General features: G+C 42.7%; 2 protein-coding genes across 5 annotated transcripts; both read left to right on the top strand.

Moving 5' to 3' along the window:
* The first annotated feature begins 41,353 nt into the window (after positions 1 to 41,353).
* LOC125459413 (tryptophan 5-hydroxylase 1) lies at positions 41,354 to 70,174 on the top strand. Of its 2 annotated transcripts, XM_048545837.2 has the most exons (12): positions 41,354 to 41,731; positions 47,730 to 47,876; positions 53,120 to 53,303; positions 54,029 to 54,058; positions 58,416 to 58,516; positions 59,754 to 59,821; positions 62,016 to 62,212; positions 63,498 to 63,633; positions 64,704 to 64,830; positions 64,932 to 65,027; positions 66,296 to 66,429; positions 67,503 to 70,174. In XM_048545837.2, exons 1-12 carry the CDS (start codon positions 41,642 to 41,644, stop codon positions 67,675 to 67,677), a joined length of 1,485 nt encoding a protein of 494 aa, XP_048401794.1. In that variant the 5' UTR covers positions 41,354 to 41,641; the 3' UTR covers positions 67,678 to 70,174. The 2 variants fall into 2 exon arrangements, with proteins under 2 accessions (XP_048401794.1, XP_048401795.1); XM_048545838.2 differs by lacking the exon at positions 54,029 to 54,058.
* A 79,564-nt stretch (positions 70,175 to 149,738) lies between these two features.
* Positions 149,739 to 246,233, top strand: LOC125459316 (potassium voltage-gated channel subfamily C member 1-like). 3 transcript variants are annotated; one of them, XM_048545623.2, is made up of 4 exons: positions 149,739 to 150,459; positions 235,884 to 236,817; positions 241,496 to 241,693; positions 245,296 to 246,233. In XM_048545623.2, exons 1-4 carry the CDS (start codon positions 149,812 to 149,814, stop codon positions 245,358 to 245,360), a joined length of 1,845 nt encoding a protein of 614 aa, XP_048401580.1. In that variant the 5' UTR covers positions 149,739 to 149,811; the 3' UTR covers positions 245,361 to 246,233. The 3 variants fall into 3 exon arrangements, with proteins under 3 accessions (XP_048401580.1, XP_048401579.1, XP_048401581.1); XM_048545622.2 differs by having other exon boundaries at positions 244,513 to 246,233; XM_048545624.2 differs by lacking the exon at positions 241,496 to 241,693 and having other exon boundaries at positions 235,884 to 236,558; positions 244,513 to 246,233.
* The last annotated feature ends 42,125 nt before the right edge of the window (positions 246,234 to 288,358 follow it).

The following is a 288,358-nucleotide window of genomic DNA, read 5'->3' as shown; positions in this document are numbered from 1 at the left end:
CACCCAAATGAAACCTTTATTTTTCCTTTACCACCATTGGCACTGCCTTCACGTTTTGCTCTGGGTAGCTTTACCATTTATTTCACTTGCTCCTTTTCATCCCCTCTGTCTACAGCATAAAAACGTGTCAATATTCCAGCCTCATTCAGTTCTGAAGAAGAGCCAAATCAGACTTGAAATGTTTCTTTTTCACAAAGAGCTGTAAACCCTGGAGATCTGAGCTCAGTTCTGACAAAGAGTCACTGGTCCCAAGCCATTAACTTTGCTTTCTTCCCACAGATGCTGCCAGACCTGCTGAGCTTCTCTAGCAATTTCAATTTTTGTTTCTTTCTCTAAAGATGCTGCCAGCAACATTCGGTCTAAGCTGTGCAACCTCTCTGAGGGTTTGTTTATGCGCACATTGCTTTCATCATCAACTTCTGGCTTCAGAACTTGCTGCCATGCAAAGACCTCAGAGGTTGTACAGTAGGAAAAAAGAATAAGAGGAACCATAGTATGCTAAAATGACTGAGTTTCTGTAGAATTTTCTGTTTTTATTTTGGAGAACTTTGACCTGTCAAGTAGTTCCAGCATTATTTGATTTAATTTCAGATTTCTAACATCTGCAGCATTTTGCTTTTGCTCCCCTCGAGCAGAGCAGCCTGATTCTTGACAGCAATGAGGATATCCCTTCCTGTGCACTCCTGAGCCATGTAGTAATACCCCATCTCTGGAACTTGAGGAGATGGTGACTCTGGAGCTAGGTACCTCACACGTGAATGAGATGCTGTATGTGGTTATAAAAAGCACCACAGTCTCAAAGTCTCACACCCACTTTGCAAGAAAGGAGAACAAAAAAATGCGCGAATGGCATATCATTCTGCAGTGACAGTCGTGCAGGAGATACTTCTTTAAATTGCTAGGTTGGCCACTTGGCAGGACAGCAGCAAGAGTGAGATGGATAGGGACTGGGATGGAACCATTTCCATGCGACAGGGATGGAGCTTGAACGTTGTTTGTTTGCTCCAAGTGAAACTTACACAGTGATGGGTTACTGTAGCTCTGAGGAAGCAACAACTGATAATGGAGATCTTTCTGAACTGATGCTTAATGTCTCCCATGAACATCTCTGCTTTCAGCAGAAACTTCAAAGGATGAAAGTGCATCCGAGATAGCACAGTCTCAGCATTAAATACAATCCATTAACGCAGATACACTCACCTTAGTGGGGCATTATGTGAGTTTCATGGTCAGCACATCAGTAACGTGCGGAAGGTGACAGTGGCAGAGTTAGATGTGGTTGATCCTCTCAGAGGATAGACACAACTGCCGTCAGCTGGGCAGAGATGGAGAGCCTTGATGGGTTGCATACATGCCAGGTCTTTCTTGAACCACAATAGTACAGTGTGCCCAAATGTGAGAGTTCCCTGGTTCAGTTCAGAGCTTTGGACAGAGAATGAAGGAGTCAATTCATGAGATGTGCTCTGACAGATTATGGGTGATTCCAGTCCTCCCCTGAAGGAGCTGCCAACCTCATAGAGACTTGTACAGGCCATCACACTGTGTGGATGCAGGGACACCATGCTGATCCACACAGAATTCATACCACATTCTGTAGCATTGACCTGTGGATGTACAGATGGTGTGAAGGTGCATGGGCAGCCAGATATAACCTAGTATTGGTTCCCTCAGAAATGCTTGTGCACCATGAATTGGCAGAGGTAGTCAAGAATGTGGCGACTTGTAAACTTTTCACTGTATTCAGGTGAGTACATGTGATAATAAGGATAATTCCATTCAATGATGTCAAGAGTACCAGCCCTCATTGAATTGAATTATCAACCATCCCTTATCCCCTCTGATTAAGACACTGTCTATACAAGAAGCCCTGTAACTGAGGAGGTCTGTCCATCCCTGGAGGTATGATAGCTTTTTGGTGGCATTTGCACTGACACTGAGACATTGACGAGATAAAGCTGTATGTATAGAAAACCATGTACACACCTCCTTTTCTTATCCTCAAGCAGAGGAATGAGTGCCCTGGTGAAACAGCGACATGAGGAATGTGATGTTTCAATAATGTGAATTTGGGCCTCACTTTGGAATGAGATTTGTAATAGCTCTGTTCCCTGAGTAACCCTTGATGTACCTAATTGGTTCATCATAGCACCATGAATTGTGAGATTCCCCTTTTGGAGAGCATCAGAGAGCCAGCATCTTGAAGCTAATGTGCAACCACAAGGTGAGGTTGGAAGACATCAGGGATACTGGTAATCCAGGCATTATGGGGATAGTGAAGATGGCTGTACACAGCAGGTACTTTGTTTGTGGCTGTTCATTGTAGGAGCTGTGTGTTACTGAGCTGAATAACAGCCAGGCAGAGCCCCATTCATGTGAATCTGGAATGGGGTGGTCTGGGCACCCCTGCCATCCTGGTCAATGTTTTGACAGATCATGTGCGTATTCAGAAGGCCACGTAGAACAAGACTACAACATTCCATCGCATCTGATTGGGCACTCCTCCACATCTTCGTTCACAAAGTCAACAAATTTCTATGTTGTTGGACTTAGAAAATCAGTGTGCGAAATCCTTGAGAGATTGGACTGGTGAGCTCATCCTCACCTGTAAAGGCACTGAGTGCACATCTTCAGGAACCCCAAGACCTGCTCTTCAACAGTTCATGTGCTAAGATGGCAGCAATTATGGCAACTTTGGGTATGAGGTTTGGTTGGGGCAGCGATTGGGATTGGGGGAATGGGGTGGGAGTGGTGGGGGATGGTCTGGTGGAGGTTGTGAAAAGAAAGATTTGAGTGGTGATGGGGCCATTTTGAAGTTAGGATATCTGCAAGTATAGTTTCTGCAGGATGTCTTTGTAGGTTCCTCAAATGCAGCAAACTCCAACTGATAAGATATCTCCCTATCAGATGAGAAAGCATGCATCACAATGCCCCAGCAAAACTGTTTCGGAAGTGGGCAAGTCTAATTGTCTAGGGGATACGGGGATTATGGTCAGGGAGATTATTAAGGAAGAGAGGTAGAGGTTGTGGTTGTAGTGAGTAGGGCACTGGAGGGGTGATGATTATTGGGGAATTTAATCGGGGGCTGGAGGCCACAATGCTGGTTAGAGGGCTAATTGTTTGGGGGCCTTGTGTATGATTGTATTTGATGGTTACTTTCAGATTGTGTGGAGAAGTTTACTGGATAGTTTTGTTAGGTCTGGCAGAAACAACCTTGTTCCTCCTGGTCCACAAGCAGTGTTACAAAGAACTTATGAATTCAGTAGCAGTATAATTCATGCCCTTGTGACTGAAGTCTCTATCAACCAATTGGCCAAAAGGCAAGTTAAAAAAACTTCAATAGTATATTATTTTCTGCTCACTCGAAGGAATTTGAAAATATAACTAAAAGTAGTTAATTCTGAAATTACAAGTAAAGAATGTGATTCAATAACATTGAACAACTATTGCTTCATCTTTTGTTCAAAAACAATGCAGTAGTCCTTTTCATTGGAGATAATTAAAATGCTTTTGTTTCTCTCAATGTAGTTTTTCTCAAGCTGACAGGCACAAAGATGATATGATCTTTAAAAACAAGCCTCTGTCCAAAATTGAATTCACTGACTCCACTCCCCCAACCCCAAATCCAGATCTCAACTGTCATAGTCCAGAGTAAGAAAGGTGAAAAGCAGCTAGGGTTATATAGAACATAGAACATCGAACATTACAGCACAGTACAGGCCCTTCGGCCCTCGATGTTGTACCGACCTGTCATACCGATCTCAAGCCCACTTAACCTACACTATTCCATGTACGTCCATATGCTTATCCAATGACGACTTAAATATACCTAAAGTTGGCGAATCTACTACCGTTGCAGGCAAAGCGTTCCATTCCCTTACTACTCTCTGAGTAAAGAAACTACCTTTGACATCTGTCCTCTATCTTTCACCCCTCAATTTAAAGCTATGCCCCCTCGTGCTCGCCGTCACCATCCTAGGAAAACGGCTCTCCCTATCCACCCTATCTAACCCTCTGATTATTTTATATGTTTCAATTAAGTCACCTCTCAACCTTCTTCTCTCTAACGAAAACAGCCTCAAGTCCCTCAGCCTTTCCTCGTAAGACCTTCCCTCCATACCAGGCAACATCCCAGTAAATCTCCTCTGCACCCTTTCCAAAGCTTCCACATCCTTCTCATAATGCGGTGACTAGAACTGTACACAATACCCCAAGTGTGGCCGCGCCAGAGTTTTGTACAGCTTCACCATAACCTCTTGGTTCCGGAACTCGATCCCTCTATTAATTTCATGATTCCCCCTGCCTTTATGTGTAATGACTGAATGTATTTGAGGAGATTTTCGCTGTCTAGAATTTCACATAGCATTGTGGATTCAGCCTTATGAATTTACTTATGACACCAAACAATAGTTTGTAATGAGACAACTGATCAATATCCTGAACATTGTCTTTCGCATAATTATTTATCAGTCTACTCTGAATTTTCTTTTTGTGATGAATTGGCTGCCCATTCTTGTACTTGTCCTGTGACTTCACATATTCTTTAATCAGTGATGAATCAACGGAACTTATTTTTATTGTAGGCCTTTTTAAAATATATATGAGACATATTACTTCTGCTATATCATCCTTATCTATCCTTGTCCTACTTGCTAATGGCAGGAAAGTTTTCTATACTGACATCTAATGTAACATCTTCATGACGGTAAACTTGCTGAGTCTGCTTCCTCGAGGCTTACGTATGAAAAATGGTTGGATGGAACAAAGTATCTTGGTCATTAGATCTGAAGTCATAAATGATTCCATGGAATGAATCTGTGATAGCTTCCAGCCGGAGACTTTGGGAAAGGAGGAGGAAATATTGAAGATGGAGAACATTAATTAAAAATTACCAAGAGTAAGATGCTATAAGGTAAACAAGTGTGATTCCAGGAAAGCTTCCCAATCTTTAACTAGATCTTTATTCAGCCTCTGTTCACAGCAACTTTCCATGTAATTAAGTTTTCTAAATGTGTGGTTCATATTCCGCTTGTTCCTATTCAGAATTTCTTATCATTGTTAATTTCTAGTGGTGTGTCAGAACAAAGATTTTGTTGAGATAACTGTAGAGTGTATTCTTGTAGGGTAACTGTTTTGTAACTTTCAGAGAAAGGCAAAGGTATTTTTATTTAGAAAGTAGGTGGATGTAGAAGCAGCCTATCACGACAATTGTGGGCATGACACTGTAGTGCCTTAATATCAAAGAGATGGGTCCTGAATTGGTGTGTGAGGAGAAAATAGAGCCTTGTTTAGCTGGAATCATTTGAAGTGCTTTCAGCTGCACTCTGGAGAGGGTCGGGCTACGGATGACTCAGCGAAAGCTGTACTTACACATCTTATTAAAAGCACAAAGCCTGCATGGTTGTTCATTTGCACACTTTTCTGATGCAAAGTGCTGTTCAGCTTGCCTGCTGCTTTACTGATCAATATGACAAAGCCATTAGCAGGCATTTCTGTATTTATGCATGTTATTATCCACTGGAGATGAAGGAGCCAGTTTTTTTGTGTTTTACATTTATTTTCTGGGTCTAAGTCAAAGGAAAGCATCAGTCCCCACACCCTGGTGCTTTGAATTTACTTGGCAGTGGAGAAGGATATTTGGTATTCATCTATAACAGGCTGAAATATGCAAAGAGTATAGAAATTGGGCATGAGTTACACATCACATACCACTGTTTAGCATCTCCAACCATTGGAGGGTCAAATAAACTGCTTTAGGGTTCATGCCAATCTTCCTTGGAAAGGATGTGAGTGGGAGCCAGCTAAAGTTTTAGAGACAGCACAAAGCTTTATCCCACATACAGCCAGTATGATGAATATAAGAGCTAAAAGCCTTTTGGCTAGTATTTTTGTACGGCAAAAAGAGGGTGAAGTTGGAGGTCAGTAGTGCTTTTCCAAGGACACTGGTCTTTTGTAAGTTAAGACACTTAAGTTTTGACACAATATCTAAGTTTGATAAGTATCGCACATTATTATTCTAGTATTGTCACCATTGCAGGTACAAACACTGGTTCTGCAGGCACCTCAGTTCTGCAGGACTAAGTTTGATATTAGGTGTGGAGTGAATGCCATCTCAGCTCAGGATTGGGTCAGCATTTCTCACGTGATTACCTGGTTCTCAACTCATTACATATCATTTCACGAACAGCTTGGCAAATTTTATGACAAAATCAGATAGGGGATACTGGCACCCATCATCACCTTTTAGGATCAAAGATCTTGGCAGCACTTGTAAAGGGCACCCAGAGAACCATTCACTGACTGTAAGCCAGGAGAATTAGTTCAGTCTGTGATGCCGACCCTCCCCAACTCGGATGATGGCAGACTGGACAGAAAGTGACCTTGTAGTTCAATGTGCCCAGCTGCACCAAGGCCAGTGCAAGTACAATGTTAATTGATTCCAGTCTCATATATGCCTGATGGAGTGGCATGGTGGCTCAATGGTTAGCACTAGTGCCTCACTGCACCAGGGACCTGGGTTTGATTCTAAGTTAAATGAATAGCCATATTAAATTACCCATAGTGTTCAGGGATTTGTGGGCTAAGTATCTTAGCCATGGGAAATGCAGGGCCACAGGGATAGGGTAGAGTGTTGGGGATGGTTTTGGGCAGGCTGCGCTTCAGAGGGTCAGTGTGAACCTGTTGGGCCGAATGGCCTGTTTCCACACTGTAGGGATTCTATAGTTGATGAAAATAAATGGCAAGTATTAATTTTTTCAGCATTTTCTATGCAGTTTTCCCTCCGCCCCTGACTTGGGCAATATTAGATTTCCTTTCTCTCAGACTTAAATGTAGTTCCCAATATTTCTGGGATCTCGATGTCATGAAGCCCTTGAATTATGGAATGGACAAATTGCCATACAGACTCCAGGGACAGAAGAACAGAACACACCTGAGGACCATTCTCATGCAGTTGATTCATTATTACCTGGTTTGTTTTTAGTCAGCTCATGGAGCACAACAGAAACTCCATTTCATCTTCAATGACTATCCTCCTAACTCAACTGTCCACTGTTACTGAAGAACTACTTGTGGAGCTAAAGGAAGTAAAATAGTGTACATTAGAAGACATTCCATTGAGGTGACGCTTCACAGGCTTCCCACCCCGGTCAGTCTCGTTGCTTCATGCCCATTACACTCCAAGAGCTTTACCTTGGTCATTCTGGTGCCCTGTGCACCTTAGACCACTTCCACATGATCTCAAGCATTGAATAAGTGTGGACAAACCCTCCCCAAAGAGGACAAATCAGCAGCTACGCATTCCAAAGTCATGGAAGGGGCCCCTGCCGCATATCTCTGTTATGCAGTTGTGAATCAGAAGGCATGCATTTCTCATGTGCGCAGAACTTAAATGGGAAAGCAAATTTAGCTTGGTGAGTTGGCGTCTCATTGAGCCTGCATGAGATGCAGAAGCATGCAGTAGAGGTTCCTGACATTTATTGTCAAGAAGCTCAAATCACCTTTAAAGTTCTGAGAACTTAATTGCAAGGGATTCCGAATTTTGGCCTCTTGTGTGTTTACATTGCCCTGCCTTCTTTGCTTTCAGTCTTCATAGCAGTGCAAGATTCAACTACTTTCCCCCTATCAACATACCCCCACCATCACCAACAATAACTCTCAATAGACACACACAAACATGATTGGGATTAGAAATAAGAAGTAGGCTGTTGTGTGTACACATAGCATTGTGCTCAATAGGAAGACCTTTTGAAATGAAGCATAAAATGTCTGCCTACAATGTCCAAGCCTCTTGTTAGAGGTAAAAAACTATGGCGGACATGACAGACAGTTATACCATAAGACCTGAAGTATGCTTTTAGGCATTTGACAAGCCTCGTGGTAATCATTGAAGTCAACTGATCCCAGTTGTCAGAATAGCACTCTACTGTGACAAAATTATCAGCTTCTGCGAGTATGTTGAGATCTTCATCCATCATTTGTCTGGAATATAATGTGTCAGTAGTAGCTCTCTAGCTAGCTCAGACTGATACTTGTTACAAGTATTGCATTGCTGATGTGGTCAAAGATTTTATTGCTCCCATTTGGTCAAAAGAGCACATCTCTTGTCTTCCTCAGATTTGATTCAATTCCTTGGTAGCTTGTATGCATTGATTTTAATACCTCTTCTTTTAACTCCTTCAGTTGATTATTCATTTTCCTTAATACAAAATGCTATTTGGGCTGTCAATTCTTCTTTATATGCCCAATATGCTTTATAACAGCAAGCAATGTGATGCTCTCTGTCCACCTTCTTGCTAAAATTGAAGATTTGAATCATGTTGAATAGCTTGCTTGACTTGAGCAAGGTTCTTATCTGTTATATTCATTGTCTCTACTGGGTTGGTAGCTTCTAGAATATAACAAGCCACTGCTTCACAATGATTCTGGAAGATATCATACTCTGTGTAGCATCCTCCACTTTCTTCATTGAGCGTGCTTCTCACTATTGCATCCCTTTCTTATATGTCACATTGAGATGATATTATGAACTATGACATTATTGCAATTACAGAGGCTTGTCTAAAAGAGGGACAGAACTGGCAGCTGAATGTCCCAAGTTTTAGATACTTCAGGTGTGTAGAAAGGAAGGTAAAAGGGCTGGGGGAGTTACATTACTGGTAAAGGAGTATCTCGCAGCTCTACTGAGGGAGGAGACATCAGAGGCAATATGAGTAGAACTCAGGAATAGGAACATTGAAATCACATTACTGGGGGTATACTATAGGCCTTCCAACAGCCAGGGGGAGATTGGGGAGAGAATATGTGAACAGGTTTTGCAAAGATATAAAAGCAGCACGGTTGTTGTGATGAGTGATTTTAACTTCCCCTGTACTGACTGCGACTCACTACATGCCAAGGGCTTGGCTGGAGCCGAATTTGTAATTCAAGAGGGATTCTTGACTCAATATGTAAACAGTCCAACCAGGGAAGGGGTTATACTGGACCTGGGTTTGGAAAATGAGCCCAGCCAAGTGAGTGAAGTTTCAGTGGGGGTAGTGATCATAATATTATGAGTTTTAAGATGCTCCTTGGGTGGAGGTATTAAATTGGGGAAGGCAAACTACAGCACTGTTAGGCAGGAACTGGATACTGTTTATTGGGGGCAGCTGTTTGAAGGTAAATCCACATCAGACATGTGGGAGTATTTCAAACAGCAGTTGATAAGAGTTTTGGAGAGACACATTCCTGTGAGAATGAAGGATAGGTATGGCAAGTTATGTGAACCTTGGATGACCAGGGATGTTATGACCTTGGTCAAAAAGAAGAAGGAAGCACACGTAAGTTTTAGAACGAAGGGAACTGATGAAGCCCTTGAAGTATAGTAGGTAAGAGCTTAAACAAGGAATCAGGAGGGCTAAAAGGGGTCATGAAAAGTTGTCAGGAAACAGGATTAAGGAGAATCCCAAGGCTTTTTATACGTAAAAGCAAGATGGTAGCCAGGGAAAGGGTTGACCCATTCAGTGACAAAAGCGGGAATCTATATGTGGAGCCAGGAGCGGTAGGTGAGGTCCTAAACAAATACTTTGTGTCATGATTCACAAAAGGGAAGGAATTGTTGGAGGATAACCTCGGCAAAGGGAGCATCGTGTTTAAAGAAGAAGTTGCTAATAAAAAGGAAGAGGTGTTGTGCATCTTAAAAAGTATAAAGGTAGGCAAGTCGCCAGGATCCAGAACATTGAGGGAGGCAAGAAAACAAATTGCTGAAGCATTGACAAACATCTTTGTTGGCGAGTTTTGAGAAGATTTGTAGCTCAGGTTGAGGTTCTGGATGTGAGTTTGCTCGCTGAACTGGAAGGTTAGTTGTCAGACGTTTCGTCACCATTCTAGGTAACATCATCAGTGAGCCTCAGACGAAGCGCTGGTGTTATGTCCTGCTTTCTATTTATCTGTTTAGGCTACCTTGGGTTGGTGATGTCACTTCCTGCATTGGTGATGTCATTTCCTGTTCTTTTTCTCAGAGGATGGTAGATGGGCTCCAAATCAATGTGTTTGTTGATGGAGTTCCGGTTGGAATGCCATGCTTCTAGGAATTCTCGTGCGTGTCTCTGTTTGGCTTATCCTAGAATGGATGTGTTGTCCCAATCAGAGTGGTGTCCTTCCTCGCCTGTATGTAAGGATACTAGTGATAGTGGGTGATGATGTTTGTTTTATTTGTTGTCTGTATAGGGTCTTTTAAGTTCATTAGCTGCTGTTTTAGTGTGTTGGTGGGTTTGTGGGCTACCCTGATGCCAAGAGGTCCGAGTAGTCTGGCAGTCATTTCGGAAATGTCTTTGATGTAGGGGAGAGTGGTTATGGTTTCTGGGCCCGTTTTGGGTCCACCGATTTCTCAGCAACAAACCCAAACAAACAGACAAAACGGGCCCAGAAACCATAACCACTCTCCCCTACATCAAAGACATTTCCGAAATGACTGCCAGACTACTCGGACCTCTTGGCATCAGGGTAGCCCACAAACCCACCAACACACTAAAACAGCAGCTAATGAACTTAAAAGACCCTATACAGACAACAAGCAAAATGAACGCCATCTACAAAATACCTTGCAAGAACTGTGACAAATACTACATCGGACAAACAGGCAGAAAGCTAGCCACCAGGATACATGAACATCAACTAGCCACAAAACGACATGACCCACTATCACTAGTATCCTTACATACAGGCGAGGAAGGACACCACTCTGATTGGGACAACACATCCATTCTAGGATAAGCCAAACAGAGACACGCACGAGAATTCCTAGAAGCATGGCATTCCAACCGGAACTCCATCAACAAACACATTGATTTGGAGCCCATCTACCATCCTCTGAGAAAAAGAACAGGAAATGACATCACCAATGCAGGAAGTGACATCACCAACCCAAGGAAACCTAAACAGATAAATAGAAAGCGGGACATAACACCAGCGCTTTGTCGGAGGCTCACTGATGATGTTACCTAGAATGGTGACGAAACGTCTGAAAACTAACCTTCCAGCTCAGCGAGCAAACTCACATCCAAAACATCTTTGTATTCTCTTTGGCCACTGGTGAGGTCCCAGAGGACTGGAGAATAGCCAAAGTTGTCCCATTGTTTGAGAAGGGTTGCAGGGATAATCCTGGAAATTGCAGGCCTGTAAGCCTCCTTCTCTTAGGGAAATCATTGGAAAAGATTCTCAGGGACAAGATCTATACGCATTTAGAAGCAAATAGCCTTATTAGTGATAGGCAACATGGTTTTATGCAGGGCAGGTTATGCCTCACTAATTTGATCAAGTTTTTTTCAGGAAGCGATGAAGATGATTGATGAGGGAAAAGCAGATGATATTATCTACATGGATTGCAGTAAAGCCTTTGACAAGTTCTCTCATGGAAGATTGGTACAAAAGGTAGTCACAAGGTATCAGGGGTGAGCTGACAAGATGGATACAGAACTGACTTAGTCATAGGAGACAGAGGGTAGTTGGGAGAAGGATTCTTTTTAGAATGGAAGGCTGTGATGAGTGGTGTTCCACAGGAAGCAGGACTGGGACCTCTGCTGTTTGTGACTGACATAAATGATTTGGAGGAAAACGTAACTGGTCTAATTAGTAAGTTTGTAGTTGATACAAAGATTGGTAGAGTTGTGGATAGTGAAGACGATTGGCAGGGGATACAGCAGGATACAGATCAGTTGGAGGCATGGGCAGAAAAATGGTGGAGTTTAATCCGGACACAAGTACAGTGATGTATTTTAGAAGGTAAAGTACAGGTGAAAATTATACGGTGAATGGTGAACCCTTAGGACTATTGATATGCAGAGGGATCTGGGTATACAGGTTGACAGATCACTAAAGGCTGCAGCGCAGATAGATAAGGTGGGAGGGGATGTTGAAGTGGTTTGCGATTGGGAGGTGTTGTCGTTTGTCACGGACTGAGTATAGGTGTTCCACAAAGCAGTCTCCAAGCCTCCGCTTGGTTTCCCCAATGTAGAGGAGGGCACATCGGGAACAGTAGATACAATATGCCACATTAGTGGATGTGCAGGTGAACATCTATTTAATGTGGAAGGTTTTCTTGGGGCCTGGAATGGAGGTGCGGGGAAGGTGTTGAGGCAAGTGAAGCTTTTCCTCTGTTTGCAGGAAAAGGTGCTGGGAGTGGTGGGGCTAGTGGGGACAGTGGAGTGGATAAGGGAGTTGCAGAGAGAGCGGTCCCTCCGGAAGGCAGATAAGGGTGGGGAGGGAAATATGTACTTGGTATTGGGGTCAAATTGCAGGTGGCAGAAGTGGCGGAGAATGGTGGGTTGAGTCCGGAAGTCAGTGGGGTAAAGGGGAATTCTGTCTTTGTTTTTATTGCGGGGAGGGGGTGTGAGGGCTGATGTGTGGGAAATGCAAGAGATGCGGTCAAGAGCATTACACTGTTGGGGGGAAAATGCAGTCCTTGAAAAACAAGGGCATCTGGGATGTCTGGGAGTGGAACGCCTCATTTTGAGAGCAAATGTGGCGGAAGCGGAGGAATTGGGAATAGGGATGGCATTCTTGCAGGAGGGTGGGTGAGAGTAGGTGTAGTCTAAGTAGCTGTGGGAGTTGGTGGACTTGAAATAGATATCAGTTTCCGGTGGCGAGCAGAGATGGAGACAGAGGGGTCCAGGAAGGAGAGAGAGGTATCAGAGGCGGTCCAGGTGAAGGCTGGGTGGAAGCTGTTAATAAGGTGGATGAACTCTTTGAACTCCTCGTGGGAACACGAGGTGGTGCCGATACAGTCATCGATGTAATGGGGGAAGAGGTGGGTTTATGGCCAGTGCAGCTGCAGAACAGGGACTGTTCCACGTAGCCTACAAAGAGGCAGGCATAGATTGGGCCCATGCGGCCCCTTTGGGTTGTAGGAAGTGAGAGGAATTGAAGAAGTTGCTAAGGGTAAGGACAAATTTGGTTAGATGGATACGGGTGTCGCTGGAGGGGGTTTGGTTGGGCCTGCGGGAAAGGAAGAAGTGGAAGGCTTTTAGGCCATCTGCATGGGGAATGCAAGTGTACAGGGACTGGACGTCCTTTGTGGATAGTTTGGAGAAGATAGTAGCAGCTTGAAGAAAATGCTTTGAAGTGGCTTGAGGTCAGATACAACAGTCATTTGTTTCTATCAAGTGAGTATGATGAAATGCTTCACTATCACATCCATCATAATAGTTTATAATATTTTCCCAATGACACTTATTAAGCTGACTGGTTTATAGTTATTAGATAATAAAATGTGAGGCTGGATGAACACAGCAGGCCAAGCAGCATCTCAGGAGCACAAAAGCTGACGTTTCGGGCCTAGACCCTTCATCAGAGAGGGGGATGGGGAGAGGGAACTGGAATAAATAGGGAGAGAGGGGGAGGCGGACCAAAGATGGAGAGTAAAGAAGATAGGTGGAGAGAGTATAGGTGGGGAGGTAGGGAGGGGATAGGTCAGTCCAGGGAAGACGGACAGGTCAAGGAGGTGGGATGAGGTTAGTAGGTAGATGGGGGTGCGGCTTGGGGTGGGAGGAAGGGATGGGTGAGAGGAAGAACAGGTTAGGGAGGCAGAGACAGGTTGGACTGGTTTTGGGATGCAGTGGGTGGGGGGGAAGAGCTGGGCTGGTTGTGTGGTGCAGTGGGGGGAGGGGACGAACTGGGCTGGTTTAGGGATGCAGTAGGGGAAGGGGAGATTTTGAAGCTGGTGAAGTCCACATTGATGCCATTGGGCTGCAGGGTTCCCAGGCGGAATATGAGTTGCTGTTCCTGCAACCTTCGGGTGGCATCATTGTGGCACTGCAGGAGGCCCATGATGGACATGTCATCTAGAGAATGGGAGGGGGAGTGGAAATGGTTTGCGACTGGGAGGTGCAGTTGTTTGTTGCGAACTGAGCGGAGGTGTTCTGCAAAGCGGTCTCCAAGCCTCCGCTTGGTTTTCCCCAATGTAGAGGAAGCCGCACCGGGTACAGTGGATGCAGTATACCACATTGGCAGATGTGCAGGTGAACCTCTGCTTAATGTGGAATGTCATCTTGGGGCCTGGGATAGGGGTGAGGGAGGAGGTGTGGGGGCAAGTGTAGCATTTCCTGCGGTGGCAGGGGAAGGTGCCGGGTGTGGTGGGGTTGGAGGGCAGTGTGGAGTGAACAAGGGAGTCACGGAGCGAGTGGTCTCTCCGGAAAGCAGACAGGGGTGGGGATGGAGAAATGTCTTGGGTGGTGGGGTCGGATTGTAAATGGCGAAAGTGTCGGAGGATGATGCGTTGTATCCAGAGGTTGGTAGGGTGGTGTGTGAGAACGAAGGGGATCCTCTTAGGGCGGTTGTGGCGGGGGCGGGGTGTGAGGGATGTGTTGCGGGAAATACGGGAGACGCGGTCAAGGGCGTTCTCGATCACTGTGGGGGGAAAGTTGCGGTCCTTAAAGAACTTGGACATCTGGGATGTGCGGGAGTGGAATGTCTTATCGTGGGAGCAGATGCGGCGGAGGCGGAGGAATTGGGAATAGGGGATGGAATTTTTGCAGGAGGGTGGGTGTGAGGAGGCGTATTCTAGGTAGCTGTGGGAGTCGGTGGGCTTGAAATGGACATCAGTTACAAGCTGGTTGCCTGAGATGGAGACTGAGAGGTCCAGGAAGGTGAGGGATGTGCTGGAGATGGCCCAGGTGAACTGAAGGTTGGGGTGGAAGGTGTTGGTGAAGTGGATGAACTGTTCGAGCTCCTCTGGGGAGCAAGAGGCGGCGCCGATACAGTCATCAATGTACCGGAGGAAGAGGAGGGGTTTGGGGCCTGTGTAGGTGCGGAAGAGGGGCTGTTTTTCAAACCTCTGGAACATTTGCAAAAACTTGAAAGATTAAGCTCCTCTCTGTTGTGCTGCATCAAACATTTCCAGTACCAGGTTACATGCAGAATGTTTACTTGTACTTCAACTCAGCTTTTACTTTTTCCATTTCCCACACAATCTGTGGTCTTGCATCTGAGAGGAAGAGTACTGTTGTGAAGCCAGGTGAAGAACAGTTTTGTTCTGTAGTCTTATGAAACTAGTGTCAGCCCTGTCCAAACACATTTCGTTGACTTTTTAATTTATGACAGCAGTCACAATATCTAGTGTTTGTTTAAGCTTTAATGATTGAGATTCATCCTGGTACGGTGCAGAGGATGTTTATAACATTGATTGACCTGAATTGTGCACAAATGGATTAGTGTAATGAATACTGCACAGTAATAAAAAAAACAGAATCTGATTGGGGAACTGTGTTCAGGTTTAATACAATATGCTAGGATTTTTAATAATTATTAGAAGTAGTTTGAGATAATATTAAACATTTGAATTTTCAAAATGTAGCAAGATCTATTTGAATAAAATTGAATATAGTTTTTTGCTATGATCTGTTTCAAACAGGGAAATTTAGCTCGATTGGCAGTAATTTACAACAGTCTTGTTCACACTTCCTCTTCCCTCCGCAAATCCCCAGAATGTTTCTCAATCGGCATTAATTTACCTGAACTGCATAGTGTTGACTTTGCAATGGAACTGAGACATACAGGTGCCTATTAAAAGCTACAAAGAAATTGTTTATTGCCATCTAAATGTAAAAGATTACAACAGTAAACAGGAGTAAATGCATGAAAGGCAGATGTTGCTCAATGAATGTGACACAGCCAAATCAGTTACTGAAGGATATAAAGATTATTGACTGTGGGTAGCAAGCAAGCCAGTGTTGCAAAATAATGATCAGGGCGATGGGATAATGAAGTGTGGAGCTGGAGGATCACAACAGGCCAGGCAACAGGAAAGATGACATTTTGGGTCAGGACCCGTCTTCAGAAATGGGGAGAGGGAGGGGAGCATCACCATTCCACCTACTTTCCCCAGCTCTACCCCTCCATCTTCTATTTATTTCGGAGCTCCCCTCCCCCTCCCCATTTCTGAAGAAGGGTCACAACCCAAAACATCAACTTTCCTGCTCCTCTGATGCTGCCTGGCCTGCTGTGTTCCTCCAGCTCCACACTGTGTTATCTCTGACTCCAGCATCTGAGGTTCTTGTTATATCAGGGTGATGGGTGTAGCTCATTCACCAGCAATCTCCCCTTACTAGACTGCCCCTCAAACTGTGCAGAAGTACCTTTTTAAAATCCCAGTGACATTGGATATGGCTCAATCAAAAATATACAAACATTATGTACCAAAAAGCACTATAACCTGAGTTTATTCAAAAAGTAAAACGCCAATATAATGAGTCACCACTTACATTGAAAAGCCATGTATTGTGAGGTACCACATATTGTGAAACTATGTAAGCAATAACAACCACATATATAATGAAGCATGTTGTGCTGGAAGGTAACTATACGCTGTAAGGCATCATATACAACAAACCCCCACATCAAATAGAACTCAGAATGAGGATTTCTGTGGGATTGTCTTGCTAATTTATTACATTTATTTACGGGATCTCAGCATTGTTTGCAAGTCATAATTTGTTGACCATACCTACCGTCATTGAGAAGATGATAGTGTGTTGTCTTCTTGAACGATAGTAGTCCATGTGGTGTAGGCATTCCCACAGAGCAGTTAGGGAGACAGTTCCAGGATTTTGATCCAGTGACATTGAAAGAATAGTCATGGTGTTCCGAGTCAGGATGATTGGATGGGAATTTGTAGGTCGTTGTAATGATACCATCCATCTGCTACTCTTGTCCTTCTATGTAGTGAAGCCACGTTTTTGAACGGAGCCCTTGGAGGAGCAACGATGAATTACTGCAGTGCATCTAGTAGATGGTACACACTGCTGGTAGTGTGAATCAGTGGTGGAGGGGAGTGAACATTTGAGCAGAGAATGAATGCCACTCAAATGGGTTGCTTTGTTCTGGAGCTTCTTGAGTTTTGTTGGAGCTGCACCTATCAAGGTAAGTGGAGAGTTTTCCAACACACTCCTAACTTGTGCATTATAGTTAGCGAACATGTTTGGAGTTTCAGGAGGCACTTTGCTTGCTTCAGAATTCCTAGGCTCTGACTTGGGACCTTTGCAGCTAAAGTATTTACATATGTTGCAAAAGGTCACTGGTCTCAATATGTCAACTCTGTCTCTCTCTCCATAGATGCTGCCAGGCTTGCTGCATTTCTCCAACACTTCCTGTTTTTGTTTAGATTCTCCAGTATTTACAGTTACTAGATGGTCCAGTTCACCTTCTGGTCAATGGTCACCCATAGGATGTTGATAAGCGGGGAGTTTGGTGATGGTAATGCCATTGAATGTAAAGAGATAATGGTTAGATTCTCTCTTGTTGGAGATATTCATTGCTGGTATTTGTTTGTTAATGTCATTTGCCACTTGTCTGCCCATGTCTGGATGTTGTGCAGATATTGTTGCATTTGGACATGGACTGCTTCAGTATCTGAGAAGTTACAGACGACTCTGAACATTGTGCTGATGATTGCATAGTTTCTCACTTTTGACCTTATGATGATGGAAGGTCACTGATGGAGTAGCTGAAGATAGTTGAGCCTGGGACATTATCTTGAGGAAATCAGCAATGCCTTAGAACTGAGATGATTGAATTCCAATAGCCACAGACACATTTTCGTCTGCGCTATGCATTAATCCCACCAGTGCAGAGTTCGTCTCTGTTCTGATTTACTTCAAAATTGTCAGGACTCCTTGATGCCATAACTTAGCTCTTTTGTCTATGCTTTAACTGAGGCTCTAAGAGGTTAGGAGCTGAGTGGCCCTGATGAAACCCAATCTGAGCCTTAGTGAGCATATTTTAGCTGTGTAAGTGCTGTTTGATAGCTCTGTGGATGACAACTTTCATCACTTTACTGATAATCAAGAGAGGTTGATGAGGTAGTAACTAGCTGGAACAAAAACAAAATTACTGGAGAGGCTCAGCAGGTCTGGTTGCATCTGTGAAGGAGAAAACAGAGTTAACGTTTCAGGTCAGGTGACCCTTCCTCAGTTCTGTTTTTCCTTCACAGATGCTGCCAGACTTGCTGAGCTTTTCCAGCAATTTTGTTTATGTTCCTGATTTACAGCATCTGTAGTACTTTTGGTTTTTATTTAGTAACTAGCTGGATTCGATGTATCATGAATTCTGTGGGCCGGTCATTTCTGAGTAATTGTCTGCATTCACAGATAGATTTCAGGCTTATAACTGAACAGAAAGAGCTTGGCTTGGGGCATTACGTATTTGGTACTGGTCTATTGCCAGGGACCGTAGCCTTTACAGTATCCAGTTTCTTACAGGCATTTTTTCTCATCTTATGATACAAAACCAATTGGCTGGAGACTTGCTTCTGTGATGCCTGAGATTGCAGGAAAAGGTCAAAATGGATCATGTACTCATCATTTCAAGCTGAGAATGGTTGCAAATACTTTAGCCTGATCTTTTGCACAGATGTGCTAGGCTCCCCAATACTGAGGGTAGGGATATATGTGAAGCTTTCCCTTCATGCTTTTTGTTCAGTTATTCACTACCACTCACAACCAGATGACTGACAGGTCTACAGAGTGTAGATTTGCTTGGCACTGTCTAGCACATTATATTTTCCACTATTTAGCATGCAAGACTTCAATGTTGTAGCTTCATTAAGTTGATGTCTTATTTTTAAGTATGCTTGATGGTGCTCCTGTGATGCCTTCCTGGATTCATCATTGAACCAGGGTTGACTTGATGATAAAGTTAAAGCGGAGAGATGGTGGACCATGGAGTAACAGATTTTGCTTCAGGATTGCCCAGTTTTGTGCATTGAGATATGTTTGAATTCCGTCAAATTTAGCATTGTAGTACTGCGAAACATCAACAGGAGGGTATGCTTGCTAATTCGTCCCCCACATTGACCTCTGACTTTACGCCCTGGCCTCGAACTCTCTCCCTCCATCCCTAACACTCACCTCTGACTATTCTGCATTGGCCTCTGGCTTTCCTTACCACTCTTCCACTGAACTCTAGCTCTCCCAGGGGCCTTTCACTCTCCCTCACTATCTCCCACTGGCCACTGGCTCTCTGTCCCTCACTTTCTCCGACTAGCTCTCCCTTTTGTTTTAGAGTTATAAAATCCCCACAGTGTGGAAACTGGCTCTTCTGCCCAACAAGTCCACACCGACCCTTAGAGCATTTCACCGAGCCCCATCCCCCTATAACCCACATAATCTACACATCCCTGAACACTACGGGCAATTTCCCATGGCCATTCCACCCTAACCCGCACATCTTTGGACTCCCTCTCCCTCACGCTCCCCCACTGGCTTCTGATTATCACAGGGTCCCTCACTGGATCTCCCTTTCTCTCATTCTCTCCCCCGGCTCTCCATCTCCCCCATTTTCTTCCATTAGCCTCGTCCATAGAATTCCTGGTTGACCAAGTTGAGTGCTCCGATGGACTAGCCAATCAGAACACCGAAAGGTGAACCAATCTGCTCAGAACCAGTCCACTCTGGGGAATAAGATTGTTGGTGCTGCTTCTGAGTTTTCAGAGAGATGTAGGAGTGTCCTGACCCAGCCACCTCCAGGTCTCTGAGTGGGTGGTCGTCCACCCTGTAGGGTGCAGCCAGGAGGGGCTTGCTTTGGTTTATCGACAGTAAATGGAACATGAGAAAGAGGAAGAGAAGGAATGTTGATGCTGTGCAAGACTGCGAAGTACTGATGGAAATCTCTGATATGCCTCGTGTAGAGAGACAAAAGCTGTAAACTGGGACATTTGAGTTAATTTGAGTAAATTGCCAGGCCACTGGGAAGTTTGATGGCAAACTGAGTTGCCTGGCCACCATAATGGAAAAGTAGAGCAATATACTATCACACCATTACATAGAACTCTAACTTCAGCACTTTATGGTGACTTTGGAAACATAGTATAAAGAGGGTATCTCAGTTCTGTAACAAAATTTGAGATTTGACCTGGATTGGTTTGGCATTCTCAAGGTTGGTTTTTCTCTGAACAGATTAAACCTCTGGCACAAACTTACATCAGCAATCATTAGAGTGGGCAGGTTTGGAATTAGCTTTATTTAATCCTGCCTGTGAGAGGGTTTACCTTCTTATTGTTCTATAGCAATTTATTTAATGCATTACAGTAAAATGCTTGATGGCATGTGGTCTGGCTGCAGAGTTATTGTCAAACACCATCCAGCCTACTGATTAAGTTGTACTCTATTTATTTCTTTGTATTGTCTTACGTGTCATATATTTGTATGTCATTTAATGAAATCGTAGAAACAGACTCGGCAGGTGCCACCTCCATCTTTTCTCACCCTTCTGTCTCCTTGCTCCATCTCCTCTCCTATAGGAGGTGACTTATACTGGGCTACAATTCCAATTGCTGTCCCATGTTTCTGTCCAGTTGATCACCCTCCGTGTGGGAGCATCTGATAGTTGTCATTATTTTTACAAACACTAATCTGTGATTGAGTGCACAAAATTTGAGGGTGAAATTTAACACTAAAGTTTATTGCTGCCTAGAGACCATTAATGCTGAGGGCATGGAATGCACAGGATTGCTGATTGAAAGGAGTGACATGAGATAAGAAAGATTTAATCATCATGTTGCTTCTCAGTTGAGCCCAGTGTGGTACAACATGTTACACTTGCTGTGATAATGGGAACTGCAGATGCTGGAGAATCCAAAATAACAAAGTGTGGAGCTGGATGAACACAGCAGGCCAAGCAGCATCTCAGGAGCACAAAAGCTGACGTTTTAGGCCTAGACCCTTCATCATAGCTATCAGTATGGGAATGCACTTCCTTCACAGAAATAGAGAAATAACTACTCAGGAATGGTCCAGCCACATTGTAAAGGCTGACACAGCTGACAAGAAGACCTGATGCAGGAAACCGGCGACGGAACCCCGCCCACGGCCGATGCCGACGGAACCCAGCCCACGGCCGACGACCTCATCGCTCCGCCCACAACCTCCACAGCCAGCAACCCCAGAGAAGACAGCCATACTGAACCCTGCCGCATCTTCACCATCCCTCCAGGCCTCCCACTAACTGAGGACGAACGGTCAGTCCTTAGTAAGGGGCTCACCTTTGTCCCCCTACAACCACACATCAACGAATACCAGTCACGGTTGGACATAGAACAGTTTTTCCGCCGCCTTCGCCTCCACACCTACTTCTTCAACCGGGAGCCTAACCCTCCCTCCACTGACCCCTTCACCCACTTCCAACACAAGTCCTCCTCCTGGACACCACCCCCAGGCCTCCTACCTTCCCTTGACCTCTTCATCTCTAATTGCCATCAAGACATTAACCGCCTCAACCTCTCCACCCCTCTCACCCACTCCAACCTCTCCCCCGCAGAACAGGCAGCCTTCCGCTCCCTCTGCTCCAACCCCAACCTCACCATCAAACCCACAGACAAGGGTGGCGCAGTGGTAGCATGGCGCACTGACCTCTACATCGCCGAGGCCAGACGCCAACTCTCCGACACCACCTCCTACTGCCCCCTTGATCATGACCCCACAACCGAGCACCAAACCATCATCTCCAACACCATTCATGACCTCATCACCTCAGGGGACCTCCCACCCACAGCCTCCAACCTCATTGTTCCCCAACCCCGCACGGCCTGTTTCTATCTCCTTCCCAAAACCCACAAACCTGCCTGCCCTGGTCGACCCATCGTCTCAGCCTGCTCCTGCCCCACCGAACTCATCTCCACCTATCTGGACTCCATTTTCTCCCCTTTGGTCCAGGAACTCCCTACCTACCGTGACACCACCCACGCCCTCCACCTCCTCCAGGACTTCCAATTCCCTGGCCCCCAACACCTCATTTTCACCATGGACGTCCAGTCCCTATACACCTGTATTCCGCATGCAGATGGCCTCAAGGCCCTCCGCTTCTTCCTGTCCCGCAGGCCCGACCAGTACCCCTCCACCGACACCCTCATCCGCCTAGCCGAACTCGTCCTCATCCTCAACAACTTCTCTTTCGATTCCTCCCACTTCCTACAGACTAAGGGGGTGGCCATGGGCACCCGCATGGACCCCAGCTATGTCTGCCTCTTTGTAGGTTACGTCGAACAGTCCCTCCTCCGCACCTACACAGGCCCCAAACCCCACCTCTTCCTCCGTTACATTGATGACTGTATCGGCGCTGCCTCTTGCTCCCCAGAGGAGCTCGAACAGTTCATCCAATTCACCAACACCTTCTACCCCAACCTTCAGTTCACCTGCGCCATCTCCAGCACATCCCTCACCTTCCTGGACCTCTCAGTCTCCATCTCAGGCAACCAGCTTGTAACTGATGTCCATTTCAAGCCCACCGACTCCCACAGCTACCTAGAATACACCTCCTCCCACCCACCCTCCTGCAAAAATTCCATCCCCTATTCCCAATTCCTCCACCACCACTGCATCTGGTCCCACAATGAGGCATTCCACTCCCGCACATCCCAGATGTCCAAGTTCTTTAAGGACCGCAAGTTTCCCCCCACAGTGGTCGAGAACGCCCTTGACTGCATCTCCCGCATTTCCCGCAACACATCCCTCACACCCCGCCCCCGCCACAACCGCCCCAAGAGGATCCCCCTCGTTCTCACACACCACCCTACCAACCTCCGGATACAACGCATTATCCTCCGACACTTCCGCCATCTATAATCCGACCCCACCACCCAAGACATTTTTTCATCTCCACCCCTGTCTGCTTTCCGGAGAGACCACTCTCTCCGTGACACCCTTGTTCGCTCCACACTGCCCTCCAACCCCACCACACCCGGCACCTTCCCCTGCAACCGCAGGAAATGCTACACTTGCCCCCACACCTCCTCCCTCACCCCCATCCCAGGCCCCAAGATGACTTTCCACATTAAGCAGAGGTTCACCTGCACATCTGCCAATGTGGTATACTGCATCCACTGTACATGGTGTGGCTTCCTCTACATTGGGGAAACCAAGCGGAGGCTTGGGGACCGCTTTGCAGAACACCTCCGCTCGATTCACAATAAACAACTGCACCTCCCAGTCGCAAACCATTTCCACTCCCCCTCCCATTCTCTAGATGACATGTCCATCATGGGCCTCCTGCACTGCCACAATGATGCCACCCGAAGGTTGCAGGAACAGCAACTCATATTCCGCCTGGGAACCCTGCAGCCATATGGTATCAATGTGGACTTCACCAGTTTCAAAATCTCCCCTTCCCCCACTGCATCCCTCAACCAGCCCAGTTCATCCCCTCCCCCCACTGCACCACACAACCAGCCCAGCTCTTCCCCCCCACCCACTGCATCCCAAAACCAGTCCAACCTGTCTCTGCCTCCCTAACCGGTTCTTCCTCTCACCCATCCCTTCCTCCCACCCCAAGCCGCACCCCCAGCTACCTACTAACCTCATCCCACCTCCTTGACCTGTCCGTCTTCCCTGGACTGACCTATCCCCTCCCTACCTCCCCACCTACACCCTCTCCACCTATCTTCTTTACTCTCCATCTTCGGTCCGCCTCCCCCTCTCTCCCTATTTATTCCAGTTCCCTCCCCCCATCCCCCTCTCTGATGAAGGGTCTAGGCCCGAAACGTCAGCTTTTGTGCTCCTGAGATGCTGCTTGGCCTGCTGTGTTCATCCAGCCTCACATTTTATTATCTTCTAATTGTATGCTGTTCTAATAAATACAAATCTCACTTCCATTAATAGAAAATAATTTACCAATCAAAATTACAGCCAGGCTATGTGTCTTCTGGAAAGCTTAGTGCCTTCTCCTTTGATTATTGTGTCAGAAATATTCACTAGTTGTTATTTAGATGGTACTTTCTCTAAGAGATAGAGGAGGCTGTGAGAGCCAGCAATTCTCTCTTGACAGCCGAGGAATATTAACACTGGTGGATGACAGTTAGTCCTCTTGGGTTTTTCGGACTGTCCTAGTATTTTATACCCTTAATAATATATCAATGTTTCATATAATAGGATTGGTCCTAGGTTGTCAAAATCATCAGATTTAAATTTAATTGGCTTTTGGTATCTAAGTGCCTGGTTCAAATTGATTTGCTAAATTCAAAACTTGTTGGCTTGGTAAAAACTGCAGCTTGGTCATCTAACTGTACGGCCTTTTGATACAAATGTTTCAATTTAGGGGCTCTCTATATATTTGCAAACTTTTAAACTGTTGCTCACAGACATCCATTTAAATCTCTAAGCATAGAAAATACACATAATCTTTTAAAGGGGCCATGTAATACTTTCGCCCCTAGCATTTTATAAACTCCAAATCCTCACTTCCTTCCCTCGAATCCACAAGTACTGAACCCAACTTTGTAACATCATGGCTGAACTTATCCCAGTCTCAAATCCACTTTCCTGCCTGCTCCTCATAGCCCTTTATTCCACTTTTTAATCAGAAACAGATCTATTTCTTTTTTAATCTGTTGATTGATTCTGCCTCCACTGCACTCAGGGGCAGTGAGTTCCACAAGATTTCCAATCCTCTGAGAGAAGTAGTTTCTCCTCATCTCAGTTTTGAACCTACCTCCTCTTACTCTAGATCTATGACCTCTTTTACAAGTCTGTCCCACAGGCGGAAACAAGTATTCAACATCCACCTTATCAACCCCCTTTTACGTACTTTGTGCATTTTATGTACTTCAATCAGATCTCTCCCCTCATGTTTCTGAACTCCAGCGAGGATAAGCCTAAGCTATTCAACTGCTTATTATACAACAGCTCTTTCATCCCAGGAATGAACCTGGTGAACCTCCTCTGAACTGCCTCTGGTGCCATCACATCATTCCTCATGTAAGAAGAACAAAAGGGGATACAATAGTCCAGGGCTGGTCTCACCAGTGCTTTCTTTAATTGTATCAACACTTCTTTACGTTTATACTCCCATCCTTCTACAATCAATGCCAGGATTCCATTTGCTTTTCCTATTAATATGCTGCACCTGCATACCCACTTTCTGTGATTCATGCACAATGACGTTTGCTTGACAAATCTCCAACTGCATTTTAGAATACAATAGTTAATTAATGAGAGATTCAGAAAACTAAGTATATCTACGATTTAGCAAATCCTTTGACATTGAAATAGAAATATATGGAAAAGGAGGGAAGATTTTGAGATGGATATCTAAGCAGCTGACCTAGCATAAACAAATCCTATTTGTTTATGAAGCAGCATTCAAATATAGAGAGCAAAACGCAGTCATAGAGCTGTACAACATGGAAACAGACCCTTTGGTCCAACTCGTCCATGCTGACCAGATATTTTATATAAATCTAATCCCATTTGCCAGCATTTGGCCCATTTCCCTCCAAACCCTTCCTATTCACATACCTATGATAATGGGAACTACAGATGCTGGAGAATCCAAGATAACAAAGTGTGGAGCTGGATGAACACAGCAGGCCAAGCAGCATCTCAGGAGCACAAAAGCTGACGTTTCGGGCCTAGACCCTTCATCATCCCTCTCTGATGAAGGGTCTAGGCCCAAAACGTCAGCTTTTGTGCTCCTGAGATGCTGCTTGGCCTGTTGTGTTCATCCAGCTCCACACTTTGTTATCTTATTCACATACCTGTCCAGATGATTTTTAAATGTTGCAATCATACCAGCCTCGATCACTTTCCCTAGCAGCTCATTTCCATAAGCGCACCACCCTCCACATGAAAAATTTTCCCCATAGGCCCCTTTTAAATCGTTCCCCATCACCTTGCACCTATGACCTCTAGTTTAGGACTGCCACACCCTGGGGAAAAAACCTTGAGTATTTACCCTATCCAAGCCCATCATGATTTTATGAACCTCCATAAGTTCAGCCCTCAGTCTCCGATGCTCTAGGGAAAATAGCCCCAGTCTATTCAGCCTCTCCCTATGGCACAAACCCTCTAAACCTGGCAACAACTTCGTAAATCTTTCTTGAACCCTTTCAAGTTTCACAAAATTCTCCTTCTTATAGGAGAGAGACCAGAATTGCATGCAGTACTCCAAAAGTGGCCCAATCAATGTCTTGTACGACCGCAATATGACCTTCCAACTCTGGTACTCAATGCACTGGAAATAAAGGCAAGCATACCAGATGCCTTTCACTATCCTATCTACTTTTGACTCCATTTTCAAGGGAATACGTTCAGCAACTTTTCACAGGACCTTAAAGTTTAGTATATAAGTCTTGCCCTGATTTACCTTTCCAAAATGCAGCACCTCTCATTTATCTAAATTAAATTCCATCTGCAAGTTCTCAGCCCAATGGCCCATCTGATCAAACTCCCATTGTACTCTGAGATAACCTTTTTTGCTGTCTTCCAATTGTGGTGTCATCTGCAAATTTGTTAATCACACCTCCTATGTTCATATCCAAATAATTTATATAAATGACAAAAAGCAGTGGGCCCAGCACCGATCCTTGTGGCACACCACTAGTCACAGGCCTCCAGTCTGAAAAGGAGCCTTCCCCCACCACCCTCTGTCTTCCACCTTCAAGCCAGTTATGTATCCAAATGGCTAGTTCTCCCTGTATTCTGTGTGATCTGACCTTGCTAACCAGTCTATCATGAGAAACCTTGTTGAATGCCTTAATTAAGTCAATATAATTCACATCCACCGCTCTACCTTCATCAATCCTCTTCATTACTTCTTCAAGAAACTCAATCAAGCTAGTGATTTCCCACACACAAAGCCATGTTGACTATCCCTAATCAGTCCTTGCCTTTCTGAATACATGTAAATCCTGTCCCCCAGGATTCCCTCCAACAACGTGCCCATCACCGATGTCAGGCTCACCGGTCTGTAGTCCCTGGTTTCTCCTTACCAACTTCCTTAAATAGTGGCACCATGATAGCCAACCTCCACCTGTGGCTATTGATGACACAAATATCTCAGCAAGGGGCCCAGCAATCACTTCCCTGGCTTCCCATACAGTTTAAGTGACATGTGATCAGGTTGCAGGAATTTATCCACCTTTATGCATTTTAAGACATCCAGCACCTCCTCCTCTATAATATGGATATTTTTCAAGGTGTCTCTGTTTATTTCCCCACATTCTATATCTTCGATATCCTTCTCCAAAGTAACCACCGATGCAAAATACTTACTTAGTATCTCATCCATCTCCTGTGGTTCCATACATACGTAGCCTTGCTGATCTTTAAGCGGCACTCTTCTCTCCCTTGTTACCATTTGTCCTTAATGTATTTGTGGAAACCCTTTCGATTCTCCTGAACCCTATTTGTCAAAGATATATCATGCCTGCTTTTTGCCCTCCTGATTTCCTTTCTAGTATATTCATACTGCCTTTATACTCTTCTAGGGAATCGCGCAATCCTTGTTGTCTATACTTGACATAAGCTTCACTCTTATTCTTGGCCAAAACCTCAACTTCTCGAGTCATCCAGCAATCCCTAATCCTACTTGCCCTTCAGCTAACAGAAACATACTACCTCTGGGTGCTCAATATCTCAATTCTGAAGGCTTCCCATTTTCCAGCCTTTACCTGCAAACATCCGCTCCCAATCAACATTTGAAAGTTCTTGCCTAATACTGCCTAAATTGGCTTTCTCCAATTTAGAACTTTTAACTTTTAGATCCGGCCTTTCTTCTCATCACTATTTTAAAACTCAAGAATTATGGTCGCTGGCCCCAAAGTGCTGCCCCATAGACATCTCAGTTACCTGTCCTGCCTTATTTCCTAAGACTAGGTCAGGTTTTACACCTTCTCTGGTTGGTACATTCATGTACTGAATCAGAAAATTTTCTTGTACAGACTTAACAAATTCCTCTCCATCCAAACCCTTAACACTATGGAAGTTTGGAAAGTTAAAATCTCCTACTCATACTCACAGATATCTGAGATCTCCTTACAAATTTGTTTCTCAAATTTCCACTGCTTATTGTGGGGTCTATAGTACAATCCCAATAAGGCAATCATCTCTTTCTTATTTCTCAGTTCCACCCAAATAATTTCTGTGGACGTATTCCCAGGAATATCCTCACTAAGGACAGCAGTAATGTTATCCTTAATCATAAACACCACTCCCCATCCTTTCTCGCTCGTCTTTCGATCTTTCCTATACCATCAATATCCCAGAACATTAAGCTGCCAGTCCTGTCCATTCCTGTGCCACATCTCTGTAATTACTATGATATCCCCGTCCCACATTCCCAAACATGCCCTCAGTTCATCTGCCTTACCTGAAGGCCACTTGCATTGAAATAAATGCAGTTTAATTTATCAGCCCTACCTCATTCTCTGCTTTGTTCCTGCCAGCCCCGATTCTTTGACTTGCTTCTTTTCCTAACTGTGCCAGTCTCAGACTGATCTCTTTCCTCACTGTCTCCCTAGGTCCCACCAGACCACCACCCCTTCCCTCCTTACTAGTTTAAGTCCTCCCAAGCAGCTCTAATCTCCCTGCCAGTATACTAGTCCCCTTCCAATTTAGGTACAATCTGTCCATCTTGTAAAAGTCATTTCTATCCCAGAAAAGGTTCCAATGATCCAAAAATGTGAATCCTTCTCCCCTGCACCAGCTCCTCAGCCGCACGTTCATCTGCTCTATCCTTCTATTCCTACCCTCACTTGCTTGTGGCAGCAGGAATAATTCAAATATTACTCCCCTGGGGACCTCCTTTTTAAATTCCTGTCTGACTTCCTATATTCTCTCCTCAGAATATCATCCTTATCTCTTCCTATGTCATTAGTTCCAATGTGTACAACAATCTCCTGTTCGCCCCTTGTGCCTTTGAGAATATTCTGCACAGTCTCCAAAATATCCTTAATCCTGGCACCCTGAAGACAACACCCCGTTCTGATGTCTCGCTGTCAGCCGCAGAAATGTCTGTGCCTCTGACTAGAGAGTCCCCTACACAATCAATCACTTGGAACTGGGCAGATCCCTTGTTACATTCGAACCAGTCTCTGTACCAGAAACCTGGCTGTCAGTGCTATATTCCACTGAGGGTCCATCACCCCCCACATATTCTAAAACAGCATTCTTGTTTGAGATGGGGATAGCCACAGCAGACTCCTGCACTACCTGCCTCCCTTTCCTGGTGGTAACCCATCTACCTGACTATATCTTCGGTTTATCTCCTCTCCTGCAACTACCATCCATCACACTCCCTAGGCCCTGTAAATTTCTTAATGTCTCTAACTGCTGCTTCAACGGATCCATGCGATCCAGTAGGATTCACAACCAAACACCCTTCCTGGAGACATAATTATCAGTAAGATGGAAACTCTCCCTAATCTCCCACATCCAACAGGAAGAACACATCACTCTACTAAAGGCCATTGATGGACTTTAACAATCTACAGACCCAGAAAATAGCAGACTTACTGCTCTAAAAACACTGTTCCAGGCTAACTTAGTACCTACATTTTATGTTTTCAAAGTTTAATCAAGAGGCAGATCTCAATAAAAACATATATTCAAAAAGAACCCACTCTACTCACTATAGTAGATTTACTAAAAAAAAACTAGCCACTTAGCTGCTCCCCTACTGTGATCTCCCTACAGGGTCCAAGGTCAGTTGTGAATTTTACTGTTTGTTTATTTTTCTTAGACTAATTCCAATGTCCAGAGATACTTGAAGTCAAACAGCAGAGGCAGTAGCTGTGCAGGTTCATTGCTGTGTCAGACAGCAGTGTAGGTTTTTTCCTCTGTTGATTCACTACCCACTGTGTGGTCACTGCCTTTGTTTCACTTCGTCCTTTTTTAAAGTGCTGTTGCTTTAATCATTTTTTCTCAAAGTTCCAAAACAATGCAGCAAATTATAATGCAGAAATTACTGCTCCTGGAATTTGAGGAAATCAGCTCCAACGCTGAAAATACCTCAAAAATGGAGCGACTCTTACAGCCACAACTTTTTCCCATCCTCCGTCTTGGATTACCCAGAATCCTTTCCTTTGTTCCACAGGATTGGACCCTGAAGCCAATTATTTTTGAAGTGGATAAATAAATAACAACAAAGGTCTCAAATTGTTTAATAATCCCAATTTTGAGGGAATTGTTAACTACATGGAATAAATGAACCCACTGTAAAGACATTTGGATCAGTGACAATCATGGTCTCAAATTAATATAGAAACTTAAAGTCATGTTTGTGGAGAAACAAACAGTAAAACTACAATATATAAGCAATTGATCAAAATGACTCAAGCAAAGCATATAGCTTTCTACAGATTTATTTTTAATACAAAGCTCTAGGTGCAATGACAAAGGAATGAACGTACAAATTCATAGTTGAGGCGATCAAGGCCAAATGGCAGGTAGAGATGATTAATTTGTACCAGGAATGGTTTGCCCATCTTCAAAATTGGTGCTATGTCATTGGAGTAGGCAAGTTGAGCAGTTGGGAGTGGTCACATCTGGCCTTGAAACTTTCATAAAGTGGTTAGGTTGACAAGATTCCTGAGCTAATATGGTTCAAATTGAAGTTTTAAGATACATAAGATCTGAAAAGATATGGATAAACTGGAGCACTAGAGCAGAGACTTCATTATCTATAGATGTGGAAGGGTCAGAAAGCGTCAATGCTTATTTGAGTACAACAAGCACTGTGATGGTGTCATTATAGACTTGGTAATACTGTTATGTAGGATTTCAAGGAAGATGGATCTAAGCCAAGGTCCTCCCAAAAAATCTTTGTAGTAATGTAGAACCTTCTTAAAATGTGTAAATTGTTGCAAAGATTCAATAACAAACATCTGTTGACACTACAAGACTTCTCATTAGACCGGAAGATGGCTACCCTCACACAAACCAGACTATGTAAGCCCCTAAAGAACGCACACATTTCAAAGTTACAGAGGCAGCATACACAACAAACTCAATCAGAAATGAGAAAATGTAATTTCTTAACACAATAATGGAGATATGTTAGCCAGGGGACAGTAGAATGGTATGAACTTCAAGAAGAGGGTGGATATTGAACAATGTGAAAGGTGGACAGAGCTTGTGATTGCGACTCTGGCGGTCTGTTTAGAAATTGTGTTTTCTACTTCTGTTCTGCCCTATTCTAAGAATGCCCTAATGTTGGCGGTGGGGAATGGGGGATGTAGTGGGAGGGGGCCTGTGGATTAATTGTAGTTAGTTGCATCCAGTGATTCATCCCGGATAACTGAAATCTTCTGGAGCACTCTGAATTGGTTGGGTGGGATTTCCCAAAGTAGTTTTTCCTCATTGCTAATCCCCAAGAATTGACAAAATTCTAACAATTTCAGCAGATGGCACATCAACAATATAAAAATAATCCCAGGCCACATTAAATTAAATTTTATGAAACACAAGGGAGCAGGGGTTCAGAAGGTAAAATTGAGAAAAGTTACAGTTCCTTCAAAATGTGATCAACATCCAGAATCCTGGAACATAGAACATAGAACAGTGCAGCACAGTACAGACCCTTCGGCCCATGATGTTGTGCCAAACTTTTACCCTAATCCTAAGGTCTATCTAACCTCTAACCCTACCTTATACTATCATCTATATGCCTATCTAATAGCCACTTAAATGCCCCTAATGAGGACGACTCCACTACTCGCTCTGGCAATGCATTCTATGCCCCAACCACACTGAGTAAAGAACCTTCCTTTGATGCCTCCCTTATATCTACATCCACTCACTTTAAAACTATGTCCCCTCGTAACAGTTACCTCCATCCCAGGAAACAGTCTCTGGCTGTCCAGTCTATTTATACCTCTGACCATTTTGTACATCTCTATCAAGTCACCTCTCATCTTTTGTCATTCTAAACAGAAAAAGCCCTAGATCTCTCAACCTTCCCTTGTAAGACTTTTCCTCCATTTCAGGCAACGTCCTGGTAAATCTCCTCTGCACTTTTTCCAACACTTCCACATCTTTCCTGTAATGAGGTGACCAGAACTGGACCAAATTCTCCAGATGTGGCTCAACCAGGCTTTTGTATAGCTGGAGCATAACTTCACAGCTCTTGAACTCAATCCCTCTATTCATGAAAGATAACAAACCATACGCCTTCTTATCAACTCTGTCCACCTGGGTGGCAGCTTTCAGGGAACTGTGAACATGAACCCCAAGATCCCTCTGCTCCTCCACACTGCCAAGAATCTTTCCGTTAACCTTGTATTCTGCTTTCAAGTCTGTCCTTCCAAAATGGATCACCTCACACTTTTCAGGGTTAAACTCCATCAGCTCTGCATTCTATCAATGTCCCTTTGTAACTTAGAACAGCCCTCTGCACTGTTCACAACGCGACCCACTTTTGTATCATCCGCGAGCTTACTAACCTACCCTTCCACTCCTTCATCCAAATCACATACAAAAATCACAAATAGAAGAGGACCCAGAGCAGACTCTTGTGGTACATCACTCGTACCTGAGCATCATGTTGAATATTTTCCGTCCACTACCACCCTTCGTCTTCTAAGGGTCAGCCAATTCTGAATCCAATCTGCCACATTTCCCCCATCCCATGCCTCCTTACCTTCTGCTTGAACCTACCATGGGGAACCTTATCAAACACCTTAATTAAATCCACGTATACCACATCCACTGTTCTAACTTCATCCACATGTTTGGTCACCTCTTCAAAAAGGTTTGTGAGGCATGATCGACCCCTCACAAATCCATGTTGACTATCACAAATCAAACTGTGCCTTTCCAAGTGATCATAAATCCTATCTCTCAGAGCCCTTTCCAATAATTTGCCTACCAGTGATGTAAGACTAACTGGTCTGTAATTTCCGGGGTTATCCTTATTCCCTTTTTTGAACAAGGAAATGATGTTTGCCTCTCTCCAATCTTCTGGCACTATACCTGTGGATAGTGAGGACAAAAAGATCATCGCCAAAGGCCTTGCAATTTCTTCCCTTGCTTCCCATAGAATCCTTGGATAAATCCCATTAGGCCTGGGGGACTTATTTATTTTCAACTTCCTCAGAATTCCTAGCACATCTTCTTTACTAACATCAACCTCCTCTAGCCTACCTGCCTGTTTCACAATGTTGTCCTCTACAACTAGGTCCCTCACGATTGTGAATACCGAAGAAAAGTATTCATTAAGGACCTCTCCTATCTCTTTAGGCTCCCTGCAAAAATTCCCTTTACAATCCTTGAGTGGCCCTACCCTATCTCCGGTCATTCTCTTATTCTTCACGTACGTGTAAAAAGCCCGGGAGTTTTCCTTGATCCTAGCTGCCAAGGTTTTCTCATGCCCCCTTATAGCTCTCCCTAAGCCCTTTCTTCAGCTCCTTCCAGGATAACTTGTATCCCTCTGGAGCCTTTTCTGTTGCTTGTTTCCTGGACCTTACATAAGCCTCCTTCTCCCTCTTAACAGTCGTTTGACCTCTCTTGAGAACCATGGCTCCCTCACTCGACTGCCTACTGGGAAAAATATATTGAGCATACGCATTATGCATTCCTTAAACAATCTCCACATTTCAATAGTGCTCTTCCCTGACAGCATCTGTTCCCATTTTATGTTACCCAGTTCTTGCCTAACAGAATTGTAATTATCCTTCCCCCAATTATAAACCTTAACCTGCAGTATGTACCTATCTTTTTCCATGACTATTGTAAAAGTAGCAAAGTTATGATCGCTACTGCCAAAATGCTCTCCTACCAACAGGTCTAACACTTGGCCAATTCATTGCCAAGCACCAAATCCAAATTGACCTCTCCTCGTGTTGGCCTATCTACATACTGTGTCAGGAATCTTGCCTGAACGCACTGGGCAAAATCTGCTCCACCTAAACTATTACAACTAAAATGTTTCCAATCAATATTTGGAAAGTTGAAGTCACCCATAACTACACCCCTGTGACTTCTGCACCTTTCCAGTATCGCCCTCCCAACCTGCTCCTCCACTTCTCTGCAATTATTAGGTGGTCTGCAAAAAAAACCCCAACAAAGTGGCTGTTCCTTTCTTGTTTCTTAGCCATATCATTCTCAAACTGCCTTTCAGCAGCTGCTATACTAGCCCTGACTAGCTATGACACTCGTCAACCACTTTTTCCACCTTCTATTTCTTTTAAAGCATCTAAATCCTGGAACTTCCAACAACCATTCCTGTCCCTGAGTTACCCAAGCTTCTGCATTGGCCACAACAGCATTGTTCCAAGTAATGACCCATGCTCTAATTTCATCCACCTTATTTCTGATACTTCGAGCTTTGAAGTATACACACCTCAAACCATGTCTGTGTCCACAATTACGCTCCAACAACCGCATTTCTTTATTAACAACCTCACTCCCTGTTGTGTCTGTTGAAAGGCTGAATACCTCATCCTCTGAATTGCAAATCCGGTTCCCCACCCCCTGCCAATCCAGCTTAAACCATCCTGTACAGCTCTAGCAAACCTCCCTCCCAGGTTATTGTGCCCTTCTGGTTCAGGTGCAACCCATTCTTATTGCACAGGTCTCACCTTCCTCAGAATATCCTCCAATTATCCACATAATAGAAGATCTCCCTCCTACATCAACCCTGTAGCCACGTGTTTAGCTGCACTCTCTCCCTATTTCTTACCTCGTTATCACATGGCACTGGTAGTAATCCAGAGATAACTACCCTGTTTGTTCTGGACTTCAGCTTCCAACCTAACTCCCTGTACTCATTTTTCACATTCTCTGCCCTTTTTCTCGCCATTTTGTTGGTACCGATGTGTACCATGACTGCTGATTGCACACCCTCCCCCGAAGGATCTCGAAGACACGATCCGAGGCATCACGGACCGTGGTACCCAGGAGGCAACATACCATCCATTCGTCCCGCTCGTGTCCACAGAATTGCTTGTCTGTGCCTCTTACTATTGAATCCCCTAATACAATTACTGTCCTACTCTTCCCCCTTCCCTTCTGTGCCACAGGGCCAGGCTCAGTGCCAGAGACCTGTCTGCTATGGCCTTCCCCTGGTAGGTTGTCCCCCTCAACAGTATCCAAAACGGTATACTTATTATTGAGGGGAACGGCCACAGGGGGTCCCTGCACTGTCTGCCTATTCCCTTTCCCCTTCCTGACAGCCACCCAGCTACCTATTTCCTGTACCTTGGATGTTACCACCTCCTTATAACTCCTCTCTATCACCCCCTCAGCCTCCCGAATGATCCAGAGTTCATCCAGCTCCAGCTCCAGTTCCCTAGTGCGGTTTGTGAGGAGCTGGAGTTGGGTGCACTTCTCACAGGTGAAGTCAGAGGGGACACCAACAGTGACCGTTACATCCCATATCCTGCAAGAGGAGCATGCAACTACCCTCACTTCCATTCCCTCTCCTCTAGATTTCCAGAAGAACAAAAAAAATCCTTACCTTTCTGACCCTCCACACTGTCTTTTTTTTGATTAGGGACGGAGATGGGTGGGAGACGCTACACATGTAGTGTTTCGGGTTTGGCCAATGCCTGAATGTATCAGTTCCTTCCTGGCTCGCATTGTCTCCACACACCTGTCACTGAAAACAGGAAGGCCGCTTCTGCATGAGGTAAGTTTTTATACGGGGTTAAAAAACAACCTTTCCCGTCGGCACTCTGGCTCATGTTGCTGCTGCTGAAAACAAGAAGGTCTGCTGCACGAGGTAATCCTGAAATGCTGGAATGGAGTTCCCAATAGTGACCGTCAAACCCCTGAGATCAGAATTGCATGTGTTTAGGATGTTATAGGGCCAGTTATAGGATCCTAACACAGATATAGTTGGGAAATTACCTTCTAATATTTATTAGCTCATCACTGGAAACACGATGCCCTTGCTGTAAATGATCAATTCTATAATTATGTTATTAAACTGTTGGGAAACAGCTTAACGTAAATTGACCTTACAGTGACACTGTTGATTATTATCATAGGTTCTACAAAATCACCTTTAGGCCTTCCTTCAAGGTATTGTTTTACATCTCAGTTCTTTGAATCTAGCAGCCAGCCTTTTGGTTTCTCTGTTTACTGAAGTGCAAGTTTGAAAGTCTGCCTTGTATATCTCAGCTGTTAACATGGTACTTGAATTGGAAAGATAAAGCTCCTTAACGGATAGTAACATTTACAACTCAGTTATGTGGTGTTTTGCTAGCATTCAGATTTTGGGGAGGCGATACTGTCGTGATATTGTCACTTGATCAATAATTCAAAGGTTCACATTAATGCTCTGGGGGAATGAGTTTTATTCCAGCATTGCAGCTAGTGGACTTTCAATTCATAAAGCCAAGAATTGCAAGCTAGTCTTGAGAATAGTGACCATCAAGCTATCATGGATGTAATAAAAACCATTCTGGTTCTCTAAGGTCATTTAGGAAAGGAAAGGAAATATGCTGACTTTTCCAGTCTGGCTTATATGTGGTATGTGGTTGCCTTTGCAATGGCCCTGGCAAGCTATTCAGTTCAAAGTGTTATTAGGAACAGGCAGCAAATGCTGGCCTTGCCAGTGATGCCCACATGTCATGAAGAAGTAAGGAAAAGAAATACAGAATGCATTGTTGTCCCTTCATGGATTTGATCGATCATGGGTTTCCTTGCACATTTGGTGTCTATATAGCAATCTTCAGACTGCAATATCTGGCTAGACTGCTACTACAAGTCCTATAAACTCTTTGCTTCTTTGTTAATACACATGATGCTAAATAGAGCTCTTGATCTGAGTCTCAGTCACATGTCTCTCTGATTTCAACGGCATCATAATTGACATTGTCGTCATTGCCATATTTATTTTCCATTATACTACAGTATCTTACAATAATCTACTTTAAGTTAACTGCATATGTCTGACATTAAGGATAGAGATGTATATTAGTTTGTGGCACAGATTTATTTATAGCATCATACCATCAGCAGGCCCTTGTGAAATTTCTGCCCTTCTAGTTTCACTAAAATTTTTGAGTCTTTGTTTTTCTGCTTAATGATTTCTGATTAGAGCTACTTGGGGGAAAGCTTCTGCTGGAGGGGAGTTTCTCTGAAAGGATGGCATTTGGTGTTGCAAGATGATGTTTGTGGCATTGGTGCTTGAATGAATAGAAACTATTGTCATTTTTAACAAAAACCTGTATATTTCAGAATCTTTTTATGGAGGTTAGATGTGTATTAACGGTATATAACTGTAAACTTCTACAAATCTGAGTAAATATCCAATGCGGTCTGCATTGCCAAAGACTGATAATTACCCACTTCAAAGCGATTTATTAATTTACTAACCATAATTTGTTCACAGGGTGTCATAACATATTAATATCTAGGATGCTATTACTCATCTGTCCAGCAACATCCTTCAAATATATATTCAGCAGATATGTATGTCCTATAAAGACAGGTAGTGGTTTAAAAAAGTGACAAAAGACTATTATTATTGGTAAACATTCATTTCATTTGTAACTCTGTTGATCTTTCTGATGTTTATATTTGATTGACTGCTCTATTTGAGTTTGAGAATTATAGATTCAAATATTCTTCCAATATATCTTCGAGGAATGTGGAGTTTTGTCAGTGGGCAATTTGAATGAAATTTGAAGCTGGTAGGAGTATTTAAATGGTAGATATTGCGGGATCAGGTCATTTGTACAATGTTCTCAGTGGCTTTACCATGTCTTTGACCCTTCACATTCTCTTCATTTCATTTTTGCTGATATTTTGGTGGGTGAAAACGACAGAATCTGAAGCACAGTACTGTTTTGGATGAACAGCAATTTTCTTTCCGTACAGATAGGGGACATATGAGCCAGCTATAAGAAAAGTAACAGTTTTGTGGGGCAAAGAGAAAGCCTCCATGAAAAACCATCTCCTGCTGCGTTTACTGTGCATTATTATGTATTGGCCCTGGAAGTAAATGAGCAAATAATTCTTGTGACTGAGGAAGGGTAGGGATGCAGGGACAAGTAATAATGGGATTCATTATTGATAGCTTTACTTTGAAAGCACCAAGCATTTGGTTCACAGGTTACTTCACATCTGCAAACACAGCTTTTAAACCAATGGCCCAACTTCTCAATTCTTTAACTTCCTAAATACTTGAAGTTGCATTTTCACTTGGGTGGCACCCAAGGTGAAAGGCTTCCATTCATTCACATAGCTCTGGCATATGTGATCACCATCTCACCACAGGACCTGTGGAGCAGCTTGTAAACTCTCATTCATACTGAGGACAACTTATTGGAGCTCATCTTCTGTTAGCTTGTGGTATTCAAAGGGGCTTCAAGATAAATTGTGGCTCTGTGCCAGCCAAAGAAGGTGAGGATTTGCTTCAGCTTTGTCTTTGATGCTGACATTTGACATTTAAACAAATGTCCTGCCTCTCTGCTGTTTTTGTAGCCTTGAAACTGTGTGCCCATGACTGTTTATGAGCAACATTCTGGTGAACTTCAGAGCATGGAAGGTGAGGATCACAGTGATCTTGATCTCCAGGAACCAACTTTGTAAAAAAGCATGCTACAAGAACAAAATAATTTGTTGGTGGCTGCCATAAGTTTGAGTTTTAAAACAGAATAGTTTATCCAATACATAATGAATGGCCATTTCTGTCAGTGGCCTTCATGCTTCTCTTATCTTCAATGTATCTCAACTTTCCCAGGGATCAGTTAGTCCAGACAGACTCGACATTGACTACTTCACATGCTCCAATATGATTCTCCTTCAAACTGAACTGCATTTATGTTTCAGCCAGATCAAAATACAGGCTCTGCAATTACTCAGGGTTACATTTACATAGATAGAGATAATCATAGAATGTTTACGATGTAGAAGAGTTATGTTTAAATATTTTTCCAATCATCCTGTTTAGAGATGTTATTTCACACCTCTCAAAAAGATGGAACTTGAACCTGGGTCCCTGGTTCAGAGGTAGCAATATTACCACTACACCATTACAGCCCTCAAGTTGTTTCAGTGCTGTCTCTCTGAAAGGTAACTTAGCTAGTCCCACTACCCTCTCCTTTCCCAGTGTCCTTACACTTTAAAACTGTATCTAAGTCAAGGTAGAGTCATGGAGAGGGACCTGTGACATGTGAGCGGTTCTGCCCACTGACAAACTTATGTGACCCAGTTGTCACAGGGACACAGGGCCCAAGGCTTGTCAACAGTGCTATCAAGTGGCACTTTCAGGAGAATGGCCATCAGTTTTATTCTATTAGGGCCACTTTGCTCCTGACCTAATTGCTTCCTTGATGCAAACGGGCAAAAGTGCTGAACCCAGAGGTTTGAGGTGAGGTGAGAGGCCTCAAGACAGTATGTGACCAAAGGATAGTACCAATGAGCCCCGGGAAAACTGGAGTCAGTGGGAATCAGGAGGAAAATTCTCTACTGGCTCCAGTCTTAGTTGGGGGTGTGTGAGTTAAGTATGGTGTCAGTTGAATGGTCTAAGCTTTTCCGAGTATTTGACTTCATTTTATCAGAACGGACACTCCCAAATTCTTCGATTTACACGGTGACTTTCAGAGGGCTGCAGGCTTTGCGGAATTGCTCAGCGGAAAATGCAATTCCTCCCCCTGCTCCCCCAGCATTTCCCTCAGAGCCTTGTTCGCATGGGTCTCCTGGAGGGTCCTATCTACGCTGGAGGAAAAACAGCGAACAATTCTGTACTGAGCGGGGTGTAACATAAACGCGGGAAATGTTTTCCGTTATGGTGGAAGTCAATATTAAAGGAGAAAGGAGAAAGAGAACACCAGCAAAACGAAAAGAAACAGAGGAAGAGAGTTGGAGTTAAATAGATGATTGTAGAAGGCAAAGCAGAAATAAGCGAATTGTGTGGAGACAGGCAAAGATAGAAACACAGACATTAGGAGGCATTGATAAACCGTCTACCGCAGACAGGCAACGACAGATATCAATACAAAAACAATGGGAACAGACACAGATAAACACGAGAAGGTAGAACCATAAATCGGTGACAGGGACAGAAAGAAATGTTCAGAGAAATAAGGAAGGGAGGATGGAAACAACAGAAGCAATAGACAGAGATATGGACACTTGCAGATAGGGCGAGTGAGAGAAACTCAGACAAGGGGTAAGCCCGCAGGGAGAGACCTGGTGAGCAAGTCGTAACCAGGATAAGACAGCACAACGGTTCCAAAAAACGAATGGTAAACGAGACAATTGAAATGAAAGAAGTAAACAAGTATATCTGGATGGGGAAGATAGAAAAGACAGAAATAGGAGGGAAACAGAAAAAGATGTAAACAGGAGAATTAGAAGGTAAAGCAGCAGTAAAGAAATATGAAAGGAGAGAGAGTGAAGGATTGAATAATGAAGATAAAACCAGCGAAACAAGACTGAAGACAGGAGAGGTGGTCACTCAGATGCTGTCCACAGGCGAGAAACGGCAAACTACCGATTGAGTGGAGAAAGCGATGTTTTCGTTCCGCAGGGATAAATGTGATCTGTTCGTATTGAACTGACTTTGCCAGGTTTGAACGAAAGCTGCCCCCGTGCCTGAGAACTGGCATTAGCAACATGCCATTAAATTCCAAGAACGAGTTGTTAATCGGGAAATCTGTTGAAAGCACAGCTATCACTTCATGGAGCCCTTGGTGAGCAACTTTGTGTTTGACTGGGGGCACTTCGCGAATTCTACAATTTGTGTACTTTGGAACTTCTAACCACTCGAGCTGCTTATTTCCTTTTCATTGCTTCAACTTGTTTGCTTTCCGGTTTTTTCTTTCCCCTTTGAGCTCCCACGTCACTTTAGTAAAAAATAGTTTGTTATTTATTTCCTGGGGGTGTGTAGTCAATGGGAAAATATGAGATACTGACGCCGCTTGTTGCGCATTTACCTGCGTTCCTGCCCCTCCACACTGTCCCCTGCCTTTCCACACTGCCCCCGACCCCACACACAGCTCACTGCCCCCTTACCCCACTCAGATCCTTCCCCCACATGTAGGCCCCTGCACCCACTCACAGCCCCCTGACCCCAACACACAACCCCCGCCCCATGCCCTGCCCCCAAATAGTCCCCTGCCCCCGCTCACAACCTCCTGCCCCCAAACACAGCCCTCTGCCCCCACACACGGCACGGTGCCCCCACTCAGAGCCCCCTGTCCCCAACACGCAACTCCTCGCCCCTGCCCTGCTCCCACATACAGCCCCCGCCCCCTGCCCATGCCCCTCCACACTGCCTCCTGGCCCCACTCTCAGCCCCCTGCCTCCACACACAGCCCCCTGCCCTTCCACACTGCCTCCTTCCTGCCGTTGCACACAGCCTCCAGCCTCCCCCCTCACACAGCCCCCTGCCCCTCCGCACTGCCTCCTGCTCCTGCACACAGCCCGTTGTCCCCCACACACAACTCTCTCCAGACAGCCCCCGACCCCTGCCCCTGGAGACAGCCTCCTGCTGTCTGAGCAGGAACTCAGGATGTTGACCAGGATGACGTGACTGTATTTGTTTCCATGTTTGCTGTTGAGTAACTTTCCGGGGGTGTCGGGGGGTGGAGGGAGGGTAGAGGGATTAAGAGGCGTTTGGGAGGAGGGACAGTCCCAAACCGGGTATAAATAGTTGAGCGCAGCAGCCGAGACGAGAGCAGAAGGCGCCAGACTCCAACGAGATACCCGGGCAGAGCAGGTACAACAGCTGAGAGGAACAGCGCAGGGCACGATACCAGGCAGGACAGGGTAACATACCAGGCAGGACAGGACAGTAGCGCAGGGCGGGAGACCAGGCAGGACAGGGTAATAATACCAAGCAGGGAAGGGCAGTAACTGAGGGCAGCAGAGTGGGTAAAGCGGTGGGACAGGGCGCAGGAGGCGGGCAGTGGCACAGCGTGGCACGGACGGAGAGTAGCAGGGAGCTCGGCGGCATGTACTCCAACAGGTTCGAGGGACCCAGGAGAGGGCGATCCTTCGAGTCTGTGAATTCCGGAATGGACGAGAAGCACCTGAATAATGAGGTTAGTCAAGTTGCTGCGACTGTTTTCGGGGTTTGTTTCTTGTGACCAAATGCTTTGGAAGCTATGGGCCCACTTTGTGGGATCGGGGGCAAAGAGGGCAGGTGATGAACCCCTTCCCCACTAAAAGTACACCACGACTGGCTGATATCCTGGAGCTCCAGCTGGTCAAACTGGTCTTGGAGATCATCGCTATGAGACACTGAAGAAATGCGAGACTTTAGATTGGAGGCTTGGTGTTGTACAGTTTAGTTGCAGGATCTGTCGTGAACCCTCTCTGGGGCATAGTCGGCACAGAAACACTCCCCAACATCCTTCTGCACAACTCGAAGTTTCCTAACAGAAACACGAATTGTATAATTTCTCTGATTACATTAGTATTGTTGCCGAGCTAAAATTGGTCAGAAAGACCTTCCAAATCTGCACCAGTTTGAGATGCTGTGCTCCTGACCCAGTGCTTAGCGGCTCTGCGGGATTTAATGTGTGAAGGATCTGGGTGCAACAGAGATTTGTGTCAATCATTCCCAGGCTCGGACTGCCCGCTTCCTTCGAAGGTCACAGGACACTCCGACACAGCTCAGTTGCTTCATTCAGACGTTGTTGTTTTCTGCTGGCCCCTGCAATAGTTAGCAGTGGTTAGGATAATTTATTATAGAGAGCTGGGAACGGGCAGATGGTGAGCCCGAGGCATTGATGCATTTGTGATGTTTACCAATACTTTGCTCATCCCAAACTCACTCTTAGTTTCTCATCTCCCTGCCCCTAGAGCCGCTCGGAGGTAGGATATTTAATCCAGCATTTACAGCCTTGTTTATTGCGCATTAAGTAAAGCCAGCTATACATAGCTGACCCGTGATCAACCCTTGTCAAATTAAGTAGGATTGTAAGTCAAACCTGTTTGAAAATTTGGAGACTGGTTGTCCTTCAAAGCAACACCGTCCCCACTCCCCCGCACAGGTAAGTGCAGTGTGGAAGAACTGTCTGATCGAGGTGAAAATAGGGCGGAAATAGTCCTGGCCACAGTAAATACAGTTGCGTAAAAATACTGATCCCATTTTGGCTGCGCCATAACCAAGATCATAATGGCATCCACCGTTATTTATGAGCAGGTGTTACAGCAGCTTCAATGTTGCCACAAAAAATTCAGCCGTTTACTGTCGCAGATGCTGTTCCACCTTTCTGCCCAGACGGCATCTTTTTGCCCCAACATTTGGAAATCCATTGAATTCTGTGTATTAGTTTGGCAAATTGGAACTAAACTTCCCAGAGAGAGAAGTCCTGTCTGTTTCAACCTAAGTATTCACAGCCACTCGATGATTATTAACCTCTTGATTCTGAACAGCATAGTCATTTACAAATGCGTAGAGTCATGGAAGTTACAAGTATTGGAGATTTAAAAATGTATTTTTCACAAGCATATTTTTCCTCTGTCCTCTCCCCTACGACCTCCAATCTGTATCTTTGTTGCTGCCTTTTACCTGTCTGGCCCTGACTTGACATTGAATTGGTCCACTCACTTCCTTCTCAATCCTTACACTGTTAATTCTACAATCCTTCAAGCTGGTAATGCAGCCTCTTGGATCTTCAGTTTCCCTGTGATCAAATTGCGCTTTCACAACTTGTGGCTGAAATGAATAAAAATAGGTCCATAATACCATATATAATGACTAATTAACAGATAGCAACTAATTGGCACAAGTGGTTCCCACTTTTGTGCTCCCTCATCCAGAATTTACAGATTATTCACTTACCTATTAATAAACAGATAACTGAAGGCTATCCAGCACTGAAATAGGACAAATCAGATCCAGAGGCATGGATCAATAACTTGACTTGTGAACACACATATTAGGAAATGTGATCTTTCCCCCAATGATTTTACTTTCAACTGAGTTCATATTTCACCATGGCATTTGATTGATTTTGAAGTTAATAGAAAATCTGGAATTAAAAGTCGTAACAATGACGATTATTGACTGTTACAAAAACCCATCAGATTCACTAATAATCTTTAGGGAAGGAAACTGTTGTCCCTACCTCGTCTGACCTACCAGAGATTCTTTAGTGAGGCGCAGCCTTGCAAGTCCTCAACACTGACCCCACACCCCATGAAGTCTCATAGCATCAGGTCAAACAAAAGTGGGCAAGATATCTCCTGCTGATAACTGTGCACCACTTTGTCCTCAGCTGGTGAATCAATACTCTTCAACATTGAACAGCCCTTGGAAGAAACACTGAGCATGATAAGGGTGCAGAATGTGCTCTGGGTGGGAAATGTCACCAAAAATGACTCAACAGTAGGACTACTGGATGTTGCTGCTAGACTGGGTCTGTAGCAAGTGGTGAGAGAATGAACAAGAGGGAAAAACATACTTTACCTCATCCTTACCTATGCTGCAGATGCGTCTGCCCATACAGCAACAGTGAGAGTGATGACCAGACAGTCCCTTGTGGAAACAAAGCCCGGTCCTCACAATGAGAATACTCTCCATCATATTGTGTGGCACTATCATTGTGCTAAATGGGATAGACGACTTAAAACTGGGCATCCATAAGGTGTTGTGGGCCATCAGCAGCAGCAGAATTGTACTCCAACACAATCTGTAAACTCATGGCATGGCATATCCCCCACTTAACCATTATTATCAAGCCAGTGGATCAACCCTTATTCAATGAAGAATGCAGGAAGGCATGCCAGGAGGAGTACCAGTCATATCTAAAAATGAGGTATCAACCGGTGAAGGTACAAATTAGGACAATTTAGGTGTCAAACAGCATAATCAGCAAGTGACAGACAGAGCTAAGAGATCCTAGACCAATAGATCAGGTCTAAGCTCTGCAGTCCTGCCAAATCAAGTCACGAACTTTGAAGTGACAATTAATGCACTGGAGGAGGAGGATCCACAAATATTCCCGTCTGGAATGATGGGAAAGTCCAGCACTTCAGTGTAAAAGATAAGGTGAAAGAATTCATGACAGTTGTCAGCCTGAAGTGCCAAGCGGATGATTCATCTCAGCCTTTCCGAGAGGTTCTGTTCATCACAGTTGCCAGTCTTCAGCCAATCCAATTCATTCTACATGATGAAGAAATGTCAGGAGGCATTGGATACCATGAAGGCTATGGATGCTGACAACATTCCAGCAATAGTACTGATGACATGTGCTCCTGAGCTTTCCACTCCCCTAGCCATGCTGTTCCAGTACAGTTACAACACTGACATTTACCTGACAATGTAGAAGATTTCCCAGGTATGTCATGCCTTTCATGGCATCCACAACTTTGGCCCCTCTACACTTTCTCTCTTGTTGAAGTGCATTAAATCTCCACTTGAAACATCTATTTCTTAAAAATCATCCATTGTTCCCTTACAGTTTTCACATCACTCTTAGGTTGTATTTTACCCTGGCTACATTTTCTCTTGCCATTGAAGTTAGCTGTCGTCCAATTCAGATGTTCTGCTTTAATTTGTTCCTTGCTTTTTTCAATCTCTAACCTAAACTTTAATGTGATGTCCCCTCCCCACTGCCTCAGACCTTTGTTGTGGGAACTTCTTAGGTCCTGAATGATGTTGGCATTGGTGACAATACTGGCAGAATCATTTGAGATTGACAATCAGGAACTATCTGATGACAGTTGTAAAACATGTTATTGTTGAATGGTGAAATAAGATTTTCACTAGTGAGTGGCGAGAATCTCACCACATTGATGAACAGTTTCCCATTCTTCCACTCACAAGGTAGAAACTTGATGATTACAATTCCTGACATGAAGGTCAGTACTAAGTTGGTGACTCCAGCTCAACGCTTGCTCCACTTGTCCTCCGTCAGCCTCCTGTATCTCAAGGTATGTTCCACAGTCAGTGACTGCTATGCTTCTTGTCCACCAGGACCTCCAAATGCCTGTTGGCAAAGTGGGGTGCCAATATCCCGGTGTCAATATCCCTTTGCCTAACATATCTGGGGCAATTGACAGGAATCCTACTGTGGCTCTAAGTGCAGTGGTTAGTACTGAGTGATTAGCACCAGGGATTTGAGTTCAATTACAGCCTTCTGTAACTGTATGTCCGAAGTTTGCATGTTCTCCCTTTATCGACATGGATTTCCTCTGGATGCTCTAGTTTCCTCCCACAGTCCAAAGATGTGCAGATTTGGTAGATTAGCTGTGCTTAAAATTGCCATGTTGTGTCCAAGGATGTGCAAGTTAAGTGGATTAGCCATGTTAAAGGTGTTATGGTGGACAGGGTCTGTGTAGGTCTTCAGAGATATGGTGTAGACTGAATGGGCTGAATAGCCTCTTTCTGTACTATAGGGAATCTATGATCTGCAGAGCACCTGACTGGGTGCGTAGCTGAAATTAAAATGTGCTGTTATTAAATGTTCCAACAATGGTCAGTATTTCAGCTTGTGGCAATTGGAAGAATACAATGAGCAGGGTGGCACTGGGACATGGTGCATCATTAAGGAGGTAAGTTTGGGAAGATAGCATGAGAAATCTTCCCAGAGGCCATGCAGTCAAGCCCTCCCTGAAATGCATAAGAAATGACACTGACAAATATCTAGGAAAATACAGCCCCTAGTCCACTTTGGTCGACTCATTTCCTAGCCTTAGATCCAACAATGTCTTCTTTGCAGCTGGACCAAAAAAAGTACTGGTCAAGGAAGTTCTCCTGAACAATTTCAGAAATTCTACCCCCCACACCCCCACCACCTTTCACTTTATTCTGATGTCAGTATTTCTTTTTTATAATTTGTTCAGAGAATTTGGGCATTACTAGCTAGGTCAGCCTCACATCCCATGAATACATCTTTTAAACAAATTACCCAAAATATTGAATTTCCACATTATCACCATTCTCATATTCTTGCTCAATATTGTGATTGATTTCCATTTTTGTCACAATGTCATAGTTCCATATGTTATTTGTACCTCTAGTTTATCAATCTTACTCACTGCAATTTGTGCATTTACATTCTAAGCTAGTTTTCTACTCTATGTAGTCCTTTGTAATATTATCCTTCCTGTTATAATATTATTTCCATCTCTATCACTATCCAACACTCTCAGTCCTCCACGCACTTTATTCCTCTTTCTATTTTTACACACTGGTGTCTACCACCAGGAAAATTTTGTTTAAACCCTATCTAACCACAATAATGAGCTTCCCTGTGAGGATATTGGACCTGGCACTGTTGATATGCACTCAACCTTGTTAAATAGATACCTCTGACCCCAAGAATCCAATGTCTCCCTTTTGCACTATGGCTTTGAGTAATCCAGAAATTATTACTTTTATGGTCCTTTTCAACTTCCCCCCTAAGATGTTGTCCTTCCTGTCAACAGTCTCCAATGTTGAGTGCTTGTTTGAGAGTGGCACATACCCTGAAGCCATCTGTACTTCCTGAGTTATCTTACCCTTCTGGCTGGCCACTCAGCTTCTATTCTGCATTCTGTCTGTTCGCCCCTCCCACCGTCTCTGTCTTTTCACCCCCCCATCTCCCGCCCTCCCTCCCTGCCTGTGGAGTGGTTACCTGCTGGAAAGAACAGTCCAGCCTCTCTCACACTCTGCACTGACTCCAGTTGTTCTTCAAGCTTGAAAACTCTGGGCTTGAACTTGTGCAGTTGGAGGTACTTTCTTCACACCTGTTCCCCAGGATGCATGAAGTGGCCTTAAGAGTTCATATGGCACAGGAAGTGTAAGCAATATATCTCAGCTCCCCATATATAAGCTAAAAAAACTCTGCTTCCACTTTTAGAATGCTGTTAATACCTTGTTTAAACTATTAATTCTAACTGTTCTTCTCGACCTTACCTGTGCTAATAGTCTCATTATTAATTATTCTATGCTTAGCTACAGCAATATAGGCCACGTGAGCTACCTCGAACATGGAATCCCAGTCTTTTCCTATAGCCTGCAATCTCCTGAGTGATACAGCCCCCAACACAATCCAATCCTTGCTGCTGTTATTCTCTCATCTTTATTGTTGTCCTTTTATATGACAGATCAACAAGTCGAATTTCAGCAAAATTGAAGAGAATAAGGAGAATAAAGAGAATTGCAATGTGTCTCTCGAACGGGGACGAGTTGCTGTGGTCTTCTCACTCAAAAATGAAGTTGGAGGGCTTGCGAAAGCACTGAAACTCTTCCAGGTAACACAATGTCACACATTTGGTGCAAACTCAAAGAAAAAGTGTCTCTCTCTCTCTCTCTCTCTCTCTCTCTCTCTCTGTGCCCCCTCTCTGTCACTATCACTCATTCATGTTCACACTAAACAAACATACCCTACAAACATTTCCAAGACTTTAATCCCTGTAAATATCTGATTTGTGTCACTGTAACTCCCACTTTCTGGTCTTGAATAGATTCCAAGTCCATATTATCATACAATCTTCAGTCTGGGGATCTAGCATCCAGGAGCAACTCATATACTCAAAAGGAGACACATTCCTTAGCTGTCTATGGATTGTTATTAATACCAAACAGCATCCCGATGTCTCATGTTTGTCTTCTTCATTTTCTACAATTCTGAATTTTGAAGGAGTATATTTTCCTTGTTTTAGGATTAGAGATTATAGCACTTTGCATGATAGAGTCTTTTGGAGGTTTGAGCGATGTGGACTATTATGTGATGATTGAAAACATTAGATGAGAAGTCTGAGACCCATTATATGGCCAATATTGTCTTGCTTCTTTAAGCCTGCCTTCAAAGTTTGGATTACTCTTTCCATCCGACCATTGGACAATGGATGGCCTGGAGCTATCTTTACATGCTGAATGCCTATTCACCTTTAGGAAATACTCAAATTCGCTGCTGGTAAATGATGGCCAGTTGCCTGTGAGCAACACTTCTGACAGTCTGTATATTGTAAAAGATGCTTGCAGTTTTTCTATTTTTGTCCCGTGTTTGATGAATGAGCTCTATGCACATCCAACCACTTTGAGTGGGTGTCCGTAATGAATAAGAACATTGAACACAGGAAAGGGCTGGCATAGTCAACATCGAACTGAGTTCAGGGTTTACCTGGCCATTCCCATAAGTTTGGGGGAGCTGCTGCTAATAATTTTTGTTGGCATTCTGGGCACTGCCCCACCAACATAGCTATATTTGTATGCAATCCAGGCTGGTCAGACATAATTTATGTGGCAGCGACCTTTGCTCAGGCCAATCAGTCTTGCTTCCCATAATAAAATACTGTCCTCTGCTGTGATCTGATTTCAGTGGGTCCAGAAAAGTTTCAATTCTAGTTGTGATGGTCCTTTTGGTTCCCCCATGAATATCAACTTTTTTAGTTTTGGCAGGACCAGATTGTTTGCATCCACAATCTGATGCCAGCAGTGATTGGAAGGGTGTCCAGTAAGGTTAAAACCATTACAGACTCTTTCAGTGGCAGCACCACCAGTGATATATCTGCCAGTGTGAGGCAGGTCGATGCATCGACATTTGCTACTTGGTCTCCCAGACAGTGTTCCAACTTGTAATTGTACACACTTAGAATGAGAGTCCACTGCTGGATTTGACCTGAAGCAATGGGTACATAGCCTTGTCCTCTTTGAGTAGCTCTAGCATGGGTGTGTGGTCTGATACTGTTACAAATTTATGTACAAAAAGGTATTGGTGGAATGTTCTCACACCAAAGATGACCACCACTATCTGGACGTATTTGCACTCTGCATCAGCCAAAGTCTGGGAAGTATAGTCTATTGGGCGTTCCTCTCCACAAGCCTTTAGACAATGATATCTGCTTCTTCACTTCCCTAAAGGCTATGTCTTGGCTATAAGACTATTTCCAAGGCTGACCCTTTTTCCATGGCAGGGGTAAGGGGACTAGGATGGAGGTCAGGTTACGTACGAATTTTCCGTAATAATCCATCATTCCAAGGAAAGACCTAAACCCTGGTGCAGATGTGGGAGCCAGGGAACTGGTAATCACCCTCACTTTATCTTCCAATGGGTGTAGCCCAGTCTTGTCAACTCTGTAGTCCAAGTAGGTCATTTGGAGTGCCTGGAACACATGTTCTTCCCTTCTAAATCATACGCCCAGCTTAGGGAAATGTCTAAGGACTATGTCCAAGTTCTCTAAGGGCTCTTTGTTGGTCTTCCCTGTTATTGGCATGTCATCCAGATAAATGATGATCCGGGTTAGACCTTGTAAAATGTTCTCCATCTTCTGCTGAAAAACGGCACAGGCTGATGATACCCCAATTTCTTAGATTGGTACAATAATTAATACCTTGATGAGTAGTAATTGTTGCATACTTCTGGGATTCCTTATCAAACTGCAATTGCAGGTATGCATGGTTCATGTCCAGCTCCATGAAGGACAGCCATCCCTACCAGCTTTGCATATAAATCCTCAATGCGAGGGATTGGGTACGTATTCAGCTGCAAAAAGTGGTTTACCATTTGCTTAAAAACCCCACAAAGGCAAACTGACCAATCGGCATGACTGGTGCTGCTCATTTCCACAAACTGTACAGGTTTGATGATTCCTTTACTTTCCAGCCTCCTGATTTCTGCCTCAACTTTTGCCAGTAGGGCAAATGGTACTGTCCGGGCCTTGCAGAATCATGGAATTGCTTCCTGGTCAACATGCGAGGTGGCCTTTTCTCCTTTGATAGTCCCTAGATGTTCCTGAAAGATGTTTGGACATTTAATTAGAACTTCACTTTGGGCAGCCATTTTCTAAATTGAAAATTATTGAACTAATCAAGGTGGATCATTCTCAACCAATTTCAACCCCATCAAGCTTGGGCCAGAGGCTATTATTAAAATCAATGGTAACTGAGCTAGTTGCTTCTTGTATGAGGCCGGAACCAAAGTTGTACCTTTAATCTGTTGGGGTTCCCCGTTATAGCCAAGGTCTTACACAAACTTAAGGGTTGGACTCCAGAGCAAATTTTAGTAAAGACTGGTTCTTCAATCACTGATGCAGCTGTGGCAGTATTAACCTCCATTAGAACTGAGTGACAGTTTAACCAGGCATTTATTTTGATTGGTTCCAATTTGGATGTAGCTAAGCAATTTAACTGTTCCAAACCAGATGCAGGTATTCTTTCCAGGTTGTGCACTCTCCTGGATACCTCAGTCAGCCTGGTGAGGGTGTTCACTTCTATTGGAATACCCTATAACTCATATGCCCCACTTGCAGCATTTTTCTAATGAAAAACCAATTGCAATGTCTGCTTGAAGTCTAGCTGGCCTTCAGCAATTGGTGCTTTTTCATAGTTACATCATTAATCGCACATCGGAAATGGTCTCTCAGCATCTCTTGAAGGGTTAAACCAAAGTCACATGCCTCTGCTAGTCATCTTAACCTCCTCAAAAATCCCAACACAGATTTCCCCTGGTTCTAGAATTGCCAGGTAAAACCAATAGCATCTCAGAATTAGAGGAGGCTTGGGGTTATAATATTCCTTAAGTAAATCCATCAACTCTTAAAAGCTTTTTGTATCTGGTGCTCTGGAAATGTCAAAATGGTAATAACCGAAAAAGCTGCAGGTCCACAAGCTGCCAGGAGAATTACTCATTGCTTTTCGTCTGCCCCATGTCGTTTGCTACCACAAATAATACATTCTGTCCTCATACTGGGCCCAGTATTCGCCAGCAGGATCGAAAGAGTCACGTTACTCAAATAATGGCATGATGCCAGAAATGCTAACCCCCAACTCAAAGATGACTGCTGCAAGTGGGTTTCTTCAGGAGCATTCTTTTTTCTCCCTTTGCCACTGAAATAACTCCACAGAGACTAGTATCCGGTCACCAAGTCACCCTTTATTCTCATGTGCTCCCAGCTCTGAGTGAACAGAAACTCCTGTTCTTATCTATCAGCAAGGGCTCACTGGTTAGGGGTGTTAATCTGGTCCAATCAGGGAATTCATATTTTATGAGGTCCACTAACTGAACTCGTTATAATTTTTTTTAAACAACGGAATTAATTGAGTAAATTACACACTAAGTAACCTAAGTTATTGATTTGTCACCTGTAAAGTCTGGATGAGTCATGAAAGGACTGTCTGTTTAAACCAGATTAATTAGTAGATGTGTGAAATCTCCAGCACTCTTGCTAAATCTCCTCTGTATTAGTCATTTACCTAATCTTCCTACTTAATTCTCCCTGAACAAAATTGCATGGGTTTATCTTGATTGCTCTTTAGATTGATTTGAGAGTGCTTAGTGAACAATTAACAAATAGCACAAACAATGTACTAATGAAATTGAGAATATAAATTATTGGAGCCATGCAGCAGGTCAGGCAGCATCTCTGGAGAAAGCAATCCAGTTCTGATGAAGGACTATCAATCTGAAATGTAAAATGAGTTTATCTCCATTGCCCAAACCTGCTGAGTATTTACAGTTTTGAAAAGCTTTCGATTAAGAAATAGTGCTTTTGCTGCTAAGTATACAAAAGTTATTTAAGAACAGGGCAAGATTTTGCAAAACTGAAGTAGAAAAATCTCACCCTGGTTTAGTTCGGTCAATGTAGTCATTTAGGGCTTGCAACCCAGTGCAGTTTCAATATCAGATCTTTGAATGGATTTAATCTCAGTAGTTACCTGCAACACTGACTGAACTCTATTTCTGCTGAACTGCTCTGTATGTATCTTGTCTGCTCGGGACAGTCTTTGGTCAGTTGTCCCAGTTTGAGAGCCATATTTGTGACCCAGATAGATCCCATCCCCAAACCAAACCTTTGCAGTGGGGTGTGTTAGGCAAGCACCATATTTGTGTTTGCTTGTAATCACAAGTGTTTTCTTTAATTGAACTTTAGCAGCCTCGAAATTGTTTCATGAAGTATTTCACAGTTAATGTTAACAAAGCACATTATATTTGCAGGTACATTGTAGGACAGAGAAAGGGGAGAAATGTTGTTGAAGCTTTTAGTCTCACACTGAACAGAAATAATGATGCTCAATTTCCAATGATCCAAATAGTTTTTACTACAGGCAAAAGGTTTTCAAGTCAACTCTGGCTGAGGCATTACTTTGTAGAAAGTAATGGACAACACTAGGCTCCCAGCTCCGGGATGATTGAAGAAGATGTGAGGCTTGAACATCCTACTTTTGTTTTCAGAGGCTGGTCCCTGCATTATCAAAGTACATCACTTCTCGCAATTGTAAATGAGCAACGTTACTAGCTCATTATGATCACAAATTGGTTGTTAGTAAAACACACTCTGGATTGTTCATCGCGTGTTGCCTAATCACAGAATTGCATCTAACAGTTGTTTGGTTTTAGATTTTGCATGTTGAGGCTAGTTGAGTATAGTATCTACTTTTGCTCATGTTTGAGATAAAAAGAAAGCATTCTAAACAATTAAAGTTACATTGCATATTTTCAGTAATCTGCATTGGAACCTCATAACTTTATGTATTGTCTGTATTCACTCTCCAGGAAAAACACGTGAACCTAGTTCACATTGAGTCTCGAAAGTCTAAACGAAGGAGTTCTGAGTTTGAGATTTTCTTGGACTGTGACAGTAACAGAGAACAACTCAATGAAATCATCCAAATTTTGAAAAGTCATGTAAATGTGGTAACCCTGAACCCACCTGACAACTCCTATGCACAAAGTGGTGGTAAGAAACATGTCAATGCATCACTGTCAGAGTGTGATGCTGAAATAGTGTCTGCTTTGCAATGGGCCTGTTATACTAAGATGCATCATTGGTAATGAGTATAGCTGCATGTATGTCATTGCACTGATGGTATGTCAGTGCATGATAGCTTGAGTGTTAGTATGTTATTTGTTGCTGCAGCTGTATAACTGTTGTTATGTCAATGGGTGTGCCAATTTGTGATAATGCATCTAGTGCATTTGTTTTGTTGTCTAATTATTACTAAACATGTTGGTTGAACTGTTTATGCAATGAAGTAGATTAGATGATTAGATTTCCTACAGTGTGTGAACAGGCCATTCAGCCCAACAAGTCCACACTGCCCCTTGGAGCATCCCACCATAACCCACACACCCACTATGGGCAATTTAGCATGGCCAATCCACTGGCCTGTGGGAGGAAACCGGAGCACCCAGAGGAAGCCCATGCAGTCATGGGGAGAATGTGCAAACTCCACACAGACAGTTGCCCAAGGCTGGAATCGAACCCGGGTCCCTGGCACTGTGAGGCTGCAGTGCTAACCACTGAGCTACTGTGCCGCCCTGAGTATTTCAGTAATTAATCCAGTCATAAACTCTGAATAAATTAATCCCACATCCTAGATAGAAATCCATGAATAAAACTTTGTAGTTTGAGAATATTAATACATTAAAATAGTTGAAATCATTATTTTGTTTATCACACAGATGTACAAATTTATTCCCTTAATGTTGATGGTACGTACAATCAGGCAATCCATTTTTATTCTGAAATATTATCTGTTTGTCAAAATAAATGCCACAAAGTTTATTGGAAAAATTAATGAGTACAGGAAGTGATCATACAAGGCATTCTGGAGCCTAAAATATATTATCAGAAATCATGAAATAATATAAACTAAGAAATAGTTGCATGTAGTCAATTTTATAATAGGTACAACAATAGGGAAACCATATTAAAAAGCACAATGATTGTTGGTGTACCTCAGTCTTCTCATTTTATGAATTTAATTCACGATTTGTTTTTGTAATTATAACTTGTAAAATGTCTGAATAGAAATTATAAATTGAATAATGTCACATACGAATAGAAATTGTAAACAGAATAGACATTTTCTAATGTAGCTGTATGTATAAAAATAAGTGATGCATATCCTGAGACACATGCAGACAAAAATTGTAAGTCTTGTAGGGAAATAGATGAGGATAATATAGGCTTCGCATACAAAATATATTTAAAAGGACACAAGTAAATGTTTAAATAAGCATTATAAATATGATGAGGAAATCTATGAATAGAGAGTATAATTGTTACAAAGTAAATGTACCAATAGAATTGATAACCAATAGGGGAATTATAAACAAAGTGGCTAACTATTGCAGGAAGATAAGAGATTCAATTACATTAAGGAGGAAAGTGTGAATAAGAATGACAAATAATGTTGGTAATTTTGTAGATAAAAATAATAAAAAGCACATTACAAGAATCTGCATTCAAAAAATTACTATTCATGATTATATGATTGACTCAATAATTGAACATGTAAGTAAAATATTAAAGAGGAATGTGTAAATCAATATGATAAATAATGAATCATATATAAATAGAATTATAAATAGTCCAGAAACAATGAGGGTTGTAAATATATTAAATGTATGAATCATTACGTAGCTACATAAAATAATTACATATATTAATTAACATTTTAAATTAAAAAACAAATAGGTATTGAAATTATTAACAACATAACATTTCGATATTATTGCATTAATATAAATTGAAACTACAATAAATAAATAATTTGAAATTCTAAGTACAGGAAATCATACAAATAAAATCGATTTATATCTTGCAGGAGATTTCTGAGTTATGAACATTGCAGCACAACTGGGTGTAGTTTTATTTCACACACTGTGGAACTGTGAAAGACAGATATATGTAGGTAGACAGAAAGAAACATCCATTTCCTTAAAGTCTTATGATTGCAGAATACCCCAGGGCTCTTCACGACTAGTGAATTACTTTGAATTGTAAATGGCATAATATATGGAAACTTCACAGGCAGCTTCCACTGTGACGGGTCTAACAAAATGACCCAATACATTTAAATCCGGTAAACATGGAAACAAAACCCAATCATACTTGAAAATATTACAAGTCACAGTATTATAAGATGTATAATAGAGGAAAATATTAACATTTTTGATATTGCAGGATAATGTATTCATTTATGTAATTTTCACATGGTAATATACAAATAGAAATGACTCACTTGATGGATAAGTATACTTACGTAATCATAAATATTTCGGGACTATAGTATAGATAATTAATCTTGGTGTATACATGGAAAATATATAATGTAATATGTTGAAATATTAAAAAGAAATAGTACATGGCAATTTTTTGGATATAGACTGGAAATATTAGGAGATATAGCAATCTATATTTTGTTGAAAGCTGTGTATAAGATAAATATTACAGTAAAATAGCCAAATAAAATGATATATCTCTAGTAAACATATCAATAGCAAACAGACTCATACAGTCACATAGCACAGAAACAGACCTTTCAGTCCAAGATAATGAAATGTGAGGCTGGATGAAACAGCAGGCCCAGCAGCATCTCGGTCCAACTCATCCATGCCGACCAAGATGGCTCATGCGTTTGCCTTATATCCCTCTAAATCTTTCCTGTTCCTTTATCTATGCAAATGTATTTTAAATGTTGTAACTGTACCTGTATGTACCACTTCTTCTGGTAGTGCATTGCACATACAAACCACCCTCTGAGTGAAAACGTTGCCCCTCAGGTCCATAAAAATTCTAAATGTTGCAGGAAATTTGAATGAAAGATCAATCTACATCAGCGAGAAAGCTTGGTAATTTTAGATCATGGTTTTAATAGGAATTATGAATATTGCATTTTAAAACATAAATATCATTCAATACAATACAACTAGAAATTAAATGTTTCAATTCTGAGTATTAACATTAGCAGGTGGAAAAATAATAATAATGACAATAATAACAGAAAATAGTTTAAAGAACCTGCAGTTCTACAAAACATTTTGGTATCTTAAAATATTCAAAAGTGCATTGACCTTCAACATCAGTGCTAAACAATAGAGTCAAGAGTCAAAGACAAAAGCCAATGAGGCTTTTGGTTGTGGGATGGGGTATACTGAAGTGGGAGAGTTTACAAAGATAATTCTGATATACTGGGTGAGATAGTTCAATGCTGCTTCACCGAGACTATGGAGGAGTAAACAAGATGGTTAGGAGAGTTGGAAGCAAACTTAGATGTATAGCTAGTGGAGTCTGCAGAGATTGGCGCTCTGAGATTGTGAAGGATTTAAAAGTGAAGAAATGCTTCCTAAGTCAAGGCACTGGGCATGGCAACTGGTACATGGATAAAGGTTATACCTAAATTGGCAATGTGCTGATATATTTCCTGAAAAATTATAACTGATAGTATCTAAATATGGGAATAGGTCTGAATAAGCCATAATCTTTAGCTTTAGCCATAGCTTTAATCAGGTGCCTATCTCTATGTAAATATGGAATGCGAACCATCAATGCCTGTCTTTTATACAAGAATGGAATATCACACTGCTGCCTACACTTGTCTCTGTTCAAATATAAATATTGTTTGTTTTAATCTTTGTGTCTGTCTATATGAATATCGAATATTACCCCTCAGTAATATCTGTGCCAATTGCAATATCTCATTAGATTATTCAATATCTTTCTATTTATTGATGTGTAATACTACCCTCTAATAATACCCCTTTTTCATACCCTTTCTAATTTAGTTATGAAATACTACTTACTTGTAATCTCAGTGCTCGTCTTTATATAAATATGGTGTGTTAAGTGTATATGGACTTGTGTCTTTTAATATGGACTATTATTTATCTGTAATACATTCCTTTCATTTTCATGTAGAATATTACTGAAATATAATATGTGCCTTCCTTTTTATGCATATATTACTAATTTATATCTGCGCCTTCCTCTTTATGCATGTGGATATTACCCCTTTATAACTTGTGCCTTACCCTTTTTATACATGTAAATGTCACTCACTTATAACCTGTGCATTTCTCTTTATATGCTTGGCATTTTACTCAGGTTTAATAAGTGTCCTTCTCTTTAAAGATATGCATTATCTTTGCATTATCAAGTTTTTAACTCTACTGCAATAGTATATTCTTATCCATTTTATCTGTGTTTAGAATAATTATGGAATATTATCTATGACAATATATGTCTCTCTCTCTCTCTCTCTCTCTCTCTCTCTCTCTCTCTCTCTCACAATAGGTATTGACTGTTACCCCTCTAATGATATGCTTGCTTCGCCTTATAAAAATGGAATATTATCTGCCTGTGATCTATCTTTCTGTCATAAATATTGAATACTATTCCATTGTAAAAACTGTGCCGTCTTCTATGGGAGTGTAGAATATTTCTATTATAAATCACTGTTCCTATATAAATATAGAATATTGCCTCTTGATAGTAACTTTGTTTTTCAACATAAGAATGGAATATAACCTGTATGTAATCTCAGTATTTCTGTCTGGATATAATTACGTATATAATTTCTGAACATATTTGTGCTTCAATACAGATGTGTGATATTAGTTGTAAACTTGTTTGTCTCAACATGGGATACATGGAAAATGATATTTAAATTTGTGGTAGACTTTAGATGTATGTGGAATATTATTGGGCTTGAGCTGGATCTCAGTCACAATTGTCGACATTGTTCACATTTAAATCTTTGCATTTGTACATTTAAGTGGAAGCCTGCTTTCAACTGATATTCTCAATGCAAAGCATTCAATTTATCTGTCTTTCTGTGATGGAATAAGATTCTCTGTAACCTTTTCTCCATTTTTCATGAGTATGCCCTGAAGAAGTTCTTAAGTTCTCATCTGCTTTCGAAACCTTTTGTTTCTAGGTGCAAATTTAGCTCCTCTTGGAGAAATGTGCAAATGATGGGAGGGTGCTGTTTGCCTTCCTTATTGTTTGTCCTTGGTGAAATGGAGTGTGGTTCTTTGTGTAAGTTGGTTATTTGTCTCTTTACAGACATGGAAGCTGTACCTTGGTTTCCAAAGAAAATTTCGGATCTGGACAAGTGTGCGAACCGGGTGCTGATGTATGGCTCAGACCTGGATGCAGATCATCCGGTATGAAATCTTTTGGTACACCTGGTCACATTTCCTTATCCTAGTTATTTCTGTCAGCCTTGTTTGTAGATTTATCTTAAAATATCATCTTGATGATGTTTATGTCAACCATGAGAACCATGCTTTCTTATGAGAACCATGTCTATGAGTTAATACTTATCTCTTCTGTACCTATGGAAACACTACTGACCTTCAGGAAAAACTTTAATGGCATACTGTGGGCATAATCCCACCTTTCCCTTTTCTGCTATACTGCAATCTAAAGCTACTTCCAAATCACTTTGAGACTTAGCGTGAATACCTGTGGTCAGTAGTGTCAATGCTAGTAATGGAATGCTGTATTTTGGACAGTGTCGGAAGCTGGCACCTTAAAACCAAAAAATAATAACCAAAGAATAAGATTCTCACCACTGCATCTGATAACGTGTTTCTGTCCAAACCTCAGAAACAAAAACACAAAATTGGCATTGTTTTGAAACATATTATAGTGAATTGGGAACATTTCACCCACAGATTTTCCCTCACACTTGTAGAATAGCCCCTAATCTCTCCTCAGTGATATTATCCTTGTATTTATGACCACTTGCATTTATGCTTCAAGCGTTAGGAGCTGCTCATGCCTCAATATTTTGAAGCACAATTTAGACAATGTGCCTCTATCTGAACTGAAAGTTGCTTTTTCTTTTCCTATGTCTTTGATTCTTTTTGCTCTTGTTTTCTCTCCTGGCCGGGATGTGACTGTTCCTGGGCAGATCTCCTACAACCTGCTCTTTATGAGATTCTAACTCATTCAAAACCTATCCACTTACACAGAATTAAAATTGTCCCCTGCACACTTGAGCTGTATCAGTGTTGGCCTGTGGATTATGTGAACTAATTCCTCTTGACCTTTCCACTTGAGATAGGCTGAATGGTTGTGGGTGCTGCTGTTAGATGGAGACTGAGATTGGGCTGGGGTTTTGGAATTAATACTTAGTTACCCTGATGCCTGGAACAACACTGGCTAATTCAAGACAGGCCAGCAACTGAACGTGGGACATTCTGAGTCTGAACGGCTCAGTTCAATGCCTGATATTTTCGTCATCTCTTAGGCTTTGGGAGGTGCATTTTGGTACACCCCAAATTTTACTGTATAATATACTGTACTATCTTTTCACAATTACTGTCTTAACGATGTTTTGTAAAGACTTTGAGAATGGCTGTCTGCTTTCTTACCTGTTTGCTTTGATTTTGACAGGGATTCAAAGACAATGTCTATCGCAAAAGGAGAAAATATTTTGCAGATCTGGCTATGGAGTACAAACAGTAAGTGTGTTAACTGCAGTCTTGAAATTTATGTAATCTCTTTCTTTCATCCATTCATAGTGAAATGATTTTATTTTACTGTATTAAAATACTTACTTATAGTTTAATGTCTGGCAATGTTATATATTACACTGTTACGCTGTCATCTGCAGAAGCTCCTGTGGGTCAAGTTGGGGCAAATTGAGGGAACTGTCGCAGTTGGTAGAGATGGGGATTTTTTTATTCCCTAATGGGATGTGTTCATCACTGGGTTGGGCCAGCATTCACCGTACATCCAAATTGACACCGAGAAGGTGGTATTGAGCTACCTTTTTGAACCACTGCAGTCCATTTCATGCAAGTTCACCCACAATACCATTAAGGAGGGAGATCCAGAATTTTGAATCAGGATAATAGACAACTGATGGAGTCTTTGCACTGGGTCTTAGACAACTCGCGTTGTGCGACAGACTCCAGCAGAAACTATTTTTAATGTTTTTTTCTCATCTTGAATTTTGTAGATATCAATATGAGGGATGTTGAGGCTAGGGATTGGATCATTTACCGTTTCATGGATCTTGTATCAGTATCAAGCAGTTCCATATCCCATATATCACCAAGTAAAAGTGTAAAACCCCTTTGCACTGTCCCATCATGTTAGGAATGATGTATTTTTTAGACAGAGTAAAATCCCTTGTTAAAGTCTCAAAACAACAATATGACAGATTTCCATTTTACATATTGGCCATCCTGAGGCTTCTTGATTGAAACAAAATATTTAGTGCCTAATCTAATTCTGGCTTGTATCCATTTATGAATTGGATTGAGACAAAATAGATTAATTTATATAGATACCTGACAGATAACAGGGGAAGGGGGCTTTCATCTAATCTGTCTGTGTTGCATTTAAACCAACGCAGTAGAGATTGAAGGCCAATGCATGTAGCCCCATCTGTGTATTGGAATTTACGTGTGGACGTTGGCTGGGATTACATCACGTGTGTAAGACTGAACAAAAGTGGGAGGTGTGGATGCAAATTTGACACTGGTTGTTTTGGAAGTGTAACAGCATATTGGGGGGACAAAGGATAACTTTTAGGTTGAGCTGGCTACAAGTTGATTTTTAAATATAAGGCGTTCAAGTGATGTTGCAGTGATTGTAACGAGGTCAGCAAGGTATGCCTTGTCGAGTCTGAGTTCCCTGATTGGGGCTGTTAATCTGGTCCAATTAGGGAGTCCTGGCTGACAGATCAGAACAGGTTCACTTTGAGAGCTGGCTCTGAGGGAGCTGGATCAGTGTCGAGGACTCTCCGTGTGTAGATAAAGGGTGACTTGATGATGTGATTTGTGCCTCTGGAGTTAGTTCAGATGTGAATATAAAGCTTAGGTAAGGGTTTATTTTCTACCTCTAACTTTACTTGAGAAGATGATTGTGAGGTGCTGCCTTGAACTGCAGCAGTTCACATCGTGAAGCTACACTTAGAATGCTATTTGAGGATTTTGATTGAGTGATGGTGAAGCGATAGCAGAAACTACAAGCATTTTTCTTCTTCCACTCATGGGACATGGTCATTGATGGCTGGCTGAATTTATTGCTCATCTATAGTTGTCCTTGAAAAAGTAGTGGTGAGCTGCCTTCTTGAACCATTACAGTCCATTTGCTGTAGGTAGACCTATAATGCCCTAAGGGAAAGAATTCCAGGATTTTGACCCAGCTCACTATGTAGTTCCAAATTAAATGGTACGGATGGACATGCTGATTGATGGGTGCCAGAATCAAATTGATGCTTTGTGATAGACTTAACTGTTCTAATAATTTAACAATCTGCTTTTAATTATTGACTAGAAATGAGTTGGGAAAAATAGGAATCAAATTCAAACTATTCCTAATTTTTCATTAGTTGGTATTAATTTGACCCATCATTGCAGAGGTCATAGATTCTGCATTTAAAGTTAAGAAAAGACCCAAAAATGCTTTAGCAATGTGATACCTGATCTGGGAAACATTTTAAACTGACATTACAAGCAGAAATTGCAAAACATTTCCATTCCCCAGGGCTAAATATCTGTCAATTGGAGTTCAACCATTTCTACCACATATTAATGAAATGATTGCAGTCAGAAACTAGATGTTGAGATGGATTCATATGGTATGGTGATTGCTGACCACCAAGGTGCTAGACTATCCTTGATTGACCATGACTTGTCTCTGCAGCGGTGACCCTATTCCACGAGTAGAATTCACAGAGGAAGAAGTGAAAACATGGGGCACAGTTTTCCGAGAACTGACCAAGCTATACCCAACCCATGCCTGCAGAGAATATTTGAAGAATTTGCCTCTGCTGACAAAGTATTGTGGCTATAGGGAAGATAACATTCCTCAGTTGGAGGATGTTTCCAGATTCCTAAAGGGTAAGTCACAGAAGCCATGGGAAAATTATTTGTCCCAATCTACTTTTTGATAAGAAAATTGTAGAGCCATTGTATAATTTGTAATAGCAGTGTATTCTAGTCCTAAGAGGACATGATATTACACTCTGAACTCTGTATTTTATATTTTCTACTGTTGTGTGCTATCAATCACATTCTTAGTGGTTTGGTAACTCATACCACACCATCTAAGATTTGGCTACTGTGACGCTTACCACCTAAGTATATGTGCTCACCACAAACACTTGCCAAGCCAAGATCCTCCACACCACCCCCAACTCCCCCACCCAAAGTGCACCTCAGACCCAGAATGCCAAATCATGCTCTTACACTCACTCCTAACAACCTTCATTCCAAAGCATTCCATCGCACCCATCCCCAATGGCCTGTTACGCAGTCCATGCTAATATATGGCGTTTTCATGCTGATTCACCTGTGTAGAACCAATGAATCCGATTGTAACAATTGTATGCCTTGAACATCTTGAAAATGACAGTCATTCATAACTCTCTACTTCCTTGAAAAAGAACTTACTTTTGTACTGCTGTATTAACATATCTGTCATCTAGGCCACTAATGTTGCAATAGCAGAAACTACAAGCATTTTTCTTTGTTCACTCATGGGAAGTGGGCATTGCTGGCTGGCCAACATTTATTTCCTGTTCCTAGCTGCCCTTGAGAAAGTGGTGAAATGCTGTCTTCTTGAACTGCAGCAGTCCATGTGCTGTAGATAGACCAGCAATGCCCTTAGGGAAGGGATTCCAGCATTTTGACCAGCAAAGTGAAGGAACAGCAATACATTTCCATGTCAGGGATGGTGAGTGGCTTGGAGGGGAGCTTGTAGGTGGTAGTGTATCTGCTGCCCCTGTCCTCTTAGATGGTAGTGGTATTGGGTTTGGAAAGTGCTAAAGATCTTTGCGAATCTCTGTAGTGCATCTTGACAGTAAACAATACCGCTCCTGAGTGTTACTGGTGAAGGGAGTGGATTTTGTTTATCTTGTGTAAATAAAAGTTGCACAATAAACACAAGATTACAGGGAAAGAGCTGTAATCAAACAATCTCTGTCCCTTAGTTGCAGCTAGATTACGAGATACCCAAGTTCTTTGTCAAGAATACGTAATGAGGTTTTATTTTCTTTATTATCAAATAATCTATCAATATGGAATAAAACTATGATCTTTTCTATTCATGTAATTTATTTAATTGTTCAAGTTATGGATTTTATTATTGCTATTACCACGATAACACCGATCTCTTATCTTTCAGAAAGGACTGGGTTCACTATACGACCAGTAGCTGGTTATCTGTCTCCCCGAGATTTCCTGGCTGGTCTGGCATTTCGGGTGTTCCATTGTACTCAATATGTGAGACACAGCTCGGATCCACTCTACACCCCTGAACCGTGAGTCTTTTATTGGCTGGGGCTGGGTGTGACACTGAGTAGTCAGGAAGACAAGGTACAACATCATGACAAAGAACACACAATATGACTTAAAAGAATTATATTTCAACTTAATTGAAGTCAGAGTGATTACAGCTACATCAAGTACACTTGAAATGCTTGAACTGCTGAAAGTAAATAGAATGTTAGTATCTCTAATAAAATTTCTGAATGAATCCTTATACTCTGATGCTTCCCTGATGAAGTTCTCGGAGCAACAACTGTCCCAGCAGATGGTGTATAAAATTGATCTGAATCTTCTATTCCAAAAGATAGTTCATGAAGGATTGAGCTGGAGCAAATTGATTTTGTTCCATTTTATTTTAAGTGATATGTGTTTGTCTATAAGTCCTGAATCTAGAATGAGGGGACTGAGTCTCATCCTAAGAGACTTCTATCTAGCTTTAAGATGGGGAGAAATTTCTTCATACAATTGCTTGTGAATCATTGAAATTCTGCATTCTGAAACATAGTGGATGCTTAGCTGTTGAGTTTTTTCAAACTGAAATGGGTTGGCTTTAGTTGTTAAGGAAGTACAGACCCGACAGTTAATTAGAATCCCTACAGTGTGGAAACAGGCCCTTCAGTCCAACAAGTCCATGCTGAACCTCAGAGCATCCTGCCCAGACCCATCCCCCTATAACCCACACCTCCCTGAACACTGCAGGAAATTTAGCATGGCCAATCCACCCGAACCTGCACATCTTTGGACTGTGGGAAGAAACCTGAGCACCCGGAGGAAACCCACGCAAGACACGGGGAGAATGTGCGAACTCCACACAGACAGTCACCTGAGGCTGGAATTGAACCTGGGTCCCTGGCACAGTGAGGCAGCAGTGCTAATCACTGTGCCACCATGCCACCCAAATGTTAAATAATAGATCAGATATTATCATATTAAATTGCAACTGCATCATCAAATTTCTGAATGGTCTCCTGTTGCTTTTATTTCTTCTGGTCTTATGCTTGTGAAATGCCAAATAGAATATCACAATTTATGGCAATTTCTTTCTTTTGCACTTGTTTTTCAGTGACACATGCCATGAGCTGATGGGACACGTTCCTCTTTTGGCTGAACCAAGTTTTGCTCAGTTTTCTCAGGAAATTGGCTTGGCTTCTCTGGGAGCTTCTGATGAAGCAGTTCAGAAACTAGCCACCGTAAGCTATGTTAAATTATGATTCAGTCAGAACCTACAACTATAATATATATGCTGTTGATTGTGCTTTTTTATGATGTTCAGTGTTGATTAATTTTACAGTGCTACTTTTTTACTGTGGAATTTGGTCTATGTAAGCAAGATGGCCAACTCAGAGTCTATGGAGCTGGTCTGTTGTCTTCTGTCAGTGAACTGAAGGTTAGTATCACTCTGAGTCATCAGGGATCTGACAATTCAGTTGGTCCAGATGATTAACATTTCATTAAGGATGGGGTGAACATTACAAAGAGGTGTATTTATCAGTTTCTCCAGTCAAAAGGCTGGTCGATACCTTGCCAACTTGAAATTTGGCATCCCCACAGTGAAAATACACTGGGGACAGCCTTAATAACTTAATTAAAGTCCCATTCTGAAGCAGATCAGGCATTCTGAATGGTGCAGTATCCCAGTCATCCCAGCAGTACCGGCCATTGCTGGATCTACAAGGAGTGCTGAGAAGAATGGCTGTGACCCCTGGACCCAATATAAGTCCAGGTATTTCGATTGGGCAGAGATTGAGATCCCTTTAAGGTGGGGTAGGGTGTTAATAGTATGGAGGGTTTTGGAGGTCAGGGATTGAGGTACAATTGTGAGGGTGTGCTTACAGTTCTAGGCATGGGCACCTCCAATATGTACAGAGCACCCCCACTAAAGAAATATCAATATTTTGCCCATCATTTGTCCAAGCAATGAAGTCTGCTGGACTGATCACCTCCCTTCTGCCTTCGCCAGAAACCTGTGTGGTAGCAGCGGAGGAGGAATGAAGTCCTTAATTGGCCACCTAAGGTGCTTCGATAGGCTTAAGCATGCATGGGATTTCTGCCTCTCCTGTTATATGGGGAACTGGTGATTGGTGGCAGGAAGTTCGTGCTTCATTACACACATCGCTGCCTCCAAATATCCTGTAAAATTTGCTTAAATGATTAATCAATCAATTGTCACTGCTTTCTTTTCTGCAGTGCTATATTTGAAATTATTCAAAGCTTGAAGAAACTGAATCATCGTAACTTTCTCCGCATCTCTAACCTCCCTTTCACCATTGCAACCTGACCATGTCTTTTTCTATTTTATCTCAGCACCGGTGGGCATTGTTCTTCTCTTGTTCCTTCTAGCCTCCAAATTTAACACCTCCCAGGTTCTTCCTTCCTTTTCACTGAATTTCCATTGGTACTTGTTGCATCATATTCTACCACAAAGTATTCATTCCCAGGTCTGCAAACTCTGAAACTCTGTATCTCTTTCCATTTCTCCTTTCTTAACATCCACAGACAACAAGTTATTGATCTAGATTTAACTCAGAATCGGTCTTATTCCTTGCAGCTTTGGTCACGTTGGTTCTTTGCATTTGTGTTTCAACTAAATGGACTGACTGTAACTGCGCATCTTAGTTTTGAGGAATATTAATCTGCTGTTCCTGAATTTTGTAGTACTCGCTCTCAGGAAATTCCAAGGTGAAGCCTTTTGACCCAAAAGTCACTTGCAAACAGGAGTGTCTCATCACCACATTCCAAGATGTCTATTTTGTTTCAGAAAGTTTTGAAGATGCCAAAGAGAAGATGAGGTAAGCGGAAGGACTGGTAGAATGGGCAAGATAGTGAACTAAACACTGAACTTTCAATACTGTGGTCCAAACTTAAATCCACTTTTAAGTTATTGTGGTAAAAATGTTAGCTGTGAAATGAATTGCGGCAGTTGTCAAGCTGGCTCCTATTGACAGTCCTCTGATTCAACATTAAGTAGCATCTTAATTAGAAAGTTGAATGCTTCTGCAAAATGGACCACAAAAAATGTCAAGTCTAGTAAAAGGAACTTTAATTTCCATCGTATGTTGGCAATAGATGCCCTCAATGCGAAATTCTCTCTTCTCCAACACTCACATACCTTATCTTGGCAAAAAATTACGCAAAAGGCAGATAATCAACTCTATTTATGTCAGGAAAACATTTAATCATCTCGTTAGCTCTTGTTGAATTAGACTGTCTGTATAAGGGCGACAAATCTTGTATAGGTTATTTGAAAAATAGTGAGACTATCGTCAAGTGAAGAGCTCCATTGAAGAGACAGCCCAGCTGCTTAATCTTTGATTTAACTGATCTCAGCCTGGGGCTGAGAAAGCCTTTATAATTTCAAACTTTTCTCAAATGATGGAAGGAAAAATCAGCCATGGTTCCTGCTCCTGATCACAATTCAGTTACTTGTCCTGGAAAATATGCATGGATACAAGTTACAGGCCAAGAGTATGCTTCTCTTTTCTATCCAATTTTCCAGAAGACAATGACTTTTATAAGCCCTCTGGTACCTCACTCAAGTGGTCACCCATCATCTTTCAGCCTTTTCAGTCAATGTCCACAGACTCCTCACAATGCACCACAACGTGAATATTTGATATAGCTCATTTGGTACACTTAAGAGAGCAATTTAATGGAGAGTAACAAGGAATGGCAGCCCAGGCTGCTCTTTTTTTTCATCCAATGTCATTGAAGCTAAATTGCTCCCCTAGCTGAGACCAGCTGGCTTAACACAGACCAGGCTTCGAACCTAACATCTTCCGATCAGTTTAGCTTAAGAAACTCTCTTTTGGTATGTTGATACAGAAAATTTTCAACCCCAATTTTATGAATTCTGTTTTTGAAGGGAATTTGCAAAGACCATCAAGAGCCCATTCAGTGTGAGATACAATCCGTACACACAGACTGTGGAAGTTCTGAAGGACACCAAGAGCATCACAAATATTGTAAAGGAACTTCGACAGGAGCTTGATATTGTTTCAGATGCCCTCAGCAGGATCAACAAGCAATATGGCATCTAACCCTAACCTGTTGCTGCTCTATCCCTCACCCCTGTTGCAAGTTCGTACCTGGTTGCTATTCTTAAGGTGTGATTAGATAATATCCTGAACAATTAACCTGCAAAAGTACAATCGGTGACAGCATATATAAAAAAACAGACTGGTTCAAAACTAGGTCATGCTGACATAGTCTGCATTTGGAAAACTAGCATCCTGTACATGCAGACACTGATCCTTGTTCAAGCTGCTATCTTTTAAGAATGCTGAATCAGGTATCCAGGCTGCAGACATTGTAGCCAGGTCTGTCAGGCTCTGACAGAAGGCCACAGTTCTGAAACATTAGCTATGTTTCTCCCTGCACAGATACTGCCAGAGTGGCTGAACATTCTTAACCTTTTCCATTGTTTATTTCAGGTTTCCAGCATTGTATTTCTGGGTTCTGTCAGACAATTCTCCATTCCCTAGCAAGGCTCAGAGTAGGCAATCTCAATTCTCAAATACTTGTTTGACAATTTCCATTATTCTCATTGTTTGACCAGCAGGAGCATTGTAGACAGCCATTTACAAAATAATAACCCCACATTCTTCACTTATTCATTGACTGTAATTACAAGAATGTAGATAAATGGTCTCCTTTGTGAACATGACAGAATTCCTATGGAACATTGCTCATTTGAAAGTCCCATGAACAGAAAAAAGCAGACTAAATGGATGTCCATTACCTATCAGAAGAAAAATCCTCATTCCTGCAGTTCCAAGAAAGTGAATTTGAAATTAAAATCTGTCAAGAATTAGCCTAATATTTGGGTCTGCTGCACTGACAAGTAATCTTCATTGAAATAAATTAACTATTAAGGAGTTTGAATCATTTAGATCCTGACTTTTCTGTAAAATAAGGCAGACTAGTTTTGCCAGAGAGCAGAAAACTAAAGTCATGAAGAAGATCCAGAAGAAACTCCTCTGTGAAAACTTTTATTTGTGATAATGAATCAGAAGAGAGAGAAATTTAGATTTTCCGCTTTTGCTGAATCAGAAATGTCAATGACCCCCCCACAAGTTTCTGCCAGGATATTTTTGGGGTTAATTCAGCTTCTAGACCTTTGCTGGTCTGTTTACCTGATGTAATGATCCATCCTGATGGAATGCAAAGGGGTTCCATTCCTTTTATTTCTTAACCCTTGGTACCTACCCACATGAATACTGGATTCCAGGAATAAGCAGGTATTGCTGCCTTCAGCTGCTGCTAAGAGCAAATGAAGAAAATACCATATGACAAGTTCCTGTAATTTGTTTGCAGTTATGGGGAAGGTATAACTTATGACCAGTTACATTGCTGGTAGTGGTCAAATGGGGAATCAATGGAGTAGAATATCTAGGTTAGAATCTACATGATGTCACATGAAAATACAGTGGGCATATGCTGGGCTGTGAAACTTAGAATATTGGAGCATTGGTGGTAGGCCTACTATATATTCTGGAGAATAGTCTTGCAATACTTTACAATTGGAGAATTATCTGATGTTAGTTGAAGGTGCAGAACATAATCCAGCAGTTGGCTTCAGGTATAATGATCATGTCATGAAGAGGCTGCATGACTGTTGACCCTCTGGTACAATGATATACCCTATCCATGCTTACAGAGTTTTGCAGGTTAATGTTGACCGTTGCTGACTAGTGTAGAATGTTTGCTGAAATCCCACTGTCTGCAATAGTTGTCACCCTGAAGATTTTGAAGCTGCTGTGTGAATGGCTTTCATATTCCCTGCTGTCCGTAGTATTTGCGTACTGATTGTGTTTCTACATGCATTCGCCATCACCAGTAATGCTTTTGCTCAGAAAATCACTGTTTTAAAGTAACCAAAACTTTCAGTTCCTGCGTTGAAGGGTGGCACTTTGGAGAAACGACATTGGAGTATGTCTTCAGTTCTAAGAGAGTCCATTTATTAGCTGGATGAAAGCTGAGATAATTGTAATTGAATAGTTTTTAAAAAAGAATATAGTGTTGAATCTGAATTTGGTTAACATTCACAAAGGGAAAGTACTTTTGAATTAAGACCCAGATGGAAGGGAAAGGGGTTGCTAATGAGTACTGCTGTTTTAATCTAGCACTATGCATAGAATTTGGGACTAAATGAAACTGGGATTATGCAGGAAGAGACCATACCTTTAGTTTATGTGTAATGGATATTAATAGCCTAACAAGGACAATTTATATTTCATCCCATGTAGGCACAGTTTTCAACTTTACAACTCTTGCTAGATTCTGATTTTAATTTCTAATTTTAGATTTTAAATGAGCTTGTCCTTGTGCCAAATTATTTGCCCAATACGCTTATGTTTCACTAATAAGGATCAGATTTACCTTATGTGCAATGGCTGAGCCTAACTCTCAATGGCAATGTAATGTAGTCTTGTTCCCACTTTTTGGGAGTGGTCATGTGTACATGATGCAACAAAAATTCTGTTCAATAAATGCATCTTAATTTTATTGAGTAATTATGGCTGAATGTCTTCTGAATACCTTAATGTCTTCTGTGCTTTTTGATGCATTTTAAGGACAGTATTTCTGTACACATTTGCCAAAATCATCTACAAATTCAATAAGTCTGCCTTCTGTGGGAGTTGGTTAGACCAGTTAGCTGGATGGCCAGAGTGATGCCAACAGTGTGGTTCAATTCCCGTGCCTACTGACATTATCATGAAGGACTCACCTTCTCAACCATTCCCTGACCCGAGGCACGGTAACTCTCACATTAGACCACCACCAGTCATCTGTCTAATGAGGGAGGTGCCTTATGGTCTGGTAAGACGATGGCATATTTACCTTCATGGCAGATTAGTTAGGGGGTGCTGTTGGTTTAGCTCAGTTGACTAGATGGCTGGTTTTTAACAGACAGTGATGCCAGCACTGTGGGTTCAATTCTCACTGGCTGAGGTTGCCGTGAAGGATTCTTCAACCCAATCTCCCCAATCACATGATGTATAGTGATACTCAGTTTAAACCACCACCACCTTTCCACTCACTCTCTGAGGAAAGAGCCTATGGCCTTGCAAGACTATGGCAATTTTTACCTTTTAGTCAAACATATAAATATAATAAACAAGAGGGTGCAAAGCTCTGAGACCTGGGCCTCATTGACAAGAATAGCTCCTTCTAAAATAAACACTCTGTGCTTATTGTTCTTTAGGTAGTTTGCAATCAGTCTAACTATATTTACCCATAACATCATGGAACTTACTTTTAGGACAGAATTCCTCAACTGGAACTTTATCAAGCATTTGTTGTAATTACAAAACTAGGTGACCTCTAACTGAACCTCCCTCATTTACCAATCCAGTGATTTCAACATCTAAATCAGATACTGCTTTCTATTGATTTTAATACACTAGATTTATAGTTTTTCAACTAAGTTAATCACTTGTTAGTTTGGCATTCATTGTACAATAGCTGGATGGCTGGACCAAATACACACGAGAGTTCATTTACCTTCATAAGCAAGAGTTGCTGATGGAAGCTGAGGTGCTTGGGGGGCAAGTTTTCAGGAGGGACCTTGAATTTCTATGTATTGTTTCTTGCAGTCTTGGTCCTTTCTCATCAATTAATAATGGTAGCCGACTATCTCCTCTGGCCTTGAATGGAGCTCTCATATCACCTGTATTGTTAACATTCCACAAACACACTTTGTTTCTTTGGGAGCAAACACTTCTCATCTTATCGGTGTCTCACTGACTGCTTATGAAGCACACGTTTGATTTGACTTGAATACTGCTCCTTTCCCTGGAAAGGATCAATTAGCCTTTGCCTCACACTGCTCAATGAGACGCAAAAAAAATCCTTTGCCCATATTACCGTATAGTTCTCATTCTTGCTGTTTTTCACTTTTTACTGCCAATCTCTCTGTTATTAGTACAAGCATATCCGTTATTTCCCTGATCTCTTGATCCTCCTAATACCTGGAAAAGTCCATTCTTTATATTTCTTCCTTTCTCACCCTCTCTTGTAACCAAGACTTATTACAATTTATCCATGCAAACTCACTCTCAGCAACTCAAGCATGGAACCCCACAATTCTTTCAGTATCCCTTGCCTCCTGTTTAATTTACATTTAGATCCTTAACTAAGTACAACATCTTGAATTATTTTGCTTCCTCTTTAGTGCTGGCTGTGTTCTGATTGTGCAGTTGGGTGGCCAATAATTAAGTAATCCATGCAATAAATTACTACTCTCATTAAGTAAGTACAGATTAAAATAAACTTTTTTAGTGCCTGAAATTTTGCCAAGAGTCTGCTTCGGGCCCATCTTGTTGTTGCAGCTGCCACCAATGCTGCTGTGTCTCATACTGGGCCCAAACATGTCTCCACCACTGCCTGTGTGAACTTGTGTTGGACAAGATACCGCAGGGAACCCAAACTCACCTCTGCTGCAGCAGTTACTAGAAGCTGCAAAGAACCCAGACCTGCCTCTGACACCACTGCCATGAGGCTGCACTGGGCCCACTCGAGTTCGCAACGGACCCACTCGAGTCCTGTTGGGCCCACTCAATCCTGTGCTGGGCCCACTCGAGTCCATGCTGGGCTCACCTGTGTCTGTGCTGGGACCCACTTGAGTCCCGCTGGGCCTACACGAGTCCACACTGTGTCCACTGGAGTCCACCTTGGACCCACTCAAGTCCTGCTGGGCCCACCTCAGTCCACACTGGGCCCACTCGAGTCTGCGCAGGGCCCAATAGTGTCTGCGCCGGGCCCACTCAAGACCACACGGGGCCCAGTTGAGCCCACGCTGGGCCCACTCAAGTCCATTCTGGACCCACACGAGTCCACGCTGGGCCCACTCGAGCCCACGCTGGGCCCACTCGTGTCCATGCTTGGCCTGCTCAAGTCCGTGCTGGACCCACTTGAGTCCTGCTGGGCCCACGAGTCTACACTGGGCCCACTTGAGTCCGTGCTGGGCCCACTCGAGTTCACACAGCGCCTACTCGAGTTCACACTGGGTCCACTCGAGTTCTAACTGGGCCCATTCGAATACGTGCTGGGCCCACTCAAGTCTGTGCTGGGCCCACTCGAGTTCACACTGGGCCCACTTGAGTTCACACTGGGTCCACTCGAGTTCACACTAGGCTCATTCAAGCCTATGCTGGGCCCACTCGAGTCTGTTCTGGATCCACTCGAGTCCGTGCTGGGCCCACTTGAGTCTGTTCTGGACCCACTTGTGTCTGTGCTGGGACCCACTTGAGTCCCGCTGGGCCTACACGAGTCCACATTGTGTCCACTGGAGTCCACGCTGGACCCACTCAAGTACGCGCTGTGCCCACTCAAGTCCTGCTGGGCCCACTCGAGTTCACACTGGGTCCACTCGAGTTCACACTAGGCTCATTCAAGCCTGTGCTGGGCCCACTCGAGTCTGTTCTGGATCCACTCGAGTCCGTGCTGGGCCCACTTGAGTCCGTTCTGGACCCACTTGAGTCCGTGATGGGCCCTCTCGAGTCCATGCTGGGCCCACACGAGTCCATAGTGGGCCCACTCGAGACAATGCTGGGCCCACTCGAGTCCACACGGGGTCCACTCGAGGCTGTGCTGGGTCCACTCGAGTTCACACTGGGCCCATTCGAGTCGGCGCTGCTCCCACTCGTGTCCATGCTGGGCCTTGTGTGTGCTGGGACCCACTTGAGTCCCGCTGGGCCCACACGAGTCCACACCAGGTTCACTGGAGTCCACACTGGACCCACTCGAGTCTGCGCAGGCCCCAATCAAGTCTGTGTTGGGTCCACTCCAGCCCGTGCACTCGAGTCCACACTGGGTTAACTCACTGCCATTGAAGCCATTGCCATGACCAACAAGAGACAAGTACAATGACAAAGAAAAAAAATCAAGAAAAGAGAGAGGGGGAAAAGAAATAAATGAAAAGAAAAGCAGACAAAGTGGACGAACCCTCCACTGCTATCAATATAAGATGCCACTTTTTCAACGCAAATGCAGATATTGTCCAGGTTGTTGTATTTGGACATGGCTTGCTTCAGTATCTGAAGATTTAGGAATGGTGCTGACCATTGAGCAATTATCATTGAACAACCTACTTCTGACGGATGGCAAGTCATTAATAATGTAGCTGAAGATGGTCATGTCTAAGGACACTACTCTAAGGAACCCCTGCAGCGATGTCCTAGAACTGAGATGACTGACCTCCAACAATCACAACCATTTTCCTATGTGCCAGGTATGGCTCCAACCACCAGAGAAATTCCCTTCGATTCCCATTGACTCCAGTTTTACCAAAGCTCATACTTTGTTAAATGTGGCCTTGATGTCACGAGCAGTCACTCTCACCTCACTTCAGGAATTCAGCCATCATGAGGCCTTGAGCTGAGTTAGATTAGATTAGATTCCCTGCAGTGTGGAAACAAGCCCTTCGGCCCAACAGGTCCACACCGCCCCTTGGAGCATCCCACCCAGACCCATCCCCCTATAACCCACACACCCCTGAACACTACAGGCAATTTTTAGCATTCCCAATCCACCTCGCCTGCACATCTTTGGACTGTGGGAGGTAACCGGAGCACCCGGAGGAAACCCACACCCTAAACACGGGGAGAATGTGCAAACTCCGCACAGACAGTTACCCTGAGGCTGGAATCAGACCCGGTCCCCTGGTGCTGTGAGGCTGCAGTGCTAACCACTGAGCCACCGTGCCGCCACCAGCAGAGCCAGAAATGAGCAGGTGCTGTCTGAAAGTGCTGTTGGTGACACCTTCCATCACTTTACTGATGATCAAGTGTAGACTGATGGGGCGGTTATTGGCTGGGTTAGATTTGTCCTGCCTTTTGTGTACATTGTTTCTATGTTGTTGGATACATGCCAGTGTTGTAACTATACTGAACAGCTTGGCAATAAGTAAAGCAAGTTCTGGAGTACAAGTTTTCAGAACTATTGCTGGAATGATGAGAAGGCTCATAGCCTTTGCGGTATCCAATGCTTCCAACTGTTTCTTGATATCATGTGGAGTGAATCAAATTAGTGAAAGACCCTATGAGGCTGGGGACTTCAGGATAAGGCCAAGATGCATAATCCAATCAGCACTTCTGGCTGAAGATTGTTGCATTTTTCACCAGGTGCAAAGATCCCCCTTCATTGAAGATGGGGATGTTTGTGGAGCCTTTTCTGCTGGTGAGGAGCTCCTGCAGAGCTCAGATCTGGTCAGTTGGTTGTGGGGTTGCTTAACTCTGTCTACCACTTGCTGCTTATGCTATTTGGTACAGAAGTAGTCCTGTTTGTCACTTCACCAGGTTGATTCTCATATTTAAGAATGCCTGGTGCTCCTGACATGCCTTCCTGCACTCTTTGTTGAACCAGGGTTGACCCTCTGGTTTGATGGCACAGCTAGAGTGGGGAAATGCCAGGCCATGAGGATGTTGATTGTGTTGGGAGTACATTACTGCTTCTGCCGATGAGCCCAGAGTGCGTCAAAGATGCCCAGTTTTGAGTTGTTAAATCTGTTCAGAGGCTGTTCCATTTAGCACACTGATAGTGCCACAGACCTCAGTGAAGGATATTCTCAATGTGACGATAAGGCTTTTTCTCTACAAGGACTGAGTGGAGTACCAGTACTGTGATGAGCAGATGCATAGTAGCAAATTCTCAGAGGTTACAAAGTGGAAGAGTACTGATTCATCAGCTGAGGAGGAGGCAGTATGTGGCAAATGGCAGGAGGTTTCCTTGCCCAAGTTTGACCTGAAACTTCATGGTGTCTGGAGCCAATGTTGAGGGCTGAGGCCAACTCAATCCTGACTATATACCTGTGTGTCACTGGGTCTGTCCTGCCATTGAGTGCAGTTATGTCAAGCCACTGCTTGTGGGGCAGCTCTGCCACTTTTGCACTAATCTCTGGTCATTAGTAAGAAAGACCTTTGAAGGTTGATAGGGCTGTTTCTTTCCATTGTCTACTTTAGTGCCTTGGTCAATTATATGTGGTCCATCTGATTTAGTTATTTTTTTGAGACCTTTAAGCAGTTGATCCAACTGAATGGCTTGCTTGGCCATTTTAGTTCACATTGCTGAATTCCACCATCTGGTGTGGTGAGGTTTGAACCTGGTTCTCCAAAATGTTGCCTGGGTCTCTGGATTATTAACCCAGTGACACATACCACTTCACTATTGCCTCCTTCCTTAAGGTCCTCCCAGCTGACACCCAGGATTTGCTGAAGGATAGAGGTGAGAAGTGAATGATGGCAGGAAGGGTTTGCAGGATGGTAGACATGCATAAGGGGGATCGACAGCAGGGCTGGGGGCCTGGCTTTCAGCTGGTTCCCCCTCAATGTTGCCAGGCTGTTCAATCGGGTACAGAGTACCTTTGAATAAGAGACACCCAGAAAGCTGCAAACAACTTCTCCAACCTCCGTTACAGCACACCCTAGGTATTGCACTGGATTTACACAGCTTCCACGCACATCTTCCAATGCTAAGTATGTGAGGCACAGTGTATAGTACAGTCAGCAGCTGGATCTGTCGACAAGGAACTAATCTCCCCATCTCCCTTCAGGCACCATTGGAATATCAGTTTGTTTATGGAGCTTTTTTAATAGTGAATTACCTGTCTATGTCCACATGATTGTGTACATCTCAGCTCAGGCATGGACCTCACTGCATTGAGGCTCAATGAATCCAGTGAAGAAGGAATTGGAGGGTTACTGAGAACCCTCTGTTTCAGGTTGACAGCTCCAGACCAATCCTCCCTGCTTGTCTCAAAGTTTCTCCCAAGCTGGCTATTTCTATAAGAACATCACTGAGATAGACACAAAAAGAAAAGAAAAAGCTTGTACAATCTATTCCAATTACAATATGGCACATCTAGAATGCTATAAGTAAGGATTTCAGCAAATTAACTTTAGCTCCAAAGCATTGCTTTGATTTTCTAATTCTAACTCCTTTTAAGTAAACATAGATCACCTTGGAATTGTAATGATCTAAGAGATGTTTAGCAATTTCTAGGATCTAGATCGACCCATTTGGCTTGTATTTACAAATACAATCCCCCAAACTAAAAGCTACATTTCTAAAATGTATGAATCATAAAATGACATATTCATAACAGTGGGGTGCTTGATTAAAAGCATCATGTTGGCAGATTCCAGCCACACAACTTGCAGTAGGTTCTGATCTGATTGAGGTATGACCTGAGAGATAAAAGCCGACTTCACCCACTTTGCTGAGATCTTTACTACACTTCAAAAAGGAGAGTAGCACTCATTGCCATTGCTTCAGCACCTGCCCTCTCAGAGTATATAATGCCATCTAAGCAGGCCACATTTACTGACTGTATACAGCCCATCTCTCCTCTGCATTTTTCAAAGAGGATAGGCAGGTGCAAATCTCTGACACCGACTACTTCTTTTGTTCCTTTCTGCCCTCCAGGTCATCTTCATGCTCTAGTGCTTCCATTGTCCTTTAAAGCAGCAATGGGTCTCCAGTTTTCATCCAGTTTATCTTCTGCTCTCTTCTGCCAAGTTATGAAATCTAGGCCCTGAATACTTGACACTTTCTTTTCTTCCCAGCAACCTCCAGTGCAGCATATCCAAGGTATTGCAGCTAGATTGGATCCACACAGTATCTAGTGCTAATTACGTGAGGTACAGTTTACAGTGCAGTCAGCAGTTGGTTCTGTTTGCAAACAGCTGATCTGCCCATCTCACTCCAGATACCACTGGAATGTCAATCCCCCAGTTCTTATGAGATAAATAATTCATATTACAACAGGTATCAGCATAAGTGCAAGCATTACTACTGATCAGATTAAAAGGGTTAGTTCATGGGTGATTGAATCCAATAAATAATAAAATCTAAAACAAAACTTCAGACTCTGACTCAATCATTTGGGAAAACAACTACTGCCCTTCCCCAAATAAGGAGATCTCTGTGACCTCCATCTTGTTAAAATTAAAGGATTTTTTTTCTCATACTATGTGATGATTACCTGGATATATGGCACAAAATAGGCCCTTCATCCCATCCAGTCAATGCTCAGTTAGACACTTAATAACACATTTGTTGTCAATCCTTGCAATCCTGGCTTGGTCTTATAATGTAGCTCAGAGTATTGTGTTTTTGAATATCTTTTAGTGATGAGGGATCTAATATGATCCATCAAAAGCATTAGCCAGGAAAGTTGTATGATGTGAAATACAGTAGTTAGCCAATAATTTGAAACTGAAGCTTCAGGTTATGGTGATTGACAGTGCCATGGAGTATTGGTTTAGTTAGAGCCTGTGTTTGTTCTCCTCAAGCTGTTGATTGCCAGTCTTCACCATGCCTGTGGCCTACTTTGATGCTTAATGGTTATGTGTTTACAGATGGTTTAAATGGGAACATGACCCAAGTACAAGGTCATTAAGAACAAATGAAAAGGATATTGCTCCATTGAAGTTCAATCACCCAATACCCCAATGTCCCAGACTGCAATGTGACTGCATCATAATGGCCACAATGTACCTTTGTGTATCTCACAGACAACCAATGCTAAAATAGGGAGCTTTGCATCTTATTTAATTCCATTCTGAAATAGTCAAAATGGAGCTTGTTTTCCTTATCAAATGCAAAATAAAAGCTGGACCAGCACAAGTTATACAGTAATAACGACAGAACAACTTTGTAATAGGTGCTAATTAATGCAACTAGTACATTTAAAACCAGATACACATCAAAAACCTAGCTGTGAGCACTTGTTCGAAGACATATTGATGGATTAATTTGCACCTATCATTATCTTTAATCATGACTAACTGACAGTCTGATTTAAAAGATCTTTGAACCAACTAAATATTGGAGATTTGTCTACTGGCTTTATTTGGAAGGCATCGTTAATACTTTCCCAAAGGACCATTATCTGTAAGTGAGTAAGACGTGGACTGTGTCCTCAGGTAGTTGAAAAAGGCTGGGCATCACATGTGAAATGTTCCTGGTATGGTTTGACCTGCAGATGGGTAACATTGAACTAGGGCTAATGAATTTGGGCGGCACAATGACTCAGTGGTTAGCACTGCAGCCTCACAGCGCCAGGGACCCGGGTTCGATTCCAGCCTCGGGTAACTGTCTGTGTGGAGTTTGCACATTCTCCCCGTGTCAGCGTGGGTTTCCTCCGGGTGCTCCGGTTTCCTCCCACAGTCCAAAGATGTGCAGGCTAGGTGGATTGGCCATGGGAAATTGCCCGTAGTGTTCAGGGTGTGTGGGTTATAGGGGGATGGGTCTGGGTGGGATGCTCCAAGGGGCGGTGTGGACTTGTTGGGCTGAAGGGCCTGTTTCCACACTGTAGGGAATCTAATCTAATCTAATAGTGAGCAGAAGCAGCAATGCTCAGCGACTATGACAATCCCTCATCCAGGACTGCTGCAGTCAGCCAGCTCAGGACACATCCCAATCTCCTTGGTCTTTTTAACAGAGATTCAAATGCAGTGGATTAACCAGGAGAAACTCCATCTGTGTCTGTAAAAATTTGAAGAATTCCACAAGTTTCTGCTGAAATAAGCTCCATCCTTTTAAACAACTTGAATGTATGAGGGGACTAACAGAAGCATGGGGGACCCAGTCTATGTGTGATCCCTTGCACCAACTGAATGTTCTTGAAATTCAAGGTAGATCATATTAAATAATAATACATAAATAATAAATAATACAGAATAATACATAATCAGTCAAAAGTGGGGCACATGATGCAAAAGTGGGATTTAATCAGTGAAATAAATGTGGGGTTTATGATGCCATTTGCACATCAGCAGCTGAGGTGAGTCTGTAATTCAGACTATGGCATCCTCACTGCTGTGGCGTTTGAGCTGGGGAGGGGAGAGACAAGTTGTTTTGTAAGTATGTTGCCTGCATTTTGGTGTATTATTTTGATCCATCATTTAAAAACTGATCAAATGCTTTATTAATGAATCTGAGCTGTGTTGACTTTGAATGCTGCCCTTTCACTTCAGGAACATGAGTTTAAATCCAGCAAAGGTAGAATGAAGGTCACCTCTCTCCGCTGAGGATATGAAATGCATTTGGATGGTCTTGACCAGTTCCTGCTTTACACAGACCGACAGAAGAAAATGGCACCAGAACTAGAGCTCTTCCTCAATAAAGGCACAGGATGGAAGGATATCACAGTTGTGTAGGAGGTTGTGCTTGGCTGATGTTGAAATTGAAGTATATTTATTTTAGCGTTTGAACAGCAGTCACAATTTTAAGTTACACAGCACATTAAACATTCCAAGGTGCACCACAGGTGCATGAGGTATAGAGCCGAGAGCAGATCACGTAGCCTCTCAGGGATGCTCCATCTTTAAACACAACCTGGCTGATCTCGGGCGTTAACTGCACTTTCTGCCCACTACCCATATTGCCTAATTCACTGAGAGACTAAATATCTGTCTGTATCAGCCTAAAATAGAACCAGTGGCTGAACATTCTCAAGTGACTGGGGTGGAAAATGCTAAAGATTCACAAGCGTTGGAATGCAACAGTGCCCCTATGCTTTAGATTCGCCAGACAGGGAAACAACATCATAGTGTTTACTAAGTCAGTCCCAGAGGGAATTGAAATAGGGAAATACTATGACAGTAACCTAATGCCTGTTCAAAGCTAGAGATTTTAAGAGGTATCTTTAAAAAGGAGCGAGATACAGTGAAATGGTTTAGATAGGAAATTCCAGGGCCTAGGGTCTAGGTAACTGAAGTCATGGCTACCAGTGGTCGAGCTATGAAAATGAAGTTATTAAGCTTATTCCGTCATTGACCTGTAATTCCAAATGAGGCAGTGCCAATTGAACACTTTAGAGGTTTTTGCCCATGTGTAGAAAACAGTCTCTCCCTCTATTCGCGCTGTTCTTTTCTGCTTCCTTACTACGCCTGTCTTTAGGCCCCTCTGCTCCTCCAGTTCAAGCTTTCATGATAAAACTGCAGAGACACTTTGATAATATGCCACTGCATGCAAGCTAGCACTTACTGCCCCCCAGTGTAAATATTGGGACCTATTGTTTGCTGTTTTACTCAGTAAGTCATTACTTTAAATGATACTGATCAAATCCTGCTGATTCCCCTTATGAACGTATTGCCATTTTACACGAGAGCTGCAGCCTGAACCTCCAGAATGTATGTTAAGGGTGGACAAAATATTTTTATACCATACAGAATATTGAGCATTACACCACGATATGTTGGTCAGTTATAGAAGAGTATTTTTCAGTGTTAGAGTAAGTGGACATGTACTTTTTAAAATATTACAGCATAACTCAGCCTGGGACGATTGTAAATTTGATCTGTCTCCCGAATTGATTGGACTTTGTTAGATCAACAGTAGATGGAGCTGTCAGCCTGTAGAATTGAATAAATTATTTTCAGTTTGCCAATTTTGCAGTCTATTAATGGATGATCAGAGAGAATGTTACAGACAGCAAGGCTATTTTAACAGAATTACAATAGCCCATTTTTCACTATTGTTTACCACAATAAGTACTCATCAATAATCAATTTTAAATACCAAATACTTTTTAATTAACTTATTCAGAGATGTTATTAAACATATCTGGAGTAGGTTCCACCTGAACCTGCTTGAGCATAAGGGACACTACAACTGTGCCCTCTCAAAATACAAAACAGGCCAATTACCAAGGGACTGTAATCATGGAGAGTCAGCTCCTGGTTCATAGTCAGTGAATTTGTCCCTAAGAATCCTTTCCAATAATTTCCCTACCACTGATGCAAGGCTTACCTGCCCGTAATTTCCAGGATTATCCCTGTTACCCTTCTAAAACAAGGTAACAACATTGGCTATTCTCCAGTTCCCTGGGATCTCCCCTGTGGCTAAACAGAATATGGCAAGATCAGTTCAGTTTCTGGTTAATGGTTGTTAATAGTGGGGGTTTCAGTGGCAGGAATATCATTGAATGTCAGGGGAAATGGTTAGATTCTCACTTTATCAGCGCAAACCTGTAGTGTCTAGATCTAGCTGCATTTGGATATAGACTTCTTCAGTATCTGAGGAATTGCAAAACGTGTTGAACATTGTGCAATCATCAGCAAACGTCCCCACTTCTGAACTTCAGATGGAGGGAAGACCCAGATCCATGATGAAACAGTTGAAGATGCTTGGGCCTAGGGCATGACCCTAAGGAACTCCTGCGGAGATGTCTTGAAACTGAGGTGACTGATTTCCAACAACCACAACTAGCCTTCTTTCTGCCAGGTATTATTACAACCTGTGGAAAGTTTTCCCCAAACTGCCATTGACTGTGGTTTTGCTGGGGCTCCATGATGCTACACTCTGTTGAATACATCCTTGATGTCAAGGTTTGTTACTCTCAACTGACGTCTGGAATTCAGCTGCCTAGACCATGTTCGAACCAAGGCTGTAATGAGGTCAGGACCTGAGTGGCCCTGGCAGAACCCAAACTGGGCGTCACTGAGCAGGTTATTGCTGAGCAGATGCTGTTTGATGTTACTGTTGATGATACCTTCCATCATTTTACTGATGATCGAGAGGAAACTGATGGGGTGGTAATTGACTGTGTTGGTGCTGTCCTGCTTTTTGTGTAGAGGAGATACCTGGGCAATTTTGTCAGGTAGATATCAGGCTTGTAACTACTAAAACATCTGAGCTAGAGTACAGCAAGATCTGGAGCACAGTACTATTGCTGGAATGTAAGGGCCCATAGCCTCTGCAGTATCAAGTATTTTCAGCTGTTTCTTGACATCACATAGAGTGAATCAAATTGTTTCAAGACTGGCATCACTGTCTTAAATGGGTGACACTTATGTTTAAACAGTGAACCCTTGGTTCTAGTCTCTCCCACAAGAGGAAATACTATTTCCACATTCACCCTTTCAAGATCCATCCATGCTTCAATGAAGCCACCTCTTACACTTCTAAACTCCCATGGATACCAACCTAAGTTGTGCAAGCTTTCCTCTTAATAAAACCCACAAGGTATAAGTATACAAAACCCTGTCTGAACTGCCTCTAACATATTTATTCCCCTCCTTAACAAGGTGACCAATACTGTATATAATACTCCAGATGTGGTCTCACTAATGAACTACATAACTGAAACATAACCATTCTTGTTTTCTGTTCAATTATCGTCATAATGAATTATAAAATATTTGTCACTTTCTTAACAATTTGCTGTAACTGAAAATTTACCTTTTGCTATTTATGTACTAAAACACTCAATTCCCTTTGCCTCTGTGAGCTCAGCAATCTCTTACCATTCAGTTCATATGTTTCTATTGTATTTCTCAACTGAAAACTCCTTCTCCGAAATGTTCCATTTTGCAGATTTTGCCCAATAGCTTATCTTTTTGTAGTCTCCTTACATCCTTTTTACAGCTTACTAACTATCTTTATGTAACAGTAAAGATAGCAACTGTATCTTCTGTCCCTTCATCCACGTCATTTATAGAAATGAAAAAAAATTCCTAGCATTACAGCCTGCATTCATGCTGTTCTCTGTTTCTTGTTTGCCAGACAACTTTCTGTCCACACTAATATGTTGCTGCTTACACCATGAGTATTTATTTGCCACAATAATTTTGATATGGCACCTTATCACATGCTTGCTGACTATCTAAGCATCCACTGGTTTCCTTTTATCCACATCGTGTGTTACTTCCTCAAAGAACTGCAACAAATTGACTAAACACAATTTTCCTTTCACAAAATCATTGACTAGACATAATTTTCCTTTCTCAAAATCATGTTGACTCTGCCCAATTGCTTTGAATTTTTCTAATTGCCCTGCTATAACATCTTTAATAATAGCATCAATCATATTCCCTTTGACTGATTTTAAAACTAATTAGCCTGGTGTTTCCTGCTTTCTGTCTCTCCGTTTGTGAACAAAGGAGTTTTGTTTGCTATTTTCCAATCTAATGGAATATTCCCCAATTCCAGGGAATTTTGAAAAATTCAATCCAATGGAATAATCATCTCATGAAGCACTTCTAATCGGACCATTGCATGAAGTTTATCAGGACCCAAAGGCTTTCAGCCACAGCTCCAAAGATTCTGGTGATTACAGTTTTCTTGAGTTTTCTGTCCCCTGATTTATATCCATTTCTGGGATGTTACTTGTATTCTTCACATTGAAGACTGATGCAATTTACCTGTTAAATTCATCTCTAATATACCATTATTGATTCCTGAGACTCAATTTTAATAGGATCAGTGTTCACTTTGTTAACTCTTTTCATTTTAAAATATCGACAGAAACTATTAGTATCTGCTTTTATACTATGTGTAACTTTCTCTTGCACTCTAATTTTTGTTTGCTCATTAATCCTTTGGATATTTTTGCCGTTTTCATATTCGGTCTAATCTTTGAACTTGCCACCCATCTTTGTGCAGTTATATGATTTTTCTTACAGTTTGATACTAAATTCAACATTTTAAATTAACCACAGAAAGTAGGTCCTCCCCTTTTATTTTTCTCTCTTGTTGGAATGTGTCCATTCCATATATTATGTAATGTTTCCTGAAATGTCTGCCACTGTATCTCAAATAACCTATCCCAAAGCTAACTTAGCTTATGTGCTCTTATTGTTCCGCTTATTAAAGACTAAAGGACTAGTCTGGGACCCAATCTTCTCTCCCTCAAACTCAGTGTATAATTTATTGATATTATGATAGCTGCTGCTGCTGCTATGATCCCAGCTGACGTTATTACCGGACAAGTCAGTTTCTAGACAGGAATCTGGCCTGATAGATCATATTTTTATTTGTTTTGGTTTTTACAAAATGGTCTCTCATTGAAATGTAAGTGTGCAATGCAGCATATTTTGCTTTAACTATTAAAAGGAAGTTTATTATGAAAGAAATGAAGGTTAATAGAATAATAGAATAATATATTATTGGAAAAACCCATCTGAGTTACCAATATCCTTTAGGGAGGGAAGCTGCCATTCTTGCTTGGTCTGGACTACATGTGACTTCAGACCCACAGCAATGTGGTTGACTCTTAACTGCCCTCTAGGATGTGCAATAAATGCTGCCTAGCCAATGATGCCTCATTCCTTGAATGAATAAACAAAAAGCTTTTGTATATTACCCAAAACATATCACTGCGACAGTTCCCATATTATTATTTGTATTGTACATCAGGTCCTCTGTATCTCATATATCAACAGGTTCAATACATTGTGGCTCCAACATTTAGACTGGAGCCGTGACAGTTTCTTCCTGGAGCTCCCATGCACCTGAGCTTCATCATGGTCAGCTTCAAATAAACCTCTTCACGGTTTTTATCTCAACATGTCGATCTTTGACTTGCATTAACTCTTCACTCAAAGATATTCTAATTCATTGTATCTAACCATCCCTTTGCAGGAGCATATGTCCAACAGTCATAATATTCCAAGGACTTCAGTGGACTTCCCCACTCAAAATCAAAAACGAAACTAAGGCATTTTCCTTAAATTAAAAAAAAATCATAGTTTCACAGTGAGAACAAACTTTTGAGGCCCCACCATTTACTATGTTGAGTCACAAATAATCTAAAATAAACCACAATCTGTTTACTGTACCTGGAACCCACTTCAAAACCTGATTGAAAGAAATGCCATAGTTACAGAAATACTTACAAGGGTAATTATTCACTTGAGGCATTAACTTCAGAAAAGAACACCAATTACTAATGCTAAAACCAGAAACCCAAGCACACCAAATAATAATCAGAAAAAGTACACACAAATCATACAATTTATATCACAGCTGGGTAGGGGCATCCTACTATCAGGCTGTTTTTAATCTTATCTCATAGCACAATACCAGCTCTGCTGTAGCCTGCTCTCTGACTGGCAATGGAATGGACTGTTTAAAATAAAATCCTGAAAACATTCTACAAATTCCTCAATTAGACTTCCTTTTCCCAACTAATCTTTTTAGTCCATATATAATTTGAAATTCCCCATGATTAGCACTGTAACGTTATGACAAACTCCCATTTTTTTTCCTTTAATCACCATTCTATTGTTTGGATATTGTTGGGAGGCCTTACACCATTTCCATAAGCCACTTGTTGGCTTTATTATTTCACATCTTTACCCAAACTGTTTCTACATCTTGACTTCTTGAACTTAAGTCATCTCTCTCCATTGAGTTAATAATATAAATAATTAACAGAACCACCCCACCACCCTCTCCAATCTTCTTGTCCTTCCTAAATGTTATGTATTCATCATTATCATAATTACTTATTTAAAATTATACCATCTATTTTGTTTTGAATGCTATGTGTGCTCAGATAATAGAGCCTTTTGTTTTGTTCTTTTATTATTTTAGTAACCTCTAGCCTAAACTGTGGATTTACTCTATTATTTACTGTTATTGTCTGTCTGTCACTTCTGATATTAGTCCCTTTCTGTGTTGACTTGTCTCTACAATTTGAATTACCACATCTGCCCAAATTTGATTCTTTGCCTCTTTGCCTTTAGTTTAATGCCTCTCTTACTTCCTTAGTTATTATGCTTACTAGAACACTGGTCCCAGTATGGTTCAGGTGTACACCATCTGATGGTACAGCCCCTTTTTCTAAAATATTGTGCCAATCCCCTTGAATCTGAATCCACTTCTTATTGCACCAATCTTTGTGCCACTCATTCATTTCTCCAACCTCCTAACCTGCTCATGCCTCAGACAATAAACCAGAAATTGTTCTGCTGTAGGTTCCTCTCCAGTCCTGAGCAGATGTCCCTAACCCCGGCACTGGGCAAGCAACATAGCCTTCTGGACATTCACTCTTTCTTGCAGAGGACATTGTCAAAACCTCCCACAATGCTTTACCCTACCACTATTATACTCCTTCCTATTTTCCCCACTTGAATGGCTTCCCGTAATAGGATAGCACAGTCAGGTAGCTCATCAATCCTGCAAACCCCACCCCTTCATTATCGTTCAAGCAACCTGAAAGAACTTGAAAATAATATAGAAACTGAGGCGCTTGCACCCCAGTCCTCTGGGTGCACTTACCTGCCTTAGCTGCAGCCACCCTTCCCTGTCTCTAATCACCAATCAGATCCTATTCTGAGGATCACATCTTGGTATAAGATGTATGAATACCTTTCCTCTTCACTGACATACAGCATTATAGCCGTACCTTCAGCTCAATGACTCTAAGCCAAAGCCCCTCAAAACAAAAACACTTATCGTAGACATGTAGCTCCCATCTGCTGTAATGATGATACACCACTTGTCTTGCTATGCTTAATGCATTTTAATTCTTAACTTAATTACTTTATCCAATTATTTATTTTCCTTAAAAATATATTTTGTTAACCTTACTACCAGTTCCTACATTATTTTAAACCTCAGGAGTAGAATAGGTCATAACCACTTACCTAACACTGACAAAACAGCCAGCTCCATCCCCTGCAGTAGAATGAAAAAAAATTCCTAACGGGTGAAAAGTTAGAAAAATCAAATGAGCACTTCATTTCCCTCTTCACTTTACTCCCTTACTTACCAAGTCCCAACTCTGTTCAAAGTCACACAGTGCTAATTTGCATTGAAATGTCTATATTTATATGCCTGAGTTAGCACAGCTCCATGTACAGAAAAACAATTTGTATTAGTTTCCTCAATTAACTAAATTCAGCTCCTGGCCAGTGGGAAGCTTGTTTATCCCCCTGCTTAAGCCTGGATGAAATTTAGACTTTAAACAGTACTTTTCAATTATATGTTAAATGTGAAATACATACAAAATTAGATTTTAAAAAGAAATTAAGCTATCCCTTACTCATTCAACTGTAGCTTTTAGTTTAATGAGATGTTCATAATTGAGCATATTAATGAATTCTTCTAATTCTGCTTCTGCATAAGTCCAAATATCCCATGTGTTAGATACATATCTCGAATAAAGCATTATTATGTTGTGTGTGAACCATTTTACGAATGATTTGGTGAGAATGAAAAATAATCCTTGAAAAGCAAGTGTAAGTTCTCTGGACAACCTCAAGACCCTTCAAACAAAATTGTTTATGCCCCTAGCCATGGAATGATCAAGTTGTGTGTAATTCTCTCAACAGGATTGTGGTTATGAAGTATATCATACTGAAACCTATGCTTTACAGTATTTATAAAGAGAGGCATGGATTACAAAAGTGAACACATTGGGGTGAACCTGTGTAAAACAGTTCAACATAACTTTTACTATGGTTTTCAATTCTGAGCACCAGAATGATGTGAAGTCCTTGCAATAGGTTCAGAGGAGATTTATGAGAACACTTCAGAGCTGAAGGGCCACAGAGAAGTTGGGTTGCTGTTCTTAGAATGAAGGAGCCTGGGGGAATTTAATTCCGATATATAAAATTAGGAAGGTATACAGCTTGATTAGGAAATTTCTAGACTATCTAGAATAAGCAGAAAGGTGTGTGCTGTGGTAGTATACACACCTCTGGGCCAGGAGTCCTAAATTCAGGCCCCATCTGCTCCGGAGGTATGCAATATCATCTCTGAACACATTGTTTAGGAAGTATATATAGAATAATAATATAAAAGGACTCCTGAGGTACTGTGGTAGTGTACTTACCTCTGGGCCAGGAGGCCTACGTTCAAGTCTCTTCTGCTTCAGAGGTGAATCACAACATTATTGGACAAGTTGAATGAAAATATGTAAAATAAATAGATATCATTTCCAATGATTGAAGGAGTAATAATGAGATGACCCAGGTTTAAGTTTCTTGGCAAAAGAACTAAAGGATAAAAATAATACAAGGAAAAGCATTTGCAACAAAAAGCTAGGATTTGCAATCCATTCCCTTCCTGATATTGTGCTGCACACAGATTCAAATTAGAGTTCAAAAGAAAATTGGATAAACACTTGAAGAAAATAAAATGGGGAAAGAGTGATTTGGGGATACGGTGGTAGAGGTGACTGGATTTCTCTATGAAGGAACTGGCATAAATTCTGTGGGTGAATGGCATCCTTCTGTGCTTCACAGTTCTATTCGATAGGAGCCAAAGTGCATTGCAAAGGTGCATGGCAAAAGCAGTTGAGTGTAAGGGATATGGAGCCTGGACACACAGGAAGTACTGGAGATCATGATTTCTTGCTGCTCCTGGTTCCTGACTGGTCGCCATGGCTCAGTGATATATTATTGATAACAGCAAATTGGTGTCACTGGCGAGTGGGGCCTGCCAGACCTCTGTTATGTATGGCTGTTTATTGATGAATGACCTTAGGCCAGCTGTTGATGAGGAATCAATATACTCTTTAAATAATTTTGACTGAAGCAAGAATGTGAGCTGTGTATTAACACAGGGTCCTTCATTTGCATGAACTGTGAGCTGTATACACATTTCATTTCTAAAATTAATCAGGGAGTCAATGCAGGCAACCATATTACAGAGAAATGCTGACCATATGCAGATGGCAAATTCTTTAATTGCTCTCCTATCCCGAAGCTGGTGTCTCAACGCTTCCATGGGTACAGGCAGCTTTCTTGTATTTCATCCAAGTGTTGATTTTTCTTGTGCGTGACCAGTGAGTGCCAGCAGAACGTGGAAGATTAACCTAATCACAGCAAAAAATGTTTTCACTGAACATCCACTTTTTTCAGTACAGGATGCCAGTCAGTCAGGTGAAGTTCCTCTTTATGATACTTGGGATAATTACTTGAGGTGAAACAAAAGCAGGAAATGCTGGAAATACTCCGATGGTCTGGCAACATCTGTGGTGATAGAAAAATGGAGGTAATATTTCAAAACAATGATCTCTCATCAGCACTGAAAATTGGTGAATGTGTTCAGTGAAATTCCTGCCTGTTAACTGTTAATTTTAAATGCATTAATTACTATTGTCTTAAAAGAGGATTTTAATCCAAACACATCTACCTGACTTGAAAATATATTTCTGCTTCCCAAAGCCCAGGATTTTACAGCCTAGTAGCAGCAATCCATCTGCTGTGCTGAAATCAATTCAAGCAGCAAAGGAGGGGTAATCAAACTGAGACCTGGGGGTTAACAAAGTGTGGAGCTAGATGAACACAGCAGGCCAAGCAGCATCTTAGGAGCACAAAAGCTGATGTTTTGGGCCTAGATGAAGTTTTTTAGGCTCGAAACATCAGCTTTTGTGCTCCTAAGATGCTGCTTGGCCATGCTGTGTTCATCCAGCTCCACACTTTGTTATCTCAGATTCTCCAGCATTGGCAGTTCCCATTATCTCTGAGGCCTGGGGGTTGCTGAGTTGCAGAGGAATACTTAGAAAACACCGTCTGACACAATCTATACCAAAGTCAACAAATTGGGACGTGAGATACAGCTCAGAGGCATTCCTGACCTGCAATGAATTGGCAATTCTTCAGACTAACAAGTACAGTGACACCCATTCGTTCCTCCTATGTACAAGTTTGACGTCTTTAGAATTTTGAGTGCTGCATGTTAGTCAAACATACTATCTATCAGAGTGAGAAATTAGACAGTCAGCAATTGACCTCTTAGAGGACAACAGAGAGTTCTATAGAACAGATGTACCATGATATTCCTTTCTTATATTAAATTATTTCTGTATCGTCTAATGATTGTAAAACCTACGAACTTGCACATGCTTTTATCACACCTCTCATGTCACATTTCTTGTGTCACCCCTTCTTTGTCACACCACAGTGTTAGATTTTGGTATCACACTTAGCTGTCATACCTCAGCTTCACACTTCTTAAATGCAAATTTACAAATTTCCTGCAGCCTTTGCTGTGGAATACTAGTATGACACTTGTGATGCTCACTATTAATTTATCTCAAATCTGTGTAAATTCCTGATTGGTTAATATGAACATGAATTTGCAGTGATTGAAATTCAGAGCCATTTAATCAAGTGAAAACGTCTATAAAAGGAGCTAATGAACAAAGCAAACTAATTAAATTATTGAAATGATTTTTTGCACTTCTTTGCATCCTTTCTTTCCCTCTGGGAATTAATTATTGGTGAAAAATAAGACTTGTGATATCAGTAAATACATAATGAAAACAAATCTTACACTCAGAAACACAGGAAGTTATAGTGGGGTTTAAGATATGGCAGATTAATTAAACACATACTTTGATTCTGTCTTCATGAAGGAAGAGACAAAAAATGTCCCAAAAATGTTGGGGAACATGAGGTCTCGTAAGACAGATGAAGTGAAGGGAATCAGTATTAGTAGGGAAATTAATGGGATTAAAGGCTGATAAGTTCCCAGGGCCTGATAAACAATATCCCAGAGTGCTTAAGGAAGTAGCTGTAGGAATAGTAGATGTACTGGAGTTCATATTTAATGACGCTATAGGCTCTGGAACTGTTCCTGTGGATTGGAGGGTAGCTATTGTAATGTCACCATTTAAAAAATGAGGCAGAGAGTAAACAAATAATAATAGGCCTTTAGCCTGGTATTGTTAGTGGGGATAATACTAAAGTCCATTATAAAAGAGTTAATAGCAGAGCATTTAGAAAACAGTGACAGGATCGGAGAGAGTCAGCATGAGATTTATGAAACGAAAAATTATGCTTGACAAATTTATTGGAATTTTTTTGAGCAAGTAACCAGTAGAGTTGATAAGAGGGAGCCAGTAGATATGGTTTATGTGGGCTTTCAGAAGGCGTTTGATCAGGTCACAAATAAAAGATTAGCATGTAATATGAAAACACATAGGATTGAGTGTGGTGTACTGAATTGTATAGAGAACTAGATGGCAGACAGGAAACAAAGAGTAAGAATAAATGTTATTTTTCCTGAATGGCAGGCAATGACTCGTGGTGTGCTACAGGGATCGGTGCTTGTATCCCAGTTATTCATAATATATATTAATTAATTAAAAGAGGGAACTAAATGTAATATCTCCAAGTTTTCAGATGACACAAAGCTGGGTGGGAAGGTTAGTTGTGAGGAGAATGCAGCAATGCTTCTGTGTGAATTGGACAAGCTGAGTCAGTAGGCAAATACATGTTAGATGAAGAATGTTGTGGATAAATGTAAGATTATCCAAATTGGTAGCAAAAGCAGGAAGGCAGATTATTATCTGAATGATGATAGTTCAAGTGAGAAGGAGGTGCAATGAGACCTGGGTGTACTTGTATACCAGTCACTGAAAGTAAGCATGCAGGTTCTAGAAGTGATGTAGAAGGCAAATGATATGCTGGCCTTCATAGTGAGAGATTTGAGTACAAGAGCAGGGATGTCTTACAGCAATTATACAGGGCCTTTGTGAATCCAAATCTGGAGTATTATGTGCAGTTTTGGTCCCTTTATCTGAGGAAGAATGTTCTGGCTATGGAGGAAGAGCAACAAAGGTTTTCCAGACAGATTCCTGTGATGACAGGACTGATGTTTGAAGGAAGTCTAGATCGTTGATGAACACCACACAATTGGGTAATCCCAAAATGACTTTATTGGTTAATCTTTGAAATGTGGCTGGTGCATTCTTCATACCAAATGGCACGACTCTAAACTGATAAGAGTTCATTCAGTGTCACAAAGGCAAAATTTCCTTTGCTCCTTCGGATAAAGGTATCTGCCAGTATCCTCTGAGCGAGTCCAACTTTGAAATGTAAATCACTTGTCCAACTTCCATAAGCAATTCAGTTAAAAGGGGAAGCAGCAGTTAAACTGTAAGCAGCGTGTACAATTTCCCACTATTCATGGATAAGTGTTGTTAGTCCAAGAAGAGTATTTTCTATCAGCATCAATATTATATTTAATCACATTTCCAAATTAATTGATGAGAAACTAGAGGGAAAAGCCTTGAAAGCCTTATCCAGGTACAGTTAATAGTGAATTTGTGAGACAGGGAATACAAGCAGGCAAAAAGATTTCAAATGTATTTGAATATTTATTGCTTTAGTCTACATTTGAACTTCAAAATAACTTACAATTGCATCCATTTATTTGCAACTGATATAATTGTAATTCTAGTTTTAACACAATACTGAACAAGCTGTCAATCTAGATTCTGCGCTCAAGTCTCTCAAGTGGTACTTGAACCTTCTGACTCAAAGGTGAGAGTGCTACCACTGAGTCACAGCTGACATCTAATAATAAACAGCATTTCCTGTGATAACCTCTGAATGTATTTATGATTGAGAACCAGACTGGGTATTCATGTATTCATTGAGCGCACTGTTTGCAAGTCCTACTCTACCCACTTTCTCACAGAATTACCTCATTTGAAAGTAAAAATAAACATTAAAGCAGCCATATGTTTGTTTACTGTTCCTGAGTGGCAGGACAGAAATTTCAGAATACTATGCAATAGAAATAGAATTGCATTTATTTAGTCACTATAAGTCAATGAACCTGATAAACACAATGAACTACAAGGCATAAAGTGGCTATTGTTGTCTTTTGACTCACAGTGAGCAACGCTGAAGCGCATTGGCCAGTAAAATTAGAAGGATTGTACATTTGATGTGCATGATTTTGTAAACACATTTTTGGGACACACATACTTGAAACACCTTGACTCCACACTTCTTAGGTGCAAATTCCTCATATTAAAATTATGCAAATTTTTGCATTGTAAATCAGCTGAGATTCAATTTTTCTGGTTAATATATTCAGTCCAATGCAAATTTGTCCATCTGACTGACTGATATGCAAATTTGTCAATTAGAATTTTACTTTATTAACTATATTTCAGACATGCATACTTTTTATTAGTGAGTGAGGTGAAGAAACCCATCCAAATATTTCTTCTTTTCTTTTCAGTCTATTTTTCACTTAAATTCAGCATGTGCTAAAGTAAGGATTTGAAAATTAAGTGCACAGAATCTACCATTGAACAATGTGGCACACCAGGCAGAAAGGTTGTGGAATAGCATTGAAATGTCTAAGGTCAGGTAGAGATCATATCATTGTATACATGCCAATGTTTGCCTGTGCCATGCTGGTACCCATCAAATAAAATGAAGAGAGCTGGGTAAAATGTCATATGCCAGCTGCTCAGTGAGAGACGGTCCCCATCGTAGAAAGTTTTTCTGTTTCAGTATAATCAACCTTCTCTGTAGAGTTTTATATCAGGAATAAATGATTCTTTTTATTTTTGGGAATACTGCCAAGAGATGAAACATGGGATGGTATAAGTGTCATTAGATTAGAACATTAAATGAAGGTTAACGAGTGTGCTATAGAAAGCAAATGTTTTCTATTCATTTGCCAGTAAGTTCCAGTACTGGGGAGCTATGGAAAATTCTGTTGAGATGAACTTCAAATAAATCTGCCTAGGACAAGTTCCTCAATAACTAGGGCTTTAAACATAGAACATAGAACATAGAACAGTACAGCACAGAACAGGCCCTTCAGCCCACAATGTTGTGCCGACCATTGATCCTCATGTATGCACCCTCAAATTTCTGTGACCATATACATGTCCAGCAGTCTCTTAAATGACCCCAATGACCTTGCTTCCACAACTGTTGCTGGCAACGCATTCCATGCTCTCACAACTCTCTGCGTAAAGAACCTGCCTCTGACATCCCCTCGATACTTTCCACCAACCAGCTTAAAACTATGACCCCTCGTGTTAGCCATTTCTGCCCTGGGAAATAGTCTCTGGCTATCAACTCTATCTATGCCTCTCATTATCTTGTATACCTCAATTAGGACCCCTCTCCTCCTCCTTTTCTCCAATGAAAAGAGACCGAGCTCAGTCAACCTCTCTTCATAAGATAAGCCCTCCAGTCCAGGCAGCATCCTGGTAAACCTCCTCTGAACCCTCTCCAAAGCATCCACATCTTTCCTATAATAGGGCGCCCAGAACTGGACGCAGTATTCCAAGTGCGGTCTAACCAAAGTTTTATAGAGCTGCAACAAGATCTCACGACTCTTAAACTCAATCCCCCTGTTAATGAAAGCCAAAACACCATATGCTTTCTTAACAACCCTGTCCACTTGGGTGGCCATTTTAAGGGATCTATGTATCTGCACACCAAGATCCCTCTGTTCCTCCACGCTGCCAAGAATCCTATCCTTAATCCTGTACTCAGCTTTCAAATTCAACCTTCCAAAATGCATCACCTCGCATTTATCCAGGTTGAACTCCATCTGCCACCTCTCAGCCCATCTCTGCATCCTGTCAATGTCCCGCTGCAGCCTACAACAGCCCTCTACACTGTCAACGACACCTCCGACCTTTGTGTCGTCTGCAAACTTGCTGACCCATCCTTCAATTCCCTCGTCCAAGTCATTAATAAAAATTACAAACAGTAGAGGCCCAAGGACAGAGCCCTGTGGAACTCCACTCACCACTGACTTCCAGGCAGAATATTTTCCTTCTACTACCACTCGCTGTCTTCTGTTGGCCAGCCAATTCTGTATCCAAGCAGCTAAGTTCCCCTGTATACCATTCCTCCTGACCTTCTGAATGAGCCTACCATGGGGAACCTTATCAAATGCCTTACTGAAGTCCATATACACCACATCCACAGCTCGACCCTCATCAACTTTTCTAGTCACATCCTCAAAAAACTCGATAAGGTTTGTAAGGCATGACCTACCCCTCACAAAGCCGTGTTGACTGTATTTGATCAAGCCATGCTCTTCCAGATGGTCATAAATCTTATCCCTCAGAATCCTTTCTAACACCTTGCAGACGACAGACGTGAGACTTACCGGTCTATAATACTAACTAACAAAGTAAGATGGGACAATTAAAAAAAAGTAAGTTCAAAAGCAGCAAGTGGAATGTCATGACCCTACAGCAGGATGGTGTTTGGTATATCAATAAGCACAGTGACCCAGGAAGGGATTGAGAGAGTAACAAAGGTTACAGGGGATTAGTAACTAAAGGTAGATTAGAAACATATCAAAACTAGAGACACTATATCTGAATGCATATTACATTTGCCACAACTTTGGTAAATTCATAGTACAGATGGTTGTTTGGACGTTCGATCTCATAACCATTATTGAGATATGGTTGCAAAGTGGCTAATTTTGAGAACTAGATAGTCTGAAATATTTAACCTTTAGAAACAATCGATAAAATGGAAAAAGGAGGAGAGCAGCCCTAATAATAAGGATGGGGTAAAGAGAATAAAGATATAAAGGATCTTAACTCAGAAAATCAAGAAGTGGAATTAATTTGGATGAAGCTAAGGAATAGAAAAGTGCGGAAAGCATCGGTGGGTGTTGTCTCTTAGGCCCTTACTGAACTTATAATGTCTACAGATCAGGAAATTAGAAGTACATGCAATAACGGAAATAAAGTAATTGTTGGGGGGCATTTATTTTCTTCGTATAGACTAAGCAAACCAAATTTACAATAAAGTTGTGAACAATGAGTTTATTATGTTTTAGATCGGAATAGAACATAGAACATAGAACATAGAACATAGAACAGTACAGCACAGAACAGGCCCATCAGCCCACAATGTTGTGCCGACCATTGATCCTCATGTATGCACCCTCAAATTTCTGTGACCATATGCATGTCCAGCAGTCTCTTAAATGACCCCAATGACCTTGCTTCCACAACTGTTGCTGGCAACGCATTCCATGCTCTCACAACTCTCTGCGTAAAGAACCTGCCTCTGACATCCCCTCTATACTTTCCACCAACCAGCTTAAAACTATGACCCCTCGTGTTAGCCATTTCTGCCCTGGGAAATAGTCTCTGGCTATCAACTCTATCTATGCCTCTCATTATCTTGTATACCTCAATTAGGACCCCTCTCCTCCTCCTTTTCTCCAATGAAAAGAGACCGAGCTCAGTCAACCTCTCTTCATAAGATAAGCCCTCCAGTCCAGGCAGCATCCTGGTAAACCTCCTCTGAACCCTCTCCAAAGCATCCACATCTTTCCTATAATAGGGCGCCCAGAACTGGACGCAGTATTCCAAGTGCGGTCTAACCAAAGTTTTATAGAGCTGCAACAAGATCTCACGACTCTTAAACTCAATCCCCCTGTTAATGAAAGCCAAAACACCATATGCTTTCTTAACAACCCTGTCCACTTGGGTGGCCATTTTAAGGGATCTATGTATCTGCACACCAAGATCCCTCTGTTCCTCCACACTGCCAAGAATCCTATCCTTAATCCTGTACTCAGCTTTCAAATTCGACCTTCCAAAATGCATCACCTCGCATTTATCCAGGTTGAACTCCATCTGCCACCTCTCAGCCCATCTCTGCATCCTGTCAATGTCCCGCTGCAGCCTACAACAGCCCTCTATACTGTCAACGACACCTCCAACCTTTGTGTCGTCTGCAAACTTGCTGACCCATCCTTCAATCCCCTCATCCAAGTCATTAATAAAAATTACAAACAGTAGAGGCCCAAGGACAGAGCCCTGTGGAACCCCACTCACCACTGACTTCCAGGCAGAATATTTTCCTTCTACTACCACTCGCTGTCTTCTGTTGGCCAGCCAATTCTGTATCCAAGCAGCTAAGTTCCCCTGTATCCCATTCCTCCTGACCTTCTGAATGAGCCTACCATGGGGAACCTTATCAAATGCCTTACTGAAGTCCATATACACCACATCCACAGCTCGACCCTCATCAACTTTTCTAGTCACATCCTCAAAAAACTCGATAAGGTTTGTGAGGCATGACCTACCCCTCACAAAGGAATGTTGAGGAAACAACAGAATGTTGGGGATATTTTGGATCTAGTATTGTAAAATTAGAATAAAATCTTGTCGTAAAGACCGCTCCAGGTAAAAGTGACCATAAACTAATAGAATGTTTTATATTGAGTTTGAAGGAGATTTAGTTAAATCCTAAATTACTGTCTTAAACTTTAACTGGTTCACTAACGTCCTTTAGGGAAGAAAATTGCCATCCTTACCTGGTCTGGCCTACATGTTTTTTTAGACCCGCAGCAATGTGGTTCACTCTTAACTGCCCTCTGGGCAACTAGTGATGGCAATAAATGCTGCCTAGCCAATGATGCCCTTATCCTGTGAATGAAAAAAGAATGATCTCACATTGATTGGCCTAAGGTGAGGGGGGAAGGGAAGATAGCATGCAAGAGGAAATAAACAAGTTCAGTAGTGAGTGTCTAAAAGGAAACCATAAAGTGCTGCGCAAATGCCATACACAACTTTTCAAAAACATGCAAAGGGAAGTGTAAGTATTGGAGTCTCAAGGGTCTATAAAGCACTGCTAAAATGCTACTAAATAATATGAGGTCAAGTGACCACGGGCTAAAATGGAAAATTCCAAATTGGCTGACAGCAGGAGAAATCAGGCCTGACAAAAAAATTAGTCAAACTACATTAAACAGCAGCCAGCAGCTATTGGCTAAAGAGAGCAGCAGGAACCAAGGTCAAAGTGGTTACAAAGGTTTCGATGAACCAGTTACAAACAGCCCAAGGGTTGTGCATTGGAGAAGTTTCAATCAAACTTTATGGCACCTCGACTTTCAGCTAGTACTTGAGGATGATCACTTTATACCTCCTCAGAATAGCAACAGTGAAGGATGTTGGTACAACGCTATGGGACGTTTTGAACCCAGCTCATGACCCCCATTGGCCAAAGTCCATAAAACATTCAGGAAGGTCTGGGGCGAGAAAGAATAAGAACACACACCTGAATGCGACTCCTTCCAGACTCAACCTGGCTCAGCAGCGGAGCTCTGACCACCTGGAGACAGACTGAGAGAGATAGAGAGAGAGAGAGAGAGAGAGAGAGAGAGAGAGAGAAAGAGAGAAAGAAAGAGAAAGAGAGAAGATCGTTCCTACCCTGTGAGACCCCCTTCATGGAAGACAGCCAGCCCTATGTGGGAGGAAGGAGAATCCAAGGCCCAGCTTAAACATGTAGATCATTGCAGGTAATATCCTTTCTCAGATGGATAGAGCTAGATAAAAAGCAAATATTGCAGGAATTTGGGAAATGCTCACATGATATTTTTAATAAAGAATATTTTGTCAATAACATCACAAACTAAATTCTGTATCTCTTCGTCCACCTCATCCACAAGAGCATTTGGGTGAAGTGTTTTTTATGGATAAACTGGTTGTAGTCTTCAAAGCATGGACAACAAATAAAATTGGTGTTCAGAATGAGTTAGTTGCTTGGAGTCCATGGGAAGTATTGGATAAGATGATACCTGGTGGCCTTTCTGAAAGTCAGAAGGTGAAGGAACTCGCTATTGAAGACGAGAGACAAGTCCGAAATTGTAACCAGTGTAGGGTCAGTTGGCTGTGGGGTATATGACACATTTTCAGCATTCACCAGTGGTTAAATATCCAATCACTGAGAATGGGCAATGGGGTTAACTTATCAAAGACAGATCATGTAGACCACATGCATGCTGCATGCACACACTGGGAATATGGGAATGTACCTTAGGTTGGAAGTTGGCACAGTTGGGGAAAAAAGGTAGCCTAATAAGTTACTTGGAGGCTGAATCGGGGGCACTGATCACCCTCTTCAGTTCAATTCTCAGTCAACCCAAGCAACCAACCCGTGAGGATATATGAGTATAGTACTTGTTGGAATAGTACTGTGAAAAAGCAAAATAAAAAAGTTTGTGTGAGCAAATATTGTAGTTTTCAGCTGATATCCAAAACAGATGTATGAACAAGAAGTAGAAGTAGCCTACAAATACTAAAGAAAGCAACCTACATTTATACGAGAGCTTAGTCAGCCAAGGCACATTAGGAAACTACATCAGTAGCTTGCATTTAAAGGATAAGGCATAATTTGCAGCCAAAAATATGTTTCTTTTAGGCCTGAAAACTCCACACAATTTATTGCCCAACCATAGACGAGAAGTAGAGTTGTGAATCGTATTAGATGAAATGATGATGCTTATAATGCTGCCAAAACGTTGGAGAATTGGCAGGATTTCAGGATTCATCAAGGGAGGACAAAGACGTTGATGGGGAAAGAGAAAAGAAGCTAGTTTCTGAATACATTACTCCACACCGAGGGTAACAAAAGCATAAGCTATACACTGAATGAGAGAGATCAATGCTGTTCACCAAGAATGATCTATGAGCAAATCTGTGCCAGATTTCCAACTCTTGAAAGAATTATATAGTTGGTCATATTGGCCCCCATTTATGTGAAGCCACACTGAAATATCCATAAAATTCTAGGTGGCAGGTGGGAAGCTGGCAGCAGAGGGGAAAGGGGAGTAAAGGTCCATGAAACAATGAAACAAACAAAAGCAATTTGTTACTTTGATAGGATCTGCCTGGCCAGAAACGAGGATAGACTACTAACTTAATTTCAGGAGGTAACATGATAATTCTACTATTTAAAGGAAGTGCAGTCCAGGAGTTATCCAATTTCAGCCTTTTGCGGGTTGCATTGTTTCATGAATGAACAAATAGTTGGGCAGAACTGAGGGAAGTAAATGTCTAAGGCAACATTGTAAATTAGCAAAGTCAGCTGAGCGGATTTTGAAACAGAACCAGAGAGCATATTTTTCCAACCAGCAGACATTGGAGGAAAAGTCGACAACCTACATGTGGGCCTTGCATGTAAAGAGACTGACAAAACAGGGACTAATTAGAATGATGAACAGTTTTACTAATGCATGATGACAGTTATGTTCATAGTGAATAAATCTGTCTAAGTGATAATATGTACAAACTTTATTTTGTCTTTTTTTTCCTGTATGAAAAGGCGGATGTTTGGAATAAAAATGCATACTGTTCTAATTGTGATAATCATGTAATCTGTATCATGAACCATCACTGCATGCACCCACTTTGCAGATAGTTCGATGAAGACACAGTAAAAGCCAAGCTATTACTCTGTGAGCTTATAACACCTAGTGAAAAAGTTTTCACGTTGGTAGTCTCAGTTGTACAAGTAGCAGCACAACCTTTTAAAAGGAAGCATCTTGGGTAAGAGTGGCAACTTGAAACACTAATACATCTCAGTGCTTTTCTATGTAGTCCTAAGATTTAACTCCCACTCCCAACCCAGGAAACAAAAAAAGGAGCTTCATCTCCCAGGCATTGCTCTAATACCACCTGGAATTCTACTTCTAATGAGGAAGAGTTGGGACTCGTAGAGGATGCACCATCAAGACATTCCTCCCAACCCCACCAGTGTAAGACACATTCTCTCTATAGGTAATTTATTTAGAGTAGGCTTGGGTCGTGTCTATTGAGCAGTGCACTGCACAGTAACTTACAGCTCAGAGGACTGCTGGAGAACAGGCCCTTGCAGAGCTACAATAGATAGTCTAGATGTTAATGACCTGATGGAGACACATTGACTATTGTGTTATGTCTTGCAGTAGATGTGCAATAAAGCTTTAAAGGACATGGTCATGATGTCATCAATATTTCATTGTATGTGAGCTAACAGTGTAAAACTCTCGCTCTCCATTTTACTGAGTTCTCTTGCAGCATGACATGCAGTGAGAAGTGTTCTATAGATTATCCATATTTCTTAGCTTGAGCTCAGACGTGCAAATGCCTGCGATTGGACATATGTAAATACCAGCAGCTGTGACTCCAATCAAAGGCTTCAGGAAAGATCTGGGCAAGAGAAGGGCTATACCATAGACATCCTATTGAAGGTGGATGCCAATGTGAAGCCATAGTAGCAGACCAACTCAACTCCATTCTGGAGAAGCAGACTATTAATAGAGTGCACCAAACCAGCAAGATCAGTCATAGACACTTGTGTTACCACTGACAACAAGTTCTTTGACTTTTCTTTGAATCTGCAAAATATGTAGCAGATAGTAGCAGACCAACTCAACTCCATTCTGGAGAAGCAGACAACACTATTGACAGATTGCACCAAACCAGCAAGATCAGTCATAGACGCTTGTGTTACTACTGACAACAAGTTCTTTGACTTTTCTTTGAATCTGCAAAATATGTAGCAGATAGTAGCAGACCAACTCAACTCCATTCTGGAGAAGCAGACTATTAATAGAGTGCACCAAACCAGCAAGATCAGTCATAGACGCTTGTGTTACCACTGACAACAAGTTCTTTGACTTTTCTTTGAATCTGCAAAATATGTAGCAGATAGTAGCAGACCAACTCAACTCCATTCTGGAGAAGCAGACTATTAATAGAGTGCACCAAACCAGCAAGATCAGTCATAGACGCTTGTTTTACCACTGACAACAAGTTCTTTGGCTTTTCTTTGAATCTGCAAAATATGTAGCAGATAGTAGCAGACCAACTCAACTCCATTCTGGAGAAGCAGACAACACTATTGACAGATTGCACCAAACCAGCAAGATCAGTCATAGACGCTTGTGCTACCACTGACAACAAGTTCTTTGACTTTTCTTTGAATCTGCAAAATATGTTGCGCCAAAGGACATTTGCAGAAAGTTTAGTTTCAATGGTTAATCCTGAGCCTGAAACAGGATTCAGGTGATCAACAGGATGGTACAGGACCGCGACACTTGCAACTTGTCCAAAAGTACACAAACACACCAACGAAGTGAACAACCAACAAACCAAAATGTAACCTTTGCAAGATAGTCAAGCCTTCTTAATCACCCTCCCAGATGTAACACAAATTTCAAAGAATTATGTATTTGAACTCCTAGGCCTCTCTGTTCTATAACACTACCCAGGGCCTGCCATCAATTTTATAGGCCCTGCCTTTGTTGTCTTACATCGCATGTATCCAAATAAAACTGTCACTCCTGAGCCCATTGACCCAATTGAACAAGATCTCTTTGTAATTCTAGATAACCTTCTTCACTACTACCAATTTTGGCGTCATCTGCATACTGACTAACCATGCGTCCTAAATTCTCATCTAAATTGTTTCCATAATTGACAAATAAAAGTGGACCCAGTACTGGAACACCTGGTCATAGGCCTCCAGTCCAAAACAAAACCCTCCACCACCACCTTCCACCCCAACCTTCAGTTCACCTGGGCCATCTCCAGCACATCCCTCACCTTCCTGGACCTCTCAGTCTCCATCTCAGGCAACCAGCTTGTAACTGATATCCATTTCAAGCCCACCGACTCCCACAGCTACCTAGAATACACCTCCTCCCACCCACCCTCCTGCAAAAATTCCATCCCCTATTCCCAATTCCTCCGCCTCCGCCACATCTGCTCCCACGATAAGACATTCCACTCCCGCACATCCCAGATGTCCAAGTTCTTTAAGGACCGCAACTTTCCCCCCACAGTGATCGAGAACGCCCTTGACCGCGTCACCCGTACTTCCCGCAACACATCCCTCACACCCCGCCCCCGCCACAACCGCCCTAAGAGGATCCCCCTCGTTCTCACACACCACCCTACCAACCTCCAGATACAACGCATCATCCTCCGACACTTCCGCCATTTACAATCCGACCCCACCACCCAAGACATTTTTCCATCCCCAACCCTGTCTGCTTTCCGGAGAGACCACTCTCTCCGTGACTCCCTTGTTCGCTCCACACTGCCCTCCAACCCCACCACACCCGGCACCTTCCCCTGCAACAGCAGGAAATGCTACACTTTTCCCCCACACCTCCTCCCTCACCCCTGTTCCAGGCCCCAAGATGACATTCCACATTAAGCAGAGGTTCACCTGCACATCTGCCAATGTGGTATACTGCATCCACTGTACCCGGTGCGGCTTCCTCTACATTGGGGAAACCAAGCGGAGGCTTGGGGACCGCTTTGCAGAACACCTCCGCTCAGTTCGCAACAAACAACTGCACCTCCCAGTCGCAAACCATTTCCACTCCCCCTCCCATTCTCTAGATGACATGTCCATCATGGGCCTCCTGCAGTGCCACAATGATGCCACCCGAAGGTTGCAGGAACAGCAACTCATATTCCTCCTGGGAACTCTGCAGCCATATGGTATCAATGTGGACTTCACCAGTTTCAAAATCTCCCCTTCCCCCCCACTGCATCCCTAAACCAGCCCAGTTTGTCCCCTCTCCCCACTGCACCACACAACCAGCCCAGCTCTTCCCCCCCACCCACTGCATCCCAAAACCAGTCCAACCTGTCTCTGCCTCCCTAACCGGTTCTTCCTCTCACCCATCCCTTCCTCCCACCCCAAGCCACACCCCCATCTACCTACTAACCTCATCCCACCTCCTTGACCTGTCCGTCTTCCCTGGACTGACCTATCCCCTCCCTACCTCCCCACCTATACTCTCTCCACCTATCTTCTTTACTCTCCATCTTCGGTCCGCCTCCCCCTCTCTCCCTATTTATTCCAGTTCCCTCTCCCCATCCCCCTCTCTGATGAAGGGTCTAGGCCCGAAACGTCAGCTTTTGTGCTCCTGAGATGCTGCTTGGCCTGCTGTGTTCATCCAGCCTCACATTTTGTTATCTTGGAATTCTCCAACATCTGCAGTTCCCATTATCTCTCTCTCCACCACCACCTTCTGTCTCCTACCGTCAAGTCAATTTTGTATCCAATTGGCAAGCTCTCCATGAATTCCACGCAATACAACTTTACTATTTAGTCTACTAAGTGGAACCTTGTCAAAGGCAAACAATCATCTAACGCTCTGCCCTTATCAATCTTTTTGGTTATTCCCTCAAGTTTGTGAGACATGATTTCCCTTGCACGAAGCCAGGCTGACTATCCTTAATTAATCCTTGCCTCTTCAAATGCATGTAAATCCTACCTTCAGAATCACCTCCAATAACTTACCAATCACTGATGCCAGAACTCACAGGCTATAGGGGAATCAAGACATTAATGAAGTGTATGGGTTTGAACAGTCACTCAGCATTCTGCAATAGATGAGTTCCTCTTGCTTCCTGATGTTTAAGGAATGAAGGCATGTATCCCAGTCTATCGCCATACTGATGCTGAGGCCCAGAAATAGAGCAGGATGTAACTGGAGCAAACAAAGTACATTAAAATCAAAGGTTGAATCTTACCATATTTTGGCAAAACGTCAATTTCTTCAAGTTTCAAAGAGGGTTTCTCTTGCAAGGCTGAGCATATTTCCTCAGACTATCGTCCCAAATTCAAATCATTAGGTAACTGTCACATCCCTCTGGCACACCTCTCAGTAATGCTAACCTGATTCTCCTCTCGCTGTAGATGGAATCATTCACTACTGGCAGGATACTCCAGGGATCCTTGATGCCAGAGCCATGTTTAAGAGGCCATAGTGCACCAGGTCAAATGTTGTCAGTCTGGAGCTACCCTGCACAGTTCGTGACATCCAACCAGACCTAGTAGATAGGGTGTTCTTGCATTGTAGACAGGAGTGTAGAGATCCTTGGTGGTGCCGTAGGGTGGTGCAGAGGAGGGACGTCTTCTTCCCACATGCCTTTGCTAAGAGAGCAAATGAGCAACTCTGACTCACAATCTCATCCAACCATGAGCTGGGAGCCTGTCCCTGCATGCAAAGTGTCCTTGCAGTAATATTGCAAGAATAATTACCAATGCTCTCCAAAGTGCAGCTTTTAAGTGCAGTAGCAACTGTAACTGGATTGGAGAAGTGAGATGAGAGGGCTTGTATTCATTGGGTGCCAGTGTCTGTAGGTTACGTGGAACAATCCCTCTTCCGTACCTACACTGGCCCTAAACCCAACATCTTCCTCCGTTACATTGATGACTGTATCGGCGCCACCTCTTGCCCCCATGAGGAGCTTGAACAGTTCATCCACTTTCCACCCCAACCTTAAGTTCACTTGGATCACCCCTAATACCTCTCTCCCCTTCTTGGGCCTCCCTGTTTCTATCTCCGGCAAACACCTAGAAACTGATATCCATTTCAAGCCCACTAACTCCCACAGCTCCCTTGAATACACCTCCTCCCACCCACCTTCCTGCAAAAATTCCATTCCCTATTCCCAATTCTTTCGCCTCAGCCGCATCTGCTCCCAGGATGAAGCATTCCACTCCCATACATCTCAGATGTCCTCGTTTTTCAAGGACTGCAACTTGCCGCCCACAGCCCTCGATGTGTCTCCTGCATTTCCCACAACTCATCCCACTCACCTCCTGCCCTCAATAAAAACAAACAAAAGAGAATCCCCCTCGTCCTCACCTACCACCCCTCCAACCTCTGGATCCAAGCATCATCTTCTGACACTTCTGCCATCTGCAATCCGACCCCACCACCAAAGACATTTTTCCTCCTCACCCTCATCTACCTTCTAGAAGGACCACTCTCTCCGTGACTCCCTTGTCCGTTCCACACTCCCCTCCAGCCCCACCACACCTGGCACTTTTCCCTGCAACCGCAGGAAGAGCTACACCTGACCCTACACCTCCCCACTCACCCCCATCCCAGGCCCCAAGAGGGCTTTCCACATCAAGCAGATGTTCACCTACACATCAGCCAATGTGGTATACTGCATCCACTGTTCCCGTTGTGGCCTCCTCTACATTGGGAAACCAAGTGGAGGCTTGGGGACCACTTTGCAGAACACCTACGCTTGGTTCGCACTAAACAACTGCACCTCCCAGTCGCGAACCATTTCAACTCCCACTCCCATTCCGCAGATGACATGTCCATCCTGGGCCTCCTGCAGTGCCACAATGATGCCACCCAAAGGTTGCAGGAACATCACCTCATATTCTGCTTGGGAACCCTGCAGCCCAATGGTATCAATGTGGACTTCACAAGCTTCAAAATCTCCCCTCCCCCCACTGCATCCCAAAACTAGCCCAGTTCATCCCCGCCTCCCTAGCCTATCCTTCTACCTATTCCCTGCTCCCACCGCAAGCCCCACCCCCATCTCCTACCTATTAACCTCATCCTGCCCCCTGGACCTGTCTGTCCTCCCTGGACTGCCCTATCTCCTCCCTACTTTCCCACATACACTCACCTTTACTGGCTCCATCCCAGCCTCTTTGACCGGTCTATCTCCTCTCCACTTATCTTCTCCTCTATCCATCTTCTATCCGTCTCCCCCTCTCTCCCTATTTATTTCAGAACCTCCTTCCCCTCCCCCATTTCTAAAGAAGGGTCCAGGCCTGAAACGGCAGCTTTCCAGCTCCTATGATGCTGCTTGGCCTGTTGTCTTCATCCAGCTCTACACCTTGTTATCTCAGATTCTCCAGCAGTTCCTACTATCCTGGGCACATGAAGCAGCTGCCTGAGGCATTGATGCCGGGTGTCCAAGATAGAAGTTGGAGTTAGCTGATTTCACATCAGGAATTCTCAGCATTTATTTTCTAGCTGGTGGGGAGGTATAGGAGAGTCCACATCTATGAGGCCTGGTCAAATAATAATGAGGGGGATAATGAGCACTAATCCCTGTTACTAGGCCTCACATCTGAGAGAATCTTGCCTCAAAGGCTTCACTTGACTTCTAATGTTTCTCTCAAATTTCTTGCCGTAGTTCAGGGCATGTGAAGATTCCACCCTGTAAGAAATCAATATTCCCTTTCAGACAGGAACATATCTCAGACACAGTTTGCTATTAGCTCTGAGTGACCATGGGTCTCAGTCCAAAGGCATTCAGCCTCAAATCTAGTCACTATCAGCTTCTCTGAAGTCAGTCTGCTTATCTTCTTACTGCTGCGATTCCTCCAGCAATAGCGTCATCACCCTTCTCTGCATCTCTGACAGACTCCCCTTCTTCCTCATCTGAGTCCAGAGATGTTCAGGTTAGGTGCAATGGTCATGCTAAGTTGTCATAGTGTCCAGGGATGTGCAGGCTAGGTGGTTTGTCCATGGATAATGTGGGATTACCGGGTTAGGGTACAAGTGGTGGGTCTGGGTGGGATGGTCTCTGGACAGTTAGTATGAATTTGATGGGCTGCTTGGCCTGCTTCTGCACTGTAGTGATTCAATGATTCTATAATTATCTAGCTGGTACATCTCTGTTTGCTAACATGTCATCCCATTGTTCAGGTCAGGTTTGTGCAGGGCAGAGCAAATAATCATGATCATGGATTTATGGCCTGCTGGGAATGGTGCTGCTGCTCCTGAGCAGTCCAGGCCCTGGAAGCACACCTCCAGTAAATCAATTGTCCGTTGAAAGATGGCTGTTGTGATTGGCTCTGTCAGCATTAGTCTGGGGTTTACACACTGGGGTCATTAGCCATGCCTTCTGGAGATAGACACTGTCATGCACAAGCCTGTGTTGCAGATGGAGGGGTGGATCAAAGCATTCGAGGAATCTGAGAGATGTGCAGAATTCAAACATTGTGACAGCTTCATGGATATTGGACACACACCTGCAGAAACTGTAGTCTGTTGTCACAGAAGAGCTGAACAGGAGTGAAATCCCTTTCTATTTAGTCATTGGGTTGGGTGGTGTAAGGGAGCTCTGAGTGTCACATGCATGGAGTGGCTGGACCTTTGGGCCTGAGGGATGCCAGCAATAATTGCAGATCTGACAGTTATGACAGCCTAGCTCTGGGCTCCCTGGTGAATTGCACAAACAGGTGGATCTTCCTGAGAACTCATGAATGTACTTGTGCATGGGTGATTGAGAGATATCACACAACTTCCCAGTTGCAGTTTGAAAGGAGGCAGTGACAGGTAAGTTCGATGTCACTGTGACCTTCACTGCCCCAGGCACAGCACTGCAGATCTTCCTGAAAAAAATAGCTTATGTTGGTGTTGCTGTGAGCTTTCCTTTGCCTTCTCCTCTTTAGGGGCAACTGAGCCAATATAGCTGCTGGGCTTAGCGAGCCAAATATTTCATGTTGAAGTAAGGATTTGTGAACAAACAGCAGGAAGGAGATGGTTGGTTTTCTTTTGAGGATTTGACCCAACCTTTGGGTCTGAATCGGGGCTGCTCATATCTTAAGTGAAAGCCTGTCCTGCTGCCATCCTGAATGACCAAGGACTGCTTATCCTCTTCCTCATTCAGCCCTGTACAAGGAATGCCTATCCTTGAGAATTATAGTGCATCACATGCATGTGTCACAAAGCTCAGTCTGACTGCTCATGGTCCTCTTTATCCCTTTGACACAGATGTGCATGCTGTGAACCAAGAGCTTGTATAAGGGCTTCATCCCAATGCTTTTAGGATTCAGATTCACAGGCTAGCTACACAGACTCAGATAATCCAAAAGTCCCTCCATTGCCAATGTTGTTGCATGTGAATTGTCCTTCAGGTGAGACAGCAATGCATTCTGCAAATGAGTGGAGGTATCAAAATTATGAATAGCTAGAACTTGTCAACATTCATGCTACAGTGAAAGTTTCATTTTAGTACTTAACTAAGTGCTCACACAACCACTTTTTTTTTCCATTTTCTGCTTCAATTCACTCATTTTTGAGTGTTTGAGCTGTGCAGGAACATATGTAAGCAGATCTCAGGCCTCTCCATTTATGACTGGCCTGAAGAGAACAGGATACTTGCGATTATTTTTCTTTCCATTCTCTCACCCTCAATCTTTCTCCTCTAATCTACACCCTTCAGCCATCACTGCAGATGGGTTTTCTCCTTCCGTCTGGTTCCTTTCCTGTCATGCTTCAATCACCCTGTATTACTATTTAGTCAACTTTCCCAAACTGACCACTAAGCCCTTACCCAACCAACTCCCCATGCCCACCCGTAGACTTTCATTGCCCCTCATTCAATTCATCTGCTCCTTCACTTTCACCAGCAATTTTTATTACCCTAGTGTGCTTCCCACTCTCAAAATGCAACTTCTACCTTGCTCTGTACTCCCCTTCCCTTCTCACTGTCACTCTCCCCTCTGTTTCCCGATTGCATACCTCTTCTGACATCCAAACAAGTTTCCCGTCTTTGTACGTTTTCCATGGAGACACTTTTGAGTTGACTGTTCTTGCTTACCTCAGGCAGGTTACCTGGCATCAGCTGCCTTGCTTGGGAAAGCTGGGTGAACTGAAAGGTCTTTCTCTGTTACATTGTAACCAACAGACAAAAAAAAACGCCGTGTAAGAACAGCTATGATTGATACTTCTAAGAGCTGCATTGACCTGACAATCTGCATTTCTTATTCTGTAACAATTTTGATGCACCCTGGACACTGAAGCATTATGTACTCACTAGAGAGTTGAGAAATGAGTCTACCCAACCAGGTACATGCCTCAGAGACAACAAATACAGAGAATGCAGAAGAAACTCAGTGGGTTTGTGAAGAGAGAAATATTTTGAGTCTGATATGACACTTTTTTGTTTAGAAAAAGTTATATCAGACTTAATATGTTAGTTTTTCTCTTCACAAATGCTACCAGACTCTCTGAGTTTCTCTGGCACTTTTGTTTCAGATTTTAAGCATCTGCAGTATTTTGTTTTTACAAGCCTCATCTGTGGTTGGTTTATAGACTCATGTTTTTCTTGTTCCTGCCAAGCAAGAATGTGCCTGTGATCATAATTCTAGTGGGCTGGGGTGTTAATGAGTATTCTTAGCATGGCAATGAATGCAAAACAGGTTCCCAACCATTACAGTTGAGAAAGATGTTCTGTCTGAACTGAAGACTTAATACCTAAACTTTAAGTTGACTCCAGGAATTGGATGCTTTATCTCCGGCCCCATTAAATTCCTCCTCCTGCCTTTCTAAATGCTCCATGTTGGCCTAAAGATTCTGCCTCAGGGTGGGGGGATTCATACTGCATTTGAGCAGCACAGCTCCATGATGGGGTAATGAAGGAGCAGATGAAATGAATATCGCCCAGAGAGAATGTTTTGACATAGTGGAAAGGGTGCTCTATGAAGTGAAACATAGAGTGTAGAGAAGGAAGCCCATAGAGTGAAAGATAAGCTTCAATTAAGTATTCGTACTTAACGGATATAGTGGTTTAAGGGCCACTTAATGTATAATAATACAAAAGCTAAGTATTCCAGGCCATCGGGTATTTAGAAAGGACAGGAAAATTAAACATAGAGATAAGCAGTGGTAATTATGAAACATACGATAAGAGCAATGGGAAGAAGGTCATAGAGTCAAAGAGTTTTAACAGCCCTGGTGTGCCTGCAAAGTCCTTCTCACTAACATCTGGGGGTTAGTGCCAAAAGTGGGAGAACTATCTCACAGACTGGTCAAGCAATAGCCTGACACATGGAATACTCATGGAATTATATCTGACAGAACATCCCAGACACTACCATCACCATCCCTGGATGTGGCCTGTCCACTGGCAAGACAGGCCCAACAGAAGTAGCAGCACAGTTGTATACAGTTAGGACAGTGTTGCGCTGGGAGTTCTTGACATTGGCTCTGGACTCCATGAAGTCTCATGGCTTCAGGTTAAACATGGGCAAGGAAAATTGCTGCTGATTACCATGTACTATTCTTCCTCTCTTGATGATTCTGCACTCTTCCACATTGATGAATACTTGGAAGACATACTAAGGGTGGCAAGGGCGCAAAATATACACTGGGTGGGGAATTACAATGTCTAACCACCAAGAGTGGCTCAGCAGCTGTACTGCTAATCGAGCTGGTCAGGTCCTAAAGGGGATAGCTGCTAGACTGGGTCTGTGACAGGTGGTGAGGAAACCAACAAGAGAGAAAAACATACTTGACCTCATCTTTACCAATCTGCCAGCTGCAGTTACATCTGTCCTTGACAGTATTGGTAAGAGAGACCACCGCACAGTCCCACCTTCCATTGTGAATACCCTCCATCGTTTTGTGTGGGACTATCACCATACTAAATGGGATAGCAGTCAAAAAGATTTAGCAACTGAAAGCAGAGAATCCATGCGGCGCTATGGGCCATTAGCAGCACAGAATTATATTCCAGCACAATCTGTAGCCTCATTACATATCTTCTTCTCAACCATTACCATCAAATCAGGGGATCAGCCCTGGTTCAATGGAGAGTGTAGGAGGGCATGCCAAGATCAGAACCAGGCACACCTGAAGATGAGGTGTCAAACTGGAGAAGATCCCAAATAGGCCTACTTGCATAATTAGTAAGAGATAGACAGAACTAATTAACACAACAAATGAATCACATCTAAGCTCTGCAGTCCTGCCATATTCAGTCACGAACAGTGGTAGAGAATTAAACAATTCACTGATGGAAAAGGCTCCCCTAATATCCTCATCCTTAATGATGGAAGTGCCAACACATTAATATAAAAGATAAGCTTGAAGCATTTCCAGCAACCTTCAGCCAGAAACACTGAGTGAATGTTCCATGTGTATACCAGTCCTCAGTCAATTCGATTCATTCTATGTGATATCAAGAAATGGTTGAAGGCACTGATACTGCTTTGGGTTCTAACAATATACTGGCAATAGTAAAGAAGTCTTGTTCTCCAGAACTTGCTGCTCTCCCAGACAAGTTGTTCCAGGGCAGTTACAGCACTGGCAATGTGGAAACTTACCTAGGTATGCCCTGTACACAAAAAGCAGGACAAGTCCGACCCGGCCAATTACTGCTCAATCAGTCTACTCTCGATCATCAGTGAAGTGATGGGAGGAGTCAAAACAGTGTCATCAAGCAGCACCTGCTCAGCAATAACCTGCTCAGTGATGCCCAGTTTGGGTTCCACCAGGGCCAGTCAGCTCTTGACCTCATTACAGCCTCGGTTTAAACATGGACAAAGGAGTTGAATTCCAGAGGTGATATGAGAGTGAGTCCTTGATATCAATACTGCATTTTACTGAATGTAGCATCGAAGAGAACTAGCGAAACTAGAATCAATGCGTGTCAGGACCAAACTCTCTGCTGGTTGGACTTGGCACATAGGAAGATGGCTGAGATTGTCGGATGTCAGTTATCTCAGCTCCAGGACATCTCTGCAATAGTTCCTCAGGGTAGTGTCTTAGGCCCAAACATCTGCAGCCACATTCCTTCCTTCATCAGGCCAGAGGTGGGGATGATTTAAATGGTCTTGGATAAACATATGGATGATAATGGAATAGTGTAGGTTAGATGGGGTTCAGTTTGGTTTCATAGGTAGGTGCAACGTTGAGGGCTGAAGGGCCTGTGCTGCGCTGTAGTGTGCTATTTTCTATGTATGCTCTATGTTTGCTGATGAGTAATAATGTTCAGCACAATTCATGATTCCTCAAATACTGAAACAGTCCATGTTCAAAGGTAACAAGATCTGGACAACATCCAGCTTTGAGATGACAAGTGCCAAGTAACGTTCATCCCACACAAATGTCAGACAATGGCCATCTCCAATAAGAGACAATCTAAGCAACTCTCCTTGACATCCCCCATTATTATTATCCTGGGTGTCCCTAATGACCAGAAACTCAACTGGACTTGCTGAATAAATAGTGGCCACAAGAGCAGGTCAGAGGTTAGGAATTCTGCAGTGAGTAACTCACCTCATGGCTTCCAAAAGCCTACCCACCATCTATAAGGCAGAAGTCAAGGTTCTGCTAAAACACAGTCTCTTTCCCTGGTTCGGTGCAGTTTCTAACAACACTCAAGAAGCTTGACACCATCCAAGATGAAGCATGCCACCTGATGTGGCACCACATCTACAAGCATCAACTCCCTCCACCACTGACATTTAGTAGCAGCAGTGTGTACTATCTCCAAGGATACATTGTCAAAATTCACCAAGGATTTTCAGACAGCATCTTCCAAACCCACAACCACCTTGTCTAGAAGGACAAAAGCAGCAGATACATGGGAACACCACTGTTTGTAAGTTTGCCTCCAAGATTTTCACTTTCCTGATTTGGAAGTATATTGTTATTCCTTCACTGTCTCTGGGTCAAATTACTGGAATTCCGTCTTTATAGGATGGACCGAAGGGCTAATAAAATAATGATGATATTCAACAGCTGCATGACTTGAATGAGTCCTGTGGATATTTCTTTATGGACTGAAGATGACACCAGCCGCTTGTATTTTCCGTAGCTGTGTTTTCTTCACTTGACAGTAGTTTTGGCTGCTGTATCTGTTTTCTTTGTGCTGGCTGTTTGTTACACTGTATAAGAGAGAGAGAGTTTCATTCCAAGGTACTAGACTTCACCTCAGGCTGAGATCGCAAATGGTGCCAAGAACAACCTCAGTCTCCAGGCCAGCCGTCAATCAAGGGGTTCCTGACAGGCATGAGGTTTATTGTTTTTTTGCCCCTTTTTCATTCTTTTTATTTACTTAATATATATTCCTTTTGTTTTTCATCTTTTACTATTACTCAATAATATTCATGTTTGAGCAAATTGTTGTTGTCGAGCCTTCCCCTAACTACTTTTAACCAAATCTGAAAAGAACTGCTTGGATGGAGTCTGTGATCCAAGACACCCTCCCTAATGGCACTGTAGGTGGACTGCAGCAGCTCAAGAAGGCAGCTCATTACCACCTTCCCAAGGGTAACAACTGTTGGCCCAGCCAGTGACACCCATATCCTGTGAATCAACAAATAAATGAAACATCAAAAGGGACCCTTTGGCCCATCATGCCCACACTGGTCATCAAACACCCAGCTATTGTAATCTCATTTTTGAGCACTTGGCTCGTAGTCTTGAATGCTATAGCATTGCAAGTGCTCATCTAATTACCTCTTAAATGTCTTGTGGCAACCCATCTCTATCATGTTTCAGGCAATGAGTTCATGATATCCACAACTCTCAGGGTGAAAAAGATTTCTCTTAAATCCACTGTAAACCTCCTGTTCCTTACTATAAAACTCAGCCTCTGGTTATTGAATCCTCCACCAAGGGAAAAGTACCTCCTTATCTACACTGACTATGCTCCTCATAACTTTGCACACATGAATCAGCTCCCAGATCAGACTTCTCTGCTCTAAGAAAAAAAAACAGCTGTAACCAGTGTAATCATATTCTTCCTATTGTGTTATGATCAGAACTGCATACAGTACTCCAGCTGTGGCCTACTTATCATTTTATACAGCTTCATCATAACTTCCTTGCTCTTGCATTCAATGCCTTGACTAATAAAGCGTGTGAACTGGTAGACGAACTAAAGAACAATAAAGGATTTAAGACTCTAGTGAGGGTTCTCTGCATAGATCCTGCTGATAGTGACAAATGGGAGTATGTTTTGTTGTTGAGATGAAGGATGAATGAAAGAATCAATAAGATTCCAATTAGATACATTGGGCAGAAAATTGAATTTTCCTGGTCTTGGGGTGTGGGGACTGAGAGCTGCAACTTGCTTATGCTGGTTCTGTGGGATCAGTCTGTTGTGCCAGCCCCTCCTTGCTATGATTGTAGTGTGGGGCTGAGTATCTACACAAAGGGGGAATCTAACAGCGTACGAGACATACATGTGATGCAGTAGCCTCCAACGCTTAAGGATAGACTGTCAATCTCAAATGGAAGCTGAGCTACTGAACTAAAGGTTTACAGCAAGTGAACAATGAAAAATGACCCATTGGGCTCCAAGGCTTTGTGACATGGCCTTGGAGGCAGTAAAGAACAGGAGACTGGCCATGTTTCTGCAGGTGGAGGCCCTTCATAGCATGAAGGAAATAGAAGCATGTGGCAAGATAGATGAATGCCAGCAGTAAGGCCTGAGAAACTGGCAAGATCTTGAATGATCATACTTAGCACAACAAGCCTTTCCCACTGATCAGTGCACCACGCCACTGTCATTCAGTCGACAGCTTTCGTCAGTATCCAGGTTCATTTGGTGGGTATTGATCTGATCACTAGCAAAAAGTTTGAGAGCATCTATGCTTCCACCCATGGCATGGATGTGCCCAACATCAGAAGATCTAATGCTGTTTGGCATTCTTGACAGCTAACATTCTCTCCTGGATGTTAGTGGTGATATGGGTGATGAGCTGAAGCTTCCTGATTCATAATTCTGCAATGTTGCAATGCCGGTGAGGACACAGTAATCAATGTCCTCAACACATTAGTGAAAGATCTGTTATTGCTGCCAAGGTCAGGACCAAGTAACTGTGACATGGGAAACAGCTTCTTGTTTAAACAACATCCAGATCTGTGAGCTGAGAGTGAGCTTTTCGATTGAGAGGCTTTATATTTCAATGGGAAAATGATGAAGTATAATTTAATCAAAAAGCAAAACAACCTACAGGAAACAGAACATCAAACATATGCAAAACTCCTTCAGGCATGATGTTAGCCTCATGTCATCTCACTGCCTTCACGTAACTCAAGCTATGTAGTTTGCAATGGAAATCACTCAAAGACAGTGTAACATAAGCAATGACATTATATTTCTTTCTTTTGTGTCAGACATTGGTCACACATTGCAACTGGGAGACCCAGAAGCACAGGATTGTTTGGCTGAAAAAAGAGGCTATTTGGCCCATTGTGTTTGCATGGGCTTTCTGAGCATTTTGACTTTGTGCGAATCTCCTGCCCCATGACTCTGTATGCTGTTTCTTTTTAAATAATCATTTAATACCCTGTTGAATGACTTAATTGAACCTGCATCCTCCACTTTTAAAGCCTTTTATTCATATATAAAGAGCAAGAGGATAACTAGAGAAAGGATTGGCCCACTTAAGGACAAAGAAGGAAAGTTATGCGCTGAGTCAGAGAAAATGGGTGACATTCTTAACGAGTACTTTGCATCGGTATTCACCAAAGGGAGGGACATGACAGATGCTGAGGTTAGGGATAGATGTTTGCTTACTCTAGGTCAAGTTGACATAAGGAAGGAGGAAGTGTTAGGTATCCTAAAAGACATTAAGGTGGACAAGTCCCCAGGTCTGGATGGGATCTATCCCAGAATAGTGAGGGAAGCGAGAGAGGAAATAGCCGGGGCCTTAACAGATATCTTTGCACCTTAGACATGGGTGAGGTCCCGGAGGACTGGAGGCTTGCTAATGTTGTCCCCTTGTTTAAGAATGGCAGCAAGGATAATGCAGGTAATTATCGACCGGTGAGCCTGACGTCAGTGGTAGGGAAGCTACTGGAGAAGGTACTGAGGGATAGGATCTATTCCCGTTTGGTAGAAAATGGGCTTATCAGTGATAGGCAACATGCTTTTGTGCAGGGAAGGTCATGTCTTACCAACTTAATAGAATTCTTTGAGGACGTGACAAAGTTGATTGATGAGGGAAAGGCTGTAGATGTCATATACATGGACTTCAGTAAGGCGTTTGATAAGGTTCCCCATGGCAGGCTGATGGAGAAAGTGAAGTCACATGGGGTCCAGGGTGTGCTAGATAGATGGATAAAAAAACTGGCTATGCAACAGGAGACAGAGAGTAGTAGTAGAAAGGAGTTTCTCAAATTGGAGACCTGTGACCAGTAGTGTTCCACAGGGATCTGTGCTGGGACCACTGTTGTTTGTGATATATGTAAATGATTTGGAGGAAGGTGTAGGTGGTCTGATCAGCAAGTTTGCAGATGACACAAAGATTGGTGGAGTAGCAGATAGTGAAGGGGACTGTCAGAGATTACAGCAGAATATAGATAGACTGGAGAGTTGGGCAGATAAATGGCAGATGGAGTTCAATTCGGGCAAATGCGAGGTGATGCATTTTGGAAGATCAAATTCAAGGGCAAACCATACAGTAAATGGAAAAGTCCTAGGGAAAATTAATGAACAGAGAGATCTGGGTGTTCAGGTCCATTGTTCCCTGAAGGTGACAACGCAGGTCAATAGGGTGGTCAAGAAGGCATATGGCATGCTTTCCTTCATTGGGCGGGGTATTGAGTACAAGAGTTGGCAGGTCATGTTGCAGTTGTATAGGACTTTAGTTCGGCCACATTTGGAGTACTGTGTACAGTTCTGGTTGCCACATTAACAAAAGGATGTGGGCTTTGGAGAGGGTGCAGAGGAGGTTCACCAGGATGTTGCCTGGTATGGAGGGTGCTAGCTATGTAGAGAGGTTGAGTAGATTAGGATTATTTTCATTAGAAAGACGGAGATTGAGGGGGGACTTGATTGAGGTCTACAAAATCATGAGGGGTATAGACAGGGTGGATAGCAAGAAGCTTTTTCCCAGAGTGGGGGACTCAATTACTAGGGGTCATGAGTTCAAAGTGAGAGGAGGAAAGTTTAAGGGAAATATGCGTGGAAAGTTCTTTACACAGAGGGTGGTAGCTGCCCGGAACGCATTGCCAGTGGAGGTGGTAGACGCAGACACGTTAGCGTCTTTTAAGATATATTTGGACAGGTACATGGATGGGCAGGGAGCAAATGAACACAGACCCTTACCATTTCAAGCCCACCGACTCCCACAGCTACCTAGAATATACCTCCTCCCACCCACCCTCCTGCAACAATTCCATCCCCTATTCCCAATTCCTCCGCCTCCGCCGCATCTGCTCCCACAATGAGGCATTCCACTCCCGCACATCCCAGATGTCCAAGTACTTCAAGGGCCGCAACTTTCCCCCCACAGTGGTCGAGAATGCCCTTGACCGCGTCTCCCACATTTCCCGCAACACATCCCTCACACCCCGCCCCCGCCTCAACCGCCCAAAGAGGATCCCCTCGTTCTCACACACCACCCCACCAACCTCCAGATACAACGCATCATCCTCCGACACGTCCACCATCTACAATCCGACCCCACCACCCAAGACATTTTTCCATCCCCACCCTTGTCTGCTTTCCGGAGAGACCACTCTCTCCATGACTCCCTTGTTCGCTCCACACTGCCCTCCAACCCCACCACACCCGGCACCTTCCCCTGCAACCGCAGGAAATGCTACACCTGCCCCCACACCTCCTCCCTCACCCCTATCCCAGGCCCCAAGATGACTTTCCATATTAAGCAGAGGTTCACCTGCACATCTGCCAATGTGGTATACTGCATCCACTGTACCCGGTGCGGCTTCCTCTACATTGGGGAAACCAAGCGGAGGCTTGGGGACCGCTTTGCAGAACACCTCCGCTCGGTTCACAATAAACAACTGCACCTCCCATTCACAAAACATTTCCACTCCCCCTCCCATTCTTTAGATGACATGTCCATCATGGGCCTCCTGCACTGCCACAATGATGCCAACCGAAGGTTGCAGGAACAACAACTCATATTCCGCTTGGGAACCCTGCAGCCATATGGTATCAATGTGGACTTCACCAGCTTCAAAATCTCCCCTTCCCCCACCGCAGCCCAAAACCAGCCCAGTTCGCCCCCTCCCCCCACTGCACCACACCACCAGCCCAGCTCTTCCCCTTCACCCACTGCATCCCAAAACCAGTCCAACCTGTCTCTGCTTCCCTAACCTGTTCTTCCTCTCACCCATCCCTTCCTCCCACCCCAAGCCGCACCTCCATCTCCTACCTACTAACCTCATCCCACCTCCTTGACCTGTCTGTCTTCCCTGGACTGACCTATCCCCTCCCCACCTCCCCACCTATACTCTCCTCTCCACCTATCTTCTTTTCTCTCCATCTTCAGTCCGCCTCCCCCTCTCTCCCTATTTATTCCAGAACCCTCACCCCATCCCCCGCTCTGATGAAGGGTCTAGGCCCGAAACATCAGCTTTTGTGCTCCTGAGATGCTGCTTGGCCTGTTGTGTTCATCCAGCCTCACATTTTATTGCCTTAGAAAATAGATGGCAGGTTAGAGAGAGGATCTTGTTCGGCGCAGGCTTGGAGGGCCGAAGGGCCTGTTCCTGTGCTGTGATTTTCTTTGTTCTTTGTACATTCCAGATCCTAAACATTTACTATGTGACAAACATCTCTTCTCGCATTTGCTTCTTTTACAAAACACTTTAAATCTGTTCTCTCTACTTCTCAAACCTCTAATGAGCAGAAACAATCTCTCCCTATCTAACTTGTCTAGAACACACATGGTTTTGATGATATCTTCAGAAGTGGCCTTAGCCCTGCCCACTCCAAAGAAAAAGCCACAATTCCTGCAAACTAACCTGATAACTGAACTTTCTCATTCATGGAACTGTTCTTCTGTACTCTGTCTAATGCATTCATATCCTTCCTAGAGTGTGACACACAGACTGCACGCAATACTTGAGATGTGATCTAACCAGTGTCTTACATATGTTCATCATAACCACCCTGCTCTTGTACATTATGCCACTATTACTAAAACCTGGAATACTGTGTCTTTATTATCTGCTCTTTCTACCTGCCCTTAATAGTTAACACATGTATATACCCAGGTTTCTATGGTGTGACTCATTTTTTAGACTGCTTCCTCATGTTCTTTCTACTAAAATGTGTCACCTTAATCTCTCCAAATTGAACTTCTTCTGCCATCTATCTGTCCACTTCATTAACTTGTCAATATACCTTTGAAGTTCTAGAAGCACGCCTAACTATCCAAAATGTACTCAGTAAAGTGCCACACGAAAGACAGCAACAGAGATCATGGAGCTGTGGGTAATATGTTAGCATGGACAGATGATAGATTAACATGCATGAAATGAAGACTAGGCATAAATGGAACATTTTCAATTTGGCAAGCCATGACTAGACTCAAGGGTCAGTGCTCGGATCTCAGCTATTTCCGATCTATATTAACAAATGAAATGAAGGCATAGAGGGTAATGTATCTAACTTTTCTGACAAAGTGTTGGCTGGATGAAAATGTGAGTTGAGACTAATTAAAATGGCAATGTAGAAAATAATGGAAGTCAAAGTGAACAGATCGCAAAATCTATTTCTAACCCTATTGCGGGATGATTTCCACGCAGCTTTAAAAAAAGGCAAGTTAAGAAATTGGCAAGGCACGATCTACAATTTGAAAAAAATCCCTGCATATTTGCAAAGACCCTACAGTACTGAAATAGGCCACTCAGCTTATTTGCTCAATGAAGAGACTTAAATACTCCCTGATGAAGGGTCTAGGCCTGAAACATCAGCTTTTGTGCTCCTGAGATGCTGCTTGGCCTGTTGTGTTCATCCAGCTTCACCCTTTGTTAACTTAAATACTCCCTCCTACGTTTCTTCATCTACTCATACCAACATATCCTTCTATTCCTTTTATTTCATGTATATTTCTGTTTCTCTCAAATGCATCCATAGTATTTGCATCAAATGGTCCTCACGATGGCAAGCTCAACATTCTTTGCACTCTTTGGTAAAGCAACTCTTCCTCAGTTCTACATTTTGATCTTATATTAGTGAATTCTGGTTTTGAGATACTAAACAAATGGAAACATTTTTTCTCTGTCTAGCTTATCAAATGCTTTCAGTATCTTCAAGATCTTTTCAAGTCACCCTTCAGCCATCTGATTTCTGGAAGAACCTCAACAGTCTTTAGTCATTTCTGATGAGTATATTCTTCAAGCTCTCATTTCATTTTTGAGAATCTTCTCTACATTGTCTGTATCCTTTTTCTAATAATGTGACTAGAACTGTGAACAATACTCTAAAGATGATCTAAGCAAAGTTTCACATAGCAATTTAGACATTTGCAGTGCCATAGGTTTTGTGGGGACTTTTAAAAATAGTAGGTAGGAAAATCCAGAAAACCAGCTCATCTCCTATTTTTGAATGCTTGAAGGGTGATAGTGGTGGTGGGTTGGGATGGCAGGGTTTGATGAAGGGACATGATGGGCACATGAGGGGAACCTGAATTTCTTAGGACCACCTAGTGCTGAGTTCCAACGAAGATTAAATATAAATGCTTATGAAGGGTGGGTAATCTATGTAGAACTGACAAGCTATTTAAGTAGCGTAAACTTTAAAAATGAAAAACAAAACCTGCCTAATCATATCTGAGTTGAAAAACAATCTGTGCCAGCAGTTTTCATGCTGTCCGTTGATATAACCTTAAAGTACAATCATTATAGCATTGTTACACTTTGACTGTTTTCCACAACCCATCATTATCACAGTTGGAGTTGTAAGTTCGCAGTTTGACAGCTCAAAGAGATTATTAAAAGATTGCTATCTTTGATGTAGAAAATCAAACACAAGTCCATTTGCTTTCATGAGGGCTTAGGTACTTGAGGGAGTTTAAGTTCTTTGAATGGGCTTTCATGATGTCACTTTTTATATTGTGAACTTTGTATAATGTAATAGATATTTAGACTTTAATTTAATCATGTCATGGCCCCAGGGGTCTACTTTTGATGAATACTGGGTGAATTGTCAGGGAGGATGTAAGGGCAAAGAGTGGTGGTTGGGGGAACATGAGTTGTCTATATGTCAGCTTAGGATCATTAGGGGTCATGGGAATGGATGCAATCAAAGTGGCATAAGATGACACTAAATTGGCATAGGTGCTATGATGGGCATTGGGGTGGGGAGAGAGAATGGTTGGCATGAATTGACATGAAGAAGCATGGGGAGTGTGTAGAGGGTTGAAGGGGTCCGATGGGTGAAACTAAGAGGGCCCAATGGTTAAGAAAACATTGGAATGTAGTGCCAGAAAATCCAGGTGGCCTCTTGACCTGCCTACCTTAACATGAGACAGTCCTGTGGTAGCCTTTGAACTCTATCCAGAGATGGCAGGGCCAATTCAATCCTACATCTCGTCGGCACTAATATCCCTCCATTGGGTTATTTACCTGTAAGACTGATGTAGTGAGCCGGAAGATTTCCTGACTTTGCACAACCAACATTGAAGTGAAGATTCATGCTGTTAATTCCTTCGCTGTTTAATTTTCTTCTTTAGAAATAAACCCTGGTGCTTGGTCTGTTTATTTATAGCCTTTATACCTTTAGTTGCAATTTTTAATAACTTGTATATGTGGATCCCTAGATCCCTTTGCTGCTCTAACACATTTAGACTTTATCATATGAGCAATATGTGGCCCTGTTTAAAATGCACCACCTCACTCTTATTTATGAGACTCATTTGCCAACTACACACTCATACTATAAATTTGTTAATGGCTTCCTGTATTTTATTGAATTTATTTGAGTAATAATTAAATCCCCAATTTGGTGTTGACTGCTGTTGATTCCTGAGTCCAAATTACTAATGTAATTGTGAACCACAATGGTCTGAGCACTAATCCTAATGGAACACCATTTTCATGTGTAGCCAAGCTGAACTGTTACTTCCAATCTCTACTCTGTCTTTTCTGTTTTTCAGTCAGCTTACAATCCATTCTCCTACTTGTCCTTGAATCCACATGCTTTGAACTTAATCGTTGTTTAACAATGCAGCTTCTTATTCATAGGCTATTGGAAAACCACTTAAATCTATTTGTTACTCTCTATATTACTTCTTCAAGAAGTCAATAGAGTTGTTCAAATCTGTCTTTCCATTTTGAAATCCATGCTCGCTATTGTTACATTTTCAGTTTCTACAATATACTTCTATTACATCTTTAAGTATAGGTTCAACAATCCTCCCTACCACTGATGTTGAGCTAATGTGTCTATAGCTTTCTGGATCTGTTCCATCTCCCTTTTCAAATATAGGAATAACATTGGCTCTCTGCTGGTCCACAGGGATTTTCTTTCTAATGACCTACTATGTATACATAATAGTGCTTCTGCTATTGCTTCCCTAAATTCTTTTATAATGTATGGATTCAACCCATCCTGACCGAGGATTTTATCCTCTGTAAGATAGTAATTATCTTTCATAGAAAATTGCATTACAAGCAGGCCATTTGGTCCATTGAGCGCGTGCAACCATTCAAAATGATCACGGTGCTTATCCAGCTCAGTATTCTGTTCCTGCTTTCCATATTTCTTGATCCCTTTAGCCTCAACAACTATACCTAACTCTTTCTTGAAAACAATCCACTGTTTTAGCCTCAACTGCTCTCCTTGACACAGAATTTCACAGGCTTACCATTCTCTGGGTGAAGAAATTTCTCCTCATCTCATTGCTAAGTCATCTCACCCATACCCTTAGACTCTCTATATTAAATGTTGACTAAATTTAAGAAATGAACCCTTGGATTGAAAAATTGCAAGTGCCACTACCATTTAGGAGGTGTGTGTTGGAGAAACAAGCTGACAACAGTAATTCAATCTAAAGCATTTGTGGGGAAATGATTGCAATCTGTCATCTGGGCAGAGTCTCTCGAGATGTGAGCAAGAATAATCTGATCAAACAGAGTCAACATGCATAGGTAATGGGTAAGTCATGTCTAACTAATCTAATTGGATTTTCAAGGACATTACTAGCAATGTAGATGAACTGTCTATAGATGCTGGCCAAATGATTTTCCAGAAGGTAATTGATAAGATTCCAAAAAGAAATTATTATAAAAATGAGAGCTTAAAGTGCAAAAAGGCAAAGCATGGCAGGTATACAATGAGCATCCAGGTGTGCTTTGAGTGAGCAAGCATTACAGAATGAGCTAACAGCTCAGAGATGCAGGAACAAATTACTGTAGAGGCTAGAATCTGTACTGCAAACAACAAATGCTGGCAATCACAACGGGTCAGGCAGCATCCATGGAGAGAAAACAAGCTAACATATTGAGCCTAGATGATATCCCCCCTGCCAAAATTATAGCATAAATGCTGTCCTGTCCACACTTCCTTTTAGCTCTGATGAAGAATCATCAAGCTTGCTGTCTCTCTCCATGGATGTTGCCTGACCTGCTGTGATCATTTGTTGTTTTCAGCTCAGAGATGCAGTTTGGTCCAGTTGAATGCATGTTCCTGAGCACTTAGTGTCTTGGCTGCAGCATTACAACAAAAGCTGCTGTTTTAAACTGAACTGCAGCATAGAAATGTACTGGAAGTGGATATGAGGTATGACATGAGGGTTCATACTGGCTGACACAAGTCTGATGCTAATGTTTGTGGACTTGGGATGCATTTGAGCAGTGCCTACTGTTACAGACCAGACCAAGCCTTCTCAAAACATGTCAAGGAGACAGGCCTAGACTGTAACTTTTTCCTATTTTAAAGGCAAATGCCAGGTGTTGCATTCTGGTTGCAATTTGATTGGTCAAACTATGAGGCTTGAAGCAAAACACACATTATTCATACATTATAGTTAAATTACTTGCAAAATAAAAAAGAGCTGGCTTAACTGTAACTCTATCAAAATACTTAACAAAATAATAAACTACTCATTAACTGTTCCAATACAATTGGATCCCATAGCACACCCTTTGCAAAGGAAAAGTCAGTAAAATAGATTTCTCATATGTAATTATAATAGCAGGAAGAGAACCCCAGCTTTTAGCTGTAACACATAGAGAGGAAAAACAGCTTCCACATCCAGCTTCAACACTCCAGCAACTGCTACTGAAAGATAAACTAAAAGTCCTGATCATGTGGGAGCTTGACCCCACCCATTCAACTGCTTTTTTGCTCCAACTTAAAATAAAACCCAAGCTGTTTACTTCATTAGTTCGAAGCCAACTGCTCGGCCCGTCTGTCTCAATCTCTCTTTATTAAATAAAAAGGACTAAATTCGCCTCTTAAAGAGATTGTATTGTCATACCATGGATTGCGTACTGAGATGTCGGCGCATGGTGTCCATCATGGATGTCTCTTCAAACGAGCAGCGAGCTGAAGCAACCAGTTCGCTTCATGTCGAGTTTTCTCAATGTCTACTTTGTTTAGTATATGTGGTAAGATAGGAAGCTGAATATTAATGAGACATATTGTGCTGTTAATAAGGCAATTTGAGCCATAATTCCCCTTAGTTGGCAATTCCCCATGAAACTCATCTCACTGTTTGGCAGAAATTAAAAGGATGCAACAAGTTGGTTCCAATGTTGAGATTGGCCTCGCTGGGTGTCTTGCACAATTCTAGCACACGTCTCACTGTAGCCCACAGTGTTTGGGCCCCTATGACATTCTGTTGTACAGCTCTATATTTAATAATTAAGTTCAACTCAATTGACTTTTCCATATCCTGGCCTGTGAGTCGTAATGAATGCTCTCAAAACTGAAAGCTCAGACTTCTTCATCTTTAGCCTTTCCATTTTCAGTTCCATCCTGATCTTCAACACAATATCTGACAGTGTTGTCAACATATATGTTGGTGCAACTAATAGTGTATTAAAAAAATTAAATGTTAACTAAATGTTACATAGAAAATACAATTATATAGCACAGGAACAGGCCCTTCAGCCCACAATGTTGTGCTGAATGTAATACCAAATTAAACTATTCCCTTCTGCTTGTCCTTGGTCCATTTCTCCCCATTCCTGCATATTCATGTATTTATCTAAAAGTTCCTTAAATGCCCCTGATGTATCTGCATCCACCACCACCCCTGGCAGCACAGTCCAGACTCTTACCAGTCTCTGTGTAAAAGACTTGCCCCTCACATTTCCTTTGAACTTTCGCCCTCGCATGCTAAATGCATGTCTCCTAGTATTAGGTATTTTAACTCTGAGAAAAAGTTTCTGATGGTCAACCTTATCTATGTACTTCATAATTTTAAAGACTTCGATCAAGTCTCGCCTGAGCTTCTGCCACTCCACAGAAAACAGCCTGAGTTTATCCAGCCTCTCCTTAGAGCTCATGCCCTCTAATCCAGGGAGCATCTTGGAAAACTTTTTCTGCACCTTCTCCAAACCTTCTGCATTTTTCCTGTAATGTGGCACCAGAATTGAATGCAATACTCTAATTGTGGCCTAACCAAAGTCTTATATTTTGGCCTTTCCTTCAAGAGGGCAGATATACTAAGGTTTGGAAGTTATCTTAGAGCTGTTCAGAGGTCTGATTAGACAATAGCTGGAGCACTGCACTGTTCAGGGTATCACACCTCAGGAAGATATTTTAGCCTTGGATGGCTGCAGAGCAGATTCAGTCAGATAATACTAAGGATTAATAAGGCTATAATCTTAGCATTCTCAGTGTCTAACCTACAGATTCCTAGCCACATACTCCTGCTCTGGATGTTGCACAAACTAAAGTTTTCAACTGAGGTTACCTATCCCCTTGACTGCACTGAGAAAAAAATCTCCTTTCCAGGAGAGAGCCTGTACTTTTTCTATCCACAATCAGGCCGCCGCTGAATTGCCCTATAAAACTCTTAATCTTTAGATTTGACAAACTCAAATCAAACCTTGGTCACAATAAAATGAAAGCAAACGAATGACCTTCTATGTTTACTCTACCTGCCATGAACAACCACAGTGTAACTATCCATTGACTCTTTTGCAGTTCCCTGCTCTCCGTCACATACTGGAATTAGTCACTGTTTTGGAAGAACTGCTTTCGAGAAAAAAGTGTTCACCAAAGTAAGTAACCACCATATGTTGTCATTTTAAAATCCAATCTCTAAAAATGCTTTTAATATTTAAACCACATACCTTTCATCACAGTATATCTTACCACCCTTCCCTTCTTGCGTTTTCTCGACCAGCTCATGGAGATTCATTTAGTCTCTTGACTGTTTGCTGCGGAGTGCTGATTAAATAGACTTTATTTGATGAGTTGATTGACTTGTTTGCTATGTAATAAATTGTTTGCTGTATGTTCCAGCCTGACCACTAACATAATGTCAGGCACAGTGTTGTCAACAGAAAGGTTGGTGTGACTATCAGTATATTAAATATAATTTGCAAAGATAATTAAATGTTGGTAGCTCTTTCAAGAGGAAGGTATACAAAGGAGCGGAAGCTGTGTTACAGCTGCTCAGAGGTCTGTTTAGAAAATAGCTTGGAGCACTACACTATTCCTTTGGAAGGTATATTGGCTTTAGAGGCTTTAGAACAGATTCATTTGTAAAACACAAAGATGAAAGGATTAAAGAGGCCAGTTGCATTGACTACATTTGTATTCAACTGAGTGCATAAGATCATGGAGTGATTTAAGTGTTCAAGATGATGATGGATTTGATAGGGGTCCGATACAGAGATTCAAGTGATGGGAAATCTGAAATAAGGAGGCACGTACTTAGATTAGAGTGAGACCATTCAGGAGAGGTACTTTTTCATTGAAAAATGAAGTCTGGAATTTCTCCTCGAAAAGCATTTGGAAACTTATCCAATTGGAATTTTCACAACAGTTAAAGCTGTCAAGGGATTTAGATTGAGAATGGCAGTGGAAATGTGATATCAACTTTATAGCTGTTTGACCAAATATGCTGAAGGGACTAAATAATTTACTCCACCTGAGCAGAAGGCCTAGAGAAGGCACAGGCCAGCAAATTGGGCTTGTTATGAGCCCATTGTCTTCATCTGCAACAAATATGGCACAGACAGTCATGCCAGAGTGGGGCTCCTGCATCACGTATGTTTAACACAGAGTTGACCACAATGGCACAAACCAGCTTCCTAGAAGACAGAAGGCTGCCACCATTCAGATTTCAATGCTGCAACAAAAAAATGACATTTCATCACCAAGGATAGCAATTGTATTATTGAAAGAGTGGTATTGGTGAGAGGTAATATTTGATGTTTAGTGAGTGGATTTTAATAAAAACAGGCATTAATCAATAATTGTAAAATAATTTTGATTAAATTGGATACAATATTTTTGTGAACGTGTACCCCAGACTAGTAATTTGGATGCCTGGATTAACAATGAGACATGAATTCAAATCCCACCATCCAATTCTGTGAATTTGAATTTAGTTTATAAAATCTGAAAATACACAAGTTGGTAAAAGTGACCGCAAAGCTATTGGGTTTTGTTGCAGTCAGGAATGTGCTGTACTGTAAATGCCAACCTTATCAACAATACCCATATTTCAAGAATGCATGCAAATATTATTGCTAAAGGAGTGCTTTGATTTGCAGCTCCATCACAGGCAAAGAAAGTCCATCTTAGATTAAACTGAGAAGGATTTCATGTACCCTGCAGTAATTCAGATTAAGTTACAACTTCATAGAAGAGGTTAAGACTATTTATTGATCTCTTATAGCATCAATAGGAGTCTAATAGTCTTCTAGCTGACCCAGTTGTTCATTCCAACATCTCTTGGCAACAAAGCTTTTTGTTCAACGTCCTTGGGGATCTGGGCTGTGTTTATTTTTGGTTTCTACTTTACTATTTTAGAAGACTAACATGAAGGGTTACCTCACATCCTCAGGTTGGTAAGCTCATTTTCTTTTAAATATGATATAGAATAGCTAGTTGTAATTCAAAGCTGTATTGCCTGCATAGGCATTGTACAAAATCCCCTTCCTTCTTTCACCTCCTATCTCTCTCCCATTTTCATACCTCCTCTTCTAAAGTTACTGACACTTAGTGAGGTATTATGGCTCAAGAATGGTAACCTTCTATATTGTCTTATCTAGTGCCTTCATAATGTACAGGCCCAAAAAAGTTTTACAAAGATATTTTTCCACAGAAACAAAGTTGTTGGAAAAGCTCAGAGCTGTTCTGAGGAAGGGTCACTGGACCCAAAATTTTAACTCTGTTTTCTCCTCTGCTGATGCTGCCAGACCTGCTGAGCTTTTCCAGCAATTTTGTTTTTGTTCCTGATTTACAGCGTCCACAGTTCTTTTGGTTCTTATTTTTCCACAGAGTTCGTCAAAGTTACATCTGGGGTACCCAAAAACAACACATATTCTGGCAGACGTAATAGAATAAAATTCAAAATTGCGTTAATTGAGCTGAAAAGGGACCTGTCTTATGAACTGAATCGAAAGTTGATGATCCCACATTGTAGTGAAATGAAGAGCAATTGTTGCTGGAGCTCCCCCTGATGGTTAAAGGTAGAGCTTAAAACAAGGCAAAAAATGGTCTTGTGACAATTAAAAGGTTCATAACACAGCAGAGACCAAAGCCGAATGTAGAATGCATCAGGCAATTGAGTCAGTTAAGTGAGTAGTGAGACAGTCAGCCATGCATAGTGCTACTGATACCCTAACAAAAGGAAATGAAAGAGAAAGTGTGATAATAGATTAGCAGTAATCACGGAAGGGAGCCCAAATCTTTTCATGTGCATGTAAATAGGAAAATGATAGTCCAAAGAAGAGACAAAAAACACTGCTGATGTACCAATTAAATATATTGTATCTTCCTTTGCTGAGGAAAAGAGTGCTGCCAATGCAACAGTAAAAGAGGAGGCAGCCACAAAACTAGCTAAGGTAAAAATCAGATAATGAGAATGTACATAATTGGCTGCTAGCCCTTAATTTGAAGAGGACAGATGGTGCGCATCCAACATTATTGTAAGGTGAAAATTGTGAAGAGTTTGGACACAATCCTGAAACCCTTCTTGGATATCAGTGAATAGTGACATAAAACTGTGGGATTAAAATGGGAAAGGGAATAGCAGAGCAATTACAGGCCATTGAACCTAACATTGATAGTGAGGAAACCTTTGGCAATAAACCAGGACAGAATTAATTGGACAGAATTAGACAGAATCATTTCTGAAGATGGGTCTAGGCCAAAAATGTCAAGCTTTCCTGCTCCTATGATGCTGCTTGTCCTGCTGTGTTCATCCATCTCTACACCTTGTTGTCTCAGAATTAATTGGTATTTGGGAATGTATAGGACAATAAATGAAAGATGACACTCATTATGTTGAAATCATACTTGACTAACTCGATTGAGTTCTTTGATGAAGTTAATAAAGGTATCATTGTTGATTCAGTGTAGATGGACTTTCAAAAGACGTAATAAATAGACTTGTTATCTGTAAAGGAGCGGTAGCAATTTGAATACAAAATTCGTTTAGCGACAGGAAATATAGAGTAGTGGTGAATGTGTATCAGGCTGGAGGGAAGACCCTCAGGAACACACTCAAAGGATTACTGGGCTTTTTAATATCTATTATTGATCTAGATTTGGATATACAATGAATTTTCAAAGAATGCAGATACTACAAACTTGGAACAAATTGTATAAGTTGGAGATGTAGTAAACAATGAGAAGGACAATAATAGACTTCTGAAGGACAAAGATAGACTGTTAAATTGATCAGACACATGGGTGATGAGATTGATTAGAGAGAAGTGTTAGGAGGAAGGCTAAGGTGTTAGGAGGAAGGTATAGAGGAGACGTCAGAGGGAGGTTCTTCACCCAGAGAGTTGTGAGCACATGGAATAGTTTACCAGTGGTAGTCCAAGAAGTGGAGTCATTTGTGACATTTAAGCGACTGCTGGACATGCACATGGACAGCAGTGAATTGAGAGGAATGTAGGTTAGGTTATTTTATATTTGGATTAGGATTATTCCACAGCACAACATCGTGGGCCAAAGGGCCTGTACTGTGCTGTATTTTTCTATGTTCTACATTCTATGTTCTTTGTTCTAAGTGTGAGGTTACATGTTTTGGTAGGAGGAATAAGGAGAGGCAATGTGAACTAAACAGTTCAAAGGGGAGTGCACAAACAGAGAGGCCTGACTTCAAATTGCCCTCTGAAATGGCTCAGCAAGCTACTCAATTGTATCAAACTACTACAAATTCTAAAGAAATAAATGAAATCCAATGGACCATCTGGCATCACTATAGGCACTGGAAGCAACAATGGCAAATCCAGCCCTGTCCATCCTGAGAAGTCCTCCTTACTATGGAGGCTTGTACCAAAATTGGTAGGGTTTACCAACAGACTACTAAAGCAACAAACTGTCACAGTCGTTTTCATAGAATCTTACTTTAGAGGCGATGATGCCAACATTACTGTCCCTGGCAATGTCTTGTCTAACTTGCACAGTGATATATAGTCAGAAGGGAGTTGCACCAGGAGCTCTCAACATTGACTGTGGACCCCATGAAGTCTCATAGAATCAAAATGGCAAGGCAACCATTTGCTGATAACAAATAACACCCCACTTTGTCTGATAAATCAGTGCCCCTTCATGTTGACCACTTGGAATTTGCACTGAGGGTGGTGAGTGATGTGTTGTTTTTGTTAAATCAACTAGTGTGACATCGTCTAAGGTTTTCCCTATAAGTTAGCCCACGAAACATATACTGTGGAGATTGGGTTGTTGTTGGGACAGGTGCCGTTAAGTTTATTAATAACGTTTACTACTTACACTTAAATAATTATAAGACATCGGACTCACACGGAGTTTAGGTTCTAAGCTAACCAATGTTACAGTGTCATTATGTATCAGTAGCACTATGCATGGCTGACTGTCTCACTACTCACTTAACTGACTCAATTGCCTTGTGACTACTGAAGGTGAGGCAAGGACTTTTATACCGGAATCTAACACGTCATCTAATTGTCTGAAAGGTACAATATCTTTCTTGGATCTATACAGGAATACAATATCCACTCTTCCTCCTTGAAGGAATAGGACCACTTTTCTAAGAAACATGTGCAAAGATACCTATATATAAATTATGTTGCCATCTTAAAAGGATACATTGATGGATATACAATGCAACCAGATCCACTCCTAAGACAATTATCAGGGATAGGCTGTGTCAGTTCACTCTGCAGTGCACTATCTGTTATCATAGGTGGACACGTATTATTTGACATTGAGTTGTAGTTGGTGTCTGGAATGATACTTTCAATATCTGATTTATCATCCTGTGTGATGAGTGATTGATTATATGCAGCTTAGTACATCACTTACTACTTTGCAGTATTTGATCATTGCTTGTTATAACGTCATATGACCTTGTCTGGATTCAACAATGTATAGAAGATAACAAAGTGTGGGGCTGGTTGAACACAACAGGCCAAGCAGCATCTTAGGAGCACAAAAGCTGACATTTCAGGCCTAGACCCTTCATCAGAAAACCTTTTTCTGATGAAGGGTCTAGGCCTGAAACGTCAGTTTTTGTGCTCCTAAGATGCTGCTTGGCCTGCTGTGTTCAACCAGCCCCACACTTTGTTATCTTGGATTCTCCAGCATCTGCAGTTCCCATTATCTCTTCAACAATGTATATATTTGTTGTTCTTATGAAACTCTCAAATTCCCGTACTTTGTAAAGGTTCAAGTTGGGATAACTGCCTGCATGCATATTGATCATGCTCATGTACTATTTTTTCCCTTCTTTTAAACAATGCATTGTACACATGTGTGAGGGAGGAAATGTTTGGATCTGTCTTCTGAATATGAGAACTGCCGATCTGGCAGTAAACTGATGTCTTGAGGGATACAAATTTAGCATTGCTTTTAAAAATTTTAGCAAGTCACTTTACTCTTGACTATGATAGAATCTACAGCACAAACAACATGTTCTGTGAGACTTTTAGCCTGGGGGTGTTGAGGACAAGACACAAAAGGGAAATTGATGAAGTCATTAGTCACCAGAATGTAATAATGTCCTTGTACATGGAAAATATCAGTTATAATCTTGCCCCACAGCTCAGAAGGCATAGTGTATGGGATGAGAGATTCTTGTTATCGATGATGTTGATGGAGTTGACATAGATACATGATTGATGATCAATATCTCTATCAAAGTCAGGCCAATAGGTGGATTCATGATATGTGACTGATGTGTATATGGTCTAGCATGTTTTGTTGTAGAGATTGTGGGGTTACCACTTGTTTGCCTTTACAAGTCACATGCTTGGAAAGAAACAGAAAGAACTGCAGATGCTGTCAATCAGGAACAAAAACAGATGTTACTGGAAAAGCTCAGCAGGTCTGGCAGCATTTGTGAAGAAAAATCAGAGTTCACGTTTTGGGTGTGGTGACCCTTCTTCAGAACTAACCATCAGAGTATATGAACATCGGCTAGTAAGCAAAATGGCATGACGAACTCTCCTTAATATCTGTACATTCAGACAATGAAGATAATCAGTTTAATTGGGACAAAGTAACTGTAGTAGCCCGAGCCAAACATAGACATGCACGGGAATTCCTAGAGGCATGGTTTACCACCCATACTTCAATCAACAAACAAATAGAATTGGACCCCATATACAAACCCATACAGATCAAAACTGGAAATGACACTACTCACCATAATGGACCGGACAGTACAAATTCCAAGCAAAGTAGAATAACATTGCTTCCACTGGAGGCATCACTGATGATGTCACCTAGCATGGTGATGAAACGTTTGAACAAAAACTAGCCAGCTCAGCGAACAAGCCAATAACCTCATCCACAATCCGAGCTATAGATCTTTGCCAAAACTTTATTTAAAATATATGGTGACGAAAAGTTAAAGAAGCCAAAGCATATTTGTAAGTCATGTTTGCCTTGTGGTGCATGTATCTTCTGCAGTACCATATCTAATACTGTTTGACAAACAGATTCATCCAAAGAAATTGATTTGGTTGCGGTTAGTTTGACACCTGTAAAAAAAACATTCATAGGTTGTGGGCATTACAGGCCAGGCCAGCATTTATTGCTCATTCCTAATTGTCCAGAGGGCAATTGGGAGTCAACCACATTAGTATGGGTCTGGAGTCACACATAGGGCAGACCAGGTAAGGATATGTTTTTCCTGACAAGCTACAGTGGATTCATGGTTATTCTAAGAGTCTTAATTCCAGATTTTTTATTGAATTCATATTTCACCATCTGCTCAGGACTATGTTCAGTGATCGTGCCCCGAGGTCATCATTCAGCTTTTCTGCTGAGGTCCATGAGATGAACCAAACTGACTACATGCACTTTCTGACCCAGACTGCCCAGACCCATCCCCCAATAAACCACCTTATCTACACATCCCTGAACACTATGATCAATTTAGCATGGCCAATCCACCTAGGCTGCGCATCTTTTGACTGTGGGAGGAATCCAGAGTATTCAGAGGAAACCCATGCAGACACAGGGAGAATGTGCAAACTCCACACAGACAGTCACCTAAGAGTGGAATTGAACCCAGGTCCCTGGTGATGTGAGGCTGCAGTGTTAACCACTGAGCCACTGTGCTGCTCCTAATATTGCTGCTGAATAACGGTGTATGTATCTAGGATTTGCACTAAAACAGAGACCAGCATGACATTATGTGCATTATGAGGATTACATGCAGGCAAGGAAGGAGCTCAAAAATGGTCTGAGGAGAGCCAGGAGGGGGCACGAGAAAGGCTTGGCAGAAGGAATCCGGGAAAACACAAAGGCATTTTACACTTACGTGAGGAATAAGAGAATGGTCAAAGAAAGAGTAGGGCCGATCAGGGATAGCATAGGGAACTTGTGTGTGGAGCCTGAGGAGGTAGGGGAAGCCCTAAATGAGTTTTTTGCTTCTGTCTTTACGAAAGAAACGACCTGTGTAGTGAATGAAACCTTTGAAGAGCAGGTGTGCATGCTGGAATGGATAGAGATAGAGGAAGCTGATGTACTGAAAATTTTGTCAAACATTAAGATTGACAAGTCGCCAGGCCCGGATCAGATTTGTCCTCGGCTGCTTTGGGAAGCGAGAAATGCAATTGCTTCGCCACTTGCGAAGATCTTTGCATCCTCGCTCTCCACTGGAGTCGTACCTGAGGACTGGAGAGAGGCAAATGTAATTCCTCTCTTCAAGAAAGGAAATAGGGAAATCCCCGGCAATTATAGACCGGTAAGTCTCACGTCTGTCGTCTGCAAGGTGTTAGAAAGGATTCTGAGGGATAAGATTTATGACCATCTGGAAGAGCATGGCTTGATCAAATACAGTCAACACGGCTTTGTGAGGGGTAGGTCATGCCTTACAAACCTTATCGAGTTTTTTGAGGATGTGACTAGTAAGGTTGATGAGGGTCAAGCTGTGGATGTGGTGTATATGGACTTCAGTAAGGCATTTGATAAGGTTCCCCATGGAAGGCTCATTCAGAAGGTCAGGAGGAATGGGATACAGGGGAACTTAGCTGCTTGGATACAGAATTGGCTGGCCAACAGAAGACAGCGAGTGGTAGTAGAAGGAAAATATTCTGCCTGGAAGTCAGTGGTGAGTGGGGTTCCACAGGGCTCTGTCCTTGGGCCTCTACTGTTTGTAATTTTTTATTAATGACTTGGACGAGGGAATTGAAGGATGGGTCAGCAAGTTTGCAGACGACACAAAGGTCGGAGGTGTCGTTGACAGTGTAGAGGGCTGTTGTAGGCTGCAGCGGGACATTGACAGGATGCAGAGATGGGCTGAGAGGTGGCAGATGGAGTTCAACCTGGATAAATGCGAGGTGATGCATTTTGGAAGGTCGAATTTGAAAGCTGAGTACAGGATTAAGGATAGGATTCTTGGCAGCGTGGAGGAACAGAGGGATCTTGGTGTGCAGATACATAGATCCCTTAAAATGGCCACCCAAGTGGACAGGGTTGTTAAGAAAGCATATGGTGTTTTGGCTTTCATTAACAGGGGGATTGAGTTTAAGAGTCGTGAGATCTTGTTGCAGCTCTATAAAACTTTGGTTAGACCGCACTTGGAATACTGCGTCCAGTTCTGGGCGCCCTATTATAGGAAAGATGTGGATGCTTTGGAGAGGGTTCAGAGGAGGTTTACCAGGATGCTGCCTGGACTGGAGGGCTTATCTTATGAAGAGAGGTTGACTGAGCTCGGTCTCTTTTCATTGGAGAAAAGGAGGAGGAGAGGGGACCTAATTGAGGTATACAAGATAATGAGAGGCATAGATAGAGTCGATAGCCAGAGACTATTTCCCAGGGCAGAAATGGCTAGCACGAGGGGTCATAGTTTTAAGCTGGTTGGTGGAAAGTATCGAGGGGATGTCAGAGGCAGGTTCTTTACGCAGAGAGTTGTGAGAGCATGGAATGCGTTGCCAGCAGCAGTTGTGGAAGCAAGGTCATTGGGGTCATTTAAGAGACTGCTGGACATGCATATGGTCACAGAAATTTGAGGGTGCATCCATGAGGATCAATGGTCGGCACAACATTGTGGGCTGAAGGGCCTGTTCTGGGCTGTACTGTTCTATGTTCTATGTTCTATGTGCACCTTTTTTGTCACTTTCATACTATTTCTGACAAACAAGACAGCAGAATCAACCAATATTTGGACACAGGTAAGGCCTGAGTAACACAGAGAATTTTTTTTTTCAGTGTTTCTGCCTGTGCTTTTCCAAAATATCATTTTACTGGATTGGAGCTATTTTCCATTTTCGAATGCACCATTTCTGCACTGAATCAAATGTGGCCTCTTGTTATATTTTTCACAGCGAGGATATTCACAAATCTTCCTCCTCCATTGTGTCCATTACAGGGTAGGAGCACTTTGGTGGTGGTTGTTGCTTACAAATGTTAGCTCTGAACTCATGTAGATGATTACTGATAGTTAATTAAAAAAACTTCCCGACTGTCAATGTGGCAGCACCTGTTAATATCAACTAGCTGTCACAAGCTAACTAACACTAATTATTGCCACTAGTTTTAATACCAATTAGCTGCAATTGCAAACATCATTACTTGGCTTATTGAGTAAAAAACTACTGCCAACATGATATGGTCTTGGCACTTCCATATATGCTAGCCTTTGTAATATGTATCACAAAGACTGGGTTCTTTTTTTAGACAGATGTCTTGAAGTTTATTACGGACATTCATTATTTACACTGTTATAAGATCTCAAACTTACACATGGTGTTGGTTCCATGTTATGTTACTGCAATAATACATGACAGTAACACTACACATGGCTGGATGACTGACTACACATTGCATTGATTCCTTTGCACTGTGACTGCTGAAGATGAGGTAAGGGCCTTTATACTTATGTCATAATTTCATCAATCTATCTTACAGGTACAACGCCTTTCTGTGATCTATGCAATAATACAACAACAAGAACACAGAATGCACTTTGGGTGGGAGGCCTTGATGTTCATTACCAAGAGTGGCTCAGCAGCAAAACTCCTAACTATGTTGACTGAATCCTAAACGAAACGGGGCCAATAAATGCGGAGCTGGAAAAGCACAGTAGGTCAGACAGCATCCAAGGAGACGGAAAGTCCACATTTCAGGTTGGAACCCTACTTTTCACTCTAGCCTCCAGCATTTACAGTCCTTTCTGTCTCCAAGCGGCTAAGCAAGATCCCAGGCCCCAAGATGACTTTCCATATTAAGCAGAGGTTCACCTGCACATCTGCCAATGTGGTATACTGTATCCATTGTACCCGGTGTGGCTTCCTCTACATTGGGGAAACCAAGCGGAGGCTTGGAGACTGCTTTGCAGAACACCTCCACTCGGTTCGCAATAATCAACTGCACCTCCCAGTCGCAAACCATTTCAACTCCCCCTCCCATTCTTTAGATGACAGGTCCAACATGGGCATCCTGCAGTGCCACAATGATGCCACCTGAAGGTTGCAGGAACAGCAACTCATATTCCGCTTGGGAACCCTGCAGCCCAATGGTATCAATGTGGACTTCACCAGCTTCAAAATCTCCCCTTCCCCCACCGCAGCCCAAAACCAGCCAGTTCGTCCCCTCCTCCCACTGCACCACACAACCAGCCCAGATCTTCCTCTCCACCCAGTGCATCCCAAAACCAGTCCAGCCTGTCTCTGCCTCCCTAACCTGTCGCTCCTCTCACCCATCCCTTCCTCCCACACCAAGCTGCACCCCCATTTCCTACCTACTAACCTCATCCCACCTCCTTGACCTGTCCATTTTCCCCCGACTGACCTATTCCCTCCCTACCTCCCCACCTATACTCTCCTCTCCACCTATCTTCTTTTCTCTCCATCTTCGGTCCACCTCCCCCTCTCTCCCTATTTATTCCAGAACCCTCATCCGATCCCCCACTCTGATGAAGGGTCTAGGCCCGAAACATCAGCTTTTGTGCTCCTGAGATGCTGCTTGGCCTGCTGTGTTCATCCAGCTTCACACTTTATTATCTTGGATTCTCCAGCATCTGCAGTTCCCATTATCACTAAGCAAGGTCTTTGGCAGGTTTGAGTGAATGAACAAAGGGGCAAAGCAGATTTGGCTGGTAAAACATCATGACCTACTTCTGCATTTCCTGTTCTTGACATGCAATATAAATCCTACCCAGTTAATGAATGCTCTATTAATCTACTCTCCATCATCAGCAATACGATGGAAGGAGTTGTTGACAGTGCTGCTAAGTGCATTTGCAAACGTATAACCTATTTGTTGATGCTCAATTTGGGTTCTACCAGGGCCACTCAGCTCTTGACTTAATTACAGATTTGGTTCAAACATGGCCAAAAGAATTGCATTCCAGAGTTGATGGAACAGTGACCATGCTGAAGTTCAAAGCAGCGCTTGACCGTGTATGGCTTCAGGATGCCTGAGCAATACTGGAATCAATGGGAATCAGGGGAATACTCTCCGCTGGTTGAAGTCATCCTTGCACAAAGGAAGGTGATCTGTAGATCAATAATCCACATCTTTGCAGGAGCTCCTCAGGGTTGTTCCTTGGTCCAAATATCTTTAGCTGCTGCACCAATGACATTCTCTCCAACATAACAGAAGATGTGGGGGTGTTTAGCACCAATAATAACTCCCCAGATGTCAAAACAGATTGTGTCCGGATGCAGTAGGAGATGAACAACGATTAAGCTTGGGATGATAAGTGGCAAGTAACATTTACCCCACACAAGTGGTCAGCAATGGCCATCTCCAATAAGAAAAAAATCCAACTATTGCATCTTAACTGTCAATGGAATTACCATCATGAGTAGCTCAGTGGTTAGCACTGCTGTCTCACTGTGCCAGGGACCCAGGTTCAATTCCACCCTTAGGTGGCTGTCTGTGTTATAATTCTCACCTTGTCTGCATGGGTTTCCTCTGGCTGCTACGGTTTCCTCTCGCAGTCTAAAGATGTGCAGGTAAGATGGATTAGTCTTGCTAAATTTTCCAAAGTGCCCAGAGATGTGTAGGTTAGGTGGGTTAGCCATGGGAAAAGCGGTGTCAAAAGAATAGGGTAGGGGTGTGGGTTTGGATGGGAAGCTTTTTGGAGGGTCGGTATGGACTTGATGGGCCAAATAGCCTGTTTCCACACTGGAGGGATTTTATGATTTTATGATCACTGAGTCTCCCACTATGAATATCCTGGGAGTTACTAATGACCAGAAACTGAACTGGATTGGACCAGCCATATAAACTCAATAGCTGCAATAGCATGTCAGAGGGAATCATGCAGTGGGAAACTCATCTCCTGACTCCCAGTATCTATCTGCCATCTACAAGGTACAAGTCAGGAGTGTGAGACAGAATACCCTCCAATTGCCTGGATGTGTACAGCTCCAAAAAGCTTCAAGAAGCTTGGCACCATCTAGGACAAAGCAGCTCATTGGCTTAGCACTCCATCCAGAATCTTCAACATGCACTTCTCCTACATGATGCACAGTAGCAGCAGTGAGTACCACTTACAAGATGTACTGCAGGGCCTCAGCAAGGCTTCTTCAACAACATCTTTCAAATCCATGATCCCCACCACCTTGAAGGACAAGAGCAACAGATGCCTGGGAATACCAGGTTCTGCTCCAAACCATGTCATCCTAACTTGGAATTATATCATTATTCTTTAACCATCACTGGACTAAAATCCTGGAACTCCTTTCAAATAACTGCAGTTTAGGTGTACCTACATTCTAGGGACTTCAGCAGTGCAAAAAGACAACTCTATACCACTTTCCTCAGGCCAGTTAAGGATAGAGACAGGCTGGGCTGGTTTTGGGATATCAATGGTATCAATGTGGACTTCACCAGCTTCAAAATCTCCCCTTCCCCCACCGCATCCCAAAACCAGCCCAGTTTGTCCCCTCCCGCCACCGCATCCCAAAACCAGCCCAGTTCGTCCCCTCCCCCCACTGCATCCCAAAGTCAGTGCAGCCTGTCTCTGCCTCCCTAACCTGTTCTTCCTCTCACCCATCCCTTCCTCCCACCCCAAGCCACACCTCCATTTCCTACCTACTAACCTCATCCCACCTCCTTGACCTGTCCGTCTTCCCTGGACTGACCTATCCCCTCCCTACCTCCCCACCTATACTCTCCTCTCCACCTATCTTCTTTTCTCTCCTTCGGTCTGCCTCCCCTTCTCTCCCTATTTATTCCAGAACCCTCACCCCATCCCCCTCTCTGATGAAGGGTCTAGGCCCAAAACTTCAGCTTTTGTGCTCCTGAGATGCTGCTTGGCCTGCTGTGTTCATCCGGCTTCACACTTTATTATCTTGGATTCTCCAGCATCTGCAGTTCCCATTATCTAAGATCAAGAGGGTTTGTGATAAGGTGGAAAGCATGATTGATAAAATAGGAAATAGGAAACATAACTTGTGCTTAAGGGTATGGTATTGAGATTATAAAAAGTAAACAAAGGTTGGGTCTTGAGGAGCTGTAAGTGGCAACAGCAGAATCGTTACTAGAACTTGGCTATGTCCAACATTTCTGGCAAAAACTATGATCCAAAATTGCTGAATTCATTGTTCAGTTCAAAGGCTGTAATGTGTCTGATGAAAAATTAAGTTAATGTCCTTCAAGCTTTCATTGAACTTTATTGGGACATTTTAGGAATCCAAGGACAGGGGGTGACAGCAGGAATAGGATGGTGTATTAAAATAGCTAACATTGGACGCTCAAGGTCAGGCTTGCATGCTGAATGGATGAATGATTTTCTAACTAATTTGATGTCCCCAAAGTAAAGAAGACTGCATATCTCCAGTGAAATAAATGCAATTAGGAATAATTCAGAAAGGCCGGGGTTAAATATGATCCAATCTTCAATAAAGTTAATTTCAGCATAGAATGGGTAACATAATCTTCATCTGTCGTGAGTGAAACTGGTTCCAAAATGAGCATAATTTGAAAATGAAATGGCCTCTTTAACTTGATCTCTTTCTGTCCTCTGAGAAATAGATTCTAAAAATTAAAAGATGTGTCAGGTCATTTGGGAAGGAAAATAATACATAGATAGGTCAGAAGAAGATAAAAGACTATTGGCCTGGACTAGCTCAAGGCCTTTGGGCAGATATTTAATTTGCAGATGTGTCACTTGGGGAAAGGGTCGGATGGGAGTGGGGGGAGTACCTAGAAAACTGACAGTGCATTAAAAAGCCATGTTTAACTTTCACATTTCACTGCAGCATGTTAAGCTGCCTGTGTACAGCCTCCTCAGTCGAGGCACATTGGCAATTAACATATGTTAATTGCTCAGTTGGTGACATTTATACACACTTTTGACTTTATCGTTGGTCCATGTGATGCCTATTAAAAGCAAGGTGAGAGCGGCTGTAATTGAAGGGCCTGAAATAATCACGGGGAAATATGCCAATAAATACTCAGTACTCTTGACTGTGAGTGGGAAACAGTTTACCCACAGTAAACTTGCTGAGGGGTTTACAGCTTACTTTCTGTATTTTGGAGGTTTGCTGTGTCACATCAGGATCATTTATCATATCTATAGTGTACCTTAGGTGAGGACAAAGATGACTAGATACAGCACCAACAACAGCTTGCCAGTTGTAAATCTTAACCTAATGCCAGAGCGGGCAAGGGTGGAGAGGTGCTGCCCTACAATAAAGGGTCTACAGACAACAGCTCAGTTTCCTTGATATTTCCGAACACCAATGTCTCAGGAGGCTTCGGAATTCAGTCAGGTGGTGACAAACATCTGGCATCCTATTTACCACCTTAAACATTCAATCCACCCACCATTCACACACAATGTCTACAGTGTGGCCCTTTTATAAGACACATTGCAGCAACTCATCAAGGCTACATCTGCAAAACCTATGACTTCTGCAAGCTAGAAGGACTGTAGCAGATACAGAGAAATACCCTACCTGCAAACTCCCCTTCAAATAACACAGCATTCTGACTTGGATGTAAAACATGTTTTTTTACTATTACTTGGTCATAATCCTGGAATTTCCTCTCTAACAGCCTTATGGATACACTTACATTCCACAGATGGCAGTGGTTCATGATGGCAGCTCAGCACCCCTGAGTGGTAGCCCTTGCATTTTCTGTACATGCCCTCTGTTAACATGTAGAACCCAGGGAGCCGCATGTGAGCAGCTAATGGTCCTCTGCACCATTGTGACTCCTGCTACTTTGGCAAAGACATTCCTACTGCTTCTTCCTGGCTATAGAGAAAGCTGAGATGCCTCTTTCTGAATAAAAGGTCTCTATTATTTACCCAATACAGAGATGCACAGTGCTCTATGTGATGGCAATTTTATGCACTTTTGTCCACATTGGCAGACATTGAGGGCCACACTGATCTTGACTCCACTGGCAGTACCATTGTTGCCTTGCTGTATGGCTGTAGGTCCATTGAAAAAAGTGGCAGAAATGGGTGAGAATCTCATTGATGAATTGTATCTGCCTCAGACATTCTGCTGGTCAACAGGGGAAGTACCTTCCTGCAGAACCTAGATGTGCACAACGTTTTCTTGTGAGTCATGTTCCTCCTCCCTCCGTAGACAACTGCGCCTTTGCCATGTTTGTACTGCACCTTCCTGTACAACAGCTTCAAAAGGGCTTCAACCCCAGATCCCACTCATGATGAGTGGCTTTGTACTTGGAGATTTCAAAGTCCTCTGAAATCCATGGAAACCTACAGCACAATTCTGTTATGGCTCCAATAACTTTTCAGTACACTTCCAACATTAGCACTAGCTGCAGCACCAAAACAAAGTTAAAAAAGCCTCCCTGAAAATATCATTGTGATTAATTTGAATATCATTAAGGTGGTCCTTTATAGAGTTAAATCCATTTTCAGTTGTAAATGTTTAAGACTGTGCATTAACAGAAATTGTGAGCTCCAAATTGTCAGGATCAGTGTCTAAGTCACTCACGTAACATTCCACTCTTACCCACACTTCATAATTTCAGCACTTGCAGGGCATGCTCACGTTATTGCTCTTCCAAGCATAGTGATCAGTGTATGCTGGAAATGGTCAGGAACAGTTGGCTGCTATTCTTGGCTGCTAAGGCTACCTTAGTATTGACAGCAGTATCCCTTCAGAACTGAGCTTTCAGCCTTGTAGGTAGGAAATCTGAATCTCAGTTCCTTTGCAACCAGCATTAGTGATACCCAATCCCTCACCTCTGCATTCCCATCATTACCGAGATAATAATTACTTGCAGCTCTCCATTAAGGGAACCTATCATCCCTCTATAATTTGAATATTGTCAGTTTTTCTATCAGTCTCAGCAATACGAGCATCAATGATTTCTCCCACTTCCAATATTGACAGTAGACGTGATGCCTTCCACACTCAGCACTGTCACCATTAGTGTTCTCTCTCACTTTAACATCAGTGCAGTTTCAAAGCCCTATCACAACCTATATCAGCAATATCTCCTAGCCCCATGATTACCTGATTCAGTGATTCTTGCCAATTCCAATTCCACCGACATTCAGTGATTCTTCACTGCCGCATCCCCATTACATCAGCTCTATAATTCAGCCTTATCAGTGTCATCAGCTAATCCCATTGACTTTGATCATTACCAGAATAAGTAAACTTTCCCATTACTGTTGCTACAAGCAATGATCCTTCCCAACTCGTTTCATTCAGCAACACTCCAAATATTTATGAAATGTTGCAGACCCAGCAAACTGACCAGTGGCTGGTCTTAACCCTGCCTTACTAGCCTCAATATGATTTCACTATTAATATTAGACTCATTTCTGAAGGCAAAAGCCAATCAATCTTAGATATTTCTCTTAGCTCCTTCATTACTAATACCAGTGATCTTCCCAATGATCATCACTATCAGCTTTAATGATTACCAACATAATGATCATTCCACTTCTGATATTCATTGCCAGCTCCATCCCCGTCAGCAATATAAATTCTTGCTGGCACCATCAACAACAACATCAGTGATAACTCCCAGTCCGAACATGGCCAATGTCATTCCATTTACATAGTGTTGCTGATTCCTTTCTGCTGTATTTCTATAAATATTAATGAGGTATAACCCGATTCAAAATCACAGCTGCACCCATTAATCAATCTAGTAGCTAACGGCATCTACACCAAAGCTTGCTCATTGCCTCATCTTTAGTACAACACTCCTCTCTTCCAGTTTAGTGATGAAGTTTTCATGTATCTCTGACCTTCATCAGTAACAGCATTGGTTGTTCTGCCAACCTTATTACTACTAATATGAATAATCTCTCATAACCGATCAATATCAGGAGACTGTTCATCATTATCTGCAATCCTTTCCTACCCCATGTCTGCATGTGTGTTCCTCCTAGCCCTTCTACAAAGCAGTGCTCTTTCCTAGGGCCCTAATCATTTAGAAAATAGCACAGCATAATTAAATTATTAAACAGAGAACACATTCAATCTAAATACAACTTAAAATAAATCAGAAAAACAGCATAACAGCCCGAAAACCCATTTCTGATGAAGGGTTTGGGCCTGAAACATCAGCCTTCCTGCTCCTAAGATGCTGCTTGGCCTGTTGTGTTCATTCAGCTTGTTATCTCAAAAATCCATGACTCTCATTTTCAGTGTTATTATTGGTATCAGTGTCTTCTCCCAGATGTATGACAGAAAGTTCTAGGGACCTGTTCACCATCATTATTTAGGAAAACATATTTTGCTGTACTTATGGCAGCATGTTCTGATTGAAAGTAGAGCTAGGCTAAACGAACAGTGAATGACAGGTTGGAAGGAATACTGCTTAATGATTTGAATGGAGAGAAGCCTCAAGAGGAACTTGGGTGTACAAACTGCAAAATATGTGTGTTGATCTCAATCTCAGCTGAAGATAGGATTGGGACTGGTTACAATGTTCAGCTTAGTCAGGAAATTATTACCAGATGTGAACATTTTGAGATGTGCTCTACTTGGGTGTCAGGAGCAGTTTGTAAAGTGGAACAGATTTGTCTTTTGGATCCTTACTTGAGTATCTGAATGATTGCTGTCTGACTGCTGTATTAAACTGAAGGACTTTGAATTTGTCATTTAATGCAAGAAACGTGCTATATTTTCCTATAAAGGAATATGGTCATTCAGGCATAAACGATCCACAAGAGACCTTTAATTCTACTCATGCTAACCCACGTTTTTTGGATGAAACTCTGGTTAAAAATATGCCTTCTCCTAGGTTCAATTCCCATTGTTGAATTACTCAATATCAATTGAGACAACAGTTGGGGGAACCAATTCATTCCATTCCTGGATTCGAGCAGCATAGTTTAGGTTGTTAGTATAGTACCGATAGAGTGTTTATGTTTTGGATGAGGTGTCAAACTGCATGTTCACGTGGATATAAAGCATCCCATGAAAATATTCAAAGAACAAGGCATTTTCCCAGCTTCCTGGCCAACATAAATTCATCAACTGATTATTGTTTGACACACTTGATCTTGACTCTCAACGCTACCATATCCACAAACATCCACTCCCTCCATCATTCAGTAACAGCAGTGTGTACCATTTCAAAATACACTGCAGCAACTCACCTTAGCCAGTACTTTTCAAACACCCAAATACCACCACATAGAAGGACAAGGGCAGCAGATACATGGAAACGCCATTACCCGGAAGTTCACCTTCAAGCCACTCATCTTCCTGACATGGAAATATATCACTATTCCTTCCTTGTCACTGGGTCAAAATTCTGGAATGCCTTCCTCAACAGCATTATGGGTGCAGCTACAACAAATGGATTGTGGCAGCTCAAGAATACAGGTTACTCATACCTTCTGAGATAACTAGGGATAGAAAATACAATCTGGCCCAGCAAACAATGCCCATATCCCACAAATGAATAAACAAAGTCAATTCATGCTCCAAATTCCCCTTGAAAACTGAACATCATGAAACACCACCAAATCAGATTAAAACTCTATTACAACACAAATGAATGAAAGCAAGACCAAAGTCTCTAGCATCTCACCAGTTGTTGCTCTGTGAACAATGCCAAGCCTCCAACAAAGCATGACAAAATAATCATAAGTCAACAAAATCACATTTGAACTATTGTGAATTAACAGAAAACAGTGTCAATAATAGATTGAATAATTTATACTAGATGTCTTGTCCTTTCCTTAATATCCACCAACTCTGTGCTAAATGACACACAACATTGAACAAAGAATAGAAGAGACAATGTAAAGAAATAAGCAGTTAATGCATTGGCATAGGTCATAATATGGAATTTGAAAAAGAAGCATATAGCATCTGCACCACGCAGAACATTAACACACACGTCAACACCAGCACTGTCAATATAAGATGATCCATAATGTACAATATTCAACATTCAAAACTAGATGGTGCGCTGTCAATAAAGATCACACAAAATAAAAGCAAAAGTGCTTAATACATAATATATACATATGTGTGGCAGCCTTCCATCTTGCAAGGCAATGGTTTGAGCCATGGTGATCATAGAAGGACAAGGGCAGCAGATACATGGAAACACCATTACCTGGAAGTTCACCTTCAAGCCACTCAACTTCCTGACTTGGAAATATATCACTATTCCTTCCTTGTCACTGGGTCAAATTTCTGGAATGCCATCCTCAACAGCATTATGGGTGCAGAACACAGACTATATCCCAATTGTCAGTATCAATATTTATGACCTTCTTCCCTTACTAACAGGTGCCCTTGTAGTGCAAGTATGGTTACCCAGATGGTCATGACTCAGTGACCAATTCACTGAACAGAAAGTCTACAGCTGTCATCTATCCAATGAGCAGACATCATTGGTTCAATGGTGACATGCAGTTTGTAAGATTTTAATATAATACCTAAGCTTTTTTTATATTAGAACAATACTTCAGAATTATTTCATGTGTGGTGAAGCACTTGGAAATGACCTGAGGACATAAAATCCAATATAAAACCTTCCAAATCCATGATGTCTACCACTTAGGAGGACAAGGACAGCAGATGGATGAAAACACTAGTTTCCCTCCAAACCACACACCATTCTGACTTGGAACTGTACTGCTGTATCTTTGCTATCATTAGATCAAAATTCTGGAATTCCTTTCCTACCTGCCCTATGGATTTCCCTGCCAACTTTGGACTGTAATGGTTCAGTATGGCAACTCACCATTGCCTTCTCATGCAAACTTAGAGTTGGGAAATAAATGCTGGCCTAGCAAGCAATACTTACATTCTGTAAAAGAATGTAAAAAACACAACATTATACAATACTCAAGACACATCCATGGAGGTTCACACCATACAAGTATGTTACATATTAAAAAAAAACACAGTATGCAATCATCTGTTGTACATAAGCCATAAATCAATGTATGGTAGAAGACAGAAGTTAGATATTCAGCTAAACAGATATATATAATGGCACACAGAAAACTTATGTCAAAGAAAACATCAGATAGAATATGAGGCAGACATCAAATTGCACTGCTTGCAACAGGAAACCTAACACAAATACAAACATAAAATTAATGATGCACAAGATGTTTCTCTGCTGTTCTCATGCTATAGGTGACCCTGACCATTCTGAATTTATTGTTTTCGTGCTTTGAGTAGAAAGTAATGCTCTTTCCTGAACTGAGCCTTGTAGATGGTTGATAGGGGTTAAGGGTCAGAATGGCAGTCACTCATCACAGAGAATATAGCCTCTGCCTTTCTATTACAGGCAAAATGTTGATATGGCTAGAGCATTTCAACTTTTGATTAAGGCGTTCAAGATGTTGTTAATGGTAGATTTGACAGTGACATTGGATTTCTCTTGTTTGATCAAAGTAACTTACAAAAAATGTGTGTTGTCCAAGCCTGGATTTGTCTTAGTCTGCTTGTCTGCAAGCAGGGACTGTTTGATTATCAAGAAATTATAAATGTCACTAAACATTGTGGAATCATCAGCAACAGAAGAACTCATGATGTTAAAACATAAGGAAGGTCAAAAACAATATGCATGATAAAGCAATCAGAGATAGCTGAGTAGCATATGAATCCCTGAGTAACTCGATGATGATGTACAGAACAATTAGCACAACCAGTTATAGACACCAAAAACATTCACAGTCCATACTTAACAGAGTTATAAAAATGGACTGAATACGATCCACCAAACTGTATAGTTCAGTTTGTCAATGCAACAGTTATTTTGCACCAACCATTTACATTCCAAGGTAAATAGAAATATAAGAAGGAACATGCATCATGGAAACACACAGAAAGCAGAATGTGCACTTAAGTCATGAAGTATGGCACATGTGAGTACACAAACACAAGGCAGATAGCTTGGCAATAACAGCTCCTCATAAAGAAAAATGCTGTCCACTATATAAGACACAAAATAACGCAACACGATCAAGTGTTAAAGATAGTACATTCATATTCTATTTCAGATGATATTCAGAAACTCAAATAACTTCTCTTCCTGAGGTATCACATAATCTGAACACCCTTGACACTGTCATTTAATTCAGTCCCGGATGTTTATTAATGTTACTGTGTGTGACACTGATATTGATATTCTTATAACAATAACTGTAATGACCTCTGAAATGCATGATTGATACTGAGGTCTTTATGGGAAAAGTTAATGCTGATGAGCACATTTGAGAAATTGTCTCCAGCTTCTCTAGAGAGTAGATTTCAATAACCTGCCAGAAAGCACAAAGGCTGCCCATTTGTGTGTATGTAAGGCAGTAGGTAGCTGCTTATCAATGCAGAGGTAGTAGGAACTGCAGATGCTGGAGAATCTGAGATAACAAGATGTAGATCAGGATGAACACAGCAGGCCAAGCAGCATCAGAGGAGCAAGAAGGCCAACGTTTCGGGCCTAGACCCTTCCTCAGAAATGAAGAAAGGTCTAGGCCCAAAACATTGGACTTCCTGCTCCTCTGAGGCTGCTTGACCTGCTGTGTTCACCCAACTCTACACCTTGTTATCTCTGCCTGTTTGCATCTGCCTATCTATTCAACTACCTGTGTGTGAGAATGCCTGTTATATGTGCCTGGGTCTGTGTGCATCTGTGCAGATGTGTGTTTATGTGTCTCTGCGTGTATCTGCATAGGCATACGTGTCTGTCTCCGTGTTGTCCAAAATTCCCCTCACACCCCACCATTACTGTCCAATGGTAGGGTGTTCCATTAACAAATGCACTGCAGAAAGTCGCTAAGGCATTTCAATTGCACGTCCCAAACTTGTGGCCGCTACTAGGAAGGAGGCAGCAGCCACATGGGAACATCACCACTTCCAAGATACTCCCTGCCAAGTCACACACCAGTTAGAAGTATATCACTGTTCCCCTTATCATTGTTCAGGCACAATCCTGAACTGCAGCAGTTCAAGAAGATGGCTGGAGGACAATTATTATCGATGGTCACAATCCTTCGAACAAATAAAATAACTCCCGATCCCATCGTACATGCTTCCCTTCGACTAGTGTATTACTTTGTGCACAATAAAAGCCCAGCCATGGCTTTAAAAACACGATCGGAGTTGGTTGCAAGATGAACGTGATAGTTGTGGCTGGTCTGCTTCTCTCGATACGAACACATCCATGGCTCAGTGTTTGGGAGCTATCACGGACTGGAGGAGCCTGGATAGAGTTGGGAAAGAGGGTGGGGGATGGGGATTGGAGGTGTGATGTTCGGGGCGGGTGGGAGGATGGAGGGAGCTGTATTCGAGGCTGCGCAGGTTTGCTAGGGTGGGGAGGGGGACGGGAATTGAGGGGAGCTCCTCCTTGCAGTGTTAGCGCTGCCTTGTCTTTCTGCCGCTCGCTTCATTCCAGCAAGCACCACCGGCCTGCACTTGCAAGGCACGACAATGTAGGAGCAGCGCGGGGCTGCTGGCCACTGACAAGCAGTGTTGTGGGGGGGGGGGGGAGGGGGGGTTAAACTCGAGGCAGTGGCCACCGCAGGCTGAGAGACAGAGAGGGGGGCCAGCGGGACGGGAGGCCGCCTGGTCGCTGTCCGCGGTGCTGAATGATCAGCTCGGTGCAGGTCTCCAGCTCCCGCGGCAGCAGCCCAGGAAAGCGACCTCCCTCCGCGACATGTCTGATCGAGGAGATGGGCAAGGGCGACGACAACGATCGCATCGTGATCAACGTGGGAGGGACGAGGCACGAAACGTACCGGAGCACTTTGAAGACGCTGCCCGGCACCCGGCTGGCTTGGCTTACCGAGCCCGGCGCCTTTGCCAACTTCGACTACGACCCGAAGGCGGATGAGTTCTTCTTCGACCGCCACCCGGGGGTGTTCGCCCACATCCTCAATTACTACCGCACGGGCAAGCTGCACTGCCCGGCCGATGTGTGCGGGCCCCTGTACGAGGAGGAGATCGCCTTCTGGGGCATCGATGAGACGGACGTGGAGCCGTGCTGTTGGATGACTTACCGGCAGCACCGGGACGCCGAGGAGGCGCTCGACAGCTTCGAGGCCCCCGACCTCAACAGCGGCGACGGCGAAGGCGGCGGCGAGGGGGTCGGGGACTCGGAGGACGAGCTGGACACCAAGCGCCTCGCCCTGGGAGATTGCTCCCCCGAGGCCGGGGCGAAGGCCAGCTGGTGGAGGAAGTGGCAGCGCCGCATCTGGGCTCTCTTTGAAGACCCTTACTCCTCGAAATATGCACGGGTAAGGAAACTTTAAAAATAAGCTCGCTTTTAAAAGGAAAAATAAACAGATCTATCAATAATCTTGACACGAGAGCCACAAAGTTCAAAGCCTCTCTTACATTGGAGCGAACTTGTTGGGCAAATGAATTAAATTGTAGTTCTCCAAATGTATCTAATGGAGGGAGGATTGCAAAAGGGCAGTCATGATTGGATTAATAGCGAGAGGAACAAGGTTACACAGTGACTTGAGGAGACATCAATGCTCCAAAGCAGCCCGGGGTACCTGGGGTTGAATGCACTCTTGCTGCAAGCAATGCTGGATGGAGGTGCAGTGTTGCCTGTTTTGCTATAACGGGATAGAAAACAAGACTACATCTTGAGAGAGATTTAGCCGACCCGCTTGTGCTGGTAGTAAAACGGTGTAACAAATACATGCCAGGTGGTTCAGCTCACCCCTGGTGTGGGGGTGGGGGCCGGGTGGGAGAGGTGAGGAGAATGAGGAGAGGGGCTGATACATGGCAAATATTCACGGTGTTTAAGTGAGCGCAAAGCCCCTCTTTGTATTGTCAGGTATCCCGTTCCCCAGGGGCTGCTGAGACGGTTTTCCTGGGAGCTTTTCTTAAAAGCTACTTTAGTAATCGGCAATGTCGGTTATACCGCTGACTTGGAGGATTATCAGGAATCTGGGAATGTGTTCTTATAACGCAAGTCTCGTTCCCTTTCGGAGAACTGGTGTTTCTGATCAAAAGTACGGAGATAGCGCGCAGCAGGAGTGCGTTTCAGATTGGCGCTCATTGATATTCTAGAGGCGTGCTCACTTGGTGCAGACTGCAGAGGAATCCGAGAGTCGCTACTTTAACCTCAGACCCCGGGTTGTTTTGATTTACTTAAAGGACCCTGGGTCATCTTAGCGATGAGAAATAATGCTTTTAAATCCCATGTGTGATTTTGGTCTTTGGGTAAAATGCAGTTCTGACTGGAAATGACAATTTTAGGACGAACAAGGGTACTCTCAGCACCAAGATAATAAAGTGTGAAGCTGGATGAACACAGCAGGCCAAGCAGCATCTCAGGAGCGAGATGCTGCTGGGCCTGCTGTGTTCATCCAGCTTCACACTTTATTATCTTGGATTCTCCAGCATCTGCAGTTCCCATTATCACTGATACTCTCAGCACCAATTTAATTAAATTAGAGCAAATATGTATCTCGGTAATTCTATGAAGTGTGCCATTTATCATTGTTCACGATTACATATTCCACAGCGCTCATACATGTTGCGTTTTAAAGCCGTTTTCGATTGCCGACCTGATTCTGCGCTACATTATTATTGCTGCTGTCAGAAAACGCGAGCTACCGACTTGCAGATTATTTAAAGACTGCTAGCCGGATGGCGGTATTGTGCGTTCCCACCAATCGTCAACAATACAGTACTTCCTCAAACGTCTCCACGCCCAAACAGTCACATCAGATGTACAAATTGTCAGATTGCTGCTAGGGCGATGCGCTTATATTCGGGAACAGAATTAGGAGCGATCTGCACCGAGCAATGTCACTGCGGTTGCATAATCGCCGTGTCGGAGCCCCGCATGTCATCCAGGCGCTCCCGCTGAGAATCTCCACACACGTGATGGCCAAAAATCAGAGCGGAATGTTCCGCTGGTTCCTGGAGAAATGGAGAACCTGAGTCCAGGGGCAGTACAGGGGAAAAGAAAGCTGCCTGTAAACAAACCCCTGATGACAGTCAGCAGTCTGTATTTCGAAATGTGAGCCATCCCAAGATGTCTACATGCAATTTATTGAATAGTATACATTCCATGGTGTTCTCTGTCCCTCCCATGTGTGTTTGAACTCCGCACAAAACCTACCGTGCATTTTGGACGTAGAAATAGTGAAATACTATCTCAGATGTCCTATGTAATTTATTTCGTTGTTATTTGACCCTTTATCTCCTGCATTCTGACTGCATTCTTCTGAAAATAAGGCATATGTTTTTGATAACTGCTGTTTCCCAGATCTGAGATAGGCAGAGAGAGAGAGGGAAGCAGCCGGGTTACAGGGTTGTTACGAAGCAATGCGAGCTTTCCCGATGCTCCAGCAGGTGGTACCTAGCACCGCGTCCAATTTTCCTGCTGTTTCTGCAGTGGCGAAGGGAAACGGATGTTTACAGTCAACAAACCAACACATGAGCTGCAGAAACACTGAAATTCAGACGGGGGTGGGGGGCGGTGCAGAAAATTGTATTGATAGCAGGGAAATGAAGCCTCAGTGCACGACAGACGTATACTTACATTGACCTTGAATTTAGCGATTGCAATTAAACAATTTCTTACGCATTGTACAGCCTTACAGAGCGGGATCTTTCATACAGGTTGCTCGCTAATGCTTCCTTAGAATGAGTGTACTGAACAGGTGTGTATTTTTTGAGACAAGATAGAGACAAATGACCTTCATAAATGTACTGTCAGCCCTAACATCAACCAGATAGATTGAGAGTGACAATATACTGAATTTACTTGGGTCTGCTTAACGCCGCTGGTGTACCGATTTGTACACTGGAAATATACATTATAACCCGAAAAATAATCTATCAGTGTGAGGAAGGAAAATATTGAGGGAACTGCTTCATTCTGAAATATCTGAACGAAAATCGGCATGGAACTGCCGGGATCAATGCTTATAATTAATTCCATATTCAGAAAGCGAGTAGCTGCGTTTAACTGGGATTGCTTTTCTACTTAACACTTTTTTTCATGGCCTTCTCATTCTTGAATGATCTTATTATCGACTGGGGACCAATACAAGACAAGTTAGCGACTTGCATATTGGTAACGGAGCGGAGCCAGGCTGGCTGAATGCCGAGCCATAGAGACACGAACAGGGAAAGGGCAGGACTTGGAAAGCAAGGACAAGTGATTCTTCATTGTACTCGAGAAAACACCGTCTTCATAAAAAGCAGACTTTCGGCCAAATGTTTATTGAATTTGGTTGGCGGGGTGAAGGGGAGTGGAGAACAGTCCCAACGTCGCGCCTGTGATTTGAGATTTTAAGGTATTTTACGCCACTGCACCATATTGCTGCCAACGCTGCCGCTTTAATCTGATACTGTTGGTGACAGTGGAGAATGCAGTCGGTTAGACATTGTCCTTTCACCTCAGGGATTTTAGCATAAATCAGAGTAGATTGGCGGGATAAAAGTCACCTCCGTTCACTTTGGGCCTATCTCAAAATGAATCGAGGATAATCAGTTCAGACCCTCGAGGGCATGGGGCCCAAAACACAGCTGACAGCAATTTACCACAAAATCACTAAATTACACAACTTCACAGAACAGAAACAATGCATTTGGGCATCAAACTTCAGCCAAATGCATTTCTGCACATTGTATATCATTCAGAAATATCTCTCTCTTCCCACTTCCAATGTTCTTTAATATCACACAATCTAAGCAATGATCAAATTCTTTTAAGAAAGTATAAACTTTGATTGTAATAATGGCTCATCGACAATCATATTGCACTTTTATTATTCTGTTAACTTTTTCTAACATCAGTTTTAATTCCTTTTGCAATTATCTTGAAATCTGTGCTGTTCTATTGTCATCATTATTAACCCAATGAAAAACATCTATCCTTAACATGATACTCATTACCATGAAAGTCTACGCCTTATCTTTCTCAGATCCAATGAAAACCTTGAAACTCCAGAAATTTATCTTAATAACCCCCTCATCCTGATAACAGCGTTGCAAATGTATTCTACAAATGTTCCACTGATCTTTCATGCTCTCTACAGTGAGAAATGCAGAAATTCACAGGGTACACCAACTGCCTATTTAAGACTTACATAATTAAAAAAACATTCAGTTATATTCTATGGCACTAGATACAATGTTCAGATATCTGTTTGCCTTTTTGGCAGCCTTATCTCCTTCCACTGCCACCTTAATGGCTCATGTCTGTACAAGTCAGGATTCCTGTACTGTTCAGCTCATTTTAAAATGACACAGTATGATTTGGGACATAGATAATTCATTATTATTTACAAAATACATAACTTCACAACATCCTATATTAAGTTGCACTTGGCTTCTAACTGTCATTCCACACATTAATAATAATTTCAGTCTTAGCTGCATTTCCCAATTTCATATCAACTGTAAATTTCAATATTTTCCCACAAATTTGAAAGTCCAGATTATAAATATATATCAAAACCTATCTCTCTTGAGCAGCACACCGTGTCAAGTCAAGGATTTGTGTAGTCTTCAGATGGTGAAGTTCAAAGGGCAAAGAATAATTAGACTAGGTCATATAGATGTGCTCAGTCGCCATTTTAAAGTCAAACATTAAAAAAATTATCATTTATAATCTTAGATTATGTCATTGCGATTGCATAATAGCCATGTTGGAGCCCTGAATGTCATCCAGGAGCTCCAGCTGAGACCTCCATACACATGATGGCCAAAATCATAGCGAAATTTCCACGGGTTTCCAGAGAAATGGAGAACCTCTGAGTTCAATTTGTTTTGTGTTTATTGGTGCGAAGAGATTTCTCTGCTGAGCAGATTGTGGAGCTAGAAGATGCAAAATGGAGACACCAATACCATTACTGTGAAGAGAATGCAATTATAGTGTAACCAATTTATATAAGCAGTTTTCATGATAAATATGAATTTGGAATTGCAAGCATGAAGAAAAAAACAAGAAAATTTTAAATCTAAGTTTGTGTAGGAAGAAATAAGAGGAAGACAGCAAATAAAATTGATCTCAGAAAGGACAACTTATGTTGCCCCTTTCTGAGAAACCTACTATTCCTTCATTCTCTATTTTTGCCCTTTAATTGTCTATCTATTGTAAGTATTGTTTTAATTATGAGCGTCACTATCTTTGTTAAAAGTGTCTTTCATGATTCCTTGCTCAATAGTTTTTGACCACATCCACTAAGTTTCATTTATATCCACAAATACTTATTGAACACATCCACTAAATTTCATTTATCCTCACTGTTAGTTCATCACAGAATCATATTAGGTTAGTCAAGTTTGACTTTGGTTTCAAAAACAAATGACACTGCTTAGTATAGCTCACAGTTCTGTAAGTACTCAGTAATTTTATTCCACATTGTAGGCTGAAATGACACTGATTAGTAATTTCCTGGCTTATCCCTGTCCCTATTTTTGAAGAGAAGTGTCATGTTTACCACCCTTTAGTCCCCAGTCACATATCTTCTTTCCAAAGTATTTTGGAACATTACATCTCTTTTCCGCTTCTTTGGGTTCTCTTCTCTGGTTACGATTCTGTATTTTTGTTTTCTTTTCCTTCAGTCTTAATTCAGACTTTTATTGCAAATATTCAGCTTTCTTTCCATTCTTCTGCACTGATCTAGGTTTTGATATCCAAGGACCCTGAAAGAAATAGTTTATGTGGCTTAATCTTCAGAAACATTTAATTACTATCTCTTGATGAATGTCTTTACACTTTTAATATCCGCTTCATCTGTAGAAAATGCGGCAGGGTATTTACATTCTCTAATTCTTCATAATAAGCTTATCCCTTTTTAAATTTCTACACTTACCTAGATTATTCTCTGACTGCTAGTGTGGCTTTAAAAGGCTTAATTTTCTATGTATTTGTGGTGGTTCTACTGTCTGTTTTATAATTTACCCATATTCTTTGAATTTTTTCTTATTTCAAAAACATGTTCTATGTGCTAATTTTTAAAAACGCTGTTTTTAAGTTTGAGCTAATTTCTTTCCATCTGTAGAAGCACAGTCTTTCTTGCTCTTTCCTTCATTGAGAGGTACATGAGTTGCCCCTTTCCATGCCCTGTTTAAATATGTTTCATTTCAACGTTACTATTTCATAAATGTTCTGTCTATTTAATCGGGGAAATGTTTCTTTTTTCTTGATACCATTATTCTTTTCCATAAGTACTCATGTTTTGATTTCTATTTTCTCTCCTGCCTTTTTCTACTGGACTTAATTTTGCTTTGAGAACCGTTTTTTAGATTAGATTCCCTACAGTGTGGAAACAGGCCCTTTGGCCCAACAAGTCCACACCGCCCCTTGAAGCATCCCACCCAGACCCATTCCCCTATAATCCACACACCCCTGAACACTACAGGCAATTTTAGCAAGGCCGATCCACCTAGCCTGCACATCTTTGGACTGTGGGAGGAAACCGGAGCACCCATAGGAAACCCACGGAGACACGGAGAGAATGTGCAAACTCTACACTGACAGTTGCCCAAGGCTGGAATCGAACCTGGGTCCCTGGTGCTGTGAGGCTGCAGTGCTAACCACTGAGCCACCGTGCCACCCCTTTTCCAAATATTCTCTTTGGGTTTTGGTCATCTACCTGCTTTACTTTGTAATCATTCTCTTCCGGAGAAATCACAGGTTGCTGATGTGGGAATTGAAGACGTTGGCCTGGCACAGGAGGAATGATCTTTTCAGACATTTTCTGACGTGTTGTTAGGCCTATATAAAGAAATCTTTGTTCTGCAGTCAACTGTTTTGTACCTAACTTGGAAATGTTTGAGGCTGACAGCCTAGCTAAAATTATTAATTTCACACCATTCATTTTAATACTTGAAAAGAAATGCGGAAATGTCAAATGTAATATATCTTAAGATCTCACTCCAAGTTACAAATATATTGGAAACTGTTCAAGTTCCTGTTCCACCCCAAATTCCCCTTGTAAGATTTAGTCTTCTAATATCATATGGTTCTGTAATAATTATTTTTAAACCACATGTATAAAACACAGTCTGCTATTGTAATGAATTACATGGATCAGGGAAGTGACAACTTTATATTTCTGGTCTGTACTGACGGACACATTCAGGATGTTATACTTGACCTCAGTACTCTAATCAGGGTTCCTGTTTCCTGATTACTTGACTGGAAAGTGCGTACCTTGAATCAGGATAGTACTTGCCTACACCGTACTGCTCTTTCTATCAAGTCTATGTTTATAGGTAAGTGGTTACTAATGGGTGTGATGCTGGAATCAGTAGCTGCAGTTTCCTGTTTGTATGCTCACTACCCCTTGCTTTTCCATCATATATTTGAACATGGGTGTTGTAGGAGAGATTTAGAGATGTATGCTACCTCTGTAATATAAATAATTGAATGATGTATAATGCAAATTGCATACATCAGAGAGTATGTTTCTCAGATGTTCAAACTTGCTTGTGGAGGTCTATGTTTATATAGAGTACGTGTATGAATGGAAAGCACATATTATGTCAACTTTTCTTTCTTCATGAGACTTAATGATCTCTGGTGTGTTAGTATTTGTTATCATCCCTAGTTGCCTCCTTTCTCCCTCTGGATGTTTGTGGTCTACAGAATATATTCTCCCAAATATGCTATTCTTTTTGGTTCTTCAGTTCAACCCATGTAACTTCATAAGAAGATGATGACAAACCATTTTTTGGAACCACTAAGTGCTATTAGGAAGTGAGTTCCAGGGTTTTGACCCCAGTTATAATAAAAGAAATGCAAGACAAATCCAGATCTGGATGATGTGTGTCTTTGATGGGAACTTACAAGCCTTTAGTTTTCTAATGCAACTGCTGTCCTTGTCCATCTAGTTGGTTGTTGGTTTGAACATTGTTCCTGAAGGAGATTTGGCATGATGCTATGCTCTGCATTGTAGATGATTCCAATGTCACTGTATGCCAGTTGTGGAAAGAATTTAAGACGGTTGATGGTGGAGCATCTTGAATGTTGTTGGAGCTACACTCATCAGGCAGATGAACTGTATTTCAGTGCTTGACTGAACTGTGCCATGTAGCTGGCAAAAATGCTTTGGGGTGTCAAGAGGTGAGTTTCTGCTGTACATTTTCCCGGCCTCTGTTGTGATCTTAAATTCACAGTGTTTATATGATTGGCTCGGTTTAGTTTCTGGTGAATGGTGACCTCCAAGATGTTGATGTGGGGAGTTCAGTGATGGTAATGTCATTTGAATCTCAAAAGGAACAGCTTCAAATCTTTCTTATTGAAGATGGTCATTACCTGGCAATGAATTTTTTTTAATGAATTATATGCATTCTTGTACGAGGGAATGGGACTCCTCAAATTAGTGTCAGCATTTAGTGCTGGTAAGTCACATGCAGTACAGATAGTACAGATTTTCTAAATCCTTTGCAGCAAACATTTTCTGAATCATGCTTCAAGCAGATGAGGCCTTTCTCCAATATAAAACCTTACTAAATACTTCAGCTTGGATGAAACCTAACAATGTGGTGAGCCTCTCCTCATTCAATTTAAGTTTAGCTATTGCATGGATTAAGTAGATGTCAAAACTTCCTTTCACTAGATAGATAAGATGTGTCTGGGGTGGTCACTCCATAGCTTGAGTAGATGGAAAGATCATGAGAGACTGACAGACAGTTAAGGCATGCTGGGCAGGTGGTGCATGAGTCCCATAAGTGCATCCCCTGTCTAATTAGTATTCAGTTCCAAAGATTGGCTAAAGCAAAGATCGGTCTGAGAAATAAAACCAGAGCAACGGTTGCAAACCCAGCAGTGGCTCAGTCGAATAGGGACAACAAAGAAAGGGATTGCCCATTGTAGAGGAGGAAGGTTGTAAATGAAATAGTGATTGGTGATTCAACAGATTGGATAGGAACAGATTAGCATTTCTGTCACCATGACTCCAGAATGATACATTGTCTTTTTGGTGTTAAGAGTCCAGGATGTCACTGAATAGCTATAGAACATTCTGAGGGGAGATAGTGAACAGACAGAGATTATGGCCTATATTTGCAGAGTGACACATTTAGGAGCAGGGATGGGGTTCTGTAAACAGATTTATACCATAAAATAATTTACAAAATTGGATCTCAAGGTAGTAATTCCTGGATTACTCATGATGCTATATGCTAATCAGTAAGCACAGAAATGGGACGATAGTACGGTTGAATGCATAGTTGGAGAGATTGCGTAGCATTAAGGATTTTAGATTTCTGGAGTATTAATACCAGTTATGAGGAAGGTGGGGTCTATGCAACCTGAAATAGTCACACTCAGAAAGGCCTGAATCAAATGTAGTGATGGTGTTGGAGATTTTGTTTTGTAATTCTTTGATGTGGTATGAGTGTTGCTGGACTGGACCAGCATTTATTGCCCATCCCTAATTACCCTTGAGAAGGTGATAGCAATCAGCATTCTAGTATAAAATAGCTTGGCATTGTGATGGGAAAATGAGTGTAGACTCAGCAGGGAGAGAAGCAAAGCTGGAAATGGAAAGCAGAAAATGACTGAGATGGAATGCCCTGGAAGCAATAGCTAGAAAATTGGCACAAACGAGTTGTTCAGCCATCAGTGGTATATATTTTAATGCATGGAGTCTAGTGAGTAAGGCTGATGAACTGTGGATACAAACGGATAATGGGAAGTATAGGAGACATGGTGACGTAGTGCTAATTTTACTGGACTAATAATCCAGAGGTCTAACTCAATATTCAGATGACAAGCATTCAAATCCCACAATGGAAACTGTCAAGAATTTAAATCCAATTAATAAAATCTGGAATTGAAAGCTAGTCAGCAGTAGTAACCGTGGAATTGTCATTGATTGTCATCAAAACCAATCTGGTTCACTAATGTCCTTTTGGAAAGACGATCTATAATCCTTACTTGTTCTGGCCTACATGTGACTCAAGCTCCACAGCGGGGTGCTCTCTGAAATTGCCTAACAGGTCAAGGAGCAATTACGGATGGGTAACAAAGACTGGTAGAGTATTATGAGAAAATAAATTTAAAAAAAGATTATTGCTAAAATGTGATTAAAGAAGGTAGGAACGGCAGCTCAATATTTGGGTTTTTAGAAAAGGTAAAAGGAAGATCAAACAGAAGCACAACATTGCTAAAGATGCAGTTACTGTGTGGACTCTGTTGAATGTCAGATCGGAGATGGTGAGAAAAATGAAATCATATGTCAGATGTCAAGAGCCAGAAAGCCTATAAAAACTTCAAAAGTAAAAGGGTGAAATTCTAAACTAATCAAGTAAGCAAAAAAGTTGACGAGTTAAATTATCACAATTAAAACATAACATAAAAATGTTATATTAGTACATAAAGAGCAAGTGAGTAACCAACAAACGAGTGGAGCTAATTAAAGAACAAAAAGGTAGTTTGAGAATGGAGACAGATGATATTTTGCATGTGTTTTTGTGAAACAGGAAGGAAGTAGCCATTGTAGAAAAACAGAAGCATGAAATGTTGGATGTCTTGAACATTGTGAAGAAAGATGTAATAAGGGCCTAGACCTTCCGATCTTCAGATAGTCAGAGAGTGGACGAATCCTGAAAGATATGTGTCGGGAGATCTTGGAGAGTCCTGTCCCACTGATTTTGCTGTAATTGCTGAGAAGTTTAAGCTAAAAGTAGGTAATTGTCTGGTGCCTGGAATACTTTAACAAGATCCTCAAGTATGAGTTAGAATTGGAGACTTTAGGGGGTTCTGACTTTATTACCTGGATAGTTAACCAAGGAAAACCTATAGGATTCAAATGTGCTTTGTACATTGTCTCATTAGCTGTCATATTGGCTTTGGGACCTTTAAATATTTTTCCTATACAAATATTGACAGTGTGCTAAGTGGATTTCTAGCCAGTTTCCCACATGAGAACATATAGAAGTCTGGCTATAAAAATCTTTGTCATATAGGTGGACAATCTTTAATAGGATTACCATTGTTTTGGTCAGTTCTGACAATAATTAGAAGATTTGGGTCAATGTGTTTCGCATGCCATAAACTAGATAAGTCAGTAGGATAAGACAAAATAGGGTTGCTAACAGAAGCAAGGAAAGAAATAACTGAGTCTTTGACCTCATTTTCCAAGTTTCTTTGGCTATAGGCAAGGTGCCAGAGGACTGAAGAACTTTTAACATTGTATCATTATTTCAAAAGATAATAGACACAATAATTACCAATCAATCATTTTAACCTTGATGTTGGGTAAAATTATTGGAAAACGTTCCAAGAGCCACTGCAAATCATCATTTAGAAGGCCTGTATTAACCAATGACAGTCAGTATGGATCTCTTAAAGGAAGGTCCATCTTCATTGATTTTTTAAGGAGATAACAGGAAGAGTCAATGAGGGTCAGTCACAGTAATGTGTTCGATACAGTCAATGTGGATTTTCCTTAAGACTGTTAATAAGGTGTTATATAGCAGCCTGTTCAAAAAATTTTAAGTTTGTGTGATCCAGGGAGACGGACATGTTGAATCCAAAATTGGCTCAGCGGCAGCAAGTGAAGGATAATATTGAATGGGCACATTTGTTGGGGGATGAGTGCATCAAGTGGGGTATCCAAGCAATGGGTTCTTTGTTGGGTGTGACATATATCGATGATTTAGACATAAATGTAGGAGGCATGATCAAAACATCAGCAGACGACCTGATAATTGGGCATATGATTGGTAATGAGGAGAAAAGGTGTAGACTGCAGAGAAATATGAATGGACTGGTCAGCTAGATGGTCTAGCAAAGTCTACTAAAAAGAATGAAACCAGACAATGTACTCACCATTGACCAAGGAGCCAGAAACAATAATGAAAAACCCAGTCCTATTGATCCTGCAAAGTCCTCCTTCTTAACATCTGCAGACTTGAGCTGAAATTGGGAAAGCTGCCCCATAGGCTAATCAAGCAACAGCCTGGCATATTCCTATTCATGGAATCATACCTTATGGACAATGTTCCAGACACCACAATCACCATCACTGGGAATGTCCAGTTCCAAATGCATGACAGACCCCTCAGAGGGGCCAGCACCTTGGTATACAGTCAAGAAGAAGTTGCCTTGGCAATCCTCAGTATTGACTTGTGACTGCATTAACATCAGGATACCATGAGCAAACCACCTCAGCTGATGCATCAGAAATTCTCCATGTTTAATATCACTTGAAAGAAGCAATAGCGTGGCACGTGCACAGAACGTACACTGCTTGGGGTCTTCAATGTCCATAATACAAGATTGGCTCTGTAGCATCATTACAGACTAAAACATAAAAGACATGGTTGCTAAACTGGGTCTGCAACAGGCAGTGAGGGAACGAACATGAGGGAAAACATTCTTGACCTCATTCTCACCAATCTGCCTGCCGTTGTCCATGACAATATCGGTAGGAGTGACCAGCACATAATCCGAGTGGAGATGAACTCCTACCTTCATATTGAGAATGTCCTCCATCTTCTCTAGCACAATATCTCTCCTAATGAGGATAAGTTCAAATAGCTCTAACAATTCAAATCTGGGCATCCATGAGCATTCTGAGCCATCAGCAGCAACAGAATTTAACCACAATTTGTAACCCCATGGCATGACATTTCGCCCATTTTTCTACTGCCACCAAGCCAGGGGATCACTCTGGTTCAGTCAAGAATGTAGGAGGAGATGCCAGGAGCAACAACAGGCATACCTCAAAATGAGATATCAACCTAGCGAAGCTACAACGTAGGACTGCTTACATGCCAAACAGTTGATGCAGCATGTGATAGATTAAGATCTATTCTCTGCAGCCCTGCCACGTGCGGACATAACTGGTATTGGAAAACAAAACAAGGAGACAGATCTACAAATAGCCCCATCCTCAATGCTGGAGAACTCAGCATAACTACAAAAAGACAAGGCTGAAGCATTTGCAAACAATTTCAGCGAAAGTGCTGAATGGGTAGTCCATCACTGCCTCTTCCTGAGGTCAAAGATACCAGTCTTCAGGACATTTGAATCATTCCATGTGAGATCAAGAAATGGCAGAAGGTACTGAATACTGACAACATTATGCAGTTACTCCAGAAACAGTTATGTCCCTAGTCAAGCTGGTCCAGTACAGCAACTTCACTGGTATCTACCGAGCAATGTGGAAACTTACCCAGTTATGCCCTGCCCACAAAAAAGCAGGAAAATCCAGCCTGGCCAGTTCCTGTCCCATCAGCCTGCTGTTGATCATCAACAAAGTGATGGAAAGAGTTGCCAACAAGTAAGTGGCATTTGCTTAGCCACAGCTTGCTCCATGACATTCCGTTTGAGCTCTGCCAGGGCCTCACAACACCTGCCCTCATCACAGTCTTGGTCCGAGCATGGACAAATGAACCGAACTGCATAGATAAAATAATGGTGATTGCTTTTGACAAGCACCATTTGATTCAGTTTGGTATCAAAGAGCCCCGGAACTGGAGTTAGTAGGAATCAGAGGAAGACCCTTCACTAGTCAGAGACATATTTAGCAGAAACGAAGATGGTCATGGTTGTTGGGGGTCAATCACCTCCATGGGTGTTTTTCAGGTTAGTGTTCTAAATTCATCCAACTTTAGTTACTTTATCAGTGACCTTCTCTCCATTATAAATTCAGATGGTGGACAGTGGGGCGATGTTTGCTGATGATTGCACATTGCTCAGCAACATTTGCAACTCGTCAGATACTGAAGCAGTCCATGTCCAAGTGGAGTAAAACCTAGACAATATGCGGATAATTTGAAATAATATTCATAGCGCACAGGTCCCAGCCCATGACCATCTCCAACAATAGTAAATGTATGCATTTTCCATTAAATACCCCCTATCTGGGGATTGCTATTGACCAGGAATTAAACTGAGTCAGACATATAAATATCGTGAACCCAAAAGCAGGCCAAAAAGGGTGGAATACTGCAGTAACCCACCTCCTAACTCTGAAAACCTGTCCAACATCAAGGTGCAAATCTGTATGATGGAATATTCTCCAGTTGGCTGGATGAATGTAGCTTTAAAACACTCAAGAGAAGCTTGACACTGTCAAACAAAGCAGCATGATTGGCTGGTACCTCATCTACCATTCAACAGTCACTTCTTCCACCAACAAAGGCACAGTGGCTGCATTGTGTGTGATCTATAATATTTGCTGCAGCAACTCACCAAGATACCTTCGACAGCACTTTCCAAACCCGTGACCTCTACCAGAAGCAGGTACATGGTGGCACCATGATGTCTAAGTTCACCTTCAAGGCACATGTCATCCTAACTTGGAAATATAGTGCCATTCCTTCATTGTCACTGGGACAAAATCCTAGAACTCCATCCCTAACAGAACTGTGAGCATAATAATACTCCATAGGCTGCAAGGGTTCAAAAGACCAATTCCTCCACTACCATGCTTAGGGCAATTGGAATTGAGCAGTAAATGCTGGCCCTGCCAGGAATGCCCACATCCTATGAATGAAAAGAAAAGAATTCATTTCTCTAAGTCCAGAACCATGAGAGACGTTGATAGGGTGAATAGCCAACAATTTTACCCCCAAAGTCCAAGGATTAGTGAGTCCAAAACTAGAGGACATAGGTTTAAGGTGAGAGAGGAAAGATTTTAAAATGACCTAAGGGAAAACTTTTTCACCCAGAGGGTGATGAGTGTATGGAATGAGTTGCCAGAGGAAGTGGTGGAGGCTGGTACAATTTCAACATTTTAAAGGCATCTGGATGGATATATGAATAGGATGGGTTTAGAGTGATATAGGTCAAATGCTGGCAAATGGATTTATGTTAATTTAGGATATTTAGTTGGCAAGGATGAGTTGAACCAAATGGTCTCTTTCTGTGCTGTACATCTCTATAACTATGACTGTATGTGGAAAGGAGGATACTTCTGTGGACAAACATTGTAAAGGCTATGTAGCAAATGGCCATAGAGGTCTACACAAGAAGGCTGGCCTAGAAAACTTGATAAGGTGGCCTTACAGTGATGGTCAATGTTAGTTTTCATGTCAAGCACCCTGCCAATATCACAGGCTGTTCAATGTACTAGACTTTTGTTACACACCCATTGATACTTTCCAGTAATTAGGACTCATGCTTAACATTCCGATGTTCCAGGTCACCTTCACATACCTACTTCTGCTGCAAGTATCACAGCCACATCTCATGTCTCTACATACTTCCAAGTATACTACCACATTATACGTTGCAACCCACTCACTGACATTCTTTTCTCTTTTTTGCAGGATAGTATGGCACATAACAAAGAGTAAAGACAATGGGTTCATGTGAAGACCTGGTCTGTCTCCAGCTTCTTGAAGGAGATTGTGGGCATCACTGAGTTTAAGGTTACTGATGTCAATGAACCCCTTCAGGATGGTGGTATTTCCTGCTTGATGCATTTTCCAAGTCTCACCTCACCATTATTGCACAACTTTGTATGACATGCAAGCTGCGCATGAATAATTATGCAAATCATACTTGCCACCCCAAACCCAACTCTCCTGTTGTGTATTCATGCTTTTGGATGCCCAAGACATACTGCCTACTGGGATGAATGCCAAGGGCACACATCTGAAGAAGAGGCACCAACACTTGATCTGATCTTTGCAGCCATCATTTCATATGCTGGCACTTTGAGTAATGTAGTGGATAGAATAAACATGGGCTCTGCCTGATGTGAGTCAGGAGGCAAGTTAGGCTGTAGCTGTGCCAGGTTGTAAGGACAGTATGTGTGACTGTGGAGGGCTAGGATGGAGATTGTTCACTGTGGCAGAACCACCAATGAGGGTGTTGATTAGGTGGAATACAGGAAAAGACTAATGGGCATGCATCCAGAAATGCTTAGCACAGACAGCCTGCTGTTGGTGTGAAGGAACAAAGTGGACTTCACCACCAACTTACTATAGGACTCTGTGTTGAGCTCAGACCTCGTCCTGTACATCATGAAAGTGTTAGCTAACTCTGTTCACACGTTAGTGGACACAGCTATGAAGTGGTTGTGAAAGTCCTGGTGGCAAGATGGTTCTGTTCATGATGGCAAGGTGGCAAATGTGGACCAGCAGTGATTGGGAGACAAGCCCTGGTAAACACTGTGGACTGGGTGGCCCCTCTGAAGTGATCCTGGTGATTAAACTTAGTGCTTCCAGGCATCAATGCTATGGACCGTGACCATCCTCATCGGCATATGGTAGTCATTATAAAAATATGTTCCATATTTAGTAGTGTGGTGGAGGAATGTCATCAGCTCCATGGATTGTAGCTGACTGTTGTTGCTGAGAAACCATCTTTAGTTTTGGCATGGTGGCTTATAGATGGCTGGCTGATGCATGATAAAATCAGTTGTTGCAAAGATCCATCTGATTCACCAATGTCCTTGAGGGAAGGAAATCCGCCATCGTTATCTGGTCTGGTCTACAAATAAATCCTGCAATAATTTAGTTGACTCTTAAACCCTCTCTGGGAAATTAGGGGTGGCTAATAAATGCCAGTGATGTCCACATCACATGAACAAATTAAAAATTAAGTATGGGTTGTTAGGCTGAGATGCAACAACTGTGGCATTGGCAGAGAGACAATGGTAGAGCCTGATCTCAGTTATTCAGAGGGAGAACAACAACTTAGTACGCCATGGAGACACAGCCAATCCAAGGCAATCCCTCCACAACCTGCAGCATCCTGGACTGCTGTGAGACCCAGAGCAGGTAGGCAGCAATCCGAACCTGCCAGGCACCAACTAGAGCCATGACTTCAATCTGAGCTTCCATTGCTGTTCTCGGATTTTGGGACGCTCCTTCCATGCTGCCAAGAAGCTGAGATCAGACACAACTTCCACTTGTGAGAAAATGGGGGTTTCAAGCTCTAAGGCTATCTACCAAGTTGGACCATTTCGTCTGTGATTCTTGACAATAACTTTAGGCACTGTCTTCAAAAACACCAAGCATTTAGGTGTTGCTACCCATCAGTGTTGTCCAGGAAGCCACACTATAAAAGTTCTCATCTGTTTCTGCTTCAGCAGAACCTGCCTGCTACCTCACCGTGTGGTTAATTAATTTGTCTCCTGGCTCCTCGTGTCCACTGACATGCCATGTACAGATCCTGCTGGTATACTATTCTGTCAAAAACTCCCAGAGCCAATCATCAGGCATCTGCTTTTCTCACTTTTTATGGTGAGCTCTGGTTAGCGAAATGGAATTTATTGGCTGTCTAAAAGCACGAGTACGGAAGGTGAGGGTTAGGTAGAAGGCAAGAGGTTTGTGGTTTTATCACCTGAAGCTTGTGTTTCTTACCATATTGTGAGATGTGGATGAAATGAGATTTGAGAAGATGCATAAAACAAGAACTATGGGCTGAATCTTTCGATATTTTGACAAGTTGAATTTCACCTCTTGGTGAGGCCTAGTAAGGTTTCTTACCATATCATTCCAATTTGCCTTAATAACTACTTAGCTGTTTGCACCCCTTCACTCAGTGCTATCCTGATTCTACCACTCGCTGCACTGGAACAACTCATCATTCACTGGATGTCCTGGAATGGACCAGTGTCCCAGGCACTCATGCCATCTTTAAAATGCAGTTGCACACCTGTCCTTCATGGTTCAACATCATTTCCCTGGACATGGCAGAGAAGATAAAATTGGCTCCCTGCTTTGTCGACATGGATCTGGATGTTCTGGTGGATGAAGTGGTGCATTTGATAGGGGTTCTCTCCCCTCAAGGCCAACAGAGGAGGCCATATCACCAGAGCCTGCCAGCCAGTTCTGAGCTTGTCACCCAGGTCAGTGCTGTCTCAACTCTCTGGACAAATGCCCAGCAGTAATGTTAGATGGTCAATACATTTCTCTCCTCTTCCAGGGTAACTGCTACCATCTTCTTGCTGCTACTTCACACCTACTCCATACCTATTAATATCCCTTCCTCGCACCAAGGCTCATGATCTATCTCTGTCATGGTCAACATTGTCCCTCACTGGCTTTTCCCTTGGCAGCCCCCAATCTTTCACACCACTAATCTTGTGTGCCCTCATTCACTCAGATATAACACTGTGTTCCCTCACTTGCACCAGCAGTAAAGGCTGTGGCATCCACTTTCATTTCACTTAATCCCCTCCCTTTCTTTCATTCCAGGTCAAGACAGTCTACAGGAGGGCAGAAAGGGCCTGGATCGGTGGTGGAGAGTTTAACTTTAGTTTCCTCACCCTCTATGAGGAGAGGATCCTGGCCCTCACAGGAGAAGATCAGGACTGTTTCTGTGGGAATCCATGTCCACCAGCCAAGTAAGTGCCAACTTTCATTGCACACCAACTCTCACATTAACCCTAGGCAAGGTCATTAATTGCACAAAACTTATAATCTTTGACTGTGATGTATTCTATCTTTTGTTGTTGCAGGTTCGAGTGGGATGTCCGCTGTCTCGGTGGTCAAATGGGCCAGCTCAGACAAAAAGCCCTCCAAGGGTCACTTCAGAGGTTTCAGACGAAACATCAATAAGGCTGCTTTTTGAGTTCCCCGACAGCTCAGACACTGACACCTCAGTGGCAACTGTAGCTAGGTTAGAGTCGGGAGCACAAGCTGGTGAGCACAATACTGCCAGTTGAGGATGATATGTCCCAGGTCCCTGGACCAGGCACTGCCTCATCCTCAGGCAGGAGAGGACCTTGTGGGGCTGACAATCAGAGACTTTGTGCATGTGTGTAAACAGGCATACCTGTTGTATGGGAAGCAATGAGCCTCACTGGCCAGATATATCTGCAGGACTCCAGCTACACTATAGGGACAACACTGCCACAAATCTGAGGTCTTCTGGCTGCATCTTTCATTGGCAGGTTGGCAGCTGCCATGGAGACCCATGTCCAGCAGTCTCAGGGTCTGCTGGATATACACACAGACCCAGACTTCATCGCCCTGGTCCTCAGCAACAACAGCAAGGCGAAGGCTGGAGGATGCTACCTTGACTTTTGCTGACAATGCTGCTGTTGTGGGATTAACTTTGCAATACAAAATTTAGTAAGATGTTTGCCCCTTGACTGAGGACCGCTGTCTAACAAGGCAATCTGATTGGCTCTGTGGCTGCACTGACAAGCAAAGCAAGGTAAGGCAAAACAAGGCAGGAATGGTGTGTGAGCATGCAGGTTGATGCTAAATAAATGCGAGTTACGAGAACAATCAAGTAGCCCTGAGATGCAATTTGGCCCAGTGTGTGAACTAGTGCCTGGCCCTTTGCACAACATGTCCTTGCAGCAGCTTTACATTGCTAGTTGCTGGTGTCTCCCAAAACGTAGCTTTCAAGTACATAAGCGTTATGCAAGTAGAAAATCAGAGAGGTGCCGCGAGAGTCCAGAGGAACAGCAGGTGCACAGCTGGAGCATTCCCTGAGGAGTTATTGCCATGTGTCTAAGATGGTGGCACAGAAAACCAAGCGATGAGCTAAGGTCACGAGATACCCAGTCTGACTTACACGTTGGGAATTGTCAACGTATTGTTCCCTGAGGCAGATAGAAGAATTGGAAACTGCATATTAATGAGCAATTAGCCTTATTGCTAATGAGGCTGGTAAAATAATAATCCTCCTTAATTGGGATCTTGCTGCTCACTAGTGAAAATCTAATTGTGATACTTGCAATTCTGTTTGAAATCAAGAAATGACTTGCCTGATTTCTCATGTGGTTTTTCCTGATTTCTCGCCACAGCCCAGGTGATTCAGGCCTCTAAGATTGTGCTCACAGTTTCATCCAGGACGGTGTCAATGGCATCCATTGTCATTTCCTCAGTGACTGCTGTTTCAATAATTTGGAGTACCAGCTCCCGCAAGCAACTGATGACATGCAGCAATACCTGATTTCTACTAGTTCTTTGTTGCTGCCTCCATTATGTGCGAGCTGGATCTACAGAAGGAAGAGGGTCAATTAGTGTGGTACAATGTATTTGTATGGTGTCCCTGTCACAGCTGAATAGCTGACAATTGGTGGAAGTGGTAAGATGTCAGCTTGAAGCTGCTCCCAGTGATAAATGTGAGTGGGTGAAGTGGAGCATATGAATGTTCAGAATGAGTCCTGACTGTTAGGGATTGCATATGGGTCAGTAATGGGTATGGAGCATTGTGCGCTGTTGGTGGTGTATTGGCAGTGTATGACATTCAAAGATGCATTCAATGAGTTTGACCACTAATGAAAGGCATTTGAATTTCTTCTGACACTGTAGCCAAGTCCTCAGCACCAGATCTCTTGAATTTAGCTTCATGCTTATGTGCTTCTATTCCTTTTGAAGTGGTTATCTACAGAACTCCTTGACCAATGTAGTATAATGATTCTTTCCACCTCCATTTTTAAGGTGGCATTAGAGAGAGCCTTCTGCCCATCTGGTCTCTCTGAAAACTGTGCAGCCTGTCAGAATGTAGTTAATGGAGTCAATAAATGTGGAGCTGGAAAAGCATAGCAGGTCAGACAGCATTTGAGGAGCAGGAAAGTCAATGTTTCAGGCCGAAATCCTTAGTCAGGACTGGGGGGGAGGGGCTCAGCCCAGAAATAGAGGGAAGTGGGTGGGTCTGGTGGGTGGTAAGTGAAATGGAGATAGGTGGATGCAGATAGGGGCTATAGTGGTTGGTCAGTGAGAAGGGTGGAGTAGATAGGTGAGTAGGAAGATGGACAGGTTGTGGATGGAGAGATTTTGAAGCTGGTTATGCAGGTAAGGGGTGATTGTGGTTGGTCGGTAGGAAGGATGTAGTGTATAGGTGAGTTGGAAAGTGGAGAACTTGACGTGGAGAGATTTTGAAGCTGGTCGTCAATATTCAGCCATTGGGCTGTAAGCTCCCAAAGAGAAATATGAGGTGTTTTTCCTCCAGTTTACTTTTGGCCTCACACTGACAGTGGAAGAGGCCAAGATTAGACATGTCACCAAGAGAGTGGAAGGAGGGGTTAAAGTGGATGGCAATTGGAAGGTCGGGTCGGTTGGCGGTTGCAGGGTGCAGAGTGCAAATGCTCCATAAACCGGTCCCCAAATCTGCATTTGGTCTCCTCGTTATAGAGGAGACCACATCAGGAGAAATGGATATAAGTAGATGAGGTTAGATGAAGTGCAGGTGAATCTCTGCTGGAATTGGAAGGATTGTTTGGGGCCTTGTATGGAGTTGACAGGGGAGGTCTGGGGGCAGGTGATGCGCCTCCTGTAGTTTCAGGAAAAGGTACTGAGTGTGGTGGAGGGGTTGGGCGGTGGTTGGGCTGTGGTGGGGAGAGTGTGGAACTGTTGAGGGAGTCGTGGACTGAATGGTCCCTATGGAAAGTGGACAGGAATGGGGAGGGAAATATCTTTTTGGTGGTGGGGTCGAATTCTAAGTGGCAGAAATGCCAGGGAATGATGTGTTGTACTTGGAGGTTGGTGGGGTGGTGTGTGAGGACTAAGGGGACTCTATCCTTATCATTGCTGGGCAGGGAGAGGTCTTGAAGGCAGAAGCATGGGAAATGGGGGAGATGCGGTTGAGGGCATCTTTAATAGTAGAGGAGGGGGAACTACGATCTCTAAAGTAGGAGGATATCTGTTAAGTCCTAGTATAGAGTGCCCCATCCTGGGAGCAAATTCGATGGAGATGGAGGAATTGTGAGTATGGGATAGAATTTTTACAGGAGAGTAAGTGAGAGGAGTTAATGCTGAGCAGCACTCCCAAACTGAGATGGATGGGCAGTTTGTGACCCTCTTGCCCCCAAACTGTTTTAACATTGGAGATATCAGAATGGAGATGATTCACTCCTCAGTACTGATATCCCTTAACTTTATCTATAAAATCTACACAAAATCCCATTTGCACATTCTATGTTAACTAAGCTCTTCAATGTCTCAGGAAGGACTATGGGATTACACTCTGTAATACAGGCAAGGAAATGTCAACACAATGTTAAATCCTTTTGGAAAATCATTCAGACTTTAATCAAAATCAATACTGTTGTCTTCTGTTCAGCAAAGATTGCTACAGGACTGCTGGCTCTCGCTACAACTAAATAGTATCAGCCTTTTGTAACAAGTTTGCATCTGTGAATATGACAGTTGAAGGTTACCTAGCAGGACAGTTTGCACAGACTAGTATTGTAATTCTCTACGTGTAGATGATTAAGTGATGATCTAATTGCAGTGTTCATGATGGTTAAAGGATTTAATATGGTAGGTAGAGAGAAATTGCCCCATTTTGTGATGGAGTCCAGGAGAAGGAGATTGTATTAAAATTAGAGCTAGGCTATTCAGGGTAATGTCCAGAAGCACGTCTTCACTACAAAGGGCTGCGGAAACCTGGGATTGTCCCCCGTGGTTAAAAATTTCAACATGGGGATTGAGATTAATAGATTTTTGTTGACTCAAGTATTAATGGTTACAGGATGAGGATAGGTAAATGGCATGAAGATAAACAATCTTCCATGACCTAACTGAGTGGCAGACCAGCTTGAGGGGGTGAATGGCCTCCCGTCACTGATTTGTTGCAATGAAATAGGCTCTAGGTGATTTGCTATTGCAGTTTTCATTGTTCATCTATCACCCTTGTGCTTACTGATTGTCACTGGCTGTGGGTTAAACGTCTCACCTCTAAAGCTTATTGTCTTTCTTTTCAAATTCCTCAATGGTTTTGCTCCTTGCCATAATTCTTTCCAAGATACTTACACTTCTCAGGTTCCCATGCTGATTTAATTCACTTCATCATGGAAGGTCACACAGGTGGCTGCCTAAGCCCCAAGCTCTGGAACCATCTCTCTAAAACCGTTCCGGTTCCCAACCTCTCTTTTTGCCTATAAGATACTCAGTTAAACCTCAACCATAACTAAGGGCTTTGTCATCTGCCCTAACATTTTCTTACATGGCTCAGAATCAAATTTTGCTGGATAACACTGCTACAAAGCACCTTGGGCTGTTTCTCGCTATAATTCTCACTGCGATACAGTTACAGACTCTTCTTATTATTTCCTTGTTGTCATGTCAAAGGGACTGATGCTCTGCCTCCTCTGTTTTGTTAGCAGAAAGCCCAAGGACACTGAATGCCAATTTAACTTGGTGTTACAAATCAAAGATACCTACTCTATTTGACCAGAGAGCATGTAAAATTCTTCTTCAGTTGGTAGAGCAGGAATTTATCCAGAACAAAAGTTCAGTTTGAGTGACTGGATGCCAGAACATATGCCAACCAGTGTACCATTATGAAGCACCAAAAGTAAAAAAAAAGTTGTCCCTATGTAAAGCTTGACGTAGAAATTTCGAACAGCAGACCCCAAACCTGTGCAGAAATAATGATCAGCACGATAGCTTAATCTGAAGCAGTGACAGCACAGATAACAACTGTAATATATTGATAAAGACATTACACACATTGAGAAGAATATAGCTATCTTTCACAATGATACACAGAGGGTAATGAAGACGTACATTAATGTTAGTAAACACATATTTCAGAGAATCATAAGAATTTTTATAGCACAGAAAAACCATTCAAATATTTATGTTGGTGCTGGTCCTCTATGAAAGCAACTCACCTAGTCCCACTTCCCACCTTTATCCTTAGCTCTGTAATTTTTATTAATCTTGAGACAATCCTGTTCTGATGATCTCAATTAAATTTGCTTTCATTACCCTCTGAGGCAGTGCAGTCCAGACCTAATGACAAATGTAAAAAATGGTTTTTCCTCAAGTCACCTCTACTTCTTTTGCCAATCAATTTAGAATGGTATCCTTGGGTGCTGGACTGTTCTGCCAATGGGAACGGTTTCATTCCATCACTTTTTAAAATCAATCTTAATATACAGGTGAACCCGGGTCTCCTGGTTCAGAGGTAGAGTCATTACCAGTGTACCACAAGAACACTTGCCTCCCTGTCATATTTGTCCAGATCCCCCATTATTCTGACCAGTGCTTGATATAAAGCTTAAGGTCTCCTCATTCGCTTTTCTCTGCAGTTCTGCATTGCCTGGCCACCCAGCTCTCGAGGGGGTTACATGGCCCGCTTCTCTGCCAGTGTGAAAGATTCAGTAGCAGGTATTCTTCCCTTCATCTTGCCCTTCCTTAACTGTTGTGGAGTATTTTCCCTGTGGACAGAAGGGAGAATGCACCTCTGCTCAGGGGCTGGCCACCTTATTAGCTGGCATTCCTCTGACAGGTAAAAGGGGCTTCCCGGTTGTGCCATCCACTCCACTCACATGGAACTTGTACTGCAATGGAAGCAAGAGGTGCTACTTTTCATTTGCACACATCCAAGCCTCAAGATGCATCTACTGCTGGGGTTTACAACTCTTTACCCATCTGCTCCCTCTATTTCATGCACTCAGGCAGCAAAGAATCCTCATCCTGAACAAACTACCAAACTCAATCTGGTATTCTTCAACAGAACCTCAAACCCCATTCTCCAGATCTCCCAGCTCCTTCTTTAAACCTCTAGCCTCATCGGTGTTTATCCTGATCTGTGATCAATGTGGAGTGACGAATGCCCAAATGACCAATAACTCAGACCAGAGATAAGGAGCCTGTGGTTCAGTGATGTATCTCTGCAGGTTCACCTCCAGGCTCTATGGGAATGGCAAAAAGTTTAATTTCATGCACTCTTTTTAAATAGCTACTTGAACTAAAATGAAAGCAATGTTCAGCATAATTACTTGACAATGGCAAGCCAGACTATAGGTTGTCCAAACGCATTTCTTGATCAGACCAAGATGTTTGTTTTTAGATACTATGTCTCTGCTGGTTTGATGAATTCCAGAGCATATTGTGTTAATGTTGCTAGTTGCTTGATTTGAGTGAAACCTGTTTCTTGTTCTGTGCTCCAATATCATTGCATATCCTTAGCACCGATTTTGCGTAGAGGTTCCCACACTGATGACCAGTTAAGCAAGAAGCTTGCTCGGTAATTCCCAAATGCAACAAATTTTTGCACTGTTTTCACATTTGTTGGCTGCCACAATCTCTGCTATAGTTCTTACTTTATCATAATTCAGGCAACATCCTTTCACGTGACCCATGTACTTGACTCAGACATCTGCAATTACACCTTTTCCTTGTTCAGCTTCAGGTTCATCTCATGCACCAGGTTAGAATAGATTCTAATTGTGATATGTGATGAATTCTTCCATCATATCTCCACACCTATAGACTAACAGATCATATACAATTGTTTCCACTTTGAGTGGATCATTCAATATCTCATGCAGGTCCTCTATTCATCCAGGTCAGTGGAAATGCTAAATGCTAAATATCATGCACTTAATTTTATCTTCAAAATGGCTTCCAGAATGTTATTAGAAAGCCGTTGCTAAAATTGACCTTCTAGTAACCATTTTTCATGTTGAGGGCCATAAAGACCTTTGACTTGGTAAGCTGTGGCAGAATTTCTTCAATGGTTGACATTGGGTAGGGAGATTTCTTCAATGCTCCATTGAGATTGCTTAGACCTATGTATGTGCTGAGTTTCTGAGACTTTCTCACTGCTACCATGCCAAACCCAAGCCTTTCATTTCCACAGCATCAAGTGCTTATAGCCATTTTGACTCATCTAATAATTCAAAGTCAGAACATACAAAATACAAATACATTGCTTTAAACATTCTCCCTTTGTTGAGATACCTTGCTAACTGTTCAATTGAGAGCTATATGCAATTACTCACCCAGAGATAATGGGAACTGCAGATGCTGGAGAATCCGAGATAACAAAGTGTGGAGCTGGATGAACACAGCAGGCCAAACAGCATCTTAGGAGCACAAGAGCCAACGTTTCGGGCCTACAGCCTTCATCAGAAAAACTCTGATGAAGGGTCTAGGCCTGAAACATCAGTTTCTGTGCTCCTAAGATACTGCTTGGCCTGCTGTGTTCATCCAGCGCCGCACTTTGTTAACTTCAATTACTCACCCAGCTGTGCAGAGGAGGTTGTGGATCATTTTCTACAATGGGACCATGCGTGGCTGTGAACCCTAGAGTTACTAAACTCTACTGACAGGTCCAACAAGTTGCCAAATGCTGTTGGTGGAGTGAGCACTTTCTGCCATTCCCATACAGCCTGGAGATGAACCTGTAGAGATACATCACTGAACCACAGGCTCCCTGTCTCTGGTCTGAGCAATTGATCATTTGGACACTCATTGCTCAACATTGATCACAGATCATGGTAAACACCGATGAGGCTAGAGGTTTAAAGAAGGAGTTAGGAGATCTGGAGAATGGGGTTTGAGGTTGAAGAATACCAGATTGAGTTTGGAAGTCTGTTCAGGGTGGGAATTCTTTGCTGCCTCTGAAAAACTGATGCTGCTGCTTTGAAATCACAAAAAAGGTTGGAATACCATTTAATGGTTCCTGCATCTCTGACCCAATCACCTGGTGCTGGGTTTGCAGGCATGTGCTGTGCTGTATTAATTGGCTGCTGAATCGCATTTGTCCAGCTTTCCAGCTGCTAGCATCAATGTCATCTATTTTCTAGTTTGCACATGGATCTGTTTAGAGATTATTAAATTCTGCCAACTAACCCTAGCAAACTGGTACCTGACACTGAGTGTAATATGTTAACAATTGACACACTTAACAGATACATTGTCAGCTCACATAATGACAGTAATGTATTAAAACCTCACACCCTGACAATAATATATTGATACGTTGCACACTGACTGTAAGATGCTGACATCTCAAACCTTGTCAGTAACCTATTGCTGTTTCACACATTAACAATAGTACATTGAAGCACTACCCACTAACCATAATATATTGATCATTTTCATAATGGCTGTAATATATTAATACCACGCTCAGGATTGTAAAATGTTTTTACCTCATTGATAGCACCTCAAACAGTGACCATAATAGATTAGCCCCTACGAGATAATAATAGAAAGAAAGATCGCACAATGACAGTACTGCATTGACACCTCTCATTGACACTATAGTACATTTTCACCTCACATGTTTATAGTACTATTTTGATGTCTCATACACAGTAATACATTGACATTCATAAATTGGCAGTAATAGATTGACACCTTGGACACTGACAGTGATATATTGAGACCTCAAATGTCTCAAGTAATACATTCACAGCTCACTAGCTTGCTATAAAATGTTGATAACTCATATGGATTGTATAGTATTGAACCTTCACTATTAATACATTTATATCTCAAACTCTGACAGTAATATATCAATAGATACATCAATAAATATATTGATACACACTTAGTTATATATTGAGATATCACATACTCACAGTAATGTATTGATGTTTCCCACAATAGCCGTAATATATATCCTGTAGGAACATAAAATTTTTCACCTCAAAAATTGATGATAATATACACCTTACACCTTGGCAGTAATATGTAGATATCTCAAACACCGCTTGGTATATCTCAATACTTCAAACACTGACAGTGATTTATTAACTCTTCGCATACTGGCAGCAATATGTTGGACCTCAAATACCGACTATTATATGTTGATACCTCAAAAACTGATTGTAATATGTTGAGACCTTGCACTCTGACAGTAATATATTACCACTCCCACACTGCCAGTCACATATTAACATTGCCCATGTTGATACATTAAACATCTGACACACAGACAGTAATATATTCCCATTTGGAATGTAATAATTTGACAATTCACAAACTGATAGTAATTTATTTGAACTTCACTAGCTGACACTAATGTATTGACAGTAGTATATTGGCACCTCACACACTGGCAGTAATACATTGACCCTTCAAATGGATCAAGTAATATCCTTATGCATCGTCCATTGACAAATAATTTGGCATTTCATATATAAAGATACATTAAGCCTTCACACAGTTATCTTTACAGTTTGTACACTAGAAGTAATATATTATTGCGACACATACTGTTGATGTTTCAAACATTAACAGTCATATATTAACATCTTACACTCTGGTTGTAATATATCATTGACAGTAATATGTTGATCATTTCTATACTGACTGTAACATATTAACACACCACATACTCATAACGATATTTGATACTTCATACATTGAAGAAATAATTCAACATCTCACCCACAGACAGTGATACTTTGACACCCCACATCCTGACAGTATTGTATTGTTACCTCAAACAATGAATGTAATATATTGACACTTCAAATATTGATAATAATATATTGGCACCTTATACGCTAACAGTGTTATATTGACACCACATTCACTGACACCCACAGACTGACATTCACATAATGACACACTGATACTAGTAAACTTAGCCTTACTCACAGTCAGTGATATTTTGACACCGTGCATATTGATAGTAATACATGGACACCTCAAACAATACCTTATATATTGATGCCATACATAGGACCCATGATATATTGATGCCTCAATAGCAACCATGTAGATGGCACACACACTGATGGAAATACTTTAATATCAGCACCTCATCTACTGTCAGTAAAATATTGACACCTCACACATGGATACTGATAATATTGACACTTCACAAACCAACAGTAACATTAACATCTCACGTACTAAAATTACATTATGACTATGTATTAAAATGTCACACTGACAGTGAGAGGTTAATATGTCATACACTGATGCTAATCTATTGCTGCATGACACACTAACAGTAAGATATTGATATTGTCGCATCAATATATCATGGGCCGCATGTATAGGATCAATATATAAGGCAATGTTTGAGGTGTCCATATATTACTATCAATATGCAAAGTGGCAGAACATCACTGTGTGTAAGGTGTAAGTTTATTCCTATCAGTGTGTCATTATACAAATGTCAGCGTGTGGGTGTCAGTAAATGAGGTGTCAATATAACACTGTTAGTGTATAAGGTGCCAATATATTACCGAAATTTGAAGTGTCGATGAAATGTTGAAATATTACTGCAATGTTTGAAGTATCAAATATTGCTATGAATATGTGTGGTGTATTAATATATTGCAGTCAGTGTAGGAATGATCAACATATTATTGTCAATGTTATGTGATGTTGATACATCACTGACAGTGTTATCTTGACACCTCACACGCTGACATGGAACTAGAACTAAAGGGCACAGCCTTAAAATAAGTGGGAGCATATTTAGGACTGAATTGAGGAGGAACTTGTTCACCCAAAGTAATTCTGTGGAATACCCTGCCCAGTGAAGCAAAAGAGGCTACTTCGTTGAATGATTTGAAGGCAATGATAGATTACTCATCAGTAAAGGAATTAAGGCTTTGGTGAACAGGCGGGTAAGTGGAGCCGAGTCCACAAAAAGATCAACCAGGATCTTATTGAGTGGTGGAGCAGGCTTGATGATTCAGTTGGCCAACTCGTGCTCCTACTTCTTATGTCCTTATGCTCTTATGACATAAGTGCACTGGCACCCTACACACTGACTGTAATATATTGACACTGCGCATGCTGACTGTAGCACAGTTATGTATCCTTGACTAGAATACATTGACAAGTTAGGCACTGATAATAGCATTTGATAATAGTATTGGCATACCTTATTGACAGGAAAATGTTTACAGACCAGCTTTATCCTAGGTTGCTCTGGGAAGCGAGAAAGAGGTGCTGAGCTGCTGGCGAAGATCTTTGCTTCCTCACTCTCCACGGGAGTCGTACCGGAAGATTGGAGGGAGGCAAAGGTTGTTCCTCTTTTCAAGAAAGGGAATAGGGAAATCCCTGGAAATTACAGACCAGTCAGTCTTATGTCTGTGGTCAGCAAGGTTTTGGAAAGAATTCTGAGGGATAGGATTTATGACTATTTGGAAAAGCATAGCATGATTAAAGGGGAATCAGCATGGCTTTGTGAGGGGCAGGTCATGCCTCACAAATCTTATTGAATTCTTTGAGGAGGTCACGAGACAGGTTGACGAGGGTCGAGCAGTGGATGTGGTGTACATGGACTTCAGCAAGGCATTTAATAAGGTTCCCCACGGCAGGCTCATTCATAAAGTCAGGAGGTATGGGATACAGGGTGATTTGGTTGTCTGGATTCAGAATTGGTTGGCTGACAGGAGGCAGAGAGTGGTTGTAGATGGTAAGTATTCTGCCTGGAGGTCAGTGCTGAGTGGTGTCCCGCAGGGCTCTATGCTTGGGCCTCTGCTCTTGTAGTTTTTATAAATGACTTGGATGAGGAGGTTGAGGGGTGGGTTAGTATGTTTGCTGATGACACAAAGGTTGGAGGTGCCGTTGATAGTATCGAGGGCTATTGCAGGCTTCAGTGAGACATTGACAGTATGCAGAGCTGGGCTGAGAAATGGCAGATGGAGTTCAACCTGGATAAATGTGAAGTGATGCATCTTGGAAGGTCAAACTTAAATGCCGAATATAGGATTAAAGGCAGGATTCTCGGCAGTGTGGAGGATCAGCGGGATCTTGGTGTTCAAGTGCATAGCTCCCTCAAAGTTGCCACCCAAGTGGATAAGGTTGTTAAGAAAGCATATGGTGTTTTGGCTTTCATTAACAGGGGGATCGAGTTTAAGAGCCGCGAGGTTTTGCTGCAGCTCTACAAAACCCTGGTGAGACCACACTTGGAATATTGTGTCCAGTTCTGGTCGCCCTATTATAGGAAAGATGTGGAGGCTTTGGAGAGGTTGCAAAGGAGGTTTACCAGAATGCTGCCTGGACTGGAGGGCTTGTCTTACGAGGAGAGGTTAACTGAGCTTGGACTTTTCTGTCTGGAGAGAAGGAGGAATAGAGGTAACCTGATCGAGGTGTACAAGGTAATGAGAGGCATGGATAGCCAGAGACTTTTCCCCAGGGCAGGATTGATTGCCACAAGGGGTCATAGTTTTAAGGTGTTAGGAGGAAGGTATAGAGGAGACGTCAGAGGGAGGTTCTTTACCCAGAGAGTTGTGAGCGCGTGGAATACTTTCCAGTCATGGAAGCAGAGTCATTAGTGACATTTAAGTGACGGCTGGACATGCACAAGGACAGCAGTGAATTGAGGGGAATGTAGGTTAGATTATTTTATTTTTGGATTAGGATTAATCCACGGCACAACATCGTGGGCTGAAGGGCCTGTACTGTGCTGTACTTTTCTATGTTCTATGTTCTATGTCACACACTGAAGTAATATATGGACAACTTACAGATTGAGGTAAAATGTGTGCACCTCACACAATGACTGGAACATATCTATAACTTACAGTAATTCATTTATTCCTTAATCATCAATGGATTGTATTGAAACAACAACAATAATGAGAATGCATTACCACCTCCTAGATGGCAAAGAATATATTGACCACCTCCTACACTGACGGTAATTTTGACAATTCATTCATTGTCAGTCATATATTGATGTCTCCCACAATGATAGTAACTGGTGGCAATTAACACAGTGACAGTAACGTACTGACACCCAATATTCTGATCATACTATTTTAACATCACACCCAATTATTGTAGTAGATTGATGAAACACACACTGATAGAAAAGTATTCACACCTTGTGCACTGACAGCGATTTTACTAACACTGCACACATTAATAGTAAAATACTGACAGCTTACGTAATAATTTCCTTTACTGGAGTAAGTTGATGTTTAATTGTCTGGAATATGCTGACACATCATGCACTGATGTTAGTTTATTGGCGCCTGATGGGCAGGAATATGTTACCATATTGTACACTGACAGCAATATATTGGCACTATGCAAACAAATAATTTATCATAGAATTGTTTCAGTACAGACAAAGGCCACTCAGCCTTTTAAGTATGAGCTGTCTTTCTGAATAATTAATTAGTCAAGAAGCACATTCCACCTTTTCCCAATGGTTCTGCACATTCACCTGCTTCAGCTAATAATCCAACTCCCTCTTGAATGCCTTGATTGAACCTGCCTCCACAACACACTGAAGTAGCATATTCCACATTGTAACCACTCACCATGTGAAAGATGCTTCATTGTTTCTTTTGCCATTGACATTAAATCCGTGGCATTTGGTTCTCAATCCTTCCACAAACAGTTTCGCCTTATCTACTCTTTCTAGAGCCCTCATGATTTTTAAAACTTCCATCAAATCTCCTCTCACTCTCTCTTCTGTTTTGAATCAATCTTCTCTTGGGAGGACAGTCCTGAATTTTTCAATTTATCTCCAGGACTGAAGCTCCTCATTCAGAATCACAGAGTTGTGACAACGTTGAAGGAAGCTATTCAGCTGCTCCTGTCTGTACCAGCTCTCCCAATTACATCTCACTTTGTGCAATTTTCCTGTCTTTTCTGTGTAATTTGCATATTATTCCTTTTCCAATAACCATCTAGTTTCCTTCTGAAAGACCAAATTGAACTATCTCACACCACTCTCTCAAGCAGTGCATTCCAGACCCGACCACTGACTGCATGAAAAAGTTTTTCCATCTAATACCTTTACTTCTTTTACTAAAGTTTAAACTGTATCTCCTTATTATCAATTCTTTCATTCCCTAGTTACCCTGTAGACTTCTCATGATTCTGAATTTTTCCGTCAGATCTCCTCTCAGTCTTTTCTTATCTAAGGGAATAGTCCCAACTTTTCCAAGCTATTTTCATAACTGAAGTTTCTCTTTTCTGGAACCATTTACGTAAGCCTCTTCTGCACTCTTGTCAATGGCTTCACATCCTTCCTAAAGCCTTTACAAAACTGCATGCAATACCCCAGTTGAAGCTGAACAAGTGTCTCCTTCAAGTTCAACATAGCCTTCCTTCTAGTGTACTACATGCCATTATTAATAAATCTAGAATACTGCATGCTTTATTAACTGGCCTCTCTGACTGCTCGTCCAGCATGAATGATTTATGCACAAATATATTCAGGTCCCTGTGCTGCTGCACACAATTTTGTGTTGTGTGTTTTATTTTATACAGTCTCTCCAGATTCTTCCTATCGAGATGTACACATCACACTTCTCTGCGTTGGTTGAGTAGCAGTCAACAGAAATTAGGGATAATAGATTGATATTCAGATTAGCAAGATGTGATCAGTTGTGTCCCACAAGGATCAGTGTTAGGGCTTTAGTTTTCAAATTATGTATGAATGACTTGGATAATGGCATGGAAAATCACATATTCAAATTTGCTCACTGCGAAGCCTCTTCCAGGGATGCCGAACCTGAAGAAGTTACCCTCCTCCCTCCGGACCAACCTCAGGGAATCTCTCTCCCATTGCAACTCTCTTGTAATCTCTTCGGCCTTGAAACTGCTCGACCATGTCCTGAAGCAAACCAGGTACCACAGCCACATCACCTTCCTCAGCACCTGCCTACGGAACCAGATCATCCCCAAGGGACTACAGTCCACATTTCAGCCTTCCCAATTTGGCCCCAACCGTGACCACCTCCACACCCAGAATATTCAGACCCTTCAGAAGCGGTTCTCCCTGCGAGTCCTGAAACAGACACTTGCAGCCATGCGCCGGCACCTCCACACACTGCAATCCAGCCTGCCCCAGCTCAGAGCCTCCCTCTCCCAGACCTGCAAAGGACCTCTGCTGTTTTTCATCCTCTGCAGGATCCACAGACTGAACACCCAGTTCCACTCAGCTTTACTGGACACCAAAAATCGTAAGTACAACCGACTCACTGGCCCCTGCCACCCACAAGAGGATTCCTGCGCCTCCCAAATCCCGACTCTGTCCCTGCCCCTCCCCCACCATGCACCCGCCGCCATTGGCCATGAGGACACGGCCGGAGACCCCACTGATGACGTCACATCCGCCTCCGCCGGCCACAGAACTTCCGGAACCGCTGCTGCAGTCACCACCTCCACGTCCAGGTACAACACCCCACACACCACCCTCACCGCAGCTGCTGCCGCCCACCCTGATCCTCCAACCGCCGACGGAATCCCGCCCACGGTCGACGCCGACGGAACCCCGCCCACGGCCGACGGAACCCCGTCCACGGCCGGCGGAAACCCGCCCACGGCCGACGCCGGCGAAACCCCGCCCACGGCCGACGCCGGCGAAACCCCGCCCACGGCCGACGGAACCCTGCCTATGGCCGACGGAACCCCGCCCACGGCCGACGACCTCATCGCTCCGCCCTCAACCTCCACAGCCAGCAACCCCAGAGAAGACAGCCACACTGAGCCCTGCCGCATCTTCACCATCCCCCCAGACCTCCCACTGACTGAGGACGAACGGTCAGTCCTTAGCAAGGGGCTCACCTTTGTCCCCCTACAACCACACATCAACGAATACCAGTCACGGTTGGACATAGAGCAGTTTTTCCGCCGTCTTCGCCTCCATGCCTCTTCTTCAACCAGGAACCCAACCCTCCTTCCACTGACCCCTTCACCCGCTTCCAACACAAGTCCTCCTCCTGGACACCACCCCCAGGCCTCCTACCCTCCCTCGACCTCTTCATCTCCAACTGCCGTCGAGACATTAACCGCCTCAACCTCTCCACCCCTCTCACCCACTCCAACCTCTCCCCTGCAGAACGGGCAGCCCTCCGCTCCCTCCGCTCCAACGCCAACCTCACCATCAAACCCGCAGATAAGGGTGGCGCAGTGGTAGTATGGCGCACTGACCTCTACATCGCCGAGGCCAGACGCCAACTCTCCGACACCACCTCCTACCGCCTCCTCGATCATGACCCCACACCCGAGCACCAAACCATCATATCCAACACCATTCACGACCTCATCACCTCAGGGGACCTCCCACCCACAGCCTCCAACCTCATTGTTCCCCAACCCCGCACGGCCCGTTTCTATATCCTTCCCAAAATCCACAAACCTGCCTGCCCTGGCCGACCCATCGTCTCAGCCTGCTCCTGCCCCACCGAACTCATCTCCACCTATCTGGACTCCATTTTCTCCCCTTTGGTCCAGGAACTCCCCACCTACGTCCGTGACACCACCCACGCCCTCCACCTCCTCCAGGACTTCCAATTCCCTGGCCCCCAACACCTCATATTCACCATGGACGTCCAGTCCCTGTACACCTGCATTCTGCATGGAGATGGCCTCAAGGCCCTCCGCTTCTTCCTGTCCCGCAGGCCCGACCAGTCCCCCTCCACCGACACTCTCATCCGCCTAGCTGAACTCGTCCTCACACTCAACAACTTCTCTTTTGACTCCTCCCACTTCCTACAGACTAAGGGGGTCGCCATGGGCACCCGCATGGGCCCCAGCTATGTCTGCCTCTTTGTAGGTTACGTGGAACAGTCCCTCCTCCGCACCTACACAGGCCCCAAACCCCACCTCTTCCTCCGGTACATTGATGACTGTATCGGCGCCGCCTCTTGCTCCCCAGAGGAGCTCGAACAGTTCATCCACGTCACCAACACCTTCCACCCCAACCTTCAGTTCACCTGGGCCATCTCCAGCACATCCCTCACCTTCCTGGACCTCTCAGTCTCCATCTCAGGCAACCAGCTTGTAATTGATGTCCATTTCAAGCCCACCGACTCCCACAGCTACCTAGAATACACCTCCACCCACCCACCCTCCTGCAAAAATTCCATCCCCTATTCCCAATTCCTCCGCCTCCGCCGCATCTGCTCCCACGATAAGACATTCCACTCCCGCACATCCCAGATGTCCAAGTTCTTTAAGGACCGCAACTTTCCCCCCACAGTGATCGAGAACGCCCTTGACCGCGTCTCCCGTATTTCTCGCAGCAAATCCCTCACACCCCGCCCCCGCCACAACCGCCCTAAGAGGATCCCCCTTGTTCTCACACACCACCCTACCAACCTCCGGATACAACGCATTATCCTCCGACACTTCCGCCATTTACAATCCGACCCCACCACCCAAGACATTTTTCCATCCCCTCCCCTGTCTGCTTTCCGGAGAGACCACTCTCTCCGTGACTCCCTTGTTCGCTCCACACTGCCCTCCAACCCCACCACACCCGGCACCTTCCCCTGCAACCGCAGGAAATGCTACACTTGTCCCCACACCTCCTCCCTCACCCCCATCCCAGGCCCCAAGATGACATTCCACATTAAGCAGAGGTTCACCTGCACATCTGCCAATGTGGTATACTGCATCCACTGTACCCGGTGCGGCTTCCTCTACATTGGGGAAAGCAAGCGGAGGCTTGGGGACCGCTTTGCAGAACACCTCCGCTCAGTTCGCAACAAACAACTGCACCTCCCAGTCGCAAACCATTTCCACTCCCCCTCCCATTCTCTTGATGACATGTCCATCATGGGCCTCCTGCACTGCCACAATGCTGTCACCCGAAGGTTGCAGGAACAGCAACTCATATTCTGCCTGGGAACCCTGCAGCCATATGGTATCAATGTGGACTTCACCAGTTTCAAAATCTCCCCTTCCCCTACTGCATCCCTAAACCAGCCCAGTTCGTCCCCTCCCCCCACTGCACCACACAACCAGCCCAGCTCTTCCCCCCCACCCACTGCATCCCAAAACCAGTCCAACCTGTCTCTGCCTCCCTAACCGGTTCTTCCTCTCACCCATCCCTTCCTCCCACCCCAAGCCGCACCCCAAGCTACCTACTAACCTCATCCCACCTCCTTGACCTGTCCGTCTTCCCTGGACTGACCTATCCCCTCCCTACCTCCCCACCTACACTCTCTCCACCTATCTTCTTTACTCTCCATCTTCGGTCCGCCTCCCCCTCTCTCCCTATTTATTCCAGTTCCTCTCCGCATCCCCCTCTCTGATGAAGGGTCTAGGCCCGAAACGTCAGCTTTTGTGCTTTTAAAAGGATAGATCAGGATAATTTCTAGATGGCATTAGAATAAGTACAGTGAATGTCCAAAGAAACTTGGGGATTCAGGCACATTGATCTTTAAACTGTCTCAAAGAGGTGTGGAAAATAATCAAGAAAGATAACAGACTGCTAGCCTTTATGTCTAGAGGGCTGGAGAATTATGATACAGTGGTTATGCTGCAGTTATACGAATTCTGGTTAGACTCCACTTGAAGTACTGAGAGCAGATCTGGACAGCACACCTTAGGAAGGATATATTGGCCTTGGAGGCAGTACAATGTAGGTTTACAAGGATGATACCTACACTTAAGTTATGAGGAGGAATTAGGTGAATTAGACTTGTTTTATCTTGAACTGAAAGGCGCGAGGGGTGATCTGATCAAAGTCTTCAAAATATTAACAGGAAAAGACAAGATTGATAAAGATAAAATATTTCCACTGATTGGATACTCTATAGCTAGGGGGCATAATCTAAAAAAATAGGACCAGAGCATTCAGGAGAGATGTTAGGAAGCATTTCTACTTGAAAAGCCCGATAGAATTTGGAATATTTTTAAGCAAATGGCAGTTAATGCGAGATTAGTTTGTTAACTATAGAGTTAGATAATGTTCTGTTAACCAAAGGTACTCGGGGATATTGGCCAAATGTAGGTACATAGAAGGCCACAGATCATTCATGATCTCTTTGAATGGCAGAACAGGCTTAAGGGTCTGAATGGCCTAATTCCTATCTCCCCTTCCAGAGAAGCCAAATGCAGACTATTCACAAATGAATTACACATGTTAAATTTTGTGGCTGCATCATTGATTAAATCTCTGTCCTTCTTGGTTTTAATCCATTTTCTACAGACTTATAAGTTGTCAGATGTTGTCAACACACCACCCCTGTCTCCTGGTCCAGGACTCAGACAAAACAAAAACATTAATTGCTGGAGAAACTCAGCAGGTCAGGCTGCACCTCTAGAGAGAAAGCAGAATTAACGCTTCGGGTCCAATGACCCTTCTTCAGAACAGTCCAGTTTGGAAGAAGGGTCACTGGATCTGAAATATTAACTCTGCTTTCTCTCTACAGATGCTGCTACACCTACTGAGTTTCTCCGGTAATATCTGTGTTGGTTTCAGAGTTTTAGCATTTACAGCTCTTTGTCTTTGTTTAGAGTATCACTCTTATAGACTTTTTTGTCCCTTTACCAAACCAATCTGGTAATCCTTTTGCCATTATGTTCAATATCACTGGTATCAACCCATCATGCACATCATGATGCAATATTTTCCCAGTGGGTATTAATACTATACCAGAACCAGGTATAGTGTTTATGAAACTCCAATGTCAGATTGTCATTATGGCTGCTATGTCTGAGAAAAAGGGAGCATGATGAATAGGGCAGCTTCTTTGGCCTGCAGGATTGCATTGTATCCTTAGAATGACCTCTGTGTCATTAAAGACTTCCTCTGCTCTTGACTTATTCTTATCTTTAACGCTCTCTTACCCCTTTAGCCTGTGAAAATAATGATACTTGTGAACTGAGAAGACCCTCCAGCTTCCTCTTTATCAATATCCATCTGGTGGATAGTTCTTACTAATCATTCTTGCTCCTACTCCCAGGCCTGTAATTGTTCAAATCCAAATTTTCCAACCTTTCACTGGAATATACATTTATACTAAATTAATAGATCCAATCAAACCACATCCAGGATGACTTGCTTCTCATTCAAAGTGGGGATATTCTATTCACTACCATTTTAATTCATCCAGGAGCCTTGGAAAAATATCACTGCTTAAAAAAATGTAAAAATGTTTTCATACTGCCTTTAAAACAGAAACCAGACATTGCCAAGTAGTTCCAGGCATTAGCACATTTACTTGTTCTTACTTTAAATTTTCTCAAAATTAACCTGTTTGATTATTTAAATAACATGTATTGCCCTGGCAGGTTATTTTAATGTCCAGTTTATTGCTGTTCAAAAATAACATCACTTTTAATTTCCATATCCGCTGATACCTCTCAAGACTCTGTGCATTTATGTCTTTTATTGTTTTCATATCATTTATTTAAAAACCCAAAAAAGCTAATTTAGTTCATTGATTTCAATTCCTTAGAAATGTCTAATGTAATTATTTAAGTTGCAGAGAGACATGTTACACTAGTAAGCAGAAAAAAATCAAAGATACATTCTGCTTGAGGCAGAGTGAATCAATCTACTGACATGAAATTGTAACTAGCTCGGAGAAAGAGTAATTTTTCTTTCTCCAAAAGGTGTAGCAAAATATTCTCCAATTCAGGTATTTTCACATCATTTTAGTACTTTTTAAAAGAACCTTTCTGTACAAATAGTGAGAAAGATTTTATTTCAAACTCTGCTTTTCAAAAGATGAACTTGTTGGCTGAACATTTTGTGAAATAAACTGTAGCTTTCACAGGCATATTTATTTTTCCTCACAAAAAGTCTACAACATTTTAGATTAATGTCAATTCGCTCCAATTTTTTTCACTTCTTTCTCAAATTGATTTTTGCCAAATTCTCTTGTTTTTAGCATCATGGGCTCACTAACAAGCTCAGACCATCTGTTTTCAAGTTCCAATTAAAAGTATTCAAATTTAAAATTAATGTTCCCTTATTCATTTATGAGGATTCTATCAGGAACAAATCTTCAAACTCTCAAGATTTCCAACAAAGATCAACGCAACTCCAAATAGCCATCCAAGTATCTCAATTTGCACTGTCAAATATTCAGAAAAAATCCTCCTAAATATGTGAACTTTGTTTCTGTATTAAAAATCCCCACAGGTTTATCAGAATACAATGAGATTGTAATTCTGGCCAAGAATTGTGATTTCTGGCCTTGTTCCTTGAAAAACTTATTTTATTTATCATCCTTCACACGAGATGATTTAGTTTTTAACTTTTCTTCAAAATTCCAAAATGCAACAAAGTTACTTTCCATGAAGAACCTTGGCCTTTTTAGCCCAAACAAAAGGAATCCTCTAAACTTCCAAAGTACAAAAGTCTGCAATTTACCTTTCCGTAACATTAAACTGAGACGTGACAGACAATTTCAACTGTGTATGTGAAATACACATCGTCTTAGTTACACACAATCAATTTAACAGCAAAATAATTTGTTTTTCACATTGCTGACCAACAACAGTTCTTACAGCAACAGGAGGGTAAAGGGATCTTCAAATTTTCACTGACAGAACTCTTTATTTTCCTTTTGAGAATCACACCCCCATCCCAGAACCTGTTAGGAATTCCATTCACATCATTTGAAACGGTTGCTTTTGAAGAATTTAAATATGCATCCATTATGAATTAACCTTAGAACTAATTTTACTACAGTTTTGTTTCACACACATTAAACACTCCACAGTTTCTCTGCTGGCTATAACATTCAGAACAGACAGTCTCTTAATAAACTTTCTTGGATTGAGATGTACAGACAAATATTTTTTGATGGAATTGCTGGAGAAACTCAGTAGGTGTAAGAGAAAGCAGAGGTAACTTTTCCTTGCCATGACTCTCCTTTAGAGTTGATACTATTAATAAGGAATGGTGATATATGTGCAGAATACAGGGGGAATGGGCAGGGGTTGGGTGGTGTGTATAGGAGTAAGCAATAGGTGGAGCAGAGTCCAGACAGACAGACAAAGGGATGGATAATGGTAAACCAGGGAAGAAAAAAAGTTGATAAAGGGGCCATAAGCACGTGAAAATGGGTAGACTGTGCTGAAAGCAGTCCATGTCATGACAGGGCCTGGGGTGTAGAAGTGGGTAAAGGACATGGAAATAGGTGTTCAGTCACTAAAATTATTGAATTCGATATTGAGTCTTAAAGGCTGCAGGGTCCCCAAGTGGAAAATGAGATGTTGTTTTTCTAGTTTGCAGTAAGCCTCACTGGAGCAGGCCCGAGCTAGAAATATTGACCATGGAACACAGTGGTGTGTTGAAACAGTAGGTAACTGGAAGCTCAGGGTCATTTTTGTGGACACAAGACAGGTTTTCTGCAAAGCGGTCACCCAGTCTGTGTTTCTTTTCCCCAGTGTACACTTTACATGTATACTGCTTGGTTGTTTGCAATAGGTTAATTTAAAAATGCATCCCTTCCTTTGTGGATACCTTTCTCCCAGACTCAAAGGAAGTTATATTTTATAAGGATTTTATAATTTAACCAGGCTTTTTTTGTGTTATCTAAAAGTGTGAGTTTATTAATTACGAAACATGCGATACAACCCACATATACACTGATTATAATGAAGAGGTGAGTTCAAAAAGTTGCAACAAATGAAAAGATATATGGTCAGTCTCTGAATTATTCAAGAAGAGCAGATACTTGAAATTTACAATTGTCGCAGTGGAGGATGCTGCTCGCATTGGCTTTGGTAGTTGAACAATTAATTTCAAGATTTTTATTTTTTCAGGTTGAGATTCAGTTGTTCTGTTGTCATTTAATGACAGCCTGTTGAGTCCATTTTCACTCACTCTTCCCCCTTTGAAGGGTTGTCACATCTTTAGGAGTGACATTCTGTGGGTCCCTCTCTGCAGACAGCCTCTTAATTTACACCTGCAGACATTTTTGGCTGTAACTGCCATCTTTTGAAAAGTGGTTTGAAATTACAATTTCAAAATCTTCTTAGTGCTTCACAGTTCTGAACCATGGTCATTTCATTGACCAATTAAGTTACAGAATGTTCTACTATTTCTTTATCATTCAGATTTTTGACAAGAATCACATGATGTAAAATCTCTAAATTGGGTCTAATATACTCTCCAGAAACTAATAATGTATTACACTAGGAACCTATGAGTATGTACTGAAAAAGGCACTTGCTACTTGAAATTCTATGGAAGTCTTTCTCAGGTAGTTAGTCCAACAACACATTTCTTGATTTGACATTGGAGCAACTGATCAGCTCTAGCAGCAGCAATATGTTTACAAAGTCCCTTTTTTATACTTCTTCCTTGACTTCGGGGCATTCAAATATACAACAAAAACAAAGTTGCTGGAAAAGCTCAGCAGGTCTGGCAGCATCTGTGAAGGAGAAAACAGAGTTAACGTTTTGGTTCCGATGACCCTTCCTCAATTCCGGGTCACTGGACCCGAAATGTTAGCCCTGTTTTATCCTTCACAGATGCTGCCAGACTTGCTGAGCTTTTCCAGCAACTTTGTTTTTGTACCTGATTTACAGCATCCGAAGTTCTTTTGGTTTTTATTATGCAAATATATAATATCTGTTTCTGGATTTTTAATATTAAAAAAAGTTACATCATTGTCCTGTTCAAAGATATGGGGAGATGCATTTTTTCTGGCTTACTACTCAAGTACACTTGAATAGACACAGGCAACTGTCAGAGATGTTATCTCCAACTCCCTTAGCTCCGTTAGTGCAGGAGTGAAGAAGAAAACGTCTTCATTGTCACAGGAACAATAAACTACAGTGCTCTCACATCTCCAGCACTGTGTTACCTAAATTACTTTAGAGACTTAAGCAAAAAGAATCTGCAACTTGATGAATATTTTCCCATCCTGCCTTCTTGTTCTCATACACATGATGCCATTCTTTGGTCAGTGTACCAGTTTTGTCTTCAAAGCACCATGAGACAAAGCACCGTAGGACCTCGCCACAACTTGCTTCCAACCATTAGTATAAAAGAAATACAATAGTGATTCCAAAATTCAATGTGATTGGAATGATTCAAAAGTAAATAATACCTTATCTTAGAGTTTTTGTGTGTGTGTGTGTGTGTGTGTGTGTGTGTGTGTGTGTGTGTGTGTGTGTGTGTGTGTGTGTGTGTGTGTGTGTGAGTGAGACGTGACTCAGGAATAAGATCAATGGAGTAGGTTCTCGATACAATAGTATGGCAGAGTGCAGGGATATCTATCTTGCAGGGATAACCATACAATGGTAACAGAACTTGATAGCTTTTTCTACTGGCAGGTAGAACTTTGTTTAGCTTAGTCAAAAAAAGACAAGTTCCATATAGGACAATACATTCCTTTCTATGAGAGCTTTTATCCATGTTCCACATAGGCAATACTTACTCAGATGACAGACATTGAATTTGCTGAATGCTGCTATGCCTGATATATGGCCTGCTATCCAGGAGTTGCTGTGGTAAAATACTAAATAAAAACCACAAGAACTGAAGATGCTGTAAATCAGGACCAAAACCAGAAGTTGCTGGAAAAGCTCAACAGTTCTGGCAGCATCTGTGAAAAAAAAATCAGAGTTGGCATTTGAGGTCCAGTTCTAAGGAAGGGTCACCAGACCTGAAACTTTAACTCTGATCTTTTTCTTTACAGGTGCAGCCAGACCGAATGAGCTTTTTCAGCAACCTCCGTTTTTGTTGCTATGGTAAAAGCTGGGCAGAGTTTATGATAAAATAATTCAACTATGAAGGGAGGTTCCCCAAGCCTTGCAGACAAATTGCTGATTACCGTGAATAGATGTTGACCTGTGAACTCACATTTATTACTGAGATTACTTGGAAAGCAAGATGGCAGCCTAAATGATTTTCAAAATGTAATTGAAACAATTTTATTGCTACCCTTTTATTAACTGACCGTTGTTCCCACTTACTACTTGTTACTCGGTATTTTCTGTATTTGTTCAATGAATTCGTTGATGATTTCTGTGGGTAGCTTATAAAAGGTGGCCTAGAAAATGCATCAATTTCCAGAATATTCCTCCCGATTTGGGGACTACATAGTTAGGGGGACAGATAGGAGGTTCTGTGAGGACGAGAGAGACTCACGGTTGGTGTGTTGCCTCCCAGGTGCCAAGGTGCGTGATGTCTCTGATCGTGTTTTTGGGATCCTTAAGGGGGAGGGGGAGCAGCCCCAAGTCGTGGTCCACATTGGCACCAACGACATAGGTAGGAAGAGAGACGGGGATTTAAGGCAGAAATTCAGGGAGCTAGGATGGAAGCTGAGAGCTAGGCTGAACAGAGTTGTTGTCTCTGGTTTGTTGCCTGTGCCACGTGCTAGTGAGGTGAGGAATAGGGAGAGAGAGGAGTTGAACACGTGGCTACAGGGATGGTGCAGGAGGGAGGGTTTTGGATTCTTGAATAATTGGGGCTCTTTCTGGGGTAGGTGGGACCTCTACAAGCAGGATGGTCTTCACCTGAACCAGAGGGGTACCGATATCCTGGGGGGGAAATTTGCTAAGGCTGTTCGGGTGCGTTCAAAATAATTCAGCTGGGGGATGGGCACCAAAATTGTAGTTCGACTATAGAAAAGGTTGAGAGTAGGGTGGTCCGAAATAAAGTTTCAGGGAAGCAAGATGGCACCGGCAAGCAAGATGTTGGATTGAAGTGTGTCTACTTCAATGCCAGGAGCGTCCAGAATAAGGTGGGTGAACTTGCAGCATGGGTTAGTACCTTGGACTTCGATGTTGTGGCCATTTTGGAGACATGGATAGAGCAGGGACAGGAATGGTTGTTTCAGGTTCCAGGATTTAGATGTTTCAGTAAGAACAGAGAAGATGGTAAAAGGGGCGGAGGTGTGGCATTGTTGGTCAAGGACAGTATGACAGTTGCAGAAAGGATGTTTGGGGACTCGTCAACTGAGGTAGTATGGGCTGAGGTTAGAAACAGGAAAGGAGAGGTCACCCTGTTGGGAGTTTTCTATAGGCCTCCGAATAGTTCCAGAGATGTAGAGGAAAGGATAGCAAAGATAATTCTTGATAGGAGGGAGAGAGACAGGGTAGTTGTCATGGGGAACTTCAACTTTCCAGATATTGACTGGGAACACTATAGCTCGAGTACTATAGATGGGTCAGTTTTTGTCCAGTGTGTGCAGGAGGGCTTCCTGACACAGTATGTAGATAGGCCAACAAGGGGCGAAGCCACATTAGAGTTGGTGCTGGGTAATGACCCCAGCCAGGTGTTAGATTTGGAAGTAGGTGAGCACTTTGGTGATAGCGATCACAATTCTGTTATGTTTACTTTAGTGATGGAAAGGGATAGGTGTATACCACTGGAAAGAGTTATAGCTGGGGGAAAGGCAATTACGATGAGATTAGGCAAGATTTAGGGAGCATAGAATGGGGAAGGAAACTGCAGGGGATGGGCACATTAGAAATGTGGAGCTTATTCAAGGAAAAGCTCCTGCGTGTCCCAGATAAATATGTACCTGTCAGACAGGGAGGAAGCTGTAGAGTGCGGGAGCCATAGTTTACGAAGGAGGTGGAATCTCTGGTCAAGAGGAAGAAGAAGGCTTATGTTAGGATGAGATGTGAAGGCTCAGGGTGCTTGAGGGTTACAAGGTAGCCAGGAAAGACCTAGAGAGAGAGCTTAGGACAGCCAGGAGGAGACATGAGACGTTGTTGGTGGATAGGATCAGGCTAAACCCTAAGGCTTTCTATAGGTATTTAAGGAATAAAAGAATGACGAAAGTAAGATTAGGCCCAATCAAGGATAGTAGTGGTAAGTTGTGTGTGGAGTCAGATGAGATAGGGGAAGCACTAAATGAATATTTTTCAACAGTATTCACTCTAGAAAACGACAATATTGTTGAGGACAATACTGAGATACAGGCTACTAGACTAGGTGGGATTGAGGTTCACACGGAAGACGTATTAGAAATCCTTCAGAAGGGTCGGATGGGATTTATCCTCAGATCTTCTGGGAAGCCAGGGAGGAGATTGCCGAGACTTTGGCATTGATCTTTAACTCGTCATTGTATACAGGAATAGTGCCAGATGACTGGAGGATAGCAAATGTGGTTCCCCTGTTCAAGGAGGGGAGTAGAGACAACCCTGGTAATTATAGACCAGTGAGCCTTACCTCAGTTGTTGGTAAAGTGTTGGAAAAGGTTTTAAGGGATAGGATTTATAATCATCTAGAAAAGAATAAATTGATTAGGGATAGTCAGCACGGTTTTGTGAAGGGAAGGTCGTGCCTCACAAATCTTATTGAGTTCTTTGAGAAGGTGACCAAACAGGTAGATGAGAGTAAACCGGTTGATGTGGTGTATATGGATTTCAGCAAGGTGTTCGATAAGGTTCCCCACAATAGGCTATTGTACAAAATGCGGAGGAATGGAATTGTGGGAGATATAGCAGTTTGGATCGGAAACTGGCTTGCTGAAAGAAGACAGAGGGTGGTAGTTGATGGGAAATGTTCATCCTGGAGACCAGTTACTAGTGGTGTACCGCAAGGGTCAGTGTTGGGTCTACTGCTGTTTGTCATTTTTATAAATGACCTGGATGAGGGTGTAGAAGGATGGGTTAGTAAATTTGCAGACGACACTAAGGTCAGTGGAGTTGTGGATAGTGACGAAGGATGCTGTAGGTTGCAGAGAGACATAGATAAGCTGCAGAGCTGGGCTGAGAGGTGGCAAATGGAGTTTAATGCAGACAAGTGTGAGGTGATGCACTTTGGTAGGAGTATCCGGAAGACAAAGTACAGGGCTAATGGTAAGATTCTTAGTAGTATAGATGAGCAGAGAGATCTCGGTGTCCATGTACACAGATCCTTGAAAGTTGCCACCCAGGTTGACAGGGCTGTTAAGAAGGCATACAGTGTTTTAGCTTTTATTAATAGAGGGATCGAGTTCCAGAACCAAGAGGTTATGGTGAAGCTGTACAAAACTCTGGTGCAGCCGCACTTGGAGTATTGTGTACAGTTCTGGTCACCACATTATAAGAAGGATGTGGAAGCTTTGGAAAGGGTGCAGAGGAGATTTACTAGGATGTTGCCTGGTATGGAGGGAAGGTCTTATGAGGAAAGGCTGAGGGACTTGAGTCTGTTTTCATTAGAGAGAAGAAGGTTGAGAGGTGACTTAATTGAAACATATAAAATAATCAGAGGGTTAGATAGGGTGGATAGGGAGAGCCTTTTTCCTAGGATGGTGACGGCGAGCACGAGGGAACATCGCTTTAAATTGAGGGGTGAAAGATATAGGACAGATGACAGAGGTAGTTTCTTTACTCAGAGAGTAGTAAGGGAATGGAACGCTTTGCCTGCAACGGTAGTAGATTCGCCAACTTTAGGTACATTTAAGTCGTCATTGGACAAGCATATGGACGTACATGGATTAGTGTAGGTTAGATGGGCTTGAGTTCGGTATGACAGGTCGGCACAACATTGAGGGCCGAAGGGCCTGTACTGTGCTGTAATGTTCTATGTTCTATGTTCTATGTATAACAGACTAGGCCTGGAACTTGCAGAGAGGATTAATTTAAAAACTATTATGGAGCAATCTGTATGGACAGTTTAATGATCTGAGATCAGTCATGTCCACCTGATATTCCAGCATGCCTTCTAGCTGCACATGACTGGTACATGGCCAGTTGTCATTGATAGAATAGGAAACCTACATGCGATGTTGCGTCAGGAATAGGCTGTCATTGGGTCAGCTAGCTATATCTAACATGTGGCCTTAGCAATTTTAAGTGTTGTGATATATCAGAAGTCAGGTACACACATAACTTCCATTTGCCATCGTGATCTATTTCCAGGGAGTGAGTAATCCCTTCTATAGAATCCATAGAATCCCCACAGTGTGGAAACAGGCCATTCAGCCCACCACAATTCAGCCTTTACAGTTATTTATGTGACAAGAATCTACTAGCAGCTATCTCCGTATTTCTCAGTGTTCACTATTTATCTGTGCTTTTGATACCAAGCGATCACATCTCCTATCTTCATTAATGGGCACCATTAGCTTGGCTCAATTTCATCTGATACCCATCAGCCTCTCATTTTAACCGATTTGCTGCAGAAGTGCAGAATAATCCTGAAAGTGGATCAGAGATATACCAGGGCGGTGCTCAGAGGTTGGCACATGTTGGATGGCAGGTGTATGTGAGGCATGGATGTGACGTGTATGTGGCTGGTGTCCATGGAGTGTACCCTGAGATGTTTGACCATGAGGTCGTTCAGAACAATTGGAAAATTGAAATTGCTAGATGCCTTTGCTGGTTATTTTGTGCTTTCTGCTCAAGTTCATTAATCATATCTTCCAATTTGGTGCTGAGCTGCATTGAATCTATGTCTCAGAGCTGAAGAATAAATGGCCAATACCTATTTTCCATGCAGATCAATTTTCTCCTATACACCCACTCTAATGAAACAGACCAGGTTGGTGGTCTGTTGAAGCAGACATTATAGGCAATTTTGCCAGGAAATTCCATTTCCATGAATAATTTTGGAAAATCTAAATGGAAATAGTCTATTACAATTCCATGGTTATCTGTTTTCCACCATAACTGTGAGAAATCCTGGAATTCCATGCTGGAAAGCGATTAAGATGAGCATGTGATAACGCAGTGTAGAGCTGGAGGAACACTGCAGGCCAGGCAGCATCAGAGGAGCAGGAAAGTTGATGTTTTGGGTCAGGACCCTTCTCCTAGACCCAAAACTTCAACTTTCCTGCTCCTCTGATGCTGCCTGGCCTGCAGTGTTCCTCCAGATCCACACTGTGTTATCCCTGACTCCAGCATCTGCAGTTCTTACTATCTCTAGGGTGAGCTTTGTAATATATGATGTGGAGAAAAGAGCATGTAAAAGCTGAAGAAGGCTGCAAAGCAATTTCACAGGCAGGCATGAGAGAAAGGTGTGTGGGACTGAGATGTGGAGAATTAGGGCGGAGAACACAATGTAAGTCATGGGAGCTGATGAATGGAAAAGCAAGGAAAAGTGTAAACATGAGAATCAGTACAATCTGGGAATTAAATAATCTCATCAATTAGCTTTGGCTTCAGCAGCCTCTTGTACTGAAGATTGGAAACAATGAGTTACGGCTAGAGCTTCTGTGTTACTTTCTTTGAAAAACAGCACCCACAGAAATAATGGGAACTGCAGATGCTGGAGAATCCAAGATAACAAAGTGTGGAGCTGGATGAACACAGCAGGCCAAGCAGCATCTCAGGGCACAAAAGCTGACGTTTTGGGCCTAGACCCTTCATCAAAGAGGGGGATGGGTGAGGGTTCTGAAATAAATAGGGAAAGAGGGGGAGGCGGACTGAAGATGGATAGAGGAGAAAATACGTGGAGAGGAGAGTATAGGTGGGGAGGTGGGGAGGGGAAAGGTCAGTCCGGTGAGGACGGACAGGTCAAGGAGGCGGGATGAGGTTGGTAGGTGGGAAATGGAGGTGTGGCTTGAGGTGGGAGGAGGGGATAGGTGAGAGGAAGAACAGGTTAGGGAGGCAGGGACGAGCTGGGCTGGTTTTGTGATGCAGTGGAGGGAGGGGACGAGCTGGGCTGGTTTTGGGATGCAGTGGGGGAGGGGGAGATTTTGAAGCTTGTGAAGTCCACATTGATACCATTGGGCTGGAGGGTTCCCAGGCGGAATATGAGTTGCTGTTCCTGCAACCTTCGGGTGGCATCATTGTGGCACTGCAGGAGGCCCATGATGGACATGTCATCTAAGGAATGGGAGGGGGAGTTAAAATGGTTCGCGACTGGGAGGTGTAGTTGTTTATTGCGAACCGAGCGGAAGTGTTCTGCAAAGCAGCACCCAATTGGTTTCCCCAATGTAGAGGAAGCCACTCTGGGTACAGTGGATACAGTATACTACATTGGCAGATGTGCAGGTGAACACCTGTTTAACGTGGAAAGTCATCTTGGGTCCTGGGATGGGGGTGAGGGAGGAGGTGTGGGGCCAAGTGTAGCACTTCCTGCGGTTGCAGGGGAAGGTGCCGTGTGTGGTGGGGTTGAAGGGGAGTGTGGAGTGGACAAGGGAGTCACGGAGAGAGTGGTCTCTCCGGAAGGCAGACAAGGGTGGGGATGGAAAAATATCTTGGGTGGTGGGGTCGGATTGCAGATGGTGGAAGTGTTGGAGGATGATGCGTTAACACTGCATCCAGCCCGGCTCGTCCCCTCCCCCCACTGCATCACAAAACCAGCCCAGCTCGTCCCTGCCTCCTTAACCTGTTCTTCCTCTCACCTATCTCCTCCTCCCACCTCAAGCTACACCTCCATTTCCCACCTACCAACCTCATCCCGCCTCCATGACCTGTCCGTCCTCCCCAGACTGATCTATCCCCTCCCTACTTCCCCACCTATACTCTCCTCTCCACCTATCTTCTCCTCTATCCATCTTTGGTCCACCTCCCCCTCTCTCCCTATTTATTTCAATACCCTCTCCCCATATCCCTCTCTGATGAAGGGTCTAGGCCCAAAATGTCAGCTTTTGTGCTCCTGAGATGCTGCTCGGCCTGCTGTGTTTATCCAGCTCTACATTTTGTTACCCACAGAAATAACATACTTTGAGACTTGTACATCTAAGCTCAATGATTTACAATACAAGAATACTTTCCATAAACTGCAATTGCTGTAACATACTACAACAGCTGGTTGTTTTCACACACTGGACCGAATAATTCATCACTCTCCAGTTCATCTCAGCATTCCTGTGTCCAGCCTTCCCAGAGGCTCTTCTCTCCACTCCGTCCCATCTATGTTATTTACAGGCACGGCAATGTAGTGGTTTGTTACAGAACTAGTAATCCCAAGGTTTACAATGACAATACCATGCTATCTTCAGAATTTCAATTCTGTTCCATAACATTGCAAATAAAATGCTGATTCCAGTAAAAAATTATAATTAAGCAATCAGATTGACTTACATCCTTCATAGAACATCAGTGAAGTGTTTCCACTATTCTCCTGGGATCCTGTATCCTGACTGAGTTGTGCATAGTGAGGTTACTTTGGGAGTCTGATGTCAGGGAAACAGACACCCTTATTTGGTCTGACCTATATGTGACTCATGCCTCATATGCATGTGGTTCATTCTTCCTTCTGAAGTAAGCTAGCAAGCCATTCTGTTCCAAGAAATCATGACGCTATCATCCGAGTGAAATGAGTAATCAATGCTAGTTATTACAGCAACACCCTCAGGTTAAAATGCAGAAAAGTAATTAATATGAAGTTGAAGAAATTTGTGTAGACTTAGTATTCAACTTGTCCAATTGATGCGGAACCATAATTCAACAAATCTAATTAATTATTGGAACACATAATCAAAACAATTATAAATCACAATCAAATTGTATAGTGCTCTAATCAGATTGCACTTTGAAAATATACCACATGTTAGGCTACTTGATAAGAGCTCATGGTGTTGGAGGTAATAGTATTGGCATGGTTAGAGAGCTGGCTAACTAATAGAAGGCAGAGTTGGAATAATAGTGTATTTACAGGATAACAACCTGTAACTAGTGCAGTCCCACAGGGATCAGTGCTGTGGGCACAATTATTTACAAGATATATAAATGACTTGGAAGAGCAAAATGAATGTATTCTAGCTGAGTTTGTGGCTGAGAAATGTCAGATAGGTAGGTGGAAAGGCAACTGGTGAGGATTACTCAAAGAGTTTGTAGAGGGTTGTAGACAGGTTAAGTGAGTGGGCAAAAACTTGACAGATAGAATGTAATGTGGAGAAATAGGAGGTTATGCACTTTGGCAGGAATAAGAGAGGAATGGAATATTATTTAAATGGAGAAAGAGTGCAGAAAGCTACAGCATAGAGAGATTTCGTTGTCCTTGTGCATAAATCACAAAAAGCGAACTTACAAGTTCAGTGAATAACAAAGACGGTAACTTGAATGTAGATCTTTATTTAAAAGTGATTATTTATTTAAAATAGGGAGGGCTTGCTAAAGCTTCATAAAGTGCTAGTCAGCTGAAATACTGTGATTAGCTTTGGTCCCCTGATCTAAGGAATGATGCATTGGAATTGGGGCCAGTCCAGGGAAGATTCACAAGGCTGATCCTGCATATGTTTTATGAGGAGAGGTGAGTAGGTTGGGCCTGATCACATTGGAGTTTAAAAGAATGAGAGGTGACCTTACTGAATCATAGAAGATTCTTAGTGGGCTTGACTGTGTGGATGTGGAGAAGTTATTTCCCCTTGTGGGAGAGTCTAGGACCAGAGGACATAATCTCAGAGTAAGGGGTGGCCACTTAAGACCGAAATGAGGAGGAATTTCATCCCTCAGAAGGTCGTGAATCTGTGAAATTCTTTACCACAGAGGGCAGTCAAAGCTGGCTCATTAAGTATATTGTAGGCTGAGACAGATTTTTCATTAGTCAGCGGAGCAAAGGTCAAGTGGAAAAGGCAAGAAAGTTGAGAGGTTGTGAATTATTAGATCAGCCTTGATTTCATCAAAATGGTAGAACAGACTCGATGCGCGAATGACCCACCTCTATTCTGATGTTTTATGGTTCCTTTGTTCAATTCTGTCATCAAAATACTAAAAGGAAATATTCAAGAGTTACAAAGCAAGTAGAATTTCTAAACTAATCCCATCTGCCTGTGTATGGTCCATATCATCGACCTGCTGCTCATTCACATATCGGTGTAAAATGCCTCTTAAATATTGTTATCGTATCTGCTTCTACCACCTCTCATCACTAGTGTGTTTCAGGCACCTATCACCCTCTGTATAAAAACTTGCCCTACTCTTCTCCTTTAAGCTTTCCCCCTCTTACTTTAAAGCTAAACCCACTAGCATTTGACAGTTCCACCCTGGGAAAAGACTACAAATATTCATGCTTCTAATAATTTTATATACTTCTATATGGTCACCCTCAGTCTCCAACGCTGTAACAAAAACAATCCATATTTGTCCAATGACTCCTCGAGTTCTGAGGAAGGGTCACTGCGCCCAAAATGTTAACTCTGATTTTTCTTCACAGATGCTGCCAGACCTGTTGAGCTTTTCCAGCAACTTGTTTTTCACTCTCCTTGTTGCTATTACACTCCAATTCAGGCACAATTGTCTCAGGCAACCACCTACAAACTGATGTCCATTTCAAGTCCACCGACTCCCACAGCTACCTGGAATACAGTTCCTCCCACCCATCTTCCTGCAAAAATTCCATCCCCTATTCCCAATTCCTTCGCCTCCGCCGCATTTGCTCCCAGGATGAGGCATTTCACTCCCGCTCATCCCAGATGTCCTTGTTCTTCAAGGGCCGCAACTTCCCCCCCCGCAGTGGTCGAGAACGCCCTTGACTGTGTCTCCCACATTTCCTGCACCTCATCCCTCACACCCCGCCTTCGCAATAACCGCCAAAAGAGAATCCCCCTCGTCCTCACATACCACCCCTCCAACCTCTGGATACAACGCATCATCCTCCGACACTTCCGCCATCTACAATCCGACCCCATCACCAAAGACATTTTTCCCACCCCACCCTTGTCTGCCTTCCAGAGAGACCACTCTCTCCGTAACTCCCTTGTCCGCTCCACACTCCCCTTCAACCCCACCACACCCGGCACTTTCCCCTGCAACCGCTGGAAGTGCTACACCTGCTCCCACACCACCTCCCTCACCCCCATCCCAGGCCCCAAGATGACTTTCCACATCAAGCAGATGTTCACCTGCACATCCGCCAATGTGGTATCCACTGTACACGGTGTGGCTTCCTCTACATTGGGGAAACCAAGCGGAGGCTTGGGGGCTGCTTTGCAGAACACCTACGCTTGGTTCGCAGTAAACAACTGCACCTACCAGTCGCGAACCATTTCAACGCCCCCCTCCCATTCTTTAGATGACATGTCCATTCTGGGTCTCCTGCAGTGCCATAATGATGCCACCCATAAATTGCAGGAACAGCAACTCATATTCCGCTTGGGAACATGCAGCCCAATGGCATCAATGTGGATTTCACCAGCTTCAAAATCTCCCCTCCCCCCATTGCATCCCAAAACCACTGCAGCTTGTCCCAGCTTGCCTAACCTGTTCTTCCGCTCACCTGTCCCCTCCTCCCACCTCAAGCCACACCTCCATTTCCTACCTACTAAACTCATCCCGCCCCCTTGACCTGTCCGTCCTCCCCGGACTGACTTATCCCCTCCCTATCTCCCCACCCATACTCTCCTCTGCACCTATCTTCTCCTCTATCTATCCTCAGCCTGCCTCCCCTCCTCCCTATTTATTTCAGAATCCTCTCCCCATCCCCCTTTTCTGATGAAGGGTCGAGGCCCGAAACATCAGCTTTTGTGCTCCTAAGATGCTGCTTTGCCTGCTGTGTTCATCCAGCCCCACACTTTGTTATCAGCAATTCTGGTAAACCTCTTTTGTATCCTTTCTGAAATCTCCACATCATTCCTATAGTGTGCTGACCAGAACTGCACACAACACTGGCCCAACTAAAGTATTATACAGCTGCAACAATTCTTGCCAATTCCGTGCCCTGAATAATTAGGGCAAGCTTGCTATACACCTTCATTGCCCCCTTATCCAGTTTTGTTACCACTTTCAGGGAGATATGGGCTTGCACCTGAAGATCCCTGTATGTATCAATGCTCATAAGGGCTCATTTACTGTGTAATTTCCTTATGCATTTGGCCTCCCAAAATGAATCATTTCACACTTGTCTAGAATAAACTTCATCTGACATTTCTCCACCCATCAGTCCAACTGATCTATATCCTGCTTTGAAAACCTTCCTCACAAACCACAACTCTACCAAATTTTGACGTCTGCAAACTTACTAATCAGACTACTGACATTTTCATATACATATATTACAAACCACAGAGATTCTCAGCACTGATCCTTGTGAATCACCAGTGGTCACATACCTCCAGTCAGAAAATCACCCCCCCACAAATACCTTATATCTTCTATGACAAAACCAATTTTGTTCCCAACTTACTAACTCACCATGGGTTTCATGTGAATTAACCTACTGGACCAGTGAAGGACCTTGTCACATGCTTTCATAAATTCCATGTAGAAAACATCCACTCCCTACCCTCATCAATTATGCAAAAAGTTCTAATTTACGAGACAAAAACTCCCACACACAAAGCAATGCTGACTATCTCTAATACATTCATTCTTTTCCAAATGTGGATAGATCCTGTCCCTCAGAATCTCCACCAATAATTTCCCTACACTGACATAACATTCACCGCTTAATATTGCCTGGATTATCCCTGTTGCCTTTTTTAAACAAGGGAACTGAATTGGCTACTCTCCTGTCTTCTGGGATTTTACCTGTTACTAAAGAGGATACAAAGGCCCTGACATATAAAAGTTGTGTCTTTTTCTGATCAAGAGTGGAAACATGATTTCAGGTTCTAATTGGAATATCTGAGCCATTACTTTCGAAAATCATGGTTCACTATAATTGATTTCTAATTATTCAGTCATCAGTGTAGTACTGTACATCACATAATCCTTACTTATATTTAAAACTGAATTCTTCTTAAGCAGTCCCTCAGGATTTGGTTCCACTCAGACCAATGCTTTCTGAGATGTGAAGTTCATTGTGTCATCTGCAGACTCTGCCACATGTAGGTCATGTGATGCTTCAAGAGTTGGGTAGAGAGGTTTGCTGGGATGGTAGTGCACTTTCTCTGATGCCTGAATTTCACCCCTGAGCATGATGAAGTTTCTCAATGTGTTCAGTATCAGTATGTTGGCTGAACCTTCTCTCTTTGAGTTAGTCACTAGATATGGATTCCATGAGTCCGCAGGGATTTTTCACTCATTCCACTGTCTTCTGGGAGTCTGCAACTGAACTCTGATTGGAGTAATTCTTTGGAACTCTGGTGTCAGGCTAATGAGCGAGATGTCCCACCTAGCGGAGCTGGCTCTGAATGATTTGCACCCTGATGCTTAGGGGAGGATATTGCTGTTAGTCTTCCTTTATTGCCATTGGATTTGGAGGATCTTGTGAAGGAAATAGCTAATGATGTATTGTTCTGTATGCTGTATGGCACAGATTGGAGCAAGGACATGGATAAGGGTTTAAACTAAATACTGCCTGCAGTGGGTTTAGTTGCATGGAAAATTATTGATAAAGTTAAAGTGAGGGAATGCTGAGAAGGGGTTATTAAAGTTTTTGAAACAAATAACAGGACAGAGAGTGTGAAAAGGGTCAGGAATCTAACTGCAGGCACAGTAGATAAGGGACAACTATAAGTTGAGTCAACACAGGATGGAGGGTGTTGTACTTCAATCCAGAGAACTTATGAAATGAGGTAAATGAGCTCGTAGCCCAGATTGAAATTGGTGGATATGATGTGTGTATCACAGAGACATGGCTGCAAGAGGATCAGGGCTGGGAACTAAATATTCAAAGACACACGTCCTATCAAAATGACAGGCAGATGAGCAGAGGGAGTGGGGTTGCCTTGTTAGTAAGAAATGAAACTAAATGACATCAAAAAATGATATAAAGTAAGAAGGCATAGAATCTGTGGGGATAGAGTTGAACAACAGCAAAGGAAAAAGGAGCCTGATGACTTCCAAGCAGAAATCAGGATGTCAGGAAGGAAGTAAATCAGGAGATAGAAAAGACATGTAAAAAAGACATTATTACAATAATCACAGAAGACTTCAATATGCAGGTTGACTGGGAAAAATCAGGCTGGATCCCAAGAAAAGAAATTTGTGGAATGTCTACCAGATCGTTTTCTTGGACCAGCCAATGGGAATAGATAGTGCCAGATTTGGTGATGAATAATGAGGCAGACTTGATTAAGGAACTTAAGGTGAAGGAAGCCATTGGGGGCAGTGACCATAATATGATATAATTCACCCTCCAGCATAAGGGGGAGAAGCTGGAATCAGATGTAACAGAATTACAATTGAGTAGTGGTAACTACAAAGAAATGAGGGAGGAGCTGGCCAGAATCAATTGGAGGGTAAACCTAATAGGAAAGACAGTGGAGCAGCAATGGCAGGAGTTTCTGAGGGTAATTAGGGTGACACAGCAGAAGTTCATCCTAAGGAAGAAGAAACATACCAAGGGGAGGACAAGGGAAGTCGGGTTCAGCATGAAACCAATTGGAAAAGCATACAATGGGATGAAGATTAGTAGGATGTCAGAGGATTGCAAAGTCTTTAAAAACCAACAGAGCGTAATTAACAAAGCAATTGAGGCAATAAGTAACTGAGATGAGGAGGAATTTCTTTAGCGAGAGGGTGGTGACCCTGTGGAACTCATTGCCACAGAAGGTTTTGGAGCCCAAGTCATAGATTCACTTGAGTGAAGAAAGAGGCCTTTTGGCCCTTTGAGTCTACACCAACCCTCCAAAGAGCATCCCGCCCAGACATACCCCTCCACCCCATCCCCATATGGGGTTTTACCATGGTTAACCCACCTAATCTGCACATCCCTGAACACTACAGGGCAAGTTTTGCAGCATGGCTATTCCATCTAACGTACGCATTTTCTGACTGTGGGACGAAACTGGGTCACCTGGAGAAAACCCTTGCAGACACGGGGAGAATGTGCAAACCCCACACAGACAGTGCCACCACATTGAGTGTGTTTAAGACAGTGATGGGTAGGTTCTTGATTAGTAAAGGGATCAAGAGCGATAGGGAGAAGGCAGTAAGAATGTGTTGAGGAACACATCAGCCATGATAAAATGGTGGAGCACACTCTTAGTCTTGTGCTTGAGACCCTGCTCCTTTAGTATCTTTTGCTAAGCTGGCCATGGGCTGAGCTGGCACATTAGAGATGATGGTGAATTTTGTTGTCTATGTCTGCCTTCTCCAAAGGGAAACTCCCAAGATAATCAAGAGGGGGCAGCTTATGGGAGACTGAATTTCATGACTCGGGGTTATTTCAATAAACTGCACTGGATGACATCAGTGACCTGCCAAGGGTTCAGTGATAATCGAGCACAGCACATTGGAAAATTTCTAATTATGTTAATAGATTAAGTTAGGCAACCATCGATAACTGTAATATACTGCACTTGATGATCATGGAGTACCGTACTGTTGTGAACCAGGTGACTAGAACATTACTGGGTTACATAATAATGAATTATTACTGATCACTGCTAAATGCAACAGTTGTTGTTTACAGTTTAGATTAATAGTGAACGAACAAAATTATTAATAACTGCAATGCATCGTCTTAATAAATAATATGCTAAGCAACTACCTGATTATTGTAAAACACAGCTCAGTGTGATCATTAATTACAGAAATACAAAATACTAGTCAATCGGTGTGACTGTAGGCTGCATTAATGTGATATTGTTTTATGAGTAATCATTAATTATTGCTATATGCTGTATTAGTTGATCAACGACTATTGTAACGTACTTATGCACACTGGGCTAATCATCAGCTACAGTGATACCCTGCACTAAGCAATCTCTGTTTGAATTAAACAATGTATTGGATGTTCACTCATTGCAGCAAAGGAAAGATTTGCAGGAAGACAGGGCAAGGTTAGTGTAGGGGAGCTGGAATAAACTGGATAGCGCTTTGGACTGAATAGCCTCCTTCTGTGCTTTAAGAATTTATGTTTATGCTGAGTGATCACTGATCGCTATGATTGTGAAGGTACTCCATTAATATGTTAATATGGTGTATTGGCCAAGTACTGACAACTTTCCTGAACTCCACCAGGTCCTCATTGATTTCTGTGGTAAAGTATACTTGACTATATATTATGATGACAATTGTAATGAGTGACCACCTTTTATTGCATTAGGTTTCAGAGAATGACTGCCATCTACCTCAACACATGCTTCTGGGCACTGATTCATTGCTGTAATACATTGTATTGGTGATTATTGATTAGTGTAATACATAGTATTTGGCTAATCAATTGCTGAAACGTACGCTTTCTCACTGATTGCTATACCATTCATTGGTTACGGATAACTGCAGTTAATTGCAATGGTGCTCACTTATTAGTTTAATAAAGTGAATTGGAAGCAGTAATACATTGCAGTACACGATTCCTAACTACCATAGTGATTAACACAACTGAATGATCCTTCAGAGATAGTAGGAACTGCTGAAGCTGGAGAATCTAAGATAACAAGGAGTAGAGATGGATGAACACAGCAGGCCAAGCAGCATCAGAGGATCAGTAAAGCTAACATTTCAGGTCGAGACCCTTCTTCAGAAATCTTCAGAAGACAGTAAACACCTCTTCTTAGTGTATGACAGAACTACAGTCACTGAATCGCTCACTATCATTTTGGCAGTTGCTAATGTACTGCATTGGATAACCTATATAAATATTGTTGACTAGCATGAGAACATCAGAGGCTACGAATTCTGAAGTGAGTAGTTGACCTCCTGATCTCCATTCTCTATCTGGCATCTACAAGACACAACATTGGTAGTACATTTTCCACTTACCTGAATGAGTTCAGAAGAATTTCTGAAGATGGGTCTCACCCTGAAACATCAGCTTTCCTGCTCCTCTGATGCTGAATAATCCTTCAGCCTGCTGAAATAAACTTTACTGGATGATTGTTGATTATTGCAACACACGACTCTGCTTGTTCATCTATTGCTTTTACATACTTCCTAGAATAGCAGCAAAGAACACCATTCTCCATGAGACTCTGTGTCTATCCATTGCTAAAATCCAAACTGCCACTGTTTCTTTAATCCTATGGGCTTCAAGTATTTTAACACTTCTACTGTACGGTCCTTTATCAGGTAACCCTTGATTGTCCATATTCGCAAAATCAACCATATTATCCTGATTGACCCACTTCACCGCTTTATCAAAAAAAACACTGACAAGTTAGTTAAACATAGTTTGACTTTACCAAATCCATTTAACAGTCGTTTATCACTATATTTTCCAAATGATAATTAATTTTAGTTTGAATTACTGTCTCTAAATATTGCCCCAACAGCAAAGTTCAGCTAACTAGCTCTTGCAGTTACTGAGTTTGTCTCTTTCCCTTTGTTACACAGGGGTGCATCATTTTCTGCCCTCTGGTGTATCTAGAACTATTCTTGCATCTGAGGAGGAGGGGAAGATTGTGGCCAAAGCTTTTGTAGCCTTCAATCTTATTTCAGTCAGCAACCAGGATATGACTTGACCAGACTAAATAATTTTCCTACTTTAAATGTGGCCAGTCTTTTGTGTAGCTACTCTTTATCAGTGTTATTCTACCCCATTTTTCTAATAACTCTTCCTTTACTGATATTGACTGCATCTTCTACTTTAGTGGTGACAGATTCAAAATGTTCCATTAATGCTGTTAATACCCTATGGCTCCACTGGACAGTCTCTGGTTTTGGTCCCTTTTGACTATCATATTTTAATTTATATATTTATAAAAGACTTCTATATTGTATTTTATGTCATCTGCTAATTTCTGAATAACCTACTTAGAAAAACAGTTATCTGAAAGTAAGATTCACATCACACAGGTGCCAGGCAATGACCATCATCCACAAGAGAGAGACAGAGAGAATGTAAACACCTCTTCTTAGTGTATGACAGAACTACAGTCACTGAATCGCTCACTATCATTTTGGCAGTTGCTAATGTACTGCATTGGATAACCTATATAAATATTGTTGACTAGCATGAGAACATCAGAGGCTACGAATTCTGAAGTGAGTAGTTGACCTCCTGATCTCCATTCTCTATCTGGCATCTACAAGACACAACATTGGTAGTACATTTTCCACTTACCTGAATGAGTGCAGCTCCAGCAATACTCAAGGAGCTTAGTACTATCTAGGTCAAAGCAGTCCAATTCGCCACCTTCATCATTCACTCCCTCCATCACCATTGTACAGTGGCAGTAGTGTGTACCATCTACAAGATACACTGCAGTAAATCACCATGGCTCCTTCAACAGCATTTTCCAAACCTCCGACCACTGCAGACCAGGAAGAAAAAAAAACTAGTCCCATACATTTTCTTTGCCGCTTTCTTTTTCACATTTTCTTTGCAATTTCCATGTTCAATTTGATTTTCTAATGTATTATGAGCATCGGACTTACCATAAGCCTCCTTATTCTGTTTCATTTGAATCTCTATATCCTTAGACATCCAGTGAGCTCCGTAATTTCATGACCACTCTAAGTTTAATGATGGTGTTTTTATTACTTCCAAATTGTCTATCAATGAAACATAATCCATTTGGCTCATTTCATTCAACTGAACTAGATCCAGCATGGCTTCTTTTTTTGGTGAGCTGAGATCAATTTGATCAAGAGAATTTTCATCCACACATTTTAGGAATTCCTCTTGCACTCTTTCTTTAAGAGATATATTTCCTCAATCTTTGTTAGGATGATTCAAGTACCCTATCTTCACTACCCTAGTTCTTCCAACTTCCTAAAATCTGCTTGCAAATTTGTTCCTTTAGCTTTTCTAGCTGTTTATTGACAATAATATTCATCCATCAGCAAAAAAACTCTTCTATTGGATAGGCACCAGAAAAGGGAAAATAATGCAGAGCAAAGGGACAAGCTGAATGGTTGTTGCAGAGAGCCAACACAGACTTGATGGGACAAACAGCCTGCTTCTCAGCTATAACCATTCTGTGATTCCAAACACAAACATCTTCCCTTGTGTTAGGTATGACTAAATTAGTAAAATGATTTTACGAGTTTTGACTTGTTTTTATTAGATCTCCTTAATGCCACACTTGGTCAAATGCTGCTTTGATACCAATGTCACCTCACCTATGGAATTCAGCTTCTTTATCCATATTTGTATCAAGGTGTATTGGGGTCAGGAGCCACGTGCACCTAGCAAAATCCTGAAAAACTATCCAATAACAAGTTATTGGTAAATAAATGCCACTTAATAGCACTGTCAGTGACATGTTCCATCATTGTGCTAATGATTGAGACTGATTGATTAGATTGGATTCTTTATATCAGTCCTTTGTGCGCCCTGTGTCTCTTGTCTAATGTTTATCCTAGCAGCCCCTCCACCAGTAAATAGGTTTAAAAGTTTTCCTATCGTGCTAGTTATCTTTGCTCAAAGAACATTGTAGACTCTATCTATTGAAGTGCAATTGTTCATTTTCTGAAAGTTTCTCCTATGTATATTTGGGCCCCACACCTCAGGACGGACATACTGGCACTGGAGCGTGTCCAGCAGAGATTCACATGGATGATCCCTGGAATGGTAGACCTAACATATGATGAACGGCTGAGGATCCTGGGATTGTATTCATTAGAGTTTAGAAGGTTGAGGGGAGATCTAATAGAAACTTAGAAGATAATGCATGGCTTAGAAAGGGAGGATGCTGGGAGGTTGTTTCCGTTAGGCAGGGAGACTAGGATCCGTGGGCACTTCCTTAGAATTAGAGGGGGTCAATTTAGAACGGAAATGAGGAGACATTTCTTCAGCCAGAGTGGTGGGCCTGTGGAATTCATTGCCACAGAGCGCAGTGGATGCTGGGACATTAAATGTCTTCAAGGCAGAGATTGATAAATTCTTGATCACGCAAGGAATTAACGGCTATGGGGAGAGTGTGAGTAAGTGGAGTTGAAATGCACATCACATGATTAAATGGAGGAGTGGACTCGATGGGCCGAATGGCCTTACTTCCACTCCTATGTCTTATTGTCTTATAAATGCTCTCAAATGCCTTAAAATATAAAGAGATACAAAGATCTCTGTCAAGTCCACAACAATCTCCTTCCCTCAGTCACCTAGGATTGATCCCATCAGGCACTGGGGGCTTATCTACCTTAATGTTTTTCAGGACATGCAGCACCTCCTCTTTCTTAATATTGCCATACCCCAGATTATTGACATCCCTCTCCTTAAACTTACCATCATCCATTTTCTTCTTCTTGGTTAATACCGATAGAAACCGCTCATTAAGGATCTCAACCACTTGCCATGGTTCCACACATAAATTCCCCTCTTTGTCCTTGAGGGGACCTACCTTTTTGCTCCTAACATGCATATAAAATGCCTTTGGGTTTTCCTTAATCCCAAATTCCGAGGCTATTTCATGGCCCCTTCTAGTCTACCTAATTTCTTAAGTTCTTTCCTGTTCCCTTTATATTCTTAAAAGGTCTTGTCTGATCTCAGATCTCTAAACCTTACATAGGCTTCCTTTCTCTTTTTGACTAACCTTGCCATCTAAGATTCCTGAATCTTGCCATCCTTATCTTTCATCCTCAAAGGGACACAGTAGTCCTGAACTCTGACCAACAGACCTTTAAAAAACCTCCACATGTCAAATGCGGATTTACCCTCAAATTTAAGTCCCCTCAGTCTAATTTCTCAAGTCCTGTTTAATACTGTTGTATTAATATTCCGCCCCAATTTAGCATGTTCACCTGAGTTGCTATCTTATTCTTATTCATAACTATCTTAAATGTTAAGGAATTACAATTATGGAATAAATAAATGCCCGAGAGAACAGGAGCTTAGAGAGACTGGGAGAACGGGAGATGGAGAGAGCAGAAACAAACATACAGTAGGAGATGGAGATTACAGGAACACAGATAATGCGGGAGATGGAAAGAACAGGGACATGGATACAGCAGGAGACAAACAGAATAGAAACATGGACAGAACTGGAGATGCAGGGAGCAGAAGGTAGATAAAGCAAGAGACATGGAAAACAGATAAAGGGGAAAGCATTAATGCAGCTGGAGAAAGTTGGAGCACTGCAGGAACAGAGCTTTGAGCAAGCAGGAACATTGAAGGGAAAGAATGCAGAGACAAAAGAGTTCAGGGGCAGCAGCAACATGAGATAGCAGAAAGGTAAAAAGTGTAGTAGAATGAAGAAGGACAGAGGTGGGCAAAGCAAGAGCTCAGGCAGAGCAATGTTTGGGTGCTGCCCATTCACTTGTTCTTGACCATGTACCTTGGGCTGTTCCCCACCCCTCCCCCCAACCCTCCACTCTTACCCCCAACCTCCATAAAGCTGCTGTGATATGGGCCCTGGGCAGAACTTTGTGGATATCCAGGGGTCTGTGAACCTCAATTTGAGAACCATTAATGCAAAGGATTCTGCCTTTGATGTTTTGCTGTTTAACTTCATGGAGAAACTGACTGGAGGTTCTCAATACTTTTCCTTCCTGAGTTGTTAGTTTCAACATGGACCATGACTTTGAAGGCCCTCCATCCCCTCTCAAATGTTCTCCACTCTGGCATCAGAGAAGCAACCCGACATGCAACATTCACATCTATTGGGTTGTGCTGGTTAATGCAAGTCTTTGCAGTTAATCTCAGTTATGCTACATGAATGTTGAATGGTTGATCAATAACAGCTGGAGTAAATAGTGCCTGGCAATGACTGGTGAGCAATGTGTTGATTGTTCCAACATGATCAGTGATTACTGGAGTAAACTATTTTTGTGAATCATTAATATACATCAGCTTGACTCAGCTGTAGACCTTTTGGTGACACTTCAGTACAGCACTGATGGAATGCCACATCACACAATATGCTGTTATTCAGATGTCGCCTTTTCGAGTAACTGTAAAATCTCCCATGACATTAATTGATAGAGGGCAAGAAATATGCCCCAATTAACAGCTGCACCAAAGTGTAACTGATTTATCTCAGTTGTAGTCTGGGTGATCTTGCTTTGTGTAAAATTGGTCTTCATATTTTTCTACTTTAAAAAATTATGAAATGCCCTGGGATATCCAGAGAACACAAAGTCACTATATAGGTGCAAGATTTTAATTTCTTTTGTGACACAACTCCTTTGAACTAGGTGATCAATTAGCTTGAATTTAAACAAGTAGTAAGTGCACTGATGGAAATGAAGACTCAGGCAATATCCAAGTTGTAGTTCTGAAGAGCTGTGTACAAGGCACACTGTTATCCATGTACTTCCATGATACAGGTTTCTACCCAACAGTGTCGAAGATTTCCTGGTGTTTCTAATACATGAATAACAATCAATCTATTCTAATCTAATCAGGTATATCATATTAGCCTTCTACTAATTTTCATGAAGATGATAAAGACATCATTATCAATACGTGATCTGAGCACCAAGTAATAATTTGGTTTCTTTGGGAATCCCTGAGCTGCTGACCCCAGCAAAACCTTGATCCAGATATAGGCATAAGGCAGGTGAGATAGCGTGCTTGCCCTGTCCCCAATGATGCTGTTCAACAGCCAATTATTGTCTCTGGGAGACCATTCCTTATCAGTTGGGGGAGTTCAGGGATCACTGTGATTGGCCCGCTGGTGGGACAGTGGGAAAAGGAGGTGCCTCCATCACTGATAGGTTTTGTCAAAGGGATAGGTTTTAAAGGTTGACTTACAGGAAGAAAGAGAGAGATTGTTAGGTATGGCAGAGAATCCCCACACTTAGGCATCTGCAGGCCCTACTGCTAATTGAGGAGTGATTAAAATCAGGAACCAGGCTGAGGAGGCTAGGATTTGTGGAATGAAGATGCCCATAAAGAATTTAGGTCTAAAAGAGACAGCAGAGAGGGAGAGGGTAGAGACAGGCTATGGATTGAGAATAAGGATAAGAATTCTAAAACAATGAATTGCTTGTCTGGGAGTTGGTGTGGATCAATAGATGTATGAATGCTATGCGTGCAGGTCTCGGTGTTAGAACACAGGCAGCAGGGTTTTGAATGATGATCGGTCTATGGGAGGTTGAATGTTGGAGATTGGTCAGGAGACATTGGAAGTCAGGTCTAAATGGAACAGACACACAGATGAGAGTTTCAGCATCAATAAATTGACACAAGGGCAGCGTTGGGCAATGTTATAGAGTTGGAAATGACCCTGAGGTGGATGTGTGATAAGAACGCCTTTCAGGATCATATATAACGTCACATACGTTATGAATATCTGGTGGTTTAGTATTGAATAGAAACTTGGGAAATGAATGGAGTCAGTTGCTAGTGCATGGAATTAATGACGTGGACCAAAGACAATAGTCTTTATGTTCTCAATATTAAATGGAGGAAATCTGTGCTTGTTGGGCGAACAATCAGGCAATTTAAACATTGAGTAGGGATCAAGAGAGATGAAGGAGAGGCAGAGCCGGATACCATCGGCATACATTTGAACACTGACTGATGATTTTGGGTGATATTGTTGAGGGGTAGCACAAAGAAAAAGAAAAGGAGAGATTAAAGACAGATCCTTCATGGGGGGAACACCAGAGGTGACTATATATGTCTGTGAATGGGAAGAGAAGCTAGTATGGATGATTCTGTGGCTTCAAGTGAGAATGAAAGCCAGCAAGTGCAATCCCACTCAATCAAATGACAGTGGAGAGGTGTTCGAGCAAATTTCTGGGGTCAGCCACACAAAAGGTTGCAAACAGCTCCACAAGGATAGTTTGTCTTTGTTAGAGTCAATGAGGATGCCATTTGTAATTTGCTGCTACTGTCAGAGCAGTTTGTCATGGAACCATCCAGTAAGATGTGAAGATTTCAGAAAAGGAGAGATGAAAATAACAAAGAACTAGGGCCCGATGCACAGTTTGGAAAATGTTTGTGTAGTCTCCGGCCAGTACTGAGTTACAGTGTATTTTTCAATCACACAAGGCTATGGTGCATGGTGAAAAGTAAAGGAAGCTCTTACTGTGCACATGGTTGGAAAATAACTATCTACTGGCTGTAATTAGAATGCACTTGCACTCATCAATCAACTATGGTTATATGGCTTGAAAAGCAAGCTTTTGTACAGTTGCATCCATGACCTTTGAGGTTACTTGTCTACCCAGAAAAATCTTGGTAGTCTCAATGAAAACCTTCCTAAAATGCAGCTTAAAACTGTCCCTCAGATATCAGCATCGTTTAATTGATTGATTCCAGGTGGGACATGTAAGTGTTGGTACCTGAATGGTCCACATCACTGTAAATAATGAAATTTACATTTCTGACCTAAATAAATGGTGCTTCACCATGACAAGAGTACCTGCAAACAAAAACCCAGCTATTTTCACAAGTAGGGTACTCATGGACCAGTGTGAAATTGAATACCCTACTTGGTGAAGATGAACATAACTATAGTTCACAGAAATGGCAAAATATATAGGGGAGAGGTAATAGTAGAAGATTGTTTGGGAAAGAAGATTGTTTGTAGCACTATGGATGTTGATTTGCAGCTCTTAGACAGCCATAATGGATTGCCAGCTCACAATGAAAAGGACAAGTCATCGGATGAAGGAATAAAGTTAAACCTACAAATGTGGAAATGATATTGTATTTGCCAATATACTGAAATGGAAGTTAGGGCACCTCTTGGTGATAGTGACAACAACATAATAGGTCACCGTAGGCCCAGGAGACTCATCAGAGAGCAACGACTTGGTGATCATTTAACTTGAGGGTCACTATGCCTCAGGTGAGGGATGAGGTTGAAAAGATGGGCCCCAACATGATGATCTCAGGTGGTGCAGAGACTGAAGCCATGCTGTTGGCTCTACTGTGTTACAAACCAGCCATCCAGCTAACTGAGCTAACCAATCCCCACAACAACATAATAAAGATCCACAGGAATCAATACGACAGAGGACCAATAATCAGATTTTGAATAGTCATTCATAAGGACATGAGAAAAGAGCAGAAATTATACTGAGGCATATTTAAGATTATTGCTACCACATATTATTAAATACAGCCTCAAAGAATGATAAAGATGGATTACTAAAACAAACATAAGATTAAAAAGAACAATTAATTTCACAAAACCTGCAGAGAAAAGAGAAAAGTACAATGAGAAATAAGTTTAACCACAGATGGTGAAACTATATCAAAGTAATTTTCTTGTATATTTACAGCAGAGGACAGGAAATGAGCAGCTTAAGTGCCAATGGGAATGAAAAAGACCAGAGCACAGGATAATTGTTTAAATGCTAATGCATTATATTACTGGGCAAAATTAAGCAATTGTACAGATATGTAAACTTCCAAATCAAAACAAAATTATTGCTAAATAAATACCTGGACAGTGATGATATTTATCCCAGCATGCTGGGAGGAGTGATATTGATAACATATGAATAAAGACATGGAGGTGGTGGTGTCTAAGTACTCCCTGTCCCTTCATTGTTAAACAGTTTGCCTATCGACATAACAGGCTCACAGAGAATGCCACATCCCTAGCCCTGCACTCATCTCTGGAACATCTGGACAACAAAGACACTTGCTCATTGACTACAGCTCTGCCCTCAACACCATTATCCCCTCCAGACTAATCTCAACACTCCGTGACCTTGGTCTCGGCTCCGCCCTCTGCAACTGGATTCTCAGCTTTCTGATCCCAGACCACAAATAGTGAGGATAGGTAACTGCACCTCCTCCACAATAACAATCAATACTAGAGTCCCACAAGGATGTGTCCTCATCCCCCTACTGTACTCTCTGTACATCCACAACTGTGTTGCTAAATTCGAAATGAACACTATGTACAAGTTTGCTTACTACACCACCCTGTGAGATAGATATCTAACAACAACGAGTCAAAATACAGAAGGGAGATAGAGGGCTGATGTGATGCAATGAAAACAATGTCTCTCAACATCAGCAAAACTAAAGAACTGATCATAAACTTAAGAAAGAAGGGAGGAGAACATGCCCCATCTACATCAATGGAACCAAGGTTGAGAGCGTAAAGAGCATCAAGTTCCTCAGAGTGACAATAACCAACAACCTGTCCTGGACTTCCCATGTAGATGTGACAGTCAAGAAGGCACAACAACATCTCTTCTTCCTCAGGTGGCTGAGGAAATTTGGCATGTCTGTAAGGTCCTTCACCAACTTCTACAGATGCACCATTGAAAGCGTACTGTCCGGGCGCATAATGGCCTGATATGGCAACTGCCCTGTCCAGGATCATAAGAAACTATAGAAGGTGGTGTGCATAGCCCAGACCATCACAGAAACCAACTTTCCATCTATGGGCTCTATTTACATGGCTCGCTGCTACAGAAAGGCAGCCAACATCATCAAAGTTCTACCACACCCTAGTAATGATCTCCTACAACCTCTTCCATCAGGCAGAAGATACAGAAGCCTGAACACATGCACAAGCAGGTTCAGGAACAGTTTCTTTCCAGCTGTTATCAGACTGTTGAATGGACTCTAACCCCAAATAATGTAACCTGTATACCTCTAAGTCTTTTTGATTTGTATATCCTTTGCTTGCTGTGATCTGCCTGTACCACTCATAAACAATGCTTCTCACTGGTTTTGGGATGCAGTGGGTGGGGGGGAAGAGCTGGGCTGGTTGTGTGGTGCAGTGGGGGGAGGGGACGAACTGGGCTGGTTTCCCCCCCACCCACTGCATCCCAAAACCAGTCCAACCTGTCTCTGCCTCCCTAACCGGTTCTTCCTCTCACCCATCCCTTCCTCCCACCCCAAGCCGCACCCCCAGCTACCTACTAACCTCATCCCACCTCCTTGACCTGTCCGTCTTCCCTGGACTGACCTATCCCCTCCCTACCTCCCCACCTACACTCTCTCCACCTATCTTCTTTACTCTCCATCTTCGGTCCGCCTCCCCCTCTCTCCCTATTTATTCCAGTTCCCTCCCCCCATCCCCCTCTCTGATGAAGGGTCTAGGCCCGAAACGTCAGCTTTTGTGCTCCTGAGATGCTGCTTGGCCTGCTGTGTTCATCCAGCCTCACATTTTATTATCTGAGCAGAAATATTCTTCTCTTGGAGGGTGGTGGATCTGTGGAATTCTTTATTGCTGTCAAAACTGGATCATTAAGCACATTCAAGGCTGAGAAAGGTAGATTTTTGATTGGTAAGGGAATCCAGTGTTATGGGGAAATGGCAAGAAAGTGGAGTTGAAGATTATCAGATCAGCCATGATCTCGTGACTCAACTGCCCTGTGAAAAGGCCTAGCAAGACATTCAGTCCACACCAATTGCTACAGATACCACATAAGACTACAGCAGTTCGAGAAAGCAGCCAACCTCCACATCCTCAAGGGCTATTAGAGATAGATAACAGATGCTGGCCTAGACAATGACACCCTTATATCGTGAAAGACTATCTTCTTGAAAATCTATCGGCTCCCCATCTTGAATCCAGGAAGTCTCTGGCACTCTTTTGGTGTTTCATGTCTCTGTAACATTAAGCAGTTGATGTTACCTGCATCTCAGCTAGTTTTTGCTCTTGAGGTTTTAAATCATTCATGTCATTTCTAAGCATGTGGCACTGTGTGCCCTTATTTCCCTTTCATGCACTCACCCTCTGACTACTCATAAAAGAAAGAGTCAGATAGCACTGAAGCAGACCCTCCACTCAGAACTTTTGTCAGAATAACATACTTGTGCAGATATTCTGTAGCTGGAGCTAAGTCACATTGTTTGAATGATACAGACAAGAGTTTGAATTCTGTTTATTTGTTAATTTATGCTGTACCTGACCAGAAAATAGTTGATGGGGGTACTGGGTGTCTGTACTGGGCAGTACTTCAATTCACAACACTAACAGTATCCACCTATTGAAACCTAGTACAAGAAAGAGTGATTGTTTCTGTTCATGTTCAGAAATAGAACTGTAATGTACAAACTGAATGTTTGTTTCGATAGTTTCAGTTTAGAAATGGAACTCCAATGTTTATACTGAATGGCTGTTCTCTAGCAGAACCGGATCACGATTCCAACTTGATCATGTGATTCACTAAATGTGAGCAATGACTCATCAACCAGTTTATTTTCTGGAGAAAATTAAATCTTGAGCATTGTGCGTTCTGAGTTTGATAAATAAGAGTGACCATCATATAGAGAAGAATCATAAGGCATACAACAGTTCTTGGCCTGATTATTCAGCAGTTAGACAAGTGGTTGAGTTAATCAGTGGCTATTGTTACTGTCATTACTGGGTGCTGTCTCAGCAACGCTTTCAATGATGTTGTGCTGGATGTGAGTTTGATCGCTGAGCTGGAAGGTTAGTTTTCAGACGTTTCGTCACCATTCTAGGTAACATCATCAGTGAGCCTCCGACGAAGCGCTGGTGTTATGTCCCACTTTCTATTTATCTGGTTAGGTTTCCTTGGGTTGGTGATGTCATTTCCTGTGTTGGTGATGTCATTTCCTGTTCTTTTTCTCAGGGGATGGTAGATTGGCTCCAAATCAATGTGTTTGTTGATGGAGTTCCGGTTGGAATGCCATGCTTCTAGGAATTCTCGTGCGTGGCTAGTGGACCTATGCCTCACCACCCACTTCACTTTCAATAACAAAACCTATAAACAAACCAACGGTACAGCCATGGGATCTCCATTATCAGGGTTCTTAGCAGAGGCCGTAATGCAGAGACTCGAACAAACAGCTCTGCCAATCATCCAACCCAAACTTTGGGTCCGCTATGTGGATGACACCTTTGTCATCACTAAACAAAACAAATTAGAGGAAACCTTCAAGACCATCAATAATACCCTTACTGGCATAACATTCACAAAAGAGGAGGAAAACAACAACAAACTGCCATTCCTAGATGTCACAGTAGAGCGAACAGCCAATGGGGAACTTCAAACCAGCGTCTACAGGAAAACAACACATACGGACCAAATACTGAACTACAGGAGCAACCATCCCAACACCCACAAACGAAGCTGCATTAGAACATTATTCCAACGAGCCACCACACACTGCAGCACAAAGGAACTACGCAGAGCAGAGAAAAATCACCTATACAGCGTATTCAAAAAGAATGGGTACCCTATGAACACAGTCCGCCAATTCCTCAGCAATAAACCCAAACAAACAGACAAAACGGGCTCAGAAACCATAACCACTCTCCCCTACATCAAAGACATTTCCGAAATGACTGCCAAACTACTCGGACCCCTTGGCATCAGGGTAGCCCACAAACCCACCAACACACTAAAACAGCAGCTAATGAACTTAAAAGACCCTATACAGACAACAAATAAAACGAACGTCATCTACAAAATACCTTGCAAGAACTGTGACAAACACTACATTGGACAAACTGGCAGAAAGCTAGCCACCAGGATACATGAACATCAACTAGCCACAAAACGACATGACCCACTATCACTCGTATCCTTACATACAGATAAGGAAGGACACCACTTTGATTGGGACAACATGTCCATCCATCCTAGGACAAGCCAAACAGAGACATGCACGAGAATTCCTAGAAGCATGGCATTCCAACCGGAACTCCATCAACAAACACATTGATTTGGAGCCAATCTACCATCCCCTGAGAAAAAGAACAGGAAATGACATCACCAACCCAAGGAAACCTAACCAGATAAATAGAAAGCGGGACATAACACCAGCGCTTCGTCGGAGGCTCACTGATGATGTTACCTAGAATGGTGACGAAACGTCTGAAAACTAACCTTCCAGCTCAGCAATCAAACTCACATCCAGAACCTCAACCTGAGCTACAAATCTTCTCAAAACTCGCTATGATGTGCTGTGTGTTTGGTGTGCCACATTGTAGATTATATTCTTTGCTTAAGTTTAACAACTTTCAACAAAACTGGCATTGGCATTGTGCTCCATCTACTTGTGTATTTACAAATTAGGAGCAGGAATAGGCCACTTGGCCACTCAACCTGGCTCTGCCAGTCAACAAGATCATGGCTGATCTGATTACACCAAATTCCAGTTTATCCCCAATAACCCGTCACCCTCTTGTTTATGTATATAGCTCTGCCTTAAAAATATTCAAAGACTTTGCTCCTATTGCATTTTGAGGGAAAAGTTCCAAAGACTCACAACCCTCTGTGAGTCAAAAAAAATTCTCTGCATCTGTTTTAAATGGGCAACTCCTTATTTTTAAACAGTGACCTCCTTAGTCCTAGATTCTCTTTCAAGATGAAACATCCTTTCCACATACAGTGTCAAAACACTTTAGGATCATATATGTTTCAATCAAGTTTGCTTTTAATATTCTAAGCCCCAATGGTTTGTCCAACCTTTCCTTATCAGACAACTGCTTCTGATGCAGTTACATCCTTCCTTAAAATGAGGAGACCAATACTGTAAATGGTACTGTAGATGTAATCTCACCAATGTTCATGTGTAATGAAGCATAACCTCCTTACTTTTGTATTCAATTTCCCTCACTGTAACGATAACATTCTATTAGCTTTCCTAATTACTTGATGCACCTCCATGCTAACCTCTCATGGTTCATGCACTAGGGACACCCAGTTTTCTCTGCATCTCAGAATTCTGCAATTTCTTACCATTTAAATAATATCCTCTCTTTTCTACATCTGCCATAATAAACGATCACATATTTTCCCACATAATAATCTCTTTGTCAGATCCTTGCCCATTCATTTAACCTCCTTAGGTCCACTTAGACCATATGCTGTATGACCGTAAGATGTAGGAACAGAAGTAGACCATTCAGCCCTTCGAGTCTGCTCCACCATTCAATGAAATCATAGCTGATCTGATATAGAACATAGAACAATACAGCGCAGAACTGGCCCTTTGGCCCTCGATGTTGCTCCGACCTGTGAACTAATCTAAGCTCCTCCCCCTACACTATCCCATCATTATCCATATGTTTATCCAAGGATTGTTTAAATGTCCCTAATGTGGCTAAGTTAACTACATTGGCAGGCAGGGTGTTCCACACCCTTACCACTCTCTGAGTAAAGAACCTGCCTCTGACATCTGTCTTAAATCTATCACCCCTCAATTTGTAGCTATGCCCCCTTGTACAAGCTGAAGTCATCGTCCTCGGAAAAAGACTCTCAACTGTTCACCCTATCTAATTCTCTAATCATCTTGTATGCCTCTATTAAATCCCCTCTTAGCCTCCTTCTCTCCAATGAGAACAGACGCAAGTCCCTCAGACTTTCTTCATAGGGCCTGCGCGCCAGACCAGGCAACATCCTGGTAAATCTCCTCTACACCTTTTCCAATGCTTCCACATCCTTCCTGTAATGGGGCGACCAGAACTGCACGCAATATTCCAAATGAGGCCGCACTAGCATTTTGTACAGTTGCAGCATGACATCATGGCTCCGGAACTCAGTCCCTCTACCAATAAAACATAACACACCGTAAGTCTTCTTAACAGCACTATCAAAATGGGTGGTGACTTTCAGGGATCTATGTACATGGACACCAAGATCCCTCTGCACATCTACACTACCAAGAATATTTCCATTGACCCGGTATTCTGCCTTCCTATTATTCCTCCCAAAGTGACTCACCTCCCATTTATCCATATTAAACTCCATTTGCCACCTTTTGGCCCAATTCTGCAATTTATCCAAGTCTCCCTGCAACCTGCAATATTCTTCCACACTGTCCACCACTCCACCGACTTTAGTGTCATCTGCAAGCTTACTAACCTCTCCACCAATGCCTGCATCCAAGTATAAAAATGACAAACAGCAGTGGTCCCAAAACAGATCCTTGAGGCATACCACTAGTAACCAGACTCCAGGCTGAATATTTTCCATCAACCACCACTCGTTGCCTTCTTACATAAAGCCAGTTCCTAATCCAAACTGCTAAATCTCCCTCAATCCCGTGCCTCTGTATTTTCTCCAAAAATATCCCTCAACTCCACTTTCCTACCTTTTCTCCATAGTCATTGGGTCACAAACTGATTGACAATCTATCTCAGCCTTGAATATACTCAATGATTCAGCCTCAACAGCCCTCTGTGGTATAGAATTCCACAGATTCATAACCCTGTTATGGAAAAAAAATCCTCTTCATTTCTGCCTTGAATGTGTGACCCATTATTCTGAGATTATGCTCTCTGGTATTAAACACTCTCGCAAGGTGAAACAACCTTTCCATATTTGCCCTGTCAAGTTCTCAAACAATCTTGTATATGTCAATAACATCACCTCTTAATCTTCTATGTTCCAAAGAGTGTAGGCCAAACCTACTCAATCTGTCAACCTCTATCAACTCAGTCTATATCAGTGAATCTTCTCTGGATTGCCTCCAATGGCATTATTTCTTTCCTTAGATGAGGTAAAAAAAACTCTTTGCAATATTCCAGATGTGGTCTGATTTTAGCACCTTGTATTGTTTTAGCAACAACTCCAATTTCTTTACTCCATTCACTTTAAAATAAAATCCAACATTCCATTTGCCTACCTATTTCCCGCTGAACGTGGATGCTAGCCTCTTTATGATTCATGGTTGAGGACTCCTACATCTCTGTGTTGTGTAGCTTTCTGCAGTTTTCTCGGTTTAAGTAATGCTCAGCGCATTTATTCTGCCTGCAAAAAGTGCATAATCTTACATTTCCCCACATTATATTCTATCTGCTAATTTTTGTGTACTCATTAACCTGTCTATATTTCTCCACATCCGCTTTCGTGTCATCGTCACCATTTTGCCTTCCCACCTATTTCAGTGTCATCCATAAATCTGGCTGTAGTACATTAACTTTCATCATTCAAATCATTATTATATTTTATAAATAATTGCTGGCCCAGCACTGATCACAGGTTGCCATCCTGAAAATACTCTATCTTCTCCAACTCTGTGTATTCTATCAGTTAGCCAATCCTCTATCCATGCCAATATATTATCTCCAACACCACTGGTTCTTATCTTATTAACTAGCCTAAAGTGTGGTACCTTAGCAAATGCCTTAACAAAATGAAAATTTAAATCTGAATTGAAAAACTCAAAATTCAGACAGCTTTCAACAGTAAGGATAAGAAAACTTTGCTTATGCCATTACTCAGTATCTGGTACTATCTGAAAAAGTCCCTGACTCTATAATAAAAATAGAAATTGCTGGAAAGGTTCTGCAGGATTGGAAGCATCTGTGGAGAGAAATCAGAATTAATGTTTTGGATCAAAAGACCCTTCCTCAGAACATGAAACTCAACCTGAAATGCTAACTCTGATTTCTCTGTACGGACGCTGCCAGACCTGCTTTTTGCTTTACCAGCAATTTCCATTTTAGTTTTTGATTTATAGCAACTGCAGTTCCTTCAGTTTTCCCTAACTTTATATTAGAGTCTGACAGCTGGACAGGATTCCAAATCAGCTTAATAGGTGGCCAGGAAAAATTAGATAGGGTGAAACTAACTCTAACTCCTGGCTAACCATAGAACTGCCCCCTGACTCAGCACTGACTCTCCACTCCCCTGGCTGCCTCATTGATCTCTCATGGATACCTAGACAGCCATATTTGTGGCTCCATCTTGACACCCCAAGGGCATAACACCTCGACCCTGACCTCTCACCTCTCTTGATGTCATGCATCTTTCAACTTCATCTCACTTGATACCCAGAGGACCCAAAGAACACCCCATTCCCCACTGCCCCATCCCACACCCTGGATCCCACAACACTCAATCTCTGACTTACCAGATGGACCAATTACCCTCAGACTGCCCTCCAAGCCCCCCTCACCCTAACACAACTAGCCTCCCACCCTCATCTCTTCCCAGGCCAACTCTAAGTCTTCATTCACTTACAAATCACCTCACCCCTCCACCCATCAGGCAATTCACTCACCTGACACCCTGCCCACCTATGTGCCACACTGTTCTCCTACCCGGCACTTTTCCATCCCATCCATTTAGCACATGAACCTCTCACACATCTGACATCCTCCCACACACTTCACCCATCTGGCATTCTACAAGCCCACCCAGCTGGCAACCCTTTACTTACCCTAAATTCATTTAGTAGATGTCAAAGTGGTTACAGGCCACTTAAGCAGTGGTATTTGGCAGCTAATGCCATGAAAGGGGGAGGGTCGTTTCAGCTGCTGCTTGTGTGGATTGTTGGACTGGACCAAAATGCTTCAGCTGGGAAGACTCTTGGCTCAGAGGTTAAACCTGACATTTCCACCCAGGGTAAGTAGGGGCAGTTATTTTATCTGATCTGGGTTGGAAATAGGGATTCCAACCCAGATCAGAAGATTTGAGCCAAAGGCTTTCACAGTGGGCAGGCAGTCAGAGTTACAGTGAGTGAGGGTGAATATTCATTGCAGAGTGGATACTGAATATTCACTTCCTCTTCATACAATGTATGCAGTCACTATTTCCCTCTCTTACTGTGGCAAAGGGAAGTGTTCACAGTCTTATTATGCGAAGGAAGGAGACAATATCAACAATGACACAAGAGGAGAGTTACTGAGTTAAACAGTAAGGAAAGGACAATATTTATTAAACTGAACAGTGGGTGACACAGAATATTCACTGGATGAAAATGCAGGGAAGAAAAGGAAGAAAATTCACCAAGTTGGACAGTCAGGGAAGTGTGTATTTCCAAATATTTATAATTGAATAGGTTTAACTGGGAAAGTGTTACTTACAAATCAAGGAAATCTTGTAAAGGAGATCAGCCCTCTGAGAATGCGTGCATTCTACAGAATACATTACATTCCCAGTGCAACTATTGCATTGACAGCAATCTGCACTTGTATTAACAAAAGAAATCTCATAAGTAAAAGCTTCATGACTTAATCATAATATCATGTAGTTTTCTTGATCTTTGCATAAACTATTTTTAAAATTGCCATAAGTTCACAAACTATTATGTCATAGTATGGAGTTCCTTTTATACTTATATATTTGACAGTATTCAGCATGAAACAGAATCATTTTCTGTCCTTGTGCAGTGAAGCAAAAGATGACAAGGTCAGGTACAAATAAGAGTTCCATGTGAATTAATCTGGTAACGTGCCACACATAAAGCTCGGAACAATAACTGTACAGGGCCAGCATTACTGTAGATTTAGATTATTACATTGACAAATAAAGTGTCAGAAGGTTATTGAATTTCATGACCGCACTCAATTTGTTGGATCATATTTTCTCCTTCCAGTTCTGTATTGAAGCAGAGATACTCAGAATTCAAGAAGTCTGTCTAAATGGGTCATTGTTATTGCTAAAGACATGTTAGAGAGAAATACAGCATTTTAGAATGTTCGAGCTCGACTTGAAGTTATGGTATTCATAATAGAGACAGCTGCATCCATCACAAACCAACATTAATATTAGAAAAGAATTCAACAGAAGGTATTCATGATTTCCTGCTTTCTTCCTCTCAGTATTATTACTCTTACACTATAATCAAAAGAAACCCCAGCTGACTTTAGTTGTGTGTCCTTCTCATTAATCTGGGATCAAAGATACAAGGAGGGGCTTCAACTAAAAATTAAAAGAAATAGACTCTGAAACAACGATCTAAAGACCATAAACATAGCAATTATTTTGCTTGTGATTCTGCCATAAATATGCTTAAAAGTAATTGTGTTATCTGGGAACAGTGGTAACGTTACTAGTAGACTAATAGTTCAGAGGCATGGACTAATACTCCAGTGACAAGTTCAAATTCCACAATGGGACATGGTGGAATTTAAAAATGCAATTAAATAAATAAATCTGCAATAATAAAGTTAGCCTTGGTAACAGTGACAATGAGATACTGGGATTTTCAGAAAAACCTTTCTAGTTCACTGACATCCTTAGAGTTATAAATCTACCATCCCTACCCGGTGTGGCTTATCTCTGACTCCAGACCTGTAGCAATGAGGTTGTCTCTTAACTCCACACTGATTAGCAAACCAGTTATTTGTATAGATATACTACAAATGTAATAAAGCAAAAATCCCTTTATTAATGTAATACAAATGTCATATCCTTGAATATGTTAAATATCCATCTACCAAAAATGTTTAACTCAGTGATTGGCTGCAGTGAGAAAGAGAAGGTAATAGGATTTATAAAAAGTTAAGCTTACTGCTATATAAGGCATTGGCCAGACTGTATTTGGAGTATTGTACGCAGTTCTAGTTCATCCAACTGTATGAAAGTCAGTTCTGAAGACGAGTCAATATGGACTTGAAACATTAACCCTGTTTTTCTCTCCATAGACACGACCAAGACCTGCTGAGTTTTTCTAAAACTTCTTATTTTTATTTTATTTTATATTTGAAAGACATCTTTGCCTTTGAGAATGTAAATGAAAATACAATTACGAACATATGAAATACAAGCTGACTAGTTCAATCGGCCTCTGAGTTTCTCTGCTATTCAATAATACCATGACTGATGTGTAGATAGCGAGTTTTGAGAAGATTTGTAGCTCAGGTTGAGGTTCTGGATGTAAGTTTGTTCACTGAGCTGGAAGGTTCATTTTCAGACGTTTCGTCATCACTCTAGGTAACATCATCAGTGAGCCTCCGGTGAAGCGCTGGTGTTATGTTCCGCTTTCTATTTCTGTGTTTAGGTAAATATGTAGATGTTTTGAATTCCACATCCCTATCTTGCCCTGATACCCTTTTATTGCCCTGTTCAACAAGAATCTGTGTCAAAACTATTTTATTGTAATGACCTACCTCCTCCACCATCTGAGGAAACATAGGACATAGAACAGTACAGCACAGCACAGGCCCTTTGGTCCATGATGTTGTGCCGAACTTTTACCCTAAACCTAAGGTCTATCTAGCCTCCACCCCTACCTTATACTATCATCCATATGACTATCTAATAGCAGCTTAAATGTCCCTAATGATGCCGACTCCACTACCCTCTCTGGCAATGCATTCCATGCCCTTGCCACTCTCTGAGTAAAGAACCTACCTTTGACATCACCCCTTTCTCCATCTCCGCTCTCTTTAAAACTATACCCCCTCATAATAGCTACCTCCACGCGAGGAAAAGGTCTCTGGCTGTCTGCTCTATCTATATCTCTGATCATTTTGTACACCTCTATCAAGTCAAAGGGAGGGAGGTACAAAGTCACACAAGTTTCTGAGAGAAAAATATTCCCCTCATCTCCTAAAGGGGAAATCACAAATTTTAAAACAGTGTCTCTAGTTCGGGACTGACCCGCAAGAGGAAACATCCTCTCCGCGTTTACCTTCTCAAGATCAATCAGGATCTCACAGCCTTCAATCAAGTCATGTCTCACTCTTCTAAAGTCCAGTGGAAACAGGCCCAGCCTGTCCAGCCTTTCTTTATAAGACAACACAATCATTCCAACTATCAATCTGATAAGCCTCCGCTGATCCATCTCCAATGGATTTAAATCTTCCTTTTAATAAGGAAACCAAAACAGCACACAGTATTTGAGATGCTTTCTCAACAATGATCCGTATAACTGAAGCAAAATTTAAATATTTTATATTCAATTCGTCTTGTAATAAAGAATGGCACCCCATTAGCATTCTTGGTAACATGCTGTACCTGCATCCTACCTTTTTGTGACTCATGTTTCATGATACTAAATCCCTGTGTAACTCAGGATTCTGTGATTGTTCTCCATTTAAACTAATAGCACTCCTTTTATTTCATTCTACGTGCCAAAATGAACCACTTCATCTCTTCCTAAGTTATAAGCCATCTGTCTTATTTTTGTCCTCTCACTCAACTGTTGCTGAACAAACAGATCTTGGAGTGCAGGTTCATAGTTCCTTGAAAGTGGAGTTGCAGGTAGACAAGACAGTGAAGAAGGGATTTGGTATGCTTCCTTTGATTGGTCAGTGTATTGGGTATAGGAGCTGGTAAGTCGTGTTGTGGCTGTACAGGACATTGGTTAGGCCACTTTTAGAATATTGCATTTAATTCTGGTCTCCCAGCTATAGGAAGGATGTTATGAAACTTGATAGGACACAGAAAAGGTTTGTAAGAATGTTGCCATGGTTGGAGGGTTTGAGCTATAGGGAAAGGCTGCCTAGGCTGGGGCTATTTTCCCTAGAGTGTCGGAGGCTGAGGGGTAACCTTATAGAGGTATATAAAATCATGAGGGGCCCACATAGGGTGAATAACCAAGGTCTTTTCCCCAGGGTAGTGGAATCCAAAACTAGGGGACATAGGTTTAAGGTGAGGGGGGCAAGATTTAAAAGGGACCTGGCGGCAACTTTGTCATGCAGATGGTGGTGCATGTGTGGAATGAGTTGCCAGAGGAAATGGTGCTGGTGTAATAACAGGATTTAAAAGGCATCTGGATGGTTATATGAATAAGAAGGATTTAGAGGGATATGGACCAAATATTGGCAACTGGGACTAGATTAATTTAAGATAGCTGGTCAGCATGGACAAGTTGGACTGAAGGGTCTCTTTACATGCTGTACAGCTCTATAGCTCTGATTCCTATTTCTCAGTAGATTCACGTCAATGGTGTGGGCTATGTGAGACTTGAGACAGAATCAGACGAGCCTGGTGGGCCCAATCTCTATGTTACGAATGTCTTGCTCAATCTTTTATGTTTTTCACAAGCAGTGCGGTGAGCTTCTCACGCAGCAGTAACACGTCGACATCACAACAGATCATTGTGTTAAACACCTTATTAAAGCCCAATTTGCCTCATTACTATTCAGCTTCCTAGCTTACCAAATGCACCAAACAATCTGGAGATTAAGAACGCTGGACGTGGAGATCAGAGTGGGTGCCTGGCAACTTTGTCTTGCTGCTTGCCATGATATACCTCCAAGTACCAACATCTCAGCGCATTATCTTTGGGCATTGGACACACACGTCATGTCCACAGACATTGGCATCTGATATACATCAGCCTCTAAGAGCTCTCATGGCATATCTCCGATCCATCTACAGAGTGCTTCTGCACTTCAGTGCTGCAAATCTGGCTGCACTAACAACTATCACTGTAAAGCTGCTGCAAGGATTGTGTGATCAGGGATGTGCCCATCTTTCCCTCTAAGCTGCATGCTCCAATGTTCTGCACATGGTGATTGACATGCAAATGTAGTTTGCAGCATTGATTGGTTTCTGGAAATTTTGCCATGCATGGATCTCAGATGTGCACATAGAAGATAGAAAATTGAGAGTGAATGCTGGACAAGAACCCAGCATATGGACTGGAGCAGGCTGCATCTCTGGGTTCTTCACTTACTGAGTCTACATGAATGCTCAAAGCATCTCAGCCTTGCATTGCCTTCTTGTGCTTTGTCTCTAAGCCAGAGATACAAGGCTCATGGTACATCTATCATGTTTTGTCATTTACTACAGACACAAAGCCAGGAAGCTTGTCATGAATGTCAGCAGTGATCAGTCAAGGGGGTTTCAGTACAGTAAGTAAAGGGCAGCTTTTTTTACAAGTCAAGGGGCTTGGACACATTCACTCAGCCACTTGGGGCAATACAAATCAGGATACTCTCTATATAAGAGGTGAGGAGCCAAATGTTGGACAGCCCGCTCACTTTGAGTCTTTCGGCCATATTCAGGGCTGTTTTCTCTTGGAATGACAGAGAGGAGGGTATTTTGGTAGATGAAAGCTAGTGGCACCGCTGTTACTTTTGGTGCTGGTGGAAAGGTATCCTAAATAAGTGGAGTAGGCAGCACTGAAGGCATACAGAGTTTATTGGGTTTGGGGTTTAGGGTGACTGAGAGTGAATGAGGCAAGATGTTGCATGTAATCGTGAGCTTAATAGAGCATGAGCCTTGGTAGGAGATGGATACAGTAGCAGAGACAGAGTGAGTGCAAGGTATCACGGAGAAGGAGCTGGCCCCTATGCAGGCAGGGTGGCAAAGGTCATTGACCTTCTCCCTACAGTGCTGGATATTCCTCCAGAAAGCCGACACTATTTAAACGCAATCTCAGGCAAGGCTGGTATGGTCTGCTGTCATGGCTTCTACAGCTGGACCTTGGGGAAGAAGGAAATAAATGCACAACCCTGTCCAGCAGGAGATCCAGGTGCCTGCCTGTGAATGGGTGTGGGGTGGGGGGGGTGGTTGGTGGTGGGGGTGGTGAGGTGGGGGATGCCTATTTCCCCTATCTCCTACATCTGGGTAAAATGTCAGGATGTTGCTCTGGACTGACTGTGCTTTTATGGGTGCACAAAGGGCTTTTAAAGATGGCAGGTGTACAAGAAATGAAAATGAACTCTGGGATATCTGCTGAGTGGCCAGTTGTCCTGGGAACAACATGAGGCTCTCTGATGAAGGGTCTAGGCCCCACACGTCAGCTTTTGTGTTCCTGAGATGCTGCTGAGCCTGATGTGTTCATCCAGCCTCACATTTTATTATCTATGAGGCAATGTAGGTCTGAATTTGAACGTGACAACGTCTTGCGGCAATGTAAGTAGTTAATGAGGTGAGCTTGGTATGTTATGGTGAGAAAACTTGCTAGGCCTTATGGTGGAAATCATTTCAAAAATTCAATACAAACCAGACGACAAAAAAAAGGTTCAGCCCCAATATCTTCTTAACAGGATATTTTCCTACCTAACTTTGGTTAAGTGTCAATTTCGATACCTTATCTCAGCTCCCCTTATCTAAGTCATTGATGTAAATTGTATAAAGTTGAAGCTCCAGAACAAACCCTTGTGGGACTAAACTCATTATGTCCTGCTGATCAGACAAAGGTCTACTTTTGCACACTCTCGGTTTTCTACCAGGCAGCCAATCTTCTATGAAATAGTAAGAACTGCAGATGCTGGGGTTTCAGATAACACAGTGTGGAGCTGGATGAACACAGCAGGCTAGGTAGCATTAGAGGAGCAAGAAAGGTGATGCTTCGGATCGGGACCCTTCTTCAGAAATGGGGGAGGGGAAGGGAGCTCAGACCTAAATGGAGAGGGGACGGATGGGGCTGAGAAATGTGGGTGTGATGGTGATATATGAGTGCAGGTAGGGAGTTGTGAGGATTGGTCAGTGAGGGGCAGATGGGTAGGAGAAAAGATGGACAGGACAAGGAAGCTTCGGAGAGAGCGATCCCTGTGAAAAGTGGGGTGATATGTGAGGACAAGGGGAATTCTGTCTGTTTTTATTGAGGGGAGGGGATGTGAGAGCAGAGGTGTGGGAAACACAAGAGATACAGTGATGGCATTTGTGATCACCGAAAGGAAGAAGTTACAGTCTTTGAAATAGCTCCACACTCCTCACTAACCCGACCACTCCTGACACCTCTCCCTGCAACCACAGGAGGTGCTACACCTGCCCCTATACCTCCCTCCTCACCTTCATTCAAGGCCCAAAACAAACCTTCCACATCAGACAGGGGTTCACCTGCACATCTGCCACCTTGGTCTACTGCATCTGCTGCTCCCGATGTGGCCTCCTCTACATCGGTGAGAGCAAGTGGAGGCTCAGAGACGATTTTCTAGAGCACCTGTGCTCTGTTCGTGACAAACAACACCTCCCAATCACAAACCATTTCAACTCCCTTCCCACTTCCTGATTGACATGCCTATCCTCCAGTGCCACAATGACCCCACCCCAAAACTGGAAGAGCAGTATCTCATATTCCACCTCGGGAGCCTACAGCCCAGTGGCCTAAATGGGGATTTTACCAGTTTCAAAATCTCCCCATCCCCGGCCTCATCCTGTGTCCAACTGTCCGTCTCATCCCTGCCTCCTTGACCCGACACAATTAGTCCATTTTCTCTCCCACCTACCAGCACTCCCACCTCACTGACTAAACCCAACCACTGCCTACATGCACTTACCTATCACCATCCCACCTACCTTCCCCAGTCCCACCCCCACTCTCTCTATTTATTTCTGAGCTCCCTTCCCTCTCTCCATTTCTAAAGAAGGGTCCCAACACAAAGCGTCAACTTTCCTGCTCCTCTAATGCTACCTGGTCTGCTGTGTTCATCCAGCCAATCTTCTGTTCTAATTTATCTCATATGCCAATATGTTAAAGCCAACACACAGGAGCTTTTATTTTCCATAATAGCCTTTGATATGCCACCTGTACAAAAGCCTTCTGGAAAAGTAAAAAACAAATATATGCTTCCCTTTATCCTGTGTGTGTTTTAATGCTTCAAAGAATTCCAATAAATTGGTTAAACATTGATTTCCCTTTGATAAAATCATGCTGGAATCTTCCTGATTCCCTTGAGGTTTTCTAAGTGTGCACCTAAAATCTGTTTAGTGATCAATTTTAATACCTTCATCACAACTGATGTCAAGCTAACTGGCCTTAGTTTCCTAGAATTTTGTGGTTTATTGAAAGGGGAATTGAATTCAAGAGTAGGAATGTTATGTTTCAGCTCTACAGAGTGTGAGTAAGACTGCGTCTATAGTAATGGTCACTGTACTTGCAGAAGGGTGTTGATATGTTGGAAGCCGTTCAGAGGTTTATTTGACTAATACCTGGAATGAGTGGATTGTCTTATGCGGAAAGACTTGATAGGCTAGGCCTGTATCCTCTGGAGTTTAGAAGGGTCAGGGGACTTGATTCTGAGGGGGTGAGAAATAGCAGGAACTCTGAGGGGACTTGACTGGTTGGATGCGTAAAAGGATGTTTATGGGAGATCTTTGTTTAAAAATTAGTGGTTGCCCTTTTAAGAGGATGTTCTTTTTCTCTCTCAGACAGTTGAGATTTTTTAAAAAACTGATTTGCTCAAAAGACAGTGGATCTAGAATCTTTAAATTTTTTAACGAAATGATAGGTAGATTGGGTTGAAATATTAAAACTAAAAGAACTGCAGATACTGCAAATCAGGAACAAAAACAGAAGTTGCTGGAAAACCTCAGCAGGCCTGGCAGCATCTGGGAAGAAAAAATTAGAGTTAATGTTTCGGGTCCAGTGACAGTTCCTCAGAACCCTGGGTTCAGAATTGTCATGACCGTGGGGTGAAATATTATTGTCAGTAAGCAGGAACAGTGGATTGAGGTTAAAGTCAGATTTGGCATGATCCTATTGAAAGGAGAAGCAGGATCAATGGGACAAGGGACTACTTTAGTTTCTTGCTCATATGTTCACATGTTTCTGTTTTCTGCCTCCCACCATTCTTCAAAAGAGGGGTTGTATGTGATACTTTCCACTCCAATTCAACCTTTCCAGGAAAATTAACCCCAATGCTTCTAATACCACCAAGTATAAAGGATGAACAAGAAACCGGGCTAGTTTTCAATAGAAAAGCAACTTCAATGTGCCCTAAATGGAATGTTCATAATTACTTTGTAATTGATCAAAATGATCCAAAACAAGTTCTTTACAATGGAGAAGGGTTCCATTTAATGGATACACAATTTAAATAAAAGGAATTTGCAATCAGAATTGAAATTACATGACACTTTTAACATTTAAGAAAGAGGTTTGCTTAGAAACTTATTGAAGGAAACCACTGAAACACAGTATATATGGTTTCAATATGCAATGGGTTTCATCTCTGAGGTGAAATGATTGCATCATATAGCAGGAAATTGGAAGGTCGTCTGCTCCCAGCAACTAGATATGATCGTAGTTACCACTGTTGAGAACAAGAATGACAACATTTTAGTGCTGATTTTCCAAGCCCTGCTTGTTTTGAACAGGGTGCCCTTCTGGGACTGTGGGACCACTAAATTTACATAATGGGGAGAAAGCAGTTATGTAAGGCTGTAAGCAATTAGGAAGCAGCGGGTTGGGAATAATTAACTCTTTCCTCCACACTGAAACGACAATGTTCTTATTGTTTGGAACCTTTGTATATGTTTTGATACGATCTTCCCGTTCTTGCTAGTGATTTTCTGTTTTATTTTCTCTTCACAGTACTGTGCTTTCGCTTCACTTTTCTTCATTCTGGTATCAATCAGCACATTCTGCCTTGAGACCCATGAGGCATTTAATCCAATCGTTAACAGAACAGAGATTGTAAAGAATGGAAATGAAACCCGGACTGAAGTTATTCAGGAAACGGAAACAGAAGCCTTCTTAATGTACATCGAAGGAGTCTGTGTGGTATGGTTTACCTTTGAATTTCTCATGAGGATCACGTTTTGTCCCAACAAGGTGGAGTTTATCAAGAATTCTCTCAATATCATAGACTTTGTGGCTATTCTTCCCTTTTATCTGGAGGTAGGACTCAGTGCTTTGTCTTCCAAAGCTGCTAAGGACGTTCTGGGATTCTTGCGAGTGGTCCGCTTTGTCCGAATCCTGCGAATCTTCAAGCTGACTCGCCATTTTGTGGGACTGAGAGTTTTAGGACACACTTTGCGTGCAAGCACCAATGAATTCCTGCTGCTCATCATCTTCTTGGCACTTGGCGTCCTGATATTCGCCACCATGATCTACTATGCTGAGAGGATAGGTGCTAGTCCCCACGACCTGAGAGCTGATCGACACACACACTTCAAAAATATTCCGATTGGATTCTGGTGGGCCGTGGTAACCATGACTACACTTGGCTATGGAGACATGTTTCCTCAGACATGGTCGGGCATGTTGGTAGGAGCCCTCTGTGCTCTTTCGGGCGTGCTGACCATTGCTATGCCAGTCCCTGTCATTGTCAATAATTTTGGAATGTATTACTCCTTAGCGATGGCCAAACAAAAATTACCAAAGAAGAAAAAGAAGCATATACCGAGACCGCCCCAGCTGGGATCCCCCAATTATTGTAAATCTGGTGTAAACTCTCCACATCACAGTACACAGAGTGACACATGCCCACTCGCTCAGGAAGAGATTTTAGAAATAAACAGAGCAGGTAGGAAACCTCTTAGAGGAATGTCCATCTGACCCTCAAATGCTTCCTTTGCACCTATCCCTGGTAGTCATTTTATATCCCAACCAGCTTTGGGTTTCTAGAAAGGCAGCACATTTAAGCCATGCCCGTGTTTTGTAAGAAATGTCCTTTTAGTAAGCATGTTACCAAATAGGATGTAGTCAATCCAGTAGATCCTACTTTGAGACAAATCATTCATCATTGAAATAATTCAATATCACCAGCCTGTTGTCGATTTTTACGATAATCTGTAAATTGATAGCTTCTGCCAATTTTCCTTTTTGCATAAAATAACAAAAATTGTAAAAGATTTATATCTCAGAATGGCTATCAAAACATTATATGTACTAGAACTATTTAGCATTATTCACAATTTACTGGTTAGTAGTTTCTAGAACTAGGTATTGCAGTGTAGGAAGTGGGTTGAGGAGAATCCCTTTAAGACTGGGGGATAACAATAGTTTCTGGGTAAGGAAATATGAGATTAATGAAGATTGATTACATTAAGAGCTTTCAGGTTCCAAATCATTTCTCTGGAGACTATTTATTGCCCACCTCCTACAGGAATCTTGTTGCATGAAAATATATAGAGGGTTAGGCTTGAAACTCCTAGGAAAGTGGTCTAGAAGAGTTTCACAGCAAAGAATATTACTCCTGACCTTAGTTTGTCTTTCTGTAAATATATCTCAGTTGCTCTTAAAATTCTGTCGTATATTCCTTGAAATAACATAGTGCAATATTACAAACAATATTATATCTCTGCAACATAGTGTAAGATGAAGCCACTTTCCCTGCTGTTTCAGAGTGAATTAGCGTAAAATAATTGTGCATTTTAGTACAAAAGATGTTTAACTCTTTCAATGAGAGAAATATAGTCACATAATCACATCAAATTAAGATGTTTCTAACACCTATTTTAGTATTAAAAATTTTTAGCCTAGGAATTGCTATTTGTATACTAATGAGCACATTTAAATAAACAGGTTAACACCTGTATTAAAATAGGAGTGTCAGGCAACTGCTTTAAGTGTGCGTCTGCTAATATCTCAAAAAGAAATGTTTTGTTTTCTTTTCACAATTTTGCTTTCTGAGAGCAAAAGAGATATCAAATTACAAACAGAGAAGTTAATCCTGGAATATTTAGCTATGAACTATGTTTCTAAAACAAAAGAGTTGACATAATGGTTCAGAAGGTTGTCGTATGAACATGTAATGCACTCCTACCAAATTTATTTCTCTTTTTAATCAATCATTATCGTCTGTTAAATAGTGAGAGGGGACTTCAAATTGCAGGAAGCAATCTTACAATGACATTGTCAACAATAATTTCCACATCACTGACTCTATTTTGAAATTCACTATTTTTTTGATGATGGATCTCCTTTTAGCATGCTTTATTTTTCTGCTTGGTTAAATCAATGTTTCCGTGGTGATTAGAATGTAAACTGACATCCTGATATTTCCCCACCTTAAGGGTACTAAGAGGTAAAATATAATCTGTTAAAGGCATTGGCATGTAGAAACATGGATTATCTCTAATCTATTACCACATCTCATCACCACCTCGCACAACACCACACTTGCATTCCAACTCCAATCCAACTGCCACACCCAGACCTGTCATGACCCACATGCACACTTACAGACACCCTCAGTTTATTTCTCAAAGAATTTGAAGTCTAAATTGAAAGTAATCCAATGTTTATCTTTTTCCTCAGCTGAGCAGTGATTGACAGTGCCTTTGACCTGTCGGCTCCATTTCCTGCACCTCTGCTCTCACCACTCTCCCATCTTCCCAGAAACTCAAAAACATTTTCTCATTTTACAATCCATACTTACCTGGCTTCACCAGATTACCCTTTGACACATGCATTCCCTTTAACTTGAGATCACTACTAAACACAATCCTGGCCCATTCTCCCTTCTCAACACTCTAAAGAAAGTTTCTCCAATTTGGTCCACTCCTCAACTCTCCCAAATCCCTTCTCCTGGCATTCTACCATGTAATGCAGAAGACAAAGCACCCATTAATTCCTTGCTTCTTACATACTTTGTCTGAAACACTCTATTCAGTGAAACAACGATTTTTTATTAGAGATAATAAGGTGTAGAGCTGGAATAACACAGCAGGCCAAGCATCATCAGAGGAGCAGGAAGGCTGATGTTTCGGGCCTAGACCCTTCTTCAGAAATCTTGGCCTGCTGTGTTCATCCAGCTCTACACCTTGTTATCTCAGATTCTCCAGCATCGGCAGTTTCTACTGTCTCTGAAACAATGTTTTTATTACTTTGAATTTAGTATTCTGTATTTGCTGCCCCCAGTGTGGTTTCCTTTCATAAAAAAGGCCAGAGGTGACTTAGGCAGATGGTCTGCACATCACCTCCATTCAGTTTGCAATTATGATCCTGAGATTCCAGTCTCCTCTTAGTTTTGTTTGCTGCCCCAGCATTCTGACCATTTTTTCTCTATTTCTAAGATTATTCCAATAAGGCTTCCTGCAAACTCAGGAAACAGAAATCACCCTTCAATGCAGAACTTTACAGTTTTCAGCATTGCTTTCAACAACTTTAGATCAATATCTCTGTCCCCATGCTTTCAGACTTTGGTGACAATTGTGTATTTCTCCATTTTGTCTTCCACTGGACCTGTCTGTTGTTTCTTCGCAGGTTTTAATATCATTGTTTTGATTGGTATCATCATTCCTTTTGCCCGTTAATCTGTCTTGTTTTCCAACCTATCACAAATCTTCCCTTTTATTCTCTCCATTAGCCAACATTCCTTCTTTAGCATTCCTTAAAACCTGCTTTTATAACTTATGCCAGTTCTAACAAGGGTCACTGACCTGGAATGTTAACTCTGTTTCTCTGTCTCCAAAGGTGCTGCCTGAAATGTTGAGTATTGCCAGATGTTTTTCTTTATTTCAGATTTCCAGCATCTGTGGAATTTTACTTTTGTATCTGGTTCAGCTCATGCAAATTAACATGCATGAGAATAATTAGTTGGGTAGCACATTAAAGTTGCCAGAGTCCAACTGAACCATAGAGCTGCTTTCCCTTTAGAGACAGAGAGAGAGAGAAAGAGATGACCGGTAGTGAGGGTCACCATACCTCAGGCAAGGGGAGGGATTGAGAAGGGAAGTCCTTCATGGTAACCATGTCCCAGACAAGAATTGAACCTATGCTGCTGGTATCACACTACATTGCAATTTGCGACCCAGCCAACTGAGCTAACGGATCCCCAAAGCAAGTTAACCACGCTAAAGAGTAAAGTAAATTACTGAATTCCCAGAGGAACTTTTTTTTCGAGTGATGTCTCTTCTATGTGGCAGTTTAATTTAATTGAACAAGGCCAATGTAAAATGCATATTTTGCACTACTGTTCTTTACCTAACTGTCTCCAGCTGGCAACAATCCCTTTGCCCATGATGTCTATGTACTATCCACAAATGGTCAATATATATTGATTAATAAAGGTCACCAGAGAGGTGGAGAGAGAATAGGAAAAAAATCACACAGTTAGCACTTTGATACATTGTAGCCATTCTGCTTTTGGTCTGACAGCATAAACAAGCAAGATTAAATCATAAATCTTTACTTAATGAGCTGGTACTTAAACTCCCCAATTGCAATGTAGCCAAGTATATCCAGTTACTGAATGCTGGAAAAATCTATTCGCTAGCCCACTGTCCACCTCCATGTCTTCTTCAGGTTTCTTTCTGTGCTCTTCATAATGCTGTCATCTTCTCTCCATTATTACTTCAATATTTTTCTTGTACCCTTCTTTTAACATTCACTGTTTGCCATGTTCACATACCTACACAAAGTCACTCGTTGTATTTACTGAGCAGTTTTGGATTTTGGGGAAAGGAAAGCCCTGCACCTCTTCATTGTGACAGTGTCATGTGCAAGTGATAGATGTTGTGAATTCACACAGTTTGTGATGTTGGGATGTGTATTTGTGATCAAAGGAAAGTAATTGCTAATAATGAAAATGGTGACCCTGCATTGAATTGAAGTTGGATTTTACTGATGGATGCGAGTGGCTGATAGACTATTGCTGTTTGATGCCACATGGTAATAAGCCCGCACTGATGATTAAAAGCCTTGCTGCCTGCCACACAAATCAAGGACATGATTGTGGGTGAAAAAGATATTTCTTAAAGTTTCAATCTATACATCAAATATAGTACCAATCTTTGATCAACAGGCTTGACCTGATCTATCCCAAATCACATTTGAATTACGCCCACTGGCCAGAGTATCGGCAGTCAATACTTTTTGATGGTCATTTCCTACTATTGAAATTACTTAAAAGTATCCCCTGTACAACACATTTATCATAGTAGTGTGTATTTAGACTTCTTCGTCAGCAAATGTTTAGAACTTGATTGTTTCAGTCTTTCAAAGTTCTGCTCATTCTATTCCATGCACATTTTTCCTTTAGAAGTATGAAACCTATTTCACATTTTGGTGCCGTTGCTTACTATATTTGTGTGATTTTATTTGCAAATGCAAAATATTTTACTGGCTGAATGTGCTGCCTCTGGAGTAATTTAGTGGATTGCATAGAGCGTTACAAAGCGTAGATTCTACTAACCTTTAGTAAGAAACGCAAACACAGTACCTAGCATTTCATTCAGCTTTTGCTTGTATATTTGAAGATTTTAAACAGAACGGTGATGCAGCAAATGCAGCATTGGCAAACGAAGATTGTCCTCATATTGACCAGGCAATGACGCCTGAGGATCACCTCCCCTTCACTCGTTCTAACACCAGGGAGAGGAATGCCAGAGACGGACCCTGCTTCCTCTTATCAACCGGGGAATTTGCATGTCCACCCGATGGAGGAATAAGAAAGGGTACGTAACACACAGGCAAGATACAGTAACCTTATAGGTATACATATCAATCTGTTAATCTAATTGCTAGGATATGCAGCTGCATTTAAAAGGTATATCGTGGATTAATAAGCAATGCTTAGCTGTGTAGAGTAATTGTCTATGAAATTCCATAGAGATTTTAGAAAGACGCTAAGCGCCATGAATTAAAGTGTAGAACTTCATTCAAGTCCTCTCACTGGTGTATTGTATATATATGTGTATATATATAGACCTATACATAGAGAGACAGTATTATCCAAACCATACCATTGGTGTGGTATATAGGAGCTTCATGTGTCATTTCTGATGGACAGTCTTCTATAGAGAACATTTAATATGTAAATATAATTTATAAAGTAAATCAAAAGCCAGACTAAAAAAAATGATCACAACACTTTCATAAGAAAGTAGCTCAAAAACCTCAGCTAAAATTATCTTTGTAGCAAAGTGTTGAATTTGATTCCGTATTGGACAGATTGGCTAAAGAGTAATTCACTAGTGTGTTTCAATGTCAGCATATTGTTGGCCCGTGGAAGTGTGTTTCTACCAGCATGAACGATGGAACCCTTTCAGCTTATATTCATCCTGTACGTGTTTTGTAGATCAGTTCAATGTTAAGTTTTTTGTGCATGTTTGAAATGGAATTGGTTGCATGCCTAGTCTTCAAACGCTTCAATGGACTTCAGAATAGTATCAAATTGGCATGTAAAAGAAGCCAATTCCTACATATATGAAAGACTAAAGAGTTCCCAGTTATTCCTTCAGCTCACTCCAGGCATTAAAAAGAGCGAGATATCATGGGACTTAACCTCATAACACCCAAACTTGTATCACTCTGGTTTTCATCACTGAGTTGACACTGATGACCTATGGAAGGATTTCTATGGATTGAAATGTGATAAAGCCAATTGGCTGACCCATTTTTTAGTTATTCACTTAGCAAATAAATCCAAGTAAAATACCTTTGGCGCAGCTTATTTTACCAGTACACTGAGCTTTCCATTTTTTTGTTCAAGTTATTTTAGTGTTTACATATTTTCATTATTTATGACATTTATTTCATTGTTCGTGTCTTAGGGAGTTGAATATGTAGAAATAGAGTTAACACCTTGCTGACTAGGTCACTAACTCAAAATTATTGAATTACCTTATATTTTTGATGCATTCATTTTCTGTTGGGAATGAAGCAATTTTAACCACATCCCTGATATATGTAAAAATGTAGCACTTTCCTAGTTTGAAAATCGAAAGCTGCCAAATGGAAAGAGAGTAGTGGTGTACATTGGTGATTAGGTGCTCATCTTTTACCTTTGCAAACTGGGTTCATTTCACTGTTATACTGATAAGATGCAAAATCCTCTTTTTTTTTGAGCAGTAAGTCTGGACAGTCTTGAGCACTTCTGGATGAGATTGATCCTTCTGCACTGAAACTTTTAAACCTAATTTGGCAAATTGACATGCTGGAGGGTGTGGGCAAATGCATGAAAGTGCATTACAGACAGCCCTCTCTAAGCTAAGGGCAGTGGGATATTGCTGAAGCAGGTTAGAAAGAGTTCCACTCCTCCTCTAAATTAGCCATTAGACATATAATGCCCAACCTAGGAGTGCTTGATATGGTCATTGCTGAATGGAAAAAGTTGTTTCTTCAGGACCAAAATCTTCCATCTTGCTATGTTCAAAATCCACATGAGAAGTTTAAACTGTGTATATGAATCTTTCAAAAATTTTCCAGTAATATCTCCATTTAGGCTCTGCCATGGCTATGGTAACAGTTTAGATTAATTTCACTTCTCACTTGTCTCCAATGGTAACTATAACTAGGTATCTGAAAATAACTGACTTTCTCATTTTATAATTCCTACCTCAGAAAAGATCTACAACACAACATAGCAACTGTTTATTTGCTTTCTGTATTTTTGTTCTCTAATCAAAAATTATTTTTAAGTCAATATTTACCAGTTCAAAATTGCCCTGTTTGATGCACCTCAGACATTTGTGTACTACAGTTTAAGTCTCAAAAGCCCATGTTTCCATTTGTCTTGGCAAGTCGACTCCACTTTAGAGTAAGGGCTGCCAACTGTTCTCACATCACCAGCCATGACGTAACTTTGATTTGGAAACATTTTCCCGACTCCATTTGAAATATTGCCAAATGTTGAGCACCATCAGTTTAATATAAGTAATCAATAGTGGCAAAGGAAATGTGGGAACATGGAAATTGTCTATCTGTGGAGGCCAGAAGCTTAGCTGAATTGGACTTGGCAGCTATTTCCACTTGCAGTCCAGTTACATTTTTGTTGTCCGTTTGCTGCACTTGGATGAAGTTTGAGTGAATTGTTGCCATCTCAGGGATGATACAAAGGAATATATGTTGTTCAATTTTTTAACCTGTTAGCTGTGCTGTTGTAATAATTTACCTAAAACTGACAGTCCTAGCCTCTTAAATCAGTGAATGAATTATATTTTGACTAAACAAAGTTTAATAGTTCCCTGAAACTGAACTACAATCAGAATACTGCAAGGGCAAGCACTATGAACAACATGTCCAATGTAACATTCAAAGCTATTGCATCACCCGAGTGCTTTCTTAAGAAATACTGTCTGGTGAAATAAAAATTATGAACCTTGGAGGTAGGAGCGAGCCCTAGTAACTGCTCTTTGTCTTTCATTAACGGTGATACTACTCTGAGCATGCAAATGCATGGAGATGCTTTACCAGACTGGCAATGATGTAGACTCATCATTATCCATTCTATTGTTGATCCAATGCTGTACTTTGCATTTTTCCTTACATAAAGGTTTTGAAAACTCAAGGAGCCTAAACAACAGAGCTGGCATGAGCAGAAATATACTAAAATTGTCTTCAGTGTCTTCTTCGCTCTACAGCTCTCCTTGTCCATTGAGGCATTCTCCGTCTCCCATACCATCCATTTTATAGCATGGATTAGTAACTGAGAATGGTCCAAAGCTTTAGTCCTACAGCCTATACTGTCTTGCATAAAACCAGGTAATAAGTCTGAAGATCGCATGTCTCTGGGTAGCACCTTGCTTCTGGTGGTTCTACTGTTGACGTTAGGTGGAACGAACCATGGTAGTTTCTAAATGACATTATGCAGGGACACAGAGGCACCGGTGGTCCATTTGCTGCATGTGTTTGGTGCATAGTTGAAGGTTATGCAGCCACATGCAGTTCCCAATAATTGTTGGTGCAGCCCAAATGCTATGGGTGCTTAGCTTTCCAATTATGAATTTACTGGCTTTTTGGGAATGGGTAAACTTTATGTCTGCTGCTGCACCTGGTCAACGTTTGAAGATTTCTTTCTCAGGATCTTTTGAGCCATTGGACCCTGAAGGAGTTCAGGCAAACATGCAGTTTGAGCCATTGCATGGAAGCCAAACCGGTTGCAAGCAATACTTTGTAGAGGTACCAATTAGTCCGGGTGCATGCAAAGGTCTTTAGAAGAAAGACACTGCCGCCTCTGCATGTAGCTATCATTTTATTTAACAGAAACAAAATGCCACATATATGTTGGAGGGCAGGGGAAGGAAGCTCAAGTATTCACTGTATTCTTTGCATGCAGATTTCTGCAAAGGCAGCCCTGTCATTGCTAAATATATGCAAGCAGGGGCAGTCAGAGTAACTTAATGTGCTGGGACAGAATTGGACGCTCTGTGGGCAATTATCTGCCCAATGGGAACATTTCAAGAGAAGACGACCAACCCCTTTAGGAGAAGCAAAACTACTCCAAGCCAAACAGATTTCTAAGGACCACTGTATGTTACAGATTTGACCCAGAGTTGTTGGATGTTTCTACAACAGATTGTTTCTGGAAAAAAAACTGTAGAAGATTTGTAATTATTTGCCAGCATGAACTGCATGTTATAAAAACTGTAATTCTATTATTAACCTTTAAATCAGAAGTTCTGTTTTATTCAAACTCTTTTAATTTTACATAACTCTGATGTAACCATAATGTAAAAGAATTATAATTAACTACATTATTTGCGATGAATTGCTTTTTTTGTACAATCCATGAATCAGTGCAAGATTAGAGAAAAATATATGTACATGGCGATCGGTCATATTGACCATTCCTCTATGCTTCAGAGCTACATCGGATACAAGCCTTTAAAATTATGTATTCAGAAAGCACTTTTGCCCCTGTCTCTGATTAGGTTGGCATGCTAGTGATCTTGTATTTTCTGGACATGTGTATCTCCATGGATATTAACTATTCATCCAGATGGTCTTGGCCTCTTTCCATTTACTACTGTATATTTCAGACTTACAGACTCTCAATTAGCAAGTGTGCATTCCATTGAACAGTATCAATTTATCCGTGTCAGTTTGCTGTGGCAGGACTGCCAGCTCGAGTCAGCGAATAACTTCACTCCAATTTGGACTCCTAAAGTTGGAATCAATACTTCAGCACTGTATGCAATTTAGTTCTGAATACGTGCATGCACAATATGATATGCAAAAAAAGTCTAGCATGAAATAAATTTTGTATTAACTTATCCTCTGCTTGCACTGTTTAGTTTATTTTGTTTTTTTTAATGTGGGCTGTGCACCGATGCATTCACTGTTCTGTTCAAATACAAATAAAGAGTGCTTAGACTGGTGGTATGAGACAGATCTTCAAACCATGAATGTATAAGCCTTGATGGGCTGGGAAAGGTGTTACTTATTGCCAACAGTTCATATTAGTTTTAAAATCTATCTATAATTTTAAAATGTGTTTAATTATAAATTTTATTATTCAAAAGGTCACCTAGCTGTTGAAAGATCCAGGATCCTTTTGGGAAGAATGAGTGCTGCCAACATTTTCTAATGCATTGCTGCTAATGTTGTTCAACCTCACTTTAAACTCCTCTTGACAATGAGGTTGAATGATGCTGTAGGTTTAAATTAACGGTCTGCTTGATTCTAGTTTCTGAACTCCAATCCATCCTTGGCAGAAGAGATTGAGACATCCAGTATCTAACAGGAAATTGGGTGATATTAATTTTGTGTTTAAAAATAACTTGGAGATAAACCAAGCCCACTGTGGGTTATTTTAACTCAACCTGCCCAGTCAGAACAGGCCAGTTTGAATCTCATGCCCATTTTACAACGTACTATGCTCAGTGGAACACAGAACCTCTGCTCCTCCTTGCCTACTGGTAATGCAGTAATCACTCAAATGTATGGACACCAGAAGAAATTATCAGTGTGCCTTACATGTATTCCCCCCATGCCCCTACCCACCCCCCCAAACACACAGACACACACACACACAAACACACACACACACAATTAGACAGAGAGATTTGACACCATTGGCAACAAAGACTTAAAAAAGGTAAATGGCCTTATTTCCTTCAAATGCTATAGTGGACTCTCAGGAATGGATACCATCTCACTTGTATGTGAAAACAACATTTTGGGTTTTGACCTAACAAGAGGCAGCTATATGCCACACACCACAGAATTGGTCTGAAGGGTCTGTTTTTGTGCTGTATGACTCTGTGACTGTATGATAACCAATACCCTAAAGGTTACTGTGCTTTCACCCTAAGGCCTACTTAAATTTAGTGCACGCACATCTCTGATGGAGTGTTAGGTGGTGCAATGAGATTCTCTGGTGATTGCATTCACCAGAAGACATGAAGACTTTGATGGGATAATGAAGGGCGAAGTTGAGTAGATGTTTTGGGGAGATTTCAACTCCTTGGTGACCAGCTGGTGGAATGCTCAGGCCCCATTCTCAGGAAATACAACCCAGTCCATTTTAGCAACCTGTCCTCATTAACATTCCACCACCCAGCTCCTCAACTAAAATAAGTGTTCAATGAAAGCAGTTCACTTACTTCGGTATTATGAAAATCAGATACCTGAAAGTTGGATAAGTAAGCTGTGAGAGAGGATATTCAGTTTCTGCCAGTCAGACAAATTTAAAATCTGTCCCGCTTTTTCACATACAGCATGGAAACAGGCCCTTCGGTCCAATCAGTCCAAGCCGAACATTACCCCAAACTAAACTAGCCCCACTCCCCTGCTCTGGCCTATATTCCTCCAAATCTTTCCATCTCGTGTATCTATCCAAATGTCTTTTAACCATTGTAATTGTACCTACATCCACCACTTCATCAGGAAATTCCACATGTGAACTACCCTTTGTGTAAAAAATCTGCCTCATGTCTTTTTAAATCTCTCTCATTTCACTTTAAAAATGTGGCCCCTAGTCTTGAAATCTTCCATCCTAAGGAAAAGACAACTATGGTTAACTATCTATGCCCGTCATTATTTTATAAACATCTATCAGGTTGCCTCCTAACCTTCTACACTCCAGCAATAAAAGTCCAAGCCTTTCTTTATAAATCAAACCTTGAATATCTGACAACATCCTAATAAATCTCTTCTGAACATTCTCTGGCTTGATAATATCCTGCCTAGAATTGGGGCAACCAGAACTGGATACAGTATTCCAGAAGAGACTTGACCAATGTCCTGTACAACCTCAATATGACTTCCCAACTCCTATACTCAAAGGACTGAGCAATGAAGGCAAGTGTGCCAAATACCTTTTTCACCATCCTGTCTATATGTGACACAAACTTCAATGAATTATGCACCTGCACCCCTAGGTCCCTCGCTTCTACAACACTACCCAAGGCCATACCAATAACTGTTTAAGCCCTATCCTTGTTTGTTGTACCAAAGTGCAGTATGTCACACTTACCCAGATTGAACTCCATTTGCCATTTTTCAACCCGTTGACCCATTTCATCAAGATCGCTTTGTCACTTAGAAAACTTTCTTCACTGTCTGCTGTGCCACCAATTTTGGTGTCTTCCACAAAATTGCCTCCTGTATTCACATCCAAATCATTTATATAAATGACAAACAAAAGAAGACCCACAACTGATCCCTATGGAGCATTGCTGGTCTTACCAGCCTTACCCTTCTCTCTAAAGGAACATAACGCCTCCGAACTCCCATCATCACACTCTTGAAAGCCTCCCACTTGTCAGATGTCCTTCTATCGGTGAACAGTCTATTCCAATCAACTTTTGAAAGTTCTTGTCTCATACCACTAAAATTTGCTTTACTCCAAATAAATATTTTAATTTTTATGGAAGGCTTAACCTTTCCCATAACCATTCTGAAACTATTAGGTTATAATCGCTTGACCCAACGTGTCCCCCATGCTTACTTCAGTCACTTGTCCTGCCTTATTGCCCAAAAGAAGGTCTGGTTTTGCTCCTTCTCTAGTAGGATAAAGAAAATTTTCTTGAACACATTTGACAAATTCTTCACCATCCAAACTTTTAACACTGTGGAAGCCCCAGTCAATGCTTGAAAAATTAAAATCCCCCATTATTACATCCCTATTATGCATTCATATATCTGAGCTCTCCCTACAGATTTGTTTCTCAGTTTCCCTCATACTATTGGGGGGGGCCTATAGTACAATCCCATTAAAGTGATCTTTCCTTTTTTATTTGTAATTCCTAACCACATATATCCACTGGACGATTTTTCAGAAATATCTTCCTTATTTACAGCAGTAATGTATTCCTTAATCAAGATCAAAAACACCAACTCCCCACCCCCTCTTTCTTGCCTCCTTTTCTATCCTTTCTATTGCATCTAAAGACTGGAACATTGATGTAGGACAAGGATTGAAATATTTACATGGCTCAAGATTTCCTCAATTGTGATATGTTCAATAGCAGGTGTTTTGTTTCAAATCACTTTGCATCCTGCAGGTTCAGTTCTGTAAACTTCAAACATTTCTATTTTACGTGAAAATGCAGCACTGAAGAGTGCCAATCATTGGATGTCCATCAAATATACAATCATCAGACTTCATCCATTTTCTGACCTTTCTCAAAAAGGTACAGCATTGCTTTCAATCTCTTCTACGTGTTCTGACTCTTGTTGTCGAAACGTACAAACAAACCTATGTATATCAAGCTAATGGCCTTCATCAAGTCTGAACTGAAGCATGGAATATGAGCATGCCTTATTTTATCTCAAAACGACACACACATTTTGGGAGGCATACTCAAGGTTTATTTTTCCCCAGTCTAACCCAAGGACACTGAAGGTAACTATAACACTATAAATACTATGACTGCAGAAACCAATTATTTTGAAACAGAACAGGGATTAAATCGAGGATTGTGTTGTTCAGATTGGCTTAATGCAACAATCTTTATGGAATAGACCATGAATGATGTTAAAATAATGGTAAAATGATCTGGTTATTTCATTTATCAACACTTCAAAGTTACAAGCAGCTAGTATAAAGGCATTCAACTTCATTCATTCTCACAATTTTGCAAGTAGCTCCAAGTAATACAGTAAAGTCTTCTGGGGCCTGGAATGTTCTGCATGGAAGTGACCCAGAAGTTAGAATTGAAAATGTATCTCATTTTGCTGATGCCAAGTTATGCTAAAGTATCCTTCAAATCTCCAAATTAATGTATGAAATCCACACAATACATTAATTCCTTAAACATGAAAATTCAATTCATTTAACGCGCAAGGGATGTTTTTCCATTTTGAATGCAATTTACATGATAAAACACATTTACACAAAAAAAATGAACAAAATAGATAATACAAAGTAGGTCCCAGGATAAATTTTTTACAAGTTCAAAAAATGATGTAAAGTATGAGGAAAAACATCTTAAAATGCGTAAAGGTGAATAAATCTCTGGGATCGGATCTGATGTACCCGAGCATTCTGCAGGAAGCTAAGGACTGCTCGCCATTTGTTGAGATATTTGTATCAAATATATCTATGGGTGAGGCCTTGGAAGACTGGGTGTTAGCTAACATGGCACCATTATTTAAGAAAGGTGGTAAGGAAAAGCCAGGGAACGATAGATCGGTGAGCCTGACATCAGTGATGGACAAGTGGTTGGAGGGGATTCTGAAGGACATGATTTACATGTATTTAAAAAGGCAAGGACTGATTAGGGATCGAGATCATGACTTAGTGTGTGGCAAATTGTGTCTCACTAACTTGACTTTTTGAGTAAGTGCCCAAGAGGATTGATGAAGACAGAACGGTGGATATCGTCTACATGGACTTCAGTAAGGCTTTTGACAAGGTTCCTCATGGTAGACTGGTTACCAAGGTCAAATCACATGGACAGAGCTAGCCATTTGGATACAAAATTGGCTTGAAGGTAGGAAATAGAGGACGGTTGCCTTTTGGACTGGATCAGTACAGGGTCAACTGGTTTTTGTCATTTATATAAATGATTTGTATATGAATATAGGAGGTAAGATTAGTCAGTTTGCAGATGACGCCAAAATTGGTCATGTAGTGGACAGCAAACTGACTTTGATCAGATGGATAAATGGAACGAGGATTGGCAGGTGGAATTTAATATAGATAAATATGAGGTGCTTTATTTTGGAAAGGCAGGTCAGGGCAGGACTTATATACTTAGTGGTAAGAAACTGGTGAATGTTGCTGAACGAAGAGACCTTGGAGTGCAGGTTCATCTTTCCTTGAAAGTGGAGTCGCAGGTAAATAGCATAGTAAAGAGGGCCAGCCTCACATTTTATTATCTTGGAATTCTCCAGCATCTGCTGTTCCCATTATCTCTGATACTATTAAAGAGGGCATTTGGTGCACTTGCCTTTATTGTTCAATGTATTGAATATAGGAGTTGGGAAGTCATGTTGGAGGCTGAGGGGTGACCTTATAGAGATTTATAAATCATGTGGGGCATGGATAAGGCAAATAGTCAAGGTCTTTTCCCCAGGGTTGGGGGTTCCAAAACTAAAGGACTTAGGTTTAAGGCGAAGGGGGAGAGATTTAAAAGGGACCTAAGGGGCAACTTTTCCATGCAGAGGGTGGTGCGTGTACGGAATGAACTGACAGAGGAATTGGTGGAGGCTGGTACAGTTACAACATTTAAAAGGCATCTGGATGGGTGTATGAAAAGGAAGGGTTTAGAGAGATCTGGGCCAAATGCTGGAAAATGGGACTAGACTAATTTAGGATATCTGTTCAGCATGGATAAATTCAACTGAATAGGTCGGGGCTATTTTCCCCGGAGTGTTGACGGTCAAGGGGTGACCTTATAGACGTTTATAAAATCTGTTTCCATGCTGCACATCTCTCTGACTCTATGAATGACTTTTCCTGCAACATCCGAACATCAAATTGCTATGTGAAGAGGCTCTCTAAATAAACATTGATGCAGCATACTCACAGATTACAGGTAGAGACATAGCTAATATTATGGGAAGAGATTTGTCCAATTGGAGGCTGTGAAAGATGAGAAACTTAAGCCTATTGTAGTTGCACATGTGACCGGCATAAACACACCAACTCTAAGTCTGAGATCTTTTAAGCCACAAAATTGGTTTATATGATTTATGATTGTGCATTGATATGCTTGGCAAGGCACTGTTGTCTTCTGTAGATTGCAATTCTTAACTAACAAGAGCTTGATTCCATTGCTATTTCACAAGTTGAACACGTTTTGACAGCCAAGAAGATCCACAAATCTGTCACCACAAAGATTTCACCATAACTCTGCTACAGGACCTGTGCAGTGTCTATCAGCCAGGACATCTGAACCTGCGACCCACAAAGCTGCAGGGTTGGGATATCCAGATACGCCCACATGTCTCTGGTCTCATATGAAAGGAGAATCTCCTGGTCTGAACTCAAACTGGAGCATTGGAACGGAAATGGCTGCAATGGTGGGTTTGGCACTGAATGAAGTGGATTGTTAATGGTCAGAAATGGTATGCTTCCATGTATAACAGATGATGAATGTGCAACAAAGCATCCATTTAAAAACCAAGAGAACTGCGGATGCTGTAAATCAGAAACAAACATAGAAATTGCTGGAAAAGCTCAGCAGGTTTGGCAGCATTTGTGAAGAGAAATCAGAATTAACGTTTTGGGTCTGGTGACCCTACCTTTCAGGTGGGGGAGGAGGGTCTTCATCTGGGGCACCTTTGTAGATTGCTAAGAAAGGACAGTTTTTGAGATACAGGTCTTGTCAAAGTACTACACATACCAAGTGAAGCTGTAGGTTCTAGCTCTCAGTTGTTTGGCTCCTGCTGTTAAGCTGCTGTAGCCATTTATCATCATGGTGGTGCACACCAGCCCAGTTGCCATTTCCCTGTTTTGCAGCTAATGATTCCCTTGTGCGATAGTCAATACTTAAGACTTTCACGTAATGCTTACAAGAATCCTTAAAGCGATGCATCCCTTGGCACCCCTTCACTGTTCCAGCTGCCACATTTACTAAAGGTCATTGGGTACACATCTTTCTTCTACCCAATCCACTGAAGTGACCTCTTGTTGATTGTTGTCAATATACCTAGGAGCTATGCCTTTGAGAGGACTACAAGATTCATAATTTTGTTCTGTTAGGGTACACCCATAAGGTCAAATATTCCTAATGTCAGGATATGCTAATAACGTCAGAATATACCCATGATGTGGTATACCCATTATGGCAGGATGTGCCCATCATTTGCTACAGGCAGTGGGGATGGAAATTATTGAATTCATTTTCCTGGTAGCTGTAAGTTGCCAATGTTTCATAGCCTAGCACAGTGCTGGTGTTCTTACCTTTGAGCCAGAAGGTTCAAGTCCCACCCGCCTCAGAGCTGTATTATAATGTATCCAAGTAGGTTGATTTAAATATCTACAATAAAATGCTGAGATTGCATGCATTATAAACCACCGATTTTGGCCTAAGGGTCAGTTAATCTTAACCTGCATGCATTTTGTAAGTTGACAAAAGGTGGTTGTCACTTTTCCTATGTGTGTATCTAACTCTTCTTCAGGGGACAGATTCTCACCACAGACCTAAGGTAGCCAAAGGTGCAAAGCAGTTCCGAGCAGGATTTTGTCATTGTGACCACTGATGGAGATGTAGTAGCCTATCTCATAACCATTGTTTTCTTCGTGCTTTAGTCGGGGTGAACATGTTACAGGCACTGTATTTACTCTTTATCGTATTGTATATTTGCTCACAAGGTGTTAGGTCACAGATTTGTTAACAGTACAGTAATACCAATGGTAATCTGGAATTTCATGCCTTAGGCCTTATTTTTCTCATAAATGAAAGACAGAAAGGGACAGAATCATATGCAGGGAATGAGGAATTAAAAACAAAGTAAAGAAATGGAATTTATTAATGGAAAGTAGAAACAGAGAGAAGGTAAACGTAAGACTTTTCTTTGAAGAACAAACAAAAATTTTGTGCTGAGGGCCAAAGACTATAGATTATACCCTCTCCACGAATGGGTGCCACATACACAATCTGTCAATAGAGAAGTGGAGAGACATAAAGAGGGGGAGGCAATGGCCTAGTGTATTATCATTGGACTGTTAATCCAAAGACCCAGATAACATTCTGGCGACCCAAGTTCAAATCCTGCCATGGCAGATGGTGGAATTTGAATGCATTGAATATCTGGAATTAAGAGCCTAATGATGACCATAAATTCATTGCCAATTGTCAGGGGAAAAACCCATCTGGTTCACTAATGTCCTTTAGGGAAGTAAACCGCCATCCTTCCCTGGTCTGGCCTACATGTGACTCCAGGCCCACAGCAATGTGGTTGACTCTTAACTGCCTTCTGGGCAATTAGGGATGGGTAATATATGTTTGTTACCAGATAAGCAGCACTTCAACGGCATCCATGGCATCTCTGTCTTATATTGCAGCATCTATAGAAAGAGAAACTGAGTTGACATCTCAACTCTAATGTTTCTTCTTTGCAACTGAAGCGTCATCATTGGACCTGAATGATTAACTTTCTGCTCTCTCTACATGCTGCTAGACCTGCTAAGTTTCTCCAGGAGTTTGTATTTTTATTTCAGATTGTCAGCATTCACTGTATTTTGCTTTAACTTAACAGTTCAATCTTTGTGTTTTGGCTAGGTTGATGGTGTATGATCGGGAAGGATTGGTTGTTGGTTGGAGAGGGAAGACATTGCTCATCTGTAGAAGCTTTGATGACTCACTGCAGGCATGCTGAAGCAAGTTGCTGTTGACTAATTGTTTTTCAGGAACCTTATCTACTGCAAGTATACATAAACAATAGACGCTTACATAACATCAGCAATGACACATTATGCAGTAAATGGCAGAACCCTTAACAGCAATGATAGGCAGAGTGAGCTGGGTGTACAGGTACAAGGAAAGTGGCAACGCAGATGGAAAAGGTAGTCAACAAGGCAAATGACACGCTTACTTTCATCAGCTAGGGCATTGAGCTTAAAAATTGGCAGGTAATATTGTAGCTCTATAGAACCTTAGTTAGGCCTCATTTGGAATATTGTATTCAATTCTGGTCACCGCACTACCAGAAGGATGTGGTGGCTTTAGAGAGGGTACAGAAGAGTTTTACCAGGATGTTGCCTGGTATTGAGGGCATTAGCTATGAGGAGAGGTTGTAGAAACTTGGGCTGTTCTCATTGGAACGATCGAGGTTGAGGGGCAACCTGATAGAGGTCTACAGGTTATGGAGGGCATGGACAGACTGGACAGTTAGAAGCTGTTTCCCAGGGTGGAAGAAAAGAAAATCCTTTGCTGATGAAGGGTCTAGGCCCAAAACGTCAGCTTTTATGCTCCTAAGATGCTGCTTGGTCTGCTGTGTGCATCCAGCTCCACACTTTGTTATCTCAGATTCTCCAGCATCTGCAGTTCCCATTATCAGTGACTTTTAAAGGGCTTCTTGAAAAATACATGAATAGGATGGAAATAGAGGGATACAGTCCCTGGAAGAGTAGGGGGTTTTAGTTGTGACGAGCAGCATGTTGGTGCAGGCTGCACGCCAAAGGGCGTGTTCCTGTACTGTAATTTTCTTTGCTCTTTGACACTACAAGATGATTCATTGGCCTGGTATGCTTTAATAAAGCAAAAAGGGAAGACTTTCCATCTTGCACATGACAACATGTTAAAAATAAGGACCAGGCACAGGCCATTTGGCCCCTCCATCTTTGCGGTGCAATTCAATAAGATCATGGCTGAACTTCACATCAGTTCTTTCCTGCTCTATCCCAGTGTCACTGGATTTCCTTTAGTGTCCAACAATCCACAAGAACATAATATTCAGGGCTCTCTGGGGTACACAGTTCCAAAAATTCAAAGAAATTTCTCCCTCCCTAAGAGCTAAATGGCTGACCACTTATGTTGAGACTGTAATCCTAATTCTAAACTCTGCAGCCAGGACAAACAGTCTCAAACCCTATGTCATGTCAAGTGTCTGAAAATTAAAGCTGCCTCAGTGATATCACCTCCCATTCTTTTGAACTTCATCTCTCCACAATGGACAGCCTTCTCAGCAGGGAAACAAGTCTACTGAATCTTTGTTGCCCATGCCCGGCCCCATCCCGTCCCTGGGAGACATATGATTTGTAGGGATGGAAACCAGAATCTGACATAAGAGTCTAGGCCCGAAACGTCAGCTTTTGTGCTCCTAAAAAGCTGCTTGGACTGCTGTGTTCATCCAGCTCAACACTTTGTTATCTCTGATATAATATTCTTGGTGTATTACCGCCAAAGTCCTATCTATTACAGTAAAACTGCTTTATTCTCAGTCTGGGATTTTGTTAACAGCATGACTTTCTTGCAATCATAGCCTGAACTAACTGGCCTTTCCACATTCTCTCTTTCTGCCCTTTTTCATATCAATAGGTTAAGTTTATACATGGCTTCAGTATGCATCCAAAACGCATGCAGTTTAGTGGGAAGGCATTGACAGTGCTGCCTATACACGTGGTCTCCTCTTCAAACCGGCCAGCAGTGCATTACTATCAGTATACACTATTGATTCAGAGCATCATATTCTTCAGAAGTGGAGTGATCGTTGAAGTAGACCAGCTTTCTAGCTCAGCGATCAGCAATGCCTCCTCTATGTTCTCCTCCAGGGCATCAGTGAAAAATGGGAGCTGCTCTTTCTGAAAATAGCATAAGAAGGCCCGGTTACCAGACCAAAGTGACCTGGATGGAGATGGAAGAGGTTACCCACTTACCCTGTGCCCGATGCAAGTGTAAGTGCCGGTGTCTCACCATTCAGTAGGGGTCTCTCGTGTGGTCATCAATATGATGATGTGCAGTGTTCCCTAAGGTGTGTAGTTTAAATATATTTTAATATTTTTTATTTTTGAATTTTTGAATTTTGAACTAGTACCATATGGGTTTTCTATGTGTCTGAATGTGTTTAATGATCAACTTGTAAGTATTGCGGTACTCATAACGATTTCTTTTGAAAAAAGTATTAAAGAGGGACTTTGTAGAAAGTTATGTGGTTTTGTTTAAGAGCAAACTCAGTAAAAAGCGCAGTATATTAAACTTTCAAATAGAAAATTCTGGAATTGTGCAAAACTTAAATAAAAATTGTTTTTTTTACAGTTTAGGGCAGTTTGCAAAAGTCTTGGCTGAAGTTGAATGTATAAATGGTTGCTTGTGAGAAAGGAAGGTTGATTTAGGACTAAGAAAGAATGTACTCCAGTACATGGAGTTTAGTTTACAAGTTTAAGATGAGAAGGGTTTGTTCAAACCCTGAAGGGGTTATCAGAAGGTGAAAGAGCCTAAGCTCAGTTGTATGAAGGCTACAGGCAGAGGCTATTAGATTCTCATTAAAGGGAATTGAACCCATAGTTATAGTTATAGCAAGCCTGAGAGATGTGAGTGGAAGAAATTTCTCCCTGGTATGAGGGACTAATGATATGTATTTACTATGTGGTTTGAAATGTTTACATTTGAATTATATGTTAATAGGTTTGAATTATTATTTTTTATCTTTAGTTTTTTGTGGAATAAGCCTCTGTTTTATTGTCAAAACTGGATTTGCAGCTTTGTATGTTTATTTTTCAATGAAAGAAACAACAAAATATGATCTACCAAGCCAGATTTCAGACTGGGATCTGACTTATCCAATAGTAACATCAGCTGCAATTATACCAGCAGCTATGCCAGAAAATTGACTATAGGGCAGCTTTAGTGATAATTGAGGCTAAAGTGTGTGGGAGTTCGCCTTCTTTGTACCTTTTCAATGCAGTGTGTGAATGGCAAGACTGGATTTATGATGGCGATGCATTTGGATACCGGGGTGAGGTGTCACTTGACATGTCACTAACCCTGTAAATTACCTGTGAGGCTAAGCAGACCCACAGCATCAGGGACAGACGATGCCCAAGATGTAGAGTTTCTGACCTCAGGAACCCCAACAGCTAGAGAGAGATTTGGTTTGATTTATTATTATCACATGCACCTAGGTACAGTGAAAAGTTTTGTTTTGCGTGCAGTACAGGCAGATCATATCATACAAAGTACATTAGGGTAATAGAACGTTGTGAGGAATACAATGTTATGGCTGCAGAGAAGGTGTGCAAAGAGCAGATCAACATTAAATTTGAAATTTGAGAGGTCCATTCAGAAGTCTAATAACAGTGGGGAAGAAGTTGTTCTTAAATTTGTTGCTATACGTGTTTACGCTTTTGTATCTTTTGCGCGGCAGAAGAGGTTGGAAGAGATTATAATTAGGGTGGGGGTGGAGGTGGGGAAGGGGGGGAGCGGTGGAATCTTAGATGATGTTGGCTGCCTTTCCAAAGCAGTGAGGAGTATAAATGGAGTCAATGGATGGGAGGTTGGCTTGCATGATGAACTAGGCTGTGTTAAATAGGTAGCAGTTGGCAAGGCTGAACCAACCAGGAATAAGGAGCGAGAGGGAACAATCCAGCAGGTGGCATGGGGGCACACAGAGTGGATATGATGGAATGTGAAGTTGTCAGGTTGTGATGACTCTTAATGTGAGTTTTCTTGCTGTCCACTACAGGTTATCATCATCCAAAATCCACACAACGATGAGAGAACCCCAAAAACACCACCTCCGGGGTGTAGGAGCCAGTGCCCCAGAGGATGCTGTATCACCTACCTCTAGCAGCACATTCACCGCGCCCGCGACACACACACACTCACACACACACACACACACACACACACACACACACCACAATCTGGTGAGCATACCACAAATACGTCTCAGCAGCCATCAGCCAGGACCCCAGAGGTTCAGAGGATTGTTGGGGATCAGACCCGTGCAGAGCACCCCACTCATGATTGGCCTCAGGTCACAACCACAAGATATCTGTGAGATGCATCTCAGAGGAGTGGGGAAAACACAGTGGAACTGCCAGGCATTAGATGCAGCTTGATACAGGTATGAGGGAGTGCATGCACACAATCAGTTTTGGCCATGTCTCAGGCATAGAGGCAGATGGCTTCCTCTGAAGGAACATATAATGACTGCCAAGGAGATCCAGGGTGAGCATTCAATCCATGCACACTCAGATCTACATTGAATCATGCTCATCATGGGCTCATTGCGGCAGTGGTGAGGTGAAATGGGGTCAAGATAGCTGGAACATGAATGTGAGAGAGATAATGGGAACTGCAGATGCTGGAGATTCCAAGATAATAAAATGTGAGGCTGGATGAACACAGCAGGCCAAGCAGCATCTCAGGAGCACAAAAGCTGACGTTTCGGGCCTAGACCCTTCATCAGAGAGGGGGATGGGGGGAGGGAACTGGAATAAATAGGGAGAGAGGGGGAGGCGGACCGAAGATGGAGAGTAAAGAAGATAGGTGGAGAGGGTGTAGGTGGGGAGGTAGGGAGGGGATAGGTCAGTCCAGGGAAGACGGACAGGTCAAGGAGGTGGGATGAGGTTAGTAGGTAGCTGGGGGTGCGGCTTGGGGTGGGAGGAAGGGATGGGTGAGAGGAAGAACCGGTTAGGGAGGCAGAGACAGGTTGGACTGGTTTTGGGATGCAGTGGGTGGGGGGGAAGAGCTGGGCTGGTTGTGTGGTGCAGTGGGGGGAGGGGATGAACTGGGCTGGTTGAGGGATGCAGTGGGGGAAGGGGAGATTTTGAAACTGGTGAAGTCCACATTGATACCATATGGCTGCAGGGTTCCCAGGCGGAATATGAGTTGCTGTTCCTGCAACCTTCGGGTGGCATCATGGTGGCAGTGCAGGAGGCCCATGATGGACATGTCATCAAGAGAATGGGAGGGGGAGTGGAAATGGTTTGCGACTGGGAGGTGCAGTTGTTTGTTGCGAACTGAGCGGAGGTGTTCTGCAAAGCGGTCCCCAAGCCTCCGCTTGGTTTCCCCAATGTAGAGAAAGCCGCACCGGGTACAGTGGATGCAGTATACCACATTGGCAGATGTGCAGGTGAACCTCTGCTTAATGTGGAATGTCATCTTGGGGCCTGGGATGGGGGTGAGGGAGGAGGTGTGGGGACAAGTGTAGCATTTCCTGCGGTTGCAGGGGAAGGTGCCGGGTGTGGTGGGGTTGGAGGGCAGTGTGGAGCGAACAAGGGAGTCACGGAGAGAGTGGTCTCTCCGGAAAGCAGACAGGGGTGGGGATGGAAAAATGTCTTGGGTGGTGGGGTCGGATTGTAAATGGCGGAAGTGTCGGAGGATAACCTCCGGTTACCAACCTCCGGATACAACGCATTATCCTCCGACACTTCCGCCATTTACAATCCGACCCCACCACCCAAGACATTTTTCCATCCCCACCCCTGTCTGCTTTCCGGAGAGACCACTCTCTCCGTGACTCCCTTGTTCGCTCCACACTGCCCTCCAACCCCACCACACCCGGCACCTTCCCCTGCAACCGCAGGAAATGCTACACTTGTCCCCACACCTCCTCCCTCACCCCCATCCCAGGCCCCAAGATGACATTCCACATTAAGCAGAGGTTCACCTGCACATCTGCCAATGTGGTATACTGCATCCACTGTACCCGGTGCGGCTTTCTCTACATTGGGGAAACCAAGCGGAGGCTTGGGGACCGCTTTGCAGAACACCTCCGCTCAGTTCGCAACAAACAACTGCACCTCCCAGTCGCAAACCATTTCCACTCCCCCTCCCATTCTCTTGATGACATGTCCATCATGGGCCTCCTGCACTGCCACCATGATGCCACCCGAAGGTTGCAGGAACAGCAACTCATATTCCGCCTGGGAACCCTGCAGCCATATGGTATCAATGTGGACTTCACCAGTTTCAAAATCTCCCCTTCCCCCACTGCATCCCTCAACCAGCCCAGTTCATCCCCTCCCCCCACTGCACCACACAACCAGCCCAGCTCTTCCCCCCCACCCACTGCATCCCAAAACCAGTCCAACCTGTCTCTGCCTCCCTAACCGGTTCTTCCTCTCACCCATCCCTTCCTCCCACCCCAAGCCGCACCCCCAGCTACCTACTAACCTCATCCCACCTCCTTGACCTGTCCGTCTTCCCTGGACTGACCTATCCCCTCCCTACCTCCCCACCTACACCCTCTCCACCTATCTTCTTTACTCTCCATCTTCGGTCCGCCTCCCCCTCTCTCCCTATTTATTCCAGTTCCCTCCCCCCATCCCCCTCTCTGATGAAGGGTCTAGGCCCGAAACGTCAGCTTTTGTGCTCCTGAGATGCTGCTTGGCCTGCTGTGTTCATCCAGCCTCACATTTTATTATCTTGGAACATGAATGTGTTAGGTTTTCATGTCGCTCCATCTACTCAAGTTCCTTTGTCCGTGACCACACAGATTTAGTAGCACTCCGACTTGTTCCAGCAATACAGCTTGCTTTAATCTTTTCTGCATTGTCTCTAATGGTGTGTACTTTAGACTCCTTCACTCCTGTTATGCAAACTACATCACATGTTCTCTCGTTATGCTGAAAACACTTTATAGCATCTAGCTTCTCTTCCAATGCTATAGACTTTCTTTTACATGCACCACCTGCAATTTTATCACCTGGATGCTTCTTGCTAATATTCTTGTCATTTTGTCCTGGCATTTTTGTGGGTAGCATGGTGGAAGTTGCCAAAAAAAAAGAAAATCACAGAGAAAGCACTTCATGACAAAGTCAGCACCCAGCTCAACCTTATACTGCACAAAAGGTGCAGCCCCGCTCTGGGCACCAAGCTCCACCACGGACAATGACCCAACAAGCATCGAGTACTGCCACAGCCACCAAGTCTCTGCTGTGGGCCTACTGTAGCCCTGCTCTGGGCACCAAGCTCTATCACAGATGATGACCCACCAAATTCCCAAGTTCAGCCTCTGGACCTACTGAGGTCAGGTGCCCTCGATCTGAGCACTGCCACCGCCATTGCCACCGACCCTCTGACACCGCTGTAGTATCTGACAAATGGCATGTTGGCCTTTATTATAAGAGGGTTGAATACAGGAATAAAGGAGACTTGTTAAATTTGTACAGGGTTTTTCGTGGGACCACAACTGGAACACAGTGTGTGTAGTTTTGGTCTATATATTTAGTAGAATCATAAAGTACTTATATGGTACTCATAAAGAAAGGTATGAGGACTATAAAGAGATACGTTTGGGATTAATGGATTTTATCTTATTGTGTGTTGCAAAATCTTTGTGTGTTATATGTAAACAGTTTGGTTTATTTTAATCCATTTTCATTACTTTTGTAATAAACCTTTGTTTTATTGTTTAAACCAAATCTGCAACATTGCATACTTATGTTTTAACAAGTTGGCACTTCAAAGAAAAAAAAAGAAAATATGATTTAACAAGCTAGATCTCAGTCTGGGATATAACTTATCCAATACGAACATTTGCTTATATCATATCACTTTTCCTATCCCATTCTATGCATCTGCTCATAACCTCTGGCAATTGGTTCATCTCTGCATAGTCAGCTCTGTGAGTGCTCAAAGATGTCACCTGTTATGGTCAAATTATGCCATTGAACTGTTTCAAAAATATACCTTTTTGATTATTAAAAGACCCCCACCCCCAAAATTCTAGAGGATACCAAGAATCATGGAAATCAATTCTTTATATTGTTGCAAGGCCTCCATTCCCCTGGAGATAATGAAATCAGAAGAAGTTTCAATGTTCCTTTAACAAGATTCTTCCTACGAATGACTTGATAATCATTGGTATTGGTCGGATTGGCATATTTTGTAACTCCTTATCATTACGGACTTAATGGTATTTTATTACCTCCTTACTTCCTTAAGAATGCATTCTTGCTTGTGTAGGTAAATTCAGCATGATTATTTTTCATTCACTAAACCACAAAACAAAACTTGGAAAATTCAACAGTACCTAATTTGACTTAATAAGATTGTATTTTATATACACAATTTTATTGTGTTATAACTGTAATTATAGCATCAAGCCAAAAAAAAAATCAGTTGAATTGTAACTTCAGTGATTTCAGCTAAGTTTGCTAATTTGGTCCCTGGGATGTGGGAGTAGTTGTCTGATGTGAGCCTGACTATATGGAGCCTATGTTCTCTGGGGCTTAGAAGAATGAGAGGTGCTGTCACTAAAACGTACAAGACTCTGAAGGGTCTTGAAGTGGTAGGCACAGAGAGTTTATTTGTACGAGTTGGGGAACCTAAAGATGGGCCAAAGTGCAGGTGTGATCAAAATGACACAGCAGGTTTGACACACCATATGGTCTCTGCCTGCTGCTATTTCTTATGTTATTGTTTGCTTGTATGATAACTGTAGGAGGTCTATAATCCAATCTCACTGGTGGTTTCTTGCCTTTATTACTTTGTAGCTGTTCTTTGCTATGTCCTGATTTTTCTTGGCTTGGGGGCCCAAATGGCCCAGGGCCTAATTCTGATGAATGTTTGATTAATCAGGACTCTGGTCCCAGCAGTTTAAATAGAACACGTCCCAGTAGTACAACTTGCTCTTTCCCAGGGCTGGTAATTTCCTCATGTATTGCCTCCCATATCTTTCTTTGAGCCATGCAATGAAACCCTAAATCAGTTTGGTCCTATGCTGATGTTTGCACATTTGAGATAGTAATCCTCAGATTATTACCTTTTGAGTTTTCGCTTTTTAGCTTTTATCCTAATCCCTCAAAGTCCATAATCATTCCTAAATTCAATGATGTCTTTAGTTCTAACATGAACCTCAATAACTGAAGCCATTCCTGGCTATGAGGACATGTCCTTTAACTGGTGTGAGGCAGTGAACTCAACCAGATCCATTCTTGCCATTTTATTCCAGCCCTCACTCTTGCCATTTGATTCAACTTCTTGCTCTCATTGCTTTAGTGCAGGTCCACTCTCAGTGTGTTAAGACATGAAAAAGAGTGAAAAAGCAATTTTCTTAATTGATACTGGAGTCTTCAATTATGTGGAGAGAAAGGCGGAGTGACGAGTGTTTTCCTCAGAGCAGAGAAGGTTAAACAGATATTCAGGTCTTTCAGACAGTGAGCAGCTTTAACAGCGTGAATAAGGAGAAACTTTAGAGATCAGAGGATGTAGATTTAAGATAATTAATAAAAGAAAGGGGTCTGGTGAGAATTCTTCTTTTATAGCAAGTTGGTATGATCGGGAATACTGTTGAATAAATAGTCAGAGTATAATGAGTAATAATTTTCAAAAGAGAATTTGATAAATACTTGCATTAGAACCATTTGCAGAACTGTGGAGACTGGGTAGTGGAATGTGATTAATTGGACATCCATGTCAAAACCATGGCATGATGGGGTGTATATCATTCTAGATTCCACGTGTCACCTATTCTTGCAAGACAGTGGTGTTAGATGGTGTAAGTTTCAAAACAGTCTACAGTGACACCCAGATGATCAATCTGAATCCCAAGGTGTGAAAAAAACAGAACATATATAAGCAGCTACATTTCATTGAGGAATAATCTTTCTGTGTATACGCACAAATATACAAAATAGGAAACAGACAACTGACTCTTCCTACCCATACTGTTATCTAGCACTTAAATATCATGACTTCAAATGTTCCCAGCCAGGGTATTGCCTGGGAGAGGCAACAATATTTGATTAACCAGAGATCAATTCATGAAAGGAAATACAGTCACATTCTTCACTGATTCCTGAATATAATCACGGTATAGCCTAAGAAGTCACATTTTTCCTTATAAGGAATTGCAAAGTGTTCATAGCACAGAAACTCGCCAGTTAGCCCAACAACTTCATGGCAGCATCATTGCTCCACACAAGCCACTACTTCATCTCAACAACATATCGTCTATTTATTTCTTCCTCATGTGTTTATCAAGCTATTTTGTAAATGTTTCTGTGCTCATCACTATAACTGCTCCTTATGGTAGAGTTTCACAGTCTTATCACTCTCTTAGTAGAGTGCCCCTGAAATTATTAGAAACCAATTTATATTTATGGCCCTTAGTCTGGTTATGGCTGTGAGCTTCTGCCTGTAACCTGTTAAACCCTTTAGAATCAGCTCAACTGCCAATGTTTTCTTTCCTCAGAGGCCCAGCTTGCTCTAACCTTCCTAACAAGTATAAATTCTGATTTCACGCTTGTGAATTTTATTTTGCACTTTCTCCAGATTGGCTATAACTTTATTTTATACCATGGAGACATGAGATGCATTGGTCTGACATTCCACCAACCTTGAGTACACAGTGACATCAGCTTCAGCAAGCTCATTTTTGAATATTTTCAGGGAAAGTGCACTTATTCCGTCAACTGACAATGGCTCTATATGGAAAGAAAGCCTCCCAAAGTCTTGTCATTTCTGTGTGCCCAAAACACGTCCTCTCATTCTCCCCAGTCTATCTAATTCAACTAGTCTAATAATGCAGACATTGTCTAGTCTCTTTGTTATTTCAAATATCTCAAATGAAACCTCCCAAAGTCTATGTTTTACAAAAATATAAAAAGTCAGTTTATATAAAAAAAGGGTATTTAAATTAGATTACTAACCCTGTGGTCCTTTCCTGAAACTTCTCGAGAGCTCCCGTATGACTCAGCATTTGATAAAAACAAAACTGGAGGAGGTATTTGAGATGCTGCATCAACCAGATAATATACAAGGGCAATTCTACACAGTACATTTATTCTATATTAAACTGTACTATTATTCTATATTAAACTATATTAAATATTAACTATATTAAAGTTTTAACCTTCATAAAAACCTTGTTGTGCTAATAGTCACCCTGCAGAGACTCAAAGTGGTACAGGCAGCACTCAGACTTCACAAACTCAACAAGGGGCCTGTTCTCTGAATGGTTAGCCTGTACTTCCTAAAGGTACCCTGGCCCTCTGAAAGGTGAGGCACAATTACTATGCAGACTTAAAGAAAAACTTTAAGGGAGAAGACAATCAATGGAGCAATTGGAAGAGTGAGGATTCCCAGGCTCCCTCATGCAGTATTGAAAGCTTTAGAGCAGGAGGTCAAAAAGAGGTGAGCGATCTTGTCTACACAGGCCTTCAGGAAACCCTCAAGGAATAAAGAATTGACAGGATGTGGCCAACTCAGGGAATTCCAGGAGCCTGGCTTTAAGGATTTCGTTGCAGTTCTGTAAAATAAATTCAACATTTTCATAGGAGCGATGCTGGTCAGCAAAATGATATCTCCGCACTACCAACCTCTCATGTGGCTTAATGTGGCACTCACCATTCAGCAAACATAATTCACGGCTAACGTAGATGTTCCGTGCACTCAGCAATGTTGCCAGCCTCACAGCCAAATCTCACAGCTATCACATTCTTCCAGGAGTTCAGTTGTGGCACATCATCCAAACACATTGCAAAACACTTCATTATTGTCTTCCATCTTTTTATTATGACGAGGTCACACATAATAGGAGAAAGCAACAGAGAACTGGCTCTAGTCATATGCCTGCATCTCTAGAGACCCTTGGAGAGGCTAGTGTTTCACATGTGGGCCTGGCAGAGTTTGCATGAGGCCGATGCACCCATCATTGCCCTTGTGAATCTTCTCAATCTCACCTCATCCTCATCCTGCTGTCTGATATGAAGTGCAAAATGCAGATGGTGTGACCATGGACATCTTGCTTTCTGTCCACACTTTACATCTCACCCTAATCCTCATCTTTCATTTTCATATAGGCAAGATTGGCTGCTTCTCCAATGAGTGCAGCCTCACAACAAAGAGTTGCAAAACATTGCCACTTTATCTGACATTCACAGCTGTGAGCTCAGAAATTAGTGGAGAGTACAGCAGTGGGATCTGCACATGATCAGTCACCAAACATAGTGAGCTTCAACCAAGCCAGGACAAAGGGTTGGTGTGTGTGCCAAATCCAAGAGGGAGAGATCTCGGATGAATTCTGCTGCAGGTAATTCAAATCACACCCATGATGGGGATTAACATAGAGATACATGGTGCATTGGCAGGCCCGAATTATCTCTGATATAGTAATGCATGGTAACGGGTTTTAGTGATGTCGTTGACTCCCAAGTAGAAGGATCCACATGTGTGGAAATTGAGAATGATCTTCATTGGCCAGTGAAAGGGTTGCTGTCATTGTCCTGCTCTATCCTACATGTTGAGTTGGACAAGACAGCACAGCTCAGTAATCACCTCTTTGATGAAACCTCCTGGCTGAGATGGAGTTAAGAGAAGTGTCCTCTGAGGCCCTTTAATGGATAGATCTTTTATTGAGAGCTCTCCTCTTTCTCTTTAATGTGCAGTTCCCATCACTGTGGTGCATGTCCCTGTCACACTGCAGTTCAAAAGGGACAGCAGGCTTTCTACTGTCAAGACTCAAACCCCCTTGACAAAGTCCAGCATCAGTCCCTTTGGACTTGAATTTCTTTCTTTCAAACTCCTCCAACACTGAGTTTCTCCTCACTCTGCAGCAAAATAAGGACGACAAGTGAACACTTTACTGAAAAGTCTCATGCTCATGCCTTGAAAGAGCAGATAAGGATGTTAAGTGGAGAGGTATCCCTTGTATTGTTAAACACATATTCAGTTTGGAGTGTTTAAGAGATGGTGTTAATATAGCCTGTGATGCCATGTTGGGTACTAATGCAGCATTAGCTCATGTTTGATTTCATGATCTGCCCATTCTGCATGTGCCCACCACAGGATATCCCTCATGGACATGTAAAAACATGACGATCTGTGTGGGCTCTGCTGGAAGTGATCAGAATTGGGTTCTCCTGTTATTTTCAGCTCTCTCAGCTACCAACATGATGTGGAGGTATCAGTGTTGGACTGGATTGGACAAAGTCAGAAATCACATGATACCAGGTTGTAGTCCAGCAGGTTTATTTGAAATCACAAGCTTTTGGAGCTCTGTTCATTTGTCAGGTGAAGTGATAAGATGCAATCATTAGTGGTGCTGTGGAATAAATTTCAGACCTCTGCCTCGGAACTCTTATAACAATTTGAAATTTTTTAAAACTTTAAAAAGCACTTAAGATGCCAGAACATAGCAGGTTATAGACCAAATGCAGGTAAATAGGATAAATGATAACAAGGCGTAGAGCTGGATGAACACAGCAGGCCAAACAGCATCAGAGGAGCAGGAAAGCTGACATTTTGGGTTTGGACTCTTCTTCTCCACTGTCTCTAAATAGGATAAGTGTAGCTTGGTGTGTCCATTAGCATAGACATGGTGGGCCATAGGGCCTGTTTGTTGCTGTAGGACTCTATGACTCCATGTTATGCATTAGTTCTACTCATATCTATAAATTATATATCTAACTAGGGTCAAGATGTAAGTCCAGCAAGAATTCCTATTATAAGTTGAAGCTTGGAAATGTGCTGCACTGCAATATGGAAATGCCCCATGAGGCATTACAGGATTAATTATAACATTAGGGAACACGCTGGTTTTAGTACATGTGGGTTGGGGCTAGGGAAGAGGGGGTACCAGAAGTAGAGTAGTTATTCAACCCACTTCTGAATTAAACATTAGGCCCACAGGAGTCACTGGGCTATACAGTCGTAGTCATAGGGTTATACAGCACGGAAACAGACCCTTCAGTCAAACCAGTCCAAGCCGAACATAGTCCCAAACTAAACTAGCCCCACCTTCCTGCCCCTGGCCAATATCCCTCTTAAACTTTTCCTAGACATATAGCCATCCAAAGTTGCAATTGTACCCACATCCACCACTTCCTCAGGAAGTTAATTTCACATGCAAACCACCCTCTGTGCAAAAATATTTGCCTCTTATGTCTTTTTTAAATCTCTCTCCTCACACCTTAAAAATGTGCTCCCTAGTCTTGAATTTCCCCATCTTAGAGAAAAGGCAACAACATCAAATCTATCTAAACCTCTCTTTATTTTATACTTCTACCAGGTCACCTCTCAACGTCCTACATTCCAATGAAAAAAGTTCCAGCTTATCCAGCCTTTCCTTATAACTCAAACCTTCCATATCTGGCAATCTCCTGGTAAATCTCTTCTGAACCTTCTCCAGCTTAGAAATATCCTTTCTATGGCAGGGTGACCAGAACAGGATAGAGTTTTCCAGAAGAGTCTTGACCAATGTCCTGTACATCCTCAACATGATATCCCAACTCCTATACTCAAAGTACTGAGCAATGAAGGCAAGTGTGCAAAATGCCTTTTTTAACCACCCTGTCTATACGTGACACAAACTTTAAAGAATTATGTACCTACACCCCTAGGTGCTTTTGTTCTACAACTCTACCCAAGGCCAAACCATTAATTGTATAAGCCTTACCCTTATTTGTTGTACCAAAATGCAATACCTTGCACTTATCCAGATTGGACTCCATCTGCCATTTTTCAGCCCATTGACCCATTTGATCACAGCCCCTTTGTAATTTTAGAAAACCTTCTTCACTGTCTACTGTGCCACCAATTTTGGTGTTGGCCACAAACTTGCTGACCATGCTTTCTATACCCACATCCAAATCATTTATATAAATGACAAACAAAAATGGCCCCAAAACCAATCCCTGTGGAATACCACTAGTCACAGGCCTCCAGTCCAAACAGCAACCCTCCACCATTACTCTCTGTCTCCTGCCATGAAACCAATTCTGTATCAAATTGGTAAGCTCACCCTGAATCCCATGTGACCTAGCTTTGCTAGATAGTCTACCGTGGATCCTTGTCAAAGGCTTTACTAAAGGGTAGGAAACATTAACTCTGCTTTCTTCCCATAGATGCTGCTAGATCTGCTGAGTTTCTTCAGCAATTTCTGATTTTTATTCAGGTCCATAGGTTTGCTGGGCTCCCTGAAATTTAACCAATGAAAGCAAGACAAGAACAGAATGGCAACTGAAGAAGGGGCGGGTGGTCAATACACCTCATGGAACTGTGGCATTAAATGCTTGGGATGCTCAGAGCTTCTTTCTGACCTACCAGGCAACCCGTGTTTGCTCATGGTTGATGGATAGAGAAGACTATGGGCAAATGTTTGGACAGGAGAGGATGAGTGGACCTGCAAGGTAAGTGAGGTCTGTTATGGAATAATGAGGAGAATGCAATCGAGATGGTTAGAGAATACGCTGCAGGATGTAGGAGAATATGCTAATGAGCTGACACTGCCTGTCCTCTTAGGTCATTAAACTGCTTTCTACACTGAAGCAGAGCACCACATTCCTGCTGCTGGTGTGTTTTGTGCTCTCCAACCACACATTCATCAACTGCAGGCATCTTGCTCCCATTGCTTGGGAAAATAATCTCTCCTACTCTCATTGCCTCCTGCAGCACATCAGGGAGGCATCAGTAAAGCAGAATTTGGAAAATATGGCCAGTTTTGGCAGTGCTCCAGAACTATTACGGAAAAGGTTCCGGGAAGTAAAGTTGGCAGCAGTGAATTTATTTACAGCTGTGTAGGTGGTCTCTTTAGCAACTATAGCGGTAAATGAACCCTTCACTCTCACCAAACCTCACCAGCCCCCTTCCCCACCCTCTACCATGAGAGCTCTTGAGTGTGAGTTATTTACATACAGTTGGTTTACTCCATGATATATGGGCATCTAACTGACAAGTTAAGATCATGTGCATAGCTGTGTAACTCGTGTCTGTTTCCTGCCATTTCTGCCGTCTCAGTGTTTAAAATAAAATATCTATTCTAATGACAAATAAATGATTAACACAAAGGTCAAATCAAAATGAGGGCTATGGTTTTCTTGTAGCCTAATACCTGTTAGGACTGGCAGCTCAAGTTCCCAATGTTAGGAGCATAGGAACAAGAGCAGGTCATTCAGCCTCACAAGTAACTCTGCCACTCAGTAAGATCATGGCGCATCTGTGATCTAACTCCATTTGCCTGCTTTAGGCCCATATCCCTTGATACCTTGCTTAATTAAAATTTGTCTATGTCAGTCTTAAATTTAACAATTGAATTAGTATTGACTGCCATTTGAGGAGAAGGTTCCAAACCCCTGTTTACTGCCATTCAACCAATTTCCTGTTCATGTCAGTAGTTTGCCCTCAATTCCAAGGCTTTCCACCTTAGCTAATAATCTTCTGTATGGGACTTTGTTGAATATTACTCCTTATATTATTGTTCTGCTTGAGTGTAGCACCTAGCCTATCTTTTCCACCGAAAAGTTTACTTTGGGGAAATAATGAATGTGTAGGTTAAGCTGCAGCTTATCACTTTGCTACTTGCTGGGATTTCAATGTCCTTGGGTCTCCATGGACTTGCATATTATGAGGCCCCTCTCTGTATAGCTGCCACATTGGAGACTGCGCGGGATGTTAGCTTGAAGGAAACTCCTTGCCTCACCTGACACAACAAATACTTCTGAAGTACTGGCCACCAAATCACATGTGTGTGCCTTCATGGTATGGTCCTTGCAGACCAGCCCTTGCAGCTCTTATCCAATTAAACTGGCTTTTCTCCATCTGTAACATCAAAATCTTACAGTGATTTGGTTCAATCAGCTTGCAATTCTTTTCCAGGACTATTTCAAGTTGCCTTGCTGGATATTCATCGCAGTTTATTCTTAATTTAAAGAACTCAGTCCTGCTTCCTGTCTTTAGACATCACCTTGCATGAGAGAAAATTGCTATAGTTTGGCAACAGTCTGTAACATGAAAATTCGAGGAAAATGAACAGGAATAAATTCTTCCAGAAACTTTCAGTGCCTTAGATTTAGGTGATAATTAGAACATAAATTGCAGTTTTCATACTAATATTTCGGTTACTCTTTCCTTATGATTCTCTATCCGTCTTCTTGCTCTAATTCTCCTGGTTACTTCCTCCAGCTGTTCCCAGTGATTTCCAATTTCTCAATGATTTACCATGTCTATGACTCCCCATCAATAACTTTTGCACTTGCTTTCCTTGACACCTTTGTTTTCACATGTTAGTTTTCAGCTTCGGAATAGATGAGCAAGACTGGAAAAGGACAAATTGATGTTCTTTCACTGTCACTTCAGCAGCCAATAAATGCATCCTGCAGTGAGATATAGGTTTGTTTCGTAGACAGGAAATGGATTCTGATTGGCTATTTGAGAACCTTAGCATAAGCTGTGAGCGTGTAGCAGGTTATTGAATTGTGGAGGAGATCCTAGAAAAGCCTGATCCTCATCCAACATCTCCTGTTGCATATTCACAATCAGACTCAATATCTCCACTTGCATATCTATAATATGGGGATGTTAAGTGTGGGAATTCTAAATTAAGCCAAGTCCAGAGGTACAGAAACTATTAGTTACACTCGTCCTTGTGCTTTTTCAGAGATCCACTACTTCAACACAGATTGAAACTTGCTCCTCCCTGATCTGCATTACTTGACACCACGTCACATTGATTCACTGAATCATTGGGTACTAGAAAGAAAATACATTTTAGATTTAAAATGCTCTGAATATACACAGGGGAGAATCGTATAGGGCCCTGAATGACATAGACTGTGGTGCAAAATCTGGGAGAATTACATAAGAAGTCCAGAACAGCCTTTCTTGATGTTGGGAGCAACAAGTCACATTTTCCAATTAAGTTCCGGATGTTTGGACAGGATTCTTGTTAGTGATGGCGAGATGCCTATTAACGGGAATTGCTGCTCATTATCACTCACATTAATAAGCAGCTTTCTATTCTGCCACATGCCAGACAGAAACCAGACAATAAGAATTCCTGACAGCAGCCACAGGCCCATGTCCATGGATCTTGCTATCTGACTCACATTACACTTCTGCACTTTGGGCTGCTCAGGCACTTCTCATTGCAAAGCTGAGTTTACACACAGGAACAGGCACCCAGCTCACAGACTGGGTCAGGGTTCACCTCAGCTTTCTCAGTGCTCACTCACTTAGCACATAACTGCATGCTCACAGCCTCGCCTTGAGGGCTTTTCCTCCTCACTCAGAGCCATTAGGCTCACTGAACTGTTCCACAGAGGCTTGTCTCTAAGCAGAAACAGAAAGCCATGCAGCTCATCATGTTATCAGCAGCTGTCAGTCATGGAGGTTGACTTGTTGATGAACGGTTCACATCTGCACCAGAGGTAACGGGAACTGCAGATGCTGGAGAGTCCAAGATAACAAAGTGTGGAGCTGGATGAACACAGCAGGCCAAGCATCATCTTAGGAGCACAAAAGCTGACATTTCAGGCCTAGACCCTTCATCAGAGAGGGGGATGGGGAGAGGGTTCTGAAATAAATAGGGAGAGGGGGGAGGCGGACCGAAGATGGATAGAGGAGAAGATAGGTGGAGAGGGGAGTATAGTTGGGGAGGTAGGGAGGGGATAGGGACTGCACCACCCAGTCGCGAACCATCTTAACTCCCCCTCCCATTCCTTAGATGACATGTCCATCCAGGGCCTCCTGCAGTGCCACAATGATGCCACCCCAAGGTTGCAGGAACAGCAACTCATTTTCTACTTGGGAACCCCGCAGCCCAATGGTATCAATGTGGATTTCACAAGCTTCAAAATCTCCCCCTCCCCCACTGCATCCCAAAACCAGCCCGGCTCATCCCCTCCCCCTACTGCATCCCAAAACCAGCCCAGCTCATCCCCGCCTCCCTAACCTGTTCTTCCTCTCACCTATCCCCTCCTCCCACCTCAAACCGCACCTCCATTTCCCACCTACTAACCTCATCCTGCCCCCTTGACCTGTCTGTCCTCCCCGACTGACCTATCCCCTCCCTACCTCCCCACCTATATTCTCCTCTCCACCTATCTTCTCCTCTATCCATCTTCAGTCCGCCTCCCCCTCTCTCCCTATTTATTTCAGAACCCTCTCCTGCTAACATGCTGTGTTCATCCAGCTCCACACTTTGTTACCTCACACCTGCACCATATGCCTGTAGCTTACGTGGTGACCGCTACATGCTGTAAGCCAACAGCCGTGCCTCACCATCTAAGACCAAGGTCTGGAGAGTTGGCATCAGTCACAGGTTTCCTGACATAGACAAGGACAGCCTCCCGGTCAGTCCATGGGCTTGCACTTGGGCTTGGGCATTGTCAGACATCTGGATGCACTGGTTATTGTTGGAGGTCTGTATCTCTGCAGTCCAGGGAGCAGATCTCAGTCAGTCTCATGGGTGAAATGCACCCAATCTAGGGAGTTGCAGGAAGACAGTCAGGGGGCTGTGCAGATATCGTGCAGGAACCTGATTGCTCATTGTTTGGGGTTGTCCAGAGAAGTCACTCAAGGAAGTGGCCTATGGTCATCATGGAGATGTCTGTCCATTGAAAGCCAAGGGATGCAGTTATTTGGGCCCAGTTCTGTAGGATGGAGACTGGCTACATAATTATGGGGATTGGAATCAGAATGTTGGAATGCAGGGGAATGTCAAAAGTGAAGAGGGACAACTCAGTATATCAGGGCAGGATAGAGTAATAGCATTGGAGGGTAAGGAGTCATGCGGTGAGCAGGGCACTGGCTTCAAGTTGTGGGACAGTGCATTACCAGGCCTGGTGTGTGAACCTTATGTGGCTCGGGGTAGGGGCAATATGGACAGACACAGAACCAAGTAGATAGGTTAGGCAGGGACCATGGGAGGTGTAAAATCTTTGGGGTTGACATGAAGAGCTCCCAGGATGGACATGTTTATGAGGAGTTTACATACACAGAGAGTTGGAGCCCTGAGACTCATTGTCCGAGGAGTGCCCACAGGTGCCTTTCATCGTGTCCAGAAGTGCACAATGCTAAAGGAGATGACTGTGACCACTCCTGGAATGGCCGGGGCAAGTGCTTCATTGTTTCAGGGGTGGGGCTGCATGAAACATTTTAAACGGCAACACCATTAGACACACGCCCACACACTGAACGTCAACCTGCAAGTTTGACATTCTGCCCCATCTTGGGTGGTGGCCTACTGTGTCCATTGAAACGCCAGGCACTGAGCAATCCTGATCATTTCATGCAGGATAATGACTGAACTCCATTAATACCGGTGGGGTAATCACAATATCTATGCATCTGAAAAGATGGAGCAGAGTTGCTGAGGTCTCAGTCTACAGCTGAAAACTTCATACCTTGGGCCATGAAGCATCATGTAGGGATGGGCACGGGAGACTCCAGTAACTGCAGTTTTATTCTTATTCACTCATGGCACATGGGTGTCACTTGCGGGGCCAGCATTTCTTGCCCGTCTCTAGTTATCCTTGTGAAAGTGATGGTGAGCCTCCTTCTAGAACTGTGCAGTCCATGTGCTGTAGATAGATCCACAATGCCTTTAAGGGATGGAATTCCTGGATTTTGAACCAGCGAAAGTGAAGAAACGGTGATATATTTTCAAGTCAGAATGGTGAGTGGCTTGGAGGGGAACTTGCGGGTGGTGATGTTCCCATATATCTGCTGCCCTTGTCTTTCTGGATGGAAGTGGTCATGTGTTTAGAACATGAGACAATAAGATGTTGGAAGCCAGAGTCTATAGGTTTGAGACTGTCAAAGCACAGCAGGTCAGACAGCATCAGAGCAGGAAAGTCAATGTTTTGGACCAAAACGTTGACTTTCCTGCTCTTTTGATGCTGTCTGACCTGCTGTGCTTTGCCAGCCTCACCCAGATAGACATGGGTTTGGATCATGCTGTCTAAGGATGTTTGGTGAATATCTGCAGGGCATCTTGGACATGTTACACACTGCTGCTACTGAGCATCAGTGGCAGAGGAAGTGGATGCTTGTGGATATGGTGCCAATCAAGCAGGAGGCTTGTCCTGGATTGTGTCAATCTTCTTGAGTGCTGTTGAAGCTGCACTCATCTAGGCAGTGGGGAGTATTCCATCACACTCCTGACCTGTGTCTTGTAGGTGGTAAACAGGCTTTGGGGAGTCAGGAGGTATGTTACTGGTTATAGTATTCCAAGCATCTGACCTGCTCTTATAGCCACCGTGTTTATGTGATGAGTCAAGTTGAGTTTCTGGTCAATTGTAACCCCAAGGATGTTGATAGTGGTGCATTCAGTGATGGTAGCACCATTGAATGTTAATGGGCAGTGGTTGGATTACCTCTGATTGGAGATGGTCAACGTCTGGCATTTGTGCAACATGAATGTTACTTGCCACTTGTTTGCCCAAGCATAGATGTCCAGATCTTGCATTTGGATGTGGGCTGCTTCAGTATCTGAAGAATCACAAATGGTGCTGAACATTGTGCAATCATTGGTGAACATCCCCACTTTGACCTTATGATGGAGGGAAGATCATTGATGAAGCACTTGAAGATGGTTGGGCCTAGGATTTGGCACTGAGGAACTCCTGCAGCGATGTCCTGGAGCTGAGATGACTGAACTCCCACAACCACAACCATCTTCCTATGTATCACATTTAATCCTAATCAGAGACTCACAGGCATAGCTGATTGAGAAAAGTGACCATACATGTATGGTTGTGGAAAACTATGTACATTGATCTGTCACACATGCCATCAGTGCTCACTTAGAAGGTTCTTCTCCATCTCTCCTCCCCTGCACCTTGGTGCAATCCTGATATCTGCAGCTGGAGTTGGAGGGAGCCTGCCTCACAGTGGAGCCCACTGGCTTTGGAGGTCTGGTCAGTTGACCCAGGGAGTGGCTTTGTCTTGAGGTCCCAGGCACACTGAGTGTGCCCTTGCTAGAGGTAAGAGTACCTTACCCACCTCTGCTTGAATTCCCAGAGGGCTGGGGGGGGGGGGGGGGGGGGGGGTGGGGGTGGGTAGGCAGAGTGGACGTGGAAGATCCAGCCACCTCTGGAGTTTCCAGAGAGGAGACTTTCTGTGTGCACCTTTAAGTGGCTCCTCCTCCAGTTGGATGCCCATTGGTACTCTCTATTTTTGAGGGAGGGGCACCTGAAGTGAGGTCAATGACCCTCATCCATGGCTGCCTTGTTGTTGGTGCTGTGGCCAAATGGCTAAGGCAATGGAGTGCAGGTCTGTGCATATATCTAGCAGACCGTGAGGTTGCTGGACCTGGCTCTTCACGGAAGCTGTCAACCTGACTATGGAAACAGCCAGATGTCTGCATGCCAGAGACAGCATGGTATCAACAGAGACAATGAAGTCTTTCAACCTTTAGCTATGGCACAATTTTCCCACTATTCCTGTCTCTACTTGTATGGGAATTGCTCACACCTTCGGGACCTGTCCTGCTTGGGGCTGAGCAGGCCCCTGGTCTGCTTTTCTGACGAAGGGTCTAGGCCCAAAACGTCAGCATTTGTGCTCCTAAGAAGCTGCTTGGCCTGCAGTGTTCATTCAGCTCCACACTTTGTTACCCTGGTCTTCGCCAGTTCTCCGAGGAGCAATGAGCTGGGATGTTTCTGCCTTGGCCAGTTGTGGAGATAGGGCTGGGATCTGGAGGTTCTGGCAGACTGGGTGGCTCAGAGCCTCATTCCTCTTCCCAAGATAGCCAGAGGATGCCATTACACCAGACCTGCCATCTTCGTCTCCAGAGTCCCGAGAAACACTTAGATTCTTATCTGACTGAAATACCCAATGAGGTGCAGATACAGGAGGCTGCCTTCCCAGTGCTTCCTCTGATAGGTCCATACTGTCTTCACCACAGCTGTCATGAATATCCTGCTGGTACTTGTACTACACAAAAGAGAGAATGTTGCAGCCAAGGGCCCGAGGTTATGGAATGTTGAAATGACACGTACAGTGGGGGTGATGGGGAGCTATGGACTGTACTTTTTACCTAGTTGCTGGGACATGGATGTTTCAGTGTCTCCACAGGACCTGCTGCTGGTCCTCGACAACAAGGGCCAAGACCTTCTCCTCCGTGGGGGTGAGGAGTTGAATATTTGGCAACCCAATAACCATCCTGGCTGTATCGGCTGTTTTCCGTTGGAATGAAAGGTAGGAGGATGGATTGAGATGAATATGGCTGGAACAGCTATTTGCACCAGTGGGGAGTGTCTGGTGAGGTATACCGAGTGAGTAGGCAGCACTGAGGGGATACGGGGTTAGCAGTGTAAAGGTTTGGGTGTGTCAGAATGAGTGAGGGATGATGCAACATTCACTTTCCCTGAGACCGAGAGATCATGAGCCTTGCTGAGAGCTGGGTGCAGTAGCAAAGATACAGTGAGGGTGAAGAAACAGAGAGAAAATGGTGGCTCTCACCCTGGCAGAGCAGAGATGGTCACTGACCTTCTTGCAGCATTAGGGTGTGTATCTCTGTGCTGTGAAGACTGCACTGATCCAGGTGGCATCCTGGGTCCAGGCTGAGAGTCTGGTGTCGTAGCCTCCTCTGGTGTTCCTGGGGAAGGGGATGGTCCTCCTCTGCACCAGCGTGCGCGCGCGCGCGCGCACACACACACACACACACACACACACACACACATACACACACACCATGGTCTCTGTCCATAAAGCAGGGCTCCAATGTCCCCTTGTGTGACATGCCAGGAGCAAGGGTCATGAATTGGGCAGCTCCAGAATACTAGCAGATGTACAACAGCTTTTTATATATGGTACCAGTGCCAGGGATGGCAGCCTGACTTGGCATATCTGGCCAATGACCAGGGCTTCCAGCTACAGTAGAATCCAGTGAGCATCGGATGATGGAGGCACCATAGAGATGTTGAAGGTAGTTAATAAAGCGAGTTTGGGATGACCTTGTGAGAAAGCCTCCTAGGCGTGGTGGAGACTAACACTCCATGAAACTCAATAAAAATCACAATTAGCCCTACATATTCCACCCATGGTTTCTCACTTTAAGTAAGCCTTTCCCCTCAGAGCAAGTGATTTAATACAAATTCAATACAGAGTATGTGTTTCCTTCCTTCACCCCATGACTGCAATACTTCATTGAACCCATATAATTTCTAACAATCAAACCATCATTTAAAACCCCGTCCAACATTATAACACATCTCACACAGAGAAATGTTCAGGAGATTTCACAATTTCAGACTCCCTATACTCATGACATATAATAACAATATGATACAGCGTTCCTACTGATAGTCCTTTGTACCCACATTACTCGTAGCAGATGCCTTTGCAATCAACATCTCAATCTACGTGTCAAATTCTCACTAACAGATGGCAATGCCCTCCAAGAAGGGCACCCCTTCTGTAAAAAATTCATAAAGAGGACATTTCTTCATGGGAAGTCTAAACATCAGCACATGTTCTGTGTGACCCCATAATTTCCAATTCAAGTGCATGGCTAAGTATTTTCATCCATCACCTCTTACCTCTACTGCCACAATATCAGACCTCACCTTGCTTCCACTATTACAGCTATGGGTTCTTTATCATCATGTTCTCCTTCATATGCCTGGCATCGGTTTCCACAGCAGATTGCATTGTTTGAGATCTGAAATCTGCCTCTTTTAATTTTCAGTCCCTGTAGAGAGTATGATTCTAGTGATCAACATTTATTCCAGTTGCTACACTGCTAATCGGATTAAGTTATGCTTCCACAATCACTTTGGATATCTCAAACAGACTGTCATACAGCTGCATAAAACAATTAATCACATTTATTCACAAAATCAGGCAGTTACAAAATACAACAAATTAAAGCAATTCCTAAATATGAGACAACTGGAATTAATTATATAGGAGTTACCTAAGCTCTCAGGAACACTTCTTTGAAAAATTAAACCAGCCTCTTACAAATGAAAATGGACAGTCATTTTAAAAATTTATCTGTTTATGGGCTGTGGGCGACGCTGGCTGGGCTAATGTTTCTTGCTCATTCCTGATTTCCTGAGGAGCTGGTGGTGAGCTGCCTTCGTCAATTGTTGCAAGCCATTGCCACTTGGACTGAAAAGTGGCAAGTTCCATTCGTGCCATACAAATGCCAGGTGTTGCCCATCACCAATAAACAACAACCTAACCACTGCCACTTGACATTTATTGGTGTTTCCAATACTGAATCCCCCACTATCAACATTCTTGGGTTTACTATTGACCAGAAACTCAGCTGGACTTGCCACATGAACACTGTGGCTGCAATAACAGGCCAGAGGCTAGGAATACAGCAGCAAGTAACTCATAACCTGACTCCCCCCAGCCTGCCCATCATATACAAGGCACAAGTTGGGAGAGTGATGGAATACTCTTCACTTGCCTGGATGGGTGCAGCTCCAACAACACTAAAGAAGCTTGACACCATCCAGGACGAAGTAGCCTGCTTGACTGGCACCACTTCCACAAATATTCACTCCCTTCGCCATTGATGCTCAGTAGCAGCAGTGTGTACTATCTACAAAATGCACGGCAGAAGTTCACCAAAGATTCTCAGACAGAACCTTCCAAATCCACAATTATTTCCATCTAGAAGGTCAAGGGCAGCAGACATATGGCAACACCACCACTTGTAAGTTCCCATCCAAGCCACTCACCATTCTGACTTGGAAATATATTACTGTTCCTTAATTGTAGCTGGGTATAAATCCTGGAATTCCCTCCCAAAGGGAATTCTGGGTCAACCTACAGCAGGTGGACTGCAGCAGTTGAGGGCAGCAACTCACTATCACCTTCTCAAGGACAACTAGGGACAAGCAATAAATGTTGGCCTAGCCAGCACCAGTCACATCCCATGTTCCACGAATGAATTTTAAGAAGTCCAAGTGGAATGAACACATCCACACCACTGCTGGGAAGGGAGACTTTGGATTCTGATGTAGTGACAGTGGAGTAACAGTGATATATTTCTAAGTAAGGATGGTGTGTAGCTTGGAGGCGAGCTCGCAGGGGGTATGTTTCCATGTATCAGCTGCCCTCAGTGTTCTAGGAGAAAGCGTTGCCTCGTTAAAAGCTGCCTTTGAAATGAGTGGTAACAGTTTTCTTTACTTGTTCTAATTGGTATTGGATGTTGCCTTGAGCCCTATTTTTCAGGCTAAGAGTTTCACATGGAATCTAGAATTCAAGTATATATAGACAACTTTTGTTTTGAGCATCCAGCAGATGTAGCAACCATACATTTGGTAGGAGACTGCGCTATAGTGGGGACGTGAGTTAAAATCTCACCATGGGAACTGATGCGAGTTAAATTCAATAATAAAATTTGTTGAAACAGAATATTTACCTCAGTAATGGTGACTGTGAAGCTATCGTAGATTGTCAAAAAGTTCCACCTATGTCCTTTAGGGAAGGAAATTTGTTGTATTTACCTGGTCTGATAGGGGTGTTTGCAGACAATTGCAATGTGAACCATAGAATCCCTACTCTGTGGAAACAGGTCATTCTAGCCAACAAGTCCACGCTGCCCCTCTGAAGAGCATCCCATCCAGATCCACTTCCCAAGTCTAACCCACCTAACCTAAAGATCCCTGGGCACTATGGGCAATTTGGCATAGCCAATCCACCTACCCTGCACATCTATAGCTGTGGGAGGAAACTGGAGCAAATCCACGTAGACGTGGGGAGAACGTGCAAACTCCACACAGGCAGTTGCCTGAGGCTGGAATCAAACTAGGGTCCCTGGTGCTCTGAGGCAGCAGTACTAACCACTGAGCCATCATGCCACTTGGGTTGAGTCCAGGCCAGTCCTCACTCAATGCATGTAGATGTGTCATTATCTGGTTGGGTAGCAGCTAGCAAATCAGAAGCTGATTTTTTCTTCACAACCTCATCAGAGGACTGATTGTTGAACTGACTGTTACCCTAACTGAGACCAGTAAATACACCATTAGTTTAGAGATTGGGTTAATTGTGCTGGCCTGTTGTGAATTACAATAGTGAGCAATTCTTTTAACCACTGAACTGTATGGCAAATATCTGAAAGATTTCTCTAATTGACTAAGCATGAAGAAAACCAGAGCTCACAGTACAATGTGATGTGCTTGAAGGGAAGCTTGTTCCAACATGTGCTGTTCCCTGACTTGCTGCCTTATGTTTAAATAACCTGTCCAAACTGAGATACTTGCTTTCATCGCTATTGCAGTTTAACTGGAAGATGAATTCTATTAAATATTAGCTGTGCTCTGACCTAGTTTCAAGCACAAACAGAAAAAAGAACATAGCATGAGAGCAGTCTGTCTCCAGAAATGGAAAGTGTAGTGTTGCCATGGTGAACTAGCTTTCAGCCATTCCTAGCTCACTAGTCCCCTTTGAGTCACATGCCATCATTATTTATGCTGCTTAATGAAACTTAAATGGCACATAAATAAAAATTATCCTGTACCAGAGCTGAGAATTCAGGACTGTCATTGGGTCTGTCAGTTTCAAGACAGTCTGGAAACTGAATGTAAGGCAAAAGGTGGAAATGATGACGTGCAGCTGTCACCAACTATGTCAGTACAGACACTGGATGGAGCTGATAGCATGGGGGTGTGGTGCTTACAGTATGGAGGCTGGTGCTGACAACGTGGGGGTGGTGCTGACATAGTGGGGGTGCTGCTGACAGAGTGGGGATGCTGCTGACAGAGTGGGGGGTGGAGGTGACAGTGTGGGGGGTGATACTGACAGTGTGGGGGTGGTGCAGACAGTGTGGGGATGGAGGTGACGGTGTGGGGGTGGTGCTGACAGCATGGGGGGTGGTGCTGACAGTGTGGGGGTGGTGCTGACAGTGTGTGGTGCTGACAGTGTGGAGGGTGGTGCTGACAGTGTGGGGGTGGTGCAGACAGTGTGGGGTGTGATGCTGACAGTGTCGGGGGTGCTGCTGACAGTGTGGGGAGTGGAGGTGATGGTGTGGTGCTGATGCTGACAGAGTGGGGGGTAGTGCGGACAGTGTGTGGGTGGAGCTGACAGTGTGTGGGTGGAGCTGACAGTGTGGGGGTGGTGCTGACAGGGTGGCGTTGGAAGTGACAGGGTGGGGGTTGTGAACTGACACTGTGTGGGTAGTGCTGACAGTGTGGGGGTTGGTGCTGACAGTGTGGGGTAGTGCTGACAGTGTGGGGGTTGGTGCTGACAGTGTGGGGGGGTGGAGCTGACAGTGGGGGGGCTGGTGCTGACAGGGTGGGGTGGAGCTGACAATGTGTGGGTAGAGCAGACAGGGTGGGGGTGGAAGTGACTGTCTGGGGGAGGTGCTGACAGGGTTGGGGTGAAGGCGACTGTGTGGTGTTGGAGCTGTGAGTGTGTGGGTGGAGCTGATAGTGTGAGGTGGTGCTGACATTGTGGGGGGGTGGAGGTGATCTGTGGGATGTAGAGCTGACAGAGTGGGTGGTGAAGATGGCTGTGTGTGGATGGTGTTGACAGTGTGGGGGGTGGAGCTGACAGTGTGGGGCACTAGTTGGAGTGAATAATGTGGAGCACAGGGTGATGTTGACTGTGCAGGGCAGTGGAAGTGAAGTTGGCATTGCAGGGCCCAGTGTGGAACTGACAGTGTTGTGTACAGAATCAATGAGAGATCAGAAAACAGGCTATCTACGTAAACTTTTCACTGTCTTACCCTTTCCATTAATGTTGCCCGACTTGCTGAGAATTACCGACGTATTCTGCTGGCATTGCCAATGCATGCCCTCAAACTGCAGCTTCAGAGACTTTGGGCACAGTTTGATGATCTGTTTTGTGATCCAGTAGGCCGGAGGAAACTTACCTGGACACTTTGTATCTGGAGGTAGTCAAACTGCTTCAGCTTGGTACTTCCAGTTTGGTCCTATGTTAAGGTTTGGAAAATGTGACTGCCAGTGAGCCAGGTATACAGACCCAGAATCATAGAACCCCTACAAAATGGAAGGAGACTATTCAGCCCATTGAATCTGCATTTACCCTTCAAGGAGCACCCCATCCTGTCTCTGTAACCCTGCATTTCCAATGGCTAATGCACCTAGTCTGCACAGCCATGGACAGTACAGGACAATTTAACCTGCACATCTTTGGATTGTGACTGCAAACCAGAGCACCCACAAACAGTCATCCAAGGCTGGAATTAAACCCAGGTCCCTGGTGCTGTAAGACAGCCGTGCTAACCACTGAGTCACTGTGCAACACTGGAGGTACCTCAGCATCTGTGATTGTCCAACAGGTATGATGTTCTCGCAGCTGGGGGAACAATTACTTTGGGACAGGAGGAGGCTATTCAGCCCCATGAACCTGCACTTTCATTAGATAAGATTGTGGTCAATCTGGTTGCTGAGCCATCTCCAGTTTTCTGCTTAGTTGTTGTAATCTTTGATTCCGTGATCTGTCAAAAATTTTAGTCTTCAATAAATTCAGTGACCCAACTGAGAATATCTGTCCTGAAGGCTGTGTTAGCTGCCCAGTGTAAAAGTTGAGGAATTTAAAGGTTAAAGGTAAAGCTTTTTAGGCTGACAAGCAACTTAGAATGGGAGGAGAAGGATCCAGTTGCCTTTGTCCATGTGACTAGTTGTGGCATTGGCCAAGTGATGTTATGCTGAGGATGTATGAGCAGCTAGGATTTAAATTAAAAAGCAGAATGGCAATAAAACGATTTACTCCCTGAGCCATGAACAACTTGGTACAATGTAAATACGATCACTAGGTTAAACGTATGGTTCAACGATTACTGTGGGAGAAACAAGGCTTCGATTCACTGGTACTAGTAGCGGGGAAAAAGGGAACTGTACCATCAGAACAATTCTGAGTTCAACTGCCCTGTGACTAGTGTCCTTTCAGGCCATATAATTAGGGGAGCCTGTTGAGAGGCCTTTAATAATGGAAGGGAGACAGTCAATGCGAGGGGAGACTTGGAAAACTAAAAAGAATAGACAAAGCATGAGTGTAGTATGCCATTAGGAGGAATGATAACTAGATTATGACAAGGAACAGGACATACAAACATAAAAGTGCACCTGGTGAAATTGCTACTTGGGGATAAATGGCTTTAAACTAACAGAGGCGGGGTGGGGTGGGGGTGGGGGGGTGTGGGGGGGTGGGGGTTGGGGGTGGGGTGTGGGGTGGGGGGTGCGGGTGGGGTGGGGGGGTTGGGAGGGGGTGGGCGGGGTTGGGGGGCAGAGATGCCACCCGGAAGGCAGCACGGATGGTTTCCTGAGCCCTGAGAGCATCCAGCAGTTCGCCTGGGCAAGGGGCATGAAGGGACCGAAGGAGGGGCTGGACCTGGGACTCAGGGAGGTTACTGCGGTCACTGCCCACATTGGGGTACGAGTTGCGAGCGTTAATGTGCGCAGCGTCAAGTCCACCGCAAGATGTGTCCATGTTGGCCTACCTGACCGTCAAGGCAGACCTCCTGTTTCCGCAGGAGTGCGGGATACCACACCTGAGCAGGTAAGGGAAATGGTCGGGCGCCTGGACCTGTGGGCCTTCGATCTGGTCGGGGGCGGGGGGGGGTAATGACTGTCCCTCCTCGAGCCTGGCTATTCTGCTGTAGGGACGCAACTTCACCATCTCTCAAGTTCAGGAGGTGGTGGGTGTGTGCCTCCTAGTGGCTGATGTCACCTACAGGAACGCTCCCCTGAGGCTGATCAACGTGTACGTCCCAGCGATACAGAGTGAGCGGTTGGCCGTCCTGCAGCGGCTTCCACCCCTGCTGGTGATGTCCAGGCCGGTCATCCTAGGTGGAGACTTCAACACTATCATTGATGCAGATGGAAGATCTGGCATGGGGACAGTGGATGGGGGGAGTCAGCTGGATGTCACGTCCAGATTCCTGACAGGCACGGTGAAGGACGCCAAGCTGCTCGACGTCTTCAGCACGCCCGCAGACGGAGCGCAGCGGAGATACACCTGGTCACGGCCAGATGGGCTTATCTGCTCAAGGATAGACTTCCTGTTTGTGTCACGGGTGTTCTCAGTCAGGTCCACCAGCATTGAGCCGGTGTTCTTCTCTGACCACTGCCTCCTGCTGGCCGACTGTCACTTACAGGATGACCAGCAGGCCGGCAAGGGGACGTCGAAGCTCAACACGACTGTGTTGACCCCAGAGAGCATCGAGGACCTTAAGAGGGAGTATGCCGGTTGGAGAACCGTGAAACCCCTCTTTGAGTCTCCAGGCGACTGGTGGGAGACAGTGAAGGAGAACATCAAGAGGTTCTTTGTCCTCCAGGGTGCTTGGAAGGCGAGAGAGAGAGGCGGGGAAAGCTGTTGCGAATCCAGAAAAGGATGCAGAACCTGCTCCTTCTGCAGTCAATGGGGGTCGATGTCATGGAGGACCTCTGCGAGGTGAGGGGCCAGCAAGCCTCGCTCTTCACCGCGGAGGCCTCCAGGATAATCTTCCGGTCCAGGGTCCGCTCCGTGGAGCAGGACGAGACGTGCTCGCGTTCCTCCTTTTGGAAGGTGCACAAAGAGAGCCCTGTGCTTAGCCGGCTGAAGGAGGACGATGGCTCGGTGACGTCGTCTCGGCCCAACTTTTGAGGATCAGCAGATCCTTCTATGCCGGACTGTACGACGTGAAGCCCACGGACAGCACGGCCTCCGAGTTGTTCCTGTTGTCTATCACGGAGGTCTTAGACAACGGCACAAGGGAGTGGCTGGACTGGCCGAGCTGACCAGACCCCTCAAGTCCTTTTGAGAGGAATAAGACTCCCGGGAGTGACGGCTTACCGGCCGAGCTGTATTCCGCTCTGTGGGGCCTGGTCGGCCAGGACCTGCTGGAGGTGTATGATAGTGCGCTTCGGGCAGGTGAAATGTGCAAGTCCATGAGGAAGGGCATCATTACCCTCATTTCCAAGAAGGGGGAGAGGGAAGAAATCAAGAATTGGCGTCCCATTTCACTATTGAACGTGGACTACAAAATCCTGGCCAAGGTCATAGCCAACTGGGTCAGGTCTGTCCTGGAGTCGGTGATTCACCCTGACCAAACCTGCGCTGTGTCGGGCAGGAAGATCGCTGAGAGCCTCATGCTCATCAGGGATACGATCGTCTACGTGCAGGACAGGCGGGTGGACACCTGCCTCGTCAGCCTGGACCAGGAGAAGGCCTTCGACAGGGTCTCTCATGCTTACATGAGGGACGTCCTCTCCAAATTGGGGTTCGGGGAGGGCAACCACAATTGGATCCAGCTGCTCTATACCAACATCGTTAGTGCAGTCTCCATCAACAAGTGGGAATCGGACAGTTTTCCCGCCAGATCTGGAGTCAGGCAGGGCTGCCCGCTCTCTCCTGCCTTGCTCGTGTGCTGTATGGAGCCCTTCGCCGCATCCATCAGGAAGGACGTGAGCCTGAAGGGCGTGACTATCCCAGGCAGTGGAGGCCTTCGGGTCAAGACCTCCCTGTACATGGATGATGTCGCCGTCTTCTGCACCGATCGTCAGTCAGTGAGTAGGCTGTTGAACATCTGCGGCCAGTTTGAACTGGCCTCGGGTGCCAAAGTCAATAGGGGTAAGAGCGAGGCCATGTTCTTTGGGAACTGGGACGACCGCTCCTTCATCCCCTTCACTGTCAGGACAGACTACCTTAAGGTGCTAAGTGTTTGGTTCGGTGGACCTGGGGTGTGCACTAAGACTTGGGAGGAGCGTATCACCAAACTGAAGCAGAAGCTGGGCAGGTGGACGCTCCAGTCCCCCCTCCATCGCAGATAAGAACCTGGTTGTCAGGTGCGAGGGGCTTTTGGTACTGTTGTATGTGGTGCAGGCCTGGCCTATTCCCTGGACCTGCGCTGCTGCGGTCACCCAGGCCATCTTCCACTTCATTTAGGGGTCGAGGATGGACCGGGTCCGCAGGGACACCATGTACAAAGACCTGGAAAACTGGGGGGGGGGGGGAAAGGATGTACCGAACTCCACCCTCGCCCTGATGGCTACCTTTTGTGTGTGGCTGCATCAAGCTGTGCGTAGATCCTAAGTACGCAAACACCAAGTGTCACTACTTACTGAGGTTCTACCTGTCCCTGATGTTGCAAAGTATGGGCCTTGGCCTCATTGCTGCGGAACGCTCTGAGTAGTTGGATCGTCCCATACCACCTGTCCTTCGTGAAGAAATTTTTGAAAGGAAACACCTTTTTGACCACAAGGCAGTGGTCAGCACGTAGTATCCTCGAGACCCTTTGGGAAAAGGAGAGGGTGGATCCTGTCGTGTGATTCCCCACGCAGACTGCCAAAGTCGTTTGGCAGAATGCCTCATCACCAGAACTTTCAAACAAGCACAAGGACATTGCTTCTCTGGCAGTGAGATGGGGTCTGCCAGTGAGATCCTTTATGCAAGCCTGGAATCTCTGCGCCACCCCACGCTGCCCTCGAGGCGGCTGCGGGGGGGCTGAGACTGTCTGTCTGTCTATCACCTCCTTCTGGAGTGTGCCTATGCGCAGGAGGTCTGGGGGGGATGCAGTGGTGTTTGCCGAGGTTTGTCCTGAGCAGCTCCGTGACACGGGACTTTGTGCTCTACGGGCAGTTTCCCAGGACGCACACTGAGACCAACATCAACCGCGCCTGGAGGACCATCAATGCGGTGAAAGACGCTCTTTGGTCTGCCCGCAACTTGCTGGTCTGCCAGCTGAAAGAACTGACTCCGACCGAGTGTTGCAGACTGGCGCACCCCAAGGTCCAGGACTACATGCTGAGGGACGCGCTAAAGCTTGGGGCAGTCACTGCCAAGGTGCGGTGGGGGAAGACCACTGTATGAAACCCCTCATCCAGAATAGAAACAAGGGCCCTATCTGGTAACTGGCCCCAGCTGGTCAGCGGG

This window comes from Stegostoma tigrinum, chromosome 17 (genome assembly GCF_030684315.1).
Source record: "Stegostoma tigrinum isolate sSteTig4 chromosome 17, sSteTig4.hap1, whole genome shotgun sequence".
Lineage (NCBI taxonomy): Eukaryota > Metazoa > Chordata > Chondrichthyes > Orectolobiformes > Stegostomatidae > Stegostoma > Stegostoma tigrinum.
This window is presented reverse-complemented; position numbering and strand designations above follow the sequence as displayed.

Excerpts from the sequence above, each read along its gene's own strand:
- LOC125459413 (XM_048545837.2), top strand. The coding sequence starts at position 41,642 with ATGTACTCCAACAGGTTCGAGGGACCCAGGAGAGGGCGATCCTTCGAG. Across the intron at positions 53,304-54,028 it reads CTCCTATGCACAAAGTGGTG|ATGTACAAATTTATTCCCTT; the intron begins GTAAGAAACATG and ends TTTATCACACAG. Across the intron at positions 62,213-63,497 it reads TGTTTCCAGATTCCTAAAGG|AAAGGACTGGGTTCACTATA; the intron begins GTAAGTCACAGA and ends CTTATCTTTCAG.
- LOC125459316 (XM_048545622.2), top strand. The coding sequence starts at position 149,812 with ATGATCAGCTCGGTGCAGGTCTCCAGCTCCCGCGGCAGCAGCCCAGGA. Across the intron at positions 236,818-241,495 it reads TTTAGAAATAAACAGAGCAG|ATTTTAAACAGAACGGTGAT; the intron begins GTAGGAAACCTC and ends GTATATTTGAAG. Across the intron at positions 241,694-244,512 it reads CGATGGAGGAATAAGAAAGG|GTTTTGAAAACTCAAGGAGC; the intron begins GTACGTAACACA and ends CCTTACATAAAG.